We start from the raw sequence: 288,358 nt of genomic DNA, 5'->3' as shown, positions 1-288,358 counted from the left end.
GTTCTGATCCTCCTCAAAATGAAAGGTGTGTGAATATCTCACATCACAGATTTCTGTGCCTAAGAGTAGAACAAGGCAGCAGTTTACAGACTAAATATAATTAAGCAAGCTTTGCTTAATTGGAACCTATTTTTAAAATGCAATCAGAACATTATTTTTCAGGAAGTTTTAAGTATACCTCACACTTGGAGGGGTAAAAAGAAGCTGATCCAAAGGAAATGAGATCATCACACAAGAAGCAATTTCAAATCAGTGTTATTTAACGTTTCTATTTTCTTTAGGAAGTCCTACTTTTTATTTATTTTTTTATTTTTTTATTTTTTTTTTTAGCCTTTGCAGAAACTGTCTCCTTGGCCCTTAGACTGAATGAGGCAATTCTTAGCCAAAGTAACTTTTTAACCCATAGTCCTAATTTGGATGCCATTATACTACAAGAAGATCCATGTAGCTTACTTTCCATTCATGATGATTTCTGCAGCAGGACTTCTTCCCCAGAATTTATTTCAGATAGAATAGTTTAAACATCTTGATGCTTCGAAAGTTTGGGAGCTTGGTCATGACTCTAATTGCAATAATAGATTCTCGAATTCCTGTAAAATACTTCTCCTGACATGTTTTCAGAAGACTCCTTACTATCATCTTTTTCTTCTTCCACAGTCATACTATGAAGAAGCAGTGATGTGCTATCTGTATTGCAGTGCCTAAGCCTGTGCCTGGACCTGGAGTAGTTAATGAAGAAAGAGAAAGGGCAGAAGAGTGGGGCATCCTGGCCAGCTATTTTAATATTTCAGTATGGTTCACTTTGTTGTGATAACCTTTCCCTTGCAGACAGAAATTGATGGAAAGGAGGAAATGACAAATGGAACTGGAAGAAAGTCTCTCAAGTACTAATGTCTGAGACAGGTGATAAAAAGAGTACCAGCTCTGAAGGAAAAGAGGGAAAAGAGCTGATTTTGGAGGTAGCCCAAATGAAGGAGGTGAGAAGGTGACAAGCAATAAAAAAGAAAGGTGGAACTGGACTGCAGCTGTTGAAGTGAGGCTGGCAGAAGAGAAGTTCACCTATGTACACAGAATGAAATGGTACGTTTCATGCTGCAGGGGTGAAAAATTAGAGACCATAGATGTAAGCTCTGGTGAGGAGAGAAAAAGTAGGTTGTATTAATCTCCAGCAGGGAGATATATTATAATCACATACAGATATATAATCACATACGCAGGTATAATCACATATGGAGGAGGGAGCTGAAGAAAGGCAAGGAAGGGTGGGAGGCAGCTGCCATGCACAGGGCCAGATGGCAATTAGTCTCCCTCATTGGCAGGTCTCAACAGGGAGCACAGCAAGCCCAGCAAGTCACTCACTAGGCACTACAGGTAACAAAGCATTTGCATACAGCTTGCTTGGGCCCTGTGAAGGGAAGAAAATGCCACTTCAGCCCAGCCCCCTAGGTGAGTGGGAAAGCATCAGCTTCCATGTGCTCTCTGCCAATTTTGGGGGCACACAACTTGGTGCCATGCAGAGCTCTGCTCTTGCATGGCTGGCTCTGCTCAGCCTCCCAGCTTCTGGGAATCAGCATGGGCGATTTCCTCAAAATACCCCTGCTCTCCGTCATGGCAATGGTCACAGCACACCCTATGGAGCTTTCAATTCTGCGCATTGAAGATTAGCAGCTGCCTTTCACGGATGAGGAATGTGAGATGCTCTTGATGCAGTGTTTCTCCTGTTTATAACTACTGCAAACTATGTTGAATGGGAAACGTCTTCATTTTTGCTGCATTAGGGGTGTTTAGCAGATGGGCCCCTAACCCCCAGTTGAGACTCTGTTGTCTGATTTTACTGAAAATAGTCAATGAGAGGAGAGCTGGGAAGGGCATCCAAGTGGTTGGGCTGTCAGTCCAGAGACCAGTTTGCTGGCTCACACCTCCTGCCCTAGCAGTGATTCCCCAGAGCAGGCGTGTTACTGTGGAGACATTTTGTTTACATGGAGCTCACTTTATGACAGATTACCTCACTTTTTACTGAAGTAACTTCTGCCAGCAGCAGAATCAAAAGTAAGGACACATCAGGATTTCACTGCACTTAGGGCTGTAGCACTCAGATTTCAGCCACTGGCATAAGCAATGCTTTGGGTAAAGCAATAAAACTTTCCCATGTCCTCAGCAATGCTGCATAGAAAAGAGTTGATATGGGCATTACTTCCTTCTCACCTTAGCAAAGGTATGTGCACCCTGCTTGAACCTTATTTAGGTTCAGCCTTATTTAGACATGCTTAACTCTAATACTAATAATAAGCCAAAAATAACACGCTAAAAAAAAAAAAAATCCAAATGCTGAGGTTTGATTCAAAATAACATTGAGGTTGAGAATGTCTGAAACACATTATTTTCTGATTAAATTAGGTGACTAATTCCAATGCTCCAATTAAAATGACCATTCCCAGTACTTATCCACAAAAAAAGATGAAATTCATCTCAAAGCAGGCAAGATTCAGATCGATGCCATACCTAACAGGAGTGAACTTCACGGTCCTCCACTGAGACTAGTCCAGGCTCTTCCCTGAACACTTACTGCTTGTGAAATACAAGAACTTGCAGACTTAGAAGGAAAGACTCTCCAACAAACTGTAATTTGGATTACCACTGTGTTTTTCAGAGACATGACCATTACCTAAGGGAATTGATGTAATGTCCCAACAAACAAAGAACAGACTCACGTCTCTTTCTTTACACCCTTGCTCCCAAGTCAGCTGTTTTTGTACAGGGTTTAAATTAGGGTAGAACTTGGCCCAGGACTTTCATTCACTCGTGTTTAAACCTTCTGCCTTAGAAGTTGTTCTTTGAGAGTATATATGACTAGCTGTCAAATACTTTTCCAGTGGTACTCCACTGAAGACAATGAAGTTCTATCAGGAATTAACTTGGCAGATAAACTGAGATTATCAACCACACAATCAATTACTTTTGGACTTCTGTGGCTAAGTCCCTTACCCAGCTTTAAAAACCTCAGTCTGTATCTTTTGGTACATTGTTGGTTTGTTTGGGGGGTTTTCTGGTGGTGTTTTGTATCTTGCTAAAGATCTTTGTTTTGATTTTGTAACATATTTTGTAACATGCTCTGGCTAAGTTTAAAATCTGCCTGGATACATATCTTCATTAATTTGTTATCATTCCAGCTATGGAAGAAAGGGGAAGAATGGAAGCAGGGTTTTATTTGGAAAACATCCCCCTTCCCCAAAAGCTACAGAGTTCAAAGTTATCCTAAGAAAAATACCAGCTCTCCACAGTGAAATAACTGTATGATGACTTTTTTATGCCATGAGAATTTTCAGCTACAAAAATGGTCTGAAAGTAGTCCCATTATTTAACTTATCAACAAGTCCATTCCTGGTGCCATGATGATGTGTCACATCAGAAAACCATACTTGGCAGGAGATGTCAGAGTGGTTAAAATCAGAGGTTATAATGATCAAAAGGCACTTCATCAAATGTAGTATTTAATTACTTTAAAATGTATGATTTTTGTTTTAAAGAGTTCAACCCCCATTTAACCTCTGGAGACACCTCATATACTGGAATTTCAGCATGTGGCAAGCTCCAGCCTGAAGGACAGCAGTGCCACACGATTCTGGCATGTGGTGTGCTGCCTCCCTACACAGTTCTGTGTTCAGCTTTGGGAAGTTACGATTAGTTTTAAAGGCCCTACAATAAAGAAATTAACTTGCTCCTGAAAACACAGGTCATTTCGGGATGTCTCTGTGTGTGAAAAAGTATGAACTTAGAATGTTGAGTCCTTTTCTTGTCCTGGTACATCATGTATGTGAAATATGCGGTCATTACTTCTGGCTTTGAATCTGTGTGTCTGTTTTGACTCTGTTTTGGCAGTATCTCTGGCAATTCAGTGATGTAGGGATTTGAGTGGTAAGAAAGACATCAGCAGGAGGATTTCTCTGCTTTCCCTCCTCTCCTGGTTTGTTCACTGTGGTCACTTTTGATGTTGAGATGTAGCATGCTTTTAGTAAACTGGAAGGTAAGTTTAATGGAGAAAAAAAATATCAATGAGGGGAAAGGAAAGGAAGAACCATACCAAGTACGAAAATGGTATGGTTTACACTGCCTTGCTGCTTCAACCTCCCCATATTTTGTGCATATTTTAATCACAGTTTTAAGCAGTGAACTGGTCAGAGAAATTACTGCCTATGCTTGTATGGCTTTTTTTTCTTCTGTAGGCAGTGAGGTCCTCCACTGACTGATGATATAAATATAAAATGTATATATACTTTCATATATAAATATCTGTTACATATAAATGTCAAAAGTATATATACTTCTTACTATAAGTATGTGTACTCTCTAGCAGGATGTATATAATGACATACATATAGATATACTGTAACATATATAGACTAGGATTGAACAGCTATGTGAAACCTGCTGCTCTTGCCTTTCAGGGGGTTATATTGCTTAGTGTAATGTAAACCTCTTTTCTTCAGTGATAATGATGTGGGTTCTGTGGACCCAAATCTGAACATCAAAAATGGTTCAAATGTCTGTTAGAAAGGGACTGGAATCCTGTCTCAGATCTCTGTCTTAATCCCTGCAGCTGGATCATGAACTAAAGCAACATTCCATGTGTAAGTACTTTGAAAACATTAGCATACTTTCAAATGAAAAAATTTAGCACTGTATATTGGATTTATCTTTACAGTAAATAATATTTTATACACTAAATATGCACATAACAAGACTCCAAGGACTGCTTCAGATGCTAATTCAGTAAGCTGTTCAATTAGATGTCAAATACATCAGAACTGGGTCCAATGTTAAGGAATTGTCAGTACCTCCCTTCAATGACGGAGATGTCTGGCCCCAGTGTTAGAGGCAAAATTTGCCACTACTCAGACACTGGGGAGAAAGCAATTTTGGCACAGGCATGCTAGCGGAACAAAGGCCACTTTCCTTATTCAGTACTGAATACGGGAAATACAGGAGTCATTTGTCAAGACCTTTGATTACAACTACATCCTAATGTTAATAGCAGGAAGTGTTTCTTGCCTTGCTTCTGGCATGGTGATCTTACAATAAACCTCTCTGTATTTTCATCTGGTATAGTCTACTGTGAATTTCACAAAATGCACATAGCATTAGTATAGTAGTGATTCGTCCCATTGCCACTGAAGGGGATGATTCTTGCAGCAAAGTTCTGTTCATTGCCTTCAGTGCTGGAGGCCTTTTTTTGTTTGTTTGTTTTGGTTTGGTTTTGGTTTTTGTTGTTTTTTTTCTACAACGGTTGCTGCATATGGAATACAAGCAGGAGGCTTAATTTATATTGCATTATCCCATTCCATAATATATTGTTCCACTATAAGGTTGTTTATTTCACAAGGCTCCTCTCATACAAAAGATAAATGATCAGACTGGTGTGTCTAATGGTTTTGATCATTTTTAGGAACGTAGTGTATAAAATCTGTACTTCTACTATTTCTCCTCTCTTGACTTCATTGTATAACATGTTATGTCGCCCTTGTGCAAAGACTAAACTTTCCGGTGTGCTATTCCTAACACATATGGTTTTCCAAAACACAGCTAATGGTAACACCTCCAGATGTTTGCGTGTCTGAGACAGAGTATCTTTGTGATCAGGCTGTAGAGCAAGTCTTAACGAATAAAGTCACACAGTTAACTATTGCTTTGCTAGATGATTGACACAGGTAAGGTTTGAATTTGCATGCTGTTTTGAAAGATGCTGGGCACAGTAGGATAGGATTCTCAGTGTAAAACTTTGACATAAACCTCACCCCCCATCTCAAAGTGAAAAAGTAAAAAAGTTTGATTTATTTGAGGAAAAAAAAATCAGAGAAAAGAAGGGCTGGAAAGTTGTGGGGTTTTTTTTTGTTTTTGGTTTTTTTTTTGTTTCTTTTTTTTTTTTGTTTTTTTTTTTTTTAATTTAAAACTCCAGCACTTTATTAAGAAAATGGCAAGATGACAAAATTTTCAGGGGGATGTAATTTTTCTGTATTTTTTTTTCCTTTAATTTCTCCTAGTGTTGGCTTTAGAAAACATCCCACTTTCTTGGTCAAATCTGTCATCTTTAAAATGGAAAAAGAAAGTAAGGAAATTAAGGAGAGAATTCTATAATGCTTTAGATGTCAGAATGATCTTCTGGTTATTGTCAAAGCATTTTTGAATGTATGGATTTTTGTTAGAAAATGCAGTTTGAACAGAAGGGCATTTTTTGGAAGGAAGCTAGTTTTTTGGATTTCTTTTTCAAAGGAAATGCCTGAACAGCTCACTATTTGTTTTCAACAGACTTGTCATTTAGGAAATGCAGATTTAAAAGAAAAACAAACCCAACCTTACTAGCTTCCATGTTGTTCCTTTGTTCATTGCAATGTTATTTTGTATTGCACTGGAGAAATGCGTGGGACTAAACTGTGATTTTTTTTTAACCAGATGTCACTTTTGCAGAGATGGCAAAGATGCACTTTCTTGACTGTAGCACCCACCAGCTACTCGGCTTCAGCTGATCTGTATGTACCAAAAGGGTTCAAAATTGATTTCGCTCTGCCTCAAGGCACAGTCAGTGTGAGTTATTTGACTGGCACTCCTGAAAGGAAGGGCTGGCTGGCTGTTTTGGAGATGCCTTCAGCTGCTCGTAGGACAGTGTGGAGCTGCTGCCTCATCTCCTGCCAGTGCAAAGGAAAGAACAAACATGAACACAGAAGGAAGCAGTGGCAGTTCAGGAGTGGGGATTTTTGTTGCTGTTTTGTTTGTTTGGGGATTATTATTTTTTTTAATTATTATTACTCATTTTGTTGTAGGTTTTCTTGGTTTTGTTTGGATATGGGTTGCTTTTTTAGTTTGCTTGCTTTTTAAGGCTCTCCTTAAAGGATCTCTTGCTCTGATCCCTGCTCTAGCTCTCCCTTCCCATGCTCAGAAGGCAAGAGATAAATGGGAAGAACTGGAAGAAAGAGGAGAGACCTGATGTTGCCTTATTAGAGAAAGTCTGCATGTCCTGGGAGACCTGTGGACCCCTTTCCCAGGGAGTAGGCGAGGGAGCACTGTCTCATGCCCAAAGGGGATGAACAAACTTTTCCAACAAAGTGAAAAGCCAGTTCTGTGTGAAACTGTGGACTGGGTTAGGGACTGGTCTACAAGGCCCAGCTGTTCTGTGACAGCATCCTGGCCATAAATCCTTACTGGTAAGGAGCTCAGCAAGCCAATTTGCCTCATCCTGGTGATAGCGCTTGACAGTTTTGGGGGCTGGCTTGTGTTTTACCATCCTACTGGCTGCTGTTATTGTCAGGAGCAAAAGACATCATGTTTCATGTGGGATGTGCTGGTCTGATAAACCCACTCTGGAAAGGCGCAACATACTCTTTTGCTGGTAGGCTGAAGACTTAGTGTAACTCTAAGTGCTTAAGAACAGGATTTTATCAGGCCCTCCTGTAAGCAAGGCCACTAGCATTAATGCTAGATCCCTGCCTGTGTTTGTAACCTTCACGATGTCAAAAAGTACCTTTGTGAAAGTGCCTTGCTGTGTACTCTTTCACCAAGTGTGTATACATCACCATAAATGGTAACCAGAAATGGCATAAAGTGTACCTTCTTCTCTCATTTGCCTCAGAAACAAACCCAGTGATGTAAAAGGATGCTGTTTCTGTTTCATTTTGGTAGACAGCACTGGCTGTTTCTCTGGGTCTGAGTCTGAACAGATGATCTATCACTCTCTTCTCCTCAGCCTGACTGTAGTAATTTTCTCATCTTATTTTAAGACCATGTATACTTTATCAGATGAGACTACAGCTCGCGTCAGATGAAAAACAAGTTGTTCCCTGGCTTTTTCTGCTATATACTTGATTTCTTTTATGTGCACACCTTGGATTTCTGGGTTTGGCTCCACAGAAGTGTCAAATAACCTGGAAAAACTTTACATTGTGATTACAATCCAGCTGGATTTTCCCCTATATCCAAATATATGGGAAAATAATGAAAGATCGTATGTCCTATGTAATTTACTTGACAAAGCAGCTTAGATGGACACCAGCAGTTCATATCAGCACTACAGATTGATAAGCCAGAAATCGCTCAATAGTTTCATGCCTGTAAGGTCTCTGTGTCACAGGGAAATGAAGAATTAGAGCAACAAAATACATCGAAAACTGACTCATGGAGTTTTCACAATCCTCTTTTTTTATGAGCCTGATGATGTAAGCATTGATAAATGTTACAGCTTTTTAATACAGTGCACACTATAATACTTACAGAAACCCATGGTTTTCAAACTGTGCTATTAGCTGATTTTGCATCACAGCTCCTTTGCCTACTTGGAATTTTAAAGGCAGATAAAGAATAGTTTTCTTTCTGACAGGCTCATTGCCAAGTACCTGAACCAGACACCTGGAGAAGTTCCCAGAAGAATGAATGAAGAAAGGCATGTAAGAACAGATACATCAGACAGTGACATATACCACAATGGTTTTGAGGCTTGTGTGACTAGCTACTAGCAACATAGTGTATCATCTTCCAGTTGCCTCCAGTACCTCATGGAAAGGGGTACCACCAATAATTTTATGGCAAACAGCTTTGCCATTACACAGGGAGAGTTAAGAGATGCCGAAGCAGGAGCAGAGAAGCTCTTCAAGAGACAAAGGTATCATTTCCACAGTAGGGTTTGTGGTACTGAAGAACAGGAAAAGTGAATAGAAAGGTTGCAATCAACAACTGAAATAAAACATAAAATAAATGCTGTGGACCACGTTTCTTTCTCACAGTACAAAGATGTGCGTAGCAAAGTAAGATAAATGATTAGCTGAAGAAAACTCAGTCTGAATTTTTGAGTTTTTGAACATGTTGTAGAGACGTTCATTTCCAGAGGCAAAAAAATGACCCTAAGAGAGGTAGGACTGGTAGCCACCTAATGATATCTGGTAGCATCTCCTGCAGCATCACCCATTTTCTCTTGTGGAGCAGGCTGGAAGAGCAGGTGTGGGTGAAGAACTGTTTTTCCTAAATCACTAGTGACCAAAGCCTGTTTAAATCAAGCCTAACCGGTGATCTGCCTGATCTCAGATCACAGCTCACTCCATACAACCACTGTCAGCAGGAAGATTAATTCGTCACAGAACCTGGAAATAATGATTTCCTGTCAGAGCTGTGGCATGTAACAATGGGCAAAGATTAACACTGCTAAGTGGTCCAGCTAGTATTATGCTACGGTAGTGATATACTTGGTTCCCAGTACTCATGACAGCATTAAATGAATTTAAATTAATTGATAGTTTTGATAAACTACTATCATCTCCTGTCTCTGGCTGCAACTACAGTTTTATAAACACTCATTTGGTGCCTATAATAACGTAGGGGTTATTATTAGCCTTCTGCTAGGAATCTGGACACACAATCCTGGGAACTGTTCAGAGTAAACTTTAAAATTATGTATGTGTGTGGCAGGGGGAAAGCATGATCTAAATTTAAATGGTAAATTTCTGCTTTCATTTTCAATGCTTAAGGGCATTCAGCTAATAAACATCATATGTCTTCAAACAAAAGACACGGTAGTAGATAATGGATGTTGTAAAACCTCTGACTTATCTCAAGTCTGAAACTTGAAGGATTAACATAGCTAAGTTTATGATGTTCATCACAGCTGCCAGGAGACCTGGCCCTGCCTCCCCAGGGTGCAATAGCTACAGAAAATGTTCTTCTGGTTCTAGCTAGCTAATTAGCTATACTTAGTTAAAAGTCTATATTAAGAGGAAGATCTGATATATTTATTCATGCTGAATAATGAATTATACCCCAAAAACCTGAGGTGCTATCTATGTAAGATTTTCATGTCCATAGAAACTACAGATAGGAAAGATAACAAGTCTTGTATTCAGGACTGTTTTAGTCATTATCTCATTCAGCTTGAAGTGACCTTAGTGATGGGTTTTCTTCATTCCTTTTACATGAGGTTGCAAACACCAAATTCCTGTTTGTTCTAGGGGATGCTAAAGATCCCACGGTAGTTTTGCAAGTGTATTCCGTCATCTTTCCCTGCTAGGATCCTCTTCTCCATCCTGAGGATTGGTAGGTAGATTCCACCACAGTGGACAACAGTGTCAAGGGCTCAGAGATCCTTCAGGACTAAGGAAGTTTGCAATTATGATGATATTAGCTTCTATTATTTTCTCAGGCCAGCGTGATAAACCTCTCATCACTGAGTTTTTCTTTTAATGCTTTTTTTAAGAACACTTCCTCAGTTTCACCTCATGATCTTTTTAGAGTAAGCAGAGAAAATATAAACAATTCCACTTTCTCTGCCAGCATTTGAATAAAAGAATATACATTTATTTTTCCTGTTACTGCCCTGTAGAGCGCTGCATACTGACTGCAGCAATCTGTGTTTGCTTAACCATTCACGATGACATCACATGAGCCATGAGGAAACACAGCCCTGGGAATCTACAGTTTGACAAGTAAGAAAACCTCCAATTGCTCATAATGAAGGCTGATGCAGTGGCTGGGGAGTGGGTCTGAGACGTGGTTTACATTCTTTGCTTCACCACGCTTTTTGTTTGGCTTTATTGCCTAAGCATAATGGGCAAGTACATCTTCAAAGCTATTAATGTGCCCGGCATGGTAGAGAAGTAGTCAGCGTAATGCCCAACAGTATTTGAATGGTGTTGGGTCTCTAAAGATGCCCTTTTGCAACCTATCTTCCTCTGTCAGCCCCTGAGCAGCTTTTGAAAAATTTAGTCTTTAGTTTCTTTGCACACTCCTCAGTTCATCTGGAACCTGCGTGTAATGATATTGCCGGCATGACACACGGATCATCGCTGCAGATAGGCTGATGCTGACAAAGCAGAAGTGTTTTGGAAGTATAAATAGTTCTTTTTACTTAAGATGCTGAAACAATGCTTTCACAGAGGTACCTTTAAGGAAAGCATTCATTTTCATAGAATCATAGAATAATTAGGGTTGGAAAGGACCTTAAGATCATCTAGTTCCAATCCCCCTGCCGTGGGCAGGGACACCTTACGCTGAATCATATCACCCAAGGCCTCGTCCAACCTGGTCTTGAACACTGCCAGGGATGGAGCATTCACAACCTCCCTGGGCAACCCATTCCAGTGCCTCACCACACTAACAGGAAAGAATTTCCTTCTTATATCCAACCTAAACTTCCCCTGTTTAAGTTTTAACCCATTACCCCTTGTCCTATCACTACAGTCCCTAATGAAGAGTCCCTCCCCAGCATCCCTATAGGCCCCCTTCAAATACTGGAAGGCTGCTATGAGGTCTCCACGCAGCCTTCTCTTCTCCAGGCTCAACAGCCCCAACTTCCTCAGCCGGTCTTCACACGGGAGGTGCTCCAGTCCCCTGATCATCCTCGTGGCCCTCCTCTGGACTTGCTCCAACAGCTCCACGTCCTTTTTATGTTGAGGACACCAGAACTGCACACAATACTCCAAGTGAGGTCTCACAAGAGCAGAGTAGTGGGGCAGGATCACCTCCTTCGACCTGCTGGTCATGCTCCTTTTGATGCAGCCCAGGATACAGTTGGCTTTCTGGGCTGCAAGCGCACACTGAAGCCGGCTCATGTTCATTTTCTCATCTACCAACACCCCCAAGTCCTTCTCCACAGGGCTGCTCTGAATCTCTTCTCTGCCCAACCTGTACCTGTGCCTGGGATTACTCTGACCCAGGTGTAGGACCTTGCATTTGGCATGGTTAAACTTCATGAGGTTGGCATCAGCCCACCTCACAAGTGTGTCGAGGTCCCTCTGGATGGCATTCCTTCCCTCCAGGGTATCAACCAAACCACACAGCTTGGTGTCATTGGCAAACTTGCTGAGGGCACACTCAATCCCACTGTCCATGTCAGCGACAAAGATGTTGAATAAGACCGGTCCCAACACCGATCCCTGAGGGACACCACTCGTTACTGGTCTCCAACTGGACATTGAGCCATTGACCACAACTCTTTGTGTGTGGCCATCCAGCCAGTTCTTTATCCACCGAGTGGTCCATCCATCAAATTGATGTCTCTCTAATTTAGGAACCAAGCACCTTGTTGATTTTCATGTGCCTTAGCATGCCTTCCAGGAGAATCTGCTCCAAGATTTTGCCAGGCACAGAGGTGAGACTGACTGGTCTGTAATTCCCTGGGTCATCCATTTTCCCCTTCTTGAAAATGGGGGTTATATTTCCCTTTTTCCAGTCGTCGGGAACTTCACCTGACCGCCATGATTTCTCAAATATGATGGCCAGCGGCTTCGCAACTTCATTTGCCAGCTCCTTCAGGACCCGCAGATGGATCTCATCAGGACCCATGGACTTGTGCACATTCAGATTTTTAAGATGGTCTCAGACCAGATCCTCTCCTACAGTGGGCTCAAGGTCTTCATTCTCACAGTCCCTGCGTCTGCCTTCCAAGGCTTGGGTGGTTTGGTCAGAGCCTTTGCCAGTGAAGACTGAGGCAAAGAAGTCATTCAGAACCTCAGCCTTCTCCAAATCCTGTGTAGCCAGTTTTCCTGAGAGCTTCCTGAGGGGGCCTACATTCTCCCTAGTCTGTTTTTTATTTGCTATGTACCTGTAGAATCCCTTCCTGTTATCTTTAATACCTCTAGCCAAGTTTAACTGGGCCTTTGCTTTCCTAACCTGATCCCTAGCTTCCCGACCTGGTCCCTAGCTTGCTTGTTAGAAGCTGCATTTTCAGTGAGCTATTAACAGAGAGGAAGAATAGCCTATAACCACTGGTTCCTGACTGCTTTTAAAATAGAAGGCAAATTTAGCTGGCATTTTTAACTTTCCTGATGGACCCTGACATAGCCTCCCCAGGAGGTAAAAATGAGTCTTGCGGTCTCAGAAATGACCTGCTGCAGAGTAGGATGAATTCTTCAGCTCCAGCTGAGTTCAGCCAAAGCTGAGAGCTTTGCTTACCTTTCTTATAAGAGAAAGGGTTATTTTTAAAGTAGTCTGATCCCCTTTGGTTTTATATACAAGAATATACACATTTTTAAGCTCCACTTACAGGTATTGTCCTGCCCTGTGGCCTTGCTGTTTAGATGCAGATCACCTGAGCTGTGGCACCTCCTGCTCATCCACCTGGGGCAGACGTGATGGAGCCCCAGTGACATGGAGGCCCAGGGGGGCAATAAAAACCACAGTGCTTTTGCTCCTGCCCCCAGCAGCATTGTTCTGTCACGCTCCTGCTCCAGGCAGACTTAGTTACTCTATCTGCCCTACTTGGTGTCCTAGAGGATGAGCAATCAAAGCAGCAATTCCTGGTCTCCCCACTGTTATCAGCTGGATGAGGAATTTTGTTATTCTTCCCCATTCTCTGAATTCCCTCCCCTCCCATTCTTCAGGGTTTAGCCCCCCCCCCCCCCCCCCAAAAAAAAAAAAGCCATGAGAAGTGGGAAGAAAAGATGAATAATTCACTACTCTAAAGGAATCAGCATAGTCTGCTTAGAAAAGGGGCATACTCTCATTGTAATTAGATAAAGTACAACATTTAAAGTTACATCACTCATTGATACTGGAGATAAGGCCAGGACTGTGTGTTTGGGAAAGCAGAGAAGCAGCAGGCTCATTGCAACCTATTGTCAGATAAGCCACTGTGATGGAAAGCACTGGCTAATAAAAACATTCCTGGAAAAAAAAGCTGACAATAAAAGGGCAGAAAACTCACATGCCACTGGAATTATTCCTAGAGTAACATGCATCAGGAGGCTGTTTTCGATTGGGCTGTTAAATTGTTCAACAGCTGTGAAGTGCCCTGCCATTGCTCTATGGCCTGCCATAGCCATATATTTCTGGGATGACTTTTGTACAGAATTCCTCCTTCTTTGAATGGAGCCTGAGGCATAACCCACTGAAGTCATCAACAGCTTTGCCTCGCTTTCTGTAGGCTGAAGCTCATGCCCCCAGGAGTTGTTTACGTGTGGTAAGTAATGTTCTCAAATTGATACCAGCAGCAGCCCCACCCCTACAAGAAAGAAGTTAGGGCTGAAATATCCGGGCTTGCAATAGATGGAAACAAGGAGGCTTAAGCTAAATTCTTGCTCCACCAGAATTCTGCCAGCTTCCCACTAGCTGCGACCAGAGCGCCTAACAAAGGGCAGATGGATGGGCTGTGAACCACAACAGCCAGCTAATGAATCCAAAGATGTATCGCAGGGTTGTGTGCCAAATGGGTCATGCCAGAAATGCTGGCTTAATACAGTAATAGGCCTGACAGGAGGACAGGCAGGGTAGTTAAATTTATATAAGGGAAGTATGGGAATTATGTAGAGAAAAATGAGTATTGTTACAACTATCATTGCCCTTGTTGGTAGGGATTTGAATGGAACTTTTTTCATTAAAATGCTGCCGTTTTAGGCTATTGCTCCTCCAATGCCCCTCTTCCATTATCTGAAAGAAAACCTGAAATACTTCAAATTTAGGTAAAATTTCATGGCAGGTTTCCCACCCTTCTGCTTGATCACTCTGTTTTCTCCTGCCCTTATAGGAAGGATTTTTTCTTTTTTTTTCACTAGTAGGACCTTAAAACAACAACAAAGTGGTAACTTTTCTGCTAACACTGGTTTGAACTAGTTCTTAGCACTAATATTCCCATACCCTGTCTTTGCGAGTACTCAGTCAAATAGCATCAGCCACATTTCCCACCAGTTGTGAGACTTCAGTATATGTGTGAGTCTTGATTCTCAAATACAGGCAAGTAAGTTGTGATTTACACATGCAGAGGACAAGCCTATGATTTAAGACAAATTAAATTCACTTTAATTCCACTTGAAAAGATTACGTAGTAGATAAACCTTCTTATGCTTCTTTCCAGTAAGACTTGAATTGCAGCAAGTATGCATTTTTTCCTTCTTTCGATCAGGAAAATGCAAGTATCATAAAAAGTGCATCATAAAAGGTTAACAAGTAACTAGTCACTCCATCAGCTTGGTGCATGGCTGCATAGCTGATGACACATGGGTCTTTTCCACCTAATCCTGGCAAAACGTTTTTTTCCACTGCTCTGTAATATCATGATGTATATTTGCCCCTAGAAGCCCAATCTGAACAAATACCTATAATATCATTTGGTCTATGGTTGTCAAAAATCCCAACTTAAAAGACTGTGAAATCTTTAAAAGGCATTTAAAATGCATTAATTAGATTTTCCAGAAGCACCATATCCTGGCACTGATTTGCAGCTCTAGGGACATACTCATGTTAAACATTTTGGCCCTCAATCTTTGTTTAATTTGCAATTTCTGTCATTTTCATTACTTCCAGGAATACGTACAACCCCGACTACTGACCTATGCCAGTTTAGACTTTCATTATAGATTATATCAGCAATATATCTAATTCTTCCTACAGTTTCTATTTTAAAATAATTGGAAGTTTTGTGCTTTAATATGGAACTAGATGAACAATACTATGGCATACGGGACAGAAAAGTAGAAGTGAAAAACCACAGACATAAATCAGGAGCAAATACAAAAGTGTTAAGATTTTTTGTTTCCTCAGAAATAACCATGCTAACAATGTTTTTCTGCAAGTCTTAGACTATTTTTCAGCTGCAAATTCTACCAACAATACTCAAATACAGAAAAACAAGTAGGGGGGGAATAAAGAGGCTTAGCTGAGAAATCAGTAGGAAGCTTAAAATGATTTTGCATTAGGTTTTTAAACCTAAACAAAGCAGTGCCCAAGCTCTTGCACCAATCTTAACAGACATGAAGACACGAAACATACAGTTTCTCACTTGCATAATCAGCTGAACAGAAGAAAACCTGAAGGCTTAGGCTAAGACCTAAAATGTGTTATGGATCTATTCACAACAGCTGATTTTAGCTTTGCAAGACTAACTTCTCCAAGGTATTTTTCTAGTTGGTAAACTAGGATTCTGCATTGGATTACAATCTGGAGCAGCTCATTTCTGTCCCTTGGGTAAAGAGCTGCAGGGACCTAATGCCTATGCTTAAGAATACTCTTCCTGCCTTTTTCCATCACACACATTCTTTTAATAATGTTAAGGATGTTTGGGTTCCATGAGTGTTGGTCATTTTGGCATACTGTAGGAAGCTTAGGTACAGCCCAATGCTCTCTGTAAGTAAACAGAGAGCCTGTGGTTCTTCCACAGTGAACTGTTAAGAAAACTTGTCTGCTTCTCTGAGTAAGAAATGAGAGAAACAAAGGCCAAAACAGGTTTGACCTGTGTTTGTACTGCAGAGTGCGTAGGTTACCAGCCTAAATAAAAGTCAAATTCAGACTTGACCCATTTTATCTAAGTAAAAAGTAGTTTATCTTAAGTCTGAAGTCTTCTGTTAACAGAAAAGGGCTGCATGGAACCAGAGGCAATTCATTGTGAGCAGGATAAAAAGAGAGAAAGAAGCAAAAAAAATGACAGTATACCGCCAATGGAAAGGACAGCAAACACAGACACAGACAAATGCAGTCCACAATTCAAGCCAACTGACATCCTAGAAAAGGAGCCTAATGGATCTGCAAGATTCACCTTTCTGCAGTATTTCTGTTTTGCCATATAAGTCCATATTTAAAGTAGATGGGATAGGGAGAGAGGGGAGTGACCTTTTAGCACTGCCCAGAGGCTCCAGAGACTGAGTCTTCACCTACACCAAGGTCAGATTCAAGTTAGTATAGAGGTGTCCAGGCCACAGCACTGGAAGTGGAGGATCCCCATTTCTCTGGATACCTGCCCTTTCTTTTACCAGCTGGATGACAGGCTACTACCAACAAATCAACACGAAAATGGCTACAGAATAATAGAATCATAAAATAGTTAGGGTTGGAAAGGACCTTAAGATCATCTAGTTCCAATCCCCCTGCCATGGACAGAGACACCACACTAAACCATGACACACAAGGCTCTGTCCAACCTGGCCTTGAACACCTCCAGGGATGGAGTATTCACAACTTCCCTGGGCAACCCATTCCAGTGCCTCACCACCCTGACAGGAAAGAACTTCTTCCTTATATCCAACCTAAACTTCCCCTGTTTAAGTTTTAACCCGTTACCCCTTGTCCTGTCACTACAGTCCCTAATGAAGAGTCCCTTCCCAGCACCCTTATAGGCCCCCTTCAGATACTGGAAGGTTGCTGTGAGGTCTCCACGCAGCCTTCTCTTCTCCAGGCTCAACAGCCCCAACTTCCTCAGCCTGTCTTCATACGGGAGGTGCTCCAGTCCCCTGATCATCCTCGTGGCTCTCCTCTGGACTTGTTCCAACAGTTCTATGTCCTTTTTATGTTGAGGACACCAGACCTGCACACAATACTCCAGGTGAGGTCTCAGGAGAGCAGAGTAGAGGGGCAGGATCATCTCCTTCGACCTGCTGGTCACGCTCCTTTTGATGCAGCCCAGGATACAGTTGGCTTTCTGGGCTGCAAGCATGCACTGTTGCCTCATGTTAAGTTTCTCATTCACCAGCACCCCCAAGTCCTTCTCCGCAGGGTAAATGCCACATAACTAGATGATTCCAGCACACTTTGCATGGTATCTCTGCTCTGCACTCAATCATAACAGCCTGCTGAGCAGACCTGCTGCAGTTTAATTAGACTGTTTGGGTCCACCTTCTGTTCTTCTATAATAACATTAGTCAGAAGTGAACAGTCTGGTTCCTGCCTCTCAGAAGCTAGCATGAGCTGCTAATACAGAGTTGGCCAGATTGGTTAATTGCACCCCTGACTTTTAAAGGTCAGGTCTTACAGAATCTAATAACATTCAGATTTTCAAAACAAGGTTGATTGGAAGGAAGAGCCTGGATTCTTCCCATGAGATACTGCCTATTGAGCTGTGGGACAATCTCTACCCTGCAGCATCCTCCAACAGAGCAGCTAGCTGGCCCCAGCAGCAAGGCCCCAGCCAGATGATAAAGGACATTTTCAAGGTCAGCTTCCCCTTGGGTTTTGAGCACCTGGCATCATGTAGGGTTGCAGCAGCTTCTGGGGGTATAGCACTTCAGGAGAGAGGTCAGAGTAAGGGAAAAGTGTATCTGAAAGGAAGCTGCAAAAAACAAGTCAGATAATTTGTCCTTATTTAAGGAACTGCATCATACCTTAGAAATTCTTTATCCTTGGCTTACCCTAATAGAAAAGCTGAATGGTTGGTCAAGCAGTATCAGTTGAGGTAGAAAAATTCTGAAACCTGAAAACTGGCTTACGAAGAGTCAGATGTTTGAGTAAAGGGTGCATGTCCTCAGTTTCACCCATGATCTAACTGTCCCAGTGAGGAAGGAAGTGGATCTGCAGAGGGGAACACCTAACTAGGATCTACAGTTTGTATGGCTTATTCATCAAAGCTAGTAATCTTTGTATTTGAAAAGAAAATTCTATTTTAATCTTTGTAGGACTGAGCCCAGCGATCTGCATTGTAAGCATCTCTCTCGGCATAGGAGGGGAGGCAGCTGAAGGTAATTACTGCCCTTTTCTCCTCCCTGAGTTCCCTGGCAGGCTGAAAGCTCCCCGGCAGGAGGGAAAGGAGATACTCTGTCAGCTGTGGCACCCCTTCTTTCCCCAAATAGATTCTTTCCTTCCTCATGCAAACACCTGAATGAAAACACTGTAAGTTCTCGACATCTCCAGTCCCCTCAGTGCTCCTAATTCAGCTTTGAGGCAGATGGTCTGCACTGCAACAGCCACAGAAATGGAAAAGTTTTGAGAGAAGTTCTCATGCCACTGCTTCCAGAGGAAAAGGAGTCAATCTATTACAGCTGGGACTTCCGTTTCTCCCCTTCTTGGCCAACAGCCTTTTTTAAAAGCTTCCATTTGACAATCCACAACCGAGTTTATACAAGATGAGTAGATATTTTTTGGTTTTCTGTGGTCAACAGTTTTCTGACATTGTTTATCAAGTAAAAAGTTTGAACAATTACTTTTGTTTCCTTCCTTTTCTTCATCCTTTTTCCACCCCATCTTACTGTGCTTTTAAGGGCTTTTTCCCTTGAATTTTGGCCTGTTTTTTTGCATGTGCTTATTTTCAACCAACTTGCATGTAGATGATGTTCAACTAAGCATGCATTTTGGGTAAGGAGATGTTTACAAACTGATATTAAAACACTCTGCTTGTTTGTGCAAAACAGTAATTGAATAAGCACTGGTTATTTAAGTGAATAAACACTGTTTACTTGCATATTTGCTTTTCATTCTTTTACATGGTTTCCACAGGAAAAGTAGGGGTGTTTGTTCTATAGTTAACAGTATTAAGAATATTCTAAAAGAAATACAATCTTGATGTGTGTTCTTTATAAATTTTTTGCAAGAATGAAACCTAAGTAATAGCTTTAGGTTTTCCCAGTATTGCTGCCTTCCTGATTATTCATATCCTTTAACTTTTTTGGTTACATGTTGATCCACTGAGCCCTGGTCTTTTTTTGTTGCTTATTCTCCCATTTCCTCCACTATACCCATTTTGCCTAAAGCATGCCATATGATTAATAAAAGAAAGCCTAGCATAGATGTATTTATGTTTCAGGTATTGAAACAGCTTTTATACTTAAGATTTTTGTTACATTCGTTCTACATTACTACAAACTTTCATTGACAAAACCCAAGCACACGCTGCTGTTCTTTACAGTCATATGATGTTACCTTCCTTCAGCTATTACATTGACGTCACATGAGCTAAATTTGGGGTTCCTAAATCCTGCACATGTACCTAACAGCCTTCAAAATATTTTGCCAGTCCTGCTAATCTATTGATGATGAGCAGCTGATCTTTCATGTTTTCCATTTAATGCTTCACAATTACACACTTGCATGTTTAGTGTGAGGAGTCCCTGCCTGTGGCACAGGGATTGGAACTTGATGATCTTAAGGTCCTTTCCAACCCTAACTATTCTATGATTCTATCCATGTGATGTTTAGAGCTATATAAGCAAGTTAATATAAATATTTTGTATTAGTTCTTACATAATTCTGTTTTCACCCACAGTTCCACAAGATGACTTATTCACTAGAAGAACATCTTTTACCTCATTATGATAAAACCAAGGTACATAGATATAGCATAACTTGCTGAGATCCACCCTGCAGTAATGACGTAGAAAGAAATCTCTAGTCTGGATTCCATCAGGTAACACTACTGTATGATGTTTTCCTTTGTAGGCTGTAATTTTTCTGTATAGTTAAGACTTTATTGCCTATATTTTTTCCATAAAATATAAAGTATATTGCATTAAGTATAATTCTGTGAGGAAAAACAATGCTCAGTTATACTTTGAATACCATCCTGATTTCATCCAAATTAATCTGTTTATTCATTTCTGTTACTTGAAGCTTCTCTGTAAACTGAAATTGCTCAGCACTTATTTTGAAGTTTGATATAGTTCAGTTAACTTACTTTTCCCACTGCTTTTTCATGCGCTTCTGTTCTTGTTGGTTTTGAATGAGACCAAGAGAAAAGTACTGAAAGTTCTCTCAAGATTCCGGTATTACTTGTGCAGCCAGAGACAGGTTACAACAAAGCATCAAGACATTTCTGCACATGCAACCACAGTTCTGAGCCCTGCTGGTACCTACATGCAGCACTAAATAATGTACAATGTGCAGGCTCATGAACAGCAGCTGCGCTATGTAAACACACTAATTTGACAAGCTTTCGTAGCATTGCAGAAGTTCAAAGCAAGCATTGATTAGATTAAATGGTCCTTCAATCTGCCATCAAATTACTCTCTTTTAGCATTAGCATGAACTTAAAACAACAAGCAATGCAAAGCGTATGACAGCAAGGGTATGCCAAAAATTCAGAGGGCAGGTGGGGAAAAAATAAATGGTTGGTTCCTAATTCAGTGCCTGCAATGATCTATCTAGAAGTTGCAAGTATCTTTTTCTGTATTACCTTAAAATTTACTTATATATCTTTCTGATATACATTTAGTTATACATATTTTTAGCAACTGGAGTCACATGCACTCTTCATATTTCTGCATATGGATAACATAGAATAGGAGAGCATACAATTAAATGGTCACTAAGTTCCAAGATGACTCTTGGTTCTTTAAGCTATGAGCTACAAAGATGCCCGAGAAAATATATATTTAATATGATTGCTATCCAGGTGGCTGAAGTACACGGGAAGGCTGAAGATTCTGCTAGAGCTTTATGCAACAGAGCTGAAAGAGCTTAGACAATGACAGGGTTCCCCTGCTGAGAAGCTGGGTTCATTAGTTCATTCCTCATTGCTGACAATCCTAGTCTCACGGGCATCTTAATAACGTGTACGATCTGAAAACTCAAATGTAGAATCATACCAGATACTAAAAGGTAATTAGAGTACTTTTCTTCCAAACTTCCAGTTAGGAATCCCAGAAGCTCAGTGACACAAGTGGGGAGTGCTCTGGGTGCCCCTCCATGCTCCAGTTGTCTACAAAGAAGTGACAAGGAGAGAGTGACCATTCTGGCTTCTTCCTTCCTGGGCTGAGACAGCCCTAAGGAGGGCAGATCAGCAGTCTCGCCTGCTCTAAGTACAGGGAAAATGGTCAGTAAACCCTGACCTGCTGAACTACAACCTGCAGTAGGGCAAACTCTCTGTGCAGACCAGAACAGTGAGACTGAAGCTAACAGATGAGTTTGAGCTTCATTTGAGGTTCAGAGAAACCATGGAATCACGCTGATTTACGCCAGCTGAAGACTTGGTCCAGTAGCACTGGCTTGACGTGAATGTAAAAAGAAAGTGTTGTCAAAAATTAAGATCTCTTACTGTTAATATTTTTTTAATCGAATAAGAACTAGGTGAGGGAGAAGGGAGAGTAGGGGGTGGAAGTATAAGAACTGGTGGGGTTCAAAGTGGCTGCCATCTTGGCTCGGATATAGTGAGTCACTGTCCTATGCAAGTGTGCTGCCATAAGATGCCCACTTTTACTTCCAGAGAAAGTATGTTCAAAGACGTTTCTAGATTAATATGCAGATACTTTCCAATCATTTTAGGAGCCAGGAGTAAATCTTGTCTTGATCTTGTAAGTCTTACTTGATCTTGTAAATTCTGGCATGCTTGATTACTGTCTTCTAGTACTTAATATCCTTGACTACGCACCAGTGTAGACTTCAGGCCTATTTTTTTTTATGCTGTGGACTCAGATCCTTCTGGGTAGTCATGGATTAGACATTCCTGGTGGTGTGAACCCAGCATTTATATCTGTGATAAAACAGACCTCAGGCCTGGCAATGCTCCTCTAAAGATCTGAATCATGACTTACAAAGCCGTCCAATATCCTACCACCTATAATTAAAGATATTTACTGAAGACCATAAACTGTTTCAACATTTGGACAAAATTGAAAATGATGTGGCAATCTTCTCTGGATATGCAATGCACAAGTTAACAGCTGTTTGGAGTATTATTTCCTTCTATTTTGCTTTCAACTCTATATACCAGCTATTAATCTTTCCAGAGAGTGGTGTTCTAGCATTGCAACATTAGAGAAACAGAATGAAGTTACCAAATTTCACCTTTCCCTTCATGATTACATGTTCTCTCTTACTTTTCATCTGTACTTAATTTTTATCCAACAGTGTGTAGATTCTGGTGTGAACTCTACTTTTCTGTAGTGCCCTCCTCTGAGTTTTCTAAAGCTCATTTTTTGGTTAAGGTACAGCTGAAGCAGTCTAGAGTTCAGCAGTTAGGAATTATGATGAGAATGAGTTATTGTGCACTCTAATTTTATTATGGAGCTTTTTATGTTAGACCCTGGGCCAAAGTACTAAGGCACAAGTGGCTACTTCTCTTCAAATGCAGGAAGGCTTGAAGAGGAGGAACTCTCTGGCCATCTTGTTTGTTGCTTCTGTTCTGGGCTTCAACTCCCATTAAATTATATACTAGTTAGAAACTGAAGCTGGAGAAGTTGTTGCGCTGCAGGAAATGCATCACAGGGAGAACCTGCCTTGCTGCTATTAGCAGGAATGAAGGACTGGCAGCTTCTACAGTAGGGAATTATATTTACTTGAGCAGTAGAGCTTGAGGGTTTGCTGCAAAGTTACTCCTATTTCTATTGCACCCTCTGGATGTCACCAGGATCACATGCAAGTAAAAATTCTTTCATCTGAGAATTTCGGCTTCTGAAGATTAGCCCTGAGATCTGAACCGTCCAAGGAAAGAACAAAGCCTGTAGGGAGATATCCCAGTCAAGGCTGTAGTCAAATGTGAGGCTGCTCTGGAAAATCAATGCAGCTGATGAAGCTTGACATTTTAATTGTATTGTTTGCAGAACTAAATTAGGCTATGAAGAACCGTGATCACTGGCTGTGATTAAGAGTTTGAAATGTGCCATGCATCCTTAGACTTGTGCAGGAGTGAGTGTACTCTGCAAGTGCTAGGTCTGAAGTGGCTGTTAGCATAAAAGGGCCAAGAAAACAAGAGAGATTGTCAAAGCCAAATGAAAACGCTTTTCCTCCTCCAGATTGTCCCCTGAAGAGCTATTGTGTTAGAATTTGGTTTCCAAAGTTACCATTAATTTGTCAGCTAGCAGGATTTTAACATTGCTTTAAGCGCAGTTGTCAACGTACCTGTAATGCTGGAGTCTCTGGTGGTAATTCTGTAATGGTATCTCTGTGCTGCATTTGACTTGCACTACAGCACCAACAGTTTAAGTGGAAATTATATGAATACAAAAGAGTCCTTCAGCTCTTTCTAGGGTTTTCTGCTAGGGCTAAGATCACTCAATTTGTTTTGCTAAAAAAGTCTCTAGGATGATGCAGGCCCCTACCTGAAAGATGCTTGGTAATTTCCTTCTTAAATTAATTTTCCTCCAACACAAAAGAATATGTAACACCCAAGTAACCTTGAGCCCAGATAAAACAGCCAAGCGTTATTATAGTGTAAAACCTCCTTCTGGTTTTATTGCCCCCTTGAAACACAATTCCTATAGAAGGGGTTGTGGGAAACTGTACTAAAACTGTCCCTTTGAATACATTAATTGGAATCTGACAAGAATATTTTGACTGGAAACAGTTCATGACAAAATTAATGTATTCTTGGCCTTAAAAGGATACTGAGACAGGAAGAACAACAAAACTTTGTTAATACTTTCTGTTATTAAAGTTAGATAGCATAATTCTCAGCAGGGACTACTGTTGATCCACTGACTACAAGGTCTACCTTGTAACATGACAAAACAGCAGAGCTTTTCATTCTTGGTTGCAGGCTTGGATTGCTTTGGGCCTGAGTGTTTACTATCTAGAGACTTGCATTCATCAACCACACATGAACATGGCCTTCTGTTGAGCGATTAGACATCTGATATTTATGGTCCCACACTCTTGCAGGATGAATGAGTCACATATTTACTTGCAAGATTAGACACCAGGGACCTGTTGCACTGCAAACAGCCATGCCTGTAGGTTCTGAAGCACTTGCAGGCTATGAAGCACTAGAATCATGCTGCTGTTTCTCCTGAGTAATGTCAAAAATGCTTTGCTACTTTGCTACTTAAATACAACCTCCAATGATACCTAAAAGAATATCTGAGAGAGACAAAGACAATCAAAGACAGGAATTGAGAGGCAAGGAAGTTGTCTGGTTGTCACAGTTCAACACCCCAGGATATCTAATTGCTTTCTAAACCGTGAGCTGGACTCACTATCCCAACAGAGAACTTCAAATGTTACTTGTCTGCATCAGAGAAGATCTAAAAGACTGAGACAACAAGAAAAGAGAAGGGCAAAGAGATGCACTGTTTCCACTCCACTCTGGGGAAATTGCAGGGAGGCAATTAATTCCTGTCTGAGAAATTTCTGCCTTGGAAAATGTTATATTAAGAGAACCAGTGCTGTTCACTGAGCTTTTTGGTGACCAGTAGCATTTACCTTCTGGGCTGTGCTTGCTGCTTGGCTGTCTGCATAAGAAGCAGTAGAGACACTTTGGGCGCAATTCAGTTGGCTAAATGCTGGTATGAAGCAGCATTAGAAATTTCATGTAGTACCTTATGTGTCCCTAGCAGCTTTTCTAAATGACACTTAGTCTCTCTCAACATCTCATCCACAGGAGACTTCCTATGCGACTTAACACCTAAATTCACATCCACAGGATGTCAAACTATAGCCCAATAAGAATGCTCAATTGATCCTATGAGGGATGTAATGAAAGACCATTGGGATTTTTACCTGTTTCCTGCAGATGAATATGAGTTGCTTCCTACTAGTACCTTTGATTTACCTAAGGATCTTCCTCCTTACAAAAATGCAAATTAAAGTGAGTCAGAGCCCACTTAGCAGGATACCCACCAGTGACATTGATAATGTTAAAGATTCATAATCCTACTGTATGATCCAAAACTAAACCATTTCTTTGAAAACTGCTATGGGAAAACTCATATACCACCATATGTAACAACTGAACAAGGTTATAACGTCAGCTTGGGGCAAAGTGTGAGGTGCAAATACTCACTGTTTATCTCAGCTGAAATTGTTCCCACAGGCAAAACATTAATTTTGCCTTTTAAGCAACCAGTGGGATAGCAACTCTGGTGTGAAAAAATGAAGATGTACTATTTTGCCATGGACATCTACTATCTCTGACTAGGAGAGGAAGGACATTTACACTAGGAGCAAAGTTACCATGTCACAGAATTAGGGAAGAAGTTAAGAGGGAGAAGGTAGAAGTTAAGTTTACTTAATAAAGATTTTACAAACAGTGAATGAGCAAATTGGATGCCATTGCTCTCTGCTTTGGGAGAAACTTCCTTTTTTTAAAGGAAGGTCGAACATAACAAGCCAACCTCAAAATAGCCTCTATATATAGGAATTGCTGAATTTTGTTCTGCACATACAACTTCTCCCTTCTCACTACCCGGTTACAATCCTGCTTTGTGCAAGACTAATGAATCAAGTAACTGGAAAGGCCCTGATGAAAATAACATACATGCTCTTACACTGGTGAGATCAAACAGAAACCTTTGCTGCAAGAGATCAATATCAACATTTATGACACTACATAAACTACACTACAGAAAGACAATTCCTACCCCTTAAAGCAGACAGTGACATAAAGCAGAGCAGGTCAGACAGGGAACAGGAACAACTGTACAAATACTTTGGGGTTATCCCTTCCATTAGTTGATTCTAGTACTATACATTCATACTTGCTCACTAACATCAGTTTGGTGGAAGAAGGGAATAAGCTACATAGAATAAAAGCTTTGGTGCTTTGTAATTGATTTAGAATTGACTTTCACTTGGGATTATGATTTGTGCAAGAATTGTAAATCCTCACCTCTACTGCTGCACAAACCTGGGCATTAGACAGTGTCTTGTGACCCCTAAGTAGGACTGTGTTCTTGTTTGTGCTAAAGCTCTTTATCTTGAAAAAACAGACTTAAAATGTTTCCACTCCAGTTCAGTACACATTCTTTATTTGTGTTTAGAACAATAATGATGACAACAACAAAAAGAGTTTATTCTGGATTCTGAGAAATTCCTGCACACCATGGACAAGTAAAACACTGTGATCATTTTCCACAATTCTCATAAATTTTGCTTCTCACCCTGGAATATAAACTTGTTTTCATTGCCTAAGGCAGGAATGATAGAGGAAGTATTCAGTCATTTCAAGTATTATGCTATGAGATTATATTTCTTATGCCTTAATTTTCTTTGGTTTTTTCCCAAGGATGCTACTGTGTTCTGGATTAGGTCTCACGCTTTTAGTCTCTACGTGCGCAAATGGTTAGGTGTGTGCAGCTTCAAAACACCATCTGTAATTACCTAACTAGTGCCAGATGTTTCATGTAATGCCAGCGTTACTGCCTATACCTGTACTTATACCTGCATTCTAGATAACCTGTAGTTTTGGTCAGCGTCTTTGCTTTGCACCATCTTTCAAATCTCATCTTCCCTCTCATAACAATAGTCCTCACTTTTCTAGCATGTATCCAGACTTAAAGACTGAAAGAGAGGGCTCTATTTTAACCCCAGGTTCCCAAACACAGACCTTAAATTACAGGAAGAGAGACCTTTGGAAAGATTAGGAAAGTGTGGTTGATAAATACAATTAAAGCAACTGCAACACTCCAAGCAAGTGAACTATTTCATTTGTATCCCTTTAAGCCACTCACAACCTTTTTATTAATGAATGACATTTTTGCAACTAGTCTATCAGTGACACTTGCCTTCCTTTCAGAAACACATTGAGATCTTTATCACATTGCTGCTGTTTGTGATTCAAAATGGCCTGGAGCAAATATCCAGCTCGTGTAATTTGACATAACTCAATGGAAATCACTGACGCTATGAATGCCTCTCCGGGGAGAGGATCAAACTCAGAGTATATGTGTATCTGGTTTTTTTTAGGAACATATCTTCACTCTTGAACCCTTCAAAAAACAGATTTGTAGCTCAAAAATGATTTTTTCTTCCCCCATCTCCTCACGTACTCCAAAGGCACTGGCCATTTGGTTTGAAAAAAAACCCAAACCAAATCAAAAAACCTGCTGAGCAATTCAAGCCTCAAAGATTATTTTATTTATAAGCCACGAAGAATCAAAAATAGCTGTGTAGCTAGAAGAGAATGGACCTTTTATCCAGGCTCTGCATTTGATAGTTGTGATTTCATGAGCTGTGGCCAAAACCAGGGAACAGGCAGATCAAATTTCTCATACTGTTAGTGCAGTTGATATTACCTCAGGGAAGTAATTATTGCCTCAGAGTTTGTTACAATGCAGTGAACACAAACAATTTAAAACCACTGTGTACTGCATCCTCTTCTGATTCTCACAAACCAGCAAGGGATCTCTCTGCTTGAAGTTGCTGGTAGATGTGTTTTCCCACAGAGCTGACACATCAGGGACAGCAGCGCCACACACAACCCAGCTTGCAGCATGCTGCAAGCCATTACCGTACTCTTACCTTTATAAGAGGTTTACGCACAATCAGAGTAGGGACCTGATCACTATCCACTCAGTGAACTCAGCTGAGACAACAAGCTGGAAGAAAATAGCTTGCTGCTGGGTTGAAGCTTTATCCTACAGACGATGGACCCAGGAATGAAGGCAGGACACAGAGACAGCTCGACCAGGCATGGTCTCATTGCTAGTCCCATAGCTCTGTATGGCTGCTCTTACTTGAGGTACATTTCCTTAAATGTCCTGATTCCATTAAGCAAACCAGAGAGAATATATCCCTCTCTATGCTCAAATCAACAGCACAAATTCCAGCTAGATCAAGGTTGTGATGTAGGTGGCAACCAATCCCTACAAGCTGTAATGAGTCTCCAGCATCCTGGCTTATCTCCAGATGCATTTGGAAGGGAAAAGACTTTTGACCAACAGCCATGTGGAACAGATCTGAACCAAGTATGAAGAGGAACATAATCTTATTGCTGCTTTCCCACATACCAGTCATTAGCTCCTAGCAGAAACTTTTCAGTTTGCTTTTAGCTGAAAGGTAGAAAATGGGAGCTAGTCATGCCTCCTGCCACGAGAAATGCTTCCTCCTGGGAATCACAAGTATGGAGTAGCTCCACTTTACAAAACATTTTGTTGATTTCCCCGCCAGTAGCAAAATACTCCAAAGATGCATTTCACTCTGTTCTATGCAGATGTTATACAAAAGCAACTCCCAAGGGCATAATGAAATATACAGTGGAGATGAATTTCTATGAAAAAGTATTCTCAATATTTTCATATTTCATGGAGTTGGTTATCATTAGGTTCCTCCAATTTGACATTGGTGTATCCCCACTTTCCTAATGCATTTTCCTTCATCCTGCTGGATTTTTTTTTGTTTGTTTTTCCCACTGGACCTCTTTTGTACTTACAATCCCAAAAGCATGAAGATGCATTTCACTTCTTTTACTCCATTACCAAACACTTTTTATATAGAATGACAACAGAATCTAGCCTACAGCATTCACTAGTGTTCAGAAAACATCCATCACAATTTTTAATTCATTTCAGCTTAGTCAGTTCAGTTTTCAGCTCTATTCTGTATCAGGTTGTGATACAGTTTTTATCTGAGGAATATTTTCTGCACAGAGGAATTAACTCCAGTGTAGAATGGAGCACTCAAACAGCTCATACAAATTAAAACATACTCTGTCTTCACAGTGATACACAGGTCTTAGACAGTTTCTCTGAATTAGGATGATCATTGCTTTTGAAGATGCTTCCACAGCGCAAAAGTAGGTGTAGTACCAAATTTTCCTGTTAACTTGCTTGTACTCTGTATCAGATAGGAGAGGTCACCATCAAATTGTAGACAGAGCATTTCTCTCATTTCCCTGGTTTGCCACCCCCAGTGTGTAGTAAAATGCAAATGAAAAATGTATTTATATCAATGTTACTATTACCTTCACTATCCCCCATATTTGGAGTATGAACTGAATAAACATTTATGAATAGCAGTAGCACAGTCTAAAGATGGAAGAATAGCCTCTGACCTAAGGCACCTTTTATCTTTGCCTCTGCCACACTGTGGGAGGGGACCACAGTTTGTTTGTCTGTGTCTCCATTTCCCCATTATGCAAAGTGCAAGATGTTGTGAGATATTTATTACTTAATGGCAAAGCACTTGCAAAACTTAAGGCCTTCTAAGCTCCATGTGGTCTTTACACAGCTGCTGGAAATGTGTCGAGCACAATTTGGCTTAATGAGGTTTCCCAGATAACTGTACTAGAGTGGGCTCTTCTGCCCCAGCTAAATATCACAGCAGGGGTGATACATCTTGAAACTTCTAAAATGTTCAACAGAAAAGGTGACACTGTCTCCTACAATATTTTCTATAACATACTAAGTCTTCCTTTCACAGCCAGTGGCTCATCTATCTTCCCTGGCTTCATTTCTTAAGGGAAACCATCCAAATTCAGGGAAGATGGACTTTATGTTTGTTTTTTTAACAGACATGACAGACTCTGACCTACAGAATTGTTTTCCCCCCATCTTTTAATGATATCTATTATTACAAGCCTGTCATCTATGAAGAATAATAGACTTATAAATTTTGTAGAATGTTTACAAGAATAAAGGTTAATTCAGGAAGAAATGACATCTGCTGCTTTTACTACCAACACAGTGGAATAAATATGAGTTTCTCAGCTAGTCCAGCATTACATTTAAGCTAAAATTGGATTTATGCTTGCTCTGGATGTGCCCATGCTTTCTTATGGTGTCTTGCATGGGCTATAAATCAGACACACCAGACATCTATGCATGACCTTTAGAATAACTTCTCAATTTTAAAAACACATTTTTAAAAAATAGAACTTCATTTTCCATAGAATTGCTTTGCTTTATTTGCAAAACGTAGGGGAACATTTTGGGGCCAGTTCTGTTTAATATCTTTATCAATGATGTGGACAAGGGGATCAAGGGCACCCCCAGTAACTTTGCAGGAGACACAAAGCTGGGTGGGAGTGTTAATCTGTTGAAGGATAGGAAGGCTCTGCAGAGGGATCTGGACAGGCTGGATCGATGGGCCCAGGCCAATTCATGAGGTTCAACAAGGACAACTGCTGGGTCCTGCACTCGGGTCACAATATCCCCATGCAACACTGCTATAGGCTTGGGGAAGAGTGGCTGGAAAGCTGCCTGGCAGAGAAGAACTTCTGGGTTTTGGTCAAGAGCCAGCTGAATGTGAGCCAGCTTGTGCCCAGGCAGCCAAGAAGGCCAATGGCATCCTGGCTTGTATCAGGAATAGTGCAGCCAGCAGGGCCAGGGCAGTGATCATCCCCCTGTTCTGGGCACTGGTGAGGCTGCACCTCGGATCCTGTGTTCAGTTCTGGGCCCCTCACTACAAGAGAGACACTGAGGTGATGGAGCGGGCCCAGAGAAGGGCAAAGCTGGAGAAGGGTGTAAAGAACAAGCCCTGGGAGGAGCAGCTGAAGGAACTGGGGGTGTTTAGTCTGGAGAAAAGGAGTCTCAGAGGAGGCCTTATTGCTTCCTACAGTTACTCAAAAGGAGGTTGCAGCAAGGTGGGTGTTGGTCTCTTCTCTCAAGTAACAAGTGATAGGACAAGAGGAAATGGCCTCAAGTTGTGCCAGGGGAGATTTAGATTGGATCTCAGGACAACTTTCTTCACCAAAAGGTTTGTCATGCATTAGAACAGGCTGCCCAGGGAAGTGCTTGAGTCCCCATCCCTGGAGGTTTTAAAAGACACGTAGATGTGGCACTTAGGGATATGATTTAGCAGTGAACTTGGCAGTGCTGGGTTAATGGTTGGAAGCAATGATCTTAAAAGTTTTTTCCAACCTAAACAATTCTATGATTTTGTTTTGTTTCTGCACTAGCACATATGAAAAATGCAGTCCTGTTGGTTTTCAGTTGCTTTTCTTTCTGACTATTCTAACTGACAATTTTAATTACTTTGCAAAATAGTCTAAACTTTTACCTAATAGGAGAATTTTCTTTTTCCAATATGAAGTAAAATATTTTCACTTTTTAATACTAACCACCATAAAATAAAAACAAGCCAACTAAAGAATTAAAAATATGAACAGTCATACAGTTTTCTGAGACTTCTCCCAAGCCCCCCTTATTATTTTCTTAAACATACTCTGTTAATAATACCCTCTAAGATGTCTTGGAATCCTCCTAATTTCAGGAGGGTAAACTACTGCATTTAGCAATGTTATTTTCAATTCTTTTCATACAAGTACCCACATAAAGCATGTTAGACTGTTCTAAAATTTATTCTCTTACACTCAGCCAAATTAGGATAAAATTGCAGCTAAGAGTCTTTTCTTCCCCTGATGTGAGATCATTGCACATTTTACTGTTGTTAATAAACATTGTCATTATAGATTAATTGTCCTATCTTTGGAGACCCTGTGTGGTCTTTGTTCTGTGCACAGCCGCAAGGCATAGCTTGTCTCTCCAACGTCTGTACCAGTGATGGAGAGAGAAGGCTTCTGAAATGACACTACGGAGCTGTAACCACTAAATCAATGTTTTATCACTGGATGTGAACATATTCATTCTTGGTCTCCCAAAAAGTTTATTTTTATTATATTTGGCACAGTGTTGTGACAAGAGACTGTAATGAATGGACAGCAAAATATGGTTAAGCCTGTTTAAAGAAAAACTGCAGAGATTAATATTACAGCTATTTTAATTACTGATCAGCATACATTTATGCATGTTGAGAAACAGCTTATTAAAATAGCTAAACATAATTATCTAATATATAATCTAGACAGGTCTGACTGTCCACGTCTACAAGGCGATATGTCACCTCTTCTTTGGTATCTGTAAACATAAGCTTTTTCCAGTCTACCCAACAAGCCTTTTAGTGTGTAGATACTAAGTCCACATCTTGCCATTTATCAGTAGAAATAACTGATTCAATAAAATTTTATTGTAACTTCCTTGTTTTACCACTCTGATACTTTCTGGACTTCTCAGTCCATAATATCAATTAGTACTATATGAAGAGTTGCCTATTTTTAACAGTCATTTCACATAACCTGGTTTGGGCACATCTCTCAGAGAGAGGGGGTACCATGTACCCTGCTAAGCCTGAGGAAATGCAGACCAGTGTTTCTAGGTGGGTCACACTCCCACCATACAGGCTTAACTCCACTTAGAATCAACCAGCTGCCTTCACAGAGCCCATGGCTGTAAGAGACAGTTGTTTTCTTTCTTGCAGTTTTCAGTCAGAGGTGCCTGTAGGTGATACGGCAGATTGAAAGAGAGTGATGAAAGAGAGATAGCCCAAGAGCGTAGGTCGTTGTTGCATGCCATGGGAGAGTAACAGGAATCTTTCAGAAGGTCGTTGAAAGTGCAGGGCTAATGGGGAGGTGCTGGAGCACATGCTGTGTTCTTCATCCCTGCTGCTGTAGTACCAGTCCACAGAGCAAACTATTCCCAGAATCATACTTGGAGGGGTGTGGAGGAATAAAGATGTTTTACTCCATCCCGTACAAATGATCAAAGGACCAGATCTGAGCACAAAGCATGCAGAGAACTTATCTGACAGCATGGATGTACTGTGAACACATTTCTCTGCAGCTTGAGTCTGACCTTATGTATACAAATATGAATGTGCATTCTCACCTGGTCGGCTTCATTTCTTTTTCTGTTAGGTAAAGACTTCATTATATTTGTCCACAATTCAACAGCTTTGTAGCTTCAGAACCAAGCACATGAAGTTTAAGAGAGCTTTTTATTGACTTTTTCCTTACTTATCCCAACACCGGCTATTTATTTTACAGGTCCTAAGGCACCCCTAATATCTAAATTTTCAGTGCTGTATTCACCACCTCAGATATTACAGTGCAAGTTGTTGTACATTCCTTTCAGGGCTATTTACAGAGATGCTTCAACTACAAAATTCTAGCCAGACTCAGCCTGTCCAAAAGGCTTTGGACCAATTGTTCTGGTTTGGATCCAATTGTTCTGGTTTATATCCATCTCTACCAATGTTTAGTTATCCTTTAACTGTAAATGATGTCATTCATATGCATATTTGCTGTAATTCCTTCTGATATACGTGATAATTTAAATTTTGCTCTGAAGGAATTAGGGTAGACATTCCCAAAGCACTAAAATCACCTGAGCATACTGAAGCATTTCAGGTATTACGAACTGTAAATGTTAGCCATCAAGCTAACAAAGTTACTTAGAAAAGCCTATTGGCAAATAGCTAAACCCATCACAATTTAGGAAAAAAGTAATGAAACACCACCACCTGCTCACCCCTAACACTTTAACAGACTGAACACCAATCACAGGCGCAGGAAATGTAAGCCCTTTAATTGTAATTTCCTTGAAAAAGGCTACTCTTAATTTTAATAAGAGATACTTTGGCCTCCTTTTCAGAATATTTATGATCTGAATTGCATTGTTCTCAGTAAGTGACAGCAAGACCACTGAAGAGGACTTGACTTGAATAGGAACCCTGGGAACACAGTGCGAATTATTACTTCAGTTTGCTGATCTAGGACACACAAAAAACCCCTTTAGACAACAGCTTCAGGTGTATTGCAAATAATACTTAGTTAAAACCTCAATAAGCAAATTTCAGCAGCTGCCTCCAAAGCTTTGATGTTAAAAACCAAAATCTATAATTGCCTTTTCAGTGAAGGGTGGTGAATTAATCTACTAATTTCTGCAAGGTTCAACACAGCTGTTTTATTACTTGAAAAAATGGGCATGTTCAAGCACTCCACACATTTGGGAATGGATCAAATGTAGATGAAAGCTTCCACTTCGACCTTTATCGATGTATAATGAGACAATTTAGAGCTGCTGTATCTTGTCTTATCAGCAGCCTCCTAAATCTCCTGGATTACTAATGGCTTCTGTGAAGCAATTCAGATTGGCATCTGGTGTCTTGTAAAAACCAGTGCAGCGACATGCGCTTAAGCCTGAACAAAATCTGATTTTGAGGTCTGAATGACAGAGAACTTTCCATTCAAATAGCTGCAAATATTTTGTTTTGCTCTTTCTCTTTTCCCCTCATCAGTTCAGTTGAAACCCACTGATTCAGAACATTGAGTTTTCTAATATGTTGCTATTACATTTTGCCCTACAGAGGGCCTAGGGGTAAGGCATGTCCTGGGAGGTGGCTGCTGCCCTTAGCAGCAGGTCTGTTTGCCTTCAGCACTCCTTCTGCCCACCTTTTCTCTTTCCAAGACATAAACAACCAGGATGAGACCATGACTGATGTGCCCTCAGCACAGCCAGAAGTGCCTGGAGATCCACCCTAACATTCCTCTCAAATCATCTGACTGCTCTCCGAGGAACGTGAGGAGTCAGCATGCATCCTGATGCTTTGTGCAGGCCTACAATTGAAAACTATCGTGTTTGTGTATTTCTCCTGTCGGCTGGGACACAGTAATTGACTCTGTGTGCGTGTGTTTCCAAAGTATTGCAAATGTGAAGACAAGCTGGTTAACTACTGCTTTTGGTGTTGTAAAGCCAGCCACGTTTGCAACGTACTAGGAGTATCATGTGCTAAGCTGTGCTAAGCCTTCTGCAGCTCCACTGAAGGGGAAGTAGCTTCTAGCTGGGGGGCAGTTCCTATGGGCTGTATTACACCTGACTGCCAGTCATCCTGGGAACCCAGCAGGTATGGAAAAAAAATCACAGGGGAAATAAATATTCCTCCTTAGGATTTACATGTGTACAGGTTGGAGAGGGAAGGGATAGGAAGCCTCCTCTCACCTCTGCTAACAACTCAGCTAGATTTTGTTTTCAGCCAAATAGGGGACGTGGAGCTGAGCAGCTTCCCACAGCTGGTTGGAGATGGAGGGAATGGAATCAGTATGCTACAGTATCAGTCTAGGGACAGGAGAGGAGGTAGAGAAAGAAGGAGGTTTGTAAACAAAATAATAATCAAAAGAAAATGCAGCTTTAGGGAGACTGAAACCATTTGTCAAATCAGCAAGCAGTCTGACCTGAGAGAAAGAAGAAAACTGTTTCATAAAAAAAACAAAGTGAGTTTGCTTTGGGAACAGCTCCTCTGTTGCTGATTCAGTGTCATTCTGTAAATCGTGTAAATTTAAGGCATGAAGAAAAGCGCTGTTTCATTTTGAACTGAACAAAATGCTCCAGCTGCACTCCTTTCAACCTGACCACCCTACCTCTGTTTCTGGTGCCGGGAGGGTACCACAACCCACATCTGAGCTCTTGAGCCCCTAAAGGCATTCAGACTCTCTTGCTATGTCCTGTTCCCACTGCACCGGCATGCCCTTCTGTCACTCTTAACTGAAAGGATCTGCAAAGTGTCATGGTCATAATCTGAAGTACTTATGTTACAAATAAAAGTACACAGCAATGGAGAGCCAGACAACAGCAATCACTGGGGTGAAGCGCTGCATTTTCATAACCATCTTTCTGAACCACATACATACGTTATATTGTTACCTGCATGAAATTGAACAGATATATCCCATTATGTAGTACAAACTTGGTAAAGGAGTGGGAACTTTGTTACCAACTTTGGTGTAGTGCAGTTTGTCATTAGCTGCCAATAATACCTTGGGTTTACATACGCTTTCCTTTTTAAACCTATGCTTTCAACTAGGATTTAGTATACTGAACTGGAAACTGTAATCTAGAAGTTTAACATATGAAGGTTGGGGATGGCAATTTTATCGGGGGGGGAAGGGGAAGGTGCAATTCTGAATCCTCCCCAAACTGCATTTTAGACAGTGCTTTACAAGTATTAACCAAATTGTCCTACTGAATCTGGGCTGTGGGTACTGTCTGTGAATATGTGTGTGCCGAGCTGACATTATGTATGAAGCAGATATAGGTGCATCAAGGACTGCATACGTAATGTGGTGTCTGAATAATTACCATGGTAGACAATTAACCTCCAAATCCTGCTTTAGAGCTATTTACTTGTGCAGCTGCAAAAGCTACATGATTAAGTGGCAGTCTATGAACACAACTGTCTGCTTCCTTTGACAGCATTAATTGCAATTCACATCATCCAGCGCCACTGTGAAATAGCAGGTCCATGACTTTGCCTCACAGGTCATCAGAAGAGCAACTCAGGCAATCTGAAAATCAGATGCATGGGTATCACTTTCCTGGTTTTCAGCTGTCATTTCTGAAAGTAGAGCCATTTTCTTGAGTTATACATAGAAGAGCTACTCATTTAGAGTAAACTGAGGTTAGACTGGGCATTTTAGTCATTCACAGATGAATGTCACAGCACATTTAGATGATCTACTTGTCAAACTCATGAAGATAAATGTATTAGCTTTATTTTGTGAATACCTGACATATGTATGACGGCCATATCCTCACATACTTTTCTCAGTTCTTATCCAAGCAAAGCACCCCACTTTTCCACAAGCACATAGCTTTTTTATTCAGTATTTCACCTGCAAATCAGCCCAATTCAGTGTTCTTCAGACAACACACAGGTACACAAGGAATGACAGTACTGAACACCCTCAGGCTCCGCTTACATCTTAAAAGTGCTATGTAAAACACATGGGAAGACTTGAGGCAATCTTTTTTAACTTAAACTAGGGAATAATCTTTGACTGAAGAGGCATCTTCGACACTTTCTCATGTTTTTCATGTTCCTAATCTCTTTTATCATCACCCTATCAAAGCAATCTGCTATCAATTTCTACAGTGTAATGTGTTCTTCAAATACTGTACTTATTTTTAATCTATAAAATAGAAAGCAACTTATGAGTGAGGCAATATTTTTAATATGCTGTTCATGTAGAAAGCAAATACCCAATAGGGGACATGAAGGGTTAGACTCAGTGACCAGCCAAGCTCTCTTCCAGTTCTATGTATCTATATCTCCAGTCCACTATTTACATTTAATAGCTTTGTTCACATGAAATATATTCTAAATTTTTAAGTATGATATATGCATAAAATTAGCGTGACATCCATTTTTTTTATACTGTCATAGACACCTTTTTTTTTCTTTTTGCTATTAAAATTGCTAAGTTTGTAAAAATTCAAGCTTCAAATAACTGGGATTCAAGTTGTCCACAATATCTTAATTTAATTTCTTTGTGTCTATTATACAACCTTCAGGTACATAGCCATGCGTTATTTTGTCAAGACCTCTGGTACATCTGATGTACTGGATGGAGGGTGGAAGGCACAGCCTCAATAACAAATGAGGTTTCTGTATATTGGGGATCTGTCTCATTGATTGGATAAGGTGGACACTGTGCTTCGGTGTGCACTCTGCTTTGGGTCTGATTCTGTACAGCTCCACCTGAGAAAAATGGCCTTAATGCATTTGATGCCACAGTAGAGGATATATTTAGTAAAAGAAAAATCTTTACTTCTCACCTAAGAATTCCTTATGGTTACGTACTGCATCTGGATATAAATTTGTTATCAAAATCATTCTTCACCTATAAATTAACTTCTGATTAAACATAATTTTGATGAAATATTCCTCTATATAACCAAGTTCATATAATGAAAGAAAATGTGTCGTGGTTTAAACCCAGTCAGGTAATTCGTTCGCTCACTTCCCCCCCCTTTCTTGCCCTCCCCCTGCTCTCGGAGGGACGGAGAGGAGAATCAAAAGAATGCAACTCCCACGGGTTGAGGTAAGAACAGTTTAGTAACTAAGGTATAACACAAATCACTACTGCTACCACCAATGATAATAATGATAAAGGAAATAACAAGGGAACAGAATACAACACCTCACCACCTGCTGACCGATAACTCGCCCCCCAAGCCCGACCAAGCTCTGACCGATACCTCCTCCAACCCTGCAGTCTCCCAGCCCTTCCGGCTAACTCCCAGTTACATCCTGGGCATGACGTGCTGTGGTATGGAATACCTCTTTGGTCAGTTTGGGTCAGGTGTCCTGTCTCTGCTTCCTCCCAGCTTCCCCTCCTCCCTGGCAGAGCATGAAGCTCACAAAGTCCTTGGCCAAACCAAAACATCTCTATCAGCTCTGTTCCCGAGCCGAAAGTCAAAACACTGCACTGCACCAGCTACCAAGGAGGAGAAACATGACTGCTACTGCTGAACCCAGGACAAAATGATACAGTAAAACTTCAGTTTTTCAGCATGCTGCGCTTCATCTGAGAGAACTAGCTCTCAACTCCCACAGCAGTCAAGACTAGGACATGGACAAGTATGAACATATGTTTTTTTAATTTTGACTGCATTCCACTTAATCTAACAACCTTCCAAATGAAACACTTCAATATACAGATTCCATGTGTCTTTAAGAAAAAACAAAATAAAATAAAAATTAAATGCAGCCCCCAAGAAGAGAGTATAATAGTAACACTCATCTGAGTATCCTGTTATTTGCATCTGCTTTGTTTAGTATCACAAAGGCCTTTGGTGACTTTTGTTAATAATGTAGCAGCTTTGTTGAGCTGTCTACTCTGTGGACTTCTTTAGGCTTATGAGCAGAGAACTGTAATTCCCAGCATTACTGGACTAGCAAAATGTCATTCAGTTTAACTCTTCAAAGTGCAAACCATGACATTTTCAGAAATCCTACCAAGTCAGATAAAGCTCCCAACTAAGATTCTATTGAGTACTTTTTTTTGGTCTCAAATATTTTTTCCCATAACATTGTGATTTCAGTTTCAAAGATATGAAAGGCTAAATTTAGTTTCCTGAAATATGATGAAGCCAAACATTAGCATTTTAGGCATGAGGCTGTGGTTTCTTTCATACTTTTATATAGGAAAGAACCAGTTCTGAGTCTTTTATAACATGAACATAATAATGCGTAAGGATTTTTCTAGATTTACAAGAAATAATCCTTCTAGATTTACAGAATATGGCATACAAAATGCCCAAAGCAAGCAGAAAAAGGAATTTGCATCAAAATCCTAAAAACTTAATTATTGATGAATTAAAGAAAACAGATAGGAAAGACAATATGAACAGTAGAAGAGATGCTGTACTCCTCACTGACTGAGCAATTCCTTTCTGCACCTGTTTCTTCATTGTGCTGGGATGCTTCAAAAGGTAAAATCTGATCTGATGATACATATACCTAGAATCAGTTTCTTCCTATTTTAAGAGTGCTCATTTAACACTTAATGGAACTAATTCTGCTTTTAGTTACATAGATAACTGCAGATGAATTCTACTGATTTCTTTTAAACTACTTTGACCTTGCCTCAAATAGAAGTTGGTCTATTGTCATTATATTAAATATATGGAAAAGTTAGGAGGCAATAAGAATGCATGGTTTTCTTTTAACTCAGCTGGTCTGTGGCATGTTTCGGTTTTGATATCTGTGTAGCAGGAACGAAATATATTCATAAACTAAACACTAAATGTTCTCTTTTTTAAAATACAGCAAATTATTGATATTAAAACAGATTATGTCATTTGAGGGTTATTTTTGTTGTTGTTGCTTGTTTGTTTCTCTTGACATAGGCACTGTTGTATTTGTGCGTGATCCTTTGAAAAGTAGGAAAATATTCGTCCTCCTTCAAGTTTTATAACCACTTTGAGCTTGATCTTCTTCTGATAGGGTACTCCAGGAAAACGGAAAGGTACCATTTTGTTCTTCAATACAGTCTACAGTTACTGCCTAGAATGTAAACAAAAACCTTCCCAGAAGATGAATGACACGACAACGCTTCCCCAAATCAAAAGTGGAGGTCTAAGTTCTTTGTCATGCTTAGACCTGCTCTCTACATTCATTTTTCAAAGGAGGACTTAAATAACCTGATATATATACCAAAAAGAATCTAGATTCTTATCAGAAAAAGCAATTCAGTATAGGCAATCTTTTTATTTTGAGCAATTAGTCATTGCCCTGTCAATGCCAGCATAGTTCAGTGGGAGTTTCATGTGTAGAAAAATGGTCTTCATCTTATTTAAGCACTAAGAATTGTTAAGGGTAGTATGAACTACAACTCTACTGTAATATTTTCATTTCAAACTTGCCCAGCTTTTCTAAGCCCAGACTTAATCTCTGCTCTTCCATATAGGTTTACAATGAGATAACCTAGTAAAATCTTAGTGGCACAAAACTTCTGTGGCAGAGTAGGAAATCTGGTCAGAGACCACTTCTTTTCATCACTTCATGATTTGCTACTTAACAGTGACATGAAAAGCCTGTTTCCATCTTCTGAAAGTACTGGAATTATATGCAGGAATTGCTGCAGGATGGTTGTCCACTTTCAAAGTCTCCCAATCACATATTTAACCAGGGCACATCAGGAATTCAGTGCTAATCCAAACCCAACTTGTCTCAAAAGTTGTCCCACACCATTCCAGATTTTTGAAGTTTGTGCTGCAGTTGAGATATAAATCTCTATAAGCATTCCCTATCATTAAATTTCCATGGAAATCATTGAGACTGGAAAATACGAGGAATCAGTCTTTCTTACAAGATTTCACATGCTCCTTGGATCCTGTCAACTCCAAATTGCCATGGGAGCAGTCTCTCCTGTGGAATTCTACTGCCTGTGTTTCTGGTTGACATCAAGAAGTGTTGAGGTATGTGTAAAAAGTTAACTATTCCACCTCCAAGAATCTCGAATAGCATGCAAAGTTCAAATGCAGTCACAATTAGATGTCAGTTGTACTCTCTCCATGTCCTTGCTACAGATACTTCATTTCTAAAAGCAGCCTGTTAATGTCAAACATTTCCATTCTAGCATTCAGAGATTATGAGTTTATTGCAGCTGCTGTAATCTTCGTGTATTTCAAGGGAAATATATTAGGAGACATTTTAAATGCATTTTCCTCTATTAACATAAATCTTGGCATTTTGCGTAATAAAGTCAAATAGCAGGGCATAAATTACACCAGAAGTCCTGAAACAATAAAGAAGTCCTAAAGGAAAAATAAAATTATATTAAGACTTCAGGTTTAAAATTTTGTGTGGGAATGCAATTCGTCAATACCAGGTAGACCTTCTGTCATCAGCATACAAAAGCTGAGGCGTTGGTAATGGGATGCAAAACTTTTTACCAGAAGGCTAAATTCCTGTAACTCCACAGTATGTGGAAAACACGAGTCTCCACTCTCTGGCTGCTTCTTGGAGGCTTCTGCTGAGCAAGTTCCAAGAAGACATTAGAAACAGGCTGGAATCTCCTTGTAGCTACATTTCAAGTTTTTTCCCCTTTTAGGCTAGCTGTAGGCTCCTCAGGCCTGAGTTCAATCTAAACAGCTCCAGAAAGTTCCCCAGTCTATGATGTAAAAGGAAAAATCATGGGCAACACACCTCCATATGTTCATAGGTGCCAAAACAGCTCACAGGGACCCTTGGCAAGCTGTACACTTTGCCAGCATGAGCTGGCCACAAAACAACCAGCAATCAGTGCGCAAACTGAAATCCCACTCCAACCCTCCTCCTTGAGATAAGTTTAGCTGCTGTCCTCCATAGTGATCTCTTGCAAGTCCAGGCTCTGACTCAGCCAGCCACCCTTTCTGCCTCTTCAGCACGCTTCCACCCAGGCCCCCTTGACAAACCCTTCCGTGGAGATCATAAAATGACGGACATGGGAGGCAGGCCATGGCCTCCAGGGCAGGAAATAAGCTGTGAAGAAGGACCTCCCTTCATTGCCTTTGTGTTAGCTGTGGCTGCACTTGGCAGCTGGCTGCAAAAGCTCTCGTGCTAGATGTACACTCTGGGTAGCACATCGCAGGCTCAACAGCTGTCACCAGTGCTAAATACAACTTGGAGAGAAAAATCTGGTGCTGTTTTCTCTTGTGACGCACACATGAAAGCTCATGCTGACAGTGGCAACTGAACATGTTGGATGCCTATTCAGGATTGTGGCGGTGAGTCAGCAACATCTCTGACCACATATATAATATTAAGGTTGAAATGTTGGAACTAGTGAGAGGTTCAAAGGTAAACATGTGCTCGAATACCCTTAATGGCATGTTGCTTAAACTCTGCACAGATGATAGTGCAGCTGTTAGGAGACAACAGAGATGATAACTGATGATGATTCAGCTAAATATTTTAGGTAATCCCTTCAATTAAAGTCCCCAAATTTGCACTTAATTTGTATTTAGTTAGATTGTTGTCATGACTTAATAAAATAATACAGGCTTGTTAAGGACTTATTTATGGAAACTTAATTTCATTGCTGTGAGACTACAAATAATCTGTTGCATACTCGATTCTTTCAGATGCTCTGGTTTATACAACCTTCTTTTGTCTCACTGCGTAGCTAAACTGAACAGATGCTGTCTAGGGGGAGATGCGATGAAGCGGATACATGTTGGAAATGTGATTATTGTACATGGTGACAAACCTGAGTACCCACAGTCTAGCTGGCTGGGTGTCTAGGTTGTGCTATCCTGATACCAGCTTTGCATAAATGAAAACTAGCTCTGGCCTGTCCTGGTATGTCCCTATCCAATACAGCAGCCCTTCACAGAATATCTGTTCCCAGACTTGCCACTTGGCTCTCCAGGAAGCAGCCTTATTGCTTACAATAAGGTGACTTCAGAGATGCTGTTCAAATCCAGTCTGGTGTGTACTGAAATATGGCCCTGGACTGGACCAGCAAGCTCAGCTCACAACTGGACAGGAGACTGCAACGCCAGGAAGAACCAATCTTTCTCCATGGCACAGTTCTATGGAAGTCTCCTAAATAGCATCCTAAATACAGGTATACAGAGATACTCTCTCCCTCCATGCCTTGTGCAAATGGCCAGTGTTTCTTTTGTCTTCTGCTTGCTAGACCTATGTCTCTGATAGCTGAACAAACAGATTTTTATCCCAGGAAAATAAGCTCATGGGAAGGAAATGAAAACACAGGAGGCAGTATAGGCAACCAGCCAATCTGTCTGTCCTGGGTTTCTTAGCTTGATGCTATGAACATTATTTCAAATAGAAGTTTCTATGTACCCTTAATCCCAATCTTGCCTTTTTTTTGCCACCACATTATTCACCTATTCCTTGGCTTTGATTTGATGCCTGTCTCTGTTTAGGAGCCTATCTCATGTTTTATTTCCTGACTTCATAGTTTCAAAATGGAAATAAGAGATGGGGAAATTTCAGAAGAAAGACATTACTTTGGGAAACACTGTATGTGCCAAGGTAAAGGTACTAAAGCTCATGATATAATAGCAAAGCCAGTAATATTTTTTCTGCCAACGAACAAGTCTTTGTGTACATGTCAAAGCACTCACTCTCCCACTCTCTCAGAACTTTCTTGCACTCTTAGACAGAAAGCTAAAAGCTAAAATTAAAAGTTTCAAGGATTGTACACCCTCTGTGCCTGAAAGTGATCTATTTTTGACTCTCATTATCTCTTTCTCTCAGCTTGCTCAAGTGTGTTTTTAATGTATTTTCTTCCATGCATAAGATTTTACATGGAGACAAGTTAGAATAAGGTCTGCAGTATGTAAGGACTGAAGCTCTAGGTAGCCATTCTAGCTTCTACAACAGGCTCTGTAGGAAGCGAGGCAGAAAGGACAGTAGATTTCTCTCACAGGTGTCAAACAAAAATCCTGCTAGAAGCCCAAACATAGACAAGGCACTTTCCCGTAGCAGCTCTTTATGCCATTCAGGGATAAATAAAGGAAAGGTGAGGCATAAAGGGATGTTCGTAAATTCTCTGGACCAGACAGCTGCACCCTCGTATGTGCTGTAAAGACTGAACGAGTTGAGCTCTGAATACTTTTGTTTATGTGGTCTTATACAGCCCAAGATGCAGCCCAATTGCTAGAAGCAATTAAGTAGAGGGCAGTGATGCTACCATTATCTCTTTGCTAAGCATCCTGCAACAGCAAGTGGCTCTGAAGCTGCAGCACATCATACAGCCAAGCCCCATCTTACTTCTCTACTTGCCCTTGTACTGCTTCTGCTGCAAGCTGCCTTATGTACTGAACAGCTGCTGTTGCCAGCATCAGGATCAGTAAGTACCAAAAAGGAGGCACTGTTTCTGGTTGCTCATTTTTGCCCAGAGTGTTAAAGAAATGGTGACAGTACTGTATTCAGCTTTTCATATTTTACATAGGCTTTATTAACAAATCGTTGAAAATAAGGCCCTGAGGTCACCATATCCACACTGTGAAAGTCTATCTATTTTGATGGATGTTTATCTTGTGAGTAAAAGCCTTCTGTAGCTCTTCAACTTTCCCACAGCAGTCTGTTCCAGGGGTTTGTCATTCCTGCTGTTAGATGTTTGTTCTTAAAAGTTTAACTGAACCCTCCTTACTACAAATTTAAGGTCATTACTTTTGTTGAACCCACAACTACATTTTAAATATTGGAGTCGCTCTCTTGGTCTTAAGCAGCCCCAAGCAGAGTGGACTAATTATTACAGATGATAGTCTGGTTTAAACATACTGAAATAATACTTTCCCTCTTTGCTTCAGCTGATTGACTCATGGTCATAGCTTCTGATTCATCATAACCCTCAGATCCTTGCTGGACAAAGTGATACTCAGACAGACATCCTTCAGGCTGTGTTCACGTCATCATTTTCTTCAGTCTCTGTGCCACACTTTCCACTTCTCTATGTTGTACCACAACCTTTTTCTAAATATAAGTGGTCTTTTTCTTAAAAGAATGGTCATCTTAAACCACTCTTTCAACTCACCAGGGTAATTCTGAATACTTATTCTCTTCTCTGACATACTTATCTGTCCCAGCTTAGTGTCATAAATGTATTCTCCACCTCAGCACCAAAATTATTAACTAATAGTATGCCTGTCAGAGGTCAGAAGCTAACAGAGAATATTGCAAATTGACCTATTTTCTCTCTGCCACTGTCTCTCTTCTTTGTTCAGTTCTTTTTCTGAATCGCTTTCCAGGCAGGTCCTCTATGAGACTTCCCTGTGCATGCAGTTTTCTTGCAAGTAGCTTCTGACTGAACTGGGAAGAGCTGCTTTTTATGATTTACTCAAGGATAAGCGTCTCAGTCATTGAAAAACAGTCTTTGATCTTACTGCAAAGCATCAAAGTACTAAAGCTCACTTGTTCCACAATAAAATAGCAAGCTTTCAGAATTTTCTTTGCTACTACATATTATAATCCAACTGTGATTTGATGTTTAAGTAACCTCCGCTTTCTCATTCTTCTGAGTACCTTGATGAGCAAAGCCCTCAGTCATGTCCATCACCCAGCTTAGTTATGTCTTATTTTTATTTCTGTCTGCTTCTTCTGACCACAAACATGCCCAACACAGAGGAAGCCATCACTACAAAGACTGGCTCAAGAATGATTACAGTGAGAAATCCAAGTTAATGCAAACAAAGCTTGGAGAGACTATTACACTTGAATACCTTAGTGAGTGATTCAAGCTGAGGTGCAGCTTTCTTGGAATTTGCACTGGGATGAACGAGAATGTCCTTGGAAACCTCTTGTGCCTGAAAAATTAACTTCTAGCTTCTGCCATTTTGCCATTTCTAGTGAAAACCAGCATTTTTCTTGGAGCTTTGGCTCCTGGAGTCACACTATGGTGTCTGTGCTTATAAAGGTAAGATAAAAATGTAGCCAAATGCATTACAAAGACACAAAAATATAAATCTTAAATTCAAGCAACCCTTTTTTTATTATTAGAGTTTTATTTTTATTTAGAAACCCAATTCGACCAGCTTGTGGAGAAATTCCATTATTTGGGTTGAAATCTAGCTCATGAATTTTGAGTCCTTGGGCTTGGCAGCACAATTTTTGGCCTGTAGCTCAACATGGAGCCTGCCATCTGCACTTTGGAGGTCTATTACCGTTGTCAGAATCACACGGTGTAATATAGCAACTGTTCAAAGCAAAACAAAACCAATTCAAAATACTTCAAGATACTATAGTCATTATATCCATCTGTTTAGCTATTTATAAAATAGCTAGCTGAGGTACTCCACACATTCTGGAGGCAGTAGCTTGCCATTCCTGTTTATTTTTGCAGGTGCCCTTAGACCAAGCGAAAAAAAGCAGAATTGCACAGGCTGAGAAGGGAGAATGCTTTTGCTGCACACAGTGGAACAGTAGGTCCCTTTCTCAAAGTCTGAAAAATGATACATGAACTGCAGTGAAAAATTTCTGGAGTTGGTTCAATTCATTTTGACACTTTGGGGAATACTAATTGAGCGTTCAATAGCTTCAACACTGTGGGAGTGGGGTAAACCAATCCAGGAAAACCATCAGCCATGGGGAAACCAATTTCCTCTCTCAGACTTATTGTTCCTGTATGTCAGAGGCAACCCCAAGAGATTCTACTTGTTGCTGACACATTCCAGAAATCATTTAATTTTCCCAGTACTTCTTCTTACTTTTTTTTTTTTAAATTGGCAAAAGCAGGCATGAGAATTAAGTATCAGAAGGGCAAAAAAGAAAGCTTAAGTTTATAAAAGAATCATTGAGAAAAGAGGCAAGATAGCTAAGAAAAGGCAGAAATGCCAAACCTGCTTATTTCCATTGCCTTTGGAGTGCTATGCTGTCTGTGTATATATGTTTGTACAAGTAACTCGTGTACCTGCAAAAAAGATTATTTACTTGATTAGTCTCTCTGCTAATATGAAATGGAGTAGCTCTGCTGTAGAATCATGTATTTGTTATATCATGGCTGCTTAGCTCACTGCAAAACAAAGAGATGGTCCTTGGAACATGAAGCTATGAGATAAATATTGCTAGTCCTCAGTTACAGCACTCTCAGCTTCTGCTGAAGATGTGACTACCCCACACAGTGAGGATGTGCCAAAAGCTAGCCTTATTCTTCAGATGTGTTTGAGAAACTATTAAGAAATGAAAGCACATTAGAATTAAACCCCTTCTTATTTCTCACTAGAAAAACTTCCCCCCAGAACAGGGTTATATGCCTGTTTCTGAGGGGATGAAAGACCCTTGACAGCTACAGGCACTTCTCATTAAGCGGGTATTACACCAGTAAACATGAAGACTAAGCAGCAGTCATCTCCTAGATGCAGTTCTCTTTCTTTTACATAGAGTAACTGTTAAAAACACATGCTTATCATATTTGCATAATTCTCTTACAAAACTAGCCTGTCAGCAGCTTCAAAGACATTGCTTCATCTCCCTCCCATTTCCTGTAGGGATATTAGTGTCATCTGGAAAATCTAAGTCCACCTGACAACAAATATTCTGGTGAAACCAATAGCAACAGAGCAACAGCTTCCAGATACTCTGCAGTTCTTGGTTAAGAAGTCAGGATTAAAGATTTATTGTTTGTTTCTCCATTTCAATAAAAGCCTATAATTTAATATTTTAAAACTTCCTAAATTGTGTGCTAATAGTATCACATCTGTTACTGGTAACAGTACCCATGCTACCGGTGGCAGAATTCAGCTATGGAGAACCTACTGTGGTTCTCCTTGTGCTGTGGCAGACCCACAGTAGGTCATCATTTCTCTCCTACTAGGTATTTTCCTTAAATTTCAACACATGAACACATGAAGCTATCCCTCACTTTACAAAGTTAACTAGTCCTGTCATCACCGTTATCCCAGAATCTCACACTAATTACTTTATCCTCACAGCACTCCTCTGTTGGATGCCAGATTTTCCAGAGAGCTCAGACTCAAATTTTTGAGTGCTCAACACCTAAATTGGAGTCGGATTTTCAGAAAAGCTGGGTTCTTTGTTTAGGTTCTCATAGAAGAAGCAAATTTTCCGAAGTTCCCAACAAATGCTGCAGCAGTGTTTGCTGCCCAGGTTCTGTAAGAAGATGAGGATCCAGTGTGCTAACTTCTTTTCTGCATATGAGTATTGCACTTGGGTGTTTAAATTGGAGGTGATTTCCTTGTAAAGTCTGGCTGTCACAGTGGGAGGCTGAGCTCTTTTGAAAATCTGGATTTCTATTGTAAGGTTACCACTGCTTTGCAGAAGATGAACTGGCAGAACAAGACCCCAGTGCAACAGAGCATTTGCCTAACAGGTGGCAATGAAATCAGGATTCAGGCTTTCAAGTCCCCCATTTCTGTTCACATATGTTCTTGCAAATTGGCCTGTAGTGTGGTTGACTTATAACAGCATATGTGTTCAGCTCCAGTAAGAACTGCATGTCAACAGTGTCCACGGTGGGCACTGGTTAAAACACAAGCTGGAAAGCACCCTGCGTGATGACAGAGCTGCTGTACGTGACACAGGGAATGAGACAGAATTAAGCAAGTTCCTGGAAAGCTGCAATGTAACACTTTTTCTGCCCTCCTCCTACTCAGAGGAGCTGAGAAAAACAGTCGTACTGACTGTGTGTGCTTGCATCTCAGCATCAAAGCAAGCCAAATAAAAAACACTGTTTTTTTTCTGCACTAATTACAACCTTTTACTGACTCTGGTTGACAGCTTGAATACCATGCACCGTGATGTAGATTCATCTATCGCAAGTCTGTGAACTTGTAAGGTCCTTGCCAGCTGCCTATCCTGCTCAGGATAGCCCCAGAGTGGAAGAAGACCACAGGTTCTGAGTTGAATTGGTAAGTCTACACAGCACAAATCTATTACTCTGAATGACACAAAGGCAGAAAGCTAAATTTGGCAATAACCCCGGTCATTCACACTGTTCACTCATCATGTTGCCCTGGCTTTGTTTTGGACTCCACTATCTCACCCCAAGACAAATCAGCTTCAAATGGAGTTAGCCCTTAGCTGTGTGCTGTCACCAGCTCTCAGGGCTAAGAACCAGTCTGTAGGTCTATTTTGTGTAGTGGTACAGGCATAGTCACAAGGCCCAGAGCAACCAGCCTTGCCAACAGACTAGGTTAATTACTCCAAGCATGCATACATCCCAGATGGACGTTTCACTTCTCTTTCCTGAGTGACCACTTGATGAGATCTGAACTTAGGGTTTCATATGGAGTAATCACGCCTAAGGCTGAAATCCCACCATAGCCATGTCCAAGGCAATGGTAGAACTCAGTGATTTTGGTGGGGGAGGAGTTCAGCTCAGAGGAAAGACTGGAAAATCGGTTAATTGTTATGAATACTTGGTAAGACACAGGAGACAAAAGTTATTGTTAAGATATCATGGAATTTTTCCCATCTTTGAAAACATAGGCAGAGATAATTTCCAACTATTCCTATTTAGCTCTGGCAATTGTAAGGTGCTGTATTTTTCACTTCTGGTAAAGTGAAACTTAAAATGGACCAGAGCAACATGCAAAGGCCAAACTCACAGTTACGTTAAGCATGAATATCGCAGTCACAGAATAGTGATTGCTTGTCATCTATATAGGCTGAAGCATGTTTCAAGGTGAGCCTAGATTCTCAAACCCAAAGTGGTGGTACTTCACAGTCTCCCGTTAACTCTGCTTCTCCCAGTTATGCATGCAGTTCCCTATTCATTCCCTCCCTCCATACACTATCTTAAATTTTAAAAATACTTCCAATCTGGCTGTGTTAATGTGACAGATGGGAATGCTCTGGCAGCTCCCTTCTGGTGAAACATTTATAAGGTGTTGTACGGCTTCAGAAAGCAACATATTAGGAAATGGGGGAGGTTAGGGGGGTGATAGAGGCTCTTTCTTATTTTAATTTCAAGCAGCAGGAGCCCGAGTACAGTGAGTCATAGCTCTTCACGCATGAATCCCAAAGCAAATAACAAAATGGAAAGCAGAGAAACATAGATTAGATGGCTAGAGCAAACAATAGTTCTAATCACTGCTGACCTACATGGCGGTTTGTTTGCAAAATGCCCAAGGAATGGGATGGGATGCCACATATAGGTGTTTTAGCCACAGAGAGATATAAATCACTGCTTAACTTCATTAATAGGGCCTGATTCAGAAAGTGACTTGGGACATGCTGAATACGGCATGTGTAAGGAGCTGTAATGACAGGCTCCAGAACAGCAGAGGGGCCACAGCTCATGTTCACAGTCCTGGAGGGAGGAAGGGTGTGCAGCTACCACAGTAAAGCTCCCTTTTCAGAGCCGGCTGGGATGTAGACAAAGTTAAGAAAGCAGGAACAGTAATTACCATTGCACTGAACAAGAAGGGGGGGTGAGGAAGATATTTCTGGTTTTCCTCACACCCTCTTCCAGGCAGTATCACTAACATGAGTACTCCCATAATGCACAATAAAATGGTATCCCAGCAACTGTGCTGAGGTAATACTATTTTGTACTTCATGTATAGAGCGGTACCTGCGCAAAACTCAAAGCCCTTTACAACCATAATTATCCTAAGGGCTAATTTTGTAAATTAGGGAGGCACTGGAATACCAGTGATGTTTTTGTCAATCAAACAGAGGGAACAGATGTGTATTTTTTCTGAAGTTGTTACTTACTTATTTTGGCCAAGAACAGGTTCCAGTATGCTCTTCTGGATGGCTTCATCACAAAATTAGCCTTTATTACATGCATGGCAGAACAGTGTTATGCTCATAAAGAGGCACTACCTTTCCATGTTTCATTTTATGATGCCATTCAGGGATCCAGAACTCTCTTGGTTTCTGTGGTCCAACATACCTTTAATCTAGCCTTTATTTTGCCACTGCCAGATTGCAGTTAGACAGCAGGGTATGCTTTCCTGTTTGCTTAGCTGGAGCCATTGCACCTCAGTGTTTACTAGCACCGCTGAGAAAAATTCCAGCAGGGTTGGTTGTTTTTTGTTTTTTTTTTCCTCTTTTTTCCACTAGGAATTGCTTATTTGTCAAAATCGAAACATTTTGAAGAGATGGTTTGCTTTTGACAGTTTTCCTTCACAACCCAGGAAGCTTTGGGATCAGTCAGCACAAAGGCTGGGTTTCTTAGGGCTCTTGGCATTGCACTGCCTGTGGGAAAGAGAGCCAAAATGTCTGCTCCAGAGCCCTAGTCCCATGCCTTTTTCTTTTTATAGAGAATTTAAAAATATGTCTCTTGTCAGAATAATATGAAATTTCAAGCCATCAAATGCTTTATTAAGCAGAATCACCTTTCAATGCAGAACTGCAATATTTCTGCACTTAACACCATTGCCAGAGGCATCAAAGTACAAGAGTCCTATTTTGAGTATTATCATTTACTTGTATTATAAACAATAATGCAGTGTCTTTCTAGAGCATATGTGAAATAGAAGATCTCTTCTCATTGATTCATTGCCACCTAGATGACAAAGTCTAACTGGAAATGAATGCACCTTGTTAGATCTCAGATATATACCAGATGCTTCTCACTGGCTTTTCCAACCCAAATCTCTTCATGTTTTAACAGCCATGGTATTTTTAGACCTTACCAGCATCTTCCATCCTAGAGTTCCATAGCAGGCCTTGGAGGTGGAGGAAACATTGCAAGCCCCCATTTTGCAAATGTGAAAGTGGGAGGTTGCCAAAGATCACAGTGCAGTTCCAAGGCAGCGTGGGGAGAGCAGGACAGATGGCCACACTCGCAGGAGAGAGGAGCCGTGTTATTTCTGGCACACTCAGGCACCTCCATTCTGCCAGTCTCCACTCTGTTAGCTGGGATGGCTATAGGAGCCGCTCATTTTCTGTCCAGAAAAGTCATAGCTACCTTGTGTTATGAAAAAGAATCTGCACTTTTCCCCTGAGAAGGCTGCACTTCAGGAGTAAGCAAAACAACTTGCTCTGAGTGGCAAACATGCCAAAAGGGAAACATTTTCCTGGCAAAATACTAACATCCCTAACTGTGCCAACAATGAGCAAACAAATCTGCTGCCCCTGTTCCCCCAGCTTCGATGTCCTTAGCGGAGGGGGCATGTTAAAAAACAGTGGCTAGCCTGGCTAGTGTGAGCCACAAAAAGTAGTTTCTGCCTGGTCAGTGGGCCCTTGGGGATGTGAGCAGCACTGATGGTAGGAGCCAATGAAGAACCACAGTGAGAGCAGAGCTCCACATCCCTCTTGTGCTCCATGTCCCAAGGGATTTAGAGACTACATATTTAATTTATTCTGCAGAAAGGACTATAGTGTGCTCTCAGGAGCTTGATATTGCGCAATGGCATTCATCTTGCAAGTAAGAGAACTTCAGCATCCTAGGCTGTTACCATTTATAGCATTTTGGGAATCAGTGAAACACACTGTCAGTATATCATCTGTTACTATGGCCTGGAAGCGTTCAATTCCAGATAGAAGAACAGCTGTAGTAAAGTAAAAGTTGTAGTAAACACATGGCATATAGCTCCACACTACACTACAACTGTTACGAAAAGCAAATCAACCACATCCATTTCTTCCAAAACCTCCTGCCATCTGCACCCTAAAAAATGATCTAATTTTGCTGGTGGCCTGACAGAACTTCTTCCTCTCAAATTAGTGGGGCTGCACCTGCTTACTCAATGCTAGTGAATTTAACTTACAAGTATAAAATGACTTTTGCATCTCTAGGTCTGTTTTCATTGAAGTTTGTGGAATATGAATAATTAGCTACAGTCACCTGCAACAGAGGCACCTGCTTTGGCATGTGAATTCAGTTTCTGAGCTGCAGCTGAATTCAGCACTTGAAAATTATTTCCAATTAAGTCTTCTAATTCTCCTTTTGGTTCATTTTGGCAATACAGGAAGTGGCACTCAGACTCCTCCTTTATGGCAGGACTTCTAAGTGCAGTTCTTCATCACTTCTTGGTATTACCAACATGAATTAATGTGGGAATGGCAAGAAACACCTCCTCTTGCCCTACTAGTTCTTGTGGGTGATAAATTCATTTACCTCAGAAACATTCTTATGTATAAGTATTCCCTTCCACCTTCCTATTTAAATTTTTCTAGTTCTCTTTTATGTGGTCTTTAATGCTCACTAAATAGAATAATGGTTAAGGAGAAACTGATTGGTTTTGAGCTGTTTGGTTGTATGCTAAGGAAAAACAAAGCCCTTTGTAGCTTTGTTGTGTAAAGCCAGTAGAATACTTACACCATGTGAATCCACAGTAACATGGCATCAAAACCCTAAAGTATATGTGACCATCACGAAAATCAAATGAAAATGGAGAGTGCAGAGCCATGCTGAAGTGCCAGGAAGGCATATGCCAAAGCAGTGGGGGATCTGACAGGGGTAGGACAGAACTGGTCCGTGAGGCTGTGGGTAAAGATCTTCAACTTGACATTTCTCCTAGTCAACTCAGTCCTAAAACTGAGCTGTGTGGAAGCAGGAACAAGACAATCTGGATTAACAGAAGATTAGCCACACGGGGACCCAATTAATCAATAGCATGGGTCCCACATACAAGTCCATCCCAGGATCCTGTCAGAGCTCTTTTTCCCAGGACGGTGCTTTGTTTTGCATGTCTGTAAGTCTAGATATTTTAATCTCAAACTATTTTCTAGGCATTCTTCTGCTCTCTAAGTCCTCTCAGGACAACCTCTATTCTTGTGCTCTTCTTGGTCTGTGTTTGCATAGCACCTAACGTTGAGTCCAGTCTGGCGGGCTGAGAACTGAACTGCTACAACTGGAATTGACTAAATCTGAGAGGAGGGACATGAATGGAATCCAAGAATTTTTTCAGATGTGGATCCCAAGATTAAGTTCAGATGTCTAAAGAGGACAATTTACAATGAGCCATTTATTCAACTGGGGCTTTACATGCATTATTGGAACACAGTATGCTTCAGATAACTATCTATTTGTCAAATTTGGATGGAGTTTGGTCAGAAAATAATTAAAAGAAGAGAGAAATGGCAAGATAGAGCGAGACAGCATGACGGGGGAAAAAATCCAATTTCCTTAAAAAACCAAGATCACAAAGACAAATGTAAAATGGGATATTTGGATTCACATCTTTTCTTCTGACAGTTCACTCTTTTCCAGAAGTACTTCCCCTTGTTGTTTTTCCTATACCAAATAGACTTTTATTTCTTATGCAATTAGTCACACCTCCCAAATTCTTAAGAGATAAAATCACAGGGTATAAAATAATGAACTACAGTAAGTTAATTTGAGATAAGAAGAGTAAAAACAAAGCACATTTAAGATACTGCCTCAATAATAATCATTAATGTTGCAATGTCCTTGCACAGCCAAAAAAAATCTTCTACACTGTGACACTAACAGATAAGTTCAACGGTTTAACCGTGTACCATCCTCTTTTGCATTTTTTTTGAGCAACAGCAATTCCAAATTTCACAGAAGACCATGAAATACCATTGTAAGCAACCCAAGTCCAGTCATATAGCACTATATATCTCTAGTATTAATGCATCACTGCTAATAACGATTCATTCAACAATGTGTGAAATTCAAATCACTGTCTGAAATTATGCATTTCTTTGATCCCTTCCTACTCACAAAAAGCAGTAAGTTGGCTAGAATCAAAGACTTCTACTGTATCTTTGCAAAGGAATATGCCTTTTATCCAGCACTACTCCATGAACGGATTCTCTGAGACTTACTTGTTACTTCCAAATATTGTTCTTCAACACAATCTCCTCCTGCTAGTAACGGAATTTGAGCATGTAACTGAGGTTTCATTCATTCATTAAACTTTGAGTTTTTAACATCCGGAATCCTCTCATCTCCTTAGCACATACTTCCTGAGCCAAATCCATTAGTTGTCTAAAAAACACTTTAAAAAAAAAAACACAAAACTGTAAAAATTATAAAAGTTCTTAATCATTTTTTTAACAAGATCACATAATATTACTTGCTTTTCATGAAGTTAGCCATGTTGTTCTGATCAAATTTAGTTTTGCTCTTGTTTTCTAGTCTTCCAACAGCTTCAGCTGGATTTGTTCCTACTCAGCTAGAGGTGTGGAACTGCTGAAACGGGTTTTCTATGTTCAATGATTTCTGTGAGTCAAAGCTTCTATACCTGTATCAGTCATTATTTACTTTCCAACCTCAGATGACAATTAGCAAGGGAGATTTCAACTCTTCTCCAACACAATATATTTTGCTTTTATGTTTCCAGAGTTTTAAGTCAGATTTACCCTTACAAGGTAGATAGGTGGTTCCAGTCCCCAGACCTGCTGAAACAAGCTTTAAAGGATCACAGTGTTTGCTTTAACAGGCATTCAATAGATAGTGGAGAAGCAATGACCTCTTTATACTAAGATATGACATTTATGGAAAAACCATCTCTAAGTTATTCTAAGTGGCTAAAGATAATATGTTTCTAGGCTCTCTTCCTAGCTCACTTCTTAATACCAGTTGCAGGAAATGTGTTGTGGTACACTGTGATTTATTCCTAAAAGAATATATACCTTACACCACCATCTGCTTTGCTAAACATTGTTTATTTCGTCCTAAGTAATAAAGGAATCATGTAAAGCTGTGTCAAATGTGCTAATGTTTACAAAATAGCTTTCCATACAACACAGTATCAAAATACACAGGGAAATGTACCTGTGATACACCTAACAAGTATTCTGCACAACAGGTATCTAGCAGCAACAAGCGCTCATAAAATGTGTAAATTAGCATGACAATACAGGTGAAACAAAACTATATTCCCATCTCAAGTCAAACCTATTTCAGGCTCAGTAAACACTGCTTAAACTTTATTATTTTTGTTGGTTTGGAGTTTTTTTTCTTTATGTTCCAGTTTAAGCAGAAGCAAAAAGCCTCATAAATCTCATTAGGAAGTGTACTCTTGCAAGACTTACAAATTCTTTTAGGATATTGTGAAACTTTTGATAAATACAATTGAAACAAATTTTTTTGTGTTTCTTTCTGACCAAGTTTTATGAAACAGTTTAAGATACTTTTTTAGCAGCAAAATCTCTTACACAAGAGTATAGTTTTGTAATAAAGTTAGTTACAAAACCATTCCCTTTTATTTCATTAGTTTTGAACAAACAGCCTCTCTCTGAGGTTTAAAAGCCATCTCTTCCTTTGTACTTCAAAAGGTGAAATTTTCTTGTATGCAGTGGAGCATTTTAAGGCCTCAGTTTACCACAATTCCTAGGATAATGATATAGGATATAAACATTGCAGAGACCAGCTGTTGACCCTTTGCACAAGGCTGTATACTCAAATACCAAATCTAATAAAACAAAGTACTGATGGGAAGACTACTTCATCTCTATCTTGGAAATGTCCCACCATTTCTCCTTTTCTTTTCTTTCTTTTTCTTTTTTTAAACCCATGGCCCATATGGTATATGACATCTCTGCATAGACTCTCTCAAGCAGATCTGTTTTCATGTGTGCTGCAGTAGCATCTAACCTATATGCTACGAGCCAATTTCTATCCACAGAAATGAAAGGTTTTTTGTCTTCACAGACAGATGAAACCATGAAGATCTATGAGAAACTGAAGCAGAATACTGGCAAATTTTCAGTATCTAACCTACTTCTCAAATCTGCAGCCCATTGCAAATACTGCGTTGTCCTGGGTTCAGCAGTAGCAGTCATTTTTCTCCTTAGTAGCTGGGGCAGTGCTGTGGTTTTGACTTTCAGCCTGGGAACAGCGCTGATAACACCGATGTTTTAAGTTGTTGCTCAGTTATGTTTACTCTGCCCAAGGACCTTCTGAGTCTCATGCTCTGCCAGGGAGGAGGGGAAGCCGGGAGGAAGCAGAGACAGGACACCTGACCCAAACTAGCCAAAGAGGTAATCCATACCACAGCACATCATACCCAGGATATAAACTGGGGGCAATTACCCAGAAGGGTTAGATCACTGCTCGGCTCGGGCTGGGTATCGGTCAGCGGGTGGTGAGCAGTTGTAGTCTCTTCCCTTGTTATTTCCCTTATCATTATTATTATTGGCGGTAGCAGCAGGTACTTGTGGATGAGTGGTGAAGGTGATGGACTAGAAATCCATTGGGGTTTCCCCACACAAGTTCGAATCCTGCCAGCTATGGCGCCCAACGTGGGGCATGAAGGGTTGAGATAATGACAGATCTGACCAGAGTGAGCGAGCGGCTGCGTGGTTCTGGGTTGCTGGCTGGGCTTAAACCACGACATGCGTAATCAGCTGATAGTGCCTGTGTCCTGAGATAACTTGCACAGAGTTTCTACACAAGCAGAAGGGATTCCTCTTTACTCTGTTGAAGGGCACCATTTTATAAACTCTCCCTGATAAACTCTCCTTCAGCTAGAGGCAGCTGAAAGATTGTTTTTGCTGGGTAACTCATGCACTACACAGACAAAAACATCACGTCATTATCAAGGCCAGTATCAAATGTAGCTGTAAATCATCAAAATTCAGCTTTTACTCGTACATCATCACTCATAATTTTGAAAATATAAGTTTAGATAAATAATTTTCCTCATAAGGAATGAGAAATTAAATCCCAGCTTTAAAACCATATTTTGGCACCATAGCAACTACTTGGCATGCTGTTTTCAATAGGATATAGTACTCCAGGCTCCCTATTATTCTCATTATCAGTAGCTGGAACCAGACAGTCCATTGTTGCACATGTCAAAACTACCTGTACTGGTAACACCGTCTCCCTAATTATCTCCCATACTCAGTTTTGCTGCTATTTACTTCCTATCTGTTTCAATGGGCTTGGATAGTGAAGTGTGATGCATGTTTACAGCATAGTGTTTTCTGTCTCAGTCAGCTTCACTGCAGAGTGACCTGACAATTAAAGAGAGTTGCCAAGGAGCTTGCAGAGCCCATGCCAAAAGCTCTGCTGCTGTATCTGCCCTATCACTTGTACTACCTAGCCTCAGGCCAGCTCTTTCTCCATCATCCTCTCCACCAGAGATGGTGAAGAACAGCCCAGAACAAAGTCTTGATGGGAAATGCAGTCTGTGGCTGAGGTGAAACAGGGGACTAGGCAATGGAGATCAGCTGATTGCAGCACTCCCTTTAAATTCCAAGCTCTGAGCTGCTTAGCTTAGTTTAAGCTTGGAGGGTATGTTCTTTAGCAAGTGAAGTAGCTGTTCAGGAGTTAATGTTGGTCCTAAGAGATAATTCAGTGTTTGGACAAGAAGTAGGAAGCATGACAAAAGTAACCTAGAGGTTGCTGAGGAGGTGCAGTCCCTGTCTAGCACTTCTCTAACTTCTCCTGGGAGACCTAAATAAATTTCACTGCTACTTTGCTCTCTCAGCAAGGGACAAAGCTTTCAGTTTGTAAGGACAACGAATGAAGCATCTGATTGTGTGCCTGAAGTAGAAGCAGCTACCTGCCCACGGCAAGGTAGAGGCTGTGGAACTCTGCTAAGGTAGTAGGAGACCTTCCCTGTAGCACTTCTCTGGGACCTGATCCACCTCTGAAAGGGTGAACTTCGCTTTGGCTGGCAATGGATGTATGCTGCAACTACCACTATGGGAATGCAGGGTCAGAAACCTGGGATGGAGTCACGCTACAAAGGTAAGAGCCCTGCACAGAAATCAATAGCTGTCTGGGTGTGTTGTGCTGTGAAAAATACTAAATCCAAGAGTCTGAGCCTTTATACCAGAAGGATGCAGCTAGTCAATGCACCAATGTTTTATGGAACTTGGATTCGTTGTCTGGATGTTCATCTATCAAACTCTGAAATTCTGTGTTTGCTGTAACAACCTGATTTATCTGCCATTTCCTTTTTAAAAGTGTTAGCATGTCTTACACATGTTTATTTATCTGTGTACGTTTATAAAAGAAATATAATCTTATCATATGCAGTGCCTGTTGCTGTAGCAACAAAAATCATTTTACAGTGTCTCTCCTGAACAAAACAATGATTACATCCCTGGATATGCAGTAGACACTTTCATGTCTTCCCTTCACTTACACAAATTCCATTAATGCAATACATATATGCAGTTATGATAGTGTAAAGCATCCAAAGAACCAGTAAGAACTATTTTCCATTATATAATGCTGCAGAAGGGAATTCAGGGAAGGCTCTGCTCCCTGGTCAGAGCTAGAGGAGCAAAAGAAAAGTCTTTTGAGGATTTCAAACTGGACTGGCTGAGGCAAATCTTTCTGCTTTGCATTTTCTGGAAAACTTCCAGCTTCTTTTTTTTTTCCCTTTCCTTCCTGGAAACTGTCAATTCATGGAAATCAACAAATTTCATGGGAATATGCTGATTTTCTTTAAAGAAAATACTTTTTCATTTCACAAAAAAGTAAAAAGCAAACAGTGATGACAAGGTCAAGGAATGTTCTGATTTCATTTCAAGCTTGTTAGTTTTAACTTTTCATCTTGCCTAAGATTTCAAGCAAAAATGAACCATTATTTATTTAAATAAGAAAATCACTTCACAACTATTCTTGTAATTGTATGATGTTGGAAACAGGGTGCACTGAATCCTCTGTGGCTCTCCAAAACCTGCTGCTGTTGGTTTCTGCTGGGGATTTGCTTCCTTGGTGCCTGAGCTTGAAATGGGAAAGGGCAAGGCTGTGAATGTCCACTGGTTGCCTATTTGAGGAACCAAGGTATTGATGTTATTGATGGGTTTAAAAGAGGACTTAGGATCACTTGCGTATTTCAAAGCCTGGAACTGTAGTTTCTTGCTAATGCTCCTTATAAAGCTGTGGCATGCAAGCCTTGGGATAAGATGCTTTATGCATGGAAAATCTAGTTTAAAGCTTTAATTCACTTCTATCCCTTTCTAATACTAACACCGGATTACTTGCATCCCCCATCTTATCTTGTAGGAGTGTGACTTTAATAAATCCTAAGCTGTGGCTGGTGAGGCTCCAAGCCCACTTCTGTGAACAGTTGTGTATACATCAATTCTTCTGATGTGATAAGATATAAAAGTACCATACCACTGATTTTGGTTTTAATTAGAGGTCTCTCCTCAAGAACATGACTAAGCAAGTCTAGGTGCTTTAGGGGTGCTGTGGTTTTCCTTTTTATTAGCACAATGATTCTGATTTCTTGGAGGATTTTTTTTGTGTGTGTGGAACTGGAGTGGGTGGTGTTGCCAGGGGTTGGGTGTTTTAGATTTTAAACTTGTGGGAAACATTAAAGGATTTGCTTGTCCTTGAGAACAAGATACATGTGAACATGAAATACTTCCAGAGAATGAAGTGTTCTTTGTTAATTTAGACACTCATGGTCAGCTCCTGAGCTAAAAGTGTTTCTTATCTGGAGTTAGACTAACTGAAGTAAAAGAACTCATTTAACTTAATTTAATGAAAACCTGCTCTTGAAAAATGGCTTTTATGAAGAAAGTGTCATTTTTGTAATAGGACTACATATGGACTACTTCCCCATATGCAAACTGTACCTATATTCAGGCCAAAAATGTTAAATTCAGCAGATGCCTCTCATCTGGTGATGGAAGAAGAGCAACTCAAAGGTACAAGTGTCCTGTGAGGCCATGTATTGAGGCTGGCAGCCAGACTTCCCTCCATCTGATACCTGATGGGAAGAACCTGAACCCATCTTTCTATATTAAGCTAGACAAGCCTGATGTGAATGTCTGTTTGAACAGCATAGGGTCAAACCTTTAGGGATTTCTTGCCATCCTGCTTCAAACAGACATTCTCTCATTTATCTAGCTTTGCTTCTAACTTATTTTATCCATACTCAAGGCTCCAAATATTCTTCTTTGTCAGCTGTTTCCCAGTGCCTCTCCGACATGCTTTGGAACACAACCTGAGAAACCAGTTTGTCAAGGTGCATCCTCACTACTTAAGAGGAAAACTCTTGTGATGTAATTTACAACTTGCATTCAGCTCCAAACATGCAACTTAGGATAATGCTACTATAATAACAATAACAGCTGATATATGCACACAGTAGTCAAACTTTGGAATGATATAGGAGATTCTCCTAAATGATTCCATTTCATTGCGATGTGTGTTTATGAGCATATGTGTCCTCAGTAGTTTCTCTCTTTTTTTGGTATTGCCTTGATTGCTTTCTTTGGCCCAGGTGATCGGAAATAGGCCTAACCTTGCAGAGAGGTGGGTCCTATCCGGCCCATTGAGGGCTGCGTGCAGGACCACCTCTTGCTTGCAGGAAGAGCACAGCAAGCATTACCATGATGGGAGCTACAGTGGTAGAAATATCAGGAAGGCAGTATCTTTTGTCCAGCTGTATCCTCCTCTTAGTCACGTCCTTGGCAACACCTGAGCTCCAAGTCCTGAAAAGACTGGAGTTCAGCTAAGCTGCTGCTGATTCTTGATAATTGCCTGTGATTTCAGGTGTTCTGCTGTTCCATCCTGTGCTGTGTCTGCACTATTGCTGTGTTTAGATGCCAGTCTGCTTTTGGGTGCAAACTCTGGGTACCTCCAGAGCACAGTGGATAGATTATTGGAACCGCCTTTGTTTCCTAGCCTGGAGATCTGTTGTGCCTCTGTGTGCTGTGGGTCTGCTGCAGACTCAAAGTACTTTGTGACAGTGTTTTCCCTATTGGGTTCCTTCCTTTGAGAAAGGACTTGTCCGGAAATTATCATGTGGACACTTAAATAGCAGCTTTATCATAGGACCCACAATGCAAAGAACTGGGTTTTTTGCCTATGCTTCACCAGGCATCAGAGAAGCAGCACTAACATACCAAGGCAATGCTTTTATGTTCCCCTCTCTGGGGCTAAATAGGCTGTGCCATCTGTTCCTCTGTGCTAGGCACAGCGCAGGGAAGTGTAAGCAGAGCAGTGCAGTTTTAAAAAGCGAGAGGTGAGCATAGGAAGAAGAGGGGTTCCCAACCAGGGCAGAAAAAAAGCAGATCACAAAATGATATGTAAGAAAGTGACTTATGCAGGAGTGCGTAACAGTCATGTCCTACCTGTCTTTACATTGCCTGTGTCTAGCTTGATGTGACCTTCATTATGGAGTCACTGGTAACTCCAGTAATAGGGGAGCTGGGGAAAGGACTGAAGTGGAGGCTGAGGAAAGTAATGACAGTAAGAGAAAGTGTGTAAAGGGACTCCAAGCTGAAGAGATACAGCCCTTGTATACTACAGACTGGCCTTCTCTGCTCGTCTTACCCAAGATCCTAGGAAAAACTACTCTTTAAAGGGGTGTGAACTATTTGATGCCATGAAAACAGGTGGTGCCTGGAAATGTCAATGGAAAGCACTGACAAACCTTCCTAGGTAGAAAATGTTCTGTACTGAAGGTTTAGTATTTATTTAGTAGTATTTTGAACTAGTAATTGGGTTTTCTGTTGCTTTTCTAGACTGTTGGCTTGACTCATTTGTAAGTGGCTTTGCTCCAAGAAAAATGCTATGCTGTTTCTATGGGATACACAGCAAATCAAAAAGCTTTTTCAGGATCTGATAATCCTACCTCCTTTGCACACCAGTGTATCCTACTATGTGATCTAGTAACTGCCTGTTAGCTTCTAGTAGCTTTTGATCCAGCAGCCACTAAAAACCCATGCATGTAAAATCACACGTGCTGTCTAGAAAATATGCACAACCTTTTGAGTTTAGCAGCACATGGATTCCCTGAAGTCACAAAGCCTGTCTCAATAAGATACTTGGTACAAGATGCAAGTTTGTGTCAGAAGGTCTGAAAGATTGTCACTTTCCCCTGCTTCTAATACAGTACTACCTCTCACCAGCTTCAGTTAAGAAACTGTCTCTTCAGTCTCCACACATTTCAGTGCTGATCAGACAGTCCTGGTGACATTATCTGAAGTGATAATGAAGTGTAATTCCACAGTCCTGAGCTCTAGCTAAAGAAAACTTTGTCTCATTATCTTGAACCACCCCTGCAAATCTTTACGCAGAACCTGTAAGAAAAATCGTGTAAAGCATTGTAGCCCCTCTGAAAAGGGAATATGATCATGGTGGCTTGTAAACCAGGATGAAAAACTTCACTTTGACAGTTCCACATGTAGACAAGTCATTTGATACCATGCACGCAATACTGTTAGCTTGTGTTCTATGTCTGGATCCCTGCTGTGGGAAATGGAAGATACACAACTTGACCTCTTGTAGCTTTACTTTGAACAAGGACAAATACCTGGAAAGGAATTCAACTAAATCATAAAAGATTAGGTTTAAAATCAGGGCAGTTGTATAGAGAACTATTCTAGAACAGTCCTTATGCTCCAAGTTAACACTGTCCCTTCTCATTCCAGAGCAAATTCCTTGTCTTCTGGGAATGTCAGCAGTTATTTGCAAGATGTGCTCATCTATGAGCTGTCATTGCAATGTGCTGAAGAGGAATTAGGTTTAATGTACTACTAAGGCTGTGCTTGCTCATCTTTGTCCCTTAGGAGAACAAATTCTGTGCATTTTCCCTGACATACCTATAGCTGCAAAGCCACCATGTATGCAGTCAGTAATGTTGGGGGAAGGTGCTTTGGCCTGTACTGCAGATTTAATTATGTCATCTTGCTTAAGCTGTCCTGACTAAATAACTGTGTGGGGCAGGGTATGTATACAGTATTCCTTAATCATAAATCTTCACATGGTTAAAGGGATGCTTTTTGCCTAACTCACTGCTTTGACATCTGAATAAATTTCTGTCTGTAACCTTGGCTCTTGAAAAGAGACATTCTTAATTCTCAGTGCACCCTGGAGCTCACAGGCAGGCTTAATGTCTCAACCTACTTAGTTGCCATAGGAAAAGGGCATCAGGTATACATCTTCAGGCTAACAAGTACCACTGGGATGTTGCATGGACACGTTCTTTGAACCACACCATTCTCTGGGGCGGAAACTTCTACAGGGGAGAGCTATTTCAGATGAATGCTTCAGTGCCAATGGGAAAAACACAGGGAGAGTTTAAAATGGACTGAGAGCAAAAACATTTCTTTAAACCAACTTGCTGAGTCTCCTACATTCCATTGTGAAACATTTTCTAACCTCTAGTCTTTTTTAAAGGAAACATGTGAGCCTGCCCCTTGCTGCATAAAGAGCAGAATGTTCTTCTATTAGAAGCCAATGTGCTTCACATTTTTCAGAAGGGTCCTTGCACATTCCTGAGTCAGCTACCAAATGAGTCAACCCTCTGCCCCAAGGCAGTACCAATTTGCATTACTGGCATTTTGTCTTGCTAAGCCCCAGTGCAAATTACTGATTTAGCACTGACAACAATTTGTACTACAGTAGGATGTATAGTATCCAGACTGTTTGAGAAGGGATCCATGAATGCTGATCTGCTCTAACACAAGCACGCTTAAATTGGGAACAGAGACATGCCCATACTCAGCTGAGGGTACAGAAATACTCTGCAGCAATTACTCACCACGGACCCAGGGATGGTGCTTTCCCTTCTAGTAACAGTTGTCTTCGAAAACGCCAAGGTCCCATACTCTCAACTGTGCAGACTCCTTAACAGCATAAGCCCCAGTAATTTTTTCTGGTTCTGTTTGTGGTGTTTGACTATATTGTTCTTTGAATGTGCTTCAGTGAAGGTCAGCATGTCCTAACAACGTATGGACTTGTGTGCCTAGTGAGGTGCTTCTTTTTTGGGGAGAGAAAAGCCTTACAGCAAGATGAGAAGAAATGCAGGAGCACTGGGGTAAGTTTTGTAGGATATAATAAAGACTTCTGACTAGTGGACTTTGGCTGCCTCAAGCAGCAGCACTCAGAGCACCCAGAGTTCAAGGCTCCTTGAATCCTAGTGTCTTCAAGATTCATCATGGATTACATGTTCTGTTGGGTGCCCATGGGGTGCCTGCTGGATAGTCAAGAAACTTGCCTTTGAGGATAGCACCAGAGATGTTTGGACAAGATGGTGAAGGTACAGGTGAAGAAATAACCTCCTTATCTAAAAATATGCTGACTGTTGGCTTTGTCTCCCTTGAGGAACATGTGCTTTTCCCATATTGTCCCCTCTAAACATTTCTCTGATATTGCAGTAGCCTCTAGAATGACGTTTCTCAGCCTGTGTTTTCTGAATTGCTGGTAGTTTGTGTGGTATCTGGAAAAGGTCAAGAAACTAACTGGCAAAATATGGAAGAAAAGAATTAAAGTGAAAACAAAGGTGCCCTTTGCGCATTGCAAAAAGAATGGGGTGGGAGAGTCATTTAAAGCTAAGCTTAGCTCTTCAGAGAGCACTGCAGAAAGATTCTTTTTTTAATACAAGAAAATTGTTTTTTCCTCAATATATTTTAATGCCAAAATAATCTGGAGGCCAAGGAGGTAGAGAGCAGTAAAAGAAATCTCATCTACTTTTTCTACCAGTAAATTAATTTCCTCAGCAACCTTAAGTACACTCCGTTCTATATGGCTTATGCTGATACATCTTTTATTTCCTCCAAATAATTTTTACACAATTATAACCTAAGCTGACATGCTGACACGTGGAGCCTCCCACTGCTGTGATATTAAACTACTTAAGTGTCTACATTTATCCTCCCCAGGCTTTACTGAAATAAAGATATATCCTAATAATCCTGCAAGAGGTGAAGTGACTGACCTCAGGTTGCACAAGAAGTCTGTGACAGATGGGAAACTTCAATTCACTAGCTACAATGAAAATTACATTGTAAGACATAGGGAATGAAAACAAATCAGGGCCAAATTTGGATAGACACTACATGGTCCCATTTTCCTTGTACCACCTGCTGTGTGCATAGCCTTTCCTAAATAAAGAAGGAAGTTCATCTCCCACTAAAGCTACTTTGCATCTTCTGTGGGGTAAGAACATGCAAACATATGGCTGTTTCAACACAGCAGCTAATAAACTATGGTGTGAAATTACTGCCTGCCCCACAATTAGTTCTTTGTGAAACCCTCACTGGGCATTGTGTTGCACTTGCAAAACAAACTTTCTTGCAGATAGAAAGTGGGAGAACCAAACCATTCAGGTGGTCGGTCTCATACCTAAGCCTTCATTTGCTCTTGAAGCCAACTGAGAGGGCAAACCTGTCTCCAGAATCCATAACATTAGTACAAGCAAATGGCTTTCTGCTGACATATAAAATGTAATCTACGGACATGCACAAACTATACAAATGGTTTGTAAGAAAGATGACAAAGAAAACTCCTCACAGGAAGTGCATTCAGGGAAAGCCCTTTTAATTTTAAGGACAAACATTTTCCTGAGTCATAGCTACATTTAATTTCCATATGTTACAGAAACAGGAGGTTGTGGTGTAAATTAAACGGGAGGTTCCTCTAAGTTAAAACTTTAGATGAGCAGTTGCTCCTTCAGGCATCTGCTTGTAGGAATACACCAGACGAAAACTTTGCATCCATATGGTGCACTGCAAACAAGGCGCTCACCAGTATACAAACATCAGCTGATTTTTGTTTTTTTGTTCATCTTTTTTGTTTGCCTCATAACATACAGTAGAAAGTCCTCTATCCTCTGCTGGGGCTTGCTGGTTCTTGCCATAGGAAAAGAGGAAGAAGGAAATAAAAAGGTTCTTCAGGGGTTGAGAGAAGTTGAGGTAGCAAATGATTAAGTAACTTGCCAAGGCCATAGAAGGAGTGAACTATTAATTGATAGCCCTCAGCCTTGTATTTCCTAGTCTTCAGCTCTCATTAGTAGATATGGGGCTAGTCTTTAAGACCATGATTGCTCTATGTAAAGCATAGACGTGGAAGCTACACAGTGCACACACTGATGTCCAGATAACTTCCTGGCTACCTGTACTCCTTATGGCACCTGAAGACATAGATAGTGATCTTACAGCTCAACTCCTCAAAATAAGTCACCCTGTGCTTGGGCACAAGCAGGCTGCACACCTTCTTGCTGTAGTGACTTAATGTGTAGCCCTCTTAACTGAGAGGCTTACAAAATCAAGGCTGTGCGTTTAGGTTGGTAGGGCACTTCTGAAGAATGCTCTTGTCCTACAGGGGGGTTGATAAGGATGTTTTAAAGCACGGTGGTATAGCTAAAGCATTTGTATCCTATTAGACAGGTCTAGTTTCTCTGCTGGGCTACAGCCATGTTGCTGGATTTTATGATTTAGAAATTACTCCTAGGAATCTTGGGTAAAAAAAAACAACCGAACAACAAACCAACCACAAACCAACCCACCCAAAAAAAAAAACCCAAACAACACAAAACCACCACCAAAATAAAAACCCCTCCAACACTTTGAATAACAATCTTGAAATTTTGTTAGGCTTCTGACTAGGCATATGTGTGTGTTTGTTATTGTCTCTCTTACAAGGGCTGTCTATCCCTGTTTCCAAGGTTGCCAAGTGAAAAGAATGCTCTATGGATAGCCAACTACCATATGGCCCTGGAAGCACAGAACTGTGCCTTCCAGATGAAGTGCTCTTACAAAAGAAAGGAGCCAGGCAGAAGCAGAATAAAACATAAGCCAACAACTTAAGAATCATGTTAAACTGAAATGCAACTGGCCCAATCTTGCTCTCTGTTTCACCAACATCAGTTTGTGTGGTCAGCCTCTACTACAGAAGTTTCTAGATAATAGACTTTAAGACACAATTCATCTGTTCAGCTTGAAGAAAAAACACCCCTTACTGCAGTGCCTGTGGTGAAAGGGATCCCCTGCCAGGAAAACAGATTTTTAGTGCCATTCATTATTTTAATACCTGTACTGGGACTTCAAGTGCCACTTGCAATGGTTGTTTTTCTTTGATGCAGACCCTTGAAATAGATTCATTCCAGAAGTCTTTTTGATTTGTGGAACCTGAATGAATATAGAATCATCTAATGGCTGACTGCCAGCTGCAGTCTTGTTTAGTCACAAAAGTACGGCCATCTCTCATGACTTTACCTCAATTTTTTGACATTAGTTACCTTTGCTGCAGCCCTGACTGATGGCATCAGGCGCTCTGAGAATCTCAGCTTTCTTTGAAAGCCATGAAGATGTATGTTCAGCCACCCTGATTATGCAGAAAAGTCTGAAAAAGTTAAGCAGGTGTATTTTGAAACCTCACACCAAACAGAGGGAATAAATAAATCTTAATTGCAGCTAATTCAAAATATGAATTTAAAAAAATGAAACCTCCTCTTCTGAGCTGGGCAGAAATAGCATATGTTTAGGGAAGTGGTTAGCCCTGATCTGGTGATGTTTAGGAATCTGGAGTTAATAACGAAAGGGTATCTTTTAGGAAACCCATCAGCAAGTAAAGTTACTGGACTTTTGTATTATTTGCTCCCTGTAGCCCGTGAGCGTACAAAACGCACTCCTGTGTCAGACCAGCAGTCCATCTTAGACGAGTGCTTAGTCTCCGATGGTGGCAAAAGGAGATGCTGTTTCAGGACAGCATGCAAGCCTGGCGGCTTTCTGTGGTCCACTCTTGAGACTTGTTGTATTGAGGATGTTTCAGGGTACATCCATGCCCTCTGCTTTCAAAATCCACTGGTAGATCTGTTAACCATGAACTTGTGTAAATCCTTTTTTGAACTTGCTGATGCTGCCTGTCTTTTAAAACTCTACCACACAGTTTCAGGATTTTGCTACCCTTACTTTGAAGAGGCACTTGCTTGAATGTGTTTTAAGCTAGTCTTACACTAGTTTCATCAACTGGCCTCATAGTAGTAGTATTCAATAGTAGCATTTAATAAACTGTGTTTGCTTTGTCCACCATTTTAATGATGTGTAAACCTTGATCATACCTTCTACCTTTAGCTTTCTAATTGTGGAGTCTTATTTTTCCAGTGTCTTACTGTAAAGTTGCTGTGACAGCCCCCTAATTTCTCATTTTCTCCTAACCTCCTTTGACTGCAAAGCAAATTCACAGATGATCATCTCTAACTCTAGCCTGAGAGCTACCTATCCTGCAGAAACACTTGCAGAACTATGTATCACAGGAGTGCAGGACTCATCTCCACATTTTCCTTCTCCTACTCTATCCTCAGGGAATCTTCTCTTTTCATCCATACTTTGCACTGTATAGCTGCTTCTGTTCCGGGACTGTAATAATTTCTCTGAGATTAGTAAAGCCTTCTCCTTGTATCTAAGCATAGGATGGAGAGCAAGGAACCCCAAAATGATGGAAGTTTTCTCAATGTTATATAATACATAGCAGTAGAATTAAGAACAGATGCTAGAAAACTAGGACCAAAGTCTTTTGCTGTCAACCACAGCTCGCTGTGGTTCATTTCAAGACTCAATTTCTGGATAACATTTCAATGTGACATTACTTCAGAGCTTTACACCAACCAGACTCCAAGGTTAAATACTGAAATATATGCATTTTTTTCCACTTGCTAATTAACTATCAGTGTAGACACACTTGGACTTTAGCACTGTCATTCATATGCTATGTGCACACAAACACAATTCTTACACATGTATTCATATTACATCTGCTCTCTTTAGCAGTTGAAATTCACTGAGAGTACCTTTTAACATTCATGTGAACTTATATGAATGACACTGCAAGTCAGATTATGATTCTCTGGAAGGTGCAAAAAGGCTCTCTTCCTATATCATAGGAAGAAAATTACTAAATACTCTGCATCAGACTTGTAAAGCAATTAACTTTCTCCCTTTCTAAATAGATTTTAAGCTCACTGCTCAAAAATGTTAAAGCTTTTCCCAAAATTTCCTGTACCTCTTCTTGTACAAAAATAGAGAAATACATTGAGGGAACTTAAACAGGGGAAGTTCAGGTTAGATATAAGGAAGAAGCTCTTTACTGTGAGGGTGCTGAGGCACTGGAACAGGTTGCCAAGGAAGTGGTAAATGCTCCATCCCTGGCAGTGTTCAAGGCCAGGCTGGACAGAGCCTTGGGTGACATGGTCTAGTGTGAGGTGCCCCTGCCCATGCTACGGGGGTTAAAACTATATGATCTTAAGGTCCTTTCCAACCCGAACCGTTCTATGGTTTTAAAACTTCCATAATGAAATAGAGAAATAATGTGATATTCCAGATCAGCAGACAGCTCCTGTATCTTTGCTAAAGATCAGACTTATTTTGACTATTCTGACTCATTAAAGATGCAAAATTAATATGCCTCAGGTTAATATAAATACTGTTTTCACACCTCTGACTTTGAGTAAAGCAAAGCTTTGAGCAGGAAAATGCTGACACAAAAGCACCCAGTGCAGAAGGCTGTGTCTGAAGAAAGGCAGCAGGAGCTGTAACACATCCTTTTGACTGTTCTTCTACTAGGAATATCTTGGAAAGAACAGAAAGAAAACACGTAGTAAGGGGGTGGAAGTGGAAATCCATTAAAAACCTCTCTTGTACAAATGTGTACAAAGCCTAGGCAAGAGACAGGGAATTTCACACCCTTAAGCTCCTATGTACAGGTCAAATGCTGGAGGGGAGTTTTGCTTCACCTAGCACATACACCAGGCAATAGTCAGAATGATTAACTGAACACTTGCACAGACCAGTGACACTACCCTATAAATAGCTCTTAGCTAAGTTTTCAGTTCCACATACTTAAGGGCTTAAGCAAACAAAGGTACAGTTTAATTAAGATATCATGGCACATGGGATCAAGAACCACATACCAACCCGCTCCTATTTTTTTTCTGTTTTTTTTTTTTTTTTTTCCTGAGTAATGCACAAGCAAAAGTCCAAAATGGATAAAGTCCCAGAATTTCAGGGTTTTGTCCAAAAACTATTTGATTTTTGAGAGTCTGCAAAATTGGCCTTATTCGCACTGGGACAAGAAATTTTTCTCATTGGCAATTTCAGACAAGGCAAAAAGTACCATTCAAACAGCTTTATTTGGTATTGCAGTACCGAAGCAGAAAACAGAGATGGGGACAGGGAGGGACAATGACTGGGGGAAGGAGAGAAGAAGTTGCTTTAAAAAGAAATTGGGTTAAACTCACTTTCTGAATGAACATGAAACTGAAACTGCCCTTAAATTAATTATTTTCCCTACAGCTTGTTTCAGCAGCAGATGAATCCCAGAACACTCATTTCATTCACTTGTTGCATTTGAGTGCAAACACACAGCAGAAGAAAAGATGACCTATCTAGTTGTGTAGTAAGGTTCTGACTTAAGCTAGTTGATACTGAATATAAGCTCATTTCAATGTTGTTGTTCACTGAATGCACTTAATGCTCATCTGTGATATGTCCCCACACGGTACATGCATTTTTAATATAAATTCCCTAGTCAAAACTGTGCTAGTGGTGTTATACGGTGCCTTTGCTGGTGGTAAATGTGTTGAGCTTTGAGGGTGGGATACTTTTCACCCCTAGTCTAAATAAGACGCCAGCAAATCCATCAGATGAGATTTATGTAAAAAGATTCGTCACATTGCTGCTCTTGCTGCAGTAAAGGAGGCTATAAAATTCCACCAAAGCTAAATAGCAGTGTGCTGCTGAGCTGATGTAAATGCCAAAGCACAAAGTGCCCTGCGCTTCTCATTTGAGGCAGCCTAAACTGGAATCTCAAGCTAAACAAAAGCTTTCTCGCTGCTGTGAAAGTGCTAAATCTTAGGGAAGGCATTTGGATTACTGCCACTTCTTAGCATCTAAAAGGCATTTAGCTTAGACAAACACCTAGAACTAAGACGAACATCTAGAATTAATTTCATGCACTGACAATGGTGTCTGGTCCTGCTGCTGCATGGTATGTACTCAGTATTAAAACTGCCTCCAAAGCTGCTCGCTGGTCTCACTTGAACATGGCATTCCAGCCCTGCACTAAAAAGCCTCTTTCAGAAAAAAGCAAAAAAAAGTAAAAAAATCAGAGGCCACAAGGAACTGATTTCTCAATTGAACTGGATGAAAACAACTGTTCTGGAATGGCTTCTATCTAGGATCTTAGACATAATAAAAAAATAAATGATACCCTGATGGAACTAGATGATCTTAAGCTCCTTTCCAACCCTAACTATTCTATGATTCTATGATATCCCCTTAGTGGCCAATGTTTCCGAAGTCTGTACAAAGGCAGGCTTTAATCTTAGTGTTTCAATTTCTTAAATTCATAAATAGCCTGTATAACATTTGTGCTGTTTGAAAACTGGAAGTTGTTTTGCAGGACAGCAGACTCTGCCTGGGCTATTCAAAAGACAGCAAATATGAGGCCACAAACCCAAGCTGCCAAAACACGCTTGGAGAGAGATATATTTGTGTGCAGGCATGTGTATCTGTCTCCCTATATTTACTGTATTTTAAGTTAAATTTTCTTCTGAATCAGTGAGCTAAACCTCAGCCCTGTGATTTGGTTTGTTTTGTGCTGATGAGAGGCGCTAGCTGGCCTGATGGCCCTTGATACAGAAGACCTCAACCTATTCATAGCATAATTACCACACAGGCAATAGCAGGAGGGAGATTTCCCACTGATGTCGTGGCTCTGCCCAGTAGGGAAGCATCTTTAAGTGTCTGAAGCTGATTCAGTCTTTATTTCTAGTTGCACTATCTTTTTTTTACTAGTTGTAAAAAAAGACAGTGTAAAAAGCTCAATTGAAGCCCAAGCATGAAAGAGAGAGAGAGGCTCACACTGATGTGCAGACACTTGGATGCCAAATGAGGTAAAGAGACTGAAATTTTGTCACTGATCTCTGAGGCTGTGAGCTACATTTTTAGCTTCCAGAACTGCTTCCTGGCACAAATCTGTTTCAGATATAAACTAATGGAAAGGCAATCCTAATCCTAAATTGCTCTTTGTTATTCAAATTTTGGGACTTTTGTCTCCCATAGACTTCATTACTTCTTCAGAGTAACTGTGCCAGCAAAAAGGACAAAACAATAATACCAGCATGCCCACTTTTTTCCTTAACATGTTTCCTTGAATAGATAGTCCTGTATCCGGAGGTGGAATGTTTTCCATAAGGATGAACTTGTGAGGAAAATTTATCTCCCAGCTTCAACACATGAAGCACAACTCAGGACTTTCAGAGCATTGGCTTGCTAGCAAATTTAAGTATGCTTTCAGAGGCATAGCAAAACCATAATCTTGCTGACGTGCTAACCTGCCTCGTATTTTGAGTTCCTTCTCTGGGGAATGATAATACTAGAATACCTATGTGAAGTGGCTGCAGGAATATTTTTAACCCAGATATAACCCATTTTTTTTCCTAACCTTGTTTTTAGAAATGACTGTATTACTTCTGCAGACATCTTCCAGGAAAAAACAGGCACCCTGGAGCAGATACCCAACATGGAAATATTCAGCCTGAACAGTTAGATCTAAGCAATACCCTAAAACTTAAGATTGGCCCTAATACTATCCTAGTACTATTTAAGACTATGTTGAATAGTGTTGTTTCCAGCTACACCGGTCAGACTGAAAACTGAGGCTTAGCGTGACAGATGACACTCATCTCTGTTAGAGAAATAAATTCAGGAGCCGCACTGACTTCACTCGGCATTTTGAGTCGGCACAGCTAAGTAGTTCCCCTCGCTGAACCTGTGACCCTGAAGCTTTGTGTGATAGTAACTAGCATTGTCTCTTTATTTTAATTGCCAAAGCTCTCAACAAACCACCTTTTTCTATTTCACCACTGAGTAGTCTGAGTCAGACTCATCTAGAAGTATCATAGTGCTGTTGAACGGAAAAATACTGCAACTGTGGGCATGTCCTTGCTGTCCTGTGATAAGCTCTCTGCTGGGTGCTTGTATCTGGGAGATAAAGCCAGTAGGTTGTGGTAAATCTGTATTTGTGCAACTGAAAAATCTAACATGCTAATAGTGGCAGTTGAAACCACAGCCACAAGGGAGCCCTTTGTCCAAGAAGTCAGGGTCTAGATTGAACTGGAGACGTATGGGTTGGACTCCTACCACAGCTACCATCTTGGTATCACTTCATGTCTTTGCCCGGTGCCTGTCCTCAGTATGAGAAATATGTGCTACTGCAAGGATATCTATCTTGGTGCTGTACTATTTGCAGTTGATTGTTGTTGCAAAGCAGGGGTGGAAAAAAAGTCTGAACTATAGCTTTTTGAGATTATGAGCTTTTACAGAGTTTCTAAGAAGTGCTCCAAATTCTAAACACAAAACAACACAGCACTCACTGAGGAAAGAGCACACCACACTTCTCCCAAGATCTATGGGTTTGCCTTTACAATGCATGCTTTCAAATGGTATTTTGTCTTTCAATTCATTACACTGCTTTCTGAGAGAGTCTGCTAGCACTGAGTGTGGGGACACTGCAGACTCTTGTTTTTCTCCCTGGGAAGTGCCACAAATGGACAGTGGGTATGGTCCATGGCCCAGGGCAAGGACGTTGGAACTAGATGATCTTAAGGTCCTTTCCATCCCTAACTATTCTATGATTCTATGACTCTGCTGTCCACGGACCTCCTCCAAAGCCCAGAGAAATAAATGCACAAGTTTCCTTTGGACGTACCTCTGGATGTCTGTCAATACTTTTTAATTGTGGAAATATTGCTATGAAAACCTAAGTAATGATGGCAGCTCAGAAGAGAACCAAACCAGTATTTTGGGGGGGAGAAGAAGAGGGGGAAGTCTTGCTGTAAATCACTGCAGATTCTCCTCCATCAATTCTGTTCGAGCCCCTGAAGTGGCTGAGGTGCTCTTATTTGAGACATAGAAAAAAAAAAAAATCCCCAAAAATCTGCCTTCTCACCCTTCCACAAGCAGATGTCTTGAAACCTCTGCTTTTCAAATCTCCCAGAACTACCTCTGAATGAGAAACTCTTTTAAACTGAGACCTCCCTAGCAGATTATCACCACTAAAATGAGAAGACAGTGCAGAAGTAGCAGCACCAACAAGCTCCAATCCAGATCATTTGAAATCAAATATTACCTATGTATCAGCCCCCTTCCATCTGTGAGGGCCACAGCATTTGTTCAAGGCATGTACAAGGTCATTTGTCGAGCACTTTGTGGAGTCTTGAATTAAATTAACTAATAGTCTTCAATTTCCCATAACTAATGCTCTTCACCTTTGCAAATAATTCAGTGAAATTTCCACCTAGCTTTGCAGAGTTGTAATTAAGCCCATCTTTCTGGGACTTTGGCTTTCATCGTCCAAGAGTGTTAAGTTAGATTTTTCTTCCTAAAACTCTGCTTTTGGATTTCCTTCCCTGATATGTATGTGCAGGATCTCCTCTGTGCAAGCTTTTGAGTTTCTTTGCCAGTGTGTTTTCAAATCTTACACCCTGGTCAGAGGTATAAATATTCATGTTAGCAGGAGTCAGCAGAGAGCTCTGTATTTTTGTTCTGATCTTTATGTGAATTTACAGAGAAATTGCATCTGTATTTTGCTATTCCACATGCTCCTGTTAATCCCTATTCTTGCAAATTAGCCACTGCTGTACAAGTTGTTGTTCATTTTTATGAGTTCAAATGCATAAAATCTGTAAGTTTTCATTAACACCCTTGTAGCACAGTTGAAACATTGACTCAGTTAATGCTTTCAACTTAGTTCCATAAAGTTACATGTATTTATTTTATTCAACAGAAAGTTACTTTTTTTTTCCTTAAATACTATAAAGATATTTCCTAACTGTATTATGGAAATCATTTGTTTTATGAAATGAAGATGAGGCTCCATATGGTAAAACAGCATGTAGGAATAATCAGATATATAGAATGCAATCTCAACTAAGAATAAGGAAAGCTCAAGCGGCAGATCGGAGAGAATCATGACTATATAAGTGATTTAGCTCAAGGGGGAGGAAGCAACTAAGCACCAGGGAAAAATTCTTAATTTAATGTACTCATGGGCAACAAGATCACATTTTTCAAGTCAGAAAGGGTCACTGCAGTCATCTACTACTCCTACTTACTCCCTTGCAACAAAGGCCATAAAATGCTTGTCGCTGGGGAAATTATCTACTGAGGAATAAAACCTAGGTGGTTCATGAGTTAACTAAAGTTGGACAAGTTCTGCATTGCTGAGACTATTGCTAAAGAGCCCTGCACTGACTCTCCAAAGGTAGAGATAGTCCATACATACATCTCATGTTGCTGCTAATTCTGTTTCTCCATGATAAAATATTTTAATCATTTACTGTTGAAGTATGGTAGCAAGTACACTACCTGTGTGACGATATTTAGGCAACAGTGCTCTCTTTCAAATTCATGAGTTGAGGAAACTGTTTTCACTTGGCTTATGGATATACAGATGGCTTAAGTCCTACTGCAGTAAGGCAGTAAATAACACTTAGAATCATAGAATGGTTTGGGTTGGAAGGGACCTTGAAGATCATCTAGTTCCAACCTGGTGAAGGGGGGAGAGTGTTTATTTTTGGTTTTGGTTGTTTGTGTTTTGGGTTTGGTTTTTGGAGGGCTTTTCTCTTTTTTTTTTCTTTAGAATAGTTGAAAGCCAGCAGTCCAGGGACTTTGCTTACAGGAATCAAACTGATTTCTTTCCCACTTTACTGGGACACTGGCCTTGCTCCTCAGAAAGCCTGCAATTCAGTAGGGAATCGGAGAATGTCACTCTGTGCTCTAAGCTTCAGGCAGCCAAGTTTCTTTTCAGACAAAGAAAAAAAATAAGTAAATAAAAATTCATTTTGTTCTCCCAGTACAAGAGCAACATCATTAAGATGTTAAGTGCCTAAGACTCTTCAGAAACTGAAGAGGTGCCACTGGATTATGCCTTACAAGAGACCCATGTGCAAAACTACTCACTGGTTTAGTACTCTGGGAGGCACACTTGAGAATCCTACGTTTGTGACTACCTTGGAAACCTTTTTCTGAGCAAAACAGTTTCAGCTCTAAGAGCATTTTTGCGATCAGCAGGTTCAGTGTGTTCTGAAATGTCATATGAAATATGCCTTTAGAATGTCACAGGTGTGTAGAGACCTGACTTCTTAAAATTCATCTATTAAAGGGAACAGAGAAGTCCTGGAATTGCACAGTAATTTAGTACTTTTAACACATGATGTCAATCTGCCCACGCTTGAAACTAAACTTTTTTTCCATCCACTATAAAACACAAAAGCATTTCAACCTTCACAAAGCGCAACAGTATTAATAGGAATGCGCTTTAATTCCCATTTTCTGGGAAAATGACAGTGTACAATCAAGCTTTGAGGTGTTTTAATGACAGTGTACAATCAAGCTTTGAGGTGTTTTAATAATGAACATTTCCCCGAAGCCCTATTCCAGCTCCTGCTGTTGGTCATCGTATTTTCCCTGCCTTTTTGAATGACATGAATATTGGCTATCTCTCTGCAAAACCCAGAGGTACTATCTACTGTGGCAATGTATTATTTTGTCTTTGAAGGTCATTCTTTTCTATTGAGTCCCCAGCTTATAACTGAAGCCAGCCACTGTCTATGCTGCAGCAATGAGAACAGAAAGTAATACTTGCAGCACTCTGATGTGTAACAAAATTTCTCAGACTTGATGGTATTGAAATTTTCAGAGCTTGTCAGAATCACAGAATGGTTTGAGTTCAAACAGACCTTAAAGCTCATCCAGTTCCAATCCCCTGCCATGGGCAGGAGCACCTCCCACTAGACCACGTTGCTCAAAGCCCCATCCAGCCTGGTCTTTGAACACTGCAAAGGATGGGATAGCCACAGGTTCTTTATGTAACCTGTGCCAGGGCTTCACCACCCTCATGTATAATTCAGTAAATATTTGGCAAGTAAAGAAATGATATAAAATGAGGCATAAGATATAGATTAGATATAGGCCTAATGTGAGGTGAAACGTATGATACTAAACATGAAAATAGTACTAATGATACTGAAGCTTTGTTCAGGCTGTATCTAGACACCTCATGCAGACAAATTATACTTTTCATACCTGTAAGGTGCTAAAACTGAACAAATTACTCTAAGTTCATTCTGCATGTTCCGTGATCTCTCTCTTATCTTCAAAGGGATACCAATCTAGCCTGCTCCAGAGCTGATGCTTAATTGTGCCATCCAGAACGGTAACTGCCCAGGATTTTATAGACTGACATCATCATAGATGCTACAACTGTTTAGGAAATAGGTAACTTTACTGAGGTTTCATCATGAAAATATAGTAGGAGAATGCACTTTCTATATAACTTGGTGGTTTATTCTGTAGTGGGGGACCAGGAAAACAGAACAGGCAAAGCTCCTTTCTTAGTTCAAACTCCAATGTGTCTGCCTTTCCAAGCAGGAAAGACTGGAAATAGTACATGAATTTTTCCTTGGAGGTCTAGACATCTGCAGACCTATACATAAGACCTGTCCAAACTATACAAATATTTGTTAAAGTGTAGATTCCCAAAGTCCTCTCAAGACTCACTGGGCAATATGCGAATTTCTACTGGTTTGCACCATAGTGGTGCTGAATCAAAGCTCAGGTGCCTTTTTCATGCAAAATAATGAGCCTGGACTGGTTTTGTGTCATGTAATTATGCATCACTTACTTTTCATGTCTTACCAGTACAGCTCATTAATGCATCCTTCCTCCACTGACAATGGGAAGAATTTTGATTTACGTTTTTCACTTATCAGATTTCAAAGGCATGGGTTTCTTCACACTCGGTTTGGATTGTCTTCCATCCATGGCCAACCTGTGTTCACTAGCTCTGGTTGGATTATTCATATCCTTTTGCCTAGGCCTACTTTAGTCACAATCATCAACAGGACACACTTTGGGAAAATTTTATAATTAAAATGCAGTAAGCTGTGTCCTGGATTAAAGTTGCCTCTTGTTCCCTTCAGCCTTTCTGCCTGCAGCACTTCAGAGGCAGGTGTTGTTCTTTCAGGCCTGCGCATTTTAATTAGAAATCTGCTGTGCTCCCTATTCTTGTCATTCATCACCTAGGTAAACATAAATAGGAGTGGATATAAGGGCTACATCTGCAGTTGCCCTTGCTAGGATATGAATTACAAGAGCTCTCGATCCTCCTTATTTAATGAATTTGTTGACTGCTGTCAGGAAACAAGGGAAATTTCTCAGCTTCTCCCTTGTAGCAAGGGGAAAGTTGATTGTGTGTGCACAGAAGGGCGGTGGGAGGCAGGCAGCCCACTTCACACACCCAGCTCTGTAAAGAAGCTTGTTTGGCCAGATCTTCAGCTGGGGTAAGCAGGCACCCACTGCCAGAAAGCATGTAAGACCACACGTCACTGAAGGACACCCTTCTAAATAAATAAATGACACTGATATTCCTTTCTACTCCTTGATAATCCTGTGAACTACCATGCTTTTTGTGGATAAAGGTCAAGTTTTCTTAATTAGAGATAAACTTCTTAAACTTTGCCCGGCAAAAGGCCTAACAGACATGGACTTATGGGACAAACTCATGATGCAGATCACTATTATATTATTTGATGTTGGAATTCAGCCTGATGCAGAACCAGCTCCAGCGTATGTAACCACAAGAATCCAGTTGGGTTAAGCAATAGTGGTTGCTGTCTCAGATTCTGCCACTGAGGTTGGTTGACACAAAGTGTTTGTTTTGGCATTAGTACTCCCATGCCCCAGTTTTTGCAGTGTGGTGTTGGGGGGGGGGGGTTGTGTTTTTCTGCTCCCCATGGGTCTAATACTGCATTCTTCTGTGGTGACTCTGTGTGAAAGAAGGTAAAGACATGCTCCTTTTATGCTTGTGGACCTGTGAGCCAAAATAAAGTTAAATTTTGGATTGCCAAATATGTTTTTTAATGGAAATAAATTTTATTTCCATATCTTATTAGGCTGTCAATAATTAATGGCAGTGGATGAGCCAAAAAGGGTCATAAGGATCCCATAGAGCCTATAGGGGATGAGGCTCAGATGTTGGGTGACTATGACTAGCCTGGAAGCTATTGCAGGCTGATTCTCAGCAGCCCTGGATCCGAGGAGAAATCATGAAAAACGGCTTTGGCAATGCCTGAGTCACAATTCCCTTGGTGACCTGAGATTATCAGGCTCTCCCTTCCTTTGCCTCATTTTCCATATTGCCCACTTGAGGATAGTCATAGCAGTGTGCCTTGCAAGAGGGTCAGGGTGGTGGCCTTTGTTCCCACAGCTCTTTGGAAAACCAATGTGCTGTTCAAGCGCTAAAGAAATTCCCTCCCTGGGAGAGTATATCCTGTGTACTCTCCAGTTGCATCCTTCCAGCTTGAAAACTTTCCAAGCAACTTATCTAAACACTTCCCATATGGTAATGCATTGCTGCCCTAGGCCTCTGCTCTTGCTTGTCTGCAGCTTCCTTTTTGCTAGCACCTGAGTGGCAGCAGCAGAACAACCTGTGTACGCCAGGAGTTTCATGTGCTTTCAAAACCAGGCATGATGTTTTCAACATTTTCTCTCATTTTTCTGTGCGCAAACTACTGTGTAGCATTTCTGGAAAAGCAGCCAGACACTCCAGCCAATTTCTATGGCATTTTAAAGCTGCACATATGTTTAATATATCCACTACTTCCTTCCCCAGGGCTTCATGCTTCTCTTGCCATTCATCTTTTTGTACTGTATGCATAGAATATGAGTTATCTACAGCATCACTACCATAATTTATGGCATTTCCCAACACCTACATGGCAAACACATTAGAAACTCTAACAGCTGGAGTTACTCCAGCAGTGTGAATGCTCAACCTGGTGGGAAACAAACATAAGAAGTACTTCTCCCATTCAGAATTATGAAAAGGCAATAGAAACAGATGCACCTCCCTTCTCAGTTATTTTGCTGACTCTGGGAAGAGGTAGGAATCAACGGAAGGCTGAGGGGGAATTGGCTTAATGGAAGCAAATGGAAAGAAATGGTAGTTGAAACAGCAGGCCAGGTCGAAAGCTGGTGAGGTGGGAGTCCCATAACCAGTAGAGTAGCAACAGGGAGCACTCATGGCAGAGCCCTGCAAACTGTGTGTGGAAAGGGAAGGAAAGCCAAGCGGTGCCTTCTCCCAGAGTTGTAACTCTGCCTCTGCAGAAGCAGGTATAACAAAAGAATCTTAGTAATGCTGTGCAAACACAGACTTGGAAGAAAAGCAGCAAGTGGATGCGGATGACGCAGTTCCCTTACCCACTGCTATCTTACAGCAACTCTTCCACCCTCCTCACCACAGTGTTGGAAGTGCCTGCCAGGCATGTGGTGAGCGGCACGAACGCCTTCAGTCAACAGTAGCTAATGACAGCCCTGCAACCACAGCTCAGCTGAAGCCTAAGGCATTTCGTTGATCCTCCCATTTTAAGGCAGTATTAGCTTTTCATATACCTAACATACTTATTTTGGGGTGCTGTAAATGTAAAAGGCATATGGATGGCACAAAGATAAATGCAGAAAAAGAAAGTCTGCTTGGGAAATACAGTTACAACTTGTTTCTCCTGCTCTGCTACAAAGCCAAAATAGATTAATTTACTTCTGCGACCAGGACTAGCTATGTAAAGATATACAATGCTTCCCTTTTAACCTGTCTAGAACAGTCAAAGTTTGGAGCATCCTCAAAGTTCAAGCGAGGGAATGGTTTCCAGGACAGTAGAAATTACTTCAGACTGGCTGTTTTTTGTCACATCACTGCTGTCAGGTCAGCTCATCCGGATTTCATGCACTGAGCCTTTAATGATGCACTGACAGCAAATAGTAACAAAGGAGCTGGAGATGAGGCACAGAGATATGAGGAAGCACAAAGTGAAAAGGCTGAGAAGGCAACTGTAAACACAAAGTCTTCATGCAAAGTACAAATCAGAAGTGATTCCACCATACGCAGACTTTAGGGAACACGTACTAAACTATCAAGAGAAAAGGGAAGGGTAACAGCCAAGAAGAAAAAGTATATGCAAGGCAAGGGGTAGACAGGGACTCCAGATACCAGGGAGGTAAAGAGCAAGCTTGTGGAAGAATAAAAAACTTAGCATTTCTGAAAGCACTCATTAGGGTCAGCAGCCTGGGAGATACCAGTGCTTTCACTGACCTGGTGGGAAACAGCAGACTCAACAAAACACTGCAGAGCTTTGTAGCAGGCTGATGAAGGATTCCTGGGACTCCACCAGGAAGCTGTTTGATTGTCTTTGGCAATGACTACAGGAGACAGAAGTGGGCAGGATGGCTACCTTATCAAGGCAAGAACTGCAGGGGTGGCTGGGTGCAGGCCTAGAGAAAAATCTGTGCTGCACACATAAATCTTGAATCCTGGCATTCCTTTCCCCAGTAATCAAACAGCAGGCTATATTTAGCCCAACCTAAACAGAAACAAAGAACAGCAGGGCCAGTCTTAGCTATAACAGCTTCCACCAGCTGCTCAGAGGGGATGCAGGTAGAGCCGATGTCAGATGTAGTTAAATGAGATGGAACAGGGAAGGCAGCTATGCTTGAATGAACAATGTTGGCATTTGGCTAGAGAAATTCTGCATTTTATTATTTCATGGTTAGCTAGAAGGAAGATCAAATGAATATGAATACTTTCTACACCAAGGTCAAGGCTATAGTGAACCACAGAGTAAGCAGAAGAAAGGAAGGAGGTAACAGATACAAGAGGACTATCTTGTGTGTCTAGCCCAAGTTCTTGGTGTACCTTCTCTTCAGTATTAGCATAACAAGAACTGACAAATGCAGCTTTAAAACAGTCCAAGAAAGACTGGTTGTCACACAGCTGCTGATTAAAAGCTTGTACCTGTGTGTTAAGGCTGGTAGGACTTTCCCAAGCAGAATGTAGGGGGTGCCTTCAGGTACGGCTGATCCCAGAAGAGCCCTGTGCTTGGTTAATGTATACCCTTCCTGGCACCAAAACTGCACATACTGGGCCACTACAACAGCAGCCCTTCTCCTTGCCAGCATGGCAAGGACTCTTGGGCCACATGTTCACAGCTAACTGACTGACTTCACTGATCCATGAATCCAGGACTCACCATCTGTATAGGCATCAGTGTCATCCACTGGACAGGAACGTAGAAAGGTCATGTTAGTGCAGCAGTTTCCTTGAAATACTCCCTGCTCCAGGGGGACATATTTGCATGTTTGCTGGGGAAGAAATCATCACAAAACCTCACCCAGACTGACCTAATTACTCTTACATTTCTACTAGCATGTTACATTTCTACTCTGCATGTATGCAGAGTACCTTCAGTGAACCTGTAACTGATTTAAAAGTGTAACACCAGATGATGCAAAAAAGTAAGATTGTTTAATGAGTACTTTACCAGTGAAATATTAGGGGACAACATAGTGGGTGTTGAATTTGATCAGTAAATAATCACTTAAGCATCTGGTTGTCACACTGTGATTCTTAAGAATGAAAGGGGGGGGGGAAGTAACAGCTTTACCAGTGTAAAATAACAACCAAAACATTAAAAAAACACCACAAACCAAAGAAACAAAAAAAAAAAAACCTCCCAAAGAAACAACAAATGCCACCTGAAAATCCACAGTCTCCTTCCACCCCAGTTTTGGATTTCAGAATCACCTTATTACAGGAATCCTCACTAGATACATCAGTTGGTACAGCATGGACTTTGAAGTTTTTGTGGTAGCTGTTCCTGCCTTACTAGCAGAGCTGTAAGCTTGGTAACTAATCACTCCTTGGTAACTCGTATTTCCTCCCCAAAAGTTCCTGAAATTAAACTAGCAGGAGAAAGCATAAGCAGGAATTTGTGCAATAGAAAATCATTTTGAAATGGGCTTCCTTCCCAGCAACCCATACGGTTTTCTGAAGGGGGTGGCGCTGAATTAATTTCTCTTCCCCACATGCCCAATTGCAATTGGGAGTGATCCCTGGTAGTGCATTTTGGATATATGCCCAAATAAAGAAAACAAAACAGATTAGTTGCAGGCATCTGTGGTTTGGCTGTTGCTTGAATTTGATCTGTAGGAACTTTCATATCTAGATATCTTTCTCCCAGGTTTGTTCTCCCATCCTCTGTTGGACAGGGAAAATAGCATAAACCAACAGATACAAATCTACATATGCTCAGGACTTTCCCAACTGTGACACTAACATGACTGAAGTTGGTGAGATCTTCATTTCTGAGATGGGGCCGGCTCTTTGCAGGATGATATATACTGATGCCAATTTATCAATCACCCTCTTGCTCAAATGCAAGCATCTCAGATATTGCTTGGATCTAAAGGTGACAACAGCCTTGTGTCCCATGTACCTGACTGCATAAGAAAATGATTTGCATAGCTGCCTAAAAGCAGACACATATTTACTGGAGGTGAGCCTGTGGAAGCTTCTTCCCTTTCGCCAAACACCATCAGAAGCCACACACGCTTCCACACCACATACCAAAGCTGCAGCTGCATGGCCCATCCAGATAGACGAGAATTGCATTTGCCCATGGCTGGGCACACTATACACGCTAGTGCAGAAACTTGGAGTATTCAACCTGGCACACACACAGCAGAAAGGCAAACTGGATAGCACATGCTGCAGCTGGACATTCTCTCTTTTTTGGCCAAAATAGAAAGGCTCCTAAGCAGAGGTATTTTGAACATTCATAGTCAACTGAATTATGAGCTGGAAAAGCATCAGGCATGCAGTGCTATCCAGTACATGCCTTTTTTTCCTCCTTCTGGTTCATACATTTTCACTCCTTTTCAGATTTCTGGGCACGTACTGTACCTTGTGATGACATGGAAGAACACGGTCTTTAAGTCTTTACTAATTGTTACTACTGTATTTTTAAAAGGAGCTATTTAGGAAATTCTAATTTTTGTTACCATAGGAATGACGCTGTAGAATTCAGCAGAAGAAAAAATTAAACAGCAACATTTAAGTAATGCACTTCAACTTTAATTCTCTGCTCCCTCCAAGCTCCTCTTGGACATAAAGAAAAAGACTTTAAAAGCTCACTCTCCCCCTCAGTGCTGCTTGACTCTAACCCAAATTAGGAGGTGCAGCCCTGTTATCTATAGCAGGGCTTAGCAATGTCCTTTCCCACCCACAGAGTGTCTTCTCTTCTTCCCAAGTGAAGCCGCAGCAAAGTGCTCCTTGGCTCAAGAAGAGCTCCTCATCTGATTCTTTTTTTCAGCTAGTTTAAAGCAATGTTTATGCAACTTTTATACAATAAGATCTGGATGAATGGAGGAGCATCCAGTTCACTGTACAAGAGCAGGCTGGGCTGCTCGTACCGACTGAGCTTGCCCAGACGAGCTGACGCGTGATTTAGTGTAATTCTGAACAAAGTGCCTTACTAGAGCACTTTTACATGCCCCTTTCTGAATTGGTTTCCTCCTTCTTTTCTATTTGAAAGGTTTAGGTCTACATTAAGTAAAAACCAACATAGAACAAGTGAGCTGATTAACAGTTCTGCTGGCCTTATGCAGCAGGCAGAAAGAGACAAGGTAAGGAAGGACAATAAAAAGCTGACACTCAGACTTGCTATTCCCCCATCTGTTTTTTAAACCTTTGAACCATGCAAACTTGATAAGCAGAAAAAAGTGGAGACAGGTTTTGTTTTCCCCGGCTTCAATTCTTTTATGAGATGCTAATACTATTCTGACTTGTGAACAGCGTTCTGGCTTCCCACCTCATGTTTGGGAGAGCCTTGGATTAGTCAGAAGGAACTACTTAGTAGAACAAGGAATCTTGCACCTCAGTAAACAGATGTCTAGCATTAACAGTAAGAGTAGGATGTTCCTCAGCCCTCAGGAATGGTAGCAGTTCTATTGATTTTCATAGAGTGTGAGGAGCAGCTTTAATTCTCCTGAAGCAAAACATTTTTTTCTTCATAGCTGCTTTGACTCACTGATCCAAAGTCTCAGACAGGAACTGGGAGAGGAGCCTCTCTGGGACATTACAGTATGTGTCCATAACTTCACAGATGCTGTCAGCTGGTGGAGCCACTTACAGACTAAGAACCTAAGCCTGGTTCTTCCTCAGGAAATAAAGATGAGCCAAGAAAGCAAGCCAGTGACCATATTTTGGTATGACTTCCTGGCAATTCCAGTGGCCTTATTTATCACCCTTTTTTATCTCCTTTTTATTGCACAGATCTAGTGTGCTCCAGCATTCTGCCCTGAATTCTTGCTTCTGGAATTGGCTTATCTTTCAGCTGTCTGGCCAAGCCTACTCTAGTAACCCATGGCCACAGGATCCTGTCTCAACAAAGTACTACAGACTGGTCACAGGGGTAGGGAATTACACAGCCATACTGCAAAAAGGCACTATCAGCACTAGTCTATCAGGGTACTTGTTTGGCAAACCCAGCTATCTGGAGACTTGCGTCCAGCTCTGCTTTTAGCAAAGGCGTGACAGCACTTCCACAGCTCCTGCTGTTGCTGCTATTTGCTACAGCAGATAGGTATCTTCAGACACACACACTTATTTCCCTGGAGTTGGCCAAGCTGTTGAAACTGGATCCTTCTATGGGAATGCACAACAGAGGTTATTCATAAGCAAGCTGGAGATTCTGGGAAGCACAGTTGCTGCTCTGTCAAGGTAGTCGATAGCACTCTCTCTCTACTCTCTTAAATTCACCTTTTTGTGCTGCCCACTTACACTTTCATTTCCACATGGATTCACATGTGTGGTCACAGTCAAAAAGAGAAGACCTTAGTCATATTTTATGTAATATTTCCTTGCATCTCAAGGGGGAAAAAAGAAAAGAGGGAGGAGGAGGAGGACTCTGAAAGACTAAGGATGCTTTTACTGGCTTTTCATTAAAAATTATCTCCCACCCAGTTCTAGGACTACAGGAAAACATTTTTACTATAAAATCCTAGTATAGTGATGTCTACAAAAACAATGCTACAGATAAAAAAGGCTCTTAATCCTATGCTGGTGAGGCATTTTAACTGAGCACTTAACTGGCAGTTTTTGTACTTTTTAAATAAAAGGTCTCAAATTGTGAGGAATATCAGGTTAAGGGAAGTCTTTTGGTGTTTCAGTTCTCCTGCAAATACTTCAACATCCTCTTGCATAATTTTGAATCCAGCCAAAAGACTGGACAACAACAGAAACAGTCGACTGAATGCAAGACAAACCAAAAGCAGAACCACTGAAGTTACTGGCAAAACTTGGATAGGACACTGAAATACAAATACAAAAGAGGGGTGGGGTGAGCAGAGCAAGGGAGAAGGAACAGTTTAAACTTATCCCTGTATGTTATCAGCATTCCCTCAGGTATTTTATTCAAGAAGGTAGAATTTCATCTTCATTGTCTTTGTATAAGTGCCATAATCTCCAAGAACCTCTGCCTCACATACACCTTTTGTCCTGAAGGCTAACAGAGCTACTTCACTGGTAGTGCTCTGGTAAAATACCTTCTGGGTAAATGTGCTTTTATAAACAACCCATTCTGAAGTTAATGAAACTATAACATGTTTATGAGCCTGAACCTTGGCACTTCTAATACAAAAGTTACTTCTGGGAATCAGAGCTGGTTGACAGCATCTGAGAGTCTAGCCTAATGCTCTTACCAGTACATCCTACCTCCTGGCTTCTCTTGGGCAGTTTTCTCTAAAACAAATAGTATCATGCAATTCTAAAACTGGCACAGGAGCATGGTTAGACTCGGTGTCCTTATTTCCTCACCCTTCTGGTGCAAGGACATGTTAGAGTGGCCCTGGAGTTGCCAAGTTAATGCAACAGCACTGAACTACCTAGGAGAGCTTGCAACCCTCATGTTATGCTCCTCATGTCACCAAAGGAAAGGCAGTCTGTAGAAATGGATTTTTAACATTTATGCCTCCCCCTTGTGTTTCTACGATATGAATTCACCAGACTATGTTTATTTCTCAAAAGATCTCTCCGAATGCAAACTTTACACATCGTATTTCCTTAGTATCCTGGTAAAAATGTAAATCCAAGAGAGCACTGAGAATAAAAATTCTTTGAGTTACTGAGTCTAAAATTTCCCACTGAAATCAATCAGAATTACAACTATTATAGAAGCCATCCAATATTTAACAGAGGATTTGATCTAAGGGGATAGGAAGCATAATATAAATGACTTCATCTAGCACAAGCTATGAAGAGACAAATTAAACATCACTAATTCTGTTCCAATAGGAAAGAGGAATCTTGCCACCCACTTCACAATAAATGGGATTGAGTTAGGGTGGGAAGTTAGTTGTTTTCATTTTTTTACAGCAATAAAAGTACTTTTATTCTAAAGAACCTGGAGAAAACATTGTGGAAAGCGAGGACAAGAAAATTCCTGGCCTGATCCTGATCTCCCTGACAAGAATAATATCACAGCTGTCCTTTTGTACAAAGAGTTTGTCTGCACAGAGGGAGCAAAAAGTTACCTGATGACAAGCAGAAGGAAAAAATCGGACAACAAACATACCTGACTTGCCCACGCCAGCTCGACCAAAGATTGCCAGCTTCACTTCTGCGCTCTTAGCCATGCTGGAAGGAACGGCGACAAATTCACTCGATTATCAAAAGTGAGGCAGAAGAACTGTTCCCAGCTCCTGTCTTCGGCTTCACCATGTCATTGTGACGTCAATGCAGAGCCTGAAGAAGAACACCACGAGGATGGAGCTGCAAGGAGCCAGGCTCTCCCTCACACACACATCCTTTTTAAACAGTCACGATAAGTGATGCTACATTCCCGCTTTAAATGTTGCTGTAACACCACTGACACATTTGGCACTGTTCATGCAAAACCCACCTTCAGCTTTCAAGCGCTTGCTGTCTGTTTCCCACTGGCACTGTAATTCTGAAACAGGTACTTAACAGTCTGAAGTATCTGCCTCCCAAGGTTCTTTACTTGTTCTTTCTCTTTCAGCAGCAATTGCTGATATTTACTGTATTTGCCTCAACTCCAATGAATTAGCTTTTGTTGAATGTCTTTAAAAGCCGTGAGCACTCACTAATAGTGCCTGCAGATAGATGATCTTTCCTCAAGCCCTCCTTGTCCAGAAAGGTTTCAGTTACTCAGCTGCAGTTGCAGAAAAAACCTCTAAGCACTTATACCTTACTCATCCTGCTAAACAAATCTGTACCCAGATGTTCTTTACTGCTCCTTGTTTAAGCTGCCTCAGCTCATACACAAACATTTGGCAAAGCGTGGGGTTAGAAAAAGGATGCCGGAATTTCTGGTAATACACTTTTAATGGACCACATGGAATTATCTATATTCATAGTTTTGCTGCATGACCTTGAGCAAGTCATCTGACACTTCATATCCTTGATTTCTCTAACCTGGACAGTAAAAATATGTAAGAGTACTTGTCATTGTAGAATGCTTTAAGGACTTGGGTGAAAAAATTACAACTGTGATGATAGTGCTGATCCTTCAGCCCTGACTAAAACATCAAAAATTTATTCTCCCTTTAAAACAAGGCAGAACTCTACTTTTGAATACAACCTGCAATGAAGGTCTGCTGTTGTCCTCTTCAGACGTAAATTCTAACAGTGCCGTAGGAAGCTCTCTGTGTTAAGATTACCCACTCTACACCAAAATGCATTTCAAGTATTTCTTGAGATAAAAGCTTAAAGCTTTTGCCTACTTAAAAAAAAAAAAAAACAAAAAAAAAAACAACCAAAAACCACAAAACAAAAAACCAACAAACTTGCAAAGAGTAAAGACATCTTACATAGAGGAGGGTCCCAATACACCTCTGATGTCTTCATGGTCCTGATTTTGCCTAACTGTAAGTACCAGACCGCGCTCACTTTGCACGAACAGTTGGAAACGCAGAGCGCGTCCGGAGCTGCAGCTGTATCACCTAGCGGGGTAGGTGGATGGGAGGGAGCACCAGCGTTCCCCTCCCACGAAAGCTGCCGGTCTCCTGCCGGTACCCTGCCCGCCCCTCGCCGGTTGGTACCCTCTACAAGTAAGTCTATGTGGATACGCATTCATCACCGCCCATCCCGTAACTTCGGGGGGCCTCTACTCCCCGGCAGGTGCCGCCCGCCCGGCGCAGGGTAGCCCCCGCTGCTCCGGGCACCATCGCTCCGCGGCACGCCCGGCCCCGAGCGCACGGGACACCGTGCCCCCCGCACCGCATTTTCCCACTCACGCTCCTCGCCGCACCCGCGCACAGCACCCACGCTCTCACCTCCTTGCGCGCAGCCAGCAGCGCGGAGGCGCCACGCTCGGCGGTGGAGGCGCGGCCCGTCCCCAGGCGCACACGAGCTCCTGGCAGCGGCGCGGCCGCACAATGCGGAGAGGCCGCCCGGCTCCCTCCGCCCCCCCGCACCCGCAGCGCCCCTCGCCGCCGCGCGGCACTGCGGCGCCCCCTGCGGGCCGCCGGGCTCAGCACGGTGCGTCGCTGGCGTGCGGGTCCCAGCTGCGCTGGGCCAGGCGGGACGGGGAGGGGCGGGCGTGGTGGAGCCGGCCCATCGCTGTAGACCTCTGCCAGAGTCACCCGGTGCCCGGCACGGTCTGCGCGGGCAGCGAGCGCAGCCCTGTCATTCGGCGTGTTTGACGGTAACGCAGCCTTTAATTATGTGGGTCAACGGCTGCTGTTCCCACGCTTGAAGTTTGACTGAGCCCTGGCTAGCCGGCCCGGCCAAGTTTGCTCCACTTTCCACGTCTCAAGCACTCACTTTCCCTCCCTCTTACTTGCTTGGTGCTGCTCAGCAGTAGCACCCTGTGTAACTCTCCGCGGAGCCAGCAAGTATCTCCCCGTCCTGACAAGCCTATCAGCAAAGCAAGGTTTGTGCCTCATCAAACCGCTTTCCAGTAGCACCAACCTTTTACACAGCACTCTTCCTCCCTGCATGCTATCATGGCTTATGGTGAAGGAAAGCATTGTTATTTCAATCTGCAAATGGGGAAAGCGAACTGTGTAATTACATCATGCCCTCCAAGAGGCTAGTGTCACAACCAGGGATCAAGTTCTGAAATGCTGGGACAGAATTCACCAGACAACTCTTCGTTCCGTGTTTATTAAACTACCCAGCAATGTAAAGATACATTAGCAACAGATGTGAATCAGAGCTGGAAAGCACTTGAAGTTCACTGGTTGTTCTTCCTCTGTTTCTCTTCCAGCCCAGATCTGAATGAGATACAAGATGAGTAAAAGAAAAAGCTCTCCCCTCACTGTCTTTCTCAATGCAAAATTAAATAATGGTTGGATCAGAAAGGATCTTCCATAATCCAAGTCTCTTTACAAGAGCACAATAACCATTCAGGGGGTAGGGTGGCAGTCCTGTGGACAGATGAGCGCCTACCAATCATTCCCTCCACACTGTGCCAGCTGCGGGCACTCTGGAGCAGATCTTAAAATAGTTGTACTGCACATCATTCAAAGGATAAAAATATTAGAAGGCAGATGTGAAAGCAGTAGTGTGGTTGATGCTTTACTTGTTAAAAGTAATGCTGAGGCCTTAAGCCTTCAATCTCTGGTTTACATAATTTAGAGGGATTAGTTTTTTCCATCCCCCTAAGAGAGCAACTGGTGAGCGTCTTTTTTGCATCTGGGGAAATGTGTGTTAGTCTCAAGGCTTGACGTTTGTTTTGTGTCTGTGGAACTCACTCTGCATGGGGCTGTCAAATTAAATACAGTAACTGGCTTTTCCAAAGCAGCAGATAACGTATGAAACATTAAAAAACCTAGTGACTGTGCAGTCAGTTTCTGCTGAAGTCTCTTACTGGTGCCAGGGCATACGAACTTAGTAAACACTGATCATGAACACAGGCAAAGATTTCAGATGGTTCAGATGGTTCAGACCCTGGTCCAGGACTGCTTCATTTGTCATTTGCTCTCTGTCTACTTGCTGTACTTCTCATACATAATGTTGATGAGTTTGGGTTTTCTTTCCTATGTAAAATGGGTTTTGAAGGTGTTAAGTTTTAGTCCTGTAGACCAAGGACTACCTTGCTTTGTCACAAGCTGTGGTTTGTTGGTATTTGGAGCTGATGTCACATTCTCTCAGTGGTTTTGCCGCTTGTGCTGATCCTAAAATGTGCTCGTGGGCTTCTGAGATCAAGGTATTTCCCTATGAAGATCATCATGTTACTAACTGCCTTCCATCTTCTAAAAATTTGGGAATAGAGATGCAAAACTGAAGGTACATGGGATCTGATCCCAGATGGGCTGTCAAGTTGGAGATGCTACCTGTTTATCATCAAACCCTTACTACTGGCTTAACATTTTCACTCTGTATGCTTATGGTGTATTTTCTGGAGGTGTTTCTGTTGTGCAAGCCAATGGCATTTGCTTCCTCAAAGGTGGGAGAGAGGACCGGTGTGACACTGCAGGCCTGACAGCTAACACATGAAGAAGACATATGAACAGGAAAGGAATGCTGAAGATGTGGATTTCCTTCTTCCCCACAAGCTGGAAATCCCATGAGATTTTGCAAGTTTCAACAGCTTCCAGAACAACATTCAGGCATGGGGGTTGATAAGACTCATGAGAGAGGGCAAGAGGACAGAAACCTGATTTCAGAAGGTCACTTAAGAGCCTCTGAATCCTTTGGAAAGGAGTGTCATTTCATCTTCTGAACACCTTTGGGTAAACTGGGTCCAAGTGTCTAAAAACTGTAGAGCAGATCATGACTTGGAGAGGAAACAGATTCCTCTTGTACAATTCCTACAGTAAGGAAGGGCTTATTGAGCTCATTACTACTGTCTTTGCTGATGCTGCAGAAGAGCAGCAGCAAGTATTGCTGTAGAGCAGAGCACACTTGGTCAGAGCTGGATCCTTGCCTTAAACAGCAACCCAGCAGTGACTTGGTTTACTTTTTCACCCTTCCTTCCAGCACATCTCCCAAGATGATATTTAATAACAAGTAGAAAAAATACCAAATAAATAAAATGTTAACACAAATATTTGTAGCTATTACTAAAGGTTCACAGGGAAACATTAGGATTGTTTTCTTCATTTTCACAGAATATTTTCCAAATGTTTTTGTGTTGGCTCTCAGCAATGTACATAAATCTGTTCAGTTATGCTAATCTAGTGCCGTAAAAAAATTTGCAACTTTGTCATTAAATTATGGAGGAACTTTGCTGTTATTTTGGTTTGTATTCAATATGAAGTATTGCTGTTTTAAATTAATAGTGCATTTTCTCATATTTTCTCCCATTGCTCATGAAACACTGAGTTTATAACAATGGGTTTTCTTGAGTGTATGCTAAGGGTTTATAACTTCTGTTTCTCTCAACTTTTTCCTCACTGTATAGAAAACAAATCAAATACATATTTTTGAGATGCAGGCTTTGTTACTTAAGAAGCATTTATTTCTAATGTAGTAAATAAGACCACAATCCTGCAAATATCTGTTTGTGTTGAACTTTACATGGACAGTCTTAACAGAGTGGCTAAAGAAGCTACAGCTTCCCCATTATTCGTATCACTTGAAGGTGGGCTGTGGAGTTGCCTGCAGTTGCCTGCTTCAACATTTTGTTCCATTTGGCTTCACAAGGTGCCAAAACAGGGCAGTGGAGATGGACATGGGATGCTTTTCACAGCATCTGGTGGATCTCACACATGCAAATGCCTCTGTGCTATGAACTAAAGCAGGCCTTCTGTCTCGGTCAGCATTTGGTGCATTTGCACAGAGACATGTAAATACACAGCTTTGGTTTCTTGCATTAGCAAGATTTTTATCAGGTATATTTAATAGCGCTATATGTGCAAAGCGGAGAAGCACAATTCAGTAAGAACAATTGCTAAGTAGACTAGCAAAGCATAAACTCATGTTTTATTACTCATGGCTAATGGATACTCTTCGTATTGCCTAAGTTAAAATGAATAAATTCTGCTAATTTGTGTTTCTTCTCACCTGTGCCATTTATTAGGTTGTGTCCTGACAGTGTGCTTTTAAAAATGGTCAAGCTGTGACTCCACACTTACAGGAAGACAGCAGTGACTGCACTGACTCCATCTCTGTTTGGTATGTTACTACTGGGTTTGCTTTTCTGGTATTCTTATTTCTCCCTCCACACTTACACAGATCACAGAGATCCTTTAATAGGTTTTTGTTAATGTAAAATTAATCTCCCTATAACCCTAAAAGAAGGCAGGGTGGCTGTAACTCTCTCAGAATGGTTAAATACCTACTTGCTTTAAAACTGAAGAGGTTCTGTTTCTACTCCAAAGTAAGTTTGGATTGATAACTAAATCACCTACATAATAGTCTGCAGACTAACTAGTACTCCTCTATACAAATATCTAGAGATATTTGTGTTATGGTTCTAATAAAGTACAGTTATAGAATTGAAAAAAAAAACCTGGTAACAGTTGCAACAAATTTTGCAACAAATGTGCAATACCAGACTTTACTAATGAATGAGTTACACTGATGTGTCATCCTAATTTCTTACAGATGTATTCATGTTCTTTGAAAGGACCAGTGGAAATTGTCATAAATTTGTTTGCTAATCATTTTAATGAATGCTAGCCCTTATTCTTTCTCAATGGTATTATAATTGCAATCCGGATTGCCATAGGGACCCCACTGTAATTCATCATTGCTTCAGTGTTCAAATTCTCTGGTGGAACTAGATATTGGTGTTGACAACATCTGGAGTTTTATGTCTCTCATCTTCTTTCTACCTCCTTCCCTCTGTTTAATCAAGAGAATGGGAAGGGGAAATTGCTGCCGTTGTTGATATCTTCAAGAAACTGAATGACTGCTAGGACTTAGGAGGATGTCTAGACGTAGGATGTAACAAATACAGGCCTGTTCACAGAGGTGAGACTGAGGTACATCTACTTTCAGCACACTGTAATGCCATTTGTCATGGCATGCCCAGAAAGGCAGGAAGCCACATTTTCATCTTCCATTCTGAAGCCAACCAGTGGCTTTAGCAGGGAATGCCCTTCCAAGGAGAGTGCCTGGTGACCACAGTACATGTTTAAGTGTGATATATTCATTATATTATGTATTATTCCATTTCTATCACTGGGGCTGTTTCATGTTGTATAAAACAGTTCTGTACTTGTATCAAGGAGAGAGGTAATTTATAGTGGTTTTCAGAGAGGAACCTTTATCCATGCCTGATGAAAACCAGACTTGCTTCCTATCTAAGCCCTTCAGATGAAAGTCCATTCTCAGGGATAGGGTTTAGAAAAGGTCATGGTTACACTGCAAGGGAAGTCTTGACTGTGGCATATTCCTTAGCATAGACCATGTCTGCCTGGCCTTGCAGTAGTTGACAATATGCTGCTTTGTGGGAATGTGACTATGGAAAATAGCAGACACATCAACCTGTGTCCTTTCTAAAATGGCCTGATAACATGTACAGCAAAGTACTGTGGGAATAGTGGGCACAGCCAGGTGGCAGGATGGGGTACGCAATGCTGTCAGAGAGAAGAAATAGACACAGCTGAAAGGGCTAATCCTGCAGCCCTGTGTCTAGGATGAAAAAAAATGTGGCAATCCCTGCCACAAAGAATATTTACTCCCTTTTAGGAAAACACTGGGTGATAAAATGATAGCACTCTTCCTCAAAGCAGTATGGTATTTTTGGGCAGGGTACAGTGCTGTGAGTTTGATTTATGTATAAGGCAATGAAGGAATTCAAGCAGCCTCAGACTGCACGGCTGGTGAAGGAAATAAGGTCTTTCAGTGTTAAGGGAGCTAGTTGGAGCTCAGATGCTGAGTATTTCTGTGCTGCTCTGTGGTTGCAGGACATGAGGTGATGGTGCTAGTAGATAATCTCTCCATGTCTGGAAATCATTATTGCTAATCAGTCTAGCTTTTGTATACTGATTATTGTTATCATATTTCTTGTCAAAATTTTTGTGATCTAAGCTTCAGTCAGCAACAAAGATCTTTAGGCACCATTTGTAAATGAGTGATTATCAAACCAATATAAAATTTTATTAGGACAGAATGAGAGCCATCAGAAATACCCTCCAAGAAAATAGAGGGCAATGTTATCAAGCCGATGCTTGTTGTAAACCCAAATTTCTCAGCACATCACCCTGTCCAGCAGAGAAATCCTGAAAGAACGTATTTTAAAAAGCAACTAGTAATGCCAGAATTTCAGAAATCTTTTAAGCACACATTAGATTTCCACAGACTCCCTGTTCACCTATAGGCAAAGCTCAAAGGATTTAGTAAAACAGCAGCAATTAAAAGAGGAAAGAAATACCTAAGATTAGTTCTTTACTTAGGCTTCCTGTTTTCATATAAACATAAATCCCATGGAAAACAGTGTAACATTATTACGGAGATTTACTAACCAAGCAGTAGCTAGCTTATTTAAGCTGCTCATTATTCCAGTATCCACTGATAGTGGAATAGCAGGAATACAATTAAGAGTACTCCTTAAGGAACACAATCCACTAATACCTGCACTATCCCCTTTATTAGTATGGTATAATAATAATGTCTTTAAAAACTTCATTGCATGTTTTGAGCTTGAGTCAGACAAAAGATTAAAATAATAAATGTCACATTTTGAAATACTTAAAGCTAATACTTAAAATTAGTTTAATTTCATTTTGTTTTGGCTCTATCCAGGAAAAAGAATACCTACAGGAAACTCATAATTTAGAGCAATGACTGTAGCTGCAATATCCCTGCATGTTTAAAGAACATTCCGTACAGTGGCACATTGTTTTTTTCATTTGTTACTCAAGTCTTCTGCCTCAAGAATGAAATTGCACATTTTCTCTAACATTGCACAAGATTGTAGTTCAGTCATTTAATGTGTACAAGCACAAAGCGAATGGGCACTGAGGAAGAATACGTCAAGTGAAATAGATTAGTTATAAGAATTTCACAACAGTTTGGCTGGTGTTGGTTAAACTTATTCTAAACTGAGGTTCTTAAATACAAAGACCAGTGCTTTTTCCACAGTCAAGATGATTTCTGTTTACATCTGTTTAAGAGCAGAGGTAATCTGGAGTCCTTGTAGCAAGGAAAGAAAGATTAACGATTTTTCCATCGTGTTCCATATCTAGGCTGAAACACCAAAACAACAACTCATTGCTGTCCTTGAAACAAAACAAGGAGATGTCAGAGGATTTGGAAGTATCATGCACAAATCAGTGAATGGTGGTGTGTCTTTTTCCAGTAAAGTAACTTTGACAAACATAGCATAAATGCTTGTAAATATTAGTACTAACATAGCGTTCATAATTTTCTTACCTAAAAGTTTTGGTAAAAAATGTTAGAAGATAGTTGTTCCAAATTTTTCAGTGTCTGTTTGGGAACTCTTTAAGAGGTCATGATATTTCTGAAGAATTCATAAGCACATTTTCTAAAAATCAGGCACCCAGAATTGTTTTGCTTTTGAAAACACCACTCGTCTAAAATCACTGTTAATTGAATTAGTATTCATCTTCTGAGTGATTTAATTAGTGGATGCTGATGTATCTCATACCAGTTTGATGTTCAGAGAACCATGATCCAGTATTTTGTAAATAGTAGTTCCATATTAGGTGTTTTCAAGGGAGCAAGCAGTCAAATTGAGGTAGCTCATACCATCCCCCTTCCATGTGATGTCTACATGTTCACAGTGCTCTGCATTTACTCTTAGCCATATAAGTGCATTGGAGCAAGTTTTCTGTTGGTTTTAAAATTGCAGATTACTGTTTATTGTAACCTCTCATGATTCAGACAACAGGCTGAGACACAGCCTGAATACAGCGTGATCATATGCAGCAAGTCTATTACTGGAAAGTGGGAAAAAGTATCCCTAGCTGTGGACAGTGTCTACAGCTATTGTCTCCATTCTATTAATGGTATCCTCTTAAAAACAGCTATGGGTGGGAAGATTATTTCATTTACCTTTAGCCATTTAATATACATCAAGTCTAAGCTACTGATCTAACTTTCTGCAGTACACAGAGTTACCTCTAACAGGCAGTTCATCATCTCCTTCTCTAAAGGCATCTTGGAGGCTCCAGTGTTTCAATACAACCTAACAACTTACTACAATAATCTACTTCCAGCAGCCCTTCTCATATAATATAGCTGGAGGTTGGTCACAGGCATCATTTTATAGTCAAAATGACTATTTTGGTGAGATACATTGAGTCTAGTGAATTCTTTTTCTTCCTTTTTTTTTTTCTCCCCCACTAATTGTAAAGTGATTTTAGTTGAGTAGTTCAAACAGAGCCATTTTCTATTGGTCAAATAAGTCCTATTTCCAGATAAAGTCTTGAAGGTTTTGTTCTGCAGATCCATCTCTATAAAGTATATTTCTCAAGAAGTGACTGCCCCACAGGACTTTTCTCCAGGAGTTCAAAACCTGGCATTCATATTCTACATATGTGCCTTACCAGGCAGCTCTGTGACTGTCATTCTTGTTATCACAGAAGATGAGAAACATATAAAAAAATACATATATTTATGGAACAACCTTGCATACAGTTTTGGTCTACTGACAATTGTTTCTTTTCAGGACCACATAGACACCTTCTGGAAAGCTTCGTATGTGTCATTCCTGAAGACCTTCTCACACATGAAACTGTCACTTTGTCTCAGCTTCTGGCTTTGTCTTCCTCTGGCTTTTACAATAAGAATAAATAAAAAGACAGCCTAACCACTGTAACTGTGAACTAAGATCTGCCTGGCTTTGTTATAAGACTGAGGTAGTGACCATCATCACCTGCAGCTACATAAAGAGCTTGATTGCTCTTTCTCTAGAGCCTGAATAGGAGAGAGAGCTTGTTTTTTAAGGAGGTCCACTATTGTCTTCAGTACTAAACCCACTGGCAACTACAAGTCTTTCAGTAAAACAACCGCCTCCAGATGCACACAGCTATTTAACGTGGGTTTCAGGGTGGCACCTCTTGAAAGGCACAAACTAGCAGTCTGTATTTAGAGATTTGAATTCTTAGGCTGAATGAAACAAAGATTATTTTCCCTTTTAGGTTTTCTGGGGGTGCCATGGTGAGAGGAATGCATTTTTATGTCTTTTTTAAGTCAGGCAGCATGTGCATTCCATGGCCCTGTGCCATCTGCATCATTAAGCCACCTTCTTCCTTGATTTGTATTACTCTCGCAAGCACCAAAACTCTAACTACCCAGCCAAACTAAAAATAACCTCTGAAAATAGTCCAATGTGAAAATGTTTGCCTTCCAAGACAGAAAGCAACCTACTTTTCATAGCCCTTCTCCTGTGTTAAAACCCCGATTAAGTTACTGGTTACTGACAGTACCAAGAAATTGAAAGAAACTAATTGCTTGCAAGCTACTTCTGAATCACAATTAGAGAAATGCCATGTAGATGCAGCTTTGAACTATCAAAACACTGTTAGACCAACTATATGGAAGAAATACACTGAGCTCTTAAGATAACAGTGGTTATGCATAGAAATTTCCCTAATGGAGTGCAAATTTATCTCTCCTTTCTTTGATTTGTGCCAAGTGTTGAACATTCATCATACATTTTTAATAGTGTTCCTGATCTTTTTCATTTTTCACATGACAAATTGGAAGGTTGTATTAAGTGATCAAAAATTTGGAGAGAAAACTAACCCTAGCAATGTGTTTGTTCATTAAATCTTGCTTTCTATGTATAATTCAGCTTGAAAAAAATTTAATATGTTAAAAAAATGTATACCTCAAACTAAAAAGAAGAAAGAATCATTGCAAAAGTTCTACCCTGTAAACCTAAACCAAAACTGGGGATATGGATTCATGATTTTGGAGGGCTTTTATTTTAGGAACTCATCTGTTTGAGTGCCAGTATGCTGCCAGTGAGGAAAATGAAGGAGTCCTCCAGGTAACTCAGAATACCTGCAGAGCTTGACTTCTGGGTCATATAATTCTTAAGAGCAGCATCTCCTAATCACTGCTTTCAAAGGGAGCAAAGATGTTTAGCCTCCCTGTGTAAAATTAATTTCTTGGAAGTAATCCCTTTGCCTGTTAAGACTTATGACTCCCCCAGCTGTCTTTCCACTCATGTGCAATGTAAGGAGAAAGCATGTAGGGATGCAGGCTTGTAGAACTGTTTATTAATGGCTACATCAACCACAAATGGTTGTTACATATGAACTCAAATTGATTGGAAAATGATCATTGCATACTGTGGGTGGTGTAAGGCTCCTGGCACAGGAAATAGTTTTTGAGATAGGGGTCTTACCAAAGCTCTTTGGATGTTTTCGTTTAATACGCAGGAAAAAACAAAAGACTAGACCATTAATGGCTTCTTTGTAATCTGTTGGTGTTGCATCTCAAACTGCTGAGACTGTAGCAGAACACCATTGGAGCTCTGTAACCAAACTACAAGAAATGCTTTCATTCTGTTATTTAGGCCAACAGCAGTAGCTAAGAGAGCATTTCCAAAAGGAAGTGGGGTGAAGAATCTTCAGATCCTGTCTGCCTGATTTAATACCTAACTCTGAAAAGCTTTGTTAATCAAGTGCAATGAATTGGGGATATCTGAAAAAAAGGGTTGGAAAAGCTTGTTTATAATAGGGTTTCAGTGACTATGTTTGAATTATATTTACTAAAAGCCTTTCTGCTTGGTGCACTTGGTCTCAGACAACAATATTCACATTTAAGCACCACCATTAAATCCAAGGTCCTACATCTAAGGTTTTTCTGCAATGACTGTAACAATCACTGAAATGCAGAAAGGATATTCTCATTTCTAGATACCTAGTCTATTGGGTGGTAGAATTCACCTATGCACTCATTGTTTTAGAAAGGAATCATAACTTTTATCTTCTTTTTTTGTCATGGACTAAATAAGGCACAATATCTATGGTCTGTTAGCCCATGGTTAGGTGATACAGGTACAGATTAGGGGATTACAGAGCAGGTAAAGTGACTGCTTTGATTGTGGCTTATTTTAGCATGCATATACTAAATTTGGAAGAGTATAGACATTAGCACATCCTAGTGTAAGGATGACAACCAAATTTATGAGTTATTCAACATCGTCCTATGTGGTCACATACGCCTGAATACTCTGGAGCTTGTCTGAACTTGGAGCTCAGCAGAGTTAGATCCCAGAAGTCAGTACTTGGATGGGTGCTGTGGGTTTCCAGCTGACATAAAGGGGGAAAATGTTTAAGCTGAGGACATTCAGACTTAGAAAAGGCTACTCAGAGAGGTTGTGGACTCTGTCCTTGCAAACTTTTAAAACACAGCTGAAGAATGCTGTGGGCAGCCAGGTCTGTGTTCGGTGCTGAGCCTGCTTTTAGCAGAAGGCTGAGCTAGGTGACCTGCTGAGGTGGCGTCCAACCTGAATTATTCTAGTACTCTGTGGTCTGAGTTGAATTTTATGTATCTCAATGCAGTTATTTATTTTTTGTTGATTGTATGCTTACATGAGTTGATTGTAATGATAATGATCATTGTATCATTAAAAATGAGGTCTCATTTTCTGGCATGAGTAGGAAAAACGTTTTTCATAGATTATCTAAAGATAGCACTAATTGCCATAAGGCTGACATTGTTTATGCATAGGAAGACTTTCCACTAGTGGCTAATTATAGGCTATAAGATACTCAGTAGCCTATAAATGAAGTAAATAATAAAAATAATTGTAGCGTAGCTTCCTAGGATAAAAGGGTGGGTTTTTTTCTTTTTTCACTTTCTCTTTGAAAAGTATAAATTGCTAAACCCATGAGCAGATTTGTAATAGAAGCTGAGTGGCCTGGAGTATTCTCAATTCACAGAAATTATACAATATAGGCATCAAATAAAAACTTTGCTTTCCAAGATTCACCCACAGCTAAAAAGTTTAGTCTAGTCATGCTGGACTTAAAGCTCCTTGTTTCTCTAGCAATATACTAGTTCTTCTTTCAGTTGGAAAAACAATTACCAGGTATTCTGTAAGGACATGCTCTTCCTTTTAGTCACTGATCCTTCAAAACAGGTAAATACAAATGTGTCCAAAGTTGTCTGTCTCTCCATTGTTGAAAGAGGCCTAATTCATTGTCTCCTTAGTTATTCTGGAGACGTGGATGTCGGTGTTAAAAGTTTTGAGAATGTAAAACGTCCAATGTTTTCCAAATATTAGGAGAATATACAGACTGCAGAAATGTGCTGAAAATTGATTCTCTGAAGGCAAGTAACAAAAGCTCATACAGCTTTTAGTGGTATGGCTTCATAGTGCATCAGATTTCCAACTTCTCTTTACTTCATATTAATGACTGCAAACATGAGTACATGGTGTTTTTCTCACTATGGGACTCTTGCGTGGGCCTACGAGTTCCTGCTGGAGATTTTCCCCTGCAAAAGCGGTAAGTCTCATCCTCCCCCATCCCTTGTGCAGCTCATAAAAAGGGGCAGAAATAAGGGAGAGGGTCCCACTGTACCATCTCAGCTCATCTAGGAAAGGGCGGGCGTATGAGCATGCAGGCAGCCTGGCTTTGATGACAGGTGGGCTGAATTTTGACCTTGATTTAGGTATTTTGCAGCGGTACTGCTCTTTAGTGGTGCCAGTGGGTTAGAGCTCACTTTTGCAGGGACTATGAAATCTATCCCTGAAGCAGTGATCTTTGCCAGTAGGCATGTTTTGCTAGTTACTTATAGCGTTAATTAGTCTTAATAGCTTTGGGAACATGTTGGTGGGAGGAATGTGCTGGTTAGGTGGATTATCTGCAACAATGGCAAAGTCCTTCAGGGTGAGGCTTGGTGGAAAAGGCTGTGTTCCAAAGGAGAAATAATGGTTTGCATCATATAATTAAGAAATGTATCACTTGAGTATACATGCAGTGAAGGTGAAGTAAGTAACCTTTTGGATAGATTAATTCTGGCATTTAATATTGTTCAAGTTAACCATGCCAAGTGCAAGGTCCTACACCTAGGTCGGAGCAATCCCAGGCACAGCTACAGGTTGGGCAGAGAAGAGATTCAGAGCAGCCCTGCAGAGAAGGACTTGGGGGTGTTCGTTGATGAGAAAATGAACATGAGCCGGCTTCAGTGTGCGCTCGCAGCCCAGAAAGCCAACCCTATCCTGGGCTGCATCAAAAGGAGTGTGACCAGCAGGTCAAAGGAGGTGATCCTGCCCCTCTACTCTGCTCTTGTGAGACCTCACCTGGAGTATTGTGTGCGATTCTGGTGTCCTCAACATAAAAAGCACATGGAACTGTTGGAACAAGTCCAGAGGAGGGCCATGAGGATGATCAGGGGACTGGAGCACCTCCCGTGTGAAGACAGGCTGAGGAAGTTGGGACTGTTCAGCCTGGAGAAGAGAAGGCTGCGTGGAGACCTCATAGCAGCCTTCCAGTATCTGAAGGGGGGCTATAGGGATGCTGGGGAAGGACTCTTCATTAGGGACTGTAGTGATAGGACAAGGGGTAACGGGTTAAATCTTAAACAGGAGAAATTTAGATTGGATATAAGAAGGAAATTTTTTCCTGTTAGGGTGGTGAGGCATTGGAATGGTTTTCCCAGGGAGGTTGTGAATGCTCCATCCCTGGCGGTGTTCAAGACCAGGTTGGACAGAGCCTTGGGTGATGTGGTTTAGCGTTAAGGTGTCCCTGCCCATGGCAGGGGGGTTGGAACTAAATGATCTTAAGGTCCTTTCCAACCCCAACTATTGTATGATTCTAAGTTCTTTTAGCCTTTTTTTTTTTTTATATAATGTATGTAAACAGCACACAAAATAGGTGTTTGATCTGAATCTGTACAGAAGGCTGTAATAATACTATACTTTCTAAACAGAGTGCCCCAGTTTCAGCTGGGATAGTGTTAATATTTTTCTTAGTAGCTGGTACAGTGCTTCATTTTAGATTTACTATGAGAACAATGCTGATAACACATTGATGTTTTAAGTAGTTGTTAAGTAGCGCTTACCCCGATCAGGGACTTTTCAGTCTCTCATTCTTTGTCTTTGAGGAGGGGCACAAGAAGCTGGGAAAAGCAGAGACAGGATACCTGACCCAAACTAGCCAAAGGGGTATTCCATACCGTACAACATTCTGCTCAGTATATAATCTGAGGGAGGTTGGATGGGAGCCACTGATTACTGCTTGGGTCAGGCTGGGTATCCGACAGTGAATGGTGAGCATCATTTGGGTTTCTTGGGTTTTACTCCTCTCCCTCTTTTTCCTATTGTTGTTGTTATTATATTTTACTTTTATTTCCATTATAAACTGTTCATATCTCAACCCACAGGTTTTACTTTTTTCTGATTCTCTTCACCATCTCACTGAGGGGGCTGGCAGCGAGCAAGCAGCTGCATGGTACTTAGTTGCCAGCTGGGGTTAAACCATGTCAGAGGGACAATTTGAACCAGTTTGGGAACTGCAGTTGCTATGGAAGGCAGCAGCATTCTTTGAAGGAGTTGCAACTCGTAAAGGTGCCACAGCAGTGTTCTGCAACATTTACCTGTAGGAAGGGACATGAGGACAATCAGATATTTAGTTATAGTTCTTAAAAGAACACTAATAGAAATTAACACTTCTAAATACCTTTAGGGATCCATTCTTTACTTTCTGCTTAAATTAAGCTACACCCAGGCTCCGGAACCTGGAAATAGTTTTTAGGTTTCCAGGCTAAGTGCATGTCCAGATGTATTTTGATGCAAGTCAAGGCGAGACCCCAGCATGCACCCGCAGTCACTGTCTGCCTCACTTCCACAAAAAGGCAGCTGGGAGCCACCTGGCAGCAACATGAAGCGTATCTTCTAATGTTTCCACAAATTAGTATAAATGTAGCCCCCTTGTTCCTAAAACTGGGGACTTGTGCTGACAGTGGAAACGACTGAATTATTCAGGGTACCACTGATCTGCAATGAGATGTTCTCGACATATTTCACTAACTCTTAAAATACACCTATTCAGTGGCCAGCTCAGCTTGCTTTTCTTGCTGGAGGTTGTGTCAGTGCATATGTTTTTGTTAAAATACACCCTGAAGGAGTGATATGCACAAGATTATATTAATGTTTACAAAGACTTAATATGTCATAAATATCATAAACTTCCACCAAAGCAGATTCTTTTTTGAAGGATAGTGTAAAAATCCTTAATTATATTGACGTCAACCAGAAGTATTCTTTTCTCACAGAAATATTGTGCACTTGCACAATAACCACTTGGTTTTTGTAGGATAGTCAAGTAGTAACCCTTTGAAAAAGACCAGCTAAGTGCCCAACACATTAAAGCAAAACAAGATTAGTGAATTATTTACTACATTAGAAGCAATTTGTATTTACAGCAAAAATACAAGATATCTAAAATTATAGCACTTCTACTGAGATGGAAGTAGGAACAGTGTGCTTAGGATCATTTTGTCTTAAAGCTAACTTGAACTGCTTTTGTTGTTTGTTAGATTAGGCAAGATGTAGTTCAGCTGATAAAGAATGGAGGTTTTGTCAGATGATGCACTTTCCCTAAATCATGATTGACTCTGAAAGGATTTGCTTTGCTTCTTATGCAGTTTTTCTATTACACAGCCTGTCTGAGACAAGTTTTGACCAGCTTTGCAATGAGATGTGATAACTTTCTACTGCTCAATTTAACTGCAATAATTGCTGTGAGCTGCAAATCCACATGGTGAAGTTCAGACTGAGTTGCTGTCAGAGCTATGGAGAGAAACTTCATGGAAATCAAGAGACTCCTTCTCTTGTTCTCCATCCTTTTGAGGAGGCAGGAAAAGAGCAGATTTTGCCCATCAAGATGGAGTAAGTAGCCTGTGGACATTATGTTATTCAGAAATATGTGTCAGATAATTTTAATCTGAGGAAACATGGTAAGAATGCATGTGAGTTGAAGACTAGAGCACTGTGAAGGCTGACATGTTTTGAATTCAACTAGAGTAATAGAAAACAGAATTTTCCAACACCTCATACTTGAATGAGAATTTATTCCCTAGTATACCACAGATTTCTGACCCAGTGAATTTAGCCAGAAATATTGTGAATTTATGTTTTTGAAAGACTTGTTGCATCTAAAAGTTTATCATCTCCCATAACCTTGTGGGTCTCTAAAACTTACTGAAATATATTAATGGACTTTAATTCCTTTGCCCTGGTTTTTTTTTTTTCAAGCCCTCTTGGTTTATGGTTGTTGTCAGGAAGAGCCTGTGCCTATCTTGTTGCCAAAGAACCTGTGGGTTTTTTTAATCCCTCATCACAAAGGGGAGAAAAATTATACTTTGTATAATTTTATGCAACTGTACAGTAGGATCTACAAAAAGTAAGACTTTTTTTCCCTAGTGACCAGCTGCCTGAAACCAGCAGTGCATAAACACATCCATTCACCCATATAATCATTTTCTCAGATTTAAGACACTTCATTGAAGTTATTATGCTTGTGTAAAAGAGCAGCAATGTATGAGTGAGTCGGGCCTTAGGCCTTGGTTTTCATCCAAAAGATAAAAGCAAATGAAGAAATTCAGAGAAACAAAACAATGAGTAAAAGAACAGGAACTGAATCACTTCTGCAGGGAGATTTAGGACTTAATACTGAAACCAAAAACCTACTCTGGCCCTGATCCAAAACAATACTCAAGTCTTAACTCTAACTCCATCAGCAGTTTCACTGAAGCCAAATGTCTGCCCAAGTACTTTGTAGGCTGGGGCCAGAGTATCTATCAGTAATTTGCAGGACTGAACCCTCAAAGAAATGATCTTGGCCAAGTGATAAGGCCTGGTAATGAGCTGAACTTACAAGACAGACAGAAGGTGCTGGCTGTGGGCGTACCAGTGAGTTGCTAAAATCCAGTGAGGGTTAGTAGGGAAGCTGTAGCAAAACCTACTAAAAGAAGATACCTTAACTATTATTCAAACACTTTCAACAATTTTTTTTCAATTAAAATAATTTCTAGGTAGGTTTTGAAACACATAATTTTGAGAACTGAAAATTTTTGCTGTGGCAAAATCCCTTTTTTGCCGTTAAATTTTTCATCTGAATTTGTCAGGTCAGAAGTGAGAACCATAATTGAAGTATGTAAGAATGCCGCCGCATTTGATCTCTGGATATAAAGGTTATTTTTTGGCTTTCTTCTGAAATAAATACCTCTACTGTTTGTCTAGTTATTTGAGTGGTATATAGTACTCTTCTGTTTACACGGTTTTGAAGGTGCACAGTCAGTTTAGTGGTACATGTATATAGATGGCTCCTGGGTGGGAGAGTGACCGTCCTGCCTCCTCCCATAACTGGCCTATGAGAGGTTCTGTGTCCTGCAGGGCCAGTTATGCCTTGTGCTTGCTCTGGGACTGCTGTGTTTTGGATTCTGCATGCTCCTTTCTAACCCAAATGTGATAAAAACTTGCTTTATAAGGAGTGATTTGTGCAAATAACCCAGGAATCCAGAGCTCATATATGGGTCAGAGCTCAGCTTCAAGTCTGAGATCACCCTTTGCTGGCTCACAATGAGCTGGTTTAGAACTCCTTGAGCTTCCCAGGATTTGCACTGGGATCCAATTGTCTTTTTTTTTTTTTTGCCTTGGATGCTTGGATCTGGGACTGTGGTTTGTACCATTTGAGACAGGATATTCAGATCCAGAGAGTTTACATCTAGATTTCATCCGAGATGTCTCTAGTTATGAGCACATGTAGAGGAAGAGAAACAGCATAAAGAAGGTGACTGAATTCCTCAGTGCTCCGGAAGTGTTCATGTTCAGTTTCGTTTGTATTTGGACAAAGATTTGAACTAATTTTCAAATTAGTTAAAAAGACTGCCTCATTATGTCTTAATCTAAACTGGACATCTTTCTAAACAGATGCTTTTAAAAGTGCTGCTATAAACTAAATATAAATTACTGATGTGTTGCAGGAATTGCTAATTCAGAATCTATGGCTCATGGTATTTTAGCATTTCCACTGGATGATATATTGGCTAAATCTTTAAGATGATTAAGAGGAAGACATGAATGAAAGTAACTGCAGATGGTCCTCAAGCTGCTGGAGTGCTACATCCAGATTTCAGATAGACCTCCAGCCGTTTAGGCTCTCATTATGCAAAGCAAAGGTTGCCCCAGAATTAACTTTTATTGCAAGCCCCCTACAAGACTTTGACCACACAAATATCTACTAAGAAAACTTTTGCAGCATACCAATTAATTTTCATTTACGCCACACTTCATTATATGCAGTAAATAAGCGTAAATAGCAAACGACCAACAAGAGTCTTTTTGTCTACTACCCACATGGGAATCATCTAACCTTAATAGGGAAGATGTGCTTTTGGAGTCCAACCATGCTAGTAGTAGTCTTTCTACATTTGCTTTTCCTTAAGAAAATGCAGTTTATGCTCTTTCCCACTGAATAAATGGTTCTAATTATCTGAAACATTTTGCATTTTTTTTCCAGTATTTTATCACTGGCTTCCAAAAAGCCTGGACTTGAAACAGAGTCTTGAAGCTCTGCATGACCACAGCCATTGCTCTTATCCAACTTAACCTTGGCCACCTCAGGGACAATTTACAGCTATTTGATCTGTTATGTAAAATACATCAAAGGTTATTGACCTATTGCCTCCTGCAGTCCCACATGTTCAGACAGGATATTCCAGGGTTGCTTTAGTTCAAGTGAGCAATAATATTTTCTAAAAGTAGCCCCAGTGAAAGTTGTAGGGCTGGCTACTTGTTTAGGAAAGTAATGTTTCCTGTGTACAAGTACCAGCATCCAACTTGGGATAATGGCGCTGTCTCGATGTAAACACCTGACAGGGAAATTCTGCCACTGGTAAAAAACAAACAAACCGAAATCCCCGAAACAACAACAATAAGAACAAAAAACAACGCGCACAAAACCCCATTAGAGCCCTTAGCATTAGCAGCTTTCTTAAAGAAGGGCATCTGCACTTATCTTGAATTCTGGGGGGGGGGGTTTATAGTGCCTAAGAAGACTGAAGAATTCATACAGACCATCCTATGACTGTTACCTGTTACTTTTTCTGGATGGGAGATGATCCTCAAGCACTTGGGTACAAATGCTCCAGAAGTGGCTGCTTTCCAGTATTCTGATGGCTTCAGGAAAACCGAGGTTAATCATATACTCCACATTAAGAAGAAAGCTAGTTCCCTCTTGGGCATTTAGGTTTGAAATTGTTATGCATTCTGCGCAAGACACAAAGAAAGAAAGGTGATGTTTCAGGGAGTAGTCCTATTTTGTTTCTTTCTGCTGTTAGCTGAATAATGGTATTTTCAGAAAGTTAACTCAGAGGGACTTATGAAAATGAAAGTGTAATCAGGGGTATAATCCCTCTCCACATCTGAGAAACTGTGTAAAACCAGTGAGAAGGAGCTGGTTGCTGTACAGCAACAGTCACATGCACTCCTTAAGCCTGATGCTGATAGTGATTCCTTGGCTGGTACTGTGTGACCTTTTCAAGCCTGGTAATGGGAAGAGGAAGAAATGTCTCCTGACTCTAAAAACCTAGTTTACCATTTCACCCCATGAAAAAAATTAGCTCCTTTGTTATAGCAACCGTTTACCCTGTTTGAATCCCAACAAAGGCAAAAAATGTGAGCATGCCTGCCTGGCATAAAGCACGGAAGTAAGCACCATGCCTCCATTTACCTCTGGCTTTCTGTGCCGATGCTAAATTCAAGAGACACAGAATCTGAAATGTATGTGAGAATGTATTGGATGCAGCATCAAAGCATTGTCTTGATCGCCATCATCTTGATCACTCACAGTCTTGCAGAGTGTAGTAATGCATATTTTCTCGCTTATTCTTAGGTTTGTAGTTTGACCCATGAGAATTATTTTTATGTCTTGCTGAGATCGGGGGAGTAGGCAGACTACATCAGAGCTTTGATATATTAGCTGATTAGAGCTTCTGGCAGCCTTCAGGATAGAGTTTCTCAGCAGCAAGTTCTCCAGAGGATTTCTGAGAGTGGGATTACTGTTAAGTTTCTTTTCCTGATCACAGTCCTATTGCTTATACAGTGTGTGAAACAAAAGTTCAAATGTTGGCGTATTCTCCTATGGGACAGCAATATTCACATTGTATAATTTCCACATCTGAAATAAACTACATGGTGATGGTTTTGTGTTGAGGTTTCTTTCCTGATCTGTGATTTGTGGTTACTAGTCTAGTTATTAGTGCTTCTGTACTGCTTTTCTTAAGTTGATGCAAATTAATGAAAAAGAATCACAGAAGATAAGTGATTGTTTCTCTACAGAAACAGAGTAAAAAGAACTGAGGAAGCAGGAATTCCTGCTACCTGAGATGCTTGAGTTAGAAGCGTCACTGTTCAGCTGTAATACAGTCCTTGTAGAAAGTTTAACATCTGAATTTCCCCCCAGAATTGTAGTTCTCTCCATTGCCAACAGAACAATCCTACTGTAACTAGGTTCTTGGATTTGACAGTTAAATTCAGAAGTGATTAGTTATTCTTCTCCCAGCTTCCAGCACCTTCTGAGGCTTACTTCTGTTCCTCAAAAGCTTTTGAATCTGTGAAATATGGAAACATAACTGATTTTTATTTATTTTTTCATATTTGGAGCTGGATGTGGACTTTACAGAGGTACACTGGTAAGGCTCTGGGAGACTGCCCAGAAATAGTATCTTTCAGACACTTTAAATAGCTTTAAGGTAGCCAAAATGCAAAAGATGTACTGTATCTTCTTACAAGTCCCACAGCATACGCATATTAACTTAGCAATATTTGTAAGCTGGTGCTCTTCACTGCACATGTAATATTAGATTTAGGAGAATTTTAAAAGGGTTTAAGAGGTTTTAAAATAATCCTTTGCTCCCTGTGGTAATCACAAGCTGTGAGTGCTGGTTTCTCTCCAGCACTTCCACTGAAGAAGGTGGAAATATCCTTCTCTCGTCTAGCCGATCATGAGAGCTGGGGTCCCATGGCATGCACAATCTTTGCAGTTTCCAGTGGAGGGGTTACAACTGGCAGAGGCTCCTTTCCACCTCCCAGCTGTGCACTCCTCATTCCTATACACTGCCAAAAATTCTGCAGGAATCCACAATGTTGTCATCTTTCCTTGCTGCTGTCCTCAGAGTCCCACCTATAGACTGTTAGAGGAAGAAGAACAGCCTTTCCACCTTCCTGCATGCCCCTTTAGTGATCAGGTCCCAGCCACGGGCATGCCTGAGGTGCCTGTGCCTGCCTTTCCAGCCCTGTGAACCACATATGTGCGCCATCCTTTGCAGATGTCACTGCACTGCCCATCCCTGCCACACCAGAGCATTAATCCATAGAAGGGCAGGTGGCCCTGTACTTCCCAATTACCCTCTTAATTGATTTTCGTGTGTATGTGCTTTGGATGAAGAAGCAGGAGGATTATTCCAGCTAAACTGACCTTGGCACTTCCTCTGTCCCAGCCTGTGGGCTCGAAAGATTCTGGAGTCCCTGAGTGGGATCATCAGGAATAGAGTGATAAGGTGTGCACACAGATGCCATGGTCACACTGCTGCATTTGTAATTTAATTTCTTTACCTTTGATTGGCATGATGATATAGAAGGCTAAACCCATATGCTGTTCAACAGGGATCAATGCTATGTTATGAGTTGATAAGGAGGTCTAGGGGAATTAGTATCCACCAGCTGCACATCTGAGGAGAAAAAGAAGGAAGAGAAATTATGTATACTATTTCCTCCTTGTAGCAGTGCCTAATGTATTAAGGCTTCTGGAATAAATCCTTGGCCTAAAGGAGTCTTAAACATATGGAACTTAAGAGTGTTAATTCCATCTCCTTTGAGCCTTCCAAAGTTGGCCAAGTACAGACCACAGAAAGCAGAGAAAAGAGAAAATCATGAAATCGAACTCTTCCATACTCCAAAAACTTTATCAGGCCAGAAAACATGTTCAGGAAACCTGTAAATGAGGGGCAATGTGATAGAAAAATAACAAGTATTAGAAAATTTGAAATTAATTTAACACCGAATGTGTCTTATTATGGGTGCCTAGCGTAGGATAAAAATAAGCAAGAAGCAATCAAAGAAATAGAAAACACGAGCCATGGGAAGACAATTGCGATCTATCTTCGGGCCACGATGTTACGAAATCCTTAAAAAGCGATCCAACATTGCCACCTGCGGGTGGCCTTGGAGAGGATCTGGAGGAACCACCGCAGAGCTGCCCGGGCCGGGGCGCAGGAGCACATGCCTGAATTGTAGGAGGGAGTGTGCCCTGTACAGCCTGGGGGCTCAGATGTGCATCAAACACAAGCTGTAATGAAACACTGGTAATTAAAACACTCTTCTTGTAAAACCCGAGTTTCACCAGTCTAGGAGAGGGTAATCTTTAATCTCCAGTTCCTCCCTTAGGTCAGGAAACAGTGTTGGTGACCTAAATTTCTCTTTGCCGTTTTAGCTAAGTATTTGGAGTCGCACACCACTCTCATGTCAGATTCTCAGTAGCTCCGTTGACTTCCCTGAGTCATACTTGCAGGGAATTTTGGCTTCAGGTGAGCTACACCAGAAGAGAATTTGACAGTTACTGACAGGTCTCTGTTTGAGTGAAGTCACCAGTTAAAAATTATATTAAAGTGGAACCCACATTTCATCATAGCATGAATTTAGCAGATATATTTGTTTCTTCAATGGTATTGTATTTAGAACAGATTTAAAATAAATATTTCTGTTACTTCATAGTTTTATTCAATATAATAATCTACTGTAGTACATACATTATTTCTATGCCTTCATTCTTATGAATGGAATGCAAGAATGAATAGGGAAATAAAATAATTATAAAAGAAAAGAAAATACTACAGTGGTAAGCAAACACAAAATTTATATATACTGGACCTATTATGTATGGGTTTGGACATACAAAGAAGCCAAAGTAAGAGGTGGATGATGTATTTAAAGATTCCAAGAAATGAGCAGCACTGAATTTGATATTGTTCCATTTCTGCAGGTGCACCACATTTGGCTGGGATCACTGTAAAAGGTGTACAGTATAATATATAGTGTCCTGGTACTTTTCAGGAGGGTACCTTACCTTCATGGGGTGTGCAGAGAAATTAGTAAATGCATGTAATGTGTTGGTTTCACTGGATCTGTGCTGACTTCTTTCAGCTGAAGGTCTGGAATCTGGCATAAAAATCTGTGTTACTTGGCAAGCATTTTATTGACCATGTTTTTCTTCTGGAAAGAACAAAGGAAGCAGATGGAAAGCTTGCAGAACATGTTGCCTGGATGCAAAACGATGAGTGGTCAGCTGCAGCAGGAGAGATGCGGGTGTGAGAAAAGATGAGGTGGGAAGGTGGCTGATGCTGTCTCTGTTAGTGAGCACTATGAAAACAACCCTAAAGAGATCCTGAAGTATTACAAACAAATTGATTTTCTGGGAAAAATTAAAGTATGAATTTGTCATATTCTGTCCTATGGATGATAAGGTATCTGCTGTGTAGTCCAAGGAGTGGCAGAATTGGGGTTGTTCTCATGCTTCCAACTGTTCCTGGTATCTATCCCCAGTTGATTTGTCCAACTACTGGGTCTCTTTCTAGGCCAGTTCTGCCTGTGACCTGCCAGATTAGAGGGAATCAGAATGCAAAGGGTGGAAGCTGCACTGGTTACATCAGCATTAGCTCCTCAGGCTTTGGAGAGCACCATGTTTGCTTCTCACAGAGAAAAACATACTTTATACGCAGGATGCCACATAGTTCTTCCTTTCTTTTCCTTTACCTGTCCTCTCATCTCCATTTAAAGTGACTTTCATTTCTTCTCAAACTAATAGTGAAATAACAAAGATTAGAAGCCAATATAATTTGATCCACACCCAGATACTGTTATCACCCACTTGGCAAATGACCATGAAGTCTTCTATAACTTATGGATGAAACAGCAAAACATATGTACAAATTATTGCCATTAGGCTGCGTTATCACTGATTGTGCATGCATCTACATGTCTTTTAAATACTTCCAAGTATTTAGTACTCAAGCACATCCCTCAGCAGCCTCTTCCAATGCTTGACAACACTTTTGGTGAACAATATTTACCTAGTATCCAATCTAAACCTCCCCTGGCACAACTTGAGGCCATTTCCTCTTGTCCTATTGCTCTCACTCTTGTAAATGTTCTACACGACTTCCAAGTCCTTTATTATTATTTTTAGATGAAAGTCTTGTAATAATATACAATATGTATTTGAGAATTATTAATTAGGAGTGGACATATTTTTTCTCTTCTTCCAGATGCAGATGGTGATGCGAAAGGAGGGTCTGCTGTGCAAGAAGAGATGAATTAGACTTCCAAAATTATATTTTAATACAAGTGGATCTAATACTGGATGTCTCCATCTTCAGAAGCTTGAAGATTTTTTGAAAACATCATTGCTCACATAGAGCTTGTATGCTGACTGAAATTGCTGCTGCCTAACCTATCCATTGCAATGTGCTGTGAAAATCATATACTTCATGTATTTGTTCTGGAATGTAAGCATGTGGGGCAAAATAAACAAATTTTAAACCCTCCTTCTAAAGTTTCTGAGGGCCTCAGAATTATTTAGTCTTCCTTTTTCAATGCTTTCTTATTGTTTAACCTTCATGACATTTGATTCTCTGTGGGACTTGAAATATTTCTTGCCTGATTTCAGAGTAAAAACATCAGATTTATGTTGGCTGTATCATTTGCAGGTGTATGTTGGTATGTTCCTATTAGTTGGGTGCTTTAGAATTGTGCTCCTGAAATTTCTTAATTCTATTCATTTCTCTTTCTCTTCCTCCTTGGAAGGCCATGGCTGTGCTCATGCTCACTAAAAAGATGCAAAGCCTAGAACCACCATGGTAGGCCAAGGAGAAGCAAACGGGCCCATGCTGTTCCTTCAGCCTCTGCTTAGGGTTTTACTTCTGCTGCATCCTGTGAATTGTGATATGTAAACCCCCGTTGGCCATAAATCCCCAGCCTTGTCAAAATGAATGCAGATCATAAAAGGGAAAGGAAGGGTAGGATGCATTTTAATGTTTTTAAGCTTTTCTGAGGACATCTGGCCCGCAGTGATTTACTTGAAAGAGGATTAATTGTAATGAAAACTCAGGAAGAACAGGGATTCTTTAATGACAAGTGTCAAGTATACAGGAAATGTATTGTTTATAGGAGCCAGTGGAATCAAAACAGAATTAGAAAACCTTTCCAGGATCTCCCTGATGTTTCAAAATGCTTCAGAGAAATGCATTATATTTGGAGAATTTTCCCAGCAGGAATTCTTCATGTAATAGAGTTTTGTCCACAATGTCTTCTATTTTAATAAAGAACTTCTTTGAAATCGAAAGTTACAGCATATGAAGTGAGGCTAAATTGCATCTGCCTAACACACGCAATTTTGTTAGTACACGCCTACATGTTAAATGAGAGCATTTGATTCATGTAATTAAAGCTGATTTATTTGTTGCTGATAGACATCAATATGGACCCACAACTTTATTCACATGGATGAACATCTGCAGCCGCACTACCTTATCTGAGGGAGGACCTACCAACCCCAGACACATTTTCTTGGTCAGCTGGAGGCTGGTATAGAGTTATCCAAGCTAGCAGAGATCTCAGGCAGCGCGTATTTCCAACGTGGCCCTGAATGCAGCTTAGCCATTTTTTGAGAAGTGTGGTGCTCAGACTAATAAACCTGCCCCAGAAGAGTCTTTGGCTGTGGTCCTGCAGCTACACATCAGGACAGATTCATGAAGTGAACCAGATCAGTGATACAAGTTCTGAAGAGTGACACTGCACCAACTGGATTTTCTAATAACACTAGCACTAAATTGTTCTGGAAATGAAATATTGAGAACAGAAAAGTGCTGACTTCAGAATATTGTGGAGGTCAGCTATTACAGTCTTTGTGTGAAGTAAATATAGGATACCAGTAAATAAGTGATGTCACACTCTGAAATGTTAGAAGACTTCGGCTTTTTGTTCTGAGAATGTGCTTTTGTAGAGCATCAGATAGGAAAGCTGTGGCATAGGTTTTAAAAGAAGGCTTTATTTTATCCCATCACCTTCAGAAATTATTTGAGAATATGAGGTTAAATGCCAAGGCTGTCAGGAAAGTAATTACTTAGTCAGGAGTGCCAGGGAGAGTCCTGTCTGGCACCAGGAGCTGTATTTGCTAAAATCTATGTACGCAGAAAAATCAGGATGTTTTTATTTTTATTTTCTTCTTTTTTTCCTCCCCCCCCCCCCCCCCCCCCATTTCTGTAACTAACTGCCTGTGAGACCTAGAAAAGTAAGGAAGAAAATTGTCAGTTCCATAAAACAAAATCCTCAAAAGGCAGAAGGAGAGGGATCAAAATGTTTCTCACTGGTACTGATCTCTGTTGGATTGCTTGCCGCTTTAGGTTTAAGCTTGCTTCCAAACAAAACACAAATATAAGATGGCAAATGAAAAGCAAATTGAAGTAGTAAAATATTTTCAATCATTTGAGGTTTTCTTTTTTTTTTCATGAAAATAACTGCATTTATTTACTACAAATTTGTGAATCACATCAGCTGATAAAAGTGTGTATTTTTGCCAAAATATTTCAACTGAATCTACTGTGACCTTTCCGAGTCACTTCACTTTTCATTGTCTCCTTTTATGTGTACTTAGAAGCAGCACAACTGTGTGTTCCAAATAAAAAGAGGGACACTGTACAGAGTCTGTGCATGGTAAAAAGTAATTTGTGCTTTGCCTGCTCTTCTCACAAACGTATACTCACGTTGTGCTTTTGTGCCGTAGGTTTTTTAACAGAGAAGCATCCCATTGCCATCAGAGGAGAAGTGCCTGTCTCGCTGGGGCCTGGACCTGCTCCAGGACAGAGCCAGACTACCTGGGCACTGTTGGGACAGCCTCTTACAGCCACTGTGCCTGGATGCTTGGTCCAGCCGTGCTGACTGGTGAACAGAAATCACTCAAAACAAGTGCATTTTGCCTGGGTTCAGTGAAAAGATCTAAATCTCTCCTTTGAAGTCACATTTTTTTCAGCATGTCTCTTTAAAACCTCCATTCCACTTCCACTATCAGCTAATTACAATTAAAAGTAATGGAGAGGGTCACTCTTAGCAGTTATTGATGGCAGCTAATTCATTACAGGAAAGAAGTGAAGTATCTCATTTAACTGATACAGCAAAGAGATTTTGAAGAGTTAGATCACAGCTGTCCAGACTAGAATTTGACTGTGGTGGTGAACTTAGCACCACTAGTCTTACAGGAAGAGCTGTGGAATCCTTAGTGACCAAACGAGTTGTCAGGAATTTTGTTTTAGGGCTTCTCCGAAAGAAGCTTAAAAGAAGAAGTAAGGAAAATGAGCATACCTGCCAGTGCATGACTAAATCCGTTGTGTTCACTGTGTGTTCTCTCACTTTCTTGGGAGCATCTGCTTAGGATCCTTTTCATGGCCGCAAGTTTCCTGCTGACCAAGCTACAGAATTATTATCAGCACACTTACAGATGGCTTACTTGAAGGTGGGTGACAAATCTCAAGAAGAGATTTAATTGAACACTTGTATACACAGCCCTCTGCACATCACTTGTATTTACTATCTTGATTGCAACTGCACTAAGATAACAGTTCCAAACAAGAATATTTGCTGGATGTGGTGAGATCTTCTGGGCACTGGTCTTTCATGGAGGACAGTCTGAGAAGGTGTTATGACACCTTGTGCTTTGTGGTGTTTGTGGAAAAACTGCTGTCAGACCTGTGTATGCTTCTGTCCTTGAAGGTTGATCTGAGGAGCAGCCTCCCATAGGCAGGTTGAGCCATGTATGCCTGACTGCAATTAAAAGCGCCCATGTGCCTCGAGAAAGCCCCATCCCCAAAAAACACAATGCACAAAACCCTTAGCCAGAGTATCAAGACTTGCAGTGAAGTGGAAGGGGCTGCAGATAGACCAAAAAAGGTGGCAGGTGAAGCAGAAAGAAACGATAAGCACCTCTACTGCTGGGAGCAGATGATGGTCTGGGTGATGGTGGCAGCCCCTGTGTTAACAATGATGCGCTGTAAGCTTCCTCTGTTGAATGTGCAAAAGCAACCTGTGTCAGGCTTCTCGCATTTACTGCTGATTAGAGGCATCAGATTGTTTCACTTTCTGTGGGTTTTCCCTAATCTGCTTAATGTTCAATGGCACTTATTTTTTGTTGAGGCATGGAAAAGTGCTGATGTTTGCTAGGAAGGACTGGCAGAGGATCTCTCATCCTCACTGCTTGAAATCTCATGGGGTCCCTTTCCATAGCCATGGTTTCTTTCTCTTATCCCATAGGAATCATTACATTATAATATGAAGGCTAAGCACTGATGAAGGCTCAAGTCGGAAATCACTTAAGTTAAATCTGTATACACTTTACACTGAGTTAATGCTGCATCTATGTGCATAGTCTGGCTACAGAGCCTGATAGGAAAACATTTCTATTTTGCCCCTGCCTCCCAGGGCAAGGCTCTGCAGTGGCTTTCATTCTCCTGTTTCCAACTTCTAAATATTAATAAATTATTGTCACAATGACACAGATTTTCCTGTTTGCTTTGGTAGCTGTCATGTCAAACAGCATGAAATCCACTGCTTTCGTGCCATGCAGGGGCTGGATTTTATGTCTCTGTGGAGAGGAGGAGCATGCGTTCTCAGAGATTAAAATATTTTTTCTTTACAGTGTAAAATGACCATTTCATCTTTAAGACTTAGGCTCACTGAGTTCTTAAAAATTCTTCTGTGTCCTACTCGACGTATTTATTTTACATAGGGAAAATCAGAACTGTGACTTTTGAAGCTGAACAAGGGGGTGAACACCATAGCTACCTGTTTTTCTCACATTTGCATCAAAATATTCTGTAATGCAAAAATAATGCATCACATGAAGATTCTGAATTTCCATAAGGCTGTTTATCATCCTCTGATAATGCAACATTTGTGTAATATTGCGCACACTGGCATAACACTTCCGTTTAAAATGCCATTGTAACTGGTCTCAGTGATGTTGCTGCAGTGTATGAGGATCACTGTGGTTTTAGTGTGTGGATTTTGTGTGTGTGTGTGTTTGTTTGTTTACTATATCTTAATTGGAGCTCTTTCTTTGCCATAAATCTTGCTCTTTTTAACCTCATGTGCCATAAAAGCTAAGGTCAGATTTTACAGCTATAGAAAACCATAGCTGTTGTACTTTAAATTGCCACAGGGTGGCAGTGTTTCAGGAAACGTTATTCAAGTCTGCTGACAATACTGTTGAACCCCAGTAGTGGGCTGACGGTGGAGTTTCCTGTAACCCTCCCTGTACTCTGCATAGTTCAGTATGGCAGAAGCAAGCACCCATATCAAGAGGTAGGAAGAATCCACTAAGATGCTGGGGCAGAGGATTGCAGTGGTTGGGGTGAGGATAAGGTAGAGGGATTTAATTACATCTTTTTAAAGTCTCATCATTTTTCAATTGGGATAGGAGAAACCAGCATTGCTGCTCTTTAAGCATTTTATGATCTCTTCCTGATATTTAGGATTTAGGGAATCCCTTCTCCACCCTCCCACCCCCAGTGTCCTTACTCAGAGTACTTATTTTATGTGGGGAAAGTAAGAACTGTAATTTGTTGAAGCTGACAATGGTTAGAATGACGTACTTACCTGTTTCTCTTGCATTTACATTCAGGTACCTTGTGATGCAAAAATAATTCACAATATTAAGATTCTGAATTGCAATAAGGGTGTTGAGCATCTTCTGACATTATTTTCTATATTTAACAAAGTAAAATAATCTGTGTTCACACAGTTTCTTAACCTCTTGGTGCACTGGGCGCTCATGCCTATTTGCAGCTTAACTCAGATAAACGCCTGTGAAGAAATAAATGCCAACATAATTTCTCAAATTTGCTATATCTGACAAAGGATATAGCACAGAGAGTGCTATGGAGACAGGACACAGCTAAAACCCTGGATCCAGCTAGCTTCAAGCTTAGTCAGAGTTTTGTCAGCTATCTTTATATTTCCTCAGCATCCAGATTCCCTTACAGAATTATTCTGTGTTTAAATATTAAGGTGAAAAATAAAATTAATGAGTTGGATTTTGGCTAATCCCTAGTATTATCTTTTAATAATATGCTCTGTAATTATTGAATATCAGTTGTATGCAAGCATTTTGGTGGTCAGTATAAAGGAACTGGAATTCCAGGTTTACAGAAACGGGATATTTAGGAAAAGTTGTTACTGATTAGTACACACTGCTGCCCAATGTAATGACATACAGTTGTGGATGGATTATGTCAAAGGTAGCCGTTCCTTTTCCCTGAATATGGTCTCCTTTCCTTTTTTTGCTTAATCTTGAGGTGGAGCCCTTGGGCTCTGCAAACATGCCTACCCCAGCCTTTCTCTGTCAGGTAAAGGTACTCAATACATACCCAGTCAGGACCCTGGGATAACTAAGCAACTTGTCAGGTGTGAAACTGGGCCTTAAAGAGAGGTTAATAAAGCATGAAGGTAGTGAGCATGTCTATGTGTACAGGAGTAATCAGTTATGCATTTTGTGCCTTGCAGAACTGGTGTGGAGTAACACAGACAAAAAAAAGGAGAGGACGAAGTATGGCAGTAACAGGCGCTGTTGTGAAGCTGCTGCAGTGCTTCTGCCTATAAAAGAGGTAAAAACAAAGTTCAGGAGAACAGAACTGAAGCTTTTTTTCAGCCATATTCTTCCCCTTCTTTACCCTAATAAGTAAGGGAATAAAGGATTGGATGACTTCAAACTTGTTTTCAGTTTTATGGAAGATTATGCTTGATGCTTAGCTTTATTTTCACTCACAAACAAGGTCCAGAGGGACATCATGGCTACAGCTGTGAGAAGATTTATACTGTCAGTGTCAATTTTTGTAGTACTTAGTGAATGGATTATACATCCATACACAAGTGTTTTTTGTTCCACCTAGTGGTGGAACAGTAGTCTAATGTACGTCCTTGCCCCATCCCTCTAAATCAGAGGCACATCTCAATGTCCCTCCCAATACATTGACTAACCTGAGCAATGGAATTAATAGATGTATCCCACCAATTCAATGATAATTCTTTTAAAATCTTACCAAGTTTGCATAGGCATACTTTAGCAACTATTAGTTTTCAATGACATTCATGTTCCTGAGGGGATCTTAAATTCATTGAAGGGTTTTCCTTACTCACTGTAGAATATTAAGCAATACAGTTATCTTTGATACCAATTTAATTAATTCTGCTGCAAGACACTAATATATTCAGAAGGCTACCACTGATATTACATGCTCACTGTATCGCTTATAGTTAGTCTAATTTAGTGTGCTGCACTTGTATTGATTTTTACTTTAGCAAAATACAGTCAGACAATAATGCATGGATTTGGAAAAGCTTTATAGTTCATAAACATTGGCACATTCATATTTGACTTTGTCAGCAAAGGAAAATTAGATCAAACAAGGTACAATGATGCATTTGTTGCTTTGGGAGCCTCTACTTCAGAACCTGACATTGACAAACTGTTATAATTAATTCCTTCAATTTAACAAGATGGTATACACTGTCAGCAAATGTTAGCTTTGATGTCAACATATTTAATTGACCATCTTCCTATATTAATTAGAACATGGCTGGATGGAGTCTTTCCTTATATATGACCAAAAGAGAAAAATAGTGAATTTTGCTTCTGTGCCTTACAAACAACACACATTGAGGCAGTTCATGCATGTTTACCCAGAGCACACTTACCCCCAGTCAGATAATGTTTTTCACTGATAAAGCAGAAGGAATTGGGAAAGTGAACTTCTTGGCTCTATTCCTGGATTTATCATTGAGTCAGGCAAGTCATTAAACACAGTTTGACTACATTTTACCTATCTGTTTAATGGAGATAGTAATATTTTCCTGTTATGGAGAGAGATTTTAAGGCTTAATTAATATTGCGGAGCTCGCTTCCACACTCAAATGAAAGTCAAAATATTGCTTGGCATAGGTTAAGGTGTATGGAAACAAAGTGTAATCTGATAAAGCTTTAATGTTATGCATTTTTACTGAAAATTAAAATAATTTGATTACACTGACACTAACATTCAAATACTTCAGGGTTATTGGAGGGCTCGTACTAAAAATGAGTGCCATAATAGTTTGCAGACTTGCATGTAAAACACTAATAGCTGGTTACTGATCCTATTCTCATTTGATGATTTTATTTTGCTTTATAAGTACATAGAAAGTGCCTGAATAAAAAAAGAAAGTAGGATGTTTTTACATTAACAGACGCCAATAAGTGGTACTCAGTGAAGCTGCAGTATCAAGTGAATAAGTAGGTCAGCATACTTAAAATAAGGCTAGGACAGTGGTGTAAATGGCTACAAAGCACAAAACCCATAAAAGACAGCAATATTTGTACATCTGTGCCCAGGTAAAGAAGTGGTAACCACAAAAGACAAGTACTGTTAATGAAAAACACAGCCTGACAAAAGAAGGTATTTAAGATACGTGTGCTGGTTTTCTACAGCACTGCATATGGGCAGGAGAGGCAAAAGCAAGTACTTCATCTGCTGATAGTGACTGATCTCAAGACCCCAAACTGCTACGTCTCTCCTCTATGTCTTATTTGAAATCTGGAGGACTTGAATATGTTGCTACCAGACAAGGGTTTCACTTACTCCTTGGGCTATCTGCCAGTCTCTTGCTTAATTATGGTTTTTTTGAGTGAGGACTTAGTAAGCATCAACTTTAATGTCCACCGGTGTGCATTCTGCATGGCTAAGGATCTTAACAGCAAGTTTTTGGTTCCATTATTATTTGAGCTCCTTCCTTGAAAATATTTTCTAGCATTATTAATGCCATTCCAGCGAAAAGAACACAGATATCTTGAGTATCTTCAGTGTCTACTCTGCCTGTGAGACTCTTGGAAGACTACATGCATTTTTAGGCTCAGTTGTGCCTTTCTGGCTACACAGTCCGGCTTTTATTTTTTTCCTGTCATTGCAACAACGAACTTGTTGTCAGCACAGTAATCATCTTTCTGATTCCTGTCATGCTGACTACTTGAATCAATATTACGCCTTTAAAATGATGAAATACCTTGATTCAGCTTGGATGGGTCAGTGTCATGAGGATGATTCACAGAAGTCTTGCAGATAAGTCTCTGAGTTTCAGAATACAATGAAAATTATCCTGAATATCTGTGTTTTCACCTGGGTATTGCCGGCCTCTTTAGATTCATCCTCTCTTCCACAGGGATTTCAGCTGACCTCAATATGCTGGATTTTTTTCTGGCACGGTCAGATTTTTGCAGTAAAGTGTGCTGCCATATATAATAGGATCCCATTTCTCATCTCTGTCAAATGGAATTACTTTGATGGCAATGCATTCAAATCCACCTTGATGTTACAACATTGCTTGTTTCACCCAGTGATGGGACAGAAAGTGAAGAGTTTTGTTTGTTGCTTTCGTTTTGTTTTTTAATATGCATCCTCTCACAAGGGCTTTCATGGTCCAACATTTGCAACAAAGCTTACTTAAATTTGTGTCTCACTATTCTGAACTCCACCATGTATCTGTGCCTTTCTGCTAACCATCTATGTGTGCTATGGAAATAAGGGAGTCCCCTTAATTTCAAGCTGTCCAAGATCAACATGCTTCCCAAGTTAGAAGCAGGCCTGAATAAAATTCCTTGGAGCAAATATCTAATGAGACTTGGAGAGGGGAAGTGTTGTACTGCCCAAGAGGGGATTGGTTGAAAATAGGTGGGAACCTCAAAGCTGAAGCATTCTTGGAACACGTGAATTATTTTCAGCTTGACCAGATGAACTCTGCAGACCTTAAGCCTTTTACATTGAATAAATGGTATTTCTCCTATAAACTGTGCCATTGACTTGTTTGTTGCAGGAATATGATGCTCTAATGGAGCAATCTGTTGCCAGAAAGCAGTCATGACACTTCTCACATTTCGAATGGGAATTCCACATTTCCACTTCCTTTGCTGAATAGATGATATAAGATATATCAGATCTTGTCAGCATCACCCTTTATTAGTTACTTCTGGTTATAGTCAGGTTCTGAGCATTACTGTACCCAGGTGCCTTTGTTTTCAGTGGGTTTTAGCCCTGTGCGTGTATTTAGGTCATGTCAGCTAGCAGCCTGCTTCAGAGGGTCTGTTTCCCTGCACGGCTTGAGTAAAACTCCACATTTAATTATTGCAGCTGAAGCTATTATGCTTGGAAACAAATTACCTCTGTCAAAGTCCCCATAATGTCATTTTGATGTTTTCTACACTATTGATCTACCTCCTGCTTTGTGTGGATTTCCTAAGCTGACAGAAAATGCCGGAGCTGTCTTGTCCAAAAGCATCGGAACCGCTCCAGCCATTTCGTAGCTGCCTCTGTTTTTACAAGGCATTTGGTGTGTACTTGCACAGCTCTGCAGATGCCTGTTTGATGTGTGATGTGCAGCCTCCTGGGGATTCAGAGTTTCATCCCAAGTTGGTGCCAAGGTTCTACTCTATGATATGGAAATGCCAAGGTAATTTCATGCTTCGTAAAGCTCTATGAATATTTTTAATTATGACAGAAATGCCATGGAAATGAAGATTGTTCTGGGTTTTATTGTTGCATGTAGTTTTGTATGACTCTAATTTCATAGCAATTTAGTTCCTTTGGCACTTTGAGACTTGTGGGTTGTCTGCAAGCATAAGAAAGTGAACCCCATATTTGTCATGGACTTGATAACCTTGGCTAAGCTAATGTAGGGACTCCTTTGCAGAGTGCTAACAGTGATGGATATTTATTTTATTCTTTTTTCCCCTGTCACCCCCACTGGAGACTGACAATCCCTAGGCTCTGAAATGCCTCTGAAGCACAAGATTTCCCCACACTCCTTCAGGATACTTCAGACTACCTTGTAAGGACCATGTGGATCAGGGCAGGAGATGATATGTCAGCTTTTTTCAGCTCAAACTTTGGTTTCTTTTCAGAAACTGCGGGAGATTTTCCCCTATAAAAAACTTGCTGCTTTGTAGAAGACTCAGAACATCAGATGATTTCCTTTAGGACATAGGAAGTCCAGAACTGAATAAACCTCCCTACTTTACTAGGGTGGTAAATTGAGTACTCCCTACTCAATTTGGGCAATGTGTGCCCTCATATGTACTATACTTCCTTGAGCCCTGTGTGAGCATACCTTTTGGGGTGTTCCCACCGAGACCAGGTAAGGACATCAGCAGGAGTGTGCTTCATGGAGAGAGGACAGACACTTGGCTTCTCCCTCAGCTGTCCCCATCTAATCTAGGTGAATGTCTGCAATGAGCTGTCATCCTCTGCACTCCCCCAGCACTGGTCAAAATAGGTTGATCAAAAACACTTACTGAAGAATGTACAGGAAGGCAAAAATGAAAAGCAGAAATCCTGCAAAATACTATTCTTTGTGCTTAACAGTCTTTTTGACCCTTAAGATCTTAAAATGTTAAAGACTGAAATTAAATAGCAAACATTATTGCCTACCTCATAAATCTACAGATTTTCTTCCTATTTACATATAATATGTAACATTCTCTTCAATCCTGCCAAAATGCTTTCCTCAGTGATTAGAATACCTGACTGTGCCAATAATAGACTTGCTGAATCTTGCCTTTTCTCTCTTCTTTGAATGAAATTCACCCCCTAGGAAGTAAATTGTTTGTGAATGAAATGCGATTTTTATGAATATATTTATGATTTCAAGTGATTTGACCTATTCTTACCTAGCTGCAGGCCCATTTTCCTCAGTGAGTTGCTTCTGAAATTGTTTACTCTGAGTTACCTGGTAATTGACATGATTAATCAAACCGTGTGACCGATTGCTTTAGTCATGTGCTGATGTTTCATTGATCGGCTGGGGTTTTCATGAAGCAGGGAGAAGATGCTAGGAGCCCTTTCTTTAAGCAGAGCATCTCACTGCAAAGGGAGAGCACAGTAGGAAGGCATCCAGGGCTGGCAGCAGTATCCCACCAGGCTGGGTCAGGGCTGCTGATCCCACCCGCAGGTACCCGTGGTAAAAGGGCTGCAGCACAAATGCTGCTGCAGGAATACAGGCAGGGAGCAGGTAAAATAATGGGGCGCTTCAGCTCAATGCATGAAACAGTTCTTTTGCCTTAATTTGGATTTCACACTGCTGCTCAGCCGTGGGTAACTTTTGCTGAAGAGGTAACAAATCAGACTACAGACCTCAGAAGGGCTTTCTTCATTGGTTTCAAGGTGAAACTTTGAGGTACTCCTGTTCATGGCCTTCTGATGCTATAGAGCACATGAGCTATGCAGAGCCAGGGGAGCAGCTATGCTTACTCTTCTGTAAAATGCTTCGATACCTGTGGTTGGGAAGTAGAACACAGAAGCTAATATTATTATCTTTGTGTAGGAAACAAATATTGCTAATGCAAAAAGGCTGCTTATTGAGGCCATTTGGGAAACGGGAGTCAAAAGGCACTGATTTAAGGCATGCGCATTTATACTGGGATATTGTAACCTCGTACCATGAAGACAGAGAAAAAAAATGAGCATGGATGCCAGGGGAGAAAAGAAGGATGTTATCTTGCAAAATTGCAGCTCCTATTGTAAATTTCAGAGAGAGAAATGTTTCCTGTAAGTATGACTCAGATTTCTGTGAATCAATAAAGACTCTGAGGGTCAGAGGAAGTCAGTATTTTTTAGAGGTGAAAAGTACTAAAGTCTGTGGATGATTGTGGAGTGAGACAGAACCCAGTCTCTTCTAGATGGTTTTCTTTTCGTTTTTTGGGGAGACAAAAAGCCTGGATGGTTCTACAATTTAAAATACAGTTGAATTACTGAGGATTACCCTTATAAATATGTACCTATCTTAAGCAGGTTGTCTTCTATGGCTGGGGAAGGTGTTAAAGACAGATGGAAATTCCCACCCTCTCTCTTTCTCCACTGTCAGTGTGCCTTTGACCTTCTCTGTTCACAGATAAAATTGGAGAAGCAAGCTGCATCTAGAAGGAAACACAGAGGCTACAATTTAAATAAGCACAATTAGAAACTACAGCAAATTTTAATATCAAATATATCTGCTGGTTCCTGATAACAGGCAGGGCTGATCAACTATTTAATAGCTCACAAGAAAGGTAAACATATATGAATATTTTTCTTGATGTAAAACTCCTTTCACAGAACTTGCTCTATTTCTTGGGCATCCTGTAACATCCAGATAAGACAAAGTTGCATGCACTGTTTAAATGTTAAATAATCTCGCTGGCTTTTATGTTTGTTTACTTCTTACATTCTGGGGAAAAAAAAAAGCCCAAACCCCAAACCCCAGTTCCTTTCCATACATTATTTCAGTGAGCATTGCACAGTGTTAAAGGAAAGAAATATCAGGCAAAATCTTTCAGACTTATCTACGAGGAAAAGCTTCAATGCCAAAGACAGATTTCTTACTGTTTTTAGAGGAGAATGACCTTTTGTGGTATAGTTCACTGCTTTTCTTGCATTGAAAGACTAACAAGCATCTGGAAGCTGGTCAGGTTGTACATCTGAAGTGTGTCAATCATTCTTGTTATGAAAAGACAGATCTTAACTGACAACTTGTTTGTTAGGGAGACTGGGGGACATAAGAAAGCTAAGATAAATTCGCACTTGAACTCATAAGTGGCAACCTCTGTACATTATTTTAGCCACCCTTTGCACTTGTTTTTGTTATTGTTTTATCCATTGCTGTGTTGAAATGAAAGGGCTTTAGGTAAGAATATATTTAAGAAGGATCCACACTTCTTTTTCACATAAATGTTTGTCACTGAAAAAATAGCTTTGCTTCAAAAACTTCATGGACTAGGACTTCTACTTACAGTTTGGGGGTTGTTTATTTGTTTGTTTCCTTTTTATAAACCTGATTTCAAGCCATATTTATCCAAATTTGCTGAAGCCTGCGAACCTTCGTATAAATCTGGGCTTATACTGCAGCTAAGAATAAGTGGAAACTCACAGCTTTGTCCCCTAGGCCAGCCAAATTCTGTAGATCTTACTGAGTGTTGCTTTGAGGTTTTCTGGAGCAAGGGAAGAATTCACTGTAAACCTGAAAGCTACAAGCAGGAACACTTTTATAAACATTTGAATCACAAAGCATCTTGATTTTTATTTTTCTCTAATAATCTAGGGTGCTATATGGTAATTAATGCTGGTTCAGTTGGGATATTGCAGTCATTAAATCACTGATTACAAGCAGCCACGATCACTTTAATTCATTGGGTCATTAAATTAAAGGTAAAGCTCCAGCGTTGTCACTAGCACAACCTTCAAACTGTTGATGAGCTACTTGAGAAGCTCTTGAAAAAGTGTGTTTGGTGTGGAGTCCTGCTTGTAGGTGGTGCTCTTTTTTGCAAGAGGGTTTTCTTTGAATGATTTTTGTCCTCTAGTGATCTACACTGGTTGTCTATAGTGTCCTGTAATACCTTGAAATATCTTTATCATGTTCCTGCATATTGCACATCACAAAATAATTCATCCCCAGATTTTGCAGTAAATCTGGTGAGCACAGGCAGGACTCTGGGAGTTCCATCTGTATCATAATGCCTTGTTATGCACCTTGCTGTCAGGTCCCTCTGCTCCAAGTTCTCCGCCTCACCATAATTCTGCCAGGTGGATTTAGAGAGAATCAAAGTCAATTAAACCAGCTCTGATACCACTGCAGCTCAATGTACATCATAGCCTATGACAAATTAGGATGCCTTCCAAGTATATGCTTAGAACAGAAAAATAAGAAATGCTCGAAATGCAACATGTTCTGGGCATATTCATGCTGTAATACCGTACATGACCTTCGATAAATTCTGGGAAAAGATGACAGGGATTAACAAGCATCAGTCTTCTGTGAGTAAAAAGAACTTGCTGGTGAAGGACTCCCTATTCAGTTAGCTGCTTTGTAGAGCAGGGGCTGCACAAATGCAAAGGTCAGGGCTTTGAGTTAGTCCTTGCTATAGGACCTTAGTCCTATATAGACTTACATACTCATAAGTCCTTAGGCCTTTTATATTAGTAAACTGGGAATCTTTCAGTTTTTACTGTCCCAAGCAGGTTTCAGTATCTGATTCAGAAAAGGCATTTTTGATTCCAAAATGGGTTCCCGTTTGAGCACTTTTTTGCTGGTATGTTTTTGTGTTTCAATTTCTCAAATGTTTGCATGCTTTCATTCAAATAAACCAAATTCCAGATGAATTTGTGAGGTATGCTGCTGAGTACTTACTTCCTTTCCTCCTGGAGTGATGTAGTGGGTTATAGAGCTCTTTGGAAACTTTATGACTGCTGGTGTACTTTTGACCAGTGGATAGGGCCTTAAAGGACTTCTGGAGCTTCAGGAATACCCTTGTATTGGTATCTTTCACCATCTGACCATTTGCAAGCACTTAAAAATTGCCCTGATTCTTTTTCCATGGATATTACAAGGTATCTTGTTATTTTTCAAGTTTTGCCTGTTTATTAATAGACTTGCTGGTTTTATTGTTTAGGTGCTAAAAATAACTAAGGTTGCCCTTGTTTTCACAGCTGCTGCTTCTTTTTTCTCTAGTATGCCAATCTTTGCTTGTTAGCTTTGTGCACATCATACCTTCTTTCTCTGGTCAGGTGAAGGCTTTCCTTGGCAAGAACTGTTCTACTCCCTGCATGTAACACAGCCCTGAATAGTTGCTAAACCCCACCTTTTAATTTTCTTTAATTAAAAATTAATTAATTCATTTTCTGAAGGATTGTTTGGCATCTTCCAAAGCACTGTCATGTCTTGAAAAGGTTGAGCATCACTAGACCCCCATAATTTAAAACGGTGCAATTCTTGCATTCTCTTGGCTGCATTTTTCTTTGCTGCATCAGCTGGACCAGAATGTCTTACTATCTTAGTCCTTTACTAAAGGTTTCATTCCAGAAACCCTTCTCACATCTTTCAGCACTTATTCACTTTAACTCTTTTTTATTCAGATAGTGTTGCACTGAGGCTAAAATGCTGTTTAAATTTTATATCCAGATTTTTTTGCTTTTTAGGTGTCTTCATTTTAACATCTAAATACTGTAAATGAGTGGCATGCTGGAAAAGACAGACTGCAGAAAGTACAGTCTTAATGTCAAAAATAATTGACTATCACAATTTAATTTACTTATAAACAAGCAGTTCCTAGCCTAAAATTCAATCTACAGCCCTCAAGTACTGATGACAAGCTTGATTTCCTAAAGAAATTCACTATTTTGTCTTTCAGATAACTTCTCTCTTCCTTCTAAACCTGTATACTGAAGGAAATTTAGCTACAGTTAACCCCTTGCATACTAATTTCAGATAATACTCCGAACACCAGCAGAGTGATGGGTACACAAGAGAGGTGTATGTCCTTCACTGGCAGCACTGAGTAGGTCTTTTCTGTCCCCAGCCTCTTATAAATGAAGATATGAATAGCACTTGCCTTTTGGAGCTCTAAATTTGGGCTTTGTGCCAGTATCTACGCAGGACTTGAATTTCTTCATTTTCTGGATTAATCCCCATCAAGTGTGGCAAATCACCGCTCAAGGGCCCATTTCGGTGCAAAATAAGTACATCCCTCCCTGGCTTTGGCCACTTTGAAATCACAGTTGTGTTGACTGAAGGACAAAGCTGTATGAAAGTCAAATATACGCCCCATATAAACCACGCAGAGCTCTGAAATGCAGATTCAATACTGTCTAATTTAGTAATGCTGTTAGAAAACAAGTTTGTAATTGATCATTTTAAAGGATATTCCCACAAGAATATAATAGGGTTCATCTTGCCTAAATGGCTTGGAAAATTTGAAAACAAATATTGAATCTACTTTCAGCCACTATTTTATACTTTTTAAGGAAAAGTGAGATGGTGTTCCATTACTATAAGCAATGGAACCGCACCTAGCTCCAAAGTTGCTCTGAAGTGTAATGTCCCAGACATGCTTATTACCCTAATTGTCCTTATTACGCTTATAACCCTATTTTGTTGAGATCGGTGTTGGTTATAGCTTCGATAGCTGCACCGAGGATGCACCCCCATTTATACCGGTGTGAGTGAAATTGTGTTCGGTGACAAACCAGATTCTGACGTAGTCTTCTTATTTTGGAAAGACTGTTTTCATCATAGTGGTCAAATAGGTGGGGCATATAGGTGTTTTGGGGTTTTGTTCTAGTTCCCCCTCACCCCCATTTTTTCCCTGAGGACATCAGCTTAAGCAAGACTTTTGCAAACAGAGAATCATAGAATAGTTTGGGTTGGGAGGGACCTTCAAAGGTCATCTAGTCTAACGCCACTGCAATGAGCATATACATATTGAACTAGGTCAGGTTGCCCAGAATCCAGCCTAGCCTTGAATGTCTCCAGGGATGGCACGTCCACTACCTCTCTGAGCCACCTGTGCCAGTATTTTACTACCCTCTGTGTAAAAACTTTCTTCCTCACATCCAGCCTGAACCTTTGCTTTTTTAGTTTAAAACCATTACCCCTTGTCCTACTGCAACAGACCCTGCTAAAAAGTCTCTCCGCATCTTTCTTATAGGCCCCTTTTAAGTACTGAAAGACCACACTAAGGTCTCCCTGGAGTCTTCTGCAGGCTGAATATCTTGCCTATCCTTAAGTTTGGAGATGGCCCTGATCAACTCGAATGATTGCAGAGTGGGATGTGGGAGGGAAGACACAGCAGGGGAGATGATTGTAGGTTTCTCCATGTACCTCTGTAGTCACTGGGCCTCAGTATCTGATGGGCCAGGAGGGGTTCTTCTCCATCCTTTGCAGGCAGGCTTAGACCTGTACTTAGAACTACTCAAGAGTTGTCCATACATTTATTCTCCCTCCTGAGAACAGCTGTAAGGAAGTCTGCCTTGTTTCCACCCCCTGTGTCTGCTGCTGGCGCCTGTGTGCCAGCTGCTGCTCCTGGAGCTGCTGAGCAGCCGCCTCCCTCAGAAGCCTGAAGCCCCATGCGGGGCAGAGGCTGGCCCCGTCCTTTCTCTGTCCCCATGCGTGATCGCGGCATTTCTGTCCCCTGATCGCGGCGGCGGGGAGAAGGCAGGAAAAATGACACTGGGGAGGGATCGCTGTGCGTGTCGGGGAGCGGCGATGGGGCTGCGCTTCTGGCCGCCGCCTTGCTCTCCCCGCCCGCGGACAGGGGATGCTGAGGGCAGGGTAGGGCAGTGCGGAGGAAGCGAGGGCTGTGGCCGACGTCTCCCGGCCCCTCTCGCCTGCCGCCGGGGGCTGCGGCGCTCCCGCCGAGAAGCCGGCGCTGCCGGAGCCGGTGAGCGGCTCTCCCCACCCCTTCCCGTGCATCACCCAAACTCCTGGCAGGGGAGACACCCTCCGCTGCCGCCTTCGCTTCCTCCTCCTCCTTCTTTTCCTCCTCCTCCTCCTCCCTCCCGCTGCAAACCCCAAATAAAAGGGGCGGGGGGCGGCAGGATGCGCCGCTCGGCGGGGAGGTCGGTGCCGCCGCCGCCGGCAGCCTGATGCTGCCGCAATTCGCCATTGCCGGGCACGGCTTGGAGCGGAGTGGAGGGAGGCGAGGGGCAGAGGAGCACCAGCCCCCCCTGCCCAGCAGCCCCCTTGGGCCGCGGCCGCCGTCCCCCCCAATGCCCGGCAGCCGCCGGAGAGGGGCCCCGGGGGCCCGCTCTTGTCTCCTCTGGCTCTTTGTGTTGCTGAAGGTAAGTGCCGGGGAAGGGGAGGGGTGCGAGTCCCCCTTTTCCGAGGGCGCCGAGCCCCCTCCGCGCCGCCTTTGTGTGCTTTCCAGGCGGGACCGAGGAACCCGGGGACGGCGGGTGGCCTCGCCCGCTCCGCCTCTCCCGCGGGGCGGCGGAGGCTGGGGCTCAGCCCCTGCTGGCTCTGCTTTGTGCTCCCGCGGGGAACCACGCAGGGTCTGCCTGTGGATGTGGGGGGACTGGGGAGAGAGGCGGCGGTGCGACCCCTCGGTCCGCCATCCGACGGGCGGGCAGCCCGCGGCGGGATACGTTCCCTCTCCCAAAGCCCCACCGAAAGTGCCGGCAGCCCGGAGGAGCTGCGGCCGCGCTTCTTCCCATCCTCTACCTCCTCCGAAGTTACCCGGCCCTCAACTGGGAGTGCCGAGAGAGGGGACATGCGGTGTTCTTAGAGGTGTTGCCCGCAGGGCCGGGCCGTGCCGGGGTCCGCGCTGTCCTTCAGCACCGCCCGGCTCCGGAGAGACGCGTCCCGCCGCGACGTGTTCCCTGTTAAATGTCTCTTACCGTTCATTCACCCCTACCCCGCAAGAGAACCCTTGTGAAAACGCATCCAACAAAGGGGCGGGTGGTGTATCGCGGTGGTTTTAACGCTGCTTTCTGATCAGCCCCGTGCAGTGTTCAGGCTCAGCCTATCTTCTTGGTAGATTAATTTTTCAAAGTTCTGCTTAATACTGCAAGCTTGGTTTCACATGACATTCTCTGTCTTTACACTGCTGCTCCTTTAATGTTTTTTTCAGGCATATTTAATATTCTGCCTGTAACTTAGAAAAGAAAATGTATGTGGCATCTAGGTGAACACCGCTGACTATAAATGTCACTGCCCTAACGTACAGTGTTCAGTGCTACTAAAAACTTTGTTGTATATTTGTCAGTCACTGTTAAGCAGAACTCCACAGCTAAGGACCTGACCTCTCAGAGTCCTATAAATGTAAATGTTCTGTGGAAATCAGCAGAAGTCCCTGTGTGAATAAGAGTTTGCAGGATCATGTCCTAGAACAGCAGCGGTGTCACTTCTAAAATTGACATTGCATTGACGGAACTATTTAAAGGGAAGCTTTCACAGCATCTGTTCACATATAGTAGTCAACTGTCAGCTGTCTCATTTTCATAAGTGCTGAAACATACATTTATGCAAGATAAGATGTTAATATACAGACAAAGTTTTGTTCCTTGGATTTTGGTGATTTCGGGTTTTTTTATTATTTTATTTTTATTTTAAAGTAAGACTGTGAACATTATGGCCCAGCAGAAAGGTAAAGGTTCTAGTTTGTTCCTGAATATAGAAGTTCACAGTTTTAAGTAGTTGTTTTATCCCACAATCACAATTCATGATAGGTAGTTTAAATTTGTAAGATACTATACTTATAAGTAATGGATCTCAAGAATGAATATCAAGAAATTTGGTAATGTTTGAAGGTAGCAAAGGCCTCGGGTTTTCATTCTGTTGGAAAGAAACCATTGCTTCTGGACCAAATAAAACTCAGACCAACCAGGACTGGAATGACAAAAAAAAGCTGATGAGAATTATCAGAATTTTGTAGTGTGAGGGAAGGTAAAGCTGTAACTCAAGATAGAGCTGCATCAGTGACGCTATGTCACAGATTCATGTAATGGATCATGGCTTTGATTGGATAGCAAGTCTACTGTCATTAGTTATCTTGTATGTTAGACACTACAGTAAGTGAAGAACTGAGACTTTGGTGGATGCTCAAAGTAAGCATGATTACAGGGGAGAAGTTGTAGAAGCAAGAGCAGTGCTAGTTTCAAATCACTGGACTAAGACTATTTTCCTGAGCTTGAAATTCACTTTGTTTTCTTTAATGTCTACATATGTTTTTGCAGTGACAAATAATTGCAAGCAGCTAATTTTAAAACAAGGCATTTCCCTAGTTTTGTGCTGTTTAGTTCTGCCAACCTGTTGAAATACTACTAAAATTATCCAGCCTCAGGTTATTAAATTGATGTTTCACCTGGAAGTTAAACTCATTGAGAAAGAAGTGTCATTGAACTGATGAATCTGAAGACAGACAAAACTGATGTCTGTGTACTTGCTGTTTCAGCCTTAGCAGCCCAAATGTCACTTGCTAAGCTGTACTGACTTGATGTGGCCTTGATATACCCATCTGGCAATTTGTAAAATCATCAGCAGACTTTGCACGGTAATAAAACTGCTCAAAGCACATTTTCTCTTCCATTTCTGTTGTTATTTCAGGGTGCAAAGTAATAGTGCAAACTTATTCTAACTCCTGGTGCTGTCTGAGGTTGCTGGTACAGCCAGTGACAAAAGGAGATCAAACAGGGATATTACACACTGCATGTTTTGTGCCTGATATTGTTGCCCATGGGCTAGTAATATTTAGTTCCTTCTTTCACAATGCAGTGTGAAAGCTTTCTGTACTCTAGGGTAATACCATAATCTTTCTTTTTGGAAACACAGCAATGAAATCTTGAACCTTCATAATTCTCTTTTTCTTTTTCGGTGGTTTTCTCATGTGATGGCTAGTTTAGAAACTAGCAGAAGAAAGGCATTGTGTGCGAGCTCAGATATTGCTATGGATTTACAGTACTTGGCAGAGGAACAGGGCTGAGTCCTGCTTCAGAGAAAAGCCTCCAGCCATTCTGCTGTGGGAATCTCTTAGTTAATATATAGCCATTTTGCAAGGGGTCTGCGTTGTCCGGTGTTCCAGTCTGAAGGGCTGGAAGGCATAGTCTTTAGCTGCTTGCTTTGTAATTGTCTCATTTTGGTGTGGTAAAGGCATGGCTGATCACAGTTGAAGGGAAAAGCTGCACATCAGCCAAGTAAAGAACAATAAAAAGTAGACATGTTTGCTGATCCCAGTGACTGATGTTATCTTTCCCATCTTTTCTAGATTCAATCCAGTAACCTTCCCTTAGTCTTGTCTGCACTGAGCTTTGACCAGTTGAAGTTCTGCCCTGGATTATGTGGCCACTATGTCAGATGCCCCATGCTGTTAGTCACTTACCCCTGTGTGATTTTATGTTTCCTTGCTGTTTTATTTTTGTGGAACAAGGTAGAGCTTAAGCAGAGGACATAAAGCATCTTAAATATGCCAAACCTGATGATGGAGCACAATTTACAATCTATTACACCCCCAAGAGTGTCTGACCAATGCTGTCAGTGGGAAAACAAAGAGAAAGCTTGTCAAAGTAGTTCCGAGTAGAACTAAATATGAGGGATGACACTCTTTGGTGAAAATTGTCTCTCCAGAAGACTGAGGTCTGTGTATATCAGTCTTACACATGTTCATCAGGCTCTGCATGTAAAGTGGCAACACCGTCTTTCTTTCTCTTAGCAAGGACAACTTTTTATGTCTAGCAGGTAGACTTCTGTCCACTAGTACATCAGTTTATGGAGTCTGGTGTCATAGTGAAGTCTAAATTCAGGTTTAGATGGACCACGGCATTCCAAGAGATTTAGATTCTGTAATACTTTACTCAGCACAACCTTACCCAACAAAAGGAAATGTGTTTCTGTTGTTGGCATTTTCAAGAGAATCTGCACTTCATCATCTGAAGCAAAATCCATACCATCAGGACATTGCCTCTTTTTGTGGGAGAAGCATTTTTAAGAGAAAGGGTGACTTCATAGCTGGGAGCCCCAGTGTTTCGTCACAGTTTCCTCCTGTCTGGAAATAAAAAAAAACAAACAAACACACAATGTGAATTTTGGCAGTGGTGACGGTACTGAGTCCTTTTAGCAATCTCTTCTCTCTCTTAGAGATGCTGGCTGAAACTTTTATTGAGAAAACAAGTTTGGGTTTGGCTTTTTTTTCCTCATAACCATATCCTACCAGCACCAAAATAAACCCCCAATCTTACCAATTCATTTTTGTTGGCAAAACTAATGTAAGGTTTCCTCATGATGGGACAGACTTAGAGGAGCTACTGAGGTAAAACAGTCTGAACTTTTCTGTGTACTACTACTCAAAGACTAATCAGGCCATATGGAGGAGAAAAACATCCTCCCTGCAAAAGCATATGCTTTTCTTCTTAAAAGAAATGGTCATCCTTAGCCCCAAACTTCTAGAAGTCATATTCTCTCTTATTTCATTATTTTCATTGATTTTTTCTAGACCAGGGTGATTCTAGAGGGCAAAGCTAATGAAGAGGATGCTTGCATGCCAGCTCATGTTTGTGAAACTGTAGTAGGTGCTTGCAAAACTCTCTACCAGTGGAATACAAGTCTGCTATTACTCTGGCAAATTTCTGATTTCATTGTGGTGAAATGGTAGTGGACCATTGAGAAAAGATCTTTCATCCCTGCAGGAGTTATGAGCCCCAAATTCAAACTGCATGAGGTCATTAAGGCAATTTCTAGGTTGTATCACCTCAGTCAGAAGCTGCACTCAAGGGTGATCCCTCATTCCGGTTAAGACAGGGACTATGCCAAATAAAGATTTACCTGTGGTGAACCCCTGGTGATTCATTAAAGGTCTCACAGATAGTGTGCTGACTGAACTTCAGAAGCCCACTAATATCTGCATTTTTGATGTCAACACACAGAGCAATCCAGGCAGATCATAAAATGACCTTATAGAGCTTCAGAATGGATGTTAAGCTGAACAAAGGCTTGTCTAAACTCATCTTGAGACTTATTTTACCAGACAGTCTCAGCTCTGGCGAGAACTCTGGGTCAGGACAATGAATGTCAAAAAATAAAGCTTTGAAAACAGGTCTTTTTGCTAAACAACTTAAAAGTCTCATAATTAAGTTTGGGTTTAGGTGTTCTTTGAAATTATGTAGTTGGTTGCAATATAAAGAAAAAAAAGAAACTTTTAAATTTAAAACATTTTTAACATTTATCAAGTCTTTACACAGAGTTTAGTACCTATGAGTACTAAGAAAACTAAGAAAGGCTACCTTGCTTTTAATAGTGCTGTGTAATCTTGGATGAATAGAGCCAGTGAAGGGACCAGCTCCTAAGGAAGAAGTCTTCTTTCTTTATGGTAAGCCAAACATGATGCATTTCATTTCTGGAACACCTTCATTCTCATGCTGGGAAATTACAGTGGCTTTTAAATGAAGGAGTTCCAGAAATAAAATGGTATGCATCATGTCTGGCTTACCATAAAGATAGCACATTGTACCAGAGCAAAAGTAGTATGTGCTGTACTCAAATTACTATGGTTATCTTTGCATTTTCTTTTCTGTTATATGTGTGTATTTAGAGAAGAAATGTTTTACAGTAAGAATCAGTGATGGGAAAGTTGGTGACACAACTGATAGTAACAGGGAAGAGAGCAGGTGATATGTTTTTAAGAGAAAGGAGATATGTTTTTGAGGGAATTAATAGACTCTGCTTTTAAAATGCTGGTCTTGAGGTGGCAGCTTGGGCAAGAAGACAATATGTGGGATAGGCACTGTGACTGAGTAGAAAACATAATACTGAGGATGGAAAAATTGAGTGAGACATCTAAGCATGAGGGTTGAACACTTCAGAGGAGCTGAATGGAAGTAACAGAAGTCAACAACAACTCTGTGCTATTCTATGTCAGCCAGAGATTTAACATGAGATAGCTGTTTGGTAGATATGAACCTCTTGGGGGATGGAAATCCTAAATGCCTTTTTAAGTACTTTGGGAGAAACAGATAATGTTGCTTGTCAATCTAACAGTTGTGATTTTAAAATGATTTGACCTCAGTGCTCTTTAGGTGGTTGAGACATAGATCGCCTAGTCATGTCAGAAGTGTTTAAACAACTGTAGCTTCTTTATGTGTTACAGTAGGTTCCCAATTCAGTTATGTTGACTTCTGACTATATAATGCAAAGCCAGGTGTTTGGGATAAGGGAGGTCGGTCCCAGTCACAATGTTGTCCATCAGCAACTCCTATATTAAGAGCTTTCAGTTATTTACTTGACAGATGCCTAGAATCAGCCAAGAAGGGGCTGTTCTCCAAGACTGAGGGAAGTCACCAGAGCAGATCCCAGACTGTCCCAATCGCCTTGTTACCTTTGTGTAACCGGCTGTTTGGCATATGTCTCTTATCTGCACCACAGCTATTTGGGATCATTTCCTCTTTGTTCATATGGAAGTCATTTTAATGTAGAAGTAATTTTAACATGGAAAACCTTTGCTCCTTGTTGACCTATCAAATGAGAAGGGTCTAGTTCTTATTCCACTTAAAAACAGCACAGAAATCTTAAAATGGAGTAAAAAAAGAACAAAATAAAAAAAAACAAAAAAACAAGGGAAAAAACGCTATTAAAATGTGGAGAACAGTAGAGATTATTGGTGGTGGTGGGGGAAATCCACAGAAAGAATGCTAATTAGTCTTTTCCCAAAGTACTGCAAGGCAGCTCTAACATTTTCCAACAGCAATGAAATTAATTTATTTATTATTTGCTTAGCACTGCTGTGCCTAGCTTTGTTCTGTATGCAAAATATCTGCAGACTCTGCCTGAAGTCTGAAAGATAGACACATCAAAATAAGTATGCTCTAGATAACTGAGAAATGATTATCATGTATGCCAGTTGCTGGTGTTCTCTAAGGGGAGGTATGCCTTCCAAACAGAAACAAGTCACAATTGCTTCCCCCAGGAGCTAAGCAGAGGGTTTTTTTGTTGTTATTGTGGTTTGCTGCTTTAGTTTTAATTCGGTATTGATTTCTACAGGATGTTGCTCACCAGAGCTTCTGGACATTTACATCAGTTTAAAACATCAAAAAATAATTAATAATCGATGTGACTTTAATCCCTTCAAAGAGAGCCTATTAACCTACAGAAAATGCTCTAGCTCACAATAGCTTCATGAAAGTAATTGTAAGCAGGGCAAGAGATGAAAGCAGGAAACATCACTTGGATATTTTTGGGCTTTTTTGAAGAGAACTTTTATTCAAAACAGAGAACATGGCTAATATTTTATTGCAGTCAGCTCACTGTAAATTGGGAGGTTTGGGGTTTTTATTAATTTTTCTTTCCCTACCTTGGCTGCCCCTGCCTAATCTTGTACTGAAATTATCTTGAGTCATCAGTGTCTGCTTCTAAGGAAAATATTATGATGTCACAAAATCAATACTGGAGAATCCTATACAGTAATCCCTTTTCAAGGAAGTCCATTAAATCAATGCCTCTCCTTCTCTGGGTAATGACTTCTGATTTCGCTGTGTGAAGGAATAAGCAGATGGGGAGGGATTTTACATAATTAACTGGCTGTTATTAAATACAACAAGAAAAATTGTGACATTTTCTGTAAGACAAATGAATACATAGTGAATACTTAAGCATATTTCAAAACGATCTCTGGTATAAAATTACTTCTGCTTTGGGTTACAAAATGTGCTAAACCAAAAATGCTTTTTTATTTTTAAGACTTTTTTGAAAACCAACTGAAGACTCCATAGGCTCTGAAGCACCTTCAAATTTCCTCAGAAGCGTTGTGGGAAATCATGAAAACTGCAGAATAGTGACACCATATGATTGCCACCAGCATTTAACAGAAACGGAGGCACTTCAAGAATACGGATAATAATTCTGCCATCTCACCTGTTGTTTATGTGCAACATTGACCTCTGTTAGTTGGAACTAGAACTGATGGGTTGCCTCTCATTTTTAGGATGCTGGGAGCTATCAGAGAGTCTTCTGTGCTTCTGGGAACAGGTCCAAAATCCAAACGAAGTCAATGGATGTCTTTATGTTGCTTTAAATGAGCTTTGGATCAAGCTGTAGCGGGAAGACCTGTGATCTCAGCTGGGTGATGCCGTGAAGTTTGACATGCAGCACAGAGTTAACTGTAACATGCAGGTGACCTTGGGCTCACCGCAGTGTTGGTAGCGCAGACTGGAGGCCGCTGGATCGTTTTGATTTTTTGGAATCTGAGAGTCTGATAACTTAAAGATACTCCCCAAAAGATAAATCTTGAGCAACCTTTTTGCTTAGGAAGTAGCTGTACTGCAAGAATTGGTTTGTTGTAATCCCCTGCTGGCGCCAGTGTAATAAGAGCACACTTGAATGCTTCTGCTCTTACAAGAGGAGCTTCTTTGCAGGAAACTTAAGTTTTGTAACTAGCACTAGGCAAACATAGGGTGGTTTTCTCCTGGCAGAGCCATAAGCCTCCTCTTTCTCTTCCTTTGCACATTTCAGGGACTGTTCAAATAAGAGTTCAGATTTAAATATGTTTCAACATATACCTGCTTTTGCTGGCATTGCAGTATAAACACAGGTACATTGGATGGAAACCAAATTCTACACCAATACCTGATACTTGTGTATGGATCTGAACAATATAGCTGATCCCTGCTTCTTTAACAGGCTAGCTGATTTAAAAGCAAAATTAAAACCCAGTGACAATCAGAGGCCTTTGAATTTCAGATCGTAAACTCTCATCCTGCTCTGCTCGGGTGCAAATCTGAAGACAGGCATTATTACCTAGACTCTTTCACTTGCACTCTTCCAGTTAATTACCGAACAGTAGACTTCCATATCTGTGATCACACAAATGGAAATAGCAGTTCAAAATATATTCACATGCTTATCTGAAATGCAGAAGGAACCAGAATTTGAGAAGTAATTTAAGATAGGTGTCTGGAAAATAATTTTTATCCAAAGGGCAAATGCACAGCCAAATTAAATGCTGTCAAAGAGCCCAAGTTATGTATTGAGTAGCAGAGCTGCTCTTGCTTGGAGGGAACGCATGTGGAGTGAAATTCTCTTCTTCATGAAAGGAATTCAGCAGAAACTGGGTATTTTCTTACATGTGCGCACAGAACAGTTGTGAAGATTAATTGAGTTCTCTCTGTTTCTGCATGGACATGTTTCTGTTTGGTTTAAAACTTGATAATTAGAGGGGTGAATAGTTAAAAGAAGCTAACAATTGCAGCAAGCTAAAAAAAGAAAGTTTTGGCCCTTTGACTGTAGTGCTTTGCAGCAGCTTTAAATGATCAGGGTGCTTTTATTTTTAGCTGAAAGATTTTTTTATTATTATTTTTTCTGGAGGTAGGGATTTGTTGCCTTTATGAGTGCTGGTTATATGATTAAAGCATATGAGAGCTAGTGGATACCTAGTGGATATAGCATTGGTTTTAATGGAAAGAATCAATCTTGCCATTGAAATGTTTAGGCTAATGTGATTTGGTTTTCTAAGATGATAATTTACCATCTCTGTGTTTGTTTGGTGTCCTGTATGGTGTATGGGTCTCATGGTGCTCTAGAAAGAAAGGGTCAGATTTTCTCATGTTTATTTCCCAATGTAATAAATTATTGCATTGAGGTTCAACAGCGCAAAGGAACTGGGCTTGCAGCAAGCTATCTTGTCTAGAGTGAGGAAAGCCAAGGGCTGCTGTGTTGGACTGCTTGCAGATGCAGTGCTAAGACTGTGGGTCAGAAGCAAGGCATGATTGTCTTAAAAGATGTTGAGACAAAAGCCACAGTAGTGCTGTAAGCTGGATGTGGTCTGGTTGGCTATCACTGGACAGCTCTAGGTTTTGCTGACTTCTTTTGGAATGTCATAGGCATGTTCTCATTTATCCTTCTAGCTAGATTTATGCTGACTAATGCTGATAATCCTCGCTCCACTGCATAGCTGGGGGTGTGCTGGGGGTGTACAATTCACGCTGACCAACTGCAGCATGTGGGGAAAGGGGGGAGCAAGAGACTCCAACGGGCCAGCTGAGAAAGCAAATGATTCAGAATTGTCCCCTGGTTGTCAATAAAATGGCAAATGCTGTAGTATAGAGCGGGGACTGGACATCTCTGAGGGTATAGGGAAATGTATTAACTGTTCAGAATCAAACAGCAATTTAGGCTGGAAGGAACATCTAGAGACCATCAGATCTGAGCCTCAGCTCAAAGCAGGGTCAGGTAAGTTGGGGGCTAAGGGTCATGTTTGGATGAGTTTTGAGTATCTGAGAATATGGAGATTCTACCACCTCTCTGGACAACCTCTTAGGGCACAGCAGGAAACAAATGACAGTCAGTTAAACCTTTTTCAAAATCATGAATTAGGACTCAAAAGTATGAAACCATCTTATTAACTTGACCTTATTTTTTTCCCTTAAATTCATTTAAAATAATCTTAGGCCATCTTTCTTTGTAGAATTTGAAACTCTGGGTTACAGTCACAGGCTTTATGCTGAAGTCAGCTGCTTTTTCTTGCATTCATCAGCGCCTTGGAACTTGAGCCTTAAATATAACATGAAGGATAAAATTCTTAGAGCTGCTGTTGTTAGAACGTGCCTTAATTATCACTTAAACTTTCTGCAGAGTCAGGCAGGTATCTGCCATCACGACACATTCGTTTCACAGCTTCACGTTTCTCACGAAGGCTTTTTGATTGAGATTTTTTTTTTCTTCTGTGAGGAGAACCATGTCTTCATATATTTGACAAGCTTAGGTCTTAGTCATGCAGGAAACCATTAAAGCTTCACCGTGGGGGTACTTGTGAGTAATGTGAATGAAAGGCTGTTGGGAACAGGCTTGCCTCTGTCCTATGGCTTTGTGCTGGAGCAGAGGAATTGGTCATCACTGCATTGAGTTAGAGAAAATTGTAAGAATCAAGGTGTAAAATACTTGTGTCAAGGGAATATGTGGAATCCTTTCTGGAAATTTCCCTTGTGCTTTTTTCATTGATAACCACTGCTCCTCAAATCAATAGATTACAGTGACTCGATACTTTTAATGAGCTCCAAAGGAACAGTTACTTTGGACTGTGATTACAGTTTCTGCTGCCTGACTCCACATCATGCTAGCATTTTATTACTAACAATTTATAATGTTGAAAGGGAGTCCGGATTTGGTGATTCATTTTTTTTTTTCACAGGTTTTGCCTTGAAATTATATTAGCTCATATGTTTACTTGTCTGTGCTAGGATACAGGTTTCTTTCTTTTTTTTTTTTAACTACAGGATATAGAATAGTAAAAAAAATACCCTCCAACTAAAAATAAAAACACCACCAAAAAACTAAAACCCAAACAAAAACCTGCCAGTCAAGTTTTAAAAGTCTCCAACATGGCTGTTGTTCTATGGCCCCTACTTCTTCCAGTTCTATTCCATTGAATCCCGATTTCCAAACAATATCACCATACAAAAGCCTTCTGCTTACAGCTTTGAAAAGTCAAATCTTCCAGTGAATAACACAAAAACATATCTTACAGTTCCAAAAGAAAGAAAAAAAATCTCATAATGTCATCTGTTAGAAAAGCAAAATGATGCTTTTCCCCTGAAGACACTACAATGCCAGATTTAATTTATTTTGGGAAGAAAGAGAGACTATTCTGTGGAACGTGCTTACCACTTGTGAAGCGAAAGGTGTCAGCAGAGGGTGTGAAGATATCCTTGAGAACAGAGCTTACACAGAGCCAGACGAGTTTATAGAATAAAGGAAAAACCTCTGCACTTTATATTTAGTATAAAAGAAATGGATAGAAGGGATTGCGATGTCATACACAGCCTAGGGCGGATCAGCTGTGCTCAGACTGTGTGTTCAGAAAGTTTGGCTCTCTAATCCTAACTCTTCAAAGCTAGATTTAGCTACGCCAAACTCCATGGCCTTCACTGTGCAAGGAGGGTGCTGTGAAGGAGGACACCTTGAGGTCCACTTCCCACGCTGCTGCACCCAGCAGAGCTTCAGGGCATGTGGGAAAGGGCTCCAGACTGAAACAGCTCTGCCACAGGGCCCTTTGCCTGCAATGCAATTTAAATGCATGATTTCATCTGATATTAAATAATTTGGAAGGTTTATAGATTATTAACACAGGGATTGTCTGAGAGTTGCATGTCAAATGGATACAGGAGTTTCATATACACTCTGGTTTTCCATACTGTGTCATTTCTTTTTGTCCTTAACAAGTTTAAAGAATGAAGTCTAGTGGTGTCAGCTGATGCCTGGGATTGGTCCTTTACGTTTTTGTCCAGAAACGCTACCCTGTTCCTACAGTACTGCGTGATGGATGGCTGGTAATTGCTGGATGCCCACTGTGAATTTTCAATTATAATGAAAAGTCTTTTTGCATTAGGAGATGATCCTCAACCTGAATGAGGGGAAGCAGATGGACTGCAGAGATGTCTGCATCCTGCACCCAGGAATGCGTGTGCTACATTAAGAAGGCTAATAAAGCGGGAGGGGAGTGTCCTCTTCTGCCCCGTGATAAATCCATCTCTATGCTGTCAGAAATGGCTATAGAATGGGAGCTCTGGGATTTTTCTCCACGCAAATGATCTAGTCTCATCTATCTTTTTTCCTCTTTGCGTACTGGCATATTCCTTCTCTGCAAGTATTTATCAAAAGTCTTTACTTGGAGTGTTGGACTAAAGGTCATACCCATTTTTTTTTCTCTTATCTTTCTCTCCTTTTTTTTTTCTTCTGTAGTCACTCTGTTTCTAAAGATGGCAAATTAAATAACTGATGATTTATTCTGATGCCAGAAGGCCTTCGTAATATGCATATTAGGTTTTAGTGTATTTTTCCTTTATGCATCTCAGTGCTTTCAATTTGTATGCAGAGCCATCCTCTTACCATGAACTCCTATGCCCAGAGCTGAGGATTATGTTCTTATCCAACATATGTACTCAGCCTGAAATGCTAAATCTCTGCTACTAGAGGAATGGAAAGATGTTATGGTTAAAGGAGCTATATCAAATTAACCAGTCAGATCACACTATAAATCATTTCTGGTGAGAGGCAAGATAAAGATACTCCCTGAATGTTTGTGTTCCCTGACCAACACTAACTCTAAATTTAAATATTGGTGCTCTGACTGTGAGAGATTAAACAAATATGTATTTTAATTAAAAAAAAATCAGATTTGTGGCAGCAGTGGAGGAGTTTCTGTGGACACTGTTTTGCACAAGAGCAGTCAGATTTTGGTAGTCTGTAGCATGGGGACTGTGGAAACAAAGGACGGCAGTGGCATAGTGGAGCCTGAGTTGTTCCCACACCCCTTTAGCCAGCCTGGTTCTCACTGGGAGAATAGAAGCAGTTACTGCAGGACTCGACCTGCTGGTGCCCCTGTCTCATCCTGTTCCTACTGCAACAGTTCAGATAGAAGGAGAAGAGAGGGCAGGATAACTCACCTGGCTTTGTAGCTCCCCCCATTATACGTCAGGAATTTCCCACACTTGCTGGCTGTCAGCATGTACCTTTGCAGGTGCAAGGATGACTTTGGGGTGGGGCATGGGAGGGTGGTGGCTGGGACCTGCTGTGGTGTTGGGGAGGATCCAGTGGCTCTTACATTCCAGCTTTGCCTGCCTGGGAGTCATGCCAGAGCTCACCAAGCCAGCCTTGCTAGCATTGCCTTGTTAATGGTGCTCCTCCATCCCTGCAACTCTGCACTGGAGAAGGGTGCTTTATCTTCCCATTTCCAGAGAAAGGAAGCATTCCTAGCTGAGTAGAAGGCAGCAACACTATGTTTTTATCTGGTCCTTTCCCTTTGAGGTCATTTGTATCCTGAAAGGGAGGAAGCAGAAGACACTGGGTCCTCTTCCACAGTGCAACTGGATTGCACTAGTGCATCCCTCTGTGATACACAGCTGGTACAAGCCACAGAGGGATTGCAGTGGTACCTCAGCTCAGATGTTTTCTGAGGGCTTATGTTACCATGGCACATTATCACATTATCACATTGCTGAGTGGCACCTAAAATGCTGGTGGAGGGCTTATCCATGGATAAACTACAGGCTAATCTGGTTTTCAGTCTGCGTAACTAGGTTCAGTACTTGAGGGAGATAGGAGAGTGTCTCTGAGACAGCATCTTGTTGGAGGGTTGAAAGAAATTTCTAGAAAAGTGCAAAGACGAATCTTTCCTTTGCCTTTCCCTCATGAATTAAATACCAGATGATTTCATTTTTTTAATGGCAGAATACGTGGATGTTTTATTTATTAATGCTGGGCTAAAAATATTGTAGTGGTTGGGTATTCAAAGGGTTTGAAAGGTAAAATAGTAATTTGGATTGACTGGCAAAACTTATTTTATAGTTCTTGCCATGACAGAGGAGCCTAAGAAGCTTCCCAGCAAATCAGCAAATATTTCAATTCTCCAGAAAGAACATTTCAGTCCTAAGCTTTCTAGCCCTCTTTAAAGAAAAATTGAGGAAGCGACAGCCAGTCAAGGAAAATTCAGCAATTTTAACAACCATTTCCTGGTATTCACCAGTACTTGTAATTGTCAGATATAGGTATTTTTCCAAGAATAAAATACTAGCCTATTTCTTGCATTTATCCTTTCTAGAGTTTGTCCCTTCACTATTGTTTCCTTGGCCTCTTTCCAGCCCACTTCTTCCCCTGCTGTTTCACTTGTCATCTCTTCTCGCTATTCTCAGCCTTCATTCTCCTCCACCTGCACTTACCTCTGCTCAAGTCACTTTGGTTCACACCCAGCCTCTCTCACCCTCCTCATGTAAACCCTGTAACCTCATTTCTCAAGCATTTTGCTTTCCAATTCTATGTGAAGTTGTATTTCTCCAGTAAACATTTTGGATTGCGTTTTATAGCAGTCAAAGAAGAGGCTTCTTTGCACACACCATTTGCAGCCATTTAGCCCAGTTCAATAGTTAACTTGCAGTGGAATGCTAAATAGTCACAAAAAGACTATGATTGCATGAAAAGACTATTTTTGTGAAAATAGCTGCTATTCAAATACAGATTATATTTCGGGGGGGGCGGGGGAAGAGCCAATTACTGTGCTTAGTCACCTACACTGTGAATTCAAATGAACTTCACCTAAAGCAACGGTGTTCCATTGAATTGCACCAAATTTAACTAAAATCAGCATCGGTCCCCATAACTTTCAGCTTGGCTGGCTATAACAGTGCTAGGGTTTCATAACCTTGTCCTGGTTATAGTTCATAGAATCACACTATATGTGAGGTTGGAAGGGACCTTTGGAGGTCTTCTGGTCTAATACCCCAGCTCCATCTAGAACCACTTGCTCAGGACTGTGGGCACACAGCTTTCGGATATGTTTACATGGATCCTCACAACCTCTTTGGGCAACACATCACCACCAGTTGGCCATATACCACTGCTGGCTGGCCCTAGGGTACAAGCACAGAATCAACACATAGCAGGCATTTGATATAGATACACTATTGAAAAATAGAAATAGATCAATTTATTTTTTCCCAAAACTAAAAATTATTTCTTGCTTAGAAAAATGTGGTTGTTTACACTGTAATCTTTAGAAGTATAGGGGCTCCAAAGTCTTTGTGAAGAGCTTAAAATTGGTATTTACTGTCTCTGCTTCCCCTTTTCTCCCCTTTCATCTCTTCTTGGAAAGCATTTAATGCAAGTTTGGGTATTTATTTGTGTCTGACTTACATATATTCCCTCCGTACTGTGAGCTTTCTGGTAGATAAATTGGTCCTTCTCTACACCAGGAGAGGTTGATGGCCCATAAAATAGATTTTCCAGGACTATTGCTAAGGCTATGTGATTTATGCCAAGGCCCTCCCTGAGTTCTAAAGCCACAATTACTAACAAAGTAGTGCTTCCACACAAAATATTGCAGTTTATTTGGTCACATGACCTTGCTTTTGGATATTAAGTTTTAAGTTCTTACAATTTTTGCTAGAAAACCAGTCACTCTATAGATTTGTGAAAGCAAATAAATAATAAACTAAAGCATGTTTTGTGAACTCTGTCTTCAAAGAGTTTCACTGCAGGTCTCTAATTCATGGGTGGAAAGCTTGTGGCTAGGTTCAGGCTCTTATATCAAAGGATTTGAACAGCAGCTGTGAGCTGCAGCTGTGAATGGCGTGGGAGCTCTTCAAGAGAAGTGTCCTGCTAAAGGCACAACAACCAGCTTTGCTGGTGTGTGGGGTTCCCAAGCAGGTGGTGCAGCTGGACTAGTGGCTCTGGGAGAGTGTTGAATGGCATTTGGGTTACATAGCAGCAGGCAGGGGCTGAGCCGTGGAGCTGAAGAAGGTACACATGGTGGGGACAAACAGGCAATCCTCAGATGGCCGTGCCAAGGATCATGTGGTTTTGCAGATAGTTCCTCTTCTTCCTTCCAGAAATTCTGTCCATGCTCATATACATGACTTTACAAATCTTCCTGAGTTTCTGAACGTCTTACAGCCAGAACGAGTTAGACGCTACACATAGGAGGTGGAGCCTTGTGTAAGCAGTAGGTCCAACCTTCCCAGAGTGCTGAAACCGCTGTGCGCATGCAGGGTAACTTACAGAGTTAAGAGGAAAGTGTTACCGTTTTGCTTCTCAATGTGTTAGGAAGCACTGCAAATGCCTTCAGAAGCGTCTGCATGTGTGTTTCTGTACAAGTCCAGCAGTTTGGTCTGCTTAATCCCACACACTAACATAATAACAGGTGGACCAGCAAGACAGTAGCTTGTTTACTCTGAAGTTAATGTTACTCTTTCGACCTTATTTCCTTCTATAAAGGTGGTAGGTCTGGGCCACAGGTAAGGACCTTTTTGCCCCAGTGCCTACTTGCAGGCATAGACCTCATCCATAACGCTGTGCCTAACCTGGAACATGTGACTTTGACAGTGACCCACATCCCAACGCCCAGGGACATCCTTAACTAACTGGCTGAACTGAGGCTGGACAATTTCCTCTCTTCAGTGACTGTATTGACTTCAGACTGTTTTTGCATGCCTCAGGGCCAACTTGAGTACCAACTCTAAGACCTGACTATGAAATGAGGAGCGAGAAAGCAACTTGCAAAGTACAATATTACATTATGTTTATTACAGTGGTGTCAAGTTTTAGGCTTACCAGGCTCATGTTGCTTCATCCCGGTAGTTTGCTGATTTCAGGAGGCTTCACTTCTTTTTGCACAGAGCAGTCCTGCCCTGTACAAAGCATCGAGTCCCACTCTTGCAGTACCTCTGGGACTTGTCAGACCTGTTTTTTGGAACCAGCCCTGCTTACTACTTCAGCTGTCCTAGTTTTGTGGAGGGTAGCAAGTTCAGCCTTCACAGTGAGTAGTCCAGCAGGCAATGGTAGTAGCAGGAGCAGATGGCTGTGAGAAGACAGGAAAACAAGGAGCAGTTCCTCCTTCTTCTGCTGAGAGCAGGCTGTTGGGTCTGCACAAACCATCTCATGTCTCATCAATTTTAGAAATAAGAGCAAACCCTAGTGGTACTTTGAGCAGGAACCCATCTGGAAAAAGCAGTTCACTAGGAAGGAACTTTTCTTGAGCTTCCCTTCAAGAAGAGTAGGAACTGTTCTTGGCATCTTCATTAAATTTGAAGTCTGGTTGGTCAAACATTGTTTGTGTTTTTATTGTGAGCAAAGTCCCTTGTCAGTGGACCATGTGCTAGCCAGTGTTGATCGATGCCCGGTGGTCCAGGGGGTTGCTCTGTCCCAGAAAAATGCCGTGCACGTCATTACAAGTACCAGTAAAAATAATTAAAAAAAAAGAAAAAGAAAAAAAAAAAAAAGAAAAAAAAAAAAAGAAGGGGGAGAGAAAAAAGAAAGAAAAAATTCCAAACCAAAAAGCAGATGGGCTTTGTGAATGGGGAATAAGGACAGTCAGTAAGGGGTGGCTGAAATTTTTATGAAGGTGAAAGCAATTTTACCCATGGGAGTTCCTTTACCTTCTGGTCATTTCTAGAAATTATTGATCACCGAGTACATCTAGACCAGTCTTACATCAGCTGCAGTTGAAAAAAAGTCTGGAATTGAAATACATTCAAAATACTTGCCATTGTTAAGTAGATGAAGTGACTGGAACTGGAAGCGTTTACTTTGACGAATCAATTACTATTGTAAAACCCTACTTGGCTGCATTTTGGTAAACTGCAGCTCTGCACTGGAAATGGTAATTTTTAAGTTTTTACTTCAACAAAGGCAGGTAGGAGAGTCTGCTGAAGTGGAAGCATCTCTGCAGATTAGCATGGCACAAAGCATAATTAAATCTTGGCACCTAAAGATGCTGAGATGGGTAGAGAGTTTTAGCACTGTACATGTTAATGTCTGTCTCATCTCCATAGGAAAATGAAAACTAATGATGCTGTATTTAATATTTGAATGATTCCATACCTGTGTTTAATTATAGTTTGTAAACCACAAATCCGATCTTCCTGTTGTTAACACATAAATGAAGATACTGAGTTTTATTTTCCGGTTCTTTTTTATTATAGATTCACATGTCCTTTTGAGACAGCTTATTCGTAATTGCTAAAAAAAGAAACATTTTCCAATTAATGTACACTTTTTATAGATGTGTAAAAGCGGCCCTGAAAGGAACGTGTTTGTGGAGAGTTTGAGACCAAGCTGCTCTTGTGTTTTCAAAAGTATATGCTGGGTGAACTGGGTAACCTGCCTGTGGCAGACCTAGTGCGCTTACAGAGAGGGGAATAGGATCCAGGAGAGCAAACTGCTGCCTGTTCTGATCACAGGAATGAGTGAATTACTGAATACTAAATTTCAGTTATAAGTAATGCATTAACGTCGGTATTACACCATCAGCATTGCCCTTCTGCCCTCAGTAGAACTAGAAAAAGTTCACCTCTTAAATTGTATTCAGATTTATAATTGAGTGTTTTGAGTGATGGCTTCATCTACTGCAAGCAAAAGGAAGTGATTTACAATGTGTGCCAGTAGAATGTTGTTATGTGAGGAGAGTTTAACGATCATAATTTCAGACTCAACAGTATTTATAATTCAGAGTTGTCTGCTTTAATGCAAATTCTGTCTTAAACACTGTGCTCTTTCTTAATTGGATAAAATAATCCTTCCTTGCTTGGGTAGTCCCCTAAATTAGTGACCAGCCTAACATCCTCAGGATCATGCTTTTGCAGTCTTTAATCCACGCAAATTGTACAAACTGAAAGAGAAGAAAGCAGTCTCTTATATATGCAGCACAAGAAGCATTACTTCAGCTTTAAATTCCTCTGGATTAATTTCCAGTTGTTCATTTCAAGAGGGAGCTCCCACAGGCATCAGTGGTCTCAGATCAGACTTCCTCCAGTTGAGCATCTTCCGCACTGCGCTTTTGGGGAATTTCTGCTCTGTAGAAGTGCTGCCAACAGAGAGTTAACCAAGGAACATTAGCCTGACCCAGTGCACTGCTGGCGTAAAGAACAGAGTATGCTCAAGCAAGGAGGCAAGATCTGGAACTGGCCCCCTGTGCTGGTAGCAATTACTCCCTAGCCCTTTAGCTGGATGGGTCTGCAGTGCAATCAGGATACGTGATTACATCTCAGGTACTTGTGCCTAAACTGGCTTTAATCTAATAGGGTCAGCTACTGTTAGCAGCAGAGCTGTGGTGATGTGGCCTTTAGCTGCTTAGTATGCAGCCGAGGTGCTGTCTGCACTGAAACTGGTGTTTCCATGGCTCCATAGCTAGTGGGCATGGGGCCAAACTCCCTTCCACATGTATAATTCTGTTAAACTCAGTGGGTCCACTTCTCTGAGGGAAAAGCAGCAGAACTGTGCTGTGCAGCATAACCGTATTAATATTGCTTGGCAATGGAGCGCAGCTGCACGTGCAACAGGAATGTTGTCATCGGGTCCTCCCCTCACAGAGGGAGGAACTATTTTCTGAACTTGTCAATTGCATCTGAGGCCTGTGTGTGTGGTGAGATTTGATTTTACTCACATTAGCCATTAAGAAGATGTCTACAGCCTGGAACCGAGCTGTAGATTTTAGTGTAAACGCAGTAGAGGGTGATGGATTATACATCCCAGATGTTTCATACAGGTGTTATGGTGTGATAACTTACCCTCCAGACCTGGTCATGTCTGTCCAGACAACATTAATCCAGCTTGCTCAGACCAGGTGCCCCAATTTTGGATAGTTTCTGCTAGGGGTGAGATGAAAGCAGTAGCTTAGTACTGTCCTGGGGTCCTTTTGTGGCCTTTCTTGCCCACATGACATCACAGGCAAAGGGATTTCGGGGCAACTGATACCAAGTAAAATGCAGTGCTGGAAATTTCTTGAATACTGAAATGGAAATGAAATTTCATTTAAAAGCTTTCTGTAAATTATGTGGGAAAATGAGGGGTACAGTTTTTCTGGCAGTGTATGGCAAGATCTGTTGAGGATTTTTTTGAGTTTCAAAAAACCATGACATTTTGAGAACCAACAACAACTTCAGACTTTAATAGCACAATTGCTGGGAGGATAGATGTCTGGAAACATTGTACATTCACTTTCCTCTCATTATTCAGGAAAAAAACCACCTTTCAGCTAATGGGGAGAAGGGTTAGTATTTTCTCAGTGCCAGGTCTTTCTCTGGTGGCTTTTACTCCTGACCCCTGTAATACAAGAGGAAATACAGGACTGTGTTCTGTATCAGCCTACAGCATTGCCAAACCCTGACAGGATTTGCACGAAGTTCAGAGCTGATACTAGAAGCTTTATCTGTAATATTTATTAGGCATCACAGTGAAACCTGCCCGGCCTCTGGTTCCACTATAATTTTTTAAACTCCCATTAGACTCGTTGGATGTTGTAACAGAAATTCATATCTCTTAAATGCACCTTTTGGGCTGCATACAATTTTATGCTGCAAAAAGCAGAGGAATTTCAGTATCTCTTGTTCATGAAAGCTTCTGGGTAATTTCAGCAGTTTTGAATGAAGTCATTTGGATTAAGGTTTTCAAAGGTCTGGAAGAGATTTAAAAGAACATTAATGGGAGATGAGTATTAAAGCATCAACCCTATGTTTTAAATCCAGACTTGGCTTCCACTGCTTTTGTAGAGTTAGGATTTCATCCTGAAGTCTTAGTGATGATGGCTGAAACCTAGTCAGTCCTCTTTCTCTTCTACATATTGCAGGTTAAGCCAAAAAAGTCTGGATGAAATAAATACCTATTTGTGACTTTCCACATAATTTTTTTAGAGGTAGGGAAGACTTTGGCCAACATTTTTTTTTGGCTGTGTTTCCATTTCAACAACTACTTCTTCTCCAATTAGATGCAGAAATACTGAAAAAGCATGAGAGAAACAGTTCTCTGCCTAGTAGCAGAAACTGCCTGGAATCACATAGAACTGCATTTCCAAAATGTTTGAACATGCATGCAGACTTTGAATTGCTTATCTAACCTGTTAAAAAGACTGTCCATTTTATATCATTAGCTTTTAATCTCATGCATCCAGAAGCAAGGCTTTCTTATGCAGAAGAAAACAAGGCTGACAACCTGTATCTGGGATGTGTTCAAACTGTGTTGCATTATTCATCTTGAAGTAAACACTTGTCAAGTGCCAAACACTTGATTCTCTTCTTCTATCCAAAAACATTAAAATCTTTGATTATGTGTTTTTTTTAAAAATACAATTTGATTTTTAAAGAGTGTACAAAACCATTTGATTAGTCAGCTCTGACTACAGAAAACATAACCCCTGTTGGATTCTCAGTAACACAAGACAAATATGTAAAGGCTTGGAGTACAGTCATAAGGTAGTTTACTCCATCAGTCTCCAGCTTTTGGATCTCAACAAAACTTAGAGGTTTCACAAGTTATTTGTGCTAGTTATTGTACTGTTGTCTGTAGTCTCCTATATCTTGTGTTAAAGCCCAGGCAGTAGCTAAGGAAATTTCATTTATTTTGTCAAGACGTTGATTAGATTTCTCTGAAATATTTTTATTGGTGTTATCCAATCCATGAAAGGCACTGCAGGAAGTGACACAGAGATCTTGTGAGAATCACAGAGATCACTGAAGGAGAAACAATAGCATCAGTTCCTTCTGCTCTTAATCTGCTTATTTAAAATGACTCTAACTCATGTAAGTTTCACTTGTAAAACATCCTTGTTGCTCCTTACAAGTTGGTTCTCATGGGCTCATGGTGTTATGGCAATTCCTTTATACAGAAGAAAAAGGGGGTTGGGGAGAGGTTTCTTTGGTTGTTTGGGTATTTTATTTTATTTTGGGGTTTTGTTCATGTTTATTGTGTGCTCTTCAAAAATAATGAGCATTTCTAAAATATTTGTGTTCACAACAGGCTACATTTTTTTTTTCTATTCTGTGACTTTGTTGCTATTGTTTTACAAAACACAGTTTTGAGACTCAAATTGTTATGCACCATTTGAAAGGCTGAAATTAGCCTTTGAAGTGCAGTGTGATATGGACTTGACAGCTCTTTGAAACAAACAAGGATGGAGATGTGGTTTGCAGAAATCCTCCTGGATGCATTCCATTTCTCATGCCTGGTTTTCAGGGAAGTGGGTCAGCAGATTGTGCCAATGGATAAAATATGTGGATAGATTTGTTTAGTTGCTTTGGTTTTGGGGATAGAACAGATTTGTGGCTCTTCTATATCTTTTTGTCATAGGCAATTTTATTTTCTAGATTATTAGTTCAGGTGTCTTACTCCTTTTCAAATCAGAAAAATTTGAAAGCTTTTATTAGAAGTTGCATTTACTGTATGTATTTCTGTGATTCACATGAGGTAAGAAGGATGCATAAAATAATATTGGTAGGGAAAAAACAAAAGCTCGTGCACTGATAATTAAACATGTGTCATGACCCATAAGATGTGAAATTATGTAAAATAATCCTATCGTAATATGATTTTAAACATTTCTTGAATAAACTGGGTAGCTGGGAAAGGGTTCTCTTTCTCAAAACTGAATAATAGCAGCAGTAAATGATAATAGTTAATACCCATGTGAATATGTTCATTTCACCTGCCAATCTCTCACTACTTTACAGAAAAGAGTAACGGGCTTTTTTCTCCCTGGGTTTAAAGGAGGGAGTTTGCTGTACTGTACATATACCTTGCAGATGGTTATAATTTCTAGAGCCATCACTCAATTGACATTGATAATAATGTAGCTCATGGGAATCCTTCTTACTTACTGTTGCTTTTCCCTTTGTTAACATAAAAAAAAATCACTGGGTAACTGACATCAAAGCCTAGTTTCTATGGAAGTGCAGAATTTCCTTCCTGCCTTATGCCTCTGCCCTAGACCATCATTACATCTCTGCTCAGACACAGGTTTAGTTAGTTACCAGGCTAGTGAAGACTGGACTTTTCCTTAGCATGTGCAGGTGAAACACTTCCCCTGACAGTCCAACCTTCATCTCCACTGAGGCTGCTGCTCGGGTTGCAGCCCCTTGGTTTGGGGATGGGCCTCACAGACAGGCTTGTTTACTGGCACAAAAAGGCAGCAACATTGGCTTTCCAGTGCCCTTCGAGCTGGATTAAGCAGTGACCTATAAAAGAGAACGTATGTCCACTTTCCGGTCCTTTAAAGCTGTTTGTTCCTATTAGCGCAACTTTTTTGACATCAGCTTATTTTCACTCAGTAGGTTAAGATCTTATAAAAACTGCAGGGAAATTAATTCAGAAAAGACTATGCAAAGGAAATAAAGTATGCAAAGCCTGGGGAATTACTTTTTCATGGTTCATATAAAAGCAGCCTCCTTGTCCTTTTTTTCTGCCTTTCTGCTTTTTATTTCATTTTTATGACTGCAATTTGAAATCTTAGGCCCCCATTTTTACTAAGCATGAGAACAGCTTACATCTTTCGCTGGCAAGTGCAGAGGTCTTAATGTGGCTCTATCTTCACCTTGTCAGAGAGGTATTAAGAGACCTGTGACAGATGTCCTAGTTCTACCAAAATGAAATTTTAAAGAGGGTGCAAGTGAATATGGCATGGAGGTTGTCATTGGTTTGTGCCCCTTTTTTTCTTTTTTCTTTTTTTTTCTTCTTTCCTTGCCCTTGAAGTTCTTTTCTCACTCTCTTCAAAATCAATGATTTTGTATTTAGCCAGGCAAGTCAGTGTCTGAAGCTCCTGATTTACTCCAGATATAGGTGCTTACATTTGTAAATACAAGCATAGCCAGGGACCGGTAACACTGGCTAAATTGAGAAAATTCAGAACAACCAAGGACATACATTGCTTCATAATCTAAGTAATATATGCAGGTCCTATAGGGCCTCAGAGTAGATAACTAGCCTCTCAAAACTGCTGGTGTATTTAGAACATTTTATTACCTTGTAGAGCATCAACAAAATTTGATTTTGGCTTCAGGACAGAGGCATCTGTGATCCTTGTTTTGCAAAAACCAAACCCCGTCACTGTGAGGAGCCATGGTGTAAGCCAGTGCCAAATTAATTTCATTCCCCTTGTGTTTACATGTTGAGTGGGTGAGAGCAAACATTTCAGCACCTTGAAATTCTTCTAGTTACTTGCCATTTAATGCTCTTATCAGACAAACTGTAAATAAGAGTGTAATTAATTATTCTCTACTTACATGACAAGTTGCATATAAGTTCCGTCCCCGTGGGAGTCAATTATTTACCTGATCGTGAGTAGAAATTACTGCAGGGTTATTTAGAGACGACCTGGAAGATGAACACGGGGTTTGCATTCAGTTATTTGTACATACTTTCCAACCCGATAGCTAGATTTTGCTGAAGAGCCCACACTAAGGTAGAATTTAGGAGACACCAGCTCTTTATAATTGCAGCTGGCTCATTTCCACGTGCCTGGAAAAATCAACATATGGCAAATTCTTTATTCCTAACTGAATTTTATATGTAAGAAAGGTGCCAGATTTATTGTTCTAGGGACAAAATCCCCATGCCTAGCCAAACTGAAGATGCCACTGAAAGTAATGCCAACTCCACATGCTGCAGTTCTTTCCCAGAGGGCGCTTTCTTGGGGTGAATTAAGTACTTCATGTCCGTCACAAGATCCTGTGGTTACTCCTGCTATTATTATTGGGAAATGAGTGCTCTCAGGGTCAGGGACTGCATAGTGTCACTGCATTGGTCATTCTTGGTGTATATATGAAACATCGTCTAATTTAATTTTCTTCTCTACCAGTAGCAGAATTGCAGCCTGTCCTTTTCAGTCCCCTTATTTTGGCCTCTCTCTGGTTCCTTAAGTTCTAAACAAATAATTTAGGCATGAAATTGTGTCAGATGTGTAGCTAGTGAGAAAATTCCTCTAAAAAGTGAGATGAGAGGCATTAAGACATTTGCAAAAGAGGAAAGGAGCGAAGGGACTAATTAACCTTTTGCTTTGTCATTTTCATAGCTTTGCCTTGAAATTTTGTGCATCTTCCAAATTTCGGAGTAAAGATCTAATGCATGCATAGATACAAAAGTTTTGTGGCTTCCCCCTACCCCTTGACTTTAATGGGGGGGGGAATCATAATTTTGCCTCAGTTTCTCTAGTAGTACTGTAAACTAGAAGTCATTATATAGAGACAGCAAATTAGACACCTCATTAATAACTACAGTAACCTTTTAGTAATGTTTTAGGACAACCCAAGCTTTCAATAAGTAAACCTTTGTATAAAACTTTTCCCAAGTGAAGTTGATGGGAGCATTACCATTGACTCCACTAGAAGTAAGACTTTAATACTGTAGCTTTTTAGTATGCAGGCAACCTAATTCAAGGTTATGTGACATAATGATTTTTCTTATCTTCCTCCAGCTGTTCTGTTTTGTAATTACCTACTGCTTCTCCAGGCACTGGAAACAAGATTGTACTTCTAATAGATATTGAATGATTTGAGGCTTTTCTTAATAGAATATAGAAAGACGCTTAACATGTTAATAGTACACCATGATCTGAAAACACTCTTTTTAAGAAATGCAGTTCACCGTTAAATGTGTTGAAGTGTTTCCATTTTGATCAACTGGGCTTCATGTAAAAAAAAAAACTTGCAAAGACCAAGACTGGCTTTTTACTGGAATTGTCATTTTGGTTTTCATTTATCTTGCTGATATCAAATTCACATTTCTTGCCATCTGAACACACCCATCTTTAATTTTTAGATGACAGAGAGAGACACTGACTTCTCATTTTCTCACCCTTTGCATCTTCTTTAACACCTTGCTACGGAGGAGCATGAGCTCAGCATTTTATCCACCTGAATATGGCAGTTTAATTGTGGGATTTCCTTTCATCTTTCCAGCTAATTTTTGCAGGCCACTAACCTATTGCAGGGAAGCTGGCTAGCTCTGGTCTGCTGTTCAGGTTAGTAAGCAGTATGGTGGTCTTTTCCAGACAAGAGAGCTCTTTTAAATTCAATATAAGGATGCTTTGGAGCTATTCTTTGGAAGATCCCCCTGAAAACTGGAAAACAGCACAGGGTGGGAGGGTGAAGAAGAGTAGTGGAGCTTGATCTGTACTCTTGAATGAATACATGTTAGATAATATACAGTAGGATAAGGTTATCCATGTGGGAACTGCATGCTACATGTTGTCTTTGTCAGTAGCTTTCCCATTTCTCTGATAGGTTAGATGTGAGATTTCCCTGATATCTCACCTGTACTGCAGAAGATCAAACAATGTCGGAAATGTTCTCCAAAACTGAAAGATGATTGTTGTGCACCCCTCCAATTAGTTTGGTCTCTCTCTGGTCTTCCTGATTATCCATCATTTACAGCACAAACACAGCTCTTTGGAGCAGGCTCTGTCAGGAGCAACTGGCATGGTAAAGTCAGCTTCTCCACCATTACGTAGCTCTTTCTCTTCACATAAACTATATATTCACATAAGTGTACAGAAACAATATTATGTGACTTTCTGTCTGGAGAAATTTCCCCTCGCTTGTCTCAGCAGTATTGCAAATATTACACATACCAAAAAAAAAATATCCCAAGCAAAAAAACCTCAGTCTACAAATCTGGAATGCTGCTTGAAGAGGTAAACGAAGTACACGAAATGCTTTCTATTCTTACAGAATAGAAATAGGGTAAAGAAAAGCAGCTTAATTCAGTAAGCAATTGCCCAAAGCCAGTTTTAACCATGAAGTTTGTCAGTTCAGCTTAAAATAAAATTGGGTGAGAAAAAAAACCCAAACAACAGGAGTTAAATGGTTTAGCTTTCCAGAGTGAGGAGAGAGCTGTGAGACTGCAGCAAACCAGCATATTTGCACACCAACAGAGAGCAGGAAGCAGCCGGACAGCATTTCTCATTTACCTGCATGATAGGGCATGATCCTGACTACAGCTTTTGAGGTTTATAGAAGAAAGGCCCTCAAATCAATTAGAGCTGGCTGTCTAATTTCCTCCTCTGCAAATCTCAATTTATATGAAGCTCACAACTAGAGAGAGCCAAAAGCAACATCCCTCAGGTAACAGTGCTGTGTACAGCATGCTGTGCTCTGTGCCCAGAAGTCCACTTTAAGAGCAATTGTGGTTTAAGCTGACAGTTCCAACAGGGATGTGACAACAGGCTTTATTATTATTTAAGGCTGTGATTTTAATAGTAATTTCCATAAAACAAAATTTTGCAAGTGGGAAAATAATGTTTTACACAGGAAAAGGAATGCCATATGAAAATGCTAACTTCCTGTTAGCACTTTGGGCAGTGAAAGGACATCTTGGAAGCTTCAAAGTTCTCTGTTATTGTAAAAGAATTTGCATAAATCTCTCATCTCAGAAATGAGAATATCAAATGCCTCGAGCCACAAAATACTCTGTGTGTTTCTGATTTCACTGTGACAAAGAGGCATTGGAAATCTCAAGGAGATGAGAGGTGTCTGGGGATTCTACTGATTTCTCTTAGAACTTGACACAGCATAGGTGTAAAATGGCCTCAGATGAAACAAACCCTGGTGAATGAGGTGTCTTCAAACCATAGTCCTATGATGTAGATGAGAATTTCACCAATATTCAGAAGCAAATTTTGTGACTTGTCTTTTTCTATGGGTTAGCTCATGGACTCTTTGACCTTCACTCTCCTACTCCAGGGACTGATTACTCCCATTCTCTTTGCCCTGCAGTTGGCTCTTCTGTTGAGTTACAATGATTTGTCCTTTTTCAGCCCACTAAATGGCCTTCAGCTTCTTGTGAAGGTCAGGAATATGAAGAGGATTGCAATAAAATTGCATTGTTCCAAAATATGCTTTTTTATTAACATTAAATCCTGGAGCAGCTGCTAAGAGGAGAGGATCATAAACATTATTGAGCACTTTTAATTACAGTAAATGACAGTTCCAGGTTGTATTATTCTGGCCTTCTATATATTCAGCATGAGTCTTTCTGGAGTAAAACTATAATATTAAGTCCTATCGATATAGTCTTACCTGAAATTGTATACCTATGGAAGCCAAATACTGTTTGCTTTCAAACCTAGGTAGACCTATCAACATCAATAGAAATATCAAGTAAGTTAAGTGAAAGGAATGTGACACTTGCTTTTTTTGGCATGAAGTGAACAATGCAAATGACTGTAATTTACAGTTTGTAAATATTCATGAGGAAAAGCTTATATTCTGTGACATACTAAAACTGGGTTGTTTTGTTGAATTTTTGCACCACACTGGGAAATTCAGGTAAAGTGAGAATAAAAAAGTAAAAATAAACCCAACAAAAATGATTTTATCTGTGACTTGTCTCAGCATAGCATCTGTTCACATTCCTTGGGTCAGAGCCTCTGGTTTAAACACTAACTTGATTTGTGTTTAAACTGCTGAAGTGACAAGCCTGAACTCCAGTTCTACTGACCCAGTTCTCTCACTGGAAAATCTCCCTCCTCCACAGAGTGAGTGATGAGTCTGTGGCAGGGCAAGCCTGTGCTCTGTTCCTTACGTGATCAGAATTAGCTAGTATTTTTTGTATATTTTAATTTTCAAGCCACTTACAAAGCTTTCTTCTTCTCTGCCATGTGCATTTAACTTTAGACTGACTTATTTCTCAGCATCACCAGTACTTACCTGCTGCTTCACACACTGATTTCTCGTCCACAAAACCGAAACAAAACTTGGTGAAGTTTCGAATGAAATGTGAGCAGGTGGCTGAAAATTAGCAGCTATGTGCCTAGCCTGGGCTATGAGATGGGCAAGGAGAATTGACTCCTAAGTCGTTGCTAAGAAGACTGGTCCAATAGTCTCTTGGTTGCTGTGCTCCCTGATTGCTGTGTGTACTGATGCTTTGGGCACAGCAATTACCCAGCCAATGCCCCCTATAAGCTCCAGCAGTCACATGTCTGTATGGGATATTTGCACCCCATTGCAGGGTTTTTGCTACATGGTTGGGTTTTCTCTTTTAAAGGTGATCAACCTCAGATGCAGATACAACAGCCTGGACACAAATGGCTGGGTCACCTACTTCCATGTCTCACAAGGAGTGGGATTGCATCACACCTGCACTGTCAGAAGTACCAATGTGCAAATTCTGGTCCCTGCCTTGTCTTCCTCTGATCAGTACTATATTACATTCTAATGGCCTTTTCAAAATGGAAAGTAGGATAGTTTTACTGAAGGATACTCATTGAGAAATAGAAGCAGTGTTGGTGGCTTTGACCATGTCGAATAAAATTGTTTCCTTGTAGTGAGAGGGTACCTTCCCGCTTTCAAAGAGAAAAGGGGCTTAACAGTGTTGAATAACTTGCAAATTCATCTGTTTAAAAGAGTATTTTAGAAAAGATCTGTTGGCAATTTATCAGAGCTTTTCTGTGTCTTGATGAAAAACATTTTCAAGGGCAGCTATAGTGAATAAATGTATTTTTTTAGGAAAAAAAAAAAAGAGGAAAAGCCAAGTGATTAGGAAGGAGAGCTCTTATCTAATCATGCCCCCTCTGCAGAGCGTGGGCATTGCTTCTTACAAGTGATCTGCTTCTGACAAACCCCTGCTGCCAAAACTCTGCAAACTTTTGGGTCTTTTATTCCCAGGTGTTGGATTTCCTCAGGGGTCCTCAAGCCGCCTCCCAGCCGCCCAGTTATTCTGCAGTCCTGCAAATCACATGAGCCATGCTGCATCCCTGCTGCCCACTGCTCTGGCGTTAGCACTGAATCAGTGAGGGGGGAGAACTGTAGTTTTATAATCTCTCTATGGAATTCAGTGGGAACCCAGGGTGAACTTCCCTCCTATAAATCATCAGTAATGTGACCACTGGCTTGGTGCAGTCATGCTTTGAATTCATAATCTCAGTGTTTGTAGGGTGGTTAGTTAAAATGACTTGCTCTTTGTGTGGCTTTCAGCAGTAACTTGTATAGAGCACTGGAGGTAGGGACAGCTTTAGGAGCTGGTGATGTAGCTGACAATCGTAACAGATGATCTACAAATGAGGAACATTTTTCATTTCTCAGCAATCATTGCATCTTGATGAAATCAGCAAGAGTTTTGACTAACAAGGGGGAAGGACTGTGAGAAAATTTTTCTTGGATACACCAAGAAATCCTACTTGGATAGGCTGGCTTTGGCATTATCAGTTTGTTTCATTCTTTTTTTACATTTTATGGGGCTGATTATGTCTACCTTGTAAAGTGCAGGTCCAAATCTGTTAAAGTCCAACTTCATTCACTCTGTTTAATTGCTTGTGCAGAAACATAAAGTTAGGAGGGACCTGGGCTTCCTGAAAGTGGAGATTAAAAAACCATCCCATGCTACAGCTTAAACCACAGGTGCCAACTACACGGTATGGGCAAACTGGCCCATGAGTAAAACACTGCCTCATGAAGGTGGCATTTTTTGAATGCCAGGTTCACATCCTTTGGGCTAAGTGAAAGGGGACCTTGCTTTTCCCCTTCTCATCACTTGGTCCTGATCTTCCTCTTCCAGACAGGGGGAAGTCAGATAGTACTACACCAAGCTGGGAGACTGTCTTCAGAGCCATGGTGAGATCTGGCAGACGGTTCTCCTGTTTCAAACTGTAGGATTCTTACTATGTTAAATTTAAATGTTGTCTGCTGTCTTCCATGACCTCACGGGTCATGGTTACAAATCTAAAGATGCTCTTGTAGTTCTTGCCCCCAGTGGCAAAATCTAACTGTGGAATTTCTTGGGGGAAGTGGCACTGGGAAGGTGGACCAGGAGAGAAACTGGATCTTCATGCTAAAGCTAAAACCTGCTGAAGTACATAAGAGCTCTCTATGGAGTTAAATGTGTTCAGTCAGGAAATGCAAGTGCATTTGTACACTCAGGAGCAGAAAAAGAGGTGAACAATCTGCTTGTGTCAGCTTTGCTCTTCCTGAAGATACATACATGGGTTTTGCAATTGTTCCTCCCTCCCTTCCCCCCCCCCCCCCTTTTTTTTTTTTTTTTTTGTTTTCTCTTTAACAAGAATATATGCCCTAGGGGTGATAAAAAGAAAAAAGTATTTTATCTGGAATTTTTTGTTATGGGCTCGTTCTCCTGCTCATTAAAAAACCCACTGAAATGTGAAATTTTTCAGCCACCTCATTTCATTTATCTGTGAGCATCCAGACTCCACGCTGAGGTCATTAGTATCTCAGGTGTATTACCTCACCTCAGTCTGTTGCTATGGAAATAGCTCCAAGCATCTTCAGTGCCTTGACTGTATACTGCCCATGCATCTCAGCAATACAGGCAGCAAGGCAGTAAAAGGGAACAAACTTTAGTTTTAAAACATGCTGATAAAAATTTAAATATTTATAGGTATTTGGAATTCTTTACCTGGCTCCTAAATGGCTTCATACTTGGTGGTGATTTAATGCAGATATATTTCCTTCTTTCCTGCCTAATTTGTATCCCTTACATTTTTGCAAAAGTGATTTCTGAAGGAAAGGAATGACCTATATAGATATTAATAATCATATGGAAAAAAAAGTTGTTTTCCTCCTATTTGTCTTTCAGATTTCTAGGTATTCCTATGCATGGCTTCAGGCAATATAGCTATACAAGCACTGCATCTAATATACTACTGTATTTAATAATTGATCAAGCTGCAGATAGCGTCCTCATCTTCCTGACATTACTTTTTGTGTTGTTCTCTTCATACTATGCTGGTAATTATTGAATGCCTTAAACATAGTTGCTCTTCCATACCGTTTTGCACCTTTCATTTAAGGATCTTCAAGACCTTTATGTAAGTTGAGACTGAATTAAGCTGCTCTTACCTCTCTGAGGGAATATGGAAATGTTATCACAATATTCTCTCTGTTCCAGCTGCAGGCTGCAGCTGCTGACTCTGTGGCTTGCAGCAATAACCCTTGGCTTGACGGGATGTGGAGCATTTTATTTGTGTGGACTGAGTGGTGCTGTGCCCCTGTGACACTTAAAAGGTGACAGACCAACACAACCAAAGATCCTAGGCTGCTGCGTGTCCCTGGGAGAGCTATTTGCTACTACATTCAGATTAAAGGCAGCTGTGGGGGCTGATCTTAAATTTCTTGAAGGCTGAAGTTCTTTCCTTTCTTTCATAAGCTTCAGGGCTGGGGAAGCCTAAAGGTGAAATAAAGCACAGAACGTGTTTGTGGGGTTTTTTGTCCCCCATCTCTCATTCCTTCCTTTAACTGTGAGGTAGAATTCTTCCTCTTAACTCAATCGTGAAAGTTTTAGGTATTTTTACTAACGAAAATCAGCCAACTGTTGTATGTGGGAAGGAAGCTAGGGCACTAGAGCATTAACAGAAGCACCTCCTCTGTGGGAGAGGTGCGGTAAGTGTCCACTGTTTGTATACAGACTTTGCCTTTCTACTCTCATAGTGTTCTCTGTTGCTACTAAAACTTTTAAGCCTTTTTTATTTAATTTATTTTTTCTTTATTTTTCTTCCCTGTAGAACGTCTTTCAGAAAACCCAGCACCATATAGTGAAGCAAGACGTATGTTTTTAATCTGCCTGGTTTGAGACGCACAGAAAGCAGTCCCCCTGTCATTCCCTGCTCATTTGATTGTGCTGTAAACTTATAAACTTCTGTTTGGTACAGTGTTCTGGAGACTTACTGGCAGCAAGCTAATAATTTCTGTAATCCTATCTCCCAGACTCAGGAGTGCGGGCTATATTCTGTTTCTGCCTTTCTCTCAGAACATAATCACTTTGAGTGGGGTCGGACAGATGTAATAGACAAATTTCATCTGGACAATTTGACAAACCTCGCAGGGTGGTTCTGTTATGAAACCTGTGTATCAGTGATCATCAGCAGGTTGAATTAGTACAACAAAGAGTTTCCTAGTACACCTGCCTGGCTGTTGGTATAGGTAATTGGCCCATATAGAACAGCAGGCTGACTCAAGCAGCAGCCATGCAGCCTGAAATGGTATCCCTCCTAGAACAAAGGTTTGCTCGATACTGTAGCAGGCAGAGTGGGAGAGTTCACAGGATTTCTTTCTGACCCTTGTTAGATAGACTTAGGCTTTGAAGCTGTGAGGTTTGAAGCTGTGAGGTTTGATTACCTCATTTCCCTCCACCCCCCACTTCATGCATCTAACACACTCATGCTTTTCCCCAGATTCTCTCAGGCATAATTGGCTCAGAGAGGGATGGTAAGGATGAAGGGGCAGCAGTAACACGAAATATCTTTCCATCTTAATATTGAGTCCCAATCTTAATGTTACCCAAGTATATATTTTATGCTTGCACTTGAAAGAGAAGATTTTTTTCAAGCTTTAAAATTCCCTATAGAAAGAAATGCTGGGGTTTTTATTGCCTTCTCTTTCATTTATCTTTTTTAAGATGTGCTGAAATGGAGCTGTTGGTGAGATCCTTGCCTGGTAGCGGCTGGCAGTACTCTGCTGACTTTGAAGAGTCTCTGCCAAGTTACACCCAATATGAACAGGCTCATTTTGGAAAAAACTGTGCAAACAAATTGTCATGGAGTGAGATGTCGAAGTTTGTGATGATACAAAATGTTGCACTTAATATTTAGCAATGGAGTTTGGCTTGGTTTTCAGTGTCCTTGCTGAGTATGACATCTGGTATGATGGAAACTTGTACCCACTTTATAAAGTTTAAGAAAAAATATTCTCAAATTAATTCTGGTGGCAGCTGCCTTAGCTCCTGATTTGGTTGGTGGGATGCAGAGGTTTTACTGGGATTGTGGATAGAAAGCATTGTATCATCCTTATTGCCATTGGTTGAGCTATACATGGCGCCAAGGGACAATTAACCTGTATCACACCCCAAGGAAGGGGGAGGTGGGGGAAGAAGCAGTGTCTGCTTGCAAAACGCTGTCTGTAAAGCCCTTATCTGCAAACATTTGTTATGGCCCAGAACTAGGCATTAATAGGAATTCCTTACATGAAGAAACATACTCTTCCTGGGGTATGTCTTTCACTGCCAGTATGTTGCAGTGCGTGAAAATGACAGGCAGTGATGAAGGAGGGAATTGCCAGGACTGAAGGATAGCTTTTGTTTGTTGCTGAAGTGCTGCTTGTGAGGAAATTCTCAGGAGTTTGGCACGAAAGTCTGTGCACACCAGGGTGTCATGACTTCTTCCACTAAGTTTTATGTGGATGGGTAAGCATGCAACTCTTCCAAATAGAAACTTTGACTAGTAGCGGTAATAGAGACGTGGAGCACAAGCAAAGAAGAGCATCACCTTCAAGCACCTTTGTCTTTATAGTTGTTTCATAGAGTTTTAAATCACTCTCTTAAGTACCTGCAGGAGACTGTCATGACAAGCTCCTGCCGATGCTGTTGTCAGTGGGGCTATACATTGTACTAAATGATGGTCAGTCCTTTTCACAAAATACTCTTGTATAGGCATACTGTTTACAGACCTCACTGAAAAAATGTACATTTAAAACGGACTAGAATGAGAGAGGTACAGGGTTTGCTGGTAGGAATTCACGAAGCCTGTGAATTACTGGCTTTATTGACAAAAACATTAAAGAAGTGACAACTGACTTTGGGCAAATTAATTGTGGACCCTCAAACAGAGAAGAGTTAAAAGCTGGTGACATGCAAGGATTAGGCACCGAACAACTTATAATGATGTTGACATTTTTTTCTGTCTGTTTATAGGTTAGTATATGCTTGCCACTTTCCAGCTCTATTGGTCTGTCCCACACAAACCTGTATCTTAGAAAAGCTCAGTGTAAACCAGAAAATAATAGGCTGAATATGCTGTCTCAATGTCAAATGCCTTGGAAATGGATCCACCTGGTTCTATGTTTTATTTCTATGTTTAAAGTGTGTCATATTTACTTATAGAACTGTACTGTATTTTCCTTCTTTTTTTTTTTTTTTTTTTTTGACACAGAAGGAAAGCCAAGATCTAAACATGAGTCTAAGGAAGGGAGAAAAAAACACCTCCCTTCTTTACCAACACTGTAAATTTCAATTACAGAAATGTAGTTAGATCAAGTGCAGGGCCATTAATTTCCTCCAGCTGTCACTTCTGCATTGTTTTTTTAAAGCTTAGGAGGGATGTTTTTCCAGAGCTCTGTATAAATCGCTAGTGTATCAATTCTGATACTGTGGGGTTGAGTATTTTTACACTGAAATTTTCACTGGAGACAGGAGGACAAAGAACTCTGAATCAGGCCCATAGCCAGAAATATGTGAGAACTTAAAAGCCAAGCAGAATAATTGGATCTGTGCTAACAAACTGACAGAAACTGTCATAGATAATGAGATTAACATGGCAGAAAGCCCTGAAAACAGTGACAAAGTAATGTTCATTTCTTACCCACAGGAAACTTCTACTTTAACAAGCCAAAGAACAGGCTAGCTGTGCATAATGTCATTATCAAAGCCAAAGTGGTGTTTGCTGTCACACCTATATCTCTCTCTTAAACCTTTTGAAGAAATAGAATACCTACAAGTGCTTTCTGGAGGAACCTCATTATTTATGCCTGTGCCCAAGGTGGATGCTGCGTGTCTTTCCTAATGCCACCCTTCACAGTCACATCTGCCTCTCCAGAGACCTCTCTCATTTTGCAGAGGAGCTGGTGTGCTGTGGTCACAGCCAGAGCTGGACTGCAGTGGAAGGCAGTGGACGTCTGAATCTCTTCTTGGAGTGATGTATCCTGAAATAACTGTAAAAAGTGGCAAGTGTTTATTCAGTATTTTTAGCATGGCTGAGCATGTCAGAAAAGCCTTCTCCCAGAGCTGCAGTCTGCTGATAAGATATGTATGAAGACTTGCATGACCCATTTGATTGGGCCTTTCACAGTGAAAATTAAGATAAGCCAGGGAAGAAGAAAAGGGTAAAAATACAGCAAAAAAGACAAACGTAAGCTTGTTTTCAAACCCTTCCCCTTTAGATATCCAATATAGTGATAACAAAATCCTAATTCTCAAAATGTGTATTTGGGGGCTTTTAATGCGTGAAGAGACTTCTTATTTTTAAGCCAGGGCTTTGTGGAAACCTGTGTTCAATTTCTTCAAACTGCTTCTGTTGTCTTAGGCAAATCACTTTAATCTTCCCCTGCCTCAAATCTCTATGGTGTAGCACAGATAGATTAAGTTTTCTGCAGATATCCAAATTATCAATGGCACAAACCCTCCAGGAAAAGACTCCTTTGATCTTGCAGTAAGAAGAGCTCTACTGAAGCTAATGAGACTGAGCATGCAGGATAAGTGCTGCTGGAGGTATAATAAAGCTACTGGTGAGGTGGGAGGGAGAGTAATTTTTCCTCTGCATCTAGGTTGCATTTTACTGGTGGAGGGGGAAGTCCAAGTGGATCCAGGTTTGTGCCTATGAAATGCCAGTACATTTTTTTTGTCAGGCTGCTTACGTATGCATCCTGCTCTCCCTGTGTTCCTCGTGAGTATATAACCCATTCTCCTCCAGTGACCCTGCAATAAGTAATTACCTCTCCTCCACATTGTTTAATCATGCTGGTATTTTACATGGCACAGCTGGGTTGCTATGTTGCACTTGCCGCTGCTGGAATTAAATGCGCCTTATGGCTTTCACCTCAAAAAGGGCTGATCCTGCAAAGAGTAGCCTGCCCCCCTCATTGAGAAGTGTTGGCTGGCATTCTGGGTGTTGCCTCCCAGCTCAGCTGTGACTTACAGGGCCAGGTCCAAAAATCAGTTGGTTGAAACCTGTGGCCTGTGTGGTGCAAGAAGTTGGCTGAGAAGGTCAGGGTGCATCTAAGATGATCAATCTGTGCAGCCCCAGTGCTGAGGTGGTCAGGATTGCCTAGACTGAAACAGGAGTCTCTTTTAGTAAAGTCTATACCTGCAAAGTGATACTTTAAGAGTGGAGAACATCATAAAGTTACAGGCTGTTATTGCATGTTTTTATTTTACTAACTCTCTGTTGTCAGTTTGTCTACATGATTATGATGGCACTTTGTTAAGTCTGCTTTTCTGTCCTTTATCATGCTTTCTTTATATTCTTAGTGTTTTAGGAAAAACAGTAGTTATATGGCCATATCCTTTTGTTGTAGTTAGGCATGCTCTTCAAAAACAATCCCTGACACCAGAGATGGTGTGCAATAATTTTCTTTTTTCATTCTGTGAGTTACTTTTATTCTTGATTGATGGGAAGATCCCTTATTAGCCATTGTCCTGGTTTAAACCCAGCCAGACAGCTCGTTCACTCACTCCCCCCTTCTTGCCCTCCCCCTACTCCGGGAGGGATGGGAGAGGAGAATCAAAAGAATGCAACTCCTATGGGTTGAGATAAGAACAGTTTAGTAACTAAGGTATAACACAGATACTACTGCTACCACCAATTGTAATAATGATAAAGGAAATAACAAGGGAAGAGAATACAACACCTCAGCACCAGCCGACCAATAACTCGCCCCCCCAGCCCGACCAAGCACCGACCGATACCTTGTCCAACCCTGCCGTCCTAGCCCTTCCGGGTAACTCCCAGTTACATCCTGGCCATGACGTGCTGTGGTATGGAATACCTCTTTGGCTAGCTTGGGTCAGGTGTCCTGTGTCTGCTTCCTCCTGGCTTCCCCTCCTCCCTGGCAGAGCATGAGGCTCACAAAGTCCTTGGCCAGACCAAAACATCAGTGTTACCAGCTCTGTTCCTAGGCCAAAAGTCAAAACACAGCACTGCACCAGCTACCAAGAAGGAGAAAAATGACTGCTACTGCTGAACCCAGGACAGCCATCAGTGAAGTTACAGCATCTCAAAATAATTTAGGGAGGGATCTCTGGCAGTCATTGTGTCCAACCTTCCATTTAAGTTGGGAATTTTGTAGAAATTTTGTAGGAATAATGAACTTCTGATTAAAAAACAAAAATGGAACTTTGAAGATGTGCATAGTTTTCTTCTCTGCTTTAGGTTTCTTTCAGTAATCTCAGTCATATTGTTTATATTAAAAGACCTAAAGATATTTTATTGTCTAGGTTCTTTTATACTGTGTTTGCTGCTTTGCTCAGCTAACGCTTCCTTTTCCCTGCACTTTGTCTATTTTTTATAATAATCAGACTCCTTTAGAGAAAGAACTAGTTGTTACTCTGTACATTTAGTCCATTTGAATCTTGATTGTGATTATTTGTGATTATATTATAGTAATAGTACTCTTCAGAAAAGGTGACACCACAACCTGCAGACAGGTCTATTGTAAGGATTCTAGATGATACAAATTTTCTATGATAAGACTGCAGAACAAGATGTCCAACATCAATCATAAAATGTTCTTTCTTGAAGCAATGAGCTTCAGTAATAAATTAGTCACCACTGTCTCTTGTACATGAAAAAAAAAAGAAAGAATGTTAATCACAGTAGTGAATAATGAACCCAGGATGCATGGAACCCAGGGTTATGGTAGGCTGAGAAAGCTGGGGCTGTTCAGCCTGGAGAAGAGAAGGTTGTGTGGAGACCTCATAGCAGACTTCCAGTATCTGAAGGGGGGCTATAGGGATGCTGAGGAGGGCCTCTTCACTAGGGACTGTAGTGACAGGACAAGGGGTAATGGGTTAAAACTTAAACAGGGGGAGTTTAGGTTGGATATAAGGTGGAAATTCTTTCCTATTAGTGTGGTGAGGCACTGGAATGGGTTGCCCAGTGAGGTTGCGAATGCTCCCTCCCTGGCAGTGTTCAAAGCCAGGTTGGACAGAGCCTTGGGTGAGATGGTTTAGTGTGAAGTGTCCCTGCTCGTGGCAGGGAGGTTGGAACGAGATGATCTTAAGGTCCTTTCCAACCCTAACTATTCTATGATTCTATGATTATGAAAACGTGTGTTATTTTGCTTGCTTCAATAATGGTCATACTTACCTCAGTAACAAAATAAAAGATGCTACAAAATAAGTCAGCTCTTAACTGCTTGTCTGCTACCCATAAGTGATTCCTTACTGTTGTGGTGGTGGTATGGACAAAAGCATGTATACGGTATATTGGATCCCTACCTATGTCAAACACTTAAATGAAAAATGTGCACCAAGGCAACTACAGGCAGCTTGTCAAGCTGAGGTAAAGCCCCCTTTGAAAATGTACAGGTTCAAACAAACTTTTTTAATAAGCAAGCTCTTGTAATTGCAGTTTTCATCAGCTATTGATCTGGTTTCCTTGCAAAGCAGGAGCTCATATACAAATTGCTTTGTGGATCATAAGTCTCTTCTTCTAGGCTTCTTTCCTCTTGGAGATGTGAAAGGCACGTCAAAGTCTCGAAGTACAACAAGGACTCACAGCATGATGCTGCAGGCCTGTCTGCTTCAGCAAGAACATCCCAAACTTAGCAGAAATTGAGGTACTGGGGACCTGTGGGGTCACCCTCGTATCCTGAAACTTATTGTTTTGATGTGTTCTATACATCAAAGGTTTACAGCATAAATTGACAATGCCAGAGGGTTTGCAAATGACCTTTTAAAGCAATCCTAGACATCAGTGCAGGCTGAAGGCTTACAGTCAAGGACTATGAACTATTTTGGTTGGTTTTGACTAGCATAGATCATTAATGTAGTATGTCAGGAACTATATGTGAGCTTTTGTTTTGGTAGGGTTTTATTTCTGTTCTCTGAAATCACTACCGCTATGGACTAGTGTGTAGCACACAGCTCAGTATGTGAACTAGCTAAGGTTAGATCTTTCAAGGCTCTGCCTACAGCAGAAAAAATAAGTTTTAACTTACTCATTTATAAAAAATCATGTGGAACATCTTTCTATGTTCCCTGTTTTCAGACGTTGGAAGACTTTTATATGCATGCAGTCTGGGGACTTCATTGGGTGAACTTGTGCTGGGTGCTGTTCAAACATAATACAGAGACACATTCTGCCTTGAAGATCTACCTGGGATAGAAACAGCCAGGCTGCTTGATCAGCAGTATTACAGCTGCAGGTGGTGGAAGATGGAGTGGTGCTGTGATATGAGCTGGAAGGACTAAGCAGATGTGCAATGTAGCTTAACTATTGGAGGCAGGGGGAGAACAGTATATGCCATCAATATAAACATCTATTTTCAGAAAATCTGATTGGCATTAAGAAAGCTAGCAAAAAAGTAAAAATTACAGAAGCAAGGAATGCAGAGAACCACTGTGTAAGTGTGGGTTGAAGTTGATATTTTTTGTGCTGTTTTTTTCAGATTTAAAGACATGTCACAATGCTTCATCTTCCTGTGCAAAGAGCTGTTGAATATGTGCTTCAAATTTAGCTTTACATTAAGAATAGTTTATTGGGGAAATGTTTGCTCCTTTTTCAGAACCCTACTGAGGCATGTATCAATTTCAAGGAGACTTTCACAGAAAAAGAAATACTGGGTGCAAAATGAAATCCCTAGTTTTGAAGAGAGACTGATTCTGGAAGAGGCAGTATTTTAAGGACCTGAGCATTCATCTGAGTTGTGCAACCCTCAGGTTCTCCACCTGTTTCAGCAGCCTGCCACTTTACAAGCAGATGCCCTAAATTATCAATGGTTTCATGATGGCACCCTCAGCCTTTCAGGTCGGAGCTGCCACAATCTGTGTTTATAATATGCATCGCTCCAACATAAGACTGATTGAATCTGTAGGGAATCAAGCCCCTTGTGTGGGATGCTGTGAGCAGATGGACCTAAATTCTAATTTTCTACCACTTATCCCTGTTCTTTTGACTATAAGACCCTGTGTTAGCATGTATATGCACAGAAAGCGATGGCTCCATCAGATGAGATATATGAAATCTACACCAAAATAACAAGTTCAGCTGCAGTTAAAGTCAATAAGAACTTGTCAAATGAGAATGTCTTACCTTTCCACCTCCTTTCCTTTCTTTTAATCTGTCTTTTCCTCCCTTTCCTGCTGCTCTTTTCCCTTCCTCCCACCTTGTGTTTCTTGTCTTCCATGGATAATGTTGTAAATTCTGTTTCATCTTGGTCAAGAACAGGGCAAAAAAATAATTTCAGTTCCTTTCTGCAAGATGAAAGAGCAATGTCCCATCACTTCTACTAATATTCAAGTCAGGCAAAAACTAAAGAACCTACATATTTACAAAGCAAAAGAGATTGTAATTGGTACTCCACTGGAAGGAATAATCTTTGAATGCTGCCAAGCATAGCTTAAAAAAGTGAGAAATCATTTCCTAACATTGTGGATGAAAAAAGCAATAAAATAATTCTTTGTGTGAATCTTACTAAAATATCCAGCAATTTTAGAGAGACATGAGAAAACAGAGCATAAGGTAAGAAAAAGAGCACAGAAGATAAATAGCCTGCTGGAAGGGAGGATATGATTATGCCTTTTAGCAGTCAGTGCTGGCATCATTAAGCTGGTGTAGGGCCTGGTTTGTGAGCAGTTACTATAGAAGAAGCAGTGTTTTCTTTGTACCAAGTCTGATTCTTTACTGATGACTTATTAATGCTTCCACTTACTTTGCAGAGGTGGAAGCAGCTGCACAAAGCCTCCACCAGCAGAGGCGGGTGAAAAACATGAAGCAGGTGCTGGAGAACAGTGAGCAGAATTGCAGAAAGAGTGAATTTATTAAGTCAGCAAACTTGTTTTAAACTGGCTGGCAAGATTTGGGTAGTTCAGGGGATGATTCATCTAGCAGACTCTGTCTGCAAAGCAGGGGCTGTTTAATGGTTGGGTCCAGAGCAGTGCCCTCTCCACTGCTGTACCCTCCACCTCCTTATTCCTGCCTGCACCCCCAGGCCATCCTGCCCCATGCCTTCATTTGTGTGGCTACACAGAGAGGGAGGCTGGAGGAGAGTTTCAAGTTATAAATAACCACTCTAAAGTGCCTCCTTAAATCCAACCTCTGTCCTTCTCCAAGTGTCTGAATAATACATCCCTGGAGCTACCACCCGGCTTAAACTTCAGAAGTCTTGCTATACGCTTGTGGAGCCCATTAACTGAACACTTTCTCAGAGAAGAATGTTAGTATTTCTAGGAGCATCTGGCTTTATCTTGGGTTTGTCTTACCCTGAAACCTCACATGCATCCAGTAACTGACTACTCAGAGAGGAAACGCATCATCTTTCCCACTACCATGAAGCTTAAAGTTTTTCCTCTCCAAGAAGATTGCTCAGTGCAGGAGGAATGCTGCATGGGGAGGAAGAGGAAGGCTAAGAAGGCTTCTTTGGGACTGAGGGTGGTGAGAACAGTGAGAGGGTTGGCGGACGGCAGCTGGATCATGGTTCCTGGTGCTGTTCAGCCTGCAGAAGAGAAGGCTGCATGGAGACCTCATAGCGGCCTTCCAATATCTGAAGGAGGCCTATAGGGATGCTGGGGAGGGACTCTTCATTAGGGACTGTAGTGACAGGACAAGGGGTAACGGGTTAAAACTTAAACAGGGAAAGTTTAGGTTGGATATAAGGAGGAAATTCTTTCCTGTTGGGGTGGTGAGACACTGGAATGGGTTGCCCAGGGAGGTTGTGAATGCTCCATCCCTGGCAGTGTTCAAGACCAGGTTGGACGAGGCCTTGGGTGATATGGTTCAGTATGAGGTGTCCCTGCCCATGGCAGGGAGGTTGGAACTGGGTGATCTTAAGGTCCTTTCCAGCCATAACTATTCTATGATTCTGTGATTCTATGATTCTATGATTCTGAGTTTCTGTCTGGTGTAGATCAATGCAAATGAATAACTAATAGGGCCCCTGAAACTTCAGGAGACAAGAAGATTATTTCTTTTCTCTCTTCAAGACACTGGAAACCTAAAGTCCATGGCTCCTTCTTGCCTGCTTTAGGAAACCCCTATCCTTTCTCCTGCCTCACAGTACTTCAACACAGATGTTGCGAGAGTGGCTGATGTTCTCCGCTTTTCAGAGACATAGAATGCAGCAGCCTCGGCCCCAAGGCAGCTGGGGGCCACTGCAGGAACACTGAAATTAGTTTGCAAATGTGTCAATTCATGCATTTTTGTAACAGGTGGCTGTTGTTTCAAAAGGCATTTAATTGGCGTTCCAGTTTGTCTTTTTTTAATTGCACAAAATTGCAGTGAGAAGGAAAACTGTGAGTAAGAGATTAAATAAGACAGTCTGTCTGCAGTAAAATGGACTTGCCTTAATTAAATCTGCTCAGAAGTTGCTAAAATGTTGTCATTTGCTTTAGCTCACTATTTAATTTCTGGAAAGAGGGGAGAAAGTGTGTATGTTCACATAAAAATGTAATTTATTAGGATAACCTTCTGTAGCTGCCTAACAGCCTGATGTTACAGTAGAGTTCCTGGCAGAGAAATGGTTGACTCTCAGAGTGTTTAAGTTTGCCTAGAACTTCTGCATAGTAAACTCAGAAATTCTTCAAATGCTCAGCATCTGCATGGTTCATATCTGAATCCATGGGCTGGCTTCTGAAATTCACTTGCTATTCAACTGCATGAAGCAAGACTGTAAAAACTAAAGAGCATAAACCTATCCCTGGATATTATAGTGATACATTCCCTGATGTTCGCAGCGGAAATCCATAGATCTGTGACTTAACAACTCACAAAGTGCACATGAACTTCTAGAGAGACACATTTATGATGGTACCCAAATAAAGATAGCTAGCTGCACTATAGGGCTGATGCCTACAGTCCACATGTGTCTTAATGGCTAATTTTCAATTGGTGAGAACCTGTAAGTTACCTATGTTATGAATTCCTGCCCATGTTTAATCTGAAAAGCTCTACACAGCTTTTAATCAATTTTGTTATTCAGATACTTTCATTCAGAATTTGCTTTCTGCAAAATATTTTCTTGCATTGGCTAAAAATGATTATTTTGCAAGCCACTTTCCTGGAAATGTAAGATACTTGCTGAAATATGAAATAGCTACAGTGACATCGAAAGTGCTTTTTTCCCCTTAAAATATATACCCTCTGGAAAAATCATAAGATATTTGTCCCTCTGAAATTCACCCACTACTTTGGTGAGTGATCACCTCAATTTCTTTCTATTAAAAGCTTGACGTTAGCAATTGCTATAACATTATTGTTATATGAAGGTATCCAACACACAGGACCCTAAGCAAATACACACTGAAAACTGTCCTTTTCTGAGGAAGACAAATAGAGAAGGTAAGCACAGAGAAACACAAAGAAGCATAGCTCTGAGCCAGATAGCAATGAGCTAGTTTTAAACCTTAGCTTTCAGCTGAGTTGTTATAGCACTGAGTTTATACTGCATGTATTTTCTTCTTCAGCTACTTTCAGAGATGCTCACTGGACAGAACATAAATATGTAAATTGAAATCTGGCTGAGATTTTGCTCCAAGCACACAGCTGGCTATGGAAAGTTGCATGATTTTTCACAGTATGTTTTCTGCTCAGGGCACTCTGGCAGCTCATGAGAGCCACAATGTGCTATGCTACTATTTGGGCTCAAATTATGCCCCAGTTGGGCCTGGCCCTTTGGGAGCCTTATCTGATGCATGCAATATTCCAGACTCTGTCCCTTGCTCTTAAAGAAAATTGCACTTCTCATTATGTAAGGCTAAACTCTGAAATCCATTGGCAAGTCTTTCATGCCCAGTTTGGCTTTGGTGAGATTCTTGTCTGGGTCAGCTTGTTGGGTTTTCCCTTTAGGGAGTGAGTTTTTTTCAGTATCTTATCCAGACTGTGGTGTTTACTTTTCCACTGAAGGAAACCTACGAATGCAGGTGAAATTTCCATAGTCCTTGCCTGACAAGCGGCACATAATGATTTGGGTTAATGATACTGCTTTCCCCAGTGCAAATGGGAGACTTTTGCTGCTGCAGTTGGTAATTAGGGATTTCAGCTGTTCTGCGCAGAATGAAGTTGTGCTGACAAAAAGGTAATTACACTGCAGTGCATAAAAAAGCAGGTACTGCACGTATAATTACTGGAGACTTTGCATGTGTGTGTGTGTTTTCTTAGCTTCAGAGTCATCCCCTAACAGCAGAACGAAGGACGGCTGGCACAGAGCGCTTGCCAAGAAAAGCAATTTAGGAGAGTTATTACCAACCAATGTTTTCCTGTGTTCAAAGCCAAACTTAACAAATGCTCACTCACTCTTGAGAGGGAGAGTAAAGAATGGAAAGAAAACCAGAGAGTTGAATTTCTGAAAGAAATTAAAGTAGTTTGTTTATGTCTGCACAGTTATGTTATTCCCCTGCTTTATGACTACTAACACAGCAAAACGGCGGTATATGAAGGAGTCTCAGAAGGTCTTCAGTATTTATTTCCATGTGGGATGTTCTGCCATGCAGTGGCCATCTCTATGAAGTTGGGCTGGTGTGCTGGTAGCCACTGCGTTAGTCCTTCAACCTGCAACAGCAAGGCTGTGTCCCCTGCCTGGTGGCTGTGCCAGCTCTTCATGCTGCCCCTCTGCTGCAGGCCTCATCCCATGATTGGGAAACGCCAGCATTGTAGTGGTGGATGTTGTTAGTTACCAGCAGCACTCTTGTTTCTCTTATGGCCCTCTGGTTTTGTCATTTAATCTGCTTAAGTTTCACAGGATTTTCCTTTATTTTTTGGCAAATGCTAGCTGATGTCTTCATCTCTGTTGCATCTCCATCTTCTGCATGACAGCAACTCCCTCCCCAGCCCTTCTCTCTTTGCCTTTACGTAGACAGCTCTGCTCCCATTGCCAGGAGCTTTCTCTCTTCTCTTGTCTTTTCCATCCCCACCTCTTGAAAGGGTCAGGAACATGACAGCAGCTCTTTTCACCTCCAAGATCATTTATACTTAGGGCATCCTCGCCCATGCAGAGCTGCTGGCGTAGATGAGAAGGAAGGCCATCTGTGGCAGCAACAACTGTCCCTTTCAATGAAGATTACTTTGGAAGTTCCCATTGACAGGACCCCTTTGCTGTGGTTCTGGGTGGCCACTGGCAGTGATGCCCACCTCCTGCTGCAGTGAGTCCTGGTCCAGGGCACTGGGCTGCTATGCCATGCTGTCACCCTGCTCCCCTACAGCTTCGCAGTTTATGCATATATAGCATATCCTTCTGGTGCTTAATTTGCTAGAGATCAGTTTAACGGATAAGTTCATGGCATTTGTGAGTGTATTCAGAGTATATTCTTGCATAGCAGGGTGGTGTAGACTCTCAGACCATGTGGAAAGGTGAGGAACTCTGGTCTGGGTTTCCTCACTGACTGTGATCACTGACCTGAAGCTACCTCCTTGATGCTTTGCATTAGAAATGTATAAATTCAGCAAGTTAAACACTTAAAGGAGTCCAGCTGCTGGCAAAGCGGTGCTCAGCAGGGTGCCTGCTCAGCAGGCACTGCTCTGTCTCCTGACCCCAGAGAGCACATGCTGCATCTCTGAGCAGCAAAGAAAGATGGAGAAACATCCCCTGCAGTTTCCCAGGCTTTCAGTATGCGTACAAAGATGATCAGAAGTGAATGCATCTAAATTAAAAGAGAAAGTGATGATAATGCTCTGGTATCATGGTGGGTGCTTAAGCTATATCCTGGTAGATCAAATTAGCCTTGCAGGACACCACACAACAAAACATCTCCAGGTAAAACACATTGAAAATAAATTTATAGTTGTCTTCTGTAGGTAAGTTGAGGGCATTAGATCTTGAAGACCACAATTTGTGTCATTCATCCTCTTTTTTCATGGACGTGTAAAGGTGAAAGGAAGGGATAGTCTTCAAAGGCACCACCCCAGACTTGGGAGACATTCCTAGAGGACTTATACTTCTCAAGCATTCTTAAGTGCCATTTAAATGCAGAGAAATTAATGGACTAGTAAAATGCTTACCTGGTGATATCCATTAGACTTCCCCCAAAACCTAAAAGCCAGCACTGAAATTGTGTAGCCTGAAAGAAAATAATGCTGAGTGACATGCTGCGCCATAACGTATGCAAAAGATATTTCATGATACAGATACAAGTGTAAAATTAAATTATTTTTGTGTGTAGCCAAATACATCACAAAGAATCACATATCCTGATTTGTTGTTATACACAGCCCTTTCTCAGGGAGAGTAATTTCCACTAAGGAAAAGCACTGCTCTATCATTAGCAAACCAAGAGAAACAGTGAATGCAAATGAGGTCATCGTTTTGCTAACACTTGAAATTGTGAGTCTGTTGCTGTAGTCGTGGTAGTGTGAGCATCCTGCCTGAGTGAGGAGCCTCAAACAGCATTCTGAGAAGGTGGCACTGAGAATAAGGGAAATCTGTCATGCTTCACATCCTAAATTATTAATCTATCATCTCCTCCTGCCATTTTAGAGTTCTGCCATTATTCCTGACGTCTTAGGGCAGGCAGGTTTGCTCTGCCACCTTAAAAACCTCACGTTCTTTCATATTCTTCCCTCCTTCAGGAAAAAAAAACAGCCTCAAACCTCTGCAGATTTTTCTAACCAGCACTAATAAGCCACTCCCAGTTGTATTTTTTTCTTGGTTACAAAGCAGTTACATAGTAATTCCATGGGTCTTTTGACACAGAAAGTCTTTTTTATACTAGTCTTAATAATTGTCTCTAATGGTGAATTCAGTTTGCACATGCGCAGATAGAGTGTTGTCCAAAATCAAGAGTACTGGAAACTGGATTCTTAATAGAACAAAACACTTGCAGCAGGATAACTAAGATTATATCTGCAGTTATTGCTGTAGACGTTACATCTTAATAATGGAGGAATCATTGCTGATAAAACAGATACGCAGTTCTGCATTACAGGATGTAAGGCTTGTGGAGATGCTCTTTACTGTATCAGGCATAGCTATCTGAAAACTATCCAATATGTTTAGTGCGGTATAACATGAAGCTTCCTATGGCTTCCTGACAGTCCTGTGGTCATCCAGTGAAGATAGCAGTGCTGTAAGTATAGGAAACGTTTGGATTAGACAGGAGAGAACAAGATGGTGCTGATGAAATCTTCCAGATCAATAGGTCCTGGGTTGAATATTGCTGTGAGATTTGCCAGTTCATGGTCTTTGCAGGCTCAGGTACCTTGCACTGCATTGATTATTTCTTCCTCTAGAAACATTCTCAACTATTCCCTGATCATGAGAGTTTATAAAAATATCACTTTTTTTTTTCCTTTTTTTTCTCTCTCTTTAGCAAAAGCTTAACTTTCAGTACAATTATACAACAACAGCTGACATCATAATGTGCCCTGGGCCTTAGCAACTTACCATAGTTCATCAGCAGATTTAGTTCAGAGGATTTAGGGTGGAAAAGGCACAGAATTTTAAAAAGTTATAATAAACATTTACCAGGTCCCATTGTTTTTTCTTTTGATTTCTTGTCTCCACCATGATGTAACTAGAGCTTTGTTACTAATACTCAAAACCATGGCACGTTAAATCCTGTTTGCAGTCCAGGACATGAGGGTCACCAGCTTCTGATATCACATAAAATGCATGGAGCCTGTGGGAAAGCTAAGAATGAGATGTTTGCTTGATTGCACATTTTTTCAGTGTGCTAGCCATTTCCTTGTCCTGAGAGCACTGCAGTGGCTTTGCAGATCTGAACCTTGGGGACAGGGTGGTAGGACATGTCAGGCTCATGTCACACGCTGGCCAGCAATGTTGACCCCACTGCTTCTTGTGGCCAAGTGCAAAGCTTTCACTTTCCCTTAAATTGTTGCTGATTTTCCCCAAAGTTAGCTCCAGGAGCTTTCCCATGGCTTTTTTTATGTGGACTGTCTGAGGGAGAACAGAAGGTGATCACATTAGGTTTTCTTGCTCCTTATTACAGATGTCATTTGCAAATAAGCAGCCTTGAATATTTTTGTTGAGCAAGATGCCATTTCTGTTTAACAGTCATACAAAAGAATGAGGATTCCTCAGCAAAGGCAGTATAAAAGTAGGCAATTTCCACTCTTCAGTAAGAAAAAGCTGGTATAAACAGTGGCTTAAGCAAACTGGTCCTCGCCAATTCTGAATTTCTCCAGAGACTGATTTTCACCCTTCAGCAAATGTGGAAAAAAGAAAATATTGCATATACCAAACTTTCTTTGCTTAATATCTCCTGCTCTTCCTAGATCTCTTTCTGCTGTCTCTGGGTAGTTTAGGTTCATGTCTATCAGAGACTTATATTAAAGTTTACGGGGTTCCTTTGTTACAAACAAACGCAATTTCACAATTTTTCAATAGTTTTGGGCTAATAAAAACCATCATCTGCTGGATCCTATGGCATCCAACTGCCTGGTCATATGACTTTTAAGACTGTTTTTGAACTGTGGGGTTTATATGTCTTCAAATAGGTTGCCATGAAGTTGGAAAAGGCTTAGGAAAAAAGGTATGAGGGTGATGGGAGACATGGGGAACATGCCTTATGGTGGAAAATAAAGAATTTGGTCTAGTTAGTTTATTCATTGGAAGGGAAAGAGTAATTTAATTATGGTCTAGAAGAATCAACAGGGAAAAGAGACTCCTTATACTATATAGTGTTTTGATCTTCATTTTTTTATTGTGTTAGATCAGAGGATTTGATGCTGAGTTTAATATGAAAAAAAAAGAAATTACATTATAGGTAATTATTCTCTGTAGCAACTTAGGGAAGTAGTGGATTCTTCCTCACTTGTAAGTCTTTAATTCCATAATACCTACTTTTTTATACATGTTTTTCTTTAATATATTATAGGGCAAAGAAAAATCGATACAGGTGATACAAGACTGGGAATCTGTGTAAAACTGTGTTATGGCTCAAGCACATGTTACAGGCTTAAGAGAAATTGGTTGGTGTTCTCTGGCCTGGGTTATGTGAAAGGTCAGACTAGGCAACCAGAGTGCTGCTTTCTTGCCTTACAAAAATAAATCTAAGGATATTATCAGTTAGCAAAATAGGCTTTGTGAATGAGGGAGTGCTACTAGGCAAAGAAATATGTAACAAATGTGCATTAGGAGAGAAATGACCAAATCAAGGATTTTCCTCAGGAGATACATCCCTGTCTTGTTTCCTTCCATCACAGCAAACCTTGTCAATTTGAATGACTGGTGGTATTGAACTGATAAGGGCCAATTATGCTTTATCGGCTCTGTTAACATACAGTTGTGCAGAAGTAAAGCTCACAGTCTAGTGCTGGTTATCCTGTCAGTGAAAGGCTGGTTAGCCAGATGGTTCTGCAGAGATTGATTAAGCAATGAGTCTTGACAAGGCTGGCAACATCGCTGCAAAATAATCAGGCCTCTGGGAACTTTCAAGATTACCAGCACGAGCCTTGGATTCCTGTGGGTGTATTTATCACATGGGATTCTCACCATAGAGTGGCTATTAATACACTGTTGTTTGCATTAGAAATATTTTGCTGCTCCTGATCAGGTCCCTTGGAAGAGTCATCTGGTCTGTTTGACTTGCTGTCAGAAAAGGCAGCGAAGCCACAATGCTTACTTTAAACCTCTGCCTTTTATGCTTAATATTGCTCCTCGTCTGCACCCAGGTACAAACAGAAGTCCCCATGCTACCTATCAAATTTACGCTGCTAAGTAACATAATTAGTCTGACCAAGGACTTTGTGAGCCTCATGCTCTGCCAGGGAGGAGGGAAAGCTGGGAGGAAGCAGAGACAGGGCACCTGACCCAAGCTGACCAAAGAGGTATTCCATACCACAGCACATCATGCCCAGGATGTAACTGAGAGTTACCTGGAAGGGCTAGTTCACTGCTCGCTTGGGCTGGGTATTGGTATCAGTCAACGGGTGGTACTGTATTCTCTTCCCTTGTTATTTCCCTTATCATCATTATTATTGGTGGTAGCAGTAGTGGTTTGTGTTATACCTTAGTTACTGGACTATTCTTATCTCAACCCATGGGAGTTACATTCTTTCGATTCTCTTACCTATCCCTCCAGGAGCAGGGGGAGGGCAACAGGGGGGGAGTGAGAGAGAGACTGCATGGCTGATTTACGGCTGACTGGGTTTAAACCACAACAATCTGTTATCCATGCAGCAATGCAGCCACTTGTGCTTTCTTTACCTTTCATTCTTTCTCTGTGCTTGTTTAACTGGTCTGCCCTATGCTCTTGTCCAAGGGAAGATTAAGATCAACCTAGTTACTGAAAAGTTCCCCCGCTGCTAGAATCCAGTTTCTCTGCTCATTTTTACACCTTCTGAGAGCAGAAGGAAATAGCAGGAGTGAAACCATCAGTGTTCATGTAGGCGGATAACATGTTGCATGAGGAAAGTTCTTGGCAAAGTTTGGTTAGCTTACGCACAGGGTCCTGTTAACTGTATCTCTCTAGCTCTTGAATGAAGTTAGGCTATGTTCAGGCAGCCCAATGCCTGGGCAAACCAGTTTCCCATCTGCCTGCAAAAGCCCTCTGTGGACATACCCTGAGTGACTCAAGCTTTTTCAATTAAATAAATAATTGAGATTAGCAATTAGCTCTTTATTTCAGTGGGCTTTGGCTGTGGTTGGAGGCATGTCTGTATGCAGTACCTTGGAGATACCTGAAATAGATATAAATGAACTGTTTCTCAGCAGCGCTAATGAGGTTCTGCAAAACACTGCTCTAATGTGGCTGCACTGCTGTGCTCCCCAAGTGCCCAGATTTGTCCTGGCTTGTGTGGAAGCTTCTTGGAGTGCAGTGCAGGAAGCAAAAGCTCTATGTATGTATTCCTCACGTATGCAAATAATGCTGTTGTCATCACTGAAATGATTTATGTGGTCTAAGCTTTGAAGATTTATCAGCCTTTTTCTCCTAATCTAGGATTTTTTGTTTAGCTCTTCTAGGAGAGTTTTTCTAAAAGCTGGAATAAGAGTCTTCTCAGCTTAATAGCTGACCACTTCTGCATCCTCATTCTATGTGAAATCTCCCTGGGTGGATCAGGCAATACCTGCAGACTCAAACTACAAACTTTTGGCTTGTGTAGACAAAGGGTTTTGCACACAGAAAGCAAAAATAATATGAGTTGAATTTGAGAATCTTGCTGACTTTATGTACAGGGTTTTCAGGTGTCTTTTTATTTTGTTTTGGTCTTATTTGTTATCTAAAAGGCCTATAGTAAGAGGGAACTGAGTAGGTGGGAACTGAGAAAACAGGTTGTAGAATACAGGTGTTATTGGAATCAGTTTAGTAGCTTAATTTGGTTCAAGGGATAAAATTTAGCAGTATTTCATTCACTATTGCTTTGACTGGATTTAACATAGTTTTACTGGAAGGGAGGGAATGTTAAAGGTGGATGATGTATTCTAAAAGTGTAATAAAGTGTTAGCTCTGTAGTATCCCTTACATGAGAGTGACCTTTCCAAAGCCAGCTAAAATGTTATCTATTGAATAATGATGCAGTGAGCAGCTATTGCCTCTTGCTCTGGCATCCGTCAGATTAAATAACGTCTGCATCAGTCATTCTGCATAACACAAAATGTCATTTTAATAGAGCAGTGACATGGGATCAATAGTGCCTGCTTTGAAAATTAACTTTGTCTCATACTGCTTGCTGGATCTTAAGGAGAGGACAAAGAAAGCAGAAAGTATTCAGAGTAATATAAAAAGTGAGTAAAAATGTGTTTCATTAGTAGTACTGAAGCGTACAGCTTGGAGTTTGCTGTCCTGAGACAATATTCTAATCTTCTGAGACAGGCTTAAGTCTATCTAAATCAATCATTTACATGTTTGTTAGACACACGTGTTAGACACACATGACCAGTCTCAGAGATTTCCATGAAGACATAAAGAGATGTGAAACTCGCTCAGGTAAAATGCATCAAAGAATACCTATTGCCTTGATCACGGTGGAACCCAATTTTGCACCATATTTTTAAGGACAGTGTGAAGTAGTCTTCTAAGGGGAAGACATTCAGTGAAGTAGTGTCTTCTGTAAAGAGTGAGATGTGGGACCTTTACCAAATGTGTTCAGGCTTTTAGAGAAAAAGTTCAAAAATCTTTTATGAATCCAAATTTAGATAGTGATAACTTCAAAATATGTCCCCTCTTCTTTTCATTGTCACTTCAACCCACATCAACAACATTTTAAGTTTTGAGCTGTTATACTAACTTATAAAAGCTGTTATGAAACCATTTATTCAAACTACGTATAAAACTGAAAAACAGTTATAGCTGGTCAACAGAACAGGCGTTATTCTGGCACAGTATCACATGCTGAATCTAAATGCAGTTAAAGGGCACTTGCAAATCATAGGTATGCATGTGGGTAAAATAGGTGAGTTTATAAATCAACTGCACAGATGATAAAAAGGTCTTTAACCATCCACTACATTGCAACCATTGCTGAAAAACAGGTGAATTCTTACGGTCTCCTGTGTTTTTGTAATTGTATTCCACAACTCAGTATCTTACATAGCTGAAGCCAAAATTACCAATAAAGTTAATTTCTCAGTTGAGTGACTCAATGAGAAAGATGTGAGGAAGGAGAACTTAAAAACTCTCCAGTAGATACAGAAACATGGTAATTAAAAAACATACACTTTCCCTAAATGGCTCCAAACCTAAATGGCAGGGTAAAAGGAACTGAAAACATATGTGAAGCTTAGTGAAAGGGAGATTCAAGAAACAGAGGAATAGTGCAGGCATAGAGAAAAGAGCCTACAGGAGAAAGGGGTGAATTACTAGTATTAAAGTATCATATATCCTATTTTTCATTCTTTTTTTACTGGTTTTCACAACATATAAAATGGATTTCATTTTTATTGCTCCAATAATATATCCTTAAATAATTAAACATAGTCTTAAATATATCTCCTATATCCTTAAATTTCAATAGTCTTCTCTCTTTTTCTTGCTGGCAATGAAAGTTGGTCAGTTTCTGATAGGACAATGTGTGTATTTTGACCCATAATAATATCTGTGAATGCTTCTTCATGTCATCTCTTTCTTACCAGTGCCCCTAACCTTCACTATCAGCAGAGAAAATTGGTCTGTTTCTTTGAAAATCATGCGCACACACACAAAAAGGATTGATGGTTTGTGTCCTAATGGATGTGGAATCTACAGCGATGTTAAAAAACCTATTTTAGTTCTTTAAAATTAGTAAATATTTCTGGCTGTAACTACAGCCAGAAGTTCAGGTGCAGAATTTCAGGAAGCAACATCAGGAAGAGGTATGTATATTCAGGCACCTGATAAATGGTACTAAGTAGTGAAAAGTTAAGGGATAACTTGTCCTCAAATTTAGTTGTCTGAAACACCTTACCAATATGAGGCTGTGCTTTGTGTGTGTGTATATAGACAGCATGTACATACACTATATACAGGTATATGTGTGTGTATGTATACAGTGACAGTTTTGGTAAAGGGGTGGAAAACATGGGCATTCCTCTGAATTCAGTGGGGAATTGGAGATGCTAAAGTGCTATTTCTGGGTGAAAGCACTTTTGGATATTGCTTTCTCTAATACATAGTGTTCTGGTGCTGCATTTATCTAGGCATTGCGTTCAAACCAGAAATGAGCTGCATTAGAGCACAGTACCAGAGCTTTTTTGAACTTGGTATTTGTTGTGAGAATCTTAATGGGAGGTTTGTTTCTGTTGTTGGCATCATCTCTGTGTGGATTTTCTCATCTCTTTGGAGGACTGGAGGTAGAATTAATGGCTGAAAACTACCTGAGAGAGCAGAGCAAGTGGTGTGACCTCAGCTTTCACACTCAGCTTTTCTCTCCTCAGAAATTCAGTTCTAATTCCAGAAGAGGATGGCTGAAAAGCTTCTTACGTTATTTCTGTGCTCATCATTGCTCTCAACATGTCAGTGGGATGAAAGCTGCTATAGAAATGTAAGATCATTATTATCAGTCTTGTTTTCCTCAGTATAGAGTGAAATGGGGTCATGGAGAATGATGCCAGGAAAAATGACTGGAGAAAGGCAAATAAAACACAGATGTATGACTACTAATGAAAAGGTTTAAGGATTAGATTGGAAAAAAGATATCAAATATTTCCTTGCTCTGACTGAAATCACTGCTGACTGCAGCCTAGTAATGAAGAAATGGCACCCAGGGTCACACATGCGTACCATGCAGCACTCGCTCTTTTCTCTCACCTTCTTTGGCAACTGGATACTAAAACATGTTTAAACCAGAAATTGACAGTAGGGCAGATACTGATTTGCCCCCACCCCGCCCCTTTTTCATTGCTTTTCTGTAGCTGTGACTTCAGTGAGGTCCTCAGTGTCACATCTGCATCCCGCTGCCTCCAGCACAGAGCCTGGGGAGGGGAGCTGGCAGACAGGGCTGTTGTTACGGGCTGTGCCCTTGCCTTAGCCACTGGCTTGAGCCATGACCTTGGAGTATCTGATCCATCTCCCTGTGCCTGTTTTCCTGGTTGTGAAAAAACCAACAGCAGACTAATTCTGAATTACCTTACAAGGCTATTTTGGGTCAGGGGGATCTTAATGAATATTCGCAGAGCACTTTGAGACCCTTGAATGAAAGAAGCTATAAAAATGCAAGATGCTATTATTTATTTATGAAGGTCCTCTGGCTTTTGGCCAACAGCATGAATTGTTGACATTTAATTATTGAAACAGTATACCTATCAGACCCCTTATGGTAGGAAGAGATAAATAATGCAGAAGACTTCAGAAAACCTGGTCAATACTCTCGAGATCTGAAGCAAATATACCAGACACATAGCTTCATATGAAAAAGAACTGAATAATTAAACCAAGGAATGAGATCAGTTGTTCTCAATGCTCTTTATAGTTCATGCACAATGTTCTACAAATTATTTATTATTAGTCCATTACTTACAGCCAGCCTTTTCTAAATAAATACATACTACTTGCCTATAAGGGTCCCATAATTGTATATATGTGTTAAGGACCAGTGAAAATGTATGAGCATTTGAAGTTATTTGAGCAATTACAATGTTTCTTCCTGATGTCTTGAAGCTTGAAGAGTTTTTTAAAAACCTTATCATAGAGCCAATTAATACTTTTAAATATGCAATCAATCATCTTGCTATGAAAAGAAGAAAGGGTTTAGATGCTCAGAGTGCTTTTGAAGAAGCTTCTTAAAAAGATGTCTGTGGAGTCACATTAATTATACAGTGTACTTTAGATGATGTTTTTCATCCAAGCATTGCAAAATTTTCACAACTGTTGAAGCTTAATATCACTGCAAGGCAAAGTACATAATTTACAGTTCTGATGGATAAAGTGAGACACCAGTGTGTTATAATACAGGGTCTTGGGTGCACTGCAAGGAAACAAGGGAACTCTGTTTCTCCTTTGCAGGGTGTACTTTCTCCTTTCCAAACTCTAACTATGGAGAAGAGGTGATATTAACATCTACAGAGGGTACTAAATGGGAGAGAGACTTCAGGAAACCAGCAAACCAACACCTTTTGCCCTGTGTTCTCAGTTGCTTGATCATTTTATAATGCCTGGATTTTAATGGCATAAAGATTTATAAGTAGGTGCAATTGGCCAAGTCTAGCAAGTCCCTGCTTATCCGATGCTGTGCTGCAGGCTGAATAAATTTGAGATTAGAACTCCTCCATCTCTGTGACAATGCAGTGATGCGTGGGCATGATGCTAAATGAAATCTCTGACTGAGCAATGAGATTTTAGCAGTGATGTGAATGGACTTTTTTTTTATTGCCAACTCTCTTGCAAGACGTTAATTCAAGAATTTATCCAATGCAATAGATCATAGCGATTTTGACTAACTTAGAACCGTTCATTAAATTAGTATATTCTGACTGTCATTTTGAGTAGAAACAGTATTTCTCTTGGTTTCCACAGTTGACCCTACTGAAGGAATAATTTTCTGTGCAGAATCATGCAAAGTGTAATTTGCTGTCCATTGATTAATTGGCATTGTCTCCATAGCATTTCACCTCTTTGTGGCTGTCTCTTGTTAAAGTACTGACTGTGTCTGACCCTGCCTCAGTTATGACAAGCTTACAGCCTTAGGTAGTGTGACTCAGAAATAGTTGGGGAAAGGGAGAGCAGTCAATTTGTGTGATGGCTGTAGGATTAGTAAATTCCACAGATGTGAATGATTCCTTCAAGCAATGTGGTTACTGAGCTAGGGAATACTGAAGGAAGCTAATAAATCAGGCTGAAACTCATCTGGCTGGGACAAACATTGCTGCTGGATGCCGTTCCTCATCTGAGTCTGGGCTAAAAGGATGAAAACATATCTTGTCCATCACTTTTCTCTTCTTTCTTTCTTGATCCTTAGCTGTTGTAGTTCAGGGTAGCCATTGTACATTGATGTTTTATATTTCCAGTATACTTGTAAGGTTTTGGAAACAGGACTGAAGGTTGATATTTCATCTGACACCACCAAAAACAAAATAAAAAAAATAATCTGGGTGATTGTCCTCAAACTTTTGTTCTGAATTTACTCCAGCATAAGCTAATGGGGTTTCCTTCACTTCATACTGTATTATACAAAGGCCACAAATGAACGAACAGATTTTTAAGTGCTTACTGATTTGTTTGGCTTAACTATTGCAATTAAGCTCTCAAAACATTTGCTGTGATATTTAAATGATAGGCATTTCACATGCTGCAAGTATATGGCATTTTGGAAGAGTCAAGTGATAGCACTGTTAAGTGTGGCTTCCATTTGAGTATGTCACCAGTAAGTGCTATGGTTAGTGTGAAGTTTGGGAATTAAATTTTCTATGCTGTAAACCCAGATAATGGAATACTGGAAACAGAAACCATACTAAAATACTTCCTGTGCTTAAAAATCCAGTGTGTTCTGGGATCCCTGACAGAATGCAGAAATGTTCCCATGATCAACGCCTTTCTCTATCAATTCTGCTTAACTGCCTCAAAGACAATCTGAGAAGAGGGGAAAAAGAGGGGGAGTGTGTGTTAAAAAATGAACATGAAGATCCAGAGTCAATCTGTGGCTCAGTTGTTGACTGAGGTTAGTGATGATACATCAGTCAGATTCTTTTCCTTTGTCTTGCTTTATTCGTTGAGAGGGAGCAATGTGAATCTCTGTTCTTGTCTAGTTAGAAGATAGACTGTCTGAGGCAGGCAGCCTGTGACTGAGCCTGTGCTCAGCACAATGGTTCCTGGATCTTGAATAATATTGTAAGTTTAACATAAACTGCAGGAGTGCTGTAATATGAGGCATGGCAAAGTAGGCAGAAAAGGACTGGGATATTAAAATTCCTGCAGGTTTTGAGAACCAAGGTCTTGCATTAATTTCTTCCTGTCATTAACTTTCCTTGTCTTTCCAATATTTTCTGCAGGATGTGAAGTCATATCTGATATTGATTGCTGTGTAGTCTGAAGCACAGATAAGTGTCAGCCTGCATTAAGCTGCAGTTAGACCTCTCCTCTCCACCCCCCCCCCCCCCCCCCCCCAGCCCTCCCCCTCAGAGCTCTAATGCCATAAGTAGGTCATTGCAGAACTGGAAGCTGTATTTTTTCCTTCTCCCCATGTGGCTGCTGGAATACATTTAATTGCAAAGCAGAGCATCAAAGCTGGAGTAGCCAAGCTCACCTCTAAAAGATAATTAGTGAATCTCTGTGCAGTGTGCTGGAGGGTAAGCGACAATTGGATAAATATGCTGGTGTTTGGAGTCCTCACATTTTTAAAACAATTCCTGCTCGAGTCTTCAATAGATGTGTATTTTATTGGGTCAAAGCAATACTTGGATTCCCAGTTCAAATGCACTGATGGGTATACAGTCAAGTAGCAGGGATGTGGATGGCTCCAATGCTGTATTTTGGAGGCCTGGCTAAAAGGTAAACTGGAAGTAACAAACTAAGAGGGAGGAGAGGAATGAGTTTATACTCAAAACTGTGTCAGGTGAAGTGCAAAGGGCCAGCTTCCAGCAGACAAGCAGTGAAGCTGTTGTCCAGCCAGGGGTGGTTGGTATGGTTTTGGGTGTTCTGGTGTCAACCCCATGATTGTGAATAGATGAGGACAGCTGCTTGAAAACACTTGGTTTCTGGATGCATTTAACATAAGGACTTCTTAAGCCTTCAGAAGATTGAATTGGAGGTTTTATTGTACTAGGGTCTATTTCTAAAAATTTAGACAAACATTGGATAAGAAATTAGGATCTCTAGAATCTCCTCCTGACTCTGCTAGGAATTTCCTAAATGAATTCCCTGTATGAACTTGTGCAGTAATGTAGCCCCCCCAAAAAGGATTATTGTATTACTGTAAAGGCTTTAGTAAAGCATTTTACTCTAGTGATTGAAATAAACTGATAAACAGTGTCACAAAAATCTTTTATTAACAAACCAAATATGGACGCTTGTGTTGCAATTTTATGCACTATACCAACATACTTTTTGTTTTTATGGTTGGGTTTGGTTTTGGTTTGTGTTTTTTAACTGGGATGAACTTCCTCATTTTGGTCATACAGACTGTCTTAAAAATGGACAGTTAAATGATGGAAATTTTATCCAGAATTCTCTTGAGGCCATAAATACACTTGTTGTCATTCATCAGTGGAAAAGACTAAATCTGCAGGGACTACCTACCACACTTTAATAATGCTAATTACATTTCATTGGCAGCTACAGCTGTAAGATTTTAGCCCAAATGGCTTCCTTTCAGATGAGGAAAATGCATGCATACTCCTAAAATTCAAAAAGCTAACTTTTATCTCTACATAGTATACCAAGACTTCATGTGACCATTAGAGAGTTTACTGAGAGCTTTTTTGAAGACAGTTGTGAAATTCTGAATGGGCAGTGACTTGTCTCAGAATGGGATGTTCAGGGGGGTGAAGGGCCCTAAGAACAGCAAACCCAGGGAAGGTGCAGCCACATGGGCCTGCCACAGCCCGTAGCCTTGGTGGCTTTCTGCATTTCATGCTGTGGACCAGGGTAGAGGGTTTTGCAGTGCACATCAGAATTGAAATGGTGGGTCAAGTTCAGAGGTGAGTCACCCCTGAAGTTGTGCCAAGCTGGAAGTGACCTTAGCTGTTATAACTCTTTGCAGCAATTAAATTAAGGATCTTTTTATGGGTCCTTATCCAGCCTTGGAACAAATAGATGTACATGTTGGCACTGTGCTGCTGGCTCTTGACTGCTATACTTTACTCATTTTCTGAAATAAAGTAATAGAGCTCATTTCATATGAGTGTGGGGACTTTGGCTGATTTTATTTTTTTTCTTTTTTCTGGTCATGGACTGTTTTGTCAAAAGCAAGACTAGTTTGTTCAGTTTCAATTGAATCTAGATTGATAAACATAGGTAAGATGTTAGCTTCCAATAAAGACACCCTGCTCTGCTGGAAAATGCTTAGAAATGTGTAAACTCTTCCCTCTTTTTTGCTGTCAGATCATTCTGATTGCTTTGCTTTATTTGGACATAAACCCTCTAGTTCCTGAGTTTTCTGAATTGTTTTTCTGTAGGTTTCTAATCTGTGCTAAGTCCTTGTGGATATCTTTTTTTTTCCTTGCCTTTTATGAAAGCTTGTCCCTGGCTCTGGTGGTTGTATGTCCCTTTTTTGTGCCTTAATTTGTGGAACAGGATAATGCTACTTTCTTCCTTTGTAAAACCACTGAAGAGTTACAGCTGAAAAGAAAGTTCAATATCATTATTTTGTCTTGCTGTATGGGGAGTTCCTTTTCTGTGACAAAAAGAATAAGATTCCTTCTTCATTAATTTAAATTACAAATTGAACATCTGTAGCTTCTCTGTAGAAATGGTGACAACAACCACAGCTCTGAAATGCAGCATGCAGAGTCAGACCCTTTGCTGCTATAGCTCAGCAGATTCCACTGGAGGTAATGAAGCTGTGATTTATAGCAGATAAGTATCTACAATATCTCTAAAAGCCCTCTCCACAATCTGTCACCTGCTATTGTGGGCTCAGCAGTGGGATGAAATAATAGGAAAGATAAGGAATTATGGAAAGGCTCGTTTTCTTGTAACACAGGAAAAGGAGCTTGATCAGAAAAGCAAGGTGTGAGCTAGTGCATCTGTTCTTCAAGAAGCACTTATTCCAAGAAGCGCTCAATTCAGGCTCTGTTTAATACCTGTCATCTTGGGCCTGTAATGGTTTGCCAAAATTTCAAGCAAGCATTTCAGATACTTGTTAATGGGAAGACAGCGTGTGACAAAGTACACTTGAATGAGTTCCCTGAGTCTATGCAGTACAACTGTCCTTAACTGGAGAATTAGGATAGCTCCAACCTAATTTTCCACCCATAGTGTTCAAAGACAACTGTCCTGGGGAGCAACATTGCATTGCATTGCCCGGGCTCCATCAAGGCATCCTGGCAGATGCAGGAGGGGCAGAGGAAGCTGCCCATGTTGGCTGTGCCCTAGCTAGGAAAATCCCACAATTTTCCTTGCTCTTTGCCTAGTTGGAGCGATACAACTATAACAGATGGCATTAAATAGTTTGGCCAATGCTATTTTCATTATTCATTCAACTGTAGAACTTTTGCAGAAAAAATGTGGTTTGGCACTTTCTAAAGATACCTTTTTAAAGGAAAAATGCATGTAGTTGCAAAATCAAAATACTGAAGAAGCAAGGTTTTTGTATTCTTGGTGTCTCTTGGAGCTGAGATGTGCCACCTACTTTTCAGTGACATTTTCAAACTATTTTTGAGTTTATTTTTACTTTTACTGCAAATATATTTATGACAAAGTAAGTTACACGACGAATAGCTTTTCAGTTTTCAGCAATCACCTTTAATTGAATAGCTTTAAAAACCTACAACTTTTGTAGACTCTTTTTAAATCATAAATTGTGTGGCTTACCTTGAAAAGAAAACTTATTTCCCCCAAAATTTGACAAACTGGTATCCATTTGTGTTAAAAGACAGAAAATGTTGAATGTCAGTATTCATCAACTCTCTTCTGAAGCTGTGTTTCTTTGTTTTCGGTTTTTGTTGAGTGGCCATGGAAAGCTAATTATTGTTTGGTTATACTGGCTAAAATGTGTAAGATGTCGCTGACAAAAAAGTAGTGTTCCCTTTTCACTGGGCATCAAACAGACACTTCATCAGTCTGATCTAACACCTCATCTAACTCAATTTCCTTCCAGATATTTTATTTCTTTAATTCAAACTGCAAAAAATACCACAATTTTTCCATTTGCTTGTTCTTTTGGACATCTTGTACTCAGGTGTCAGATCTTTATTTCATATAATTAGTGAGGATATAAAAAGCTGCAGATTTCAGATCTTTCTCTTTAGGGAACTGTCTCCTGGGCCATCAAGAAAAAATTGAAAATTATGTATTTCCTGTAAAGTATAATTAGACCACTCTAAAGAAATTCCACCATGAAATAGAATGCTGAGTGAGGGTGCAAATGGATATTAGGTGTTTCTTTGAACTTGTTTAGGGAGCATAGAAAATTATTATTGTGTGGCAGCTGATATTATAGTTGTTTCCTGTCATTATGTTTTTTTCTGAGGTCCCATAACTAGGGCTGAGCTAAGCAGTTTCAAAAGATTAAAAATTTCCTCTTTAGCCCTGAGAATAAACCTTAGCTCTATACTAAACATGAACTTCTTCCACCCACTGAATTTTTTGGGTATGTTGTTTTCCATGCCTGATATCAATTCAGGACAAAAAGGTGCAGAAATGCAGAAATGCAACAGGAAATTTGGATGTAGATCTGTAACAGCAGAAAAAAGTAGCTTAGAGCACTTGCTGCAGAGTCATTATTCACCACCTTAAGTTCAAAATGGCATAAGTTTGAACCTGGCTTTTGATCCTCAGCCTACTTAGATGTGCAGAAATATGTTTGAATAGACAAAGTCTTTAAGTGGTTGTTGTAAATATATATGGAACATTTAAATAAGACATGCATTTCCAGCTGAACTGGGAGTTCAGTTGAACTGGGAGTAAGATTAGCTCTAGGCTTTTTATGTTGACAGAAAAAAATATATTTTTAATATTAAAATTTTATACCTGAGTAATCTTGAGCTGTGCATCTAAGAAGACCTCATTTTATGGATATGGAAATGATAACAGATTCACATAGTTTTTCCCTTACCAGAGTCTAAGGGTACAGAAGCCTCTCTGAAGTCAGCTTAAATACTGAAGTTCTGCCTTTAGTATATGTAGCAGGGAAACAGCAGGAGAGCTACCAGCATATCTCTGACAACTTTAAGTATCACCCTTGACCCTTACAAGTGCCTTGAGGTCCACTCAGACACACAGAGCTACGCATACTAAAACTCCATAGAAAATTTTGTCTCTTTTATTTTTGCACATGATCAGACATTCCCACCAAGATAATCTATTGAGGCTCTGCATATAAATAAGGCTGACACAGGGACCTGGGTTTGAAATACAGTTTTATGATCATCTAAAATAAGTTTATTCTGAAGTTTTTCCTACTTTGGGGGCAGAAAACACTTTACTACTGCACTGATACTGCAAAGTTTCTTTTGCTGTCTGTAGACTCTGCATCTTGTTAGGGAGGTAGAATGAATGAGAAGAAATGTTCACCACCTATGTGAAATTTAAAGCATGTACAAATGGAAATCCACATTCCTCCTTCCTCCTGCTGGAGGTCTGGTAAGGTACTGAGGAGAAACACAGTCTGTTGTTCAATTTTTTGAAGAGGTATCAATTTCTCTATATTAACTTTTTGGTTTTGAAACCTTCTTTTGTAATTTACTGACTCCCTGTGAGAAAGGAGCTGGTTTTTGAGGTCTCAGACAAGGCCTGTCTCTGACCCGTGGGGGCACTACTGACCTTTGACTGATTATTTTGCTGACTGCTGAAGTTTCTCATCAAACAAATTTAGATTGCCTCCTTTTCTTATCCAGTAAAAAGAGAAATACTGGACTACATTTGCTGCAACTTGGTGGTGTTTGTTCTCCATGATAGTTACAGAAGTATGGTGTATACAACAGGATGTCTACTTTTAATCCTCTGAGTAGTATGACAAGTACACAGCAGTCCCTCGAAGCAGTGATTTATGCTAACCTCAAAGTCACTTAATTTAGGTCTTCCTATTTACTCCCTTCACAGAATATGAAATGCTGTAAGTTCTGCAATAGGGTGCTTTGCAGTTAGTGCCTTTAACCTGTGTAATACACTCTTGTTCAAGTTACTTCATATTGTGTATCTTTTTTGGGTGATCATAAAGGGTTGACTAGGCTGGGTCTGTATTATGGGTATTTATGTTCCCTTCTCAATACAGACTCCATTGCAGAGTATTTTCTTCTAAAAACGTCTAATTAAAAATGTAACATTATAAAGCCTTGGCTGGAAAAAACCTTCATTTAGTTAACCAAAAGGTTAAATAAATGTAGCGTTACACTGCATTTTTTTTCTTTTAAAGTTGCAGCATGAACATGAGGATGTGTAAGGATCAGGAACAAAAAGGTTCAGAAAGACTGAAAGCAGTCACCAGTGGGTGGCAAAACCTCACCTAGATTGCCAGATTATGCTTTTTAGTCACAAAACTTACATTTTTAGCAGGTAAGACCATCTTATGTCACATTTTGGGAGCTTGAGGATTTACATTTATTTTGAGCTAGTCATCTGAATGTTCTTTGTGGGTTTTTTGGGGATATGCACATGCATACATATATCTCATGTTCTTGACAGATTTGCTAGGCTACTTCACATACTCTGGTTCATGCTTTTTCTTTGTGATATGTGCTGTTTTGCACTGTGTCACACAGGATAAATTGGAGATGACAGTAAACAACGTGCCTGACGTAGTATCTTGTACATGATCTGAGGCCAATGTTGATTCCACCCTTCAGGGATTTCCCTCAAGATCTGTACCTCTTCTCAGATGTGGCAGGGGTAGAAAATGCTTCCTGTCAGTACTGAATCCCTTTGCACAATAAAATTCTTCAGATACGCTTGCAGCAAACTCTGTTAGAAATGGAAATCTTTCTAGTGAAAGTGAAATAAATTTGAGCAGTTTCGTCCAAAATACACTTCCAGCTGCAAGAAATGCATCCTCCCATCCCTCCTGCAAAGGGGATTTCTCCTTGCAGGAATGAATGTTATTACCCTGATTTACCATTACCTTTCACCCTGTAATTATCACATGTCTGCAAAATGGATGTAACTATATCTATTCTGATATATCAGTGCACACCTTTTTCTCATTCTTCTTGAGTGGTACAAATGCCTGAATGAGATGGAAAATGAAGAAATAGGTACAAGGAACAGCAAAAGATTCAGACTTTTGTAATCTTCAGAGGCATCATGATATATCTTAATAATTACTGATCAGTTGTGGGTCACTGCAGAACTCTCGGGGAACCACTGCATCTTCAACATGCAAAGCATTAGGGAATCAGAGGTTAAATATCATAAATATTAGACTACACTGAAGTCACCTATAAGCAAGTGGCTCAGATGCTGCTAAAATCCTCTGGGAAGCTATGGAGACACTGGGAGTTTGTGCTGTCCTAAGACAGGCACTTGAAAGCCAGCTGGGGTGAGCAGAGAGTAGGGCAGACGGAGGAGGAGAGCACTGGAGCAGGCATCGCCCGGGCACCACAGGGTCCCCTGAGCTGCCATCTGCTCACAGCTTGCCCATGGCTGCACCACACCCTGCAGCAACCCTCACTTCCATGGCAGGAAGGGACTATTTTGACTTGAAGGGGTACAGAGGTGGGAGACAACACTTAGTGGTGCCCAGCTCCTTGAAAAAGGCGTGCGCCCCTCTCTGTGGACCTGCTGTTTCTGGACTTCCAGCTCCAAGGGTTTCTCTCCCTCTTGTGTACTAAGCACCCCATTGTATGCTGTGGTAGCACTTCATTCACTGACTTAGGAGACATGGTTTTAGTTTTGTTGTAAAAACCTCGCTGTTATAGTTTTTTTTAAAAGGTGCTCACCTTACTATCAGTCAAGTTCAGTTTCAATACAGTCTATGTATACAAGAGTATGAATGAATAAATATTAGCTGAGGTTGATGCGTAATAATTATTTGAGGTTGACAGATAATTTCAATTGAGGAGTAGGACTGTGCAATTAACTTACTGAAGGACAATTATCGTATATTTTGGGTAATGAAGAAATCTCAACTTACTAAATGGATGACTTCTGAGTAAACAGTTATGTTCATTTCAAACCTCATTTATATAATGAATGATATGCAAACGGCATTTGGACTGTAATAGTTATAGCTCAGGTCAGCAGCTAATTTAAAATAAGTGTAAATAATACAACTCCTTTGCAGATATTATTAGTAGAAGGTATGAGATTTGGAGTCTCTGGTCCTCAAAACAGGAGCCTCTAAGTTCAGAAACTGCTACAGTCATTTGGCAAACCACTGCATGGCTTCAACCAACCGTCTGCAGATCAAAGGGATAAGTTTACTCTTCCCATCACGTGAGATTTTCCTCCTCCTTTCTCCATCACCTTAACCCAAAACTGTTTTTTTTTCATCCTCTGAAATACGTCAGGGTCCTAAGGTGATTTCTTCCCCTCGGAAAGTTATTAACTCTGGAGAATAGGGGCCATTTCAATTTTAACTCCATCAGGTGTTTCACAAGAACACCACTTTTTCCAAATGGCACCCTACTACAAATAGCAATAAATCCATTCAGGAACTCTTTCAGTCTATAGAAGTGGCAGTTTTCCAGGCAGCTCAGGATTGGCCAATCCTAGTGCACAGTGGTTGCTCTCAGGTTGTCTCTTGGTGATTGCACGTTCTTTATCAACTTTTTTTTTTCCTCATCTTTTCATGGATTAATCATCCTTAGCCAGTCAATGGCTAATAGGGTGAGGGCTGGGCTGTGTTGCTGCAACGTGCAAGCACACGCACTTGAATTTTCTGATGTTTTCCCTGCTGTTTTATCTGAAATTTTTGGGGATATCGGAAAATTTCTGTAATGACAAAGAAACAGAACTCATCCATGTGGAACATTTACAGCACAGTACAGCAGACCAGACTATGACAGAAACATTTTTAGTGGTGAAGTTCTTAATTCAGTCTTTAATTACTACAGGAAAGGCTTCAATGCATCACTCAACTTGGTCTAAGCTTCAGTGGCTTTTTCAAATTGTCAGAGACAGAGAATAGACTTTATTTTTATTGAAATTAAAATTTGAAGACTTGAATTCTTAGCCAGAATAGCAATTTACAGAATGAAACTTGCACTGGTTATGGATGGCTTGGAGTTCAAAGGTAGATTATAGCCACAGAGTCTGCTCTTGGATATGAACATTCAGAAGTCTGGAGTTGTTAAGATTCAGATCTAGGGAGGAGCCATTCACAAAGACAAGAGACAAGTACAGGCTTCAGTGTGGGAAGAGGGATATTCTTACCGATCTATATTATCCACAAACTTCATAGATTAGAAAGCTTTAATTAGCATTTACAGCATTGAGCCATCAAAGCATAAAAGGGCAGCAACTTATTTACAATTTTATATTCTCATGTTACTGATATCCAGTTAGGAGCTGAAATGCCTGAGGTTCATCTGAAGCCTAAAAACGTGTTCTCTCTGTCCTTCCTCCCATTTGGAGGACAGGAAGCATCTTCCCCTCCTTCTCCTTTTTTCTCTTGGGAGAGCAGTGCAGTTACCAGGAGTTTCTACTTTCCTTCCACACTCTTTACGTGCTCTAACCCCTGTGAATGTTGAAGCAAAATTTGCCTTCCTTGTTTTGGCTGAATTCAACCAGGTCAATCATCCTGTATGTGGGAAAGAAAGAAATCACCTGGGAATGAGTGGCTTGATCCACCTTTCTTGACTCCCCTGAGACCGGCCTAAAAAAATCTAGTTACTGTGGTTTCAGCTCTATTATTTATCCTCTGTGTTGCCTTTAACCATTTATTTAGCTTATGATAGTTTACAGACATGCATTAGCTCATTTACCCATCCTCTAAGCTAGCAGGAAGCTAAGGTAACAGGTGCTAAGCCCACGTTAATATACTTGACCATTCATCAACATGTATGACCCTTCCTGTAAAGTACCATGCAAACAAATCATTTGTGTGTCTTCCTTATTATTATGGCTATACAACCTCCTAAACGGGTAATCACCACAGGAGTAGAATGAACTCTTTGGAATTACTAAGAGCTTATCAGGAGCTCAGTACTAACAGTTAATTAAGCTTAATAAAAATGGCTTTTAGTTAAGGGCATAGGTAAGTTTAAAAGATTATATATTGCTTTTTCTCCTGCTTTATAATTAAAATCTAGTCCCACAGTAGGTCTATATCTTGGATCCATATCCATCCCCCAACAGAGTTCCTTCTTTTTCTTACATCCTACTATAGACTACTGGCATAGTATGGTGTGTTTAGCACAGGAGCAGCTATACACTTCTTTAGAGTTTGTTTTCTTGTGAGAAAAATGCCCTACATTTTTGGTAGGAGAACTGGACTGCTGTTGCTTTGCAAGGCAATCATGAAGTGGGAGGGTTATGGTAAGCAGGGTGCATGTCTCTCAGCCTCAATCTGTGTAACTGGAGTCAGCCTTGAGGTAGATTGACCCTGAAGACCCAGGTTTTGTTATTTTGGCTAGTTTCTCACGGAGGAATTTGCCTGAATGTTGCTCTGTCACTCTTGCTCAAACAGCGGTGTAGGTGATGTAAAATTAATAAGTTGCATGAGTCATATACACATGATACTGTATTTATAGCATTCTTGTGAGGTCTCATTAACATGTATTAGAAAAGTGCTTTGAAATTCTCCAGTGAAAGATATCATAGTACAGAAATGCAGAACATTTTCCAATCTTGACATCAGCTTTAATCAGCTCTTTAATTTAAGTTGTCTAGAACTGAACTTCAGTTTAGATCCTCTCCTTCAGGGCATCAAGAAGGTTACAAGACCTGAGTGCTCCCAGACTTCTGGGGAAACTAAATGAGAATCCAAGAAGTCTGGTGCTTGAGCACTTCCCACATTATGTTTGGACCATAAAACATGCAGATTTTCTCACATTTTTTCCCACTCAGCTGCAATATCAACAGTAAAGGCACATAATTAACCAAAAATATTCTTTCATTGCTATTCGTTAACATAATAGCAGGGAATTTTGGGCTCAGATAGTCAACCAAAACATACTCCTTTGCTACTGAATTTGGAGTGGGAGGAAGTGTGGTGGGGGAGAGAACATGAGTACAAATTGCCTTTTCTCCTCCACTCTCATTTGTTTCCAGTACTGGGAGAGCTTGCTGCTGCCTTCTGAAAGGGAGGGAGCCAGAAGCAGGGAGTTAAGGGAGCAAATTGGGATTAGTCACTGCAGCGATCATGCATAGAGGAATATATGATTATTTCAGGCTGACTTTCCTTGGTCTTTTGTCAAAAAGCGTGGTTCTGTGAACAAAGTGGAGACTCAGCGCCAGGATTTTCTAGACCGTGGCTGACATTAGAAAATAGTTTGAAGCTAAAAGCTTTTCAAACAAAATTATTTGCGAGGTTGTCCTGTTACTTCAGGTCAGAGTCTTGCACGTTAAGGATGACATCTTCTGCACAGAACAGAGTAGATGAAAACCCCCTATCCTCTTGGGGATCAAAGAAATTAAAATTAAAATAGATTCATGATCCCATAGCTGTGCTTAATGGCTGCAGTGCAGACTGAAGGAGCAGTGAGAACACCTGGTAGGACTGGAAACCGATTGGGCTGGTTGCTGTTACCGCTGGATGAGGTAACCAGCTTGGCCTCCAAAGGAGCAGCATGAATCCACATCAGTAAGAAGCAAGACAAAAAACTACAGAGAAGAGACAGACTGCAGAATGCAACACACAGATAAATCGGAGATATAAAATACTTATGTTTCTAATCCACTATTTTGTAAAATTCATTTTAAAGGCGAGGAATGTGTGAGCAAGCCACATGCCAAGTTTTATATGAAATTTTTTTTCTATTAATATATTTTCTAAATATATATATGAAGCAAATCAGCAGCAGCTCTCGAGATTTATTACAAACCTCTCTAAAAAGGAGGTATTCTTGCTTATTTATGGCAAGACAGTGTCTTGTACAGGGAGCGGTAAGGAAAGAAGCAGAAGTAGGTATTTGTGTCTTCTGTTACTGGCAGAATAGAAGGCAGGTACCATGATGGAAAGATTGGCATCAAATAATGGTTGCTAAAGTCTTTGGGGGAAAAGAACAAAAGATTAGTCTGTGTGGGAAAACCGGTGAAGGGATTCAAAGGAAAGCTGACATCACCAAAACACACAGGAAACATTTTAAATATTAAGTGTTCAATTCAACTCTCAATTATCTGGGATAACAGCAGCTGGGATAAACCAAAGTCAGGGGTAATAAAACATTTATTAACAGGGCTTTAAGAATATGAGCAATACATCCACCTTGAAAACTTATAAACAAATTTCTGTAGTGAATAGGAGTAGTCTTGAACTGGAGCCAGCAAAGAAGGGAAGAGCCTGAATGACTTGTGCTGTGCATCTGTCCTCTTGTGTCAGCTCAGAGCAGCCAGACGAACAGGGAAAGGCAAAGCAGAGATAATGAGAGCTTTGACATCTGCCTGTACCCAGTGCTCTGTGAATGGAGCCCCCCGAACTCGATCGCCCAACTGTAATAACAGCTCTGACTAGCAGTGGCTCTGAGGGCTAATTATTCAGAGCAAATAATGCTGTGTCAAGCCTCTTATGTTTCTCCACTTTCTAACATGACATACAGTCGCTAAAATAGGCCTTGCTTTTATGAACCTTGTGCTGCTCCCACAATGGAACAAGCCCTCCTTCTGCTAGTTGAGACCATGAGAAATGTATTTAACTTCTCAATTTTGGGTTTTTTCCTCATCCCCCAACTTCTTTGCTTTCTCCTGCCAGAGGTCACTGTAGCAGAAAAGAAGTCAAACAGCACACATTACAGATAATTACTTCTTGGATGTAATTTTTCTTTTGGAAATGCTGCCTGACAGTTAAAATCTCAAATAAAAAAATAAAGGAAGGAAAAAAAAAAAAAGAGAGAGAAAAAAAAGACCTGAGAGGTATTTAATTAAATCCCTCTTAAAAAAAAAAATAAAAAAAAATCAGTCTTACCAGGGCAGAATCCTGCTTATCATTTTTTGTGTATGTAGGATCAATTAGTTATCACAGTTGTAGCTTCTTCTGCCCTTTGAGGAGTTTTGTTTGAATTATAATCATTATTCTATCTCTGCTCTTGGTTTTTCTCCCTAGATACTCATTCTGAGCTGCTTTTGAAAATGCAGGCTGAAATTTCTTGGACTTGAAATACTTAAAATGAAACCAACCAAAGCCTACCATGTAAGATGTAGATATCAAATATGTTCTTAATGTTTTCAAAGTATAAGTCTAAATAAAATATCATGCAAGTTTTCAGCTTCAGGTAAAATACTTGGGTTCTCTTAACAAATACAGATCAATGCTAACATCAACGATTTAGCCTAGTACTCCAGGAATTGTGCTTTGGCCAATGGTATGGAAGTCTGGAAGTCATTAAGGTCTATGAAGCTACAAATTGGTACCAGTAGGATTTTCAAAACCAAAGATTTATATACTGGACCTGTAAATACCTTTAAAAATGTTGGAGTGTTTTTTACCTACTGCAAAAACCTCTGCCAGGAGTTTGCCTAGCCATGAGGCCAAGTGAGAGTAATTTTGGGTTAGCCACAGCAAGGGAGGGCACACTTCTGAGGCCATGTAGAGATCACAGCTCCTCTGGGGTGAAATAAGGAAGGATGATCTTGCCATTAACCTGGCAGACTGGAACCCAAGGGAACAGACTGGAATGGAAATGGCTTTGTTTCCACCCTCACATCTACAGTTATCAAACTGTGCTGTAGGAGGTGATGATGAGAATTGTAGGCATTTGGTTTCAAGCTACATTCATGCCAGATTGCACGACTGGGTTGTTTTTTTTTTTCTGATCTGCATCTCAGTGATAGCTACTGGCTTTTCTAGGACAGCTTAATAAAACAGCATGGTCTTTACTTTCCAACTTCTGTTTTACCATGCAGACTGCTTTTTCCTGGCAGAGACGTGTTTTTGTGTTGCTTGGAATTATTTGTAATGTGATTGTAGCAGGAGATTTCAACCAAGAATGGGGCCTCATTGTTGTAGGAAGTACGATTTTTTCTTTTGTTGCTATTTAATTTTATGTAGAAGAAGGATTTGCTCTGTTTGCAAACATTTGGAGAAGCTCAGATGTGTCGGTATGAGGCACAGAGCTTCATCTTAGGGAATGAAATTATGTGCTTATTAAGGTCTCTTTGAATTGCAAAGCTGACCAGAACGATAAAGATGTGGCTCTTTTATTTTTGCTCCTGCACGCCTTGCTAACAACTGGTGTGGTGTGATTTTTTTTAATTTCACACTTGCTAATTGCTATATGTTTCAGGAGCATGTGTCAGTTTTGTTTCACAGCAAGAGCCCTAATTGTGAATGACTCCTCGTCTCTGCTCTGCACTTTCAGATCTATTCTAGGTTAGTTGAAAAAATCACACATTATAACAGTATGAGGCACTCTGGAAGAAGCCTGTTTTCATGGCAGAGGTGAAGATGAGTTACACAGAGGCAGTGTATTGAAAGAATAATACATCTCCCAAATCTGTATTCATCTGCACATGTTATTCTGTACATAATGGAACTTTCATCTGGCTCAAAGAATAAGGACAAATTATTTCACAAGGATGATATGTCCTTGTACTGTTTCTCCAGTGAATTGGACACAAATAGGTCTTCCATTACCATCACTCATGCATGTCTTCTTTTTTTTTTTTTTTTTCCTCTTTCAAGTAGAGACAAATGGCAGGGAGGAAATCCAAGTCTTCTCCAGCTTCTGTTTTTACTGTGGCTCATACCAAGACATTCATGCACTTTGGAGCATGGTGTGTAGTGTTTTGGTCTAGTCTTTCTTATTTATGCAGGCTTGCTGCACTTGTATGCAACTTTATAAGGACATGGATGTTTTTCTGTCCTTTTGGTATGCAAAGTGTAAGAACTGAATGGAGATCTTACAGGGCTAATAAGAGGGGAAAGAAGAATGCTGTCAAATGGATTATAGGTTGGTCGTAAACATGCAATTACTTAATATAAGTATGAATATTCATTTTCACACACATACTAGGAGATGTATTTGCAGCAGCAGAGATAAGCAGGACATGGCTAATTTTGTTTTCATAGATAAATACATTTTTGCTGATAGGTTGAGCTGTGGTAGCTGTGTTTATGATCCAAATCTTTGGGGTAATTTAAGCCAATCATTTTTACCTGGTGCTTGTGGTAAACTCAGAGTATGCACCCAGTCTGTTACTGCTGGTGTTTCATTAAGCTGTGGAGGAGCTGTTGCTTGCAAATGACTTTTGGCGCAGTGAGATGTAGGCAACTCACAGTGTTGTTGGGTGATGAGTTTCTTCTCTGAAGTCTGGGGAACACAATGACAACACCGAGTCATAACTTTCTTCTGTGTGCTCTCAGCACTGTTGGTATCACTTGAGAAATCATCACAGGAATGTGCCTGGAGTTGCAACACTTAATAGCCACAAGAAAAACCCCAACCAAACACCAAACCTCTGCCTTCTCTACTACTTTAAATTTCTAAGACTTGTTGAGAAACAGCTTGGTCAGGATCATACTTTTGTCCATTGACTCTCCTGGCACCTGAATTAGGTGGCAAAAAGTACATCCAGAATAAACCTGAACTGAGAAATAACACTGTAGTCTGATGTTGATAATAAAGGGGTTTCATTGCGGTATGAGCCCACTGGAGTGGAAGTGGAGGAAAAACTGAATTATGTCAGTAAGGACCTGGTGGAGAATAAATCAAGAATGTATTTAAAATTTTAAAAAGCTATAAATAAATAAGAGAAACCATTCCTTTGGCTTGATTGCTAAACAGCTCCCATTACTATGGGGACTCAGCGCTGCCAGTGTGCATGTTCTTGCATCTTTCTGATGTTGTTTATATACACATACATAAAGGACCATGCTCTGCAAGTGGAGAGATTTAGAAGTGCACACTTGTCTTTAAAAAAAAAAACTTTTTGGTGGCCAGCCCTAATTTTTTTAGAGTTCTTGTGGATACTTACCTGCATTGTAAGCCACCTATATGTATTTGTAAAACTGATCTTAGTGACTTTTCATGGTCATGTATGTGGAAAAGGAGAACCTGAATTTGATATTCTGAAGTACAGGCAGGTGTGGTCACAGGAGAATAATGAAAAATGTTTCAATTCAGTCAAAGAGTTGTGAAAGAGCTTAGACAATATATTTATTGCTTGAATTTTGAGTGCAGGAATTGGTAGGAGAGGTCTGTATATTTGCATTGCAGTTATTGAGAAATGACCATACTGTGAATGGCAAATGGCAGCCAGCCAATTAGGGTAATGCATTTTTTGCCTGGATTAGTGTAATGCAAGATGATGAGCGCTTATGTATGGAAGCACCACTTGCTGTGAATTAAAGAAAAGGCAAAAAAAAAAAAAAAATCCATGTCATCTTTCACTGGCTACAAAAATATTTCATAAAATAGAAGAAGAAAACAATGGCATAAACCAATATGTGGTGAACTCATATCTAGAAGTTAACTAGGAAAGAAAATCATTATCACTTTTATACTGTGGCATTATGTCACAACGATAATATTATATTGCCTAGTGACCTGAAAGCTTTTTATATTACCGATGAGTTAATGCCTATGAAATAAAGCTCAGTAAATATTTATTTGGGGCTACTTCTGGGAAAGGTCACGTTGATTCACTGTAGGTCATGCTGTTTATAAAATCATCATTTTCAGCAGAAACATAACAGATTGTATCCTGAGTTAAAATTAAGAAATAGTCTTCTAAAATTATATATTCTTGTTTTACAGTCAATTCTGCTTAAGGGTACAGACTTCCCATTGATGATTTCCACACACCCTTTTCTCAGCTGACTTTCCTCTTTTGGTGTATTAAGCCTTCTCTTGCCTGGCTAGCCGTTGTAATGCCTGGGGAAAAGCTCTGTCAGGTATTAAAAAAGGAATAGATAAAAGAAAGGTAATGGCTAAAGTTTAATTCTATAAATTCTGCATTCAAAGGGTTTGTAACTGCCAAACTAGCTAGAAATTTGATCTGTATGCTTTCCATACTATTACTGCTGAGCTACCCCAACCTAAGATACTAAGCTGATGAATGTATTTATAAGGGTTTGTCTGCATCCCTTTTGGCCACTGAATAACTGCCAAGTGTAAAAAACAAATGACAGCAGCAACAAATAATAATTTCTACAAAGAGAACACCAAACCTGAAGAACAGGGTTCTCACCATCACCGAATGACCCAAGACTTATATTATCCTTTAAATGATTTTTTAGCAACCTCACTGCGTAAAAATGCCAAAACAAATTAGAAGGAAGTTTCAGGGGTTTATTACTCTTTGGTGACTCAGGAAGAGAAACCTTGATCTCTTGATTGATTCTTGTATGCAGGGCCAGCCTTTGTCACATAGGCAAAGGATTTATGAGCATACTTACATCTTCTGCTGAGTAGGACCTTTTGTATGCTTAAAGTTATATGCCTTTCTCAGTCATGGCCATCATTTACTTTTCATATACTGCTGAAAAAGAGAATAGCTAAACAAAATTTAAACCTTATAGTATCACTTCAGACAAAATAGGAGCCATAACACATAAAGACGGCAATACAAATCCAAGTTACAGCTGCCACCATATCATACATAGCTGTTGTTTCTGGTCTCATCTGACTCTTGATGTTTGAAAGGAAGGTGCACAGAGAGAGAAAAACATCTGCAGAAGGCAGTTTGTTTAATCCTAAGTAGATAAATCAAATTCTTTAGATCCATCTCTTCCTACAGAGTACAGAGGGATCCTAGATGATGAGATTTGACTATATGCCCAATTTTTAGTTTGATAAAATGAAGCCAGATGAATCCCACACCAAGTACAGAAGTCTCAGCATAAAAGTTCTGACCAACATGTCATTAAGGTCTCCTCGCTTTAAAGGTAACAGGATATTCAGTGTTTTACTTATACACACAGAAGCATGCAGAATATTTAAGCATTGTGATAGCACACAAGTGGATCCCAGTAAAGGGTAAATGTGGGGTCTGTATATTAGAGTAGAAGTAATTATTATTTTCCTGACCTGGTAAGCACAGTTGCAGAAGATTCTGCATTGCAAGTTGAAGCCATTAAGCTGCTAGGAGAGGACATTGTAGAAGAATTATATCTTTCATGAAAGCCCTATAACACTCAGTAACCTGGACTGTCATCCCTCTGGTAGGTAACAACAGTCATTTCCCCCTTGACCAGTCTCTTCTTCTGAGGAGGTGGGGCAGCATGTGTTACATCTGAAAAGACTTCACCCCACAGTTAAGGATCCTGACTCCATTTCCTAAACTCTTTGTTTTCACTCCTTTCATTCACTTCTTTCAAGTCAACCTGTGGCAGCTGTACTAAAAACTAAATGCTTGATATGCTGTGACCAAATAAATCCTTCTGGAGCTATCCCTGCAGGGGAGGGTGGCAGTGACAAGCTATGAGTTTTTGTAGCATTAGAGAATTTGGTAGCTTTCATGACTGCTGAGCAGTATGTTGCCAGCAGTAGTGTGATAGAGAACTCTTTTTCTGATAGGCATTTATCAAATCAGTACAAATGGCTGAGCTGAGCCTAAAGCCACACTAGAAATGAATTGAAATTCGGGATGTAGCAACTGCTGAAATGTTCTGTATGGATTTGCAATTGACCCTCTTCTCTACAGAGAATTACAGAGCTTATCTCTTGCTAATAATCAGGGAAATGGCACTGGCTGCTTGCCCCTCTTTGAGCACAGGTTGGGAAAAAGTGACAAAAAAAAACCCCACCAAGTAAGACAATCGACTCCCCCTAAACCTGCAGAGCAAATACTTTAGCAAGAAGAAAAAAACCCAAAACAAACCACAAAACATTCAGCCACAGGAACTATGTATAAGTAACATGAGAAAATCTCAGCAGATTATCTGGTCAGCAATTGCTAATTTAGAGAACACATGACACAACAGAGCTATCAAAGGTCAGAATATCAGATTCTGCTTGGATCTGAAAAAAATCCCAACCCATGAATCAGTGCTTGAACCTGAGTAAGCAACCTTTCAGGGTTCAGCCATAGCCACATTATGATTATGGCTTCGGACGGATAGGTATTAAGAATGTTAAAACACTTGTTTAAGGTGAACTCTGGACAAAATGGAAGTCAGCAGCTTAGATGGGGACAAATGCACCCCACACCTGCTTCTGAATTCTTCATATCAGAAAAACTGATTTGAAACAGGATTTTTTTCTATTAATGACTCCTTATTTCAAATTTCCAAACCTCTCCAGCCGGCTCATAGCATATTTGAGAAAACAGAGTTTTTGAAAATACTTGAGCACTTTGATGCCCAATTCTCTGTAAAATCACTTGGAGCTATGGAATAAGGAATAGCTCCTGGAATAGCCCCTATCTACAGTTTTATTCATTGCATCTAATCTGTCCTCTTATAGATTAACATGGAAGAATTGGGTGGGAGAGGGAACAGGAAATCTTGTTTTCTTCCACCATTTTCCACTAAGTTGCTTTGTGATTTCAAACAAATTGCATAACCACCTGGGTCTCTTGTTTCTCAGATAAATGACAACTCTAACTTCTTCCCAGTCATGCACTTTGCAGATAATGCAAATACCAAAGCATTGCATTCTTTCTTTAAGAACTTGTGCAGGGTATATATGTACCGTATCAATTTAAAATGAAAGCTTTTTCACTTTTGTAGTACCCATAAGACTCAGTCTCTACCCCACGTCATACTCTCTGCCAGAGCATGTAAGATGAAGTTGAGCTGACAACCTGTCCTTAGAATCATAGAATCAACTAGGTTGGAAAAGACCTTTAAGTTCATCAAGTTCAGCCTTTACCCCAGGACTGCCAAGTCCACCACTAAACCATAGCACTGATGGCCTCATCTACACAGTTTTTGAACACTTCCAGGGACAGTGACACTATCACTTCCCTGGGCAGCCTGTTCCAATGCTTAACAACCCTTTCATGGGAAGAAATTGTTCCTAATATCCAATCTGAATCTCCCCTGGTGCTGCTTGAGGCCATTACCTCTTGTCCTCTTGCCTGTTGCTTGGGAGAAGAGACCAATACCCACCTCATTACAACCTCCTTTCAGGTAGTTGTAGAGAGCAGTAAGGTTCCCCCTGAGCCTTCTCTTCACCAGATTAAACACTCCCAGTTCCCTCAGCTGTTCCTCATTACACTTGTGCTCCAGACCCTTCACCAGCTTCTTTACCCTTTTCTGGCTCCATCACCTCAATGTCGCTCTTGCAGTGAGGGGCCGAGAACTGAACACAGGATTTGAGGCGCAACCTCACCAGTGCCCAGTACAGGGTGATGATCACTGCCCTGGCCCTGCTCTCAATGCTAGTGCTGTTACAAGCCAGGATGCTGTTGGCCTTCTTGGCTGCCTGGGTTCAAGCTGGCTCATGTTCAGTAACCATCAATCAGCACCCCCAGGTCCTTTTCCATTGAGCATCTTTCCAGCCATTCTTCCCCAAGCCTGTAGCATTGCATGGGGTTGTTGTGGCCCAAATGCAGGACCTGGCACTTTGCCTTTTGAACCATTGGCCACAGCCCATTGATCCAGCCTGTCCAGATCCCTCTGCAGAGCCTCGCTATCCTCTAGCAGATCAACACTCTCACCCAGCTTGTTGTTGTCTGCAGATTTACTGAGGGTGCATTCATTTCCCGTGTCCAGATCATCAGTGAAGTTGTTAAACAACACTGGCCCTAACACTGAGCCCTGCGGGACACCATTAGTGGCTGATCCAACTAGATGTGATGCCATTTACCACCACTCTCTGGTCTCGGTCATCCAGCCAGTTTCCAGCCCAGCTAAAAATACACCTATGTAGGCCATGAGCAGCCAATTTGTCCAGGAGAATGCTGTGGGAGACACTGTCAAATGCTTTACCAAGGTCCAAACAGACAATGTCTACAGCCTTCCCCTCATCAGCCAGGTGAGTCACCTTATCACAGAGGGAGAACAGGTTGGTTCAAGTAGGATGTGCCCTTCATGAGCCTTTGCTGATTGGGCCTGATCCCTCTGTTTTCCTGCAAAAAGTTCAGTCCAGTTCCTCTCAGCTGCACAACAGTGATGGAGCATGTCACAGTCAGTTTCTCACAGTGCAACAACAGTCTTTACCAGGAATTTTCTGTGTCACTTTCTAATGTCACCTTTCAGCATCAGTAGCTGTTTAGGAGCTGATTCAGCATCAGAAGCCTGTATTACAGACTTCTGTTATTTGCACAGGTGAATCCACAATTTTGGAGCTGAAGTACTAAACAGCTTGAATGAATTTGTTCGTCATTCAAAAAGCACATCTATTCCAGTATTTCTTACATCTCACATAGGGCACTTTGAAGTATAAGACACTTCAAAGATTGTTTGACAGCATGGAAAGAGGGTGTCTTTCTAATAATCCAAGTTCTTAAAAATCCACATTAGTTTCTCACTCTTCTTTTTCCTTCAGTATTTTCTTGGGGTGATCTGTTCTTCATTTCCTCTATCACAGAGAGGGAACTGAAATACAGTGTATGTGTTTTGACTTGTAGGCACTGTGCTGTGAAAGCATTCGCTCTCAGTTGGTGGAGAATATGTATATTCTTAGGATAATGTACATGTGGCATACTGTTCAATTAAATCCTATTCCTAGAAAGTAATCTTTCTTTTCCTTTCCTCCTAACTTCTCCTTTTTGGAATTTAATAGGGAAGCCACTTAACATGACCTCCTCTTCCCACCTGGCCTATGTACAACTCTGATCATTTTATGTTTGTCCAGGTAGAAATTTGCTTTCACTATTCTTCCAGAGAGAGAATAAGTATTGATTGGAGAAGATCACTACAAAGGCCAGTTTGGCAGAGTTAAGGGAACTGATGAGCCAATATAATATGTTTCCTGTGCCCTTTTTTCTTTTTTGTTATTCAGATAGAGGCTCAAGATGGAAGATGCATTTTAATTAAAGCACATGGTTCATCTAGCATGTGTGTTTGGGTACATCCACCAGGGATGGCTAACTTTAATTGCAGAGGGTCCATAAAGGTCTGAGTTGAGGAAGGTAATCAAATTCATATATTCTTTCAGAAGAATTCTTCTTTTTGACATACTCTAATACTAGGGAGAAGCTAAAAATCTAGAGCAGAGAGAAACCCAACTGTATCTGCTTGAGTGTGAATTCCTGTCATATTTGGGACAGGTATGTGCAGTCAGGATTGATAAGAGGGAGAAATGCCATCCATAGTTCTTTCTAACCTAGTTTTATGCTGTGTCAATATCAGGGTCTCTGAATCACTGTGCTTGGGTTTTGCCCTTTCCAGTTTACACCAGAAAGATGGGATAGAAATATATGTTTAGCAATAATTCATTAAATGCTACATATACTAACAAGGTGATACATAAAAGATATTAGCCTTACTGAATGCAAACATTCCACTTTCATACATTTAGCATTCTGGCATTTACTTAACTTTATCATAATAGCAGTTGATAGTGTCAAGAAAGATTTCCTTCCAGATTATTAACTTCAGAATGGTAGCAAAATGTGATGGACTGTAAATACCAAAATAACATTTGCTTAAAAAAATACCTTCTTATTCTTCATTCATGTGCGGAGAGGGGAAAACATACCTGTCCCTTTAAAAATGTCTCCCAGAGCAAAGAAATGTTGAAGCTCATTTATAAAATATGACCAGCAGATTGTTGTTGCTGGCTTATTGAGACTGAGAATAGCAACAGTGCTGAGGACACTATTCATAGAGCAGGATTCCAGAAATGGTATGTTAACCTGAATCAAACATCATAAATTATTGAGAACTGCTGCTTTTACTCTCTTTTCACTTCTTTAAATATTCCCTTTTCGCATGGAAAGTCTTGAATATAAGGTTTTCTATTTCTCTGATGGAATATTTCTTCCAAAGAGTATTTATTAAGGGAGTTTCTTTGCTTCTCCAACCTGTGGAGAAGTGTAGATATAAGCAGAAGCTCCAGGAATAAATATCCTTATTTTCAAGAAGTCTTTACATTTTTGTTCCAAGTCCGTAACATTTTTATTCACACTCCTGAAAAGCATTTCAAACGATCTTTTCATCTTGCAGTCAATACTGAAGTCTCTTCCTGCTTCAGAATTCACTGGAACATGTGGAAATCTTAGGATGTACTTTCTTCCCTAAATTCTGTAAGGTTGACTATGCCTTTTTTTTTTGTTAGAACTATAGGATCTAAGAATGATAGCTAGCGTAATATATAATAAGCAATATTCACCCAGTCCTTTCCTGTGCACAGAAAGGATCTTTCTCAGTTCATGGCTACAAGAACTGCTTTATTTGAGACTGCTTGTATCTTTTTGTGAAACCATATCACTTTCAGCCTTATGAAATGCTTTTTATTAAGAGCCTTTGAGATGAGAGCAAAGAGGCTGAATGTGGAATATAAACAGCATAAGGTTTGATGTTGCAACGTTTAGCAGAAAATACCCTGTGAAAATTATGAGCAGGAAGCTGTGAAAGTAAGAAAGGTGATGCAGTAATGATGGAAGAAAGGTTGGAACCTGAAGGGTCATCTAAAGCAAAGATTTATATATTAACTTATACTTCAAAACAGCTCAACTGTGTGAAACCACAGTCTGTTGCTTGCTTTGGATGGTGACTTCACACTGCAACAGAAGGGAGTTTCATGGACCCCTCTTTTTTTCCAGCTATAAAGGACTGGAAGGTAGTTGCGATCCTCCACCACTGTCAAGTGTCTAGCCTGCACAGGCGAATGGCAGGGAAAAGGACAGATGGAGGGCAAGAGTGATTGAGGGGTGGGAGGGAAGTAAATTACTGAAACAGTTATATAGGTCAGAATTTGTTTCCTGCACGGTGACTCACATGAAACAATACATTTCCAACAACTGCATAGTAGATTCCAGTAAGATTCCAATTTCTGCATAAAATGAATGTTTAATATTTTTGCTATAATTTTTCTTCAGTATCATTTGTCACATACATTAGAAAGCTGGTGCAAAAATACTGTGACATGAGTTTTATGCACATTTTGCAATATTATTCATTTTATGAAATTTCTTACGTGCTTTCTGTGAAGCACCTGGTGACAGAAGACTGCAGGAATTTTGCCAAGCTGGGAGCATGCACCCTTTGGCTGTTCAGTGCACTTTCAAAAGTAATTCAGTTCTCAGACAAGCCCTCAGGTACTCTGTCTGAAAAGGTCATCCTGTCTCTCAGTCATTTCCTTTAAGTACCTAAAATTAAGTAAGATGAATCTTGGTGAGAATGAGTCATTGTGTGAATTAGAATGAAATTAGTATTATCGGCCAGTGGAACAAGATATATCTGAGTACAGTAGCATAATTTGGGAAGTTTAGGTTAGATATAAGGAAGAAGTTCTTTACTGTGAGGGTGATGAGGCATTGGAATGGGTTGCCCAGGGAGGTTGTGAATGCTCCATCTCTGGCAGTGTTCAAGGCCATGTTGGATGGAGTCTTGGAAGACACGGTTTAGTGTGAGGTGTCCCTGCCCATGGCAGGGGGGTTGGAAATAGATGACCTTAAGGTCCTTTCTGATTCTAACTATTCTGTGATTCTAGGATTCACAAAAATAGCCAGTATTTCATCCAAGACGTGTGGATATAGTGTTCAATATTTTCTTGTCATACTTGCATTGATGATATTTTTGACCATCATTACACAGAAGGTGATCATAATGGTACTTTTGCCCTAAGAAGTAGATAACTTACAGCTTTAAAATTTACTCCTACATTACGATATCAGATGGCCACTTTGAAAACTCTGTGATACTTTAGTATTTGCTTAGGATTTACTCTATAAGAGCTGACAGAAGTAAGATTTGTTCAGCATCTTGGTTCCACTTGCCTAGCATTAGATAACGTGACACAGTTACCAGTATTTTAGTTTTACAGAGCTGATGAGTATCCACAGCTTCTCTTAAAGTCAGCAAGACATGTAACTACTTACACTTCATATAATTGGGTTCTGGTCCAATGTGTTTCAAAGTGAGACATTCAAAAGCTAAAGTAAGTAAAATTAGTAGCTGTTTTGCAGCTTTGATCTCTTCCTCATGTGTAAAGCTCATACTGTTAAAAGGAAATAAACTGAGGATATAGACTTCTGAAAAGAGAACTCTGAGCTCTGCTGCACACCATTTATTTTCCTATTACTCTTTGAATGTTGTTTATTTGACATGCTCTATATTGCCTTGCCTCCCCCTCCTTTTTATTTTAATTGGGACCTGGTTATTGGCTGGAAATTCCACTAGCATGACTCATCCCTGGGCTGGAAATGACTGCGAACAGGCATCACATTGTGGGATTTACTTCCCTCTCTCACCCCCTTTTTTTTCCTAAGTGCTTTATCGTGGCACAAGCTTGTAATAATAAACTAGAAAGGAAGTTGATGCTAATCATTTGGTTCTGAATGCACAAGCCCTGCCAAATTTCCCCACAGGCATGAAACAGCCGCTCAAGCTGCGACACCAGCAAATTAAATCCTGGAGGTAGCTGACCAGAAGTAATGAAATGTGTATTTACCATACTGATGCTGTCAGTCCTAAAACAAACTGGCTTTACAATCTAGTTAAGTGGGGCATGTTTCTTACTTCCAGAGGTGCTTCCAAAAAATACTCAGGTTTTTCCTTAGACTTCTTTTCAAAATCACAAGCCCAATGATGGCTGGTAACCCTCACTTTATGCAACGTACAACAACAGGATGCCTAAAGTGGTCTGTTCTATTAAAACACTCAAAGTGAAATCCATATCCCAAAGGAGATAAGTGATTTCATCTTATGACATGTTAATTGCAAGGCTTTTTTATTCATACCTTTTTTGCCACTTCATTCTATAAACCAAACCTTAGAGTTGAAATGAAAGGATAAAAATTATTTCAAGAACCAATGGATAATAACAGATGCCTCCCACAAAACACTTGTGCATGCAGCAGTTTAAAAGCTTGGGCAGGTACAGGTGTGTGAAAGAGGGCCAGATAATCACCAAAAAGAATAGGTATCACTCAAGAGAGGGATTTGTTATGCAGGTGGGCACACAGCCACTAAAGAGATGTCACTCAAAAAATACCTGCGCAATGGCAGCAGTTGTTCAAAACCATCTGGACACATGCACACAAAGTAAGGAGGTTGTCATTTCACAGTCCTCAGATGCTCAGGAGATAAAGGACTCAGGGAAAAGTTACTTTCCCCATTAGGTATAGTCATAGGTAACAATAGTATCTGTCTAGCTAGCAGAGGCATGTTAATTGTGTGAGAACTACTGAAGAAGGTTTGTGGATCATTTGCTGAATGCTACTTGCTGTGAATTCAAGGAAACATTATGAGGGGAAAAATGAAAGTACAATCTTCAACATGCTTAATACAATACCCACAGAAGAATCAAAGAGTAAAATCACACCCCATATGAGCAGTCTCTGAAAGCATCTAATTATATCCTAGGAATGTCTATCACTCTGCAATTATATGCTTAATTTCCAGCTGTATTCAATTAACATCACAAATGATTTATAATACCACCAAACACAAGGAACTTGCTTAGAACTGTTTGTTGGCACATATAAATTTGTTGGGCTTTTTTGTCTGTCTTTTCATAGCAAGTTAGGCCCATTGAGTTAGTACCATGTAATTCAATGGCAAAGCCAAGGGCAGGCTAGAAGTTATTTTAGAGATAATATCATTCTTTCTCCTCTAGCAAAACATTCAAATGCTAGTCTAGGGAAGGTCAGCACCCACTGACTTACATGGAATTTTATATGCAGTTCAAGCTTGATATGTAGAAATAACCTTGCTGAACTAGGTCTGTCTTTCCTTGCTTGGCCTTGGAAGGAAATTGTGCTTTTTGTGATACAAAAGCACACATGCATCTGAAAAGTCAGGCTGTGAATGCCTTCCTTCTCCTGTCTTCCCATATCAGAAGAGCTGAAGTAGGAATCATTCCACATTTGCTTAGTGTGGAGAGAATGGGGATGAAGAAGGGTAAGAGGACCTCTGCTTGGTTTTGACTAGATCTAAACATAATCCCCAGTTAAAGGCTTGAACCTGTGTGGATCCAAATACTGAATTGGGATTAAAAGCAAAATACAAACTCTTGAAATGTGTTAATTTGATCTACTCAAGGGTAAACCTGTTGAATTCAGCTGAGGCTAATGAAAAGACATGGAAGCTTTTGTGCAATTGGAGTCTTACATTATAAATCTTTTGGAGCAATTGCTCTGCCATCTGTGAAAAATTAATCAGATTTCCACACCAAAGTATTCATCCATGGATAACATTGATTTATATCATTTTAGCAACTTAAAATTAATTCTCCTAAAAGTCAGTCAAAACAAACCTCCAATCAGCAGCTGAAGTTGCATTGCCTTTATTTTTAATCTCTTGAAGCTGTCTAGACTGGTTATCCTATTTGAACTGGGCTTAATGCACTTTTACCTTGTTCTCATGTTGGGTCAGGTAAGTAAGTTTGCTTTGGTCATTTTTTTTTCTCATGCCTGTTGTTCTGTCTATAGGGTGATATGACCTTAGGTACACTGTGAAATCTCAAGGACAGTGATGAAACCATAAATGTATATTCAGACAGACTACTGTTATATAAAATCTTACAAACCTAGAATGAATTCTTTGTTCTTGGTGGGGTGGTTTTTGTGGGGATTTGTTGGGTTTTTTTTTGAACGGCAGGAGTTAACAATACCGTATATGTGAATTCCAAATTGGAAGCCTGGTTCCTGCAGCATAAATGCAAAAGACATTATTCTTCATGGAAGAATCCCCTAAACAAAACTACAAGAAGACTGGAGGTAGACAAACTGCTAGAATTAATCTCTGAAGGAGTTGTCTAGCTCTTTGCTACAGGAACAACTTGACTGAATAAGTGGCAAAGTGGCCATGGTTGCCCACCCTGCCTTCAAAATAGGGCTCTCAGCCTGTGAAATACAGAGGAGAAAAAGATCCTATGGAGCTGGGAATTGAAAATATCAGATATTACAGTTTTCACTGAGGGTAAAAAATTCTAAGCAGCAGTGTGGCCTAATAAACAAAAAGGCAACTCTTAATGAAAGCTTGAACTTTTCCTTCTTGTTAATTACCATGAAACTGTTTTGAAATTCCTGTAGAGAGCAAGTGCTTCTTGCTGACAGCTGGTCTGCAATTAATAAAACGGAAAGTGTTTTCAGCTGGCAATGACTTAATATGCTCATGATATATGAAAACAAGGTTAAATTCCTTCTTTCTCTCTACTACTAACAAAAGAAATATTGAAAATGAAATGGTGTAGCTTAGGAACTGAAAAGTGCCTACCAAAGCCATGGACATAGTGCTGAGAGCTGCATATCACCTGGTACTTGCCGGAATGGGCATATTTGCAAAAGCTTCATCAGTGCCAAAAATTATTCTTCAGTTGCAGGCTTCCAGAATATATTGCATTGAAGAATATATGATCCTCTTTCTGCAAGATAAAGGAGTCTTGATTTAATTTTCTCTCTTTGGTGGTTTAAATGACTTACTCTTTGTGGCTTTAGTGGAAACCTTCTTGCTTCTGATACCCTTTTTTAATCCCATCCTTCTTCTGCTCTACTCCACCTTCTGTCAGGAAAGAATGACAGAGGCTTTGTTGCTTGTGAGGTAAGAGATGGAGTAGCCAGAGCATCAGAAAGCACACAGGAGGAACTAGCCTTCACTGCAAAGAGACTGGCCTGATAATCAGATTCTTGTGGACTTTGGCTGTGAATTGTGTTCAGAAATAAATGTTATGGTTTGATGTTAACTCTCTTGCAGAATACGAAATGGAACTTTACCTCAAATATAATGTGAGAATCCTATGAATACCAAGGCAAATAAGTAAAAGTAAAATAACATATTTTACTTCAGCAAAGTCTTTATTCTTGTCTTGTAGAATGCAGAACCTTTCCAAGTTACTGTCCGAGAAGACAATTGTATCATTGTCTCCCTGGAAGCATCTGATGTGGTGAGCTCATCCTCTGTATATGTTGTGAAGATAGCTGGAGAATCCAAGAACTACTTTTTCCAGTTCGAAGAATTCAATAGCACTTTACCTGCCCCTGTGGTTTTTAATGCCAAATACCATGGCCTATATTACATAGTAACTCTCTTGGTAGTGAACTCAAATATTGTTTCCAAGTCAGCAAGATCAATCACTGTGTTAACCAGTAAGTAACACATTATTCTTTCTTCTGCTTCTTCTCTTTGTGTGTGATTTTATTTTCCCTGGAAGTTATTCTTGTGGAGAAGGTTGGGTGGGGTTTTTGTGTTTTCAGTAGGTCATCCTTCTGTGTAGGATTAATCCCTGCATGAGAACAGTAGGGAAGAGGTGTTGAGAAGGCTTGTGAGTGAAAATTCACAAAGTCTGAGCAAGAAGAAAGGCATGGGTGTGGGTTTCTCCCAGCTTGACCTTTCCTGAACAGTGACCAGAGGTTTAACATACTGAGACAAATATGATGGATGAATCTCCTTTCCAAATGTTCATCCTAAACCCTTTGAACCAAGAGTTCCAAAAACCTAGTAAAAGACAAAAAGTGTTGACTAACATTTCAATCTAAGCACTCCTGTTACATGGTGAGATATATTCTGGTTTAAATGCTATAAAATGTTCTTTGGTTGCTAATGTATTGAAGCAGTACTAAACTTGGAAAGCAGATGCTAGTCACCAAAAACATGTTTCTGTCAGTACAGCTGAAGGTTTTTTTGCGTGGAGATCATAACTGTAGTAATCTGTGTCTTACTACCTCCATGTGTATCAATCCTGGGGGAGAAGTGTGATTTTGTTTGCTTCGTCATCATGTGAAGCACCACAGATTTCTGAGTGATGTCTGCTGTATTTCTGGCTTGACTGTTGCTCCAGAACTGCTTCCATGTGCCACCCTGAAAACAATTTGTAAAATATAAAATGATTTCTTTGTCTGAAGACAGATTTAAGAAAAGACAGGAAAAAAATATTTGGATGGAGAAAACCAATTTCAAGGTGTTTCTGTTTTTTTTTTTTCTATAGACAGTTTTAGTTAGCTTGCAGATGAGGAATGGCCATGATTTTGTGTACTTACATTAGTCTGTCAGTGAGAAACTGCCATCCACTGTAGTAATATTCAAAGCATATTACAGTAGTTTCATAGGTTACCGAGTGAGGCGTTTGAAACTTTGCAGTAACCAGATTTTGCATAATCTGTACATTGTTCAGCCTTCCCTTGTGTTCTCAAGTTGTGCCCTGATGAGGACAACCATGAAGCTATCTATGGGAAAAGTATGGTGGTGTTGGGTAACGCAAGTTTTTCATAAGGCATATGTGCAAGAACATCTATGTGTAGTGAACAATTTTGGGGTTCAAAGGCAGTCTGAATTTCCTTTTCTTTGACTGCTTTAACCTTGCAGACAATGTAGTAATTTTAATCCAATTTCCTATTTATGGTTTGTTTTCTTAAAAGAAAATAATGGAAACATCAGGTATAATCGACTGGGAAAAAAAAATGCTTCACTATGCATTTCTAGTGGGTTTTGCATGCTGCACTTGCAGTTGTGCTTCAGGGCTCATTGCTGTTTGCTTTCCAGAGCCCACAAGGGTCAGTGGTAGCCTGGGAAGGTGTGATCCAGTGTGGCTGATGGAACACACGGACTTCTGTGCAGGGGACCTCTGAAGGAAGAAGGGAACCAGTGTCGCTCAGCCCACCAAAGCCAGCTCCAGACTTCCTATTTCTGGCTCAGGGGGTTTCCACAAGGTGTTCCTGAAAGAGTGTGAGGCTGATGGCTCCAAGGGGCATATCCCATGTCACTTTCCCTCCTCCAAGACTTGACAGTGTTCTTTCTGATGTAAAGCAGCCCACCCCTTTTCACCACCTGTTTTATTGTGAGTGTGTTGGCAGCATCCTAGGGTTTTCTGCTATGGCCTCTGCTGCTCACCTACAGCTTGGAAGGACCAGTGATTTGGCAGTTGGACAGCACTGCTTGGGTAACTCATGTAACAAAAAACAGAGCAGTGAATTTCACTAATTTTGTCTCAGCAGAAAGACAACCAGGTTTATGGAAAAGAAGGAGCATTCCTGCGGGCAGCACTGAAGGATGCAGTAGTGAACAGTGAAAGTGTGATGTAAATTCTGGACTTCTCGAGGGAAAGGGCCAGATCTCCTTCCATGTATTTTCTGCCAGGCAGACTGAGGATTGCTAACTCTCTTGTAGCAGCCTCAGTTACTAACATAGCTCATCTTTGGAGCACAAGGCTGCAGGAATGAAAGTAAATTTGGAATGAAAAGACAGTGTGGCAGGCTGGTCTTTTTAAGATACACTTAAATATGTTGCTTTTGAGAAGAGATTTTAAAGCTCATGTAGTGACCACTGGGTTCTCCTACAAAACTGCATAATAGTTGGTTTCCCCCCTCCCCTTTTTTTTTAAATTTTTCCTTTTATTGTTATTGTTCACTCCCTGTTTTACATCATTTTCTGACTATTAATTAACTTGATTTTTGTGGCAGACAATAATTAGGAGAAATTTTCTTCACACCATATGCTCTCACTGCCTGTTTAACATGCTTAGTTTATTTTAACCATGAAAAGACATATAACTATCTAAGTTACTCCACCTATATTTTACATGTGAAAATATGGCACATTGCAACTAACTTCCAGGACCAAATTAATTCTTATTCTAATTTCATTGGTATCAGGAGAGATTTAAAGTGGCAGATTAGCCCCATTCATTAGACTGACACAAAATAAATCAATTGGGATAGCCAGTGATGCCATTGTGATTATTCCCAAGGCTATACTTTGATATTTCACAAGTACAGTTTCCTGGGATCTTCTGATTTCTAAAAAGGAGACCATGAAGGGAGATGTAGTCTTGCAGCTTGGCCATATCCTGGAGATCTGAGTTTCGCATAAACATTGTGTATCCGAATTATGTATGTGAAAATGAGAGCATGGTCCTTTAAAGACATTGTCTACTTAGAAATTCAGTAAGAGTCATGAAAGACTTCTGCTTTCCAATGGTATATCTTGATGATGTTTCCTTTCTGCTATTCACATCACTCAGCAATGTGCTGCTTCTCAGCATATTTGCAAGACAAAGGTATGTCTCTTCACAGGTTGAAACTTCATCCAGTTTGAGTCAGAGAAGACTTTGTTTTACCCCTCAGAGATTTCTCTGCAGAAAAAAAGATTCTTCAACAGAAAGATGATTTAGAAGTTAAGGAAATATATATTTAATACACATATGCATATATAATTATGTGCAAATATAGACATAAATACAAGTGTGATAAATATGTACATATAAAATTTAAAAAACTTAACATTATATAAGTATAAAAATATGCATGTCTGTATGCTACATTTGAGGTTTTCATTATTAATTTGGGCCTTCTCTACAAGACCTGACAGTTTATTTTCTGCTTATCTCTGATTGGAATCATTTAAGGGCTTTCTCATACTACTCAAAGCACCACAAACTATAGCATTTTCTTGTTTAGTCCAGATTGTTGTAATGCAAAGTGTGAACTATTTGTTGCAATATTTCTTCTCAAAGGCCAAGGGTTTTGTCAACTTGAGCACAGCCCACATCCTTGCATTGCTTCCTGAGCAGGGGTGATAGGATAAGATGAACAGGGTGCATTCAACTCTTAGATAGGAAGCCTGTAAAATAGGATTTGAGCACAAAATAGTTCTCTTTCTTCTGATTCTGTAGCAAAGCTGTGCTCAGCAAATGGGGCTCAGTATTTCACTGAAGGAGAAAAACCAAAACCCTGACCACTCAGTTGTAAAGATCCCTGTGATGGTTTCACAACAATAGGTGTATGAATCTCACCATCCTGGCCAGATTCCTGTGAATGCAATTGTATTGTGCCTATCAAAATTACCTTTCTTCCAGCTTTCAGTCTGGATAAGGTTAGAAGTACTTCTGGTATCTAACATGATTACTTCAAGCCTGCTTTCTTCTGCTCTTCTGGTTTTGGCTTTTCAATGGGAGTGAAGAAACTCTAGAATTTATATAATTAATTTAGTGTTTTTTAATATTTGAAAGAAAGTTCCACTTTATTACTAATAAGTTTTACATAGTTTATGAGAGAAATAAAGAGCACGGATGTAAACAATGACTAAAATTCTCACTCATCCTCCATTTTCCCATAGAATCGTAGAATCATAGAATCGTTAGGGTTGGAAAGGACCTTAAGATCATCTAGTTCCAACCCCTCCTCCGTGGGCAGGGACACCTTTATGCTAAACCATATCACCCAAGGCCTCATCCAACCTGGTCTTGAACACTGCCAGGGATGGAGCATTCACAACCTCCCTGGGCAACCCATTCCAGTGCCTCACCACCCTAACAGGGAAGAATTTCCTCTTTATATGCAATCTTGAAGCCTTGTTTTATTCCCAGGTTGACTCTTACCTTTACAGCTTTTTAATTTTTTTTTTTTTTTTCCCAAAATTCACTGTAAATTCTTTTTGTTGTGAAGGAAAAAGTGTTTGTTCATTTGAAGGAATGCGGAAAGCAGCACACTGCAAAGTTATTGTGTGCTTTAGGAAAAATATATCTCTACTGGGAACTGGAGAAATCAAGATCTCAGGATCTCTGAGGGTAATTAAGTGCAGCTCTGCCTGACTTTCATTTTAGCTGATGATTAGGAGTTTTGAGTGGTAAATGTCTCATTCTTTCGAAAGCTTATATTTCCTTATATAAGTCACTGTAAAGTATATTCCCTTTAGGGAGATTTCTGCCTCTGTGACTTCTATGAAAAAATATTCTTCTCAGGAGACCAATGGGCCTACTGCTTGGGACTCTGATCTCTTCTGCACTCAGAAAGTAATTGGCATTAGACATAGTTAATGCTTGGTTGTGTCTGTGCCAGATGCTGCAGGAAGTGATTCAGTAGGTCAGATCCTTTCCTCCAGCTTATTAATGGATCAGAACTGTTGAAGTCAGAGCTTCAAAGGTTTTTTTCCAATGAAATATAAAACTTAAGCCCTTTGTGTTTTTCCTTCTTAAGGGATTACATGGTGCATCTTTAAAAAGGCTGGTTAACAGATTCATTTTTGTTCTTGTGATAACATTACTTTTTATTTTGTATTGTCTTTTTATTTGTCATCTTATGCGAACATCTAGAAAGTGCAGTATATACCATCATTGCTCAGACGCTACTTTCACTTACATTCCCATTTCATAAGCAATAGCACATGGTATCTCTATTGCCTATCATAAACTTGAACATTATGTTCCTAAATTATTAAATAGCAGATTTTTAATCTCAGAAATGGTTGCTTTTTAGCAAGAGAGAAAAAAATCCCTAAAGTTTATAGCATAACAGAACCCCTACTCTGGCTGTGACTTGCTCCCAATATCTATGTAGATACATAAATAGTGTCATCCTGGGGAGAAAATGACATAATTCACTTCTTCATGTGAATACAGGGAATTGCCCATGGCAGTTAGTTCGTGCCATCAGTGGGGCTTTTATTTTTAATTTTTTTGTGAAAGTCGTGATATGAACATAAATCATTAATTTGGGTTTAAGTGTGAGAAGCATGAGAGCTGATCTCAGTTGATCTCAATCCAGTTTCAACCACACATGTGTAATACTACATAGAATCTACCACAGTAATCAATCATTAATCCAATCTGTAGAGTGACCTGATCTACAAATACTAAATACTAAACCAAAATTAATTTGGACTGGAATGTTATTATATGTTATATGTTGTTATATGTTATGAATTATTGTCAACGTACTCTTTTTTTTTTTTTTATCCCCTGAATTGCAAATGTTAATGTGTCTGGCACAAACTGATATATTAATGAAGGATTTAGCATCCAGAATTTTCCAGGGCATTTGAGGAAGAAGTTGGCCACATTTATTATGCTATCTTGATGTTTGTAAAATGCAAGCTATGTGCTTAATGCAAAATGCTGTAGAATCCAGGAGAAACGAAGAAATTGAGTCTCCCATAAACCGATATAATGGGAAAGCAGTTGCTATAGGAGCAGCAGATTCTGAGACACTAAGAAAAAAGGCAAATTTAGGTCTTGATCCTGCAAGCATGTCTATGTGTGATTAATATAATCTGCCAGTCTAAAAATAAAGAGATTGTACATGAAGAAGTGCCTTAAACATGCTATTAGAGGGACACTGAAATCCTCTGTCCCTTCTGTAATACAAATACAGACATCAACATAGTGCAGAACGTTTATGAAGCTCCATGTTTTCTGAACTATTAGGCTGTTTCTTGAGAACCACTGAAATCTGTGAAAAGCTGGATCCTGACTACTGAAAATGGTAAAATTAAAAAGACCAGACTGTTTATGCTCTAAATTATAAATACAGACAGCGAAGAGTGACATTTTACATATTCTTTAAATTTAATAACCCTAGGAGGAGTTAGTAAGTGAAAAACAGAACATGAGTTTTTTATCTGCTGAGTGTCCTTTTAATTTCACAGTGTGCAAATAGCTTTTGATGTGAAGATTTGGTGCCGAAGGAAGTAAGATAATGGAAGAATCTCTAAATTGCATTATATCACTCATGCTACTCTGCTAATATCAGCCATGAGCAAGGAGAGGATAGTAAGCAGAAGATAACAAGAAAGAGAGTCTGTGGTGATTACTGCTTAATTTAATTATTGGTTAATTAAATCAAAGCATCAGGAGGAAAAATCATTTGGATTAAAAATGAGTATAACTTCTATCCTTTATTTGATTTGTTGTAGGAAGGAACAAATGGGATAAGTTAATCACTGCATGAGAAAGTTTCAGTAATTCTTTCAGAAATAAGGAGACCTCAGATGTGAATGAGATAGCAGAAGAAAGCCCAGGGCACACCCGCTAACATGAAAGATGAGTGCATGTTAGCGTTGTGCTAGTTAGAGATTGTTATTGACATTTAAACTACTATCGTGTGCTGTGTGAGCTGTGATATGAACCCTCTGGTCATGTGGATAGTCAGATGAACAATTTATTTCAGAATAAGCAATGGGAAGAGCCTCAGAGAAAAGAAGAGGGTAGGCTTTGTTTCCTGTGATCTGCTTTACTCTTATTTATTTCTAGGCTGTCACAAATTGTCAGCAAAATTTTCACAGTCCCCATCACTGAAGTGCCTGTACTATCTGTGAGGTCAGGAGTTTCTATTTGTAGGTAGTTAACATACAGATATATAGAGATTTATCTAATGAAGCTAATGAAGTGTCTTTGCCATGAGAGCTAGTTTAAGAATCCTACAGTGTTGCATTCACATGCTCTTACAAAATTAAAAATGATAATATGACTTCTTAAACCTGGGGAAAGATTGTTTGCATCTGTGGTTTTTGTTCTTAGTTCTGTTTTCTTCTGCATGTTTCATCATATCTGGAAACTTAGTACTGTGGTGAAAATACTGTGCTGATAACTGGATTTAATTTTTGCTTCCACTACAGTCTTGCTTTTCCATCTTTGATTAATCTCTTCCACCTTCTGTGGGATAATCCCACCTTTGAAACTGACACCAGTCTTCCCTTTAATCTATTTTTTCTCTTGCCTGTTGTAACTGTATGCTTTTCAGGGAAAAATATTTGATTAGTTTTTCTCCAAGACCTACCACAGCAAAACTGTGAACTCAAATGTGTCCTCTGAGGCCATGCTAATCAACAGCCTGAATTTTTCAACTGTTCCCTACAGTGTGCGAGAACTAAATCAACACGATAATACTTACAAGGATTTAGGTATAATTATTGAGGGTGTTGTGCATTAACTATCTCTGTTAAAATATGTTAGTATGACAAATTTCAACTGCCACTGTAATCTTGTTTTGAATATGTGCTTGGCCCTCTTAACCTATGTATAATTGGATTGCTATCATTTTTTTCTTGCTGAGAAGAGCATCGAGCAAAAAGGGTATTTTTTCATTGTTGTTTTCTGTGCACAAAGGAGGATGAATGAAACTGAGACACTCTTATTGTTATCAGCAATCAGACTCCCAGCTGCAGTGAATTGGCACTGCTTTCCTTAGGTGACGGAGCTACACTGGTCTAGGTGCCACATTGCAGGACACAGAGTATTTCTTTTTGTAGCCCACCTGGCTCGGAGTTCAGAGCACTAGATCAGCAGTTTGTCACTAAGCTGTTTTCTGTGCACAGGTTTACCCCCCACCTTTGCCCTCCAGTAAACCACTTTATTTTTCTGTATCTCAGTCCTTCATCTGTAAAATAATGGTGATGGTACTGCTATAGTTTGTAGAAGTTTGATGTGGATAAATACACTGAAGACAGTGGCCCTCCCAAAAAATGGTAGGAACAGGGAATGTGTAATTACCTGAAATGAATGTATATCAAAATAGAAAATCTTCATCCAAGTAGTTTCCTTTGGGCATTATGCTGATAAGCTTCTCATCTAATCTTAAAAGTTCACATTTATGCCAAACTTATGCGCAATTTCATGTGTTTTGTTATTATTGTCTGGACACTTTTACATGATTGGCAAGGATTAAAGGTGAAAATCTTTCTGGGATGACAACTGTGAGTGCTTAAGTAATAACTGTTATTTCAATCTTATTTTTGTGGCAAATAAGGATTTTTTTCTGTTAAAGTATAAGCATAAAAAACAATTATTGATGGGGGCACACACAAATGTTGGCTTTGACAATGGCCCAAGAAGCTTTTGTCCCGGACCTCTGTGAAACGCCACATATCAAGTGGTAGATTTGAGTGCCTGTGCCGTACCTAGCAAAACCATTTGTTTCGTTGCATTGATGATGGTATGTGTGTGAAGAACTCAGTTTGCCTATTAATCTGCTCCTTTCTTCCTTTTTTCCTTTTATTTGTATATCCTTTAGAACCCCTTCCTGTGAGCAGTGTTTCTATCTATGATTACAAACCATCTCCAGAAACAGGAGTGTTGTTTGAAATTCAGTACCCAGAGAAGTACAATGTTTTTACCAGGGTAAATATAAGCTATTGGGAAGGAAAAGACTACCGAACAATGCTGTACAAAGGTAGGAGGAAACTATTCCACTATACCTTAATGATAACTCTGCCAGAAACATTTTGAATTGTGGTCTTAGGTGTAGTTTTGACATGTATGAGTTAAAAAGATTTATATTTTTTGTTGTGTGTCAGATTATATAGTATCATGAAGGAAAGGAGGAGTCTTTGAATTGAACTGGTGGTTCACTTTGGATATCAGCCTGCTTCCCATTCTAGTTCTAGTGATTCTTCTTTTCTTTTGGATATTAGAGGAAGACTGGGTGGTCCAGATTTTTTTAATCAGTTCTGAAATCAACCTGGGAAGGGATCCCCAGTTCCTGATGCGCTAAAACCCCAAAAGCTTTCTACCTTTTTTTCCTTTCCTTGTCTTTCCTTGTCTTTCCTTGTCTTTCCTTGTCTTTCCTTGTCTTTCCTTGTCTTTCCTTGTCTTTCCTTGTCTTTCCTTGTCTTTCCTTGTCTTTCCTTGTCTTTCCTTGTCTTTTAAGCTTCCCTGCTGCTGTACAATCCAAAACAAAAGTTAAAAGGAAAGAAATACAAAACTCAGTAGGAAAGAGGGAGATACATTTTTACTTCCTAAAGATGCTTGTTGAAATCCCTAGATAACATGTGTCAGTTGAAAGCATAAAACATGCTTCCCAGTCTCTTCCCTCTGGCCAAGATGTCATTTTTGGTGAATAGCTGATAGGAGAGCTCTGGGATGCCCCACAGATGGGAAACCCATTCAATATACCTGATTCCTGGCACAGAATTTAAACCTGGTAATTCTGTATCACCGTAGAGTGACACAGGACTAATAGTACTCTGCTGTATAGTACTGTATATTACTGTAGTATTCAGCATTGTCCCTGAGCTAATAAACCCTGCTGCATATTATCATTTTCAATTTTATTAGAATAATGTAATCAGGGGCTAACAATCTAGACAGTCAGTCTAAACAATTTATCTAAGTAATCTAACAAAAGCAAATTCTGATTTTGATTTTTATTTTTTTTATAACTCCCTTTTGCCCTGCAATGTAGCTTAAGCATAACATCTGTCTCAGAAATGTAAATTGGACTGTCCTATGGAAACCATCCTGAGGACTGAGAAAGGCACCTGCATACTCTGTGGGCCCTGAAGAGCAGGTGGTTTAACACTGCATAGTGGCAGTAAAATTCTTTGAGTAATCGAGTAGGTGCTGTATTGAATTTTAGGCACTGAGCTAAGGCTCCCAAAGTCTAGTCACTGTAAGCTCTCTTTAAAGTCAGTAGAGGGAGATAGACACTTCCAGATGGAGGTCAGAAGATTTTTGAGTGTATTTGCTTCAAAACAGAGTGGGGCTAGAAATCACATTTTTTCAATGCTGTGAGGTGCCAGAAGTTAGAAAGGGTGATTCTGAATCGCAGCACAGAATATAGATAACTTCTTTCTGGAGAACAAAGGAATATCAGCAGTAATTTTTGCCTTCTACAGCTAATACATGGTTCCAAGGGCTGTAATGCTGCAGCTGCTGATAAATAAAAAAGTCAGCCAGGTTTAAGAAATTCACTAAACAACTTGCACACTCATTCCTATAGCCAAATAGCCTGAAGCAACTTCTCACGTGTACTGGTGGTGGATATGAGCTCCAGACTCAGAACTGTGGCTTGCACTCACTTGCATGCTAGAGGGTCCTTTGAACAACCTACCATGAATGTTATACCTCAGTCAGCAAAAGACCAAGGAGGCTTCTGCGTGCAGCAGTTAAAGGTCTGCAGAAACTGTCAGATGCTCTTTGAGATGTTTAGTGTCATGTGGAACAGGTTGCCAGATTCAGTTCCTTTTCCTGTGAAAAGCAGTTCATGTTTCTTGTGCTGGGCTTTTTTATTTTTTATTTAGCAAAGTGGCTTTGATGCCAGGAAAAACATTGGCAGACTGAATTATCAGAATTTCATGTCTCAGACCAGGCTGAGCAATGTTTAAACATCTGAAACACTGCCAGTTCAGCATGTGCAGTTGCATTACCAGAAAGTGAACTTTTGTTGCATTTTCCTTTTTTCTAACTTTCTTCTTTTCTTTTAAAACTTTCTGCAGATTTCTTTAAAGGTAAAACAGTTTTCAATCACTGGCTACCAGGTATATGCTACAGTAACATCACATTTCAGTTGGTATCAGAAGCAACCTTCAACAAAAGCACACTGGTGGAATACAGTGGAGTACAGCATGAGCCCAAACAGCACAGAACAGGTGAAGAAAATTATTATGCACCATTTGCTCCTAGTCTGTATGATTGCCCTCCGCTGTGGGGAGGGGATTGACCCCAGAGGAGAGTCTGAGTGGGAGCAGTCCTGGAAGCTGCTCCTGCCCAGGAGCATGGGAGGGGGATTCTGAGGCTAGCACATAGGGTTATGTGTCCAATGCAGTGCAAAGGGAAATTTAGATGAGAATTTATATGAAGCTATAAAGCTTTCTTCTTAGAAAATAAATTCTGCTTCACATGACCTAGGCCTTGTGCTAGGAATTAATTTTTAAGCCACAGTAGTAGCTGCACTGAGCATACTATTGATCTATCTATATTGGTCTGTCTCTTTGCACAGTGAATCATAGCCAAACTGTTGGAGAAGGCCTTCCTTACTGTGCAGTCTTCTATTATGGAGAGAAATGTCATAGTCACCCCACTTGGCAGCCAGTTTGTGCCCTGAAGCATGACTTTTTAATTTCCAAGACAGCAATGTTGCAAAGGCTGAAAATTACATTTGTTCAGGGTCCAGAACTAATTTAATTTGGTCCTGGGACAGTGCCCAAAACTTTTTTATTAATCTGTTGGACCACAGACATTTTCCAGGGTCCAAAGTGAAATGAACTGGTGGTAAAATAAAAAAAAAACAATCTTCAGATGAATAAACTGATGTTGGTCCATTCATTGCCATGGACAAACCAAAGTCAACTGATGCCAGCTGAGTTCTGTTCTGAGAATCTTAAATATAGTTATCAAGATATTGAACCATAAGAATACAACCAACAGGACTCTGCTTTCCTGCTGCACTCACATCCCTCATTCTTCGCATGAGGAATCGTAGTGTCTGATTTTGTATTAGTGGCCGTGGCCAAGACAGGGGAGGTAAGCAGATTAGTGTGGTGTAAAGTGCCATTTTGAAAGGTGCCAGTCAAAATTATTTGCAAAGGCTATTCGCACTTATCATATATAAGGGCAGACAGACAAGCAGTTACAGTGAGGAAGACAAAATGCTGTGTGTTACCCTCCTGGTATAAGTTGAAGTACCTTCTTTGCATGCCAGAATCTTGTCTTCTGGTGAGCCAAATCTTAAAATCAAACCTTCACAGATATGAAAATCTAAACTGATGTTTAATGGTTGTGAAAAGATGATGCTAAAAGCATATGAAAAGGCCTACAGTAACATGAAGGTCATACTTTTTAAATATGCCATGTATTAGTTTTGAATATGCCATGTATTAGTTTTGAATATATTTTTCAATTCATTTCCACAGAAGTATTTTTTTCCATGATCAAGGTCTTTCTGGAAAGCATAATAAAATATATGAAAATCCATTCTTACAAATTCACACTTGAGTAGCCTTGCTGCTGTAATAGCACTGAAGTCTGATTGACTGTGATTTCACATCTGCTTTTATTCCTGTTATTCTTGAATCATGATTTTCCTGTGAATTTACACTCATCTTGATGGTACTAGAATCACTTCTTCTATAAGTATATGTAAGAGAAGGGAGAATCTTAATATGAAGAAGTTATTTCAAAATCGTAGAATCATAGAATAATTAGGGTTGGAAAGGACCTCAAGATCATCCAGTTCCAGACCCCCTGCCATGGGCAGGGACACATCTCTAGATGCACTGTTTTTCTGAAACAGTATTCCTCTTGGAATTAACACTTCTAAAGGTGCACAGAACATACCTATTAAAAGACTAACCCTTGCTTCTCTTTTAGTTCCTTACCCACCTCGAAACATTTCTGTTCAGATTGTACCAATCAACAGAAATAACTGGGAAGAGCACAGTGGGAATTTTGCAGAAGAATCATTCATGGGGCCACAAGAGATCATGAAGAAAGAAAAACATAGCCATTTTTCTGACAACCCACCTGAAATTCCAGCAGTGAACACAACTGCAGCCTCAGCTGTCTACCGTCATAACAGCACTGAGCATGAAACCACATCACAGCCGTACTGGTGGTCTAATGAAGCTGAGTCATCAGAGGGTGAAGAGGAGTTTGTCAATGCAGTTTCCAGTGATTACGAGGCCAGTGATGTCAACACATCTGGAAAACTGAATCCAGAGACCCCTTCCTTCCTTCCTGTACAAATGGTGGTGACCTGGTTACCACCAAAGCCGCCTACTGCGTTTGATGGTTTCCATATCAATATTGAAAGGGAAGGTAAACCAGAGCCTTATAGCCTTTTCATACTTATTTTTTGTAATTCCATTGGTGGTTGTCCCCACTACAGATTATTAACTAGTACTGTGCTTCAGAGGGCTTTGTTAGATCTCCTGTATTTCTTCAGAAATTTCTTGCACTGAGTAGCATCTGGTTCTGGCTGTGCATCATAAAAGTCAGGGAGGAGGGGTAAATTGCATTCCGCAATTCTCTTTTGTTAAACGAGATTTATACTGTTGTACATATTGCTACACTCTTTACACTGCAGTTATCATAAATCCATTCTGGTATTGGAGAAAGGAGGTGAGGTGACAGAAATTTGAGGAACAGAAGGCACATTATACCATGTAGTTTTGCCTGCCACTGAGAGAGGTTCTCAGAGGGACCTGGACTGGAAGGGGCATGCAGAAAAGATTCAGATTAATGCTTGTCTTGGAGGACTGCTACCAAACATATTCCTTAGGCAACAAGGAAGCTTTGGTAGAGATCAGGGAGATTTTTCAAGTGATGAAGCTACAGGAAAATCACCACGTTGCTTAAACGTTTTCTGCTTTAAAATCTATTTTATCCAAATTAATTTTATTTCCTCACAAGCAGTTTTGATAAGCCTTCCCACCCTGAGGGCAAATACTGGTTTTGGTTTGTTGGTTTTTTTTTTCAGAATAAGAATGCAATGGATTAGATAGAAAATTGGAAGCTCCTTTTCTTTCATGTCATGCTGTTTTTCACTTGCACAGTCATGGCAACCCAATTTTATCATCCCTTCTATGGAATGAAAATTTGGCTTGGGTTTATTGTTCCTTTACACCTATACTGCAACCTTGGTCATTAATTACTCTTGTGTTGGTGGCAGGAAATAAAACTACCCACATAAATCCAGTCCTTTTGGATACCTTTTAATCCCTCAGCAGAAACAGTATTAGCATTTCCGATATAAATCATTTTCTCAGCGGCTGAAGCCTTTCAAGTTTCAATTAATCCATACTTCTTTTTCCTCCCTGATTTAGAGAACTTCACGGAATTTTTGACAGTAAGTGAGGACACTCACAAATTTGTTGCTGAACTGAAAGAACCAGGAAAATATAAGTTGTCGGTAACAACATTTAGCTCCTCTGGCTCTTGTGAAGTTCGGGGAAGTCAATTATCAAAAACACTTAGCTTTTATATCAGTAAGTATTTCAACAAATCTGTCTTTTTCTCCCAGACCAATATAACTTTAAGGTTATATATATATAATATAATGTTAGAGTTTGCCCACTGTGGCAGCTATGGCATCTGCTGCAGGATCAGAAGAGTCTAGTCGTCTGGAATTACCTGTGCCAGAGAAGGAAATATAATGCAAATATGTTATATGTTATATCTTCCCTGGATGGGCCTTCATTGTGCTGTCTTGGCAGAGCTAAGAACTGAAAGCAGGTGACGTATTTGATAGTCATTGCCCAGTGTACAGAAGTGAAGCGGCTCACTGAAACAAGTTTCCCCCCCTTGCATCTTTCAAAGAGAGGATTTAATTCAGAGAATTAAAGCAGTGGTTGTAGACATTCTTGAAAATACTTAATTTCTTTACTCCTGGAGGCTCTTTGTACCGGGTTAGGGATGAAGGGTATCTCAGGCTGAGAGTGTGAGAACTGCACAATTAAACACTGAACTCTGAAATTAGATGGTCTCTGAGAGAACACAGAGCATATCTACTGTAATTTTACAATAGATGACATAGTTCAGCCTGCTGAATTCAGAGGAGAAAAAGTAATTTATTTCCCTGTAGGATCCCAGGGTTTCTTAACTGAAGATTTAGTAAAAGACAAAACAAGAAGACACTATTGTGTAAACTAATATCATGACTGACAATTAGATCAGCAAGTAAGGCAGGTGTTGGTGAATTCAGATTGTTGTCCTTCTGGTGGCTGTCATCACCTCTGTACCTTTTCTACAAAAGGAAGTAGATATAGCCTGCAAAGTGCCCATGCAATGAGAACACGGGAATACTTGCAACACTACACATTTTTATGTGTGGGAAGATGGTGTCTCCCCCAGTTCATGAATGTTGTAACAAGACCCAGGAGCTAAAGCTGGCAGAAACGTTCATATTTATAAGAAAATTTACTCAAGTACTTAATTACGTTATTAATAAAAACCTTGTCTTTAGAAGCTCATAACATTTACAAATACTAACTATTTAGGCTTAAATTCCTCATAATGCTTGACTGCATGTAACTGAATTCCACTATCTTGCCTATTTTTTAACTTTATAAGTGAAAGAAATGGTACTCAGAAAACAAAGAGAAAGGAGGAAACACAAGAGGAAGGGCCTCTTCTGTTGTAATTTCACTGTCTTTGGTTTTCTTTAGAAATAGTTATTAGACAGCTTCATTATGTGGAAAGCATTAAAATATATGAAAGTATTCAAGTGTAACAAATAAATTATGCAGCATTGCTATTAATGCCAAATGTTATTCCATTTCCATTAAGCAATATGCAATACAGTGTCTCCATGAAGTCTACTCACTGGGGACAGACATGAGAGAAATGAGAAAATGTTAATCCAAAGTATGGGTGCATAGGTTGCTAGAATATGTATTAAGATGTTATGGGCATGTAATGAATATTTTTATTTTACATGTAACACATTGAGAACATTTGTTTTGGGGGGTTTTGTCAGTTAGTTTTGCAGTCTTTCCGAACCACTTGAGGATTCTTGGCAATTGTCATATTTATTCTTTCAAATGCAAAATCCCTAGTATTTAGATAGATATTATACATATTCCTGGTAGTATGCCAAATCTGAGACATGCACAAGTCCTCTTAAGGTGAAATTGCTTTTCCATATTTCTTTATGAACCTAATCAAGCAGGCTTTTTGTATAGGGACTACAGCTTAGGTTTGTGACATGAAATAGCTCAGTTCCCTTAATGCCAATGCTGAAACAAATTATGAATGGTAAGAGCGGCACATAAAGCATTTGTTCCAGAGACTAATCTAATGATCGAGTTCCTCTTTTAGATGAGTAGGTGTGGGCCTGCTGTTATGACTCTCGCTCATAGCTTCAGCCTTATCTTATCCTTGTAGCACTCTGTTAGTGAAACATCCTGTCAAATTATTGGCTTGTATTACACAACATTTATACTGCATCCATATAGCAGTATAGCTTGTCAAATACTGTAGGCTGATCTCACTGGCATTTATTTTATTTTTCTCAATAAATGTAAAGAACCATTACAATTATGTAAAGGAAGGAATGTCAAGGAGAGAGAGCTGTCACATCACTTCAAAGTGACAAGAAAAGCTGATAATTTTCATGAAATCTGAAATTTTGACCAAGTCTAGCTGACGTTATCTTTCAAAACGTTGTTTTATCTACATTTAAACCTGTGTTCCCTACCAAGTCCTTCAGAAAGTCCGATGAACAATGAAATTCTTCACCGTGGTAACCTCTGTGAACTTGATTTTCACGCTTCAAGGCTGTAGTACAGTTGGAGGGTATGGCAGTATGTGGAGAGGTGAAAAATTTTATGTGCTTATCCTTTAATATTTGTCAATTATCTGTATGCGGTTGGATGTCACAGCTTTTAAACACTATCTTGGAGCAAAGCTGGTATTTCTGGGTGGTTTCTTGTATGCAATAGAGAATACTGCAATCTGAATTTTTGAACAGTGACATTTTTCTCGTCATCTCCTCTGCTACAGGTGAAATAGCACCAGCCATAAGCTGTTTCCCACTGGCTGCCTTCTTCACTGCCTGACAGCGGTGCAGATGAACAAGTGTCAGTCCAGCCTCCTTCACTAGTAGCAAATGATCCCATGAAAGAAGGATGTTTTGACATATATGCCTCAAATGCGTAGAGTGGCTTGCTCACATTTTCTTCTGGGACATGTCCCAGGCCCCACAGGTGAATGGATAGAAGAGCTCACTGAGAAGCCCCAGCACGTGACCGTGAAGGTGCTAAGCTCCACTACTGCCCTGACATCCTGGACAGCATCGCGAGAAAGCGGAAGCAACAGCACCATCGTGTCTGTGGTTTCTCTGACCTGTCAGAAACAAAAGGAAAGTCAAAGGCTTGAAAAACACTACTGTACTGAGGTAAGGGATGGAAGCTGGAGCCTTTTCAAACACAGGAAAAAATTGCTAATGATTCTGCTGTTTGGGATCATCATGCCTAAGGGCCCTGTTGGGATCAGGGCTGCAGAGCACAGTGGTAGCTGCTCCCTGCTGCAGTCTAAAGGGACACAGCTGCTACAAAGTGTAGGGGAGAGCACAGCATCTGGGAACTAATGAGTGTAGTAAAACATAGTAGTGTTAAGATTGTATTTCTGTTAGACTTACATAGCCAGTCCTTTGTCCGAGCTTGTGAATTACATTGTACCTTTTGAGACACTTTCATGGCAGCAGGCAAAATGTTGCCATAACAGAATCATAGAATCATCAATTCCCAGGTTGGAAGACACCTCAAGGGTTATCTGGTCCAAGCTTTCTTGTCAAAACCATAGTTTAGACAAGATGTCCCAGCACCCTGTCCAGCTGAATCTTAAAAGTACCCAGCCTTGAGGAACACACCTCTTCCCTGGGGATTATTCCAATGGCTGTCATGTGAAAAATTTTCCTTGTGTCCAACCAGAATCTACCTGGGAGTAACTTGTACCTACTAATGCCTCATCTTTTCCGTGTGACTTCTTGTAAAAAGGGAATCTCCATCTTCTTTGTAACCACCCTTTGAATACTGTAACATGATGATAAAGTGTCCCCCAAGCCTTCTTTTCTCAAGGCTGAACAAACCCAGTTCTTTCAGCCTTTCCTCAATTAACAGGCTTCCCAGTCCTTTGGTCATCTTTGTGGCCCTTCTCTGAGCCCTCTCCAGCCTGTCACATCTTTTTTGTATAGAGAGGATCAAAACTGAGCACAGTATTCCAGGTGTGGTCTGGCAAGCACCAAGTAGAGTAGGATAATGACTTCTTTATCTCTGCTGGTGATGCCCTTGTTGATGTAATGCTGCAACCTGTTGGCTTTCTTTGCTTCAGAAGTACACTGTTCAGTCATATTGAGCTTGTCATCCACCAGGAATCCCAAGTCCCTTTCCACAGAGCTGCTTCCCAGCCATATCATAACAACATTTAGGCATCTGCTGTAATCCACTTGTATTAAGCAAAGTGCTCATAGGCATGGTTATAATCAGACTAGCATAAATTCTTTCTTAGATACCTACAGATTAATACGGAATACAAATGAATACAGAAACTCTAAGTTTTCTGGAAGTTTAGAGGTGATCAGAAGTCAGCTTTTCTTTTTATCTGTAAAAAAAAAATGTCAGCACTGGAAAGTAAATGATCATTTAGATCACCTATGATTTGCATGAACAACAGTTTTTTAGGACTGCCATATAGGATGTGTTTATGATGAGCAGTAATCCTGAATCCCCAGATATGGCATTTTTCCATTGGTTGAAACTCTGAGTCAGATGCTGTGGCTATGATGGATTGGTAGCATACAGCTTTGTCGTGGTTTAAACCCAGTCAGGTAACTTGTTCACTCACTCCCAGTGAGTGGTGCCGAGCTGACAACAATCAAGGTCCGTGTCCGTCTCCCCCCCCCACTGCACCGGGGCTCTCCCCTTCCCCGCTCCCGGAGGAACGGGGAGGAGGATCGAGAGAGTGCAACTCCTACGGGTTGAGACAAGAACAGTCCAGCAACAAATCACCACCGCTACTATCAGCTAAAACAATGATAAGGGAAAATAACAAGGGAAGAGAATACGATACCACCGGCCAAGAAAACGAGTTCCACCCGGAAGCTCCTGTCCTTCCGGGTAACTCCCAGTTACCCCCCACCCCGGGCATGACGTGCTGTGGTATGGAATACCTCCCCGGCTAGCCCGGGTCAAGCGCCCCGTCTCTGCCTCCTCACAGCTTCCCCTCCTCCCTGGCAGAGCATGAGCCTCACAGAGTCCTTGGTCAGGGTAAACATCACTTAGCAACAACCGAAAACATCGTCTTCACCAACGCTGCTCTCAAACTAGAAGTCAAAACACAGCACTGCACCAGTTAACACAAAGGAAAAAACATGACTGCTACTGCTGAACCCAGGACATTATCCACCCCTTATTCCATACCATTCACGTCGTGCTCAGATCCCACATTTTCAATACACCATCGCTCTCCCACATATATACATCCATATACATACAGACCAAGAGGAAAAAAAAATCATTTTCTTAGTGCATGGACCAATCCCTATAATGCTGCCGAGTCCATTCGGTCCATGAGAGCTACGGCTTCAGTCTCTGGTGAGCAGTTTCCCAGATGGAGTGGAAGAGCTGATTTTACTCCAGCTCCTGTGATAACGAAGAATAATCCCTTTCAACACGACTTAAGTGTCCAATGCTGTGACGACCATTAGAGGGGCCCTGCCTCCAGCCAGGTGGAGGTAGGGGACAATCGGATTTACTGGACTGTGTGGATCAGATGGCCTGGCACATCAGTCCCACAGAAGTATAAGGCTCTAGTAGATACCGGTGCGCTTAACTCTTGAAATCAGTAGTGGGCAAAACATGGCCAAGCTTCAACTAGAAAGAGATTTTAGCCCACATCTCAGTTACCTTACCAAGATGCTGATAAGGCCATTACTGAGCAGTGCCACAATTTCTGTCTGTCTCCCTAAATGTGTGTGGTGGAGGAGTCTGCAAATGACCTGCAGTACTGCCCTGCTGCACCCTCAGCTTGTCCATGGGAATGGAAGGAGGCTGCTAACATTTCCAGTAAATCTTCATCTCCTTCAACTCTGTGATTAACCCTGCAAGTTAATAGTACATAGAGTCTGCATCCTTTAAAAATGTCTTTTAAAATGGCTCTTTGTCAAAATGTCTTCAGTTTTCTTCCAAGAATGGCTGTGAACTTCAACATTTGGAAGTGTCTCTTCATGACAATTTCAGAATTGATTTTTGGAATCATCTTGTAATTTCAGAGTTATTTTCCTTCCACTTATTAAAAGTGCAGTCATTTAATCAGGAAGGAAAACAATGCAGCAGTGATTATAAACCACAGATCACAAGTATATACACATATGATTAAGGTAAATACTACAGGATTCACCTACAATCTCAAAAAATGAGTATCTAAAGCTAATCCTTGAGTAAACAAGATATCTGTAAAAGTAAATGCCTATTTATTGCAAGCAGGTATAAAGTCCTAAATACAGTTGTTTCTTTTTGTCACTACAAATATTTATACCACCTCTAATCAAGTGTTATCACCTTATTATATCTGGAATTCTTAATGGCTGGTTGGTTTGAATTCTCTTTGACAAGCTGAAAAGGGCAAAATTCAGTGCAGACTTTTATCCATTTCGAACATTGTGCACGATTTAAAAGTGAATTTAGATTTCCAAAGCAGCTGTTAAAGAGAAATTCTGTTCCTCACTAAATCTGTGCTGGCACTGATGTATTCACGGGCATTGCAGTAAACCACCAGTGCAAAGGTGGCTGTGATGCAGACTTTGGAAAGTTTGTGAATAAAATGTTAGTAGGAAGTATCAGCCTGCAGCTCTGGAAGGGGTGTCGGCTGTCCTTTCCTTGAAGATGTTCTGTGCATTTGCTGTTAGCTGGTTCTTCAGAAGATAAGACTTTTCATATTGTATCAGACCAGGAATCACTTGGTCAGGCATTCTGTCTCCAGCTCAGGCTGAAACTTTGAACAGCAGAAATTTTAATGGTGGTGCTTCAAACGGAAAAGAAAAATCACAATGTCTCTTAGGGTTTTGTGCTGTGCAGGGGAGGTGAGAAAGAGTAATTTCTCTCTGATTTCACCATGCAATCACTTAACACGTGCATTCAGAAGACAGCTTTCCCATAACGCTGCCTTCAGCTCACATAGCTGCAGATGAATCAGATGGCCATTGAAAAGCCTCAGCCTTTTATTGAAAACACATGGTTTTCAATAAAAAACCATGCCTGAATAATATCATCTGAATATGAATAACGTAGCCTAGATATTTCAATAAACTTTGACGGTAGGAGAGAGTTGGTCTGCAGTGTGACAGCTGACTTTATGTAGCAAAGCAAGTGGAATTCTCCAAGTTAAATCATTTATCAAGTCAGTCCTGACCACTTTCACAGTTTTTCCATTTTGGGCTTAATGAACAGAGTTTTAGCAGCTGATGCCAGTGTGTTCACACCTTTTGTAACTGGAGTAGTTCAAGTACAGTCTCAGTATTGTTTTAATTAACTGAGTAAATACTTCATATCCAATGTGTTCTCTTCCTATTAGGTAAATTCAAGCAGCAGCCTCATTGAAAATCTTGTTCCCGGTGCCCAGTACCAAGTTGTGGTTTATTTACGGAAAGGACCGTTGGTTGGACCACCTTCTGATCCCGTTACATTTTCCATTGGTAATCCCTGCATCTGCTGTTTGAAATATGTTCATTTTGGTTTGGTTTTAAATATGTGTAGTATATTCATTAAGTTCTAGAGCCCATGAAGGACTACTGCATTGTCACGTTGGTTATTTTAACTGCAATGAACACTTAGTGGGAATTATTTTCTTATATTGTCTAGCCCATTACTAAGGTGGGGAATATACTCCTTCAGTGGAAGATAGATATTTCACATTTAAATGTTATGTTATTACCAAACCTAACTAGAGGGAGGTTATGGCCAGGTTTCACACAGAGTGCCCCATCTTCACCATTGGACACCTACATATGTCTGCCCTTAGAGTGGTCATGGTCTATGTAATTTATGGTGGGAGCCTCCTTAAAGTGTAGTCAACCTGATCTGTGGTGCATGGAGAGATGTGGGCACTTCCTAAAGGTGATTTGTTACCACTGGCTCATGAAGTATGTGGACTGCTTTTAAGACATTTGTTGCAAGTGTACTTCATGAAGAATGTAAAGTGGCCCCGTCTGAAGGCCACAGTGCTAAGAGTCAGGAGAGCTGGCTGATCTCCTTCATGACCATCACCAACTTAGGCTGTGCATGCCTTGATTTTCTAGAGTTTATCAGCGGATCTTGATTATCTCTGCTTTGAGATTTGAAGAGAACTTTCTGGAACAAAGAGTAACAATATCAAGGATGCAGGTTGCTGCCCCACTGCCTGTAATTCAGGATTCCTCCAGGCTCCTAAATAGTCACTTAGGATAGAATTCAGTATCTTTTAGTTTCAGTATCATTTATTTTGTTAAGGTTACTACTTTAACAAAGTGTATTAAAAAAACAAAGGACAAAGAGATTCGGTGTATAGAATTACACCCACAGAGAAATATTTAATCTGAGTCACCAAGCTTCTCCTTCTGATAAATAGACTGCCTTGTGGGAAAGCAGGTGGCTGACAGTCGGAGATCTTCAATATTTTTCACTCTGCTTCCTTTCTGTGATATAGGAAAGAAAGTGAAACAGAAAAAAAACCAAAGTTAAGCTGTTAAGAATTGAATCCTTAAGTGAAAGCAAATATGAGGAGTAGTGAATATGGTGAGACCCTTTCCAGTGTAGGCAATCTCCTAATATATATTCATAAATCGGGTCTGAATAAAACTTTGAAAAAGTATGGTGTATTTCAATAAATGAAAAAATTGTAAAATATATATATATATTATTAAATTCTCTACCATTGGACAAGTTTTTTTTTACTTTTTCATTTTACTTTGTTCAGAAATCTGCAACATTCCATTTTCACTTGAGAAAGTAAAATCATATATTCCCAAAATAAATCAGTTCCTTCATTTTCTCCACTTTTGTGTGGCCTGACATCCATAAAAGCCATAAACTTCAAATGGCAACCAGTTTCTAAACAAAGCATCTCATAAAGGGGATGTTTTTATGCAGAAAAACAACAGTTGTATGAGTTTTCATTTCATAACAGCATATTGAATTTGATGTTAAAATAGTAGAACTGCGAAAGAAACTGTTCTGTGAAATTATCAGTGGTGGATAATGATAAATGAAATGGAAGTAAGATAAAATATACTATTACCAGTATTAAATTCTCCCCATGTTTATCCTAAGCTTCACTGTCATTGAGTGAATACTAACACTTCAGATAAAGCAAAGATGTGGTAAATGATTTATAAGGGGAAAGGCAATCATGTGCTAACATGTACTGAAGTCATCTGGATGCTGGTGTTGGTTCTGACCTGGCATGCGACTTCTGGGGCTCTGCAACCCTTGCAAATGTTAGCAAAGTACTTATTTAAGTAGCTTGAGTTAAGTCATGAAGAATAATTGCTTTCTAGACAAGTAAGGGTTGCAGAAGTTGACCCTTATATGACATTTTTCAAATCACTTGACTTCTCTTTCTCAGTGTCATCATCTGGGAGGCAAGAATAGCAATACATGACAGCACCTTTATGCTCCCCAAGGAAGGAGGCGAGACAGACATAAAAAATGTTCTTCTCATAGTCTTCATCTTCCAGAGTATTGTGGCTTTTGATGCTTTTGTTTTTGAGCAACTTGAAATATCTGCTGCACATCCTGATTTTCAAAGTAGAATGGAACCCTTCATTAATGAAAAAGCAAGTCCTGTACTTTATCTCAAGCTAAGCAGCCAACACCAAGTAGCCTGTAGTTATTTCTGAAAAAGTAGACATAACAAAGTGGGGAAGAAATGCTGAAAAAATGGTATTCAACTACTTGTGACAAGGAAGATCTTGGGAATTAAACTCAGAGACAAATCAGAAACGGGTAGAACTTGGTTAAGGAAAGGTATTTTTTAAAATAAACTGTACCTGATAACACACATTACTAATCACAGTTTCTGATTTGTAGTGCCCACTGGAATAAAGGATCTGACACTTTACCCCTTGGGACCTACTGCTGTGGTTTTGAGCTGGAACAGGCCTTTCCTTGGGGTGTTCAGGAAATACGTTGTAGAAATGTTTTACTTCAACCCATCAACGATGACTTCTGAATGGACAACCTACTATGAAATAGCAGCAACTGTCTCCCTAACTGCCTCTGTGGTAAAGTGACCATTAGTGATTATTGTTTTCCTATGCCTGTGTGACCCTGTGACATTTTGTTCCCCAGCCTTTCCCCCATAAATGTGGATATATGCCTTTAAGCCTGGCACTTTTTACTAGACAAAGCAGAGAAAATGGCCAGATTCTAAAGCCATTTTCTATTCTAAAGAAAGAGAATGCCAGCTGAACCATGCTAACTTTTAAGCAGGGAGGTCATGTAGGAGATGAGCTTCTTTTTTGTTGACAAATGGGCATGTTCAGCAAGTCCAGAGGCAGCTTCAATTTGGGGGTCAGTTTGTCAGTCAAGTCTTTAAAAATGCTATCCTCTCCTCAGGGGGGTGTTGTCCAAAGCTTTATCTACATAATTAATATTGATAATATGGATTTGGAGCTTGCAGGCTAGTCTTGTAGTGTGCTTTCAACTAGCTGGAGACTGGTCTCTAGAAGAATACGCATACACATATACATACATGCACCTTTGCAGAAATAAAGTGAAATTTGCCTTTTCCTTTCCACTGTTTCCTAGAGAAAGTGAACAGATTTTATTCAGGCTTTGCTGTAGCTCAAGACAGCAAGCAATTTTAGCTGGAGTCAGTTGTTCAGAAAGTTATAAGTATGCAAAAAGATAGCAATAACTTGCTGCTAGTGAGAGTCACGGTGATTTACTGTAATTGATTTGCATAATACCATTTGTGGAGTCATTTTGACTACAGCAGCTTAACTGTAATTGGGTATGTGACCGTAAATCTAGCACACGAGTCTCTAGGGAAATTAAAAACAAAAATAACGTACCAAATGAGTAATTAATATCTTGTAATCATGACTCAGCACAATTAGATTAATAGCTGAGTGATCCAAATCATCGTAGAAGTAATGGTATCTTCCAGAGTTAGTGGGGCCCATTAGAAAATTAGGTGATATTGTCCCTAACTGTTGCATATCCTGTTCAAGGCAGTGAAGTTGGAATTCCTTAGCCTGAATTTCAGTCTGAAATGCAGTAGTGCTGTATCACAGCTAAAGTAATTTCTTAAAGAATAATTTTAAAGAGTAAGCCTGAATTATAAAAGGAGCATCTCCCTGTTCTTCCTTTACGGTATTTAACATACAAGTAAGTATTAGTGAACTTCTGTTTGGGTTCCATGTTGGTTCCCCAGAATCCCACCATATCCCATAAATTTCCCTATGATCTACTGACATCCCTCAGTAGTGTGTTCTGGAGCAACAATTTCAAGCCCAGTGAGAAGGCAGGGGTATCAAAAAATCAAGCTATATCTGACATCTTAGATCAAAAACTATCATCTCCTGAAGAGTTGTCACTTAGTGAGAACCTTTGGAACTGAATTTTCCCTTTCACTCTGTTGTTTCGTTCTTCTTGTGTTTTTCATCTTATTTTTAAATTGTCACAGCAATGTTTGTGTTTTCAGTATTACACCAGGGGCATGTCAATAGGCCAAGCATCTTCAAGATTTTCGGTATTAATTGGATACAACTTTTTCCAAAAAACATGAAGAGAATAATCCACAAACCTTATCTTTGGATTGCCTTGTATTGTCTGGGGAGGGGGGAAGGCACTGCAACCAGCAGAGATACGTAAAAATACCAATTTCTAATTTCTTTTAAAATTTCATTTTTTCCAATTTGCTTTTATTTTGAATTAAAGTAAGTATCGTGAGGCTTTTCATTTAAACATAAGATTAAATATTTGAAGTTAATAAAAATATTTGAATTTTAATTTCAATATTACATATGATATTATAAAATACATTGCATTTTATACTTCATTTATATCTCATTTGTATTTATATATATAATTTATGTCTCATAAGTCATTTATGTTCCATTCATATTTCATTTATAAGAAATGACAATACAAAATGAAATACACTGAAAATCAGAAAATATAAGTCTTTTGAAGCAACAAAATCTGAGTCAATTTTGTGATGGAAGATTGCTCTGTGGGAGTTGTTCTTTCTCCCTTAGAAATCAATGAGAGAGGTTCCCGTGGAGAGTAGAACAGGTACATGGATAAGCAGGAGAACCATCACAACCATATTTGCTCTCACTGCACAGATTTTTGAATAAATTCAAGGGCCAAATTTTTGAGATTTCCACTGGAGTAAAGACTGGGTGCTCAGTAAAATCAATGTGGGCATGCAATTTGTAAATATTGTTGTATTTTATAAGTCACACGTCCCGAGCTGCTCTTTGTCACTTTACAGAGAATAGCAAATCTGCTGCCTGCTTGGTATTATAATTTCCGGGTCACCATGGTGACTTGGGGGGACCCAGAGCTAAGCTGCTGTGACAGCTCCACCATCAGCTTCATAACAGGTAAGCAGCCATCTGAAAAGACTGCGGAAATGCTCCCAGGAGCAGAGATGCAGAGAATGTCTAACCTGAGTGTTGCGTTTCTCCTGAAGATACTTGCACATTATGACACTTAACACCTATCTGGGGCTTTGTTTGTGGGGTTTTGTTCTGTTGTCATTTGTTTGTTTGATGGTTTGTTTGTTTTATTTTTTTTTAATTTAATTTTTTTTTTTAGCTGTGAGAGCTGTTCTAGGTGAATATATATAATTTTCCTATGTTAAGTACAGTGCTTGGTTACTCTTTTCCTGAAATATTTTCAATATTTCCGAATGTTTTTTCTCCACTATCATACTTCCAATAATCCACAGACCAGTCCATGACTTGTGTGCCACCTCAGGTAGAATGGAGGAGAGTTATGCACTCTTAGGCAGATCGAAGCAGGTAGTATTCTTGATAGCACATTATTCTTGGCCTCCGGCTTTGCCTTTTCTGCTTGTTCACAGTAATGAGAGAAGAGTTCCCTTGCAATCAACGCATGCACCCATGCTGCGTCAGTTAGCCTTGGGAAACTGTGTGGTGATGGCAAGTCAGATTCTCAACTGCAGTAAATCAATATAACTACATGGATTGCCCTCTTCCAGTTGGGACTAGCCATGTATTTAACATACTCCGTTGTCTCTTGTCAGATTCTTTGGGTTTGAATCTTCAGTACATCACAGATCAGCCACAGAGGGAACAACATACAAGAGGTCTTGTTAGCGCCTAGCCCCATGTTTCTAGCATCCAGGCAGTTGAAGTCAAAGTTTCTTATTGAATCGTTGTGCTTTTATGCACCGCTGTTTCATTCACCTTGCAGGTGACTGAAAGCAGTAAATAATCCAGATGCGCCATGAGAGGAAATAAAGGATGACTCACTCTTCCTTTCCATTTGTAGAAATCTAATAACAAAGAAAAAAAGCCTCCAACATCCCAGCCACTCTCTCCAAAAAAGATGCTAGCCTAGTCCTAGATTTTCTGTTTGACAAGAAGCTAAGAGGATGTGTCTGAGGAAGAAACTGAATGCAATCCATTTACCAGGATGACCATTCTATGATTCTATAATTCTATGATTAATGTAGTGCTGGTGCCTGACAGAGCCATGACAGAAAAGTTATCAGTGGGTTAAGTCCTAGCTTCACTGAAGTAACCAGAAACCCTCCCATCCTAAAACATCTGATCCTCAGCTATGCTGCTGACAAATTCTGGCACTTCTCCAGTGTATCAGAAACTCACAGTCCCTGCTGGAGCTCCATGAAGGTCTCCATGGATATTCATTGTCCTTTGGCATCAATCAACTTTTCTGTAGCGCTATAGGGAAGCAATTTTCCAGCTGGTTGGTTGCTGTATGAGGGGAGAAATGTCTTTTCCAACAGTTTTGGGCACCAGGTTCAGCATTTTAGAGTGGAAATGTTCCAGTGGGACCCTCACACTTCAATATTATGCCTCCAGAAACCAGCAGCAAAAATGAGGAAGATTAAGGTTGTTCTAAAATATAAGCTGTCACCAGGATCAGTTTGGATCTCTGTATGGTGTGAAAATAAAGATACTTACTGCTATTAGAGGAAAAATGGATCAAGTCCTTAACTAGCAGATGTAGACAAAATCAGAAATGGATTAATCTCTTCAATAATGTCATCCATTTATTATTGGCAAAACCTCTCTTTAAAAAGGTAATCCGGTTTTGCATAAAAATATCCAGAATGTATAAGACTGGGAAGTTGTTCCAATGCTTAATTCCTCTTAACATCAAAGGGTTTTATTAACTGAAGAGACACAAAGTTTTTTCCCATCCCTATACAGAATCCAGCTTCACTCTTCTGTTAATCAATTATTTCCATTTAATTCTTTGGGTTCTCTCACTCTAAGACGTTTTCTCATGCTGCGTTTTTGCCCAGGTCTTCCTTTCTAAGTTTTACTGTCTTTACTAAAGTACATTAAAACTTAAAGTGTAATACCACCCTGCTGAATTCTCCTACAGAGGCAAAATCAGCTTTTTATTCAGTGCTCTCCTGTTTGTGCATCTACATGACTGCATTTCCTATTGCATCACACTGGAGGTCTCTGTTGGTTTGCTTCTATTCTGTGGCTTCTAGCAGAACTTATTTGAGAAGTGTTGTCTACATGCCTTTTTTCTAATACTCAACTTTGCACCTAGTACTTCAAAATATAATTTGTTTGAGTAGGCCCCGGCCAATAATTCAAATCACAGCCCTGTCCAAACCCTCCACTCCTCTGCCAGTTGCCATGTTACTTGCATGGTTTGTTAGTGGTACTTTCACTTTCAGAGTATTGATGGAAACATTGAATAGCAGTGAGCCACATCACAGCATTTTAAGGGAAGAGTCCTCAAAAAGAAGTCTGATTTGACCAAAGTACAAGCATTTAGCAATAGACAGTCACCATTAAATGTCAGCATTTAATACAATCCTGTCCTCTGATTGCCTTGTTACTTGTAATCTCTTCAGTTTTGTCCAGGGACTGCTATCAGACTAACTTGTGAGAAAATGACATGCCAGTTTTTTATGTCTGCAGGTTTTAAATGTTTGTCCCCAGTAAGTGCTGCCTTTTCATTCTTTCAAGTTACCAGGAGACTTGCAGAGTTCCTTATCACCTTCAGCCTCTTTCTTTCCAGGGAACAGACGGTTTTATGGACTACTTAATCCTTTTCTACGTCATTCTCAACAGCACTACCTCCTCTGCACAGGTTACCAGGAATTAAATCAAAGAAAGACCCCACCAAAAAGCCCTAAACTTTAAAATACTAAAATGAAGGTTTTGTAGTCTTCTACAAAACCAATGGCAGTTCACCATCTGTCAGTTCTTCTGTGTATAACTGGAAAGCTAACCTCTGCATCTGGAGCATAAGCTTGACCTGGAATGAAAAGGATATTACGAGAGACCAGAAGATGTATAGCTGTGTCCCACAACAACTTGTCAGATGTTCCCAGGAAAATAGGGGGAATTTGGGGGATCCTAGAGACTTATCAGAAACAGCATTTGTTCTCTCAGACTCCTGCAGCGACAGTTGCACACTGTCATTTTAATGCAGGGAGAGATTGTGGTGCTGCCAGTGTTGCTGTGGTGACTAATGAGTTTTTAATGCCACTTGCTGTAAACAGCTGGATTTAAAGCAATCATAAGCAAGGACACTTTAGACCACGAACATTTTTTTTTTTTTTTTATAATGGGAATGCTTTTAGCTTTGGAGAAGCAAAAAGAAAGCGAGAACCTTGGTGTTGGTGAGTACCACCACATCTGCTGTCTGTTGGTCTTGTGGATGCTTTCAGCTGTTGCTTTGGGCCAGATCAGCAATGGGTTGCAATTTCCTACAGCCAATCTGTGCCACTTAGCAACTAGCGGAACATGATTCTAGGGATCATGCAAGCCGTAGCCCATATCCTGGATGTTCATCGCCAGATACCTAAAGCAAACAGCTGTGTGAACATTGAGAGGGAAAGCGTATCATCAGCATTCAGGTATAAAAGGAGTTTATTATTAGTGTATTATATTCATGCCAGTCATAACCTTAAATTGTAAGTAATACACAATCTGTGCAAAGGGAAGGACTGGGAACTCTAGAAATTAAAAGCATTGCTTTAAAGATTTTATACTAAACAAGGTAGTTTCCTCTCAACAGCATAAAAGGACATTTTCAAGATTCATTTGAGAGAATAGTCTTACTAAACGTTTCTAAATGGCTCTGAATTGTCCCTGCATTGTATTTGCTGCCTTCTTAGCGACTACTTCAGTAAATCTGTTCACTAACGAATGTCTCAATGCAAAAGTCACAGAAGCCTTCATGAAAGCAGCAGTGACATCTTGTGGCCCCTTCAAACAATCCAGAACTAGTCCATCCAGTGTTTCATGCCTGCTGGTGATACATGCAGCTGTGCCAGCATCCAGAGCTTTGGTGGTGGGAAGGGTCCTCTCACCAGGCAGCCAAATATGAGTTGCCCTTGCACAAAAACAGTGGACTCCACGGGGCTTGTGGAGAGGAAGATCCATCAGCCCGCATTGTTTGCGCTCCTAAAAAACCTTCAAAGCACACAGATTCATGCATTTCCCTGTTTTATCCAGGTTATCCCACTGATAACACTTTGAGAGGGGGTTATAATCATTACTGATCACTAGCTTCTTCACTTTTGTGTCTCCACTCAATTTTAACTTAAGTCTTAACCTGCACTTCTGAATTAGGCAATCAAAGTGAGCTGACCAGCTGTACACCCTCTGCAATTATTAGAGAGGCACCTCTAGGAGGCAATTCTCATCTTTATATACGTATTTTAGGAAGGATTGAAACCATTGTGCAGGAGGAGATCTATGATATAGTTTCCATCACAGTAACATGGTGGGATGACTCGCACAGCTAGAATGCTGCAGTGGATGTCTATAAACTCTGCAGAAGGGATAGGCAAGAAAGGAGGTGGAGAAGGGGGAGATAGCCCTGCATCTTAGGGAGTATTTTGATTTGTCTAGAGCTTAATGATGGTGATGATAGTGTTGCATGTTTATGGGTAAGAATTAGGAGCAAGGCCAACAAGGCAGATATCATGGTGGGAGTCTGTTATAGACCACCCAGCCAGTGTGAAGAGGCAGGTAATATACTCCATAAACAGCTGTGAGAAGTCTCATATTCACTAGCCCTTGTTCTCTTGGGGGACTTCAACTTAGCAGATTTCTGCTGGAGATACAATACGGCAGAGAAGAAAGTCTAGGAGGTTCCTGGAGTGTGTGGAAAATAACTTCCTGACACAGCTGGCAAGTGAGTCAGCTAGCGAAAGCCTGTTATTTATCAGCAGAGATGGACTTATGGGTGATGTGGTGGTTGGAGACCATGTTGGACATAGTGATCACTTGGTGCTTAGCTGGATGTCAGCTGACAGCTGCCTTCTGCGATAGCAGGACTTTCACTCCAGGAACAAAAGTGGCCATAACTTCATGCAAAAAGCTGTTCCTTGTAAAACTGCAGGTTTGGGATTTTTCCTCCTGGGAAGATGCAACCTCAGTTAAGGGAAGGTATTTTTTTTCCTGTGGAAAAATTATACAACTATTCAGTGTGAAATTTTTTATTTCTCACAGATTGTCATTTCTTTCCAGTGCTGTAACACAGTGAAGTAATATCTCAAGCTTTAAACCTGACTTTGAATTCCATTTCTAAACGTTGACTCAAAAAATGGCTTGTATCAGCCAGTAGCTTCATGATTTTTATTTTTTTTTTAACTGAGAGATTGCAAACATGAATGTTTTTTTGTTCTGAATATCCCCCAGGTTAAACGCTGGTTTTTTGTTTCTTTCATCTAGTACTAAATGCAAATGTTTCTACTAATATTTTTCTGCTATCTTTGTGATACACTCTTCCCAAGAGTCTCCTTTAGTGGAAATTTATCACAGGATTTGGTATTCAGCTGTGTTAGACCCTGTCTGTAATACACTTGCCTTCTCCTCTCAGCACCAGTGGCTCCAGAGATTACCTCCGTAGAATATTACAACCACCTTTTGTATGTCACCTGGACCTATGGAGGAGATGGTACTGACCTTTCTCATTCCAGGATGCTGCATTGGATGGTCATTGCAGAAGGAAAGAAAAAAATCAAGAAGAGTGTAAGTATGAGTGGGGAAGCTGTCACTCATTTCTCATTTGCTGAGTCAATAAATTTGTATTATGAAGTTTAAACAAGTTGATTAAGACTCACAGAAGCCTGATCACTTGAAGTTGCTTCACAATGTTAGCATCACTTCCAAAGACAAGCTCTCAAAATAGTCAGTGGACAAAATGATTCTGATGGGATGAGGATTTCACCTGGAATGTGTGCCCTTCATAGAAAATTTACCAGATGCTAAGATGTGTTCTTGGCACATTATCTTGAACTTTCTGAGCATATTTAAAAATCCCTTACAAAAAGAAATTTGGGGTTTCCAATTACAGATTAAAGTCATCCGGCTGCAGGGTACAGAGGTGCATGTTTAACCTGAAGCAAAAGAGCAGCCCCTGAGAACTGTTGAAAGAGCCCCCAGTGAGAAGTATGTGAAATAGCAGGGAAGCGCTGAAAAGCAGGAATGTGTATGGCTAGCAGTGTAGCTTCATATAGCCTGTAGCATGTGACTGTCTTCTATACCACGCTTGAGCTTTAATTGTTGACAGGCAGAAAGTATTTGGTCTTTTTCAAGGGAAAGGTTTCCCTTCTACAACTGAAGACTCAGCAGATGCTGAATTGGAAGTGGATTTTCAGCATAAGCACAAATTCATCAGCAACTTTCATTTGGATTTATATAGAGCACCCTGGCTTTCCTTGGATTCCTAGTGGCTGCAAGAGTACACCCATCTGGAGCTTGTTACAGCATGAATCTAATTACATGATTAGTAGAACTGTTCAAAAACATTACATTTCTCAACAGCAGGAGCTTCCAATATTTGGATCTTTGTTTCAAACATGGAAGAAAACACCACAATTTTTTTTTCCCTACAAATAAATATCCTAAAAGTGAATTCTAAAAAAATTGTGCTATAATATCCCTCTTCTCTCTTCCTTCCAAAAGTCATGTTCTCTGCAAGGTTATTGTTCTTCAAAAGAATCCAGTTCCTGTGCCATTCAACTTCAATTCAACTGTTTTAATATTCATTGACTATTTACATCTTAGATTAAATAAATAAAGAATAAACATTAAATATAAAATTAATTTAAAATAATATTGAAGAATTTTAGATTAAACAGAAGATTAAAAACAGCAGAGTGTATCTGCAAATAAAACTTTAAAACTTCAGGCATGTCTTGAGAAATGTTTGTCTTTTTATCATTTTCAGGACAAGAGAACTCAGAAAGTATTCTTTAAGAAATTCCTGTAACAGCCTATCTACAGTTAAGATTTATGGTCCTGCTTATATTTATAAATATGGGTACATGCCTGCAGGCATCAGGGTGTTCCTGTTAAGACTAAGATTTGTTAGTCACTTTCAGAAATGGTGTCCTTTAAAAATCATACTATATTGTAATGTCTTTGTCTGATTTATTAAGATTGTTATTATGGTTAAAATGAACAGGTAACGTTATGAGGCAATGGGGACTTTTTCTTCTTGCTGTTTTGCACTTCCCAAGACTCTGTAGAAGTTGGTTAGTTTTTAGTGAAGTGCTGAAAATAGTTTACTTCATCCTGTTAGTCTTTATTCAGAATTGTCTGTTTCTCTTGTAACTAAAAGCCTGAAAATTAAATTACTATGAAAACCGGTGTGAGAATCCTGAATGTACCTTTTATAGATAGTCTTCAAGTCCTCTGAAAATAGTCTGTTGCAGTACCTGAGTTCTGTGTTATTCTCCATGACCCTTGAAAAATGGGGAGCTTACCCCTAAAATAGCAGGAGGAAGTTATTCACAATCTTTTGAAGCTCAGCTCAGTTTTGGATCGTATCTGGTTTCAAACTTGCAGATGACTGAAGTCAGGCCCTGACATCTGTTGTCAAGTCAACAGATCTCCAGGTGTTAGACTTGCCCAGCTGGATTTAATTTGCAGGTTCTTAGGATACATAAAGGCTGCTTATATGTCTCTTGTGTACTCTTCTTAGAGATCTGACTTGATTTAAATTCCTCTAAAATTGTAATGGACTCAAAACCATGGCTTGTTTAACATTTTGCATAACATGAAATATCTAGATACAAGAGTGCTTTCATTAGTGTTAAGGGAGATTTTCTTTCTTCCTTAAAATTTCAGTGGTCATATAGAAAATAAAGCCTATGATAGTCTTTTTGCATTGTGATATTCTGCTGATTGCAATGGCTTTCCACAGTTGATGTCAGTGGGAACTGGTTCATGCAACAAAGCTAGAATATGCAGAAGGCATCTGCTGTGATGCACAAAACTGTGGCCAGTGACCAGATTAATTTTAAAGGAAGGATGTATAGTTTATGTCAAATTTAACAGCTGGTGTCTGTAATTATTGTAGGTAACACGCAATGTGATGACTGCAGTGTTGAGCTTGCCTCCGGGGGACATTTACAACCTTTCAGTGACTGCTTGTACTGAAAGAGGCAGCAATACTTCCCTGCCTCAGCTTGTGGAATTGGGTAAGAAATGTAAATTATAAACTCACTCCTTCTCTCATTAGACTGTAAAAGTAACTCTGTCAGCAGACTCAGCATCTTCCTTATTTCAGAGTCATGTACCTGTGACTGCATTTCTTTTGCAAAGCTATAATTTTCACCTCACCTTGCTGTGAAGATTCTCATTCCTGCATGTGAAGCTACTCTCCTAAACCAGTATTACTCAAGAGAAGCAAGAGCAGCAGAATTTGACTGTAAGTGGAAGTAGGAGAGTGGAAATCACTTAATGCCTCGCTGGGAGAATAGCTTCATAGTTGCTTCCTTAAGGTCTTGGAACAGGTTTTGGGAATAGCAACTCAGGTTTCACAGGTGAAATTTTCAATACAAAGCAAAACCTTCCTTGTTTCTGACAAGCCTGTGTCTGTGTCTGCACTCTGCTACCTGGTCTGGTTCCCTGTCTCCCCATCTCTCTCCATGAACACGTCCATAGACTTCTAACACCAAAAATGTACCATTAAATACAAACAAATGACAGTACTCTTTACAAAAACAATCAGATTCATGGCTGTGGAGCCCAGCATCATTCTAAGAGAAATATATGTCATCTACTCAAAGAAACAAACAGACTTGAGAACTTAATCCTTAAGGTAAGACTTGATAGCTTGCTGCCTAACATCTTCCTTTACCTTTGAGGAAGACTGGACACTGCCTTAAGGAGATTTTACTCCACTTTTTCATGCATGTAGAATTGTTGAGCCCTAGGTACCTAAAGCTGTGAAATTTCGAACTGTGCTTAATTCTTTTACAGGTGTTAACTCCACTGTGAAGGTGGGTAAAGAAGAGTTAGTAATTTCAAATGGGATTTTCTTCACTACATTCATAGTAAACATTTTGTGAGTGACAGTGAAAGGACCCAATAATTTCTAATTGAATTAGAGGTCTTGAAGCAATTATTGTCCAACTGTCTTTCTCTGTAGCTCTTACTCAAGTCTTTTAAATAGTTCTGGGGCAAGCAGTGCAGCCACAAGAATCTGAGATTCTTCCAGGCCTTTTTACCAAACGAGATATTTAAAAGATGTAGAGAAATTCCATGGATTTTCCCTTACCTGCACAAGTCCTAATCGCTGTTTTCCCCATGCCTTGTGTCTGTGCATGGACTTATGTCTGTACATTTCTTCCCAGGACTAAGTGGGTGGGTGTGTGAGGGTGAATATATCCCCCCTCTACCATTGTACATAGGTATGGTAAAAAAATTTTGGGGGGAATATTTCCAAAATATCAGCTAGCTCTGTCTTTCAGACAAGTCCACAAATGATCTTATTTGTGGCCGTATAATTACATATGCTGTACATTCATGTTGTACGGCCTGCAGCATAGTTATATCTTCCTGTTCTTTGCTTTCGGACAGGAAGACTCTCATTGGACTGGTATAGGTACTTTACCCTTGCTGTTTCATTGGCAACAAAGAGAAGGTGGAATGAATTCCATTTTGATAAATCCCTTCCAGACTTAAGGGTGGGGGGGGGGTTTGGTTTGGGGTTTTTTTGGTTGTTTTGGTGGTTTGTTTTTTGTTGGTTTTCTTTTTCTTAAATGCTGTTTGCACTTTGAATAGACAATAGTAAGGATATTATGCCAGAGTTTTTCTTTCTCTCTGTTTCTGAGGGAGCAATGGGAGTTGTAATTAGCAGAAGTGGGAACTAACTCTAAGTGATAGACGACTCCGCATTTGGCAGTTGCTTAAGCACTCCTGCCAAATGCTCTTCCCTCCATGATGTTTGCTTCATCCTGGCAACTTTCCACTTGCAGAAAAAAATCAAGCCATTTGCTGGAGGCAAAAGCAGGATTTGTTTGGGATGATGCCCTAATGCAAAACTCGTATTTTAATTGAGGTCATTTTTTACCTGAGTGAGGGATGGAATGTGTTCCTGAATCCAAGAGCAGATATATGGCTGTAATTAAGAGGGACGCTTTCCTATGCAGTACAGGGACAACATGTACACTGCAATCCCCATGACAGATAAGCAGCCACGTGAATGTGCCTCAGTCCCTACCCAACTCTCCCCCTCATGGCAATATAATCTTGGCAGCCTCCAGCTCTAGAACACAGATCTGATTGTCTGAGGATCAGAAATGTATCCAATATGTCTATAACTACTTGAGCAAGTCCTTTGTGCCAAGTTTTTTGTGATAGATCTTACACATCACATCCAGGCTCCTGTGACAGCATCTCACAGAATGAGAATAACTGATTATTTGTGAAGGGGAATAATGACAGCAAAATGTTGTTGTACATAGCACATTGTGTGTAGTGTGTCAGGACCCTGGAATCCAGTCATTGTTTGAGAGTGACAGCTTTAATTAAACATCCATAGATTAGGAAATCTGAAAACTGGAGAAGAGTTCAGAAATGTTGCCTGAACAACTCGAACTTTGCGTTCTCTGAAGGCAAACCAAAGGAGCCCAGGACACCTGAGGCACTGAAAGCTAGGTATTGCCATTACCCATCGTGTGAAGTTGTTAGGATGAAAATCAGGATCAAGCCTTAGTCTTTAAATAATCTTGGAAAAAAAAAAATTACCTTGTCCTAACACCGTCCTAGGGCCGTTTGCTCCTCCCTCTGCTCCTCAAGACTTCCCCTCCTATTCTGTGTTTTCCACACACCAGGTTGGTTCAGGCTACGTTGCAGTGAGGGGTGGCCTCCACTGAAGGCCAGTGTGGCCTCCCGCTGGCTGCTACCCACCCAGCCACAGGGTTCATGGGACCAGAGGTGGCCCTGGTTGTGGCAGCCAAGGCCACCACACATGGGGCTGCGGGTGCTGAGCGCAAGCCCACCCCCCCCCCCCTTCCCATTTCAGAGTATCCTTGATGCCATCACTTCCAGAAGACCTTCCATATCCCCCTATCACAGGGTTGTCTCCTCCTCACCAGACCCTTGCGTATGTTTGCCCATTGTCAGTTCATCCAGCACAACAGCAATGAAAATCAGAGCGATAAGCTGAAGACCCCTGAGGTGTGAACCTCTGCATTCAGTGAGAAAATTCCTGGGGCTTATTGAAACGAGTGCAGATTCAGTGGCCTTTAAATGTTAGCTTGATAAAAAAAAACACAAAAAATAAGCCACAAGATTTTTTTTTTTTAACTGCTAATTGACTAAATATTTCCTCTGCTACAATTAAATAAACCTAAACAGCCTTTGCTTGTGGAAAGCTGCTTCTTTATCACCTCCTGGGGAAGGTCTTGCACAGAAAAGCTTTCTCAGGCCAAATGTGCTGCTAACAGGTAGACAGCCATCTTCCCCCAAGAGTTTTTGCTAATGTCGTTCTATTAATAGAATACGCTGATGATCCTCAAGCAAGGGTTCTGTTGAAAAGGGAAATGAAGTAATTATCCAACTGCCCAAATAGAGAACAGTTTAAATAGAGAAGGAAAACCAAGAGCTTTATCATCTTCTCATTTTATAGTGGTAGTTTATCACCATGAGAGGCAGGGCTTTATATTGGCAGGCTTTATCTGAAGGAAATGAAAGATAGAAAGGCATCAGGCATTTCTTTCATTTTTGTTCAAGGCTTCCTCTTAGTTGTCTGGAAACTTATAGATAAGCTTAATAAAAGGAGAATTTCTCTTAACCAGAACCAGCCCCTCCAAAATCACTGTTTGCTGTCAACAAGACTCAGACCTCTGTGACTCTGCTTTGGGTGGAAGAAGGAGTGGCTGATTTCTTTGAAGTCTACTGCCAGCAGGCTGGATCTGGTCAGGAAACAAAAGTCCAGGTATGTAAGCATCTCTTCTTTGGTTTCTGCTCTTCATCTCTGAAACTGAGACTGAGCCTTGCGTGCTTCTGGTTTGGTGTCTGGTTTTTGTGTGTAAAGTCCAATGACATTTTATGCCCAGTACACGGGTTAGATGATTAAACCAAATGTGGTAGGGTGGTTCAGAATTTAACTTAAAATTTAACTTAGAATTTATTTTAAAAGCTAAACCACTAAAATATTTCAAAGACTAAAATATTTCATTATTTTTCAATATAAAAATTAGCTTCTATCTTACTAATGAGATTATAACTAATTGGACAGAAGCTACATGCACTCAACAGAGTCCTTGGCTATTGATGAAAATGGTTCTAATATACAGTGCAAAACCTAAAAGGCCACAAAACTAAGGTAATGTCAATAGGCAGGAATGGTCAATAGGTCAAAAATGGTCAGGTAGCTTGATAAGCAATGAGAAAAATGGACATATTTAGATGCCATGAGATCTTGTATGCAGCATTAATCATTTATGGCTTACTTTACTCCTGGTTTGAGAACTGCTAACTGAAGTTCACTGTTGCAGAGTGCCTTTGTGCTGCAAATGCAGCTGCTCTTCATGCATTTTGTCTCTTAGAGTATTTCTTTCAAGAGCCACCTTCTCAGCCTCACAAATGAGCCTTCTTTTCTCTCTATCCAGTTAGGTACCTGTGCTTAGAGGTGTCCTGGGTATCTAAGTGTTTAGATTGGTAACATTGTTCAGTAGAAGAACAGAGCAGTAACAGTTTTAATTCCTTGACATTCAGTGCTGTGCAGCATATGAGGCTTACTCTGTGATTTAGCTGGTGGTGTAGGGGATCGCTGTGATTACATGTCATGGAACACCATTCTCTCATGTGGACTGACACACATAATCATGAATCATTCAGAAAAAAAGTAAAAAATAACCCACTCAGGGCACTGGTTATTGAAAAAGAGACGTACACACTCTTACTCCTATAGAAGACCAGTCTGAATTGAGAAAGGCACTGACTAAAGATTGTTTAAATGAACTTTAATCTTATGGGTAGTTTGGATTCCACATATAGATTCTTGTTTTTTCACAGTGAATAGCTAAGGATAGTGAAGTCATTATCCACTTAGCAGAGATTCATAATAATTATGTGATCAGGCAAAGAAGTTACCTTAGGATTTGTAGCTTTATTGCACAGCAGACTTGTTTTAAGAACATAAGGAAAAGACTGCTCAGTGAGTGTCTCATTTGTTGACATGAACATCTGGCAGTGGGAAATGCACAGAGAGATTGTCAGCTCACTTCTCATGAGATTCGTCACTTTTTCTGTCTCTGCAAAAAGGGGAAGGGCTCCTTTTTGTACTATAAAAAGAGATGCTTTCCCATTAGACTGGTGAAAATTCTTTGTGATTTTCTGTGCTAATTGCATGAACTTTTTTGTCCCTTTCCTTCATTTTTAAACTAGCAAAATGAAATGCAACAGCTTTCTGAGTTTGAATATCTTGGATTTTGGTTGACTAATTTAAAATTCCCAGAGGGGAAAATGGAAAACATTTAGCCAAGTCCAATTCCCAAACAGTGGCCCCTCCTTTCAGCTCAGGGAATAAAAGCCTTTTCCCTTACACTCATGTAGATGTAATTTCATCTGCGTAACGTACCTCAGAATTGCACTGCAACAGCAACCCTTGCTAACCTGGAAGGAGCCTATGACTGACAACAGGCCACTGCAAAAATCCAGTGCTTGGGACTTGTTACAGCATCTTGCACTCACCACCCGGAGCAAGTTCATTCATGGAACTTCTTCTTGTTCCCTTTCTAAACTGCTCACTCAGTGTCCCTATTTTCACATCTGCAGCCCACCCTTGTTTTTGCTGGAGAGTACAGAAAAGCCTAGGAGGACCTTTAAGTCCATTCACATGTTGTATTTGTTTTCTTTTACTATGTCAGGATTTAAAAACCACAAAAGTGTTTACTAGGGACATAGTAATTAAAAAATTGTATAAATATGTTATGCAAAGAACTTATACTAGCTAGAAAAACTAAGTTGTGGGATGTCTGACCATAGTTATTGCCAGAAGGCTTTGCTCTAGCTTTGTTTTTCACCTTGGCCTGTCAAAAGAAGCAGAGATGGCACATATTCACACTAGGGTGTGAGGATTGCAACTGTCTTGGCTGAACTTTGAATAAAATAACTGCCCGTATGGCTTAGTAACCAGAGCTTATGAGGTCTGCCCACCTCTGGGGACACGCCACGGGTGTCAGCACTTTTCCCCACCAAGCCTGTGACTGGCCAAACCCCTGTGAGGGGTTTCTCACCCTTCTGCTCTCCCTAAGGGGCCCCGGGGCCCTTTGGTGCTCTGGGCTGTTCCTGATGCTGTTTTCACCCATTCCTCTGCTCTCTTCTGCCAGGCTGCTGGGCTACCTGCCTGTTTTCAGGCAGGGCCTGGTTACCTTCCCTGGATTTTGAAGTGCTGATTTCTTTCAGCAGATCTGACTTTACCTGTTCAAATATATGGGTGGAGAGGAGAGCACTGATTTGTACTCTGTTGTTTACAGGAGAAACAAACTTCTGTGTGTTTTTCCCCATGTCTGCAGGAACCTGTCACTGTCTCTTCACACGTAGTGACCATTTCCAGCCTAACCCCTGCCACTTCCTACAACTGCAGTGTAACCACCTTCAGCCACAACAGCCCCAGCATCCCCACTTTCATTGCGGTTTCCACCATGGGTAAGCAGCACTTCCCTGCTTTCTTCTTCCTCTTCCAGCTACAACATCTGTTTCTCCTTGCTTTCTAAAGCTGCTGTCAGTAATGCTGGCCCCAGGGTTTGTTTGTATCATGGAAAGGCTGCCAGATGTGGATGTGATGAGGAAGCAGCTTTAAAAAGTTCTTAGAAAAATCCTTGCTGGGGAGTTGACTTGGAAAACTATATTTAATATAATTAATAAAATATACTCAATAAAATATATTTAATATAATTGTAGACATAAAGTTATTCTGACCAAGGAAAATAAAGAGGGTTTCTGACAAAATGAGCAGAACAGATTGTCTGGTCTCATAGTACAGTTGATAAAACTGTAATATGAAACAAAAATAAATCAAGATTTTGTTACTGAGACTTGACTCCAGTTCTTATTTAAAACAGAACCTATTGTACAAATTTATTTGCAAAAGAAACTCAATTCTAACACATTATATTACAGCACCTCAGCCTGTTATTTTGCTTTCGGGTCGGAAAAGATATTTATTATTTTGGAAGATCAACTTCAGAGTTGAAATATGCTTTGGAGACATAGATGATGATGAATTTCTGTATTTTATATTTCTTTCACTCTTTTCTCTTGTGTTATGAGTTTCAGTTAAAAAGCAAAAAAATACTAATAATCACAAAATACCAAAGTTTTCTCAAAAATGCCAGTGAAGACATTTCCCCACAGAAATTCTGTAAGAGCAATAACAAGTCAAAACCTCACTTCATTTCTAGTGGGAGATTTTTCCCTAGGCTGAATGGGATCAGTTCAGAAAGATAACACTATCAACATTCAGGGGGAAAAAAGAAAAAAAAACACAAAAAACCAAAATGAGCCCCATGGCAAAACTGACAGCACTTCTGAATTAACCAAGGTTTCTTGTTTGTATGTACAGTCACAGAGATGAATCCCAATGTAGTGGTAATCTCCGTTTTAGCCATCCTAAGTATTCTTCTGATTGGACTGCTGCTGGTGACTCTTGTTGTACTCAGGAGAAAACATCTACAAATGGCCAGGTAAGTCCAGATTTATGCTAGTTCCAAAAATTCCCAACAACAACAAACACACCAATAGCTGCAATTGAGGATGCTTTTGTGCATGGGTGCTGCTCAAGATGCTTTTGAACAGGGTACCTTCAAAATCTTGCTGCTGTTTATGAGTAGCAGTCTTCTCCCTCTGTTTTCATTCTTGACCTGAGCTAAAAGCTCAACCTTGAGCTTTGCAAGAGTGGCTGTTTAAGAAGTACAATCACTTATTACAAGAGGGTTGTGTCAGGAACCTATAGGATAATTAGGATCTGAGGCAACTGGGCATAAGCAAGACATCAAGATGTTTAGCAAATCTTTCTTACAGTTTGGAAAGAAGATTTTCTATATCAACAGATAAGACAGTTTGTTAATCGGATCCAGGATGCTGCGTTTCAAAGGCCATATAAGGCCTGAGCCCTAGCAGCCAAACCCCTAGGATGAGGGAGGATGTGCCCAGAGCCCTGTTAGTCTCTCTCTAGAGCACTTGCCAATCTGCCCCCAAATCCTGATCTTCCAGTTGTCCAAATTCTGCATTCGTATGAGCTCCTTTCCTATAGGAATGGCAGCATGGGAAAGAACATACGGGCTCACCTGTATGGTGAAAGACTGCATGTCTTTCCATGCAGTCAGGATGCATCCAAATATACACCGAGACTCACAAATCCAGAAGGGATCTCAGGGTCTGCTCTTCACTTATAACACTGAAGATCCCAATTTATTGTGTCATACAGATGAAAGGAAAAATTATCTTGTAGGAGTATAGGGGTGCGGTTCCTTCAGCTATCTGCACAAATCATTTGTATCTGAGTATTGAAATTCAGTTTCCTTTTCCTGGTTATTTTAGCTGTAACAGTTCACTTTAATGTGAGATTTATTATGGCCTGAGTGAACTATGTAAGTTTCCCCAAACCCTCAATATGTAGTTCACCTTCTGGTTTTGGAAGTGTCCTGGAGTCTTCATCCATAATCTGAGCAATATCTTTTCTATTAATTTACTGTGCTGTCTCAAGAAAGGAAATTATTTCATGTAAAAAGCCCACCAACTTATGTGAAGAATCTAGCACTTGGTTACCTAGCAGACACTGTTATTTTATGTGTTTTGGCTATGTATTCCACACAGCAGATTACCATATCACACATTTTGCTGGCTCCATGAAAATCCCAGCAAAATTAATTCTCTTTCGTATTTAATTACTTTGCAGGCAACCCGAAGCTTTTTCTTTTTATCACCTCTTCTAGCCCCAGAAGATAAAACCCCCTGAAGAAAATTTTAAAAGTAGATTGAGTAAGAAGCTGGAAGCGATTGTTTTCTTAAATCAGAGACTCAAAAATGTCAAGTCAGTTTATCATTTGTGGCTGAAAATAATGGACTTGTGATAAATTCACCGAAACGTTATTCAGGAAATTCAGGGGTTTGCCACAATTATTTTGTGAATCCAAAATTACCACTATGCTGTCAAATGGAGACAATTATACATATGCTCCTTGAATTTGGGACAGTGAATATTTAGTATAGAAAGATAAATATTTAGCATATATAGTGAGGCCAACAACAAGTGCTAGAGCCAGACACTGGGCTGGAAATGCTAGAAAGCCCAAATGTGGACAGAAGATGAGTCCTATTTGAAATCTTTATTAGCAACTTCTCCCTTATTTTACTCTTTTTTAAGCATCATTAAGAAAGCTGATCTCAGGTGGTGTTGAAAATTTGTTAGTTTTGGATGACTGTGCTAAGGGATTTCAGTTATGCTGATCACAGATTACCTCACATCTAGTCAGAGATGTGAGTGTTCAGCAGTTCTCCACAGCACCAAGAGTTCTGTGTTAAATCAACATCACAGCAAGCATTGTAAATCTGAAAATGGTAACTTTGTACCCAATGGTCTTCCTGAAACAGGGAATGCGGGGCTGGAACCTTTGTCAATTTTGCATCTTTAGAGAGAGATGGAAAGCTTCCCTATAATTGGTGAGTGTCTGAAGCAAGGCTTTTAATTATGTCTTTCCCCATCTATGCTTTTTGGCAAATATGATCTTTAATCTTAAGTGCTTATTTTTTATGCCATCACTGTCCTTCTTTAAGATATTTTTGGGGTTTTGAATGATGACTAAAGACTGTGTATTCTGTCACCTTCTGTTTTTAGTAGGGAATGATGTATATACATGTTAACCAAGTTGCATAGATGTGTTTTGGAAGGATATTTTTTTCCTTTCTCTTACAGACATATTTCCTTACATAAGACAAATGTAGAAACTTGGTCTATAAATCCATTAGCACCTCCATAGAGATATATTTACATCCAGAAGTAAGCCTGCCTGTAGATGACTAATTAGCAACTGTCTTCATGCAGTGCTATTAATTAAGTTCTCCTTGCATTGCAAGGCAAGGACAAGCCAACTCAAATATTTACTGTAACTTAATGTTCAGTGCTGTTGAAAAGGCTCAAAACCCCCTCAGCATACTCTTACTAGTCTAGGAAACCACTTACCAGAGTTGCAGGCACTGACTATGGACTCCAAACCATCACTGACACCATCAGCAGAAGAAAAGTAATTGAACAAAGAAAGTCTGTAGGATTAGATATTATAGAAGTAAAAGGGCTCTTCAAAGCTAATTGACTGGCACCAGTGTGGTCATTTTCATTCCTATTATGGAAAACGAAGGCTAATGACTGACCTAAGGTTTACTGGCTCATTATTTAGCAATCTCTGCAAAAACTTCTTCTCTTTCAAGACAAGTCCAAACACAGACATTTAAAAGCATACTGCCAGCCCTACTCCAGGATGTAGGAAAAAGAAAATCATAGAATCATAGAATTACAGAACAGTTTGAGTTGGAAGGGACCTTCAGAGGTAGTATGTGCCTTGGTTTTACACCCATGGTCACATTTGTTGATGGCCAAGAAGTTGAAAAGAGGAGTTGGTGCACAGGGAACTGCTTCAATGATCTCATAGGATGCAGCCTGCCAGCAAGGATGGGATTAAATGGATTGACACTGCACTACAGCAAGCCTTTTGCTAATAAGCATGCAAACTGAACTAACAAGCTCTGCAAATCTTGTCAATACCTCACTGTGCTGCTAATTAACTGGATATTAAACAAGCTTCACTTGCTTGGTTTAGCTTTAATAGCAGCCAGCTGTATGTAGTACAAACTAATCTTTCAGATTCTCTTGCTTGGACTATATTAATGGCAAAGAAGGCAGAAGATCAAACACCCATGTTAATTAAATAGCCAAGCTTGAATCAAATGATTAAATTAGCAACAGATGTTATTAAAATCATAAAAGGCTTTCTTATGGGAAGGGGAATTAACTAATAGGTTTGGATGTGAACGTGAAAGTTCTTGTTGCTTATTATGTGTATATATATGTGTATATGTGTGTATATATATGTGTATATATGCATATGTGTATACATACATAAAATATGTTATAAAAATATAAATTGAGGAAAATATCCCCACTTACTATGTCCACAAATTTCTGTTACTGAAGTCAGTGTTCCCTAATCTTATTGTCCTGACTTCTCTGAAAGTTAGTAAAGATATCTTGTTTTGTGTGCCTCTGTTGTCTAATGTCAAGACCAAATTTACTGTCCATCCAGGCAGTCAAATGGAAAATATGGCCCTAGAGACAGGTAGAATGATTAAGAAGCCAGATTTTCTTCAGGGTTATTCCAGGGATCTAGTAAAGGAACTATGGGCATATCCACTGATTCCTAAGGAAAGCTCAACACAGCAGAGTTTTCAGGATTTGAGCAGTATCTGCATCTTTCTTTTAATTGCATAGAATTGTTCAGTACACCTAAGCAAGAGGTGAAAGACTATATAATTCCAGGAAAACACAATTGTATTTATTGAGCAATTGCATATTTTTCATATGTTGAATAAAATCAATTAGTTTAGATGTCAGAGTCCCTAATTTGTGAACAATATAAATAGGTTTGCAATCATGCTACCATGTGATTTGATAAAGTGGAAATTTATCAGGATGATAAAAGACCTTAGGCCCACTGTAGGAGAGGATCAGGTCTGATATCATCTTAGGAACCTGAATGCGCACAGTTCCATGGGACCTGATGAAACCCATCTGCAGGTCCTTAGGGAGCTGGCGGATGAAGCTGCTAAGACACTGTCCATCATATTTAAAAAATCATGGTAGTCAGGTGAAGCTCCTTCAGTCCCTGAAGACTGCAAAAAGGGAAATATAACCCCCATTTTCAAGAAAACAAAAATAGAAGACCTGGGAAACTACGGACCAGTCAGTCTCACCTCTGTGCCTGGAAGGATCATGGAGCAGATTCTCGTGGAAACTATTCTAAGACACACGAGAAACACTGAGGTGGTTGATGACTGACCTCCACGATCCCTACCAACACCTGGGGAAGGGTCCATGCAGAAACTGCCCTGCCCGTTTTCTGCTCAGCAGCAAAACTTATTAAAGCGTAACTTGGAGTTTCCACTGCATGGGCGGTTTCCCACCACTGTTTGGAAGATTAATATTAGAGATGACTACATTTGACATGACTTTCTTATCAGGGAAAACACAGTATCTGCCAACTTTGTAAGATCCAAGAGTACCAAAAAGGGAAACTTCACTTTGTGGTTCTCCTTTAGAACAGTTGTAGAAGGATGGTATTGTTTTTAAGACAGCAGATTTTCTGATGGGGGTTGGGGAAACACTGAGGGTGTATTTGGAAAAAAAAATCCTGTTAATGGAGCAATCTTTGTTTAAGTTTTATGAGTTTTTCAGATTTGAAAAGTACCAGCAGCCCACTCCACCAACAGGTAGAACATGCCTGAGTAGGTTTCCTGGATTAATGCATAGCAGAGTCTGGTAAACAGGTTGCAAATGCAGAAGTTTAGAATGATTTTGTACTCACAGTCGCATTAGCCACAATGAAATCTGCTGTGAATAGTTATTCATAGATACCACAATAATTTTCATCATAGAATTTTATTTTAAATTTTATTTATCCAACATAAATAGAATTTTATGTTGGATATCTGAAAATCTTGCATAGGCAGTCAGGTTGAGGACTAAAATTTCTATGGATGTTAATAATATGAAGTAAGTAAGAGGAAGCCTTTAAGGATTTAGCTGATTTTTAAAATAGAATGTGCTGATCTCCTGATTTCTGTTTGTCTTACTAACTCTCCTCACTTTTTCATCTTTATGTATGTTATTTATTAATGCTCACAGGCGTAGAAGTGTATTTGCTTTCCTAACTCTGCTACCCTCATGCCTTTGGACTGATTATCTTTTGGCATTTTATATTAATCCTTGGTAAGTGATTTACTTGTTTTTCCATATGCAATGTGTAAACAATGTTAGTTTCTATTACATGAAAAATGTGTGATACCTCTGCTTTCAAATGGGTCAAGGCTTTTGAAGATACAATTTTCTTGTACTAGAACTCAGATTGGAGAGGATGTGGGTATCAAAGTATTTGCTACCCTGCTTCATCTGGTTTGTCTGTTTATGCTCCAATCCATTTCGGTATTTAAAAAGCTAATCTTATGGTGGTCATCATATTCATCTCATTGCTGTCTTTGCAATTTTTGCCACTTCATTGTAAGTCCTGGCTTCTTCTGTCCCAGTTATTCATTTGTTCATTGCCTGGTATTGCCTTCTGCTACTTTTGTATTACTAAAATTGCTTAATCATGCCCCACCTGTTTGATGCGTGTTGTCAAATAATACCTTAGTTTTTAAAGGTGTGGTTATGCTCTCCTGACATCAGTAAAAGTTTTGCTTTTGGAAACAACAGTTGGATGAGAATCAATACAAACTAGCAGTCTCAAAGTATAAAAAGCGAGTTACTCTGTGTGTGTCTATGTGTGTATGTGTGTATAGTTAATAGTTTAGTCTGAAAATAGTCCATAAAGACATAATACACAACTGATTGGGGATTTTTCAATACCTAACCAACAAAACCACAGTCTATTTAGAACCTGAACTGTTTTACGAACCATTTAACAAATAAGTATAATTGATTATGATCTAAAAGTGCTCAATTTATATAAGATAAACAAGTTCCTGATGGTCTTGAGTCCAAGGTATAGTGATTTACAAAAATGTGGTACCAAAGCTAAGGTTTACTTTTGACCAAATGTTTTCTCTGGTGCTACCATAGTACTACTGTTCAGCACAAAAGCCCCTGCAGGCAGTCACTGGCATCTTCAGCATTGGGATTTCCGAGACTGGTTTTCATTGAGTTGCATTGAGTATGTAGTAAAAATCATGTCAATTTTCAGTGGGCCCAAAAATGAGTGGGTTTATGTAACTAAATAAAGGTCCATTTCTTCTCCCAAGAAAGTAAAAGCATGATCCCAGCACCCAGCTGAAGAACTGCATCTTTCCAAGGCTAATATTATATTGACTTTTAACTTACATGACATAAACTCAACTATGAGAGCCGCAAAATGGTGGAGGATCAGGCAAGCAGTTTGCTGCTGTGTAGGTTACACTGATCTCTGTTAACTCTCTAATGTTCAAGAAGCCCAAGGAGGCCACTATCTATGGCACTGCTGCAAAACTTTGTAATCTTCTTTTTCCCTTTGTCCTCTTTTTGGTTAATATGCATTAACTCACCTTGCCAGATGTGTATCTTCAGAAGTTTCCTCTTCAATCAAGCTACCTAGTTTAGTATAGTTGACCAAGTTTAAAGGAGCTGACTGAGATGAGAGCGATCCCTCTCTTTGAATTTTAATGTATAGGGTAAATGGAAGAACAGATGAAAACACCAGCTAATGTTTCAAATGTCTTTGTTTTGCACATAAATTAATTTAAAACATTTATGAACATTCAGGAAACAATTACAATGCTAAAAAAGAAAGGCCTCTTGAGACTATCAAAGCACAAGAAAATGTTGCTGAGAAATGGATGTCAATCATTTGTTTTATTGCCTCTTGAAGTGTTCCCTGGAGAAGTGTTCCTAGAAGCATTCCTATCATAAACAGCATTCAGATTTCTTTTTCTTTTGAAATTAATTCCAATGTGCCTGACATTAAAAGGTTTCCCATAGTCATAGGAAATAAAAAATAAATGTGTTGAATAATTTAGAGAAATTAATTTCAAGATTTCATTGGGAAAAATCTTTAAAGTTGTAGAATACTACTAGGCTGTGCGCATACTACACATAAATGTACAGATACGCTACAGATAGTATCTGTTTAGATAATAGTAGCCGAAAGAATTTTAAATATTTGGAAAGTAAAGCTTGGCAGAGTAAATCCTTCACAGTAGTGTAAAGCTGGTATTGCTATAGCTTATTTATTCTGCAGGCAAAGCTCCACATCTGAACAGAAATGTACCTTGACAAGATAACAAAATTACTATGGGTTGGGTGCGCCTACTCCAAAAACTGAACATGTTGTAAAACTTAATTTTGGAAATGAATAGTGTATTTTGTGTGGGTTTTGTGGGTGGTTTTGTTTTGGGTTTTTTTTAGTCATTATAATGTGATGAATGGACAAATATTGTTTAATGCTTAGGAAGAAAAAAATGATACTACTAAAATCTCTTCTGAGTAAGCAAGAATCTATTAGTGCTCTGTGGATGACTTAACAGAGGGTATAAGTGTTTTCAGACCTCTAGCCAAATTAGTTCAGGGTGCTCATTTTGTGCCTTCAATCTGATTGACTACTTAAGATTTTTGTGGCAGCAACAAGATGAACACAGATGAACACACACCCTTTCTCCAAAAAAACAACACATGGTGGTAGGTAGTGCAGCACAGTTCTTAAGTCCGTATCTTATGGGTTATACCACTTAACACACTCATAAGCTTGCTTGCAATTGTCACTAGTGAATTATATGATTCATAAATCATGTGAAGACAGTGTATAACATGACTGGCATAATTATCTCTAGCTGTGAAAAGTCAACTAATATTACCTAAGATTTAAGCTTGAATCCAATGAAGCCAGCAGGGCATTTGCCATTGTCTTCATTGATCATCATAAGCAGGTTATGAAATGGGTGATAAATATTGCTCAGGCCCTTTTTTTTTTGCTTCATCTTTACTTGAATTTGCAAGTAGTGGTCTTCCTCTACCCAACAGATGCTTCTCATTCCCAAAGTCTCTCTAGTGTTGGCATCCAGTTTCCCAGCCCACTAAAGCCAGAGCAAAGCAGCCTTGAGGGCACTATGGTGGTTCATGCCCTGCAACAGCACAGCCCTCTCCCAGTCTCAGCCAAGCTTAGGCCCTAAGGACTCAGCTTCAGCCCACCTGAAGCCAACAGTGCTGTTTGTTTGATCAGGATTTGTAGAGAACACATCGTTTGTGTTGGACCAGAAAGCATAATTTCTTAAATCAGTACTGTTTTAAGTCTACAGTAGTTTAATGAGTGAAAAACACTTCCTTTTTTTTTTTTTTTTTACAGGAGTAAAAATGGATTGAAGAAGAGAAAGCTGACCAAGTATGTAACTTCTTTGATATTTAAGGAAATAAAAAATGGATTAAACGTGCATTATGGAGTACATGGTATAATGTTATTGCAGTTACTTTTTGATAAACACATCCTGAGAGAGAGATCTGAAGGCAGAAAACAAACAATAATTGGGCAAAAGCAATTCTTCTCAACAGATAAAGTTGTGGTAGAGCAGGTCCTTACTGATAGAAAATTAGTCATCAGGGAAAAGATCAATTATTCAACTTAGTGATTCCAGCAGAGCTTATCCTTAGTTAAAAATGACAAATAGTGAAAAACTGGGATACGTTTGTTTGTAGTGATGTTTCCCTCTTGACATGAAAGTCTCATTATGGTTGTTGCTAGAGCATTAGATCATTAACGCTAACGGGTAAGCAGGAGTAATTACGTGGTGATAAGACAGGTTCCTTTGGGCATATTGCCTCGAAGTAAATGAAAAGATTACTGTGTACATGCTTCAGTAGCTTGTAAATTAGAGCATGATAATTAGGTGAGGGAAGCTGCTTACCTGTGTTTCATTATTCAGAGCATTAGCCTGATTATTTCTCTGTTATGTTCAGAGGCTGTGCCTATACTAACAGATAGATCCTCACCTAGCAAAAAAGCGTGTAAAATGATGTGAGTTGCTACATCAAGGCTAGTTTATAGCTGCTGAAGCTCTGCATTTGATACCCACATGCTACTTTATTTAGCCATGGTCTCTCTGGGACAAGAATTTGACCTCTGATGACAAACGTGTACGGTTGTCAAAGCCAGCAGAGAAAGCAGCAGTGGCAGTGGCATCCAAAATGGTGGTTTAGGAGATTTTTTTTGGTGGAATTTCTAAGAAAAAAGAAAACCTAATTATGAAATCCACTTTTCTGCACAAGCAAAGCTCAGATAAGATTTAAAAGTGTTTCTGACAGATGTGAAAATATCTGAAAGCAACATTTTACGTGGCACAAGAGACAATTGAAACAGCATCTGCCCTGGTGCTATAAGCAGGCTGGTGGGATGGTACTGAGAGTGGGTCTGTGATGGGGTGCTTCTAATGGTGCCACCTGTGCCTTGGAAACATAACCCATGCAAAAACAGTTCAGGAGCCAGGGAACTATAAGAAGAGAGTGCATGGACCATTCCCCTGGCCTCAAACCAGTGGATTCCCTCAGGTAGGAGAACTCTAACACACCCAAACACAGGGTGGTTGCCATCATCAGCACCAGCAGTGGCAGAATTAAGCTCATCCAGAGGGATGAGCACCCCTCTCTCAGCCTCTCTGGTGCCATTATGCTGTGGTGCAGGTAATGAGTAATATACCCACCATTTGGTAGCATTCAACCACAAGACATTTTTTCTTGCTCTTTATTGTTGTTTTCTAGCATTAACAGTTGCAAATACATATTTATGACTTGATAGTATTCTAGGGAAAAATAGAAATAAAATGTACTAAAATTATTTGGGGGTTTATTTTGGGCTTTTTTTTTCCCTTAATTTCTGTGTGTTTTTTCTTTTAAAGCCCTGTCCAGTTGGATGATTTTGATGGATATATCAAGGATATGGCCAAAGATTCGGATTATAAATTTTCTCTGCAATTCGAGGTAAATCTATGGGGACTCTGTCCTTGCCTAGCTGCCATGCCTAGATCAGCTATTTCCAGATGTTAGGCTTGCATGGCATGTTCCTGTGCTCTGTGTTGTTTAATGCTGTTGCTAGGTGGGTCAGCTTCCGTTCCAGTTATGCAGAAATTAAAAATGGACCCTGGTGGCGTTAGAGGCTGTGTTTAGTAAGCTGATTTGAGTGGCTCATCACATTTGATTCGATATAGTTGTCAGACCAGCACACTTCCTTTATGTTTAGGACATGCTGGCAGCCTGAATTAAAGACATTAAAATCCTGAATTCATTTTAATTATTTCGTTTCCTGAATTTGACAGGAAGCATTGGAATGAGGAGGTGACATCAAAAATGTCTTTAAGTAGGCCTCCCTAAGACCAGTTCAGGTATATTCTCTTAATTACACAGAATTTAAAGTCAGTTTAATAGTATAAAACTAAAGAGCTCTTATCCTAGGACTAGCTTGCAAAGATTTATACATGGAAAGGGAGTAGGGAGGACTGTCAGGGTGTTAACCACCGTTCTGGGTGATTGACACATTCCCTTCCTGCCCGTAAAAAGTATTCTGATGCATCATATATTAGATGTAGCTACTGAAGATAATGACTAGATAGATCTTCTAAGCATTCCCCAGTATCAAGACCAAAAAAACACTTGAGGAGCTGAAGAAAAACCATTAAGTGGGGCAGATGACCACCACAGAAGTAACTTATCAACCCCCTGGTTTGACACTATTTTGGCTAATTTAAGTTCAGGTAGAGAGGAATAGTCCTCAGCCTCAGCCTTGGGTGGCAGCAGTGCATCAGCAGCATCAGCAGGAGAGACCACATCTTTGCTCTCTACCTGTTTGGAGCCAAACTCAGAGACATCAGATAAGGACAGTCAGTGTGATCCTGCTGTCAGTTTATAAAGTGATTTATGAACGTTTTCAATCTGGTACCTGCCACAAGTAATCACTTAACCAGGCATTATTTTTTGAGTGTTTGTGAGCTTGACCTTGGTGTTTCTGTTATCCCAGGAGCTAAAACTGATTGGTCTTGACATCCCCCACTTTGCTGCCGATCTTCCCATGAATCGCTGTAAAAATCGCTACACGAATATCCTGCCGTGTAAGTACAATGCATACAGACTTCTGCTAAAGTCCCTGATAAAGAGGGAAAGAAGAGTTTTAATAAGAGAACTGGAGAATCAGAGCAGACTTCCTGACTCATAACAGCCTGGCTCTAAAACCTGTCCTTAGAGAGATGTTTTTAGTTAGCTTTGAAGAGCTTTCTGAGGATGTTTATTGACAGGAGTTTGGAGACGAGAAGCATAAGTTGTCCTTTCTACTACTGAGTATTGTTACTATGTTCCTCTTACAATTTTAATGAAACCTAAGGGAGCCCAAAGGGACAGCAGTTCAAGGGTGTATTTTGGACAACAGTAATGAATGTGCATCCTTGTAGTGTTACTGAAACAGGCATTGCTCTCTATTGGTAAATATGAGAATTTTCCAATGGATTTTTTTTTTTTTGTTCCATTTTTTATAGGATTAATTTTAATTTTGCCATGTTTGAGAGACATTTTTTTTTCTCCTTTCACAGATGATTTTAGTCGTGTCCGGTTAGTTTCAATGAATGAAGAAGAGGGGTCTGACTACATTAATGCCAACTACATCCCTGTGAGTACAGAAACTTGGTCAGTGTAAAGAAGAGTGTCCGGCATAGCAGTTAGTGTGTCACCTGCAGATAGCACAGTATCTCCTAAAAGCTCAGTCAGATTCTCAGTATCTCCTTCAGCTTCCAACATTTTGCCCAATTTTAAAAGTTTGGCAAATTTTGCCACAGCAGCACTGAGAAACCTAGATTATACTGGTAAGGAAATGGGGAGGAAATGTGAAATGGTTCAGTGGCTTTTGAAGACAGGTAGGAAAAACATAAACTTTGAAATGAGAAACTCTTCCAGGTTTCTACAGCACATGGAATAAGGATTGTGTCAGACACACCACAAAATACACACAGCCCAGATGGAGAGTGGAGAGAGCTGTTTTCTGCCTCGTCCCTGGTGCTCCCAGTGTGTCTCCCTGTGCCTGGCATAGAGCAGCCATTTACCAGGGAGTAGCACCCAGAGTTTTAGGATAATTAAAGTACACACAGAGCTGTATTCAACCATTTTGACAATGGGGGTAAGCTAAAACCTCATCAGGTCTTTCCATTTTTGCCTGAGCTTGTGCAGTCACTTAGGCTTATCCCTGCCACAAAGTTTCGCCCCTCTGTTATCCACCCCTTGCTATAGCTCAGTACAAGCTGTGTTAGGGAGAGCAATGTCCCCTGGGTCCCTCTGCATGGAGTGGAGGCAGGACACTATAACATCCATTTAGAAAAATGTTTGGGGACCATAGATGAGCATTTCTGCACCCTTGATGTGAACAGTTGACAGAGCTGGCCCTGGCTATGCTGAAGAGACCTGAGTCAGCATTATGGAAATGGAAGGAACCCTCAGATGAGTCATTCAAACCATGATTTTGTCACTGTGGCATCACCCATGCATGTAGTACTGAGCATGTTGCCTGCACTTAGTTTCTATGTGTCAGGAGCACGAACCTAACCACTCATGCTGCAAGTTCCTGAGCTTGCAGTGAATCAAGAAAGAAAAATGTTCCAGCGTTAAAAACCATCATTTCCAGTGTCTGGATTCTGGATAATAGGATTTATGTAGCAGTCCTTTTCAGATTGCTCAGTTCTGCTTTTATAGTTTACATCTCTTCAGTTCTACTTACTTCATAATGCTGACCATGGAAACTGGGACACGTGTCATCTTAATGCTTGGCTTTTCCTGACAATTGCTTCTTCACTGACTACCTGCCTCCAAACACAGACACTAGTGGTCATCTGTGTCCCTGTGATAATGGAGGTTTGACACTTAGCTCTGACATAGCCCATGTAGGAAAAAAGCCACCCCAGCAAATTCTATGTAGTGGGAAAATTTGGATTGAGACTTCTAGATGTCTGGAGGACACCATTTATGGAAAGTGCTCCCAGATCACAAATATTTTTACAATCCGCATGCTGTGGTGGCACAGAAATGGCCCAATTTATATTAGCTCATGCTGTGTGGTAGATGTATCTTTCACTCTTATTAGAAACAACAGATAACTTTCCAAATGTGGTTTTGATGATACAATCTCAGTAAATATGGCTACAGCAGATGCCAGAATGGCCATTCTTTGGATCTTTTATTACAGTCTTTATAGCCATCTTTTGGATTTGGACAGGGGAAGGAGTCTTTCCATGTTGATAGAGATAGGAGAAGGAATACATGGATATAAAACATCTAAGCTTCAATAAAACATGGCAGTGATAATCTCCTAAGGGTGTGGATTCCACATATTCTCTATTATTTTAAGCAGAACTCTAATTAATGTTTTACTAGTTGAAGTCCTTATGACATAAACACTTATAATCCTGTTTATTGCTATCTTCTGTTTACATCAGTGACTGAAAATCACCCACTGTTTAGGATGAGCAAGCTAAGCATCTGTAACTGGGTTTTTGCCTATAACTGAGCAAACCCTTCAATGAAATCTGGAAGAAGCTGGAACTTTGATTTAGGATTCCCATTACTTGTTTTTTTTATGTTGCCTTTCCTGCTCTCTGGGAAAAGGATTTGTATAGTAACAGCTTCATCTTCTGTCCTTCATTCTAGATTGCTTACACTTTGGGAGCCTTGAAAACTGGCAATATTTGTAATCTCAAAATAAATTGAAAAATATCATGAAGTAGTTTCTTTATACTAGAAATCACTTTCTGAAGTACAAATTGAACTTGAGCAAGCTAAAAAATATGTATGGCAGAGAAATATATGTATTCTGAAGCAGTAATCATGTTGGTAAACAGCACCTGTCTCTTTGTTTCTTAGGGTTATCATTCACCCCAGGAATATATTGCAACCCAAGGACCGCTGCCAGAAACTAGGAATGATTTTTGGAAGATGGTTCTCCAGCAGAAATCTCAAATTATTGTTATGCTCACTCAGTGTAATGAGAAAAGAAGGGTATGTAGCAAAATCTTGCACATAGTATAAAAGACTACTCTGAACACATACTTGTTCTCTGGTGAGTGAAATTCTTTCCATTGTTGTCTGATTATGAGACAGCATCATAATGAGACCTAGAATGGCACTTCATACACTTAAGGCAGGCATTGCAGGATGATTAAGGGACTGGAGCATCTTTCACATGAGGAGCAGCTGACAGAGCTGGGACTCTCCAGGCTGTGAAAGAGAAGGCTCTGGGGATTTTGTTACTTTTTATTAATATATGATGGGAGGCAATGGAGACAAGGGAGACCTCTGTGGTGCCCAATGATAAGACAAAAGCCAGTGAGCACAAATTAAAGCATATTAAATTCCATCTCAAATTAGGAATCAACTTTTTACTGTGAGAGTGACCGAGCACTGGCACAGGTTGCACAGGGAGGTTGTGTAGTCTCCATCCTTGGAGATATTCAAATACTCTCTGGAAATGGTCCTGATGACTCTTGGAGGCCCTACTTGAGCAGAGGAATTGGACCAGAAGACCTCCAGAGGTCCCTTCCAGCCTCAACCACTCTGTGACTCTGCATTTCTAAGTTTAAATAATGATAAAATACAAGTATTATGCTTTACATTTTCCTTGACATCATCATAGAAATATTTGGAATATAATTTATTTTTTTATATGTATATTCTAGTTCCCTGTGTTTTCTTCCTTTTAGACCTATTTTATTAGGAAAACAACCTAAAAAGACACTATCTATTTCCATTCTTTGCTATACTAATGCTACCCTTCAGAAAACCAAAGCATAGCTTATGTCCATAGTAACACAAATAGGAATGATCAATCTGAAAATCATTGCAGGATATATTACCTCACAGCAGCAAGTAAATAGTGCTGTAGACATTTCTAAAACTGAGGTTCAGTATACTTTTGATTGTGCTTTTTCATATATCTATATATATTTATATGAATATGTTTATATTTCCTTCCTTTTCAGGTGAAATGTGACCATTACTGGCCTTTTACAGAAGACCCCATTGCATATGGGGACATCACAGTAGAGATGCTGTCCGAGGAGGAGCACACAGACTGGGTTTATAGGAATTTCAGAATTAGCTATGTAAGTGATAACGGCTCCCACCTCTCCCCATGTTTTGAGTTCCTTTAAGTCTCTGAGACAAAATGTGTTGTGTTGAGAATCTTATTTCACCTAAGGCCTCTAGAGCTTTTAGCAGGGTTTTTTTTTTTATGATAATGAGTATTTTTCTAAATCTTTCCTTTGCCCCTGTAATGTTTTTCTTTTTTTTCTTCCCTTTTGGTATTTAATTTTTTCTTTGAAACTTGAAAAAAAAATTCTCAAGAGTCCAGTCTTGTTTTTTGCCAACAGATTTATTTTTTATCTGTGGCAAGATGAGAAAGTAGAGGGAATGGAATAGAAAGAGGAAAAAATCTTAAACTTGAAAAATACAACAGTTCTCGATTTTAAAGCAAAATAAAATTGAACTACTATGAGGAAAAAAAGCAAAAGCCAAATCCTAAACCCATAAAAAAGAGTTCATGCCATTTTCAGAATGATGTTCTGATACCCCCTGTGCTTATTAATCAAATAGTGTGTAAACTCTTTGCCACTTTTTTGGCTGCCTTTACATTCTTAGGCTGTATTTGGAAAAAAAACAAAACAAAACGAAAACACTACAAAATGACAGAAAAACCTCAGTCTTACTGAGCATGACTACACTGTTAAAACTCCTGTGAACATTGCTGTTCTGCTTCTCCCATTAGGCTGATGAGGTGCAAGATGTGATGCATTTTAACTACACTGCCTGGCCAGATCATGGTGTCCCCACAACCAACGCTGCTGAAAGCATCCTTCAGTTTGTACAGATGGTCAGGCAGAAATCAGCAAAGACTAAAGGTCCCATGATTATTCACTGCAGGTAAATGTTTCAAGGAAATGGAGAACTAAAGGCTGTAACTCATTAAATAGATTGGAAAACCTTTGGAACCCCCAAATCTGTCCTTCCAGTGACCAGAGAAGGAGGATGTGCACAGAGACGCACATCTGCAGGGCAGTGGCATACTGCTGGACAGACCACGCTATCCATACCATGAAGGTGTGGAAACGAGAGAGCAGGGTCAGGCTCTGAGCTGGTGTAAATCAGGATTGCCCACTGTGCTCCTGAAGCCATTTGTTGATAACATCCAAAGAGATGACTGCTCTACAAAGAAATGCCTTGGTGTCTATGGCTGCAGGCTGAAATCCCAGCCTCACTGTAGTCAAAGCAGGGGGCTAATTCTTTACCCTTAACACCAGAGAGAACCAGCTCCAGTGAACAGTATGTCTCCATGCAGATCTCCTCTGGGCATTCAGCTTGTGGTACATTCAGGAAGTGACAAGAAGAGCAGTATGCTGTGCTAGAAGTAATACCAGTACCCCATCCTAACAGTTATATGGGATTTTTTTTGTTTGGTTTTCTTTTTTGGAGGAAGGTTGTTTTATATAGTGTCAGATTTGTGCATCATCTGGCCTTTATTAAGGTACTCACTTACTTGGCCTTTCTGGGAGCAGCTCCCATGTTAGTTCTGATATCATACCAGATTGGCTCCTGTTGCAGTTCTCTAAATTCAGACCACTTTGTAGCTCCTCACTCACAGGTTTCTCAGATATACGTAAATTGATGGTTTGCAGAGGGTGAACATATGTACTTTATGGTGACATATTCTAATGGAAGTCAAGGCTTGATGAGATTAATCTCAGCCAACCCTACATCACCCACCCCAGAGGCAGCAGCTAGATAGCTGCACAATGAGTGAGCACTCTCCAACACTGTCTTTCCTGGTGTTGATATGATGATCAGCACTGACTGTCTCTTGCCATCACTTCACACACTTCTGAGAGCTCCTTCCCAGAAAACAATCTTTTATAGTAATATAATTTCTATTTTCCCGATACGGAATGCAAAACAACAGCAAATCACACAGCCCTCCCCTGTAACTTAATGGAGAAATTCATAGGAGATATTGTTTTGGGAGTCCTAACATTAAGAAAGGTGGTAGAAAGGCAGGAAAAGATGATTATATGTAGTGTTGTGAAATCAGATTGGTTATATACCACTTGCTTGTTCTGGGAATGCATAGAAGCAAGTAAAAGAGAGCTGGGCAACAACTGTAGTATTTTCTTTTTAATTAGGATGCTTCTAGCAGCAGAAAAAAAGGTGTTTTCAGATAGTATTTTTGTCATATACTGTACATCCTGAACAATATAGATTAAAAGTAGCAATGCTGTGAAATGAGTGGTAGAGGGGAAGAATACATTTGTCAACTCCTACAGAAATTGCTTAAACATTAAAAAGTCACAGAATGAATTTATCAATGAATGAATCAGAAGTTCTGTTGTATTCATCTTATTTGAGATATTGACAGTTTTCTTAAACACGGGAAAAAAAAAACCCAACACAACATGTTTTGTGACAGTTATGTTGAACTGTGTACTGAGATGAACTGTTAAGCTTTATTGCAAATATTTCCACGGCTTTTCTGAAAGACACGACAAGACAGCAGGAAGAACTTTTGCTAAGACACACACGCTTCTATCCTTCGTAGTAGGTATGGTGTTGGGATGCTATATGAAACTCCATAAAACCTCTAAAGCCATACTCATAATGAAATCAGACTTAAACATTACGTGTGAAATCACAATCAAAGAATCATATGCACATATAAGAATCTCTAAATCAAAACAGTGTATCTTTTTTCTAGTCACTAAGCTTCTCTTGGGGGAGGGATAACGATTTGTCAGCCAAATGATTGCTGGCTATTCTGTCTCATGCTTCCAAGACAGAAGTCTAGGAGTAGACTGTTCTGGGTGGTCTGTCCTTTGAGGGTTAACTTCAGTAGTGCACTGCCTTTGCAAAGCCAAGAGCTTTGCAGCGTGACGAGCTGTGAAACTGAATTATTCGGGTTCAACTCCAGTTGCCTCTGCAGCAACCAGAGTCTCTACAGTTACGACTACAGCCACTGTAGTTAAAGATGCCTCATCATGAAATCTTTGAGGGGAGCAGTGAAAGTAGGAGGAGCAGGCAGCTATGAGCACATTTTGTAAGTGAGTGCATGGAGAGGAGTATAAGAAGGTGAAGTAACTGCAGAGCCATCCACTCCATACATTCTGCATAAACAATGGATGAAGAGTTGCATGGTTTTGAATCCTACTAATTAACCAACCTGTCTGACTTCAGATTAGCTACATCTGATTATCACAGCTGCAGGACACCTTCTTTTTGCAGTACTACTGATTTTCCTGTGTGTCCCCATCAGAAAAGTCTAAAATGAGATGCATAACTCTGTGTGTTGCAGTGCTGGAGTGGGACGAACAGGAACCTTCATAGCCTTGGATCGGCTCTTACAGCACATCCGTGACCATGAGTTCGTAGATATATTGGGCCTGGTGTCTGACATGCGGTCCTACAGAATGTCCATGGTGCAGACAGAGGTAAAATCAGTTTACTTCAACATTGTGAACATATCATCGGACCTATTTCATACATCTCTATAGTGTCTTCATGTTATTCCCCCTGAACACTTGACAAAATAGCTATGAATAGATACAATTAATTTTTCATCTTTGTTGTAATATTGTCATGTTATTAATTTGCTGTATAGATGGGTCAATAAGATATCTACAATCTCACTGATGTCTTCCAGGAGGATGAGTTATTCTCACCTTCTGTGAAATTAATATGCAAAAAATGCATTAGAATAGATTAACATATGAAATTTTCAAACCATTTTGAAAATAATTGAGCTTGCTGAGAGGATTAATGGCTCATGAAATTATATCAGTATTGGACAGCCATTCCTGCTTATTCAAGAGGGTATCATCTGGGCAAGCACAGGAACTCAAGTTACACAGTGGTAATACAAATAATGAGCAAAACAGATAAAAGGATTGTGAGATTGCCAAGCACACTCCTTGCCCCCCTCCATGCCCAAACATCTGCTGGATAGTTCTTTTTCCATTTTTTCAAGGCAAATGCTGGAAGAATAGTCAAACTGTCAGAATATATAATGGAAAAAAATCACAAAATCTTTTTCCAAAGCAGAAGCTTTTATGCATCCTGATTCCTCTGCTAATGAGGGAACATGCCTGTTGAGCTCCTCATTGGTTACACACAGTGTAAGCTGACAACCTGCATATAAGTGCCACCATCACTGTTTGTAGGGTAGGTCTGGCAGGTAATTTAATGCCAAGGGTTGTTGAATCCAGAGTAAAGCAAAGACTTAGCAGGGAGAGAGGAGGAGGAAAACCTGCAATGACAACAACTAGCATCTAGAAATAAGAAAACTATCATTATTCTCAGACCACTCCAGATCATTCCCATCCAACTACCGGTTTTCATCACAATTCGCTATATTGACCCAAAGGCAGATCTGAAACCCTGATGCTGATTTCAGCTGCAACTGCTTTAGCACTCCAGAGGTGATGCAATTCTTTCTCTTTTTTATTTTCTTTTCTTCCCATGTACAAACCCATTGCCTGCCTGGGGCTGATGTCAAGGGCTGGGCTTTGGCAGATGCTGGGCTCCTGCTGCTCCAGGCAATGGCTAAGCCTGGCTGCAGAGGTCACCAGGTGACACTGACACTCGGGCACAGAGGCCACGGAGAAAGCTTTCCTTATAAAACCTGAAACCACACACAGCTCACCTGAGTTCATGTTGCCTCATACACTCGAAACTTGGCAGTGTTTCACTGAGCAGTTTAAGAAAACAAACGGCACAGGCCCCAAAAGGGGTTAGATCAGAGAATACCAGTTGAGTTTAAACCAGTTTCTTCAAATTAGAGGAAATCAAAGCAATTCTGTCATCTGAAGCATTGATATCTCCTGGCATCAGCAGACCACTGGGAACAGGGGCTGAAATCCAGACTCAGGTTTTGGGACACCTTCTTTTGCTTGAGGCTCCACTCACTCCCTGTGCCTAGTGCACATAAACTTAATGTAAGCATTCATCAGGGTTTACCTTCTTTCTCTTTGAAATCTAAAAGTCATCAGTTAAGAGTCTCCTAAATTGCATTACAGGGTTTAATCTGTATGATGATAATACTTAGAAAAGCCAGTCCATAACCAAACCCAAAGATAATCACAGTCTTGTTGCACAAAAACCTATCCACAGATGTAGAAGTGCATGTGAATGACCCAACCAACTTAGTGTCATTTGCACAGAGGTTGATAACTCCCCAAATAATTGACTAACTGATCTGTGAACAAAATCAGATTTCAGCTTTTTATTGGTAAAGAAGCCAAGCACTAAGGAATATGAAGTAAGTTCATTAAAATATTTCAGGTGCATATGTGGCATGGATGCATTTTGTTGCACATAAAACATTCAGGTACCTTTCTGCGAAGGGATTCATTTCATGCTATATAAAATAGACCTACTTTAGCTGAGATTCAATGGAATTATTATATTTTATTCTGCTCTACTCTGTTCTCATCTCCTGTCATCATTCAGGTTATTAGTAAGAGATTATGATGCCAGGGCAGCTCAGGTGGATTTCGTGCTTCCTCAGCTGCTGTGTGTCTTTAACAATTGCTGGCTATTATTTTGGGAGCTGACAACACATTGTACATTGAGAGGGTCTTAGGAGGGAGAGACAAAGAAGCTTTGCAGGCTGTTACTGTATACTATCAAACTGTTTCACTGTTTGGGTTTTTGTCATGCTTTCTGAAGTGCAAAAATGGCTGCTCATTTGGTCTTCTCTTCCAGGAACAATACATTTTTATTCACCAGTGTGTGCAACTGATGTGGCAAAAGAAGAAGCAGCAGTTCTGCATCAGTGATGTTATATATGAGAACGTCAGCAAGTCCTAGTTCAGAGTCACAGGTGGTAAGTCAGTCAGGCAAGCCTGGCTCTGTGCCGTGCCTGCAGCCTCACATCCCAATTTCTCAGCTGCAACCAGCAACATGGGCATTTGCTCCAGGTGCTTTGCTGGTGTTTTGGAGCTTTCTGGGCCTCAACCCCCACATTCACATGAACAGTGTGAAGAAAATCCCTCTAACCTCTCACAGTAAATAATCTGCTATACTTTACATGACACTGTAAGAGTATGTTGGCTCACTCAAAGAGTAAGAGAATCTGGATATCCTGAGTGAGCTGAGCCATCTAACCATTCCCTTCCTTTTGCCCTAACTCTTCTTACAAAGCTTAAAGGAGGGGAGGACTTCAATATCTTCAGTCAGTGTTAAGTCACCAACTAACTGCCAAGTTTACAGTGGTTTAAGGCCGGCAGTGGTTTAGGGATGCTCTGGAGCACTGCTGTATTGGCAACAGAACCTGCTGGAGGGTGAGATGGCAACTAAAAACATCTGACATGAAACACTGGGGAATATTTTCATAAAACAGAACCAGGGAACAAGAAGTGTCTCAGACACAGTAGCACTGCCATTAGCGTAAGTGAAGTGACCATCTTGCCTTTCCACGGAGTCCCTGACCTGTTGCATGCAGTCCCCACCTGCAGAGCAAAACACATGGCTCTGACCTCCCAGGAGGTTGATGGTGGGGGCAAGCTGTGAGGACATCCATCACTGCTGTTTAAGCTAATGAGCTTTAGTTCATTAGGTGGCAGTAATAAGCAAGCCAGCCATAACCTTAATATTTACTTTTGGGAGAAGCAGGAAGTTACAGACTTTCAACGCAAAGTGGCTTCTTGGATAGTTGCTGGAGAGCTGGGCTGTGGGTACCACCACCAGCCATCTCTGTTGGTGTGTCTGTGGTGTTGCACGTGCACCTTTATTAGCCTCTGAGTACACCATTCCCCTGCCTGTAAAATGAACCCCGATTTGCCTTACTTTTCCTACTGTTCAGGTTGTTTACTGTCTAACCTGAGTCCCAGAGCCCAGCTACTTGTACTGGTGGGCTGCAGTCCAGCCTGTATGGAGGGCTGGTAAAAATATATACCAAAAACTGTATTATTTCCTATTTCTAAAGCATTCTGTTTGTTCGGTTGCAGGTGAGACCATGAAGCACACCCATCTTCCCTTGCTTCTGATTATTTTTCTGATGATGGTTTGAATGGCCAGTTGTTCTGCCATGAGAGACCGCTGCTTTGCAGTACACGGACAAACAAAGAAACTTTTACCTTTCTGAAGCACTGGGGAGACAAAGCCTTAACAAGCCTGCGGTGTCTTTCGAACTGTTTCATTTCTGGACATTTTTTTAAAATACTGGACCAAATTCAACTAAACACCATGAAGGAAAAGACACTTTTATGTGTAGAAAATTGATCGCTTCAGCTGTTGGGTTTTTGTTTAGTACTTTTATTAATATTTTCTTTCTGTGCAGGTTGGGCTTAAGGTTAAAGTAAGTGCAATATTTTTTTAATGGTTGACTGAAGAGCTTTCTTCATGTGTCACTGGTCTGTGCTAACGTCCATAGGAGAGCAGGCATTGTTAGTATCTAATAATACCTCATTAGTGAATAGCGAGGCATGAACATACATGAAGAAATCTGGAGATTGTGAAGAGAAAGGGGGCTGGGAGGGTGGGGGGAGTTGCTGGGTACATAGATTTGACTCTTTCCTACAGCACTGTTGTACATGGGGTTTAGGGGGAGCACGAGACCCAAGGAATGGACTGATGAGCAGAAATCCAAAACACGAAGCCTGAAGCTGATGCGGGCAGCTGACACTGAGTTGGGATGGTTTAGGTTCTTGACTGTGCTAGTACTAACGAAGCAGAGAGACCGCTCTTTTAGCCAAGCTTTTCAGTAATGCCACTGAACAGGCTCTTGTTTTACTGAATCTAATTGAAGGGCAGCTGAATTTCAAGCTGGGATATCTTAAACTCCATTACTCCATATGATTTCAAGCAGTCTGTGGTGCCTATACCCCTCATTTGTTTATTATTTTCAGTAAGTACTAATCCTGTGTAAAAAACGTGAAGCTGATTGAGGTGGGAGGTGGGAAATAAAAAGTGCTTTAACAGATGTAACTATTTCTCCAAGCCAGGAATTCACTATGTTACAAAAACAAGGTTTTGGCATGTGAAGGGCTGGTTACTGCTTTATTGCTTACAAGGCTGCCAAAGCATCAGTATGGATTCCTGCAGGGGCTTCGGGGTGAGGGTGGGGCTCTTTTCTTTTTCGCTGTCAGTTTCATTTCTAGTCAGAATAATTAGCTATATATATATATATTTTTTTTTGTCTATGTATAATTCCGGTACATCATTGTGTATTGTGACATGGATGCTGTCAGAATGGATGTTGATGGCATTTTTGTAACCTGTTGCTTTGTGTCACCTCATTGGAAGTTAGCAGCAATGGTACTCAATGTAAACAAAACAAACTTGAACTGAAAGTAAACACACTGGATTGCTTACCTGTGAAGAACTCACTATTGGCAAAACAGCAAACGTACCCGCATATGCTTTATGTTCACTCTGGGCTCTGCTATTGCCTGTCAGGGTTCCAGGGTGTAGTTCAGTACCTCAGCTACTTCCAGGATCCTGATCACCTCCTTCAGATATTTGCATTCTTTTCTTCCAAACAGTTATTCCACTAGCAGGTAAATAGGTGTATATTCCTTTAATATCTACTTCATTGTCATATTGGTTACAATGGGGAATTTCCTTCAAACTATCACATATATATTATGCTAAACTGCATAGTCTTACCATAATCCCAAAATAAAACAGGTCCTTGTGAAGGGTACTGGAGAAACAGAACTCTACCTCTGATTATTAATGGGTATGATATGATTTGTCCCACCCTTCCCTTCCATGCATCTGCTATTTCCACAGTTGCCACTAGCCTGGTCCTGAAGCAGAGATGCTACTTCTCTAAATAATCTGCATAGAGGTGGATGCAAAAGTGCAGAGAGCCCTGTCTTCAGGGAGTGGATTGCTAACGAGAAAGGCTTCACTGTTACACATCTATTTCACCAGTGAGCCTCAGCTAGAGGGCTTGCCATTTCAGTAGGAACAGCAAAGATTTGTCTGGCCTAATTTGAACAGAAGACAGCATCATAAATGAGCATTTGGCCATTCTGACCTTGCCTCCATGCTTTTTTCATGAGTATTTCAGCATTTCACTATATATTTACTCAGAAAATAAGTATGTTCACATCCCTATAGAGAACTAACAGGGAAAAAAACACACCAACAAAAAAAACAAAACAACAAAACCAAAGCAACCACAAATGTTCTTGCTTTCTCATCCACTGCCTCCTTCCTCCTGCTGGCCATTGCCCACTGAGTCTACATTTATTCTGTATCATAGTCCAGTGTAAGTAGGTTTCTTTTAAACACCTCATGCACACAAAATATCACAGTGTGAGCTGGCTGTAAGAGAAGGTTGGCTGAACATAACAGGGTCATTATTTTGGCAAAGATGCCAAAATCACATTGGTGCAAATGATACTGCCTGAATAGCCTCAATTTACTGGACAGTTTTTGGATGCATGTCAAAAAATTATTCCGTTTGCACAGTAACAGGTGTGTATTTTTCCTTTAATAGCTACTTGGATGAGGCCTTGGGTGATATGGTTTAGTGTGAGGTGTCCCTGCCCATGGCAGGGGGGTTGGAACTTGATGATCTTAAAGTCCTTTCCAACCCTAACTATTCTATGATTCTACTCAATCACAAAATCAATTACAATGAAAACTCCTTCAGAAAAAATACCTTTTCCTACCCTATATAGTATGCAAAAACTGCATAACTGGGTATGTTTGGATGGCAGTGGAAACCATCTCTCCCAGAGGACAAGACGTAACTAAAGCAATGCAATAGTCTGGATGACACTCTGTCTTTTAGAAGACTCGTACAGAGCCTTTTAGCCTGACTCTACAAGTCATACTTTTGGCTTTACCTTGTCACTCTCCTTGAAGTCAAGTCCAAAAGAACAATGTTTTGGACTCACACTGCATGTTGATACGGTTTCCCGCATATATCAAAATAAAATTCTCAAGTCACAACAGCTGTAAAGCTGTCTGAAGCTTCAGGTTTTGTAATAGTTTTTTTGAATTATGGGTTTCTATAGCTTTTTCTATGGGTTTCTATAGTTTTCTAGCTCTGTACATTACACAGACATACATTATAGATGCTCTGTATTGATCTGCTGCTCTGACAGCATCTACTGACCCAGATGTATGTAAAAGCAGCTCTGCACTATGAGTGACCATTAACCAAAATCAGGGCAGGTTTCCTCTTTGTTGACTCATGCTGTGAATGCTGCCATGGAAGGAACAAATAAGTAAATCTAGGGAAATGTTTCAGAAGAGCTAAGGAGATTTTAGAGCCATGACATACTTGGGTCTTCAGAACTGTTTCCTTCCATCCTCACACAAGGATGAAGAACAGGTTGGGAAGCTTTACTTGTGCTTTACTTCATTTTACATGCGTTTTCCTGCGCCTAAAGACGACAAATTGCCCCTTGTCAAATATTCAACAGCATAATCTTAAGCACCAAAATGGCTCTTCCCTCCATCCACTCATTAACCACACAGTCGCACCACCTCCCTCCCACTTCCAACTCTTTAAAGGGCTTGTGTGAAAACAGTAGTTTCATTCAGGCTGTTGCTTTCAGCCATTTCTTGTGAGAAGATAACATTTAGTGCTGTTGACACGGATCGGGGGGGGGGGGGGGGGGGGGGAGTTAAGCTTTGCTGCCTCTGTGACAAGCGGCAGTGGTGGCTAGGAAGTGTATAGAAGTCTCCCTGTTTTCTTTCATCTCAATCTTTAATCTACAACTATTATTATGAACTAGAAGCACAGACTAATATGCTGATAATGGATGCTGAGGAACTAGTAAAAGGCCAAAGATACACCCTAAGCATGTAACTACAGAGAAACTGAAAAAAAGATACTGAAGAGCTAAAGTCAGTTCAACAGGCACTGACTTGCAAATACTTAACATGGATGCAGTAAAAATTCAACCTGTTTGTAAAATACTTAAGTGCAGAACCCAATGCATGCTTACAAATTCCCTTATGTTTGTAATTTCCTTACATAACGCTTGTATGCAAAGGTGGAAGGCTGAGCACAGAAATAATCCCTCAGATACTCTTGATGTATCAGACTCAGTACTTGGGGCTCTTTGTTTTGTGTTCTAGACATTGCGCAGACTTCACAGTTGAAAAACATCATAGAAAAAATGGGTTCCTATAAAGTAGTACCTTGGCCAGAAATACAGATTCCCATTCATAATCATGTTTCCCTTACGCATGAGATGCAGCCCAGGAAAATGAGTGGAGATACATGCTTGAACAAGGGTCTGGTATTCAAGCTATATCTTGCTTCTGTGTATGTCCTAAAAACTTGGAAAACCCAAAATGCCTTCACTTCCCACAAAAAACACAAATTACATATTTTCTAATTATAAAGACATCATACAGTTATTCATGGGTTTCTGTTTGTTCCCTTAGTTAAATTGGCAAAGTACTGACTGATGTTACTGTCCAGCAAAACACTTCCAGGGACACTTTTAGCGTATCACACTGACAAATATACTCAAAGTTACTGGAAGCTCTACACATTTCAGGGTATCATATAATTTTTGATATCTGCTTCCCCATAAACCCCTGGGTTTTGCACATATCAATAATTAGGAAGTCTGCACTTCTTTCCCAGCTTCCCCAAGCCTGCCAACTTTCATACAGCACAATGCTTTGGAGCAATAAAAATATATATAAAAATCTCACTCACAGATCACAATTTGTCTGAGCAAAGCACTGTTTAACATTTGAATTGCTAGAAGGTAACTAAACTGTTCCATGCATAACTGTTGGTTAAAAGTGTTCTTTCTGAATTTAATGTGAAGTTGCACAGTGGTTTTCTCTCTCATGGCATCCCAAGGGAACAGACTAAAGGAGTGGGAAGAAATGCCTTGCTAATATTAAAAGGTATATGCTTAGAGAGTGTAAAACTGCTGAGTGAACATCCACTGCTAAGAATCTCACTCTCCACCCTGTTAAAAAGGCAGACTCATTCACAGCAAAATAGTAAAGTAGTACCTATATTACCCAACACAACTCCTTTTTCCACACCTAATAAGGCACTTTTCAATGACCCTTTTCATGTATCACAGCATTCTAAAATATTAATGTAAAGAAAAAAAATCCTCACTGCTCAAATCCTAAAGAAAACATTTTGGATGAAACACTGCATCTTACTCCTTTCATTTAAGACACTGAAGTTTTTGAAGAAAACCTTTGTTTTCATTTGAGGAACCCCACATGAGATCTCCTCTTTGGTGACTACTAATTGGAAACAAACTGAAACTTCAGAAACTGCAGCAAAGGAGTGAAGCTCTCTGCAGTGCTTTAAACCATCAAGGAAATTACAGCAAAAAGGGAAATAGCTGCATTAATGCCATTCAGACTTTACGGACTGTAATGCAGAAATCATAAAGTCTACTTCAGCAAACTTAAAAGGTAAAATACAGCTTGAATTGTACTTAGCAGTTAAAAAACTATGAAAGACCATGGAAACAAATGAAAAAAACACCTCCAAGCCCCAGATTATTCTGCTTATCCCTTAAGCCCTTTTATCTTTTCCTCCCCACCATCTCTAAAGATGCCTCTGAGCACACTGACCATGTTCAAA

General features: G+C 40.2%; 2 protein-coding genes and 1 long non-coding RNA gene across 6 annotated transcripts in view; 2 read left to right on the top strand and 1 right to left on the bottom strand.

Annotated features, from left to right (window-relative positions):
* RERG (RAS like estrogen regulated growth inhibitor) overlaps positions 1-89,800 on the bottom strand; it is a 108,262-nt gene extending 18,462 nt beyond the window's left edge. Inside the window, exons 1-2 of one of the 2 annotated variants that reach the window (XM_061444669.1) lie at positions 89,650-89,800; positions 87,930-88,099 (exon numbers count right to left, since the gene is read on the bottom strand). In XM_061444669.1, the coding sequence (XP_061300653.1) occupies positions 87,930-87,990 (61 nt within the window). In that variant the 5' untranslated portion in view covers positions 87,991-88,099; positions 89,650-89,800. The remainder of the gene's footprint in view (positions 1-87,929; positions 88,100-89,649) is intronic. The other variant, XM_061444670.1, reaches the window with a different exon arrangement.
* Positions 88,108-105,071, top strand: LOC133264766 (uncharacterized). Of its 2 annotated transcripts, none has more exons than XR_009741763.1 (3): positions 88,108-88,313; positions 93,342-93,436; positions 104,856-105,071. It is a non-coding gene; the product is annotated as an uncharacterized LOC133264766 (long non-coding RNA). The 2 variants fall into 2 exon arrangements; XR_009741762.1 differs by having other exon boundaries at positions 104,840-105,071.
* Positions 105,072-131,503: 26,432 nt separating this feature from the next.
* On the top strand, positions 131,504-284,135 carry PTPRO (protein tyrosine phosphatase receptor type O). Of its 2 annotated transcripts, XM_061444665.1 has the most exons (27): positions 131,504-131,911; positions 218,438-218,711; positions 227,346-227,504; positions 229,549-229,701; positions 231,422-231,868; positions 232,876-233,037; positions 235,747-235,946; positions 240,122-240,242; positions 242,614-242,807; positions 245,027-245,138; positions 250,606-250,757; positions 253,093-253,213; positions 256,820-256,959; positions 259,544-259,676; positions 260,593-260,713; positions 262,623-262,691; positions 265,927-266,010; positions 269,111-269,146; positions 270,654-270,735; positions 271,769-271,859; positions 272,334-272,410; positions 274,648-274,782; positions 275,763-275,885; positions 276,548-276,702; positions 279,119-279,254; positions 281,527-281,647; positions 282,771-284,135. In XM_061444665.1, exons 1-26 carry the CDS (start codon positions 131,717-131,719, stop codon positions 281,629-281,631), a joined length of 3,777 nt encoding a protein of 1,258 aa, XP_061300649.1. In that variant the 5' UTR covers positions 131,504-131,716; the 3' UTR covers positions 281,632-281,647; positions 282,771-284,135. The 2 variants fall into 2 exon arrangements, with proteins under 2 accessions (XP_061300649.1, XP_061300650.1); XM_061444666.1 differs by lacking the exon at positions 265,927-266,010.
* The last annotated feature ends 4,223 nt before the right edge of the window (positions 284,136-288,358 follow it).

The sequence above is a fragment of the Pezoporus flaviventris genome, unplaced genomic scaffold, assembly GCF_033815535.1.
Source record: "Pezoporus flaviventris isolate CSIRO_AGI_PZ_B2104156 unplaced genomic scaffold, CSIRO_AGI_Pfla_v1 ptg000002l, whole genome shotgun sequence".
Lineage (NCBI taxonomy): Eukaryota > Metazoa > Chordata > Aves > Psittaciformes > Psittacidae > Pezoporus > Pezoporus flaviventris.
The sequence above is the reverse complement of the archived record's forward strand: the minus strand, read 5'-3'. Positions and strand labels throughout refer to the sequence as shown.

Bases quoted from the DNA above. Each gene is read 5' to 3' on its own strand.
- PTPRO (XM_061444665.1), top strand. From the start codon at position 131,717: ATGCTGCCGCAATTCGCCATTGCCGGGCACGGCTTGGAGCGGAGTGGA. The intron at 233,038-235,746 runs GTAAGTATTTCA...GACATGTCCCAG, and splicing joins AACACTTAGCTTTTATATCA to GCCCCACAGGTGAATGGATA. The intron at 270,736-271,768 runs GTAAATCTATGG...CTGTTATCCCAG, and splicing joins AATTTTCTCTGCAATTCGAG to GAGCTAAAACTGATTGGTCT.